Source organism: Corvus cornix, chromosome Z (assembly GCF_000738735.6).
Source record: "Corvus cornix cornix isolate S_Up_H32 chromosome Z, ASM73873v5, whole genome shotgun sequence".
NCBI lineage: Eukaryota > Metazoa > Chordata > Aves > Passeriformes > Corvidae > Corvus > Corvus cornix.
Genome location: NC_046357.1, coordinates 64,469,351 through 64,681,586, shown reverse-complemented (window position 1 = coordinate 64,681,586; position 212,236 = coordinate 64,469,351). Strand labels below are relative to the sequence as shown.

Here is a 212,236-nt window from a genome sequence, read left to right as displayed (position 1 = left end):
TTGCGGGGCATATTTTGACACTGTTTCTCCAAAGATAAGGGGAAAGGGAAGTGCTGCATTTCATCTAGTAAATGATTTCTGGAGTTGCATTCCTGTGCATTCATGCACAAATCAAGAACACGGTTCTGCCTCAAATATCCATAGGCCTAATGGTGAGATCCAAGACAATCAGCAACAGCAATACATACCCTCCAGCACTGAAATGCTGATAATGGAAAATCAGGTGCACTGCTGCATTCTTTCATTTCATTCTGGACTCTCAGGCAAGCATATGGTATTTCTTCCCTTCTGCCACTGATCTCAGCCTTGAACCAGGGCAGAAGAAATGGCCTGCCCTCTTTAGTGTTTGTGTAACATCTCTCCTTTGCAGATGGGGCTCTGCAGAAACCAGCCATGCAGTATGAATTGCCAGGGGGGTCCCATGCTGGGAAAAGAGAGACAGAATGTGCATCTGCCAAAACTGCTGCATCCCTAAAAGCAAGTCAGAATGGCAGATGCACAAGAGAGAAAAAGCTGGGCTTTTACAGGCTTGCAGTGGAGAGGATTACTCTGCCTCTGAGCTGCCATGCCGACTGTGTGGGGTCATTCCCACCAGTGCAATGCATTACCCCTGCTTTCCACTGTGCTGTGCAGAATATTCAGGACAGCAAAGGTCCAGTATTTTTTAAATAGGGTTTTATTTAATTCATCCAGCTTTGGCATTGGCAGCTGCTTGGCAATTATCAGCACTTCAAAGTGTCCTTCAGAGGCAGAGGTGCACCTGAGGCCTCAGAGGGGGGATACTCCAGCAGCACAGCCCTGCCATGTTCAGCCCCTCTCTGTGTGACACACCACAAAGGCAGGGAGGAATTGGGGGGCAGGGGTGGTAGGGTCACTGTGTTCTGGTCATGCTTAGGCAGGTGCTTGAATGCCACTTCCTACAGGCCAAGTCATCCTTTGGGGTAAAAAAAAATATGTGGTTTTTTCAGGTAAGTGGTATTTCTAGAATAGCCAAAATAAGGCATGGGAAAGCATTACCATTTCCTATGGAAAGAACATTTCAACTTTTTGTTTTGTTTGGCAAAATCAGAATTATTCCTTTTATAAAATTTTCATTGTATAGATTCGTTTATACATCAGGGCTGTTTCCACTACCACAACAAAACAAATGAAGTTTGCTGTGGCTTCAGGGGCTTCCCTGGAGCTGTGAGCCTTGTGGAACTGACAGCATCCAATTTTCTGAGGTTGGAGAAAGGTGGGAGAAGGGAAATCATGCCATTTATGAGTTAGTGTGCTGAGGAGCTGCTTGCTGTGGAGCCACAGACAAATATTGCAGTTTGAGGACGACCTAAGGCAACCCATCTAGGAGAACTGTGGCCTCTCATGCTCCTCTACAGTGGCAGCAAAGCAAAAACTTTCTGCCAGATACAGCAGCAGAGGGAACGTCTGATCCCCCTTCTTTCCACATGTTCACACAGGCCACGAGCCACAGCTGGGAACAGGGTTGATGCAACCTGCCTCTAAGTTTAGCCCCCAGATCACCTACACTCAGGTGCACTTGCAGCACAGAGGATGCTAATGGGGCTGACCCAGTGGCTCCTGAGTAAGCTGTGTGGGATGTCCAACACAAAACAGGTTTCAGGCATGGGAAATGTTAAAACCCAGAAGGACGGGGCTTGAGAGTCCATGGGAACTCACTCTGCCTGAGCTTCTGCTCAATGCACTGCAGAAGGGCAGGATGATTTCTCTTAAGTTCTTCTTGTTTTGAACATATGCTCTATGTGTGCATAGGGTTTATCTGTATTGTGAGCACCCTGAAATCTCTGTCAAAGCATACCACAATGTTTATCTGGACCAGATCATGGAAAAAATACGATGTGTTCTCTCTCTTCAAAGTATTACCTTTACTTACTACCAGACATGCCACTTATGATTTCCTACTCACAGACATGGGGCATCTGGCTTTTTGATGGAAATAGGTGGGTTTGGGCATTTTAGGGGTGGTAGGGGCTTTTTTTCCTAAATGTTCACTAGTCCAGACTTCCTACCTGGCAGAGCAGATCCGAAATCAAGAACACCCCAGGGAGCTAGAAAAGCCCTGCAAAAGCACCTATTCTCCTCAGTGTCTCTTGCTGGTGCATAGGCTGAGCAAGGCAAACACTCACTCCCACAGCCCCGGGTGATGGTGGGAGCTGCACAGGCAACTCTGACGGTAACAAGGCCAGTGCCAGTACCCAGCTGGGAAGGAGCAGCCTACTCCCCACGGATCACACCTGTGAAAGAGTAACAACACAATGACATCTTCATCCCCCGTTGTCCTTGAGGCTTTGGCTGGGCTAATTTAGAGAGAGACAAGTTTCTCTCTTTGGTGCTCTACAGGGTGGAATCTACGTCCCCTCTCCCAGCCTTCCCTATATATATGTGCTGGGCAGATGGAGCAGATTGGCAGGTGCTCACTGGCCCTCCTCACTTTGGGCTCCCTTATACACCCCTCTGCCCTATTTGGCAGATCCCCAGGCTCCCAGTTAGTGCACTCTGCAAGCTCTGCAGGGCCAGATAAGCTCCAAGGAGCTGAAGGGTGAACCAAGACCTGCTGGTTTTAATTGCACCATCAAAGCAAAAAGCCCCATCCACTGCATGACCACGCTGAAAGACTTCTCCTGTCTTCTTACGTAGGTAATGCAACAATTGACTTCTTTATTTAATTTCATTTGTTTTAACTGTCAAGAGCTGGCAGCTCTTGAAAAAAAGGATTAAGTGGGAGAAGTGGACAGAGTCCTATCTGCTTGCTCTGTTCACTGCTGTAGCCTGAGTGCTTTCATTCTGTTTGCACAGTTTCTGGTACAACATGGTCCTAACCCAACTATTCAGATTAATAAGCTGATGGTAAGGAGCTGCTTGCTAGTCTGAATCTTTTTGGTTGTTAATATAAAAAAAGGTAAGTGGTGCTCACTGTTATCTCAATTACTTCTTTCATCAGTACCCCATTTTTTCTAGAGCTGGTAATTCAGCCATAAAAGAATAGCCTCTGGATGGGAAGTTAGCAGTCAGGATTAGTAACTATTAGCATCTTAAAGACCTGCAGGGCCTCTTGTTTTGCAAATTGTGTTTGCAAATTTGGACAGCCAATATTTCTAAAAATATGCGGGTTTGAATTAAAATGTATAAAAAATGTTTGTGTTTTTTTTACTAAAAGCTCAGTGGTTTGAGAGGTGGTTTACATCAACGTCATAGCAGCTTTACTTAGAAAAATACTTGATGTGATTTAATCTTTAAAACGTTTTAATGGCTTCAGAGATTTCAGAAAAAATACTGGAAATTACTTAGATGGAAATGTCACTGAGCCTATTAGCTTTCTATAGAACAAGAAAACCCTAACATTTGTTGTCTACCACTACTTTAGTGGGGTCCATAGGGGAAAAAAAACCCAGAGATTTTAAAATTTCCTTAATATCCTCCTTGGTCTAATCTGGAATCAATATTCACTGAGAGAAACCTCGCTTGTTCATGAACTTCAGGTATCATGTCTGAAAAAAAAAGCTGTAAATATGCAGGGCTTTGGGGGAATTAATCAGGGGAAGGCAGAAGAAAAGCAGAGGAATGACACAGAAAGAAAGAAATGAGAAGGGAGGATCAGAAGTTGCCAGCATTTGATAGCACATTACAGGGAAAACCAAAAAAAGCAAGGAATGGTGCACCTCAGCTGTGTCCTTTTGCTCTGTGATGTAACTCACAATAATCACCTCGCAGGGTCCTATACATGAAGAGCTGGAAAAGAAAATCAGGTGTTACCATACTCCTGACTTCGCTGAGTCTCCTGCATCTTGCTCATTCCTGGCCTGTGGATTCTGACTTGTATTTGGGAGGGACTGTCCTGTGAAACCCTTCCTGGCATCATCACAAAGCTGCGGAATCATTTGCTCCTGGAGACCTTGGAGCCCTGGGGCAATGGAGATAGCGCTTGAGATAAGAGTAGGAGGAGTGAAAGAAACCACTCATCAATCCATTCCGAATATTCAAACCCGTAAGCGAAAAAATTCAAGGCACACAAAAGCAGGGACTACTGTATCCTTTCACAGCTGAAAAGGCTTTAGAGATCGCCTGTTCCGGTCAGTAAAAATCAAGGCACAAATCTAAAAACTTTGTTTCTAAGCTGAGGTTCACAGAACAGCGCAGAGGGAGCTGATGCCCATTTTGCTCTTTGAAAGCCCTGCCGAGGACCCCATCCAACCCAGTGCAGCCGGAAGGCGCATTCTGCCGAGCCTCCAACATGAAGAAAGCATTTCGCACGAAGCCTCCACTGGGGAATCCCAATCCCTTGGCACTGGGCTGTGCACCAGCCTTGGGCAGGTATCGGATCTGACCCCATTTATCGGACCTGCTGGGGCCGACGCTCCTTTTGTGGGCTTCGAACCAGTCCCTCCAACCCGCACACATCGCGGACTCCACTTGGGTAAGCCCCAGGCAGATTTTCCCAAGGATGCTGAATTTCCAGGCGCAGCCCCGACGGTAACCCTACTCTCCCTGGCACGGAGCTCCCGCATCCCGGCGAGCCGCCGACCCAGGCTCTTAAACGGGGGGGCAAGAAAACTCCTCTCTGCCGCCGCCAGCTCTCGCCCTGCAGCGCGCCGCCGGGGCTCCGCGGGGTACGCGCTGCGCTGCGCCGTGCGCTGCTCCCGCCCTCCCCCGTCCCGCGGGGCGCAGACGGGCTGGGCCGGGGGATGCCGAGGGCCGGCGGCCGCAGCGCCGGGCGGGCGGGGGCCGGAGGCGCCGCGCTGGTTTTGGGCAGCGCGCAGCCGCAGTGCGGCCGCCGGGGGTACAAAGCGGCGGCCGGCGCGCTCCGCGGATCGCGGCGCGGCGGGCGGGACGGAGGAGGGGGCTGGAGTTTTGCGGGGATCGCGAGAGCCCCACCACCACCTCCTCGCCGGGACGCGGAGCCCGGAGGTGAGCGGCGGGGGATGCGATGGGACGGGATGGGGCTGGAGATGGGCGCTCGGGCGAGGGGGAAGTGTAGCGGCAGCGAAGCTACTGCCGCCCCTCTCGTCCAGAGGAACAGCGCAGTTCCCCCCGGCCCCCGGGGAGCTCCTGGCTCTGTCGGGAGCGGGGAGCGGACGGTCAGCCACGGCGCTGCCCCGCTGGCAGGAAGACGGCGGTCCCGGCGGACCGGTACGTGAGCGTGTCGCGAAGAGTTTTTGATAGCCCTCCCCGTTTTGAGTGAAAATGCTTGATTATGCCAAGCGGGGCACAGACGCGCGTGTTCCATGCATCGCCGCATCCCGCCCGCTCTCGGAGCAAGGGAGGCGCGTCTCTGCCCGCGGGACCCCGCCGGCGGCTCCCCCGGCTCCGAGGGAAGCGCTGCCAGGTGGGGTGGGAAGCACCTGGGCAGGGGAGAGGAGGGGGTGGAATGGATCACATGGGAGAGCAGTGTTCACTGGTGCTTTGTTTAAATGGACCGTCACTAACTTGTAAGCTGGCACTTCAAAAGAGTAGAGAGGTTTTTTTGGGTAGGGGGAGGGGACAAGGGGAAGGTCTTGGGCTTTGATGCTCAGTACATGAAAGTGCATGAAACTTTGGCTGCTCTTCACGAATCTCAAAAAAAACTCAAAAAACCAAAAAAACCAAAACCCCCCAACTCGCAAACTATTAAAGACGCCTTGAAGTGTTTGAAAACAGTCTTAATTTTTCTGGAACAACGTTGTGGGACCCTATAGCTTGATACACATTTACGTGTAAAAAGTGATTCAGGTGTAATTACAAGCCTCAGTAATGATAGTGACATTCTTGTGACTGCTTTGTCCCCGAGTTACACGTAAGACCAAGCTGAGTTTAACTTCTCTTGTAGCTATGTTAAGGTCAAGCACAGTGTGCTTTTTGTTAAATGAAAGCCCTCAAACATTTAAGTAGCGCCAAAGCCTGTTTGGCAGTTCAGTAGCATAGTTGACAACCTTGTATGTTGGCAGGCCATAAAAGATAGCATGACAATTTGCTGATTAAACATATCGGCTGTATCTTACCCTTTTATTTCACCCCTTCTGTCAGAGTGACTGGGTCTTATTAAAGGTTGTGTCGGTGTCAGTTGTGAAGAAAGGAAAATACGAGAAGAGTGAGAGGAGGCTGATTGGGTTTATGTGAGTTTTAGAAAGGCCAAGCTAATTTAGTAAGTGTTCATGATGTGCAGAGAAAGCCCTGACATTTTTGTTCAGGTGGTGTTTCAAGTCCTTAGAAGTGCTGCTTGGGTCTTCAAGTCCAGAGTCAGTTTTCCAAAGGGAGTGGGTGCCAGGAGGACACAGTGGTGCTGGCTGACAGGAGTAGGGCTGCACCCAATCCATGCTGCAAGCAGCATCTTTGAAGTCTTGTCTGTCTTCTGTCTGGGAACATCTGCCAGCTATTAGTGACCAAGTGAAATGGGATTCTACCCCAAAACTGCCTCCTCAACTGGAGATGAGATATTGTCATATGACAGGAAAGCTTGTGTCCTTCCTCTGTGGGTTTTGAGAGAGGGTGCAGCTGTGGCGCATGGAGGTGCAGGGCGATTGGGTGTGGAAACTTGTTGCACGAGCATTCCACACAGTGCTGAGTGTGGGTCACACCAGTGCCAGGGGCAGAGGCACAACCCCAATTGCCAGAGCACAGCTTGGGCTTTGAAAGGTAGATGGACGCAGGCTCTTGTGTCCCTCAAAATCTGTGGCTTTGCTGACCATGTTTTTAATGGAATTTTGTTGTTACATTGAACTCTGTTTCATTTGTCTGACATCACGGCGTGGTTTGTCCCTTTTCATTGCTTGTGATCTAACTAGAAGGAAATTCATATTGTATTGTGTATTTTAGTGACAACTTCTGTAGCACTCCTTACAGGAGTCCCCAGTGTCTTAGTTCTTAAATTTGTGCTCACCTGCTTTCTTTCAAGATTGGGGTTTACTTTAAAATTGCACTGGAGAAACTGATTGAAAACTGAATGTGGACTTGGTTTTATGTGGCAGTTCCGTGTGTCTTTAAAATCCCACCTCCTTGGGAGAACCAGCAGTGGAAGTATTTCTTGTAGCACAAATGACTTCAGTGTGAGATGAGTTGGTCCAGTAGCTCCCCCTCAGCATCTGTTTGCTTTTTCTCACTCTGGCAGTTTTCTCAGGTTTGTAAGCTTCTGGTACAGCTTGTCGTATCAATTTCTGCAGTGCCCTGCATGTCTAAATAATAGATGCTGAAAGTGAAATGAAAACGTCCAAATGAAAAGTCAGTTTTGCAAATGATGCAGAGCTGCTGTGAAGAGCTGTCAGGAATGGGCATCTGATCGTGCTTTTAGTTGCTGAAACAGTAGTTGTTAACTGAGGGGAGTTGCAGATTTTCTCTGGTGGTGTCAGCACCTGTTGAAGTGGTAGGTCATAGAGAAGGAGGGTTTTTCCTAGTCATTTTGCTAATGGAATTGACTAATGGGCCAAAGGAGGTGTTTCAAGCATCATTGCTTGTACTGTTCATCCATCCAAATTCTCCTCTGCACTTTAGAAAGGGAAGAAACATAGTACTTGCAAAGTGGCTTGAAAGCTTGTGTCTATGTATGTGCACATGTAGGAATTTTATCTAAAATTTTGGTGGGTTGTGTCAAGATGACAAGTGTTAAGCTAATGACTAGGTTTTCATGTCGTAATGATCAGGAGAAGTTCATGTGGAATTGCAACAAGAAGTACCAATGAACTACTTCCAAAAAGTTATGATTCCGGCTAACCTCTTAAAGGTGCAGTAAATGTAGTTTACGGATGACTTGAAATGCCAGCTGTAATTTTTTACAGAATTTGAGAAGTCTTTTGTTTGAACTACCTAAAAATATATCTAAAAATCACATTCTATTTTTATAAGCCTTATGTATATTACCATATTTCACAAGCCTTTATGAAATTAAAAAAAGTATGAACGCTATTAAATAAGTTCATCTTGACTAGAGATGGAGATTTATGATGAGGTTTATAATGTGTTTGAGTCTAGTGGGAAATGATTCATTTCAAGTATCTTAATAGTATCTGCTTGCATGGTTGAATAATTGGCGGTGCTGTAAAAAGGCATTTAGGCGTCTCAAGGAAAACCACTTAGGCTTGTCAACTCTGACACTCCACAGTTGTCTCTTGCTCCCATTATAGAGGCTATATATTGAGGGGAAATAACATGCAAATTATGTGACTGTTCCCAGCTGTCAAAAGACTGGTACCTGAAGAGAAATAAATACATGTCAGGAATGAACAATTGGCATAATTGATTTTTTTTTTTTTTCAGTTTATATATTTTATGCAGACTACTCCTAGCAGTGTGAATTATACTCATAAGGTCTATCTAGCGTGTTCTCTAATTCTGAATGCTGCCCATGTATTTTATTTTGGGAAACTGTATCTGCAATCATGACAGTAGTGTTGAGACTTGTGGTTAAATCTGAAGAGTGATTCAGGCCATGTTTATCTTTTTACTTTGCCAAAGGTTCCCTGGCAAACTCCAGATAGCAGAAAGATGTATGTGGTGATAGTCACTTTTTCACCATTAAGGGTGTACTTGTCCATGATGAGGAAAAAAGGAAATAGCTTGTGAGATGCTGTAGTGAATATAGGAAATGCTTTCTGAACTTTGATAGTAATGAAAAAAAATTTGTCCTTCAGGAGGGGTGGCAAGAGCATCTGATCTCTCTTTCAGGCTGCCACAGACTCTGGGCTCTGAACCCTGTATTAAGCCCAATGACTAGTTTGGCTAAAGCGTAACTTAGAAGGCGGCATCCTGTTGGACTTAAAACACTCCCACAGGCTTACCTTGTCAGTTAATGCCAATTTTTTGTGTCTTTCTGAGCTCAAAAATGTGTTTCTGATTCCTAATTAGAGCTGTACTGAGGAAGGAGAGCTGACAATTAAACATGAGTCATGAATGCGTGTTTTCAGTGGCCCTTTAATTCTTTAGAGATGCGAGTAGACTGAAGACAGAGGAGTCGGACAAGATCAGTTGCAACTTAATTGTGGATAAGCATTGCCAAACTGAGTCTGGTCTTCTAAAAGCCAAACTACTGTTCCCGTACTTTTCTGATGTATGAGCTCCCTATTGCACACGGGAACCAAAACTAGACCCAGATGCATTGGAGGCTGTAACTGCCTTTCCCTAAAACAAGGCATCTCCAGAAAATATTCTGGAGAAGGTGATGTTGGGAGGGTGTTGGGCACTGGGGTTGTCCCAGCCTGCTTTGGGGCTCAGAGATGGTGCCTCTGTCCCATTCCTCACAGACAGAGATGTCTGTGCTGACCTGGAGCACTGGGATGTTGCTGTGTGACGCGCAGAGTTCAGGAAAGAAGTGTCAGTGAGAGAAGTCTCCTACATGCGTAATGTGTCTGTTTCTCCATCTGTGTATGCCGGGAGCTATAGGCATCTTTTTGTGGTGTTTGGAGGTGTTTGGTGACCAGGAGGGCATTGGGGGCACCTCACTGGATTTCTTGGACAAATGTTTGTGACACCACATTTCATGGGATGGATTGCTGATCTGCTCTGGCCTGGTGATATATTAGGCCTGGTTCATCATGTGCTAGAGCTCTGAAGTAGATGATGTCCTTCCTGCCTGTAGATGCCTTAAGGTGTTGGTTGTGGAAATCCAGAAGGATTTACTGCTGAGTTCTTTGCTGCCCAAAGGTGCCCTTTCCTCACCCCAAGGACCTTAGTTTTTCTTACTGGTCTACCGTCTTCTGGGCCCAAAGGGTCCAGTGCATTTACGTGAAGCAGTAGTGCCCTGGCAGGTCTGGGTTGCACTGCTACTGAGGTTTCCAAGAAGATTCAAACAAACAGTCAAAATGTTGGTTATTGGACAAGATTGCTAGCCCTAGTAAGGCTGCCTTGGGTTGAGAGGTTCTGTACCAGAGGTTTTTATCAAATGCATGGTACCCCTACCTCTAAGACTGGTGAGGGCTAATCAATCCCATATGTCTTGTGTGGGTCTGTAATTAGTGAACATTGACTCTTAAACCCTAAGTCCCTGGACTTTTTTTGCCTGAATACTTCAAGTAGTATTCTTAAGTTTAGCTGCAGGTAGGGCTGTTACCCACACAAATGATCAATCCTGCCTTGGTTTTACTGAGCTGATAGCCTTTATGGTTGCCGTGCACTGACAGTGAGTTCTGTAGCATGTGTGCACACATTTCAGCCTCCTAATTGTATAGCTTGATCAACACTTCTTGACATAGGGACAAACTGATTTAGCTTTTATGCACCTTTCATTTTTTTACATAATCCACCAGCCCCCTCCAAATAATGTCTTGTTTGGCCTGTTAAAAACTGAACTATTTTACTGAGGCCTCTTTCATGATTTATAACTATTTCCAATCCCTTCCCAATTCTGCAGTGTCATTATTAAGGGGGAGGATGCTGCCCAGATTGACTCAGATAATTTTGCACCACGAATTGCCAAGTGGTGCCAGAAATGTTTCTGTTTCATTCAGCACCCGTACCAATCTCCGCACCTCCTGGCTCTTTCCTGTTGACTGCAGCTGCCTGTGCCACAGGCAGTAAACCTGTGCCGGGCTGAAAGCTGTGAGCTCTTCTCCTGCACTTTTGCTGCCACTTTCTTTCTGTTGGTGCTAATATTTATGTGGCTGTGGGACAAAACAGATTGGAACACTGATCTGGCTAGAAACAGACGTGCTAAAATACCTCCCTCCCTCCCCCCAGCCCCGGCTATTTGATGTGTGCACAGTGTCCCACGGGCTGTGCCAACATAGCATGAGAGGGTGGGAAGCCTCAGCGGTAGTACAGGGATGTGTCAGAAATTAATAGGCATGGAATCATGGCACTGTGATTGCCTCCCAAGCCTGTGAGCAGTTGGAAATCCATATGATGTGTTTTAAACTTTGGTCTATTAGAACCTTTTTGGCAGATGATGATCAGAAGCACTGATCATCAAAACCCTGCTTTGTGGGTGGGACTGGAAGAGCTCCTTATCTTGCATTTTCTACTCATCATGCCACCAGCCTGCAACCTGTTAGTCTCAAAAATGAAGAGTTTAGTTTAAAACAATTATCTCCTCCAAGCTATTCTGATCTTTTCTCTTCTTTTTTTTTTTTTTTTTTTTACCGCAACTGTTTTCCCAGTTAACGGCTGTAAGTCTTCCCTGAAGTGAGACAATGTCAGAGGTTGAATATGTTTGTTTAGGTGCATAAACATGGCTGTGCATGGTGGGGCTTCCATCACAGTGTTTTCATTCACTTCATGAGCTGTTAAATGAGAAAAGGATGGTGCTCATTCCTGAGCTGTTTTGGAACAGCTGTGTCAAAAAAGCCCCCAAGGACCTCAGACAACAGTGAACTCTCTGCAAATGATGCTCTCCTGTCTCAGCATATGTTGATGCAGAGGATCTCTGAGAGTTATACCGAACTAAACTAGTTTGGACAGTGAAAGAAAGATACATACATGAGTGTTTTATGTGGCTCCTCAGTATTTCCCCAGAGGGAATTTGCCAAGGGGTGCAGTGACTGGGGAAAGTAACATTTGGATTCAGACTAGGGAGCCTTTCTCTCTATTTAAGTAGACACTTTTGAGTGTTTTAAAATTAGAATATAAAAAGTAACAAAGGACAGTCGAGATATTGATCGTGAGACAAAAGCATGGACGCTTGACTCATTCATAGTTACTAACTTAAACATTATTGCAGAATTTTTCACCCAATTTCCAGGCTTCCAACAGAAGAGAAATCAGAATGAAAGAGTTGATAGATATTCTCTGTTTTGCAGCTTGGCAAACTCAATTTAAGGTTGTGGGTATTTTCTCACCAGTGCTTTGTTATTAACCCCCCTGTTTGTAGACAGAACGGTTTCAGTTCTTCAGTGGCCTTTGCAGTGTTAGTAGACTGATACATTACAACATAATCTACTTCCCACTGCAGTTCAGTTTTTGGAGGGCTGCACTAGAGCAGAGCCTTGGTTTTTTTTTCCCCAGAGTGTATCTACCTCAATCAACACAGCAAAATACTTGCTAAGAGAAGATGTTTAGTTTAGCTGAATCTTTCTTCAGAGTAGAAACTGGTGTTTCTTTCAGGGATCAGCCCTACTGTGGGGAGTTTGTTTGTTTGTTTGTTTTGTTTTGTTTTCAAGCAGAGTGCTTCAGTGGATAATGACTCATATGTTGGAATCTGACTTTTCACTCCAATTAGCCACAGATACACCCAGATGTGTCTGCCATTCTGTAGTAGATAACTTCAGTATGCACTGTTTACATTTCAGATACCAAACCAGGGTGAAAATCAGGCTGTTCATTCATCGCAACCTGTCATATAGCTGAGCGTGAGTGCACATCCCTTCAGGCTCCATTAGCATGAGTTAACTTTGTAATTGGGTTTCTGGGGCAAACAGGGACAGGAAGCAGAAGTAATTTGGCAGGCCAGGCTTAGCTTTTTTGTTCTGTGTGGTGTAAGTGTACAAGAGAGCAGAAGTAAAATATGGATGCAGAATGGCTGGAGAGATCCTAACAAAGCAGAAGACATTTGTCAAAACTTCATCTGGATGTTGTGGAATATCATGCAGCTTTACCAAGGTGGGATTTTACAGCTATATTGAAGCAGAATTTCTATAGCCTCCTGTGATTTTCAGAGCCCTTCTCTTGCTGTTCTGTATTTTTCAGCTTTCTCTCTGTCTGGCAGTAGCATCTTGTCTTGTAGAGTCTAGCAACAGGAAGTGAGCTTGCTGAATGAAAAGCACTTGTCACTACTCCGTTTTGAAACCGCTTCACAATGAAGTTAATAGAAATGTAAGTTTTCAAGTTACTCTAAACTCTGTTCATAATACCTAGTTTTGCACAAACAAACCAAAAAGGAGAGAAGGGGACAAAATCCAAATCAAACCGTAAAATGTTAGGGTTCCTGAGCAGGAGAGACAGGTTTGGGGTTTTTTTCTTCCATTTTTTAAGGCATTGAAAGTCATCTGGCTCTTTTCAGGTGTTCAGTCTGGATTTACATGAACGTGATTAGAATTAAGCTACTTTATGGTATTTTTTTTTAAATCACACTTCACATTTTTCAATTAATAACTTCACTTTTAAAACAATAGTCTTTTCCCCAGACTAATCTTAAGACTTAGAAATTGCAATACAAGAAGAGATTTTTAGCTTAAGTTCCTTTCCTTCCCGATATGTGGGGCTGAACTTGTTCTTAAACTTTCAAGTTGCTGCTTTCTTTTTTTTTTCCTTAAGATAAGCTCTTGAAGGATTTTCTTTCCTCAGATGAATGCTAGTCTTACTCTGGCATCACTGGCCATTTTTCTCGACTTATGTTTTACCAGCAGCCTACTCACATGGCTTTCTGTGCATGGCAAGTCAGTAACATTTGAAGATGAGATATAATCACCTGCAAGACTAAGATGAAATCTCTCTGAAACAAAGAGGTGCTGGAAACGATGTAGGCATGATTAGCTGCAGTTTATGTATCTTGTCAGCATCGTTTAACTGGACTGACAAACTTGATGTATGCTTCTTACTTTGTTCTTGTGGTGTTGTGAGCTGCTTTACCCATGGGGTTTTTTTTCAAGTAGACAAGGGTTCTGATGTGTGTGTAGTGGAAGTTGCCTTGGTCCTGATCCCATCTGTGATTTAGCACTGAGTCTTTATATCTCCTTTGTGTTTTTCTTGCAGTTTCTCATCCCATCACTGCTGCTACTTGCGCCCACTGTCATGGTTTTAAGCAATGTTGCAGGATCACATCAACAAAAATACAAGTGGCTGCCGGGAGCCTTCTCACTGAGGAAATTTAAGGAAAACAAACCCTTCTTTGTGTCCGTGCACACATCATGACTGTCACGAGTTATGCAGTAGGCGTGCTAAGGAGATGCAGTCGGTGCTCACTCCGGCAGTGGGAGGTGCCCCTCCTGGGAAGCTGCTGCTCCAGCCAGATAGTGCTCAGTCACTTAGTGGCTGGACTGGGACATGGGGTTCAAGCAAATATGGTCGAAATAAAATGGAGTTCTTCAAGAAGCTTAAAAATAAGCAGTTGACAGAATATTGTTCACATTGTAAGGGATTGTTGGTTTTGGCTGAAGCAGACTTGACAGGGTTTAAGGGCTGTTACCTGTAGCAACTCCATCTTTCGTTAGCCTGGGAGAGAGAAGGTTTGTGCTTGTACAGCTGAATATTAAATCTGTGGCTCAGGATGTGTTAAGTGCATGTGTTTATTAGTCTTAGTGCAGGTATATTTTTCATGCCAGCAACTAGCCCAAAACCAGGAGGGGCCTGCAGTTTGTTTTAGCTGGTAGAATTAATGACAGGTTTATTGCAAAGCTACATTTGAAGTTTTGTTTCCACGAGCACAGGGTGACCGGGACAGGAAGGAACACTTGTTGGTTTGCAGCCTGCAGCTGAGCCTTTCGACCTGTCCACAGATTTCCCCTCCCTGCCCCCCCCAAAAGGAGCCCTACAACTCTGCAGCAACCCCAGCTACCTCTTGGTCTTCTTGTATTGCTCCCCTGGTAATCCCTCCCATCCCTCTCTCCTGGGCAGCAAGGCCCCCTGGCCCCCAGTCCGCATTGCTCACATTCCCGAGCTCTGCGTGCACGCTGTGGGATGAGGGAGGCGGCTAAGCTGGTCCTCTGCTCTGGCTAGGAAACCACTGTTGTGAAAGCAGCCTGCCTGCTCCTGTCCTCCCTTTATATCCATCAGAGCCCCCCTGCCCACATAGCTCACATTCCTGAGCCGCATTTCATTTGGGGTGGTGTTTTGCTTTGGAGGCTGTTACTGCTCCGTAAAAAAGTTTGCTTGTAGCTACATCTTCATGGAAGAGAAGCAATTTATGTCCCCTAGTGTAACACATTTGGTGGCTGTTCTGGATGGTTCACGGTCTCTTTGGTGACTGCAAGTGAGTGAGATGGCAGATGGATGCAGCAGTGAGGAGGATGTGCAGTCAGGAGCCAGAGGGTTGGCTGTGCTCAGGCTGAAGGAGAATGTTTGGGTCCTGGAGGAGACTCCATTGGAACTGGTGTCTGTGACTATTATGTAGGGAGGAAGTTTCATTGTCATTTCAGTTAAAAGATTTTTCCTCCCCGCCTCTTCCTCCAAGCAACTTGCTAATTTGCATCACAAAAGTGAGCCAGGGTTGTTTCCTTACTATGTTTCAGAAAATAACAATTCTCTTCAACTCTGAGTGAAAATGAGATGATTTATGGGTTGCTTTATGCATACTGGTGCATTCAAGTGCAACTGTTAATTGAACTGTCTGATACTCTTTTACCACAGTGTCCAGTTACTGCTGTTCTTGCATCAGTGCTGAGAGAGTCTCATTGCAAGGAGGACTGTCTGGCCTGTGATACTGGTGTTGTCCTGTAGAAGAACCAGCTGGATACGTAAGGCAGTTTCTTGCACATCCAGTCTTTAGAAACAGTGCGGTGTTTCCCATGTCTTACTAGTACTAAGCCAGAGATTCCTTGCATAAATAAAAAATAGCAGTAATGCATTTATACACAGCTAGGAGCACTAACAATTTTATTGGCTGTCAGCAAACAGCCATTTTATATCTATATTAGAGCTTAGTCAAACTGACTTTGTTGGAACTGGAGCATCTCATCCCTTCGATTTCAGTGCAGAAGTTGTCAAGCCACAAAGCTGCCCTGATGTTCCTGCATAAAGTTGCTGTAAATAGGTGTGTAACCAGTGTGTATGTACCATAGATCAGAAGCAGTAGTTACTCCATAAGTGATTTTTCTCTCTCCTTTGTTTTAGTCTCTGGACCTTTGTCAAAACCCCAGAGTATTACAGAGACTGCAGGAGGGGCCAGAGGAAGGGATGGAGTCTGTATTCTGTATTGCCTCAAGATTCAGGTCTGTGCTGTGTTACAAAATTGTCATGTTCAATGCTCTTGCTTTGAATGGAAAGCCTTTTGTGGCTGGCTAAACTTTGGAAAAGCATTAGGCTCAAGGAGGAACATTCTCCTTCCTTTGTCAAGTAAAATCTTCCCTTGGACTGATGAATATTTAGGTTGGACTGTGTTTGGTCTGTCAAAATCCAGCTATTTTTTTGCCAAAACTGAGGTGAGTTCCAGATAGAACTTCACATGTATTCTCTCTCAATGAATTACTCACATAAAAGCACTTGCTAAACCATGTCTAGACTGCAAAGACCTGGATTTGACTGAATCTAATTAAAGCAGTGGTGGCTTTCAGGTACGGATTTAACTGCAGTATGTTTTCCTGGCTTTTGCTAGAAAGAGGCTGACCATGGTTGAGGTGGTTTTGACTTGCATACAGAGGTAAATTCAAGTCAGATACCTGAAATGATACTTCTCCCCATCTACCACACAGAGAACATCATCTGCCCAGAGCAGGATGGCTGAGCAGCTCATGGTAATGCGGGTTTCAGCACAGTCTCCTCAGAAAAACTGAAATCAACTTCCTGCTGGTTTTGGAGAATTAGTAGAATAATTCTGAGAGTTAGCAGGAAGTTTCTGACTGCATTGCAGAGATATGAAGAGGCTGAAAATACCCCTGCTAAAAATACTGGCTTTGATACTGGAGGTTAAACATACTCAATGCACAGCTCCAGCTAGTCCGTGCTGGCCAGCCACCCTCATGACTAACCTTGTGAGTTCATTGCCCATCTGTGCCCATTGCCTCATCTTAAGTCAGGTTGATTACCAGCTGCTTATTGATTAAGATGGATTAGGGGAGTCCTGGACGTCTAATACAGCTGGTTTCTCCTGTCTCTGAATAAGTCACTGGAGTGGAAGTTGTGGTGTTGCCCATGGGTCCCTCCCTGGAGATGTTCAGGGTAGGTTTTACTGCAGTAGAAAGAAGCATAATGTAACTCCTGGCTTCTGGTAGTTTTACCTCGTGGCCTTGAACGTTTGCCCAGACATGTCTGTGAAGCATCTTGGCTGTTCTCATGCTTTTGCTATTCCTCTGTCTCAGCCCTCCAGACTCCTTTTATTTCCTGTAACTTTTCTATCTAGCGCACACTTTGTTCACTGCCCATCAAGTCATGCCTGCTCCTCCTCTTTCACCCTGACCCTGAATGCTTGCTCTGTTCAATCAAAGTCTCTAAGACAATACAGAGAAGGGGGGTCACGAAGAAGAAAATTGAAGAAATAAAAGGGAGAAGTGAAAGAGCTGTCTCTGATAGAATTCAGGCTCCTCTGTCCAATCTGACAAGTATAACTTTTACTTGAGAAACTGTCCTTTGCTTCACTTTTTCAGCCTGTCATCAAATTTCTGCTAGTTTTGAACCTTGTCTCATGGGGCTGTTGCAGGAGCAGAAGTAATGAGCCAGTAGTGCAGTTCCTTTTCTCCTCATTGGAATTGAGGGGAAAAAAAAGGACACAGCTGCCTCTCACTATAACAACAGCAGCAGTGGGCAACTGCCACAACTTTTTAGGCTGTTGCAGTCTTATAAAATGTTCTAGTTTGGAAATGGAAAAGAAGATATACTGGCCTATTCTTGGTACCAAGTTCAAGGCTCAGCATTGCACAGAAAGTTTGTGTAGCTAATAAAAGCTATACATACTACTACTTGGCAGTGTGTAGAGAGAAGTTTTTCTGGCAAGGAATGTTAGCATGACCTTGTCTTGTCCCTGAGTTTCTGAGAACTTTGTCATCTTCTCAGCAGAATAGAACCTGGGATAAACCATGTAGTGACCAGGGGTCACAGCAGAAATGCTTAAAATGCCACGGTTGCTTTAGTGAGTACTCTTGTTTGCAGCTGGGTAGTGGGGCTGTGGACTAGCCCCCTCACTGCCCTCTCCCCTGGCCATGGGCTGTGACCAGCTGTGCCTGTGGCACAAAGCACATACTTGCTCTTTTAAGCTCTTCCTGCTTTCTGCAGGAGTCAGGTGTTTTCTTAGCTGTGAACACTCTTCTAGCCTGATTTATGTATAATTATTTGAACAGGTCTCTTGATTTCCTTTCACTGTTACCATGTTAATTCACAGCTGGTTGTTACAGGACCGCATGTGTTCTGGGTCAGGAATAGCCCCAGTCTGCTCCTGTATGAATTATGATTTGCTACTGTGGAAAGAAGGCTGTTGTGCTGCATGATTGATTTGCAGTTCATCTTGGATGGCCTGATCAGGACAGAAGTTGGATGGTGCTGATGGATGAGGTGATTAGTGCTGACGTTGAAGATGGAGTTACAGGCAAAGAGGCTCCTAGTTAACTTTCTTATCATGAAAAAAGAGGTAGTGTTTGTCCTGCTAGACTGGCATGCTGAGCTTTTCTCTGATCTAGGAAGTCTCCACTAGGCCCCATCCATTTCCTTGATCCTTTCTGGAAAACTTCATTTTACATCATGGTGGGTTTTTTTTGTTTGGTTGGTTTTTTGTTGGGGTTGTTTTTTTTTTTTTTTTTTTGGTTGGTTGGTTGGTTGTTTTTTAGGTTTATTTTTTTTTTCCCCGAATGAAGAAAACCCTTCTTACTTTTGTCTTGCTGTCTATTGGAAGTGACAGAAATTGCATCAGAGCCTGGATGGGTTTTTTTTGTAAATGAGTTTATAGTCCCTAAGGCTCTGGCATTTATCAGCCCTCGTTTATGATGGAAGTTGCAGGTCATTGAGATATTTTAACTCCTGACCTAATAGCATGTGAGTGTTTCCTCTGCTGTTGCCCAGTTTGCTCAATTCCCTGTTTGGTCAGCAGCTGGGGGAGCTGCTGGGAGCTTGGCTGGCTTTGGCTCCAGGTCGCTCCCAGAGCTGGCTTGTTGCTGGCCTTGGCCTCATCTGCCGGCCAGTGTGACTGGCGGGCTGAGCAGGAGGCTGCAAAGTTAAAAGTGCTGTCAGTGCTCTCAGCCCACGGGCAGAGCTGGATGGCACAGTCTGTCAAGCTTATGGGGGAGAAAGGTGACGTGAGCTCACAGCTCACGCTGTGGAAGCAAAGTCGGCTGAGCCTGCGGTGGAGGCTGCCTGCTGCAGGGCACTGCGGTCCTCATCCCTGTTTCCTTGTGTTTGCTGAAGTGTAATTGTAAACAGCCGTTTCCCACTTTAGGTGTAGGTCTTTCCTTGGTGTTCCTTTTAACCCGGATTTTTCCTTCAGCTTGCCAGTTACTTATAGCTCCTAATTCCGGTTTAATGACTTTTTTGTGTCTGGGGATTGTACTTTATTTGCATCACAACAGAGCCCTGTGAAAGGCTTGGAGTAATGTCAGCTCTGGATCTGGTGTTAGGCAGTTCAAAGTGCCAGGCATGAGTTTGATCAAGTTGGTCCCTTTGTGCTTCGAAGTTTGAAGATACTGATCTCGTTGGAAGTAGGCAGGTGGCAGGTCAAGCAGCACCTCTGAGAGTTGCCTGCCGAGAAAACTTGTTTTAATGAGAAAGAATAGTATCAAGTCTGTCACAAGGAGAAGTTTCAGGAGTTCGGTTTTAGGACACGTCTAGTAAAAATAAGTTAATAAACACCAAGGCATCAAGAGCATCTCAAGGGTTAGTCAGTCTCTTCTTTTTTATTTTGTGTATTATGGACTGTTGATTTAATGAGATGGTGGGACCAATTTCTCAAAGCCTGGTGATAAAACACATCAGTTAAAATGAGGCTGAAGCTTGGAAGAAATTACTTCGTTTTGTGGACTGTTTCTTTCAGCATGTTGGATTAATAATGTTTGGGTTTTCTTGGTAGTTTTTTTAATTAAGTGTTCATCATACCAGAACTATGTAGCAAAATATGCTTCTAATCTGCGTCCCCCCAAGCTGCATTTCTTTTTAATTTTCAAATGCTCTATTTGCCAGTAGAAGCACGAGTAAATATTAATAACTGAGAGACTTATCTGATGAAAAATGTTGAAAGAAGTGTGCCAGCATCAGGACTTTTTTTTATGGTTGCAAGTAACTGAATGCTTCATTTTAGTAGGAAAAAATGAGATGACTATTAGACCTCAGCTCTGCCTTCACTTTTCTCAGCTGCTGTCTCAGCTCTTTGTTACGCTCATTTTTTGTTTTCCTCTCACTCAGCTCAGGCCCAGAGGTTTCAAATGGGTCATTGCATTTGGAAATTTGTCGGTTTCTAAGCATCCTTTGGAGAGCAAAGCAAAAAAAAAAAAAACAAAAAACCAAAAAGAAATCTCCTCTAACACATAACACCTCCAGCTGTAGTACATCCAACAAGTTTTGCAATACTTCAGTACTGCCAAAGTGTCCTGCAGTTGCTTGCTTTCCTTTTGGTAAATTTTCATGGATCCCTGTTCCATTAGCTTGCTTCAGATAGGTAGCAAGAGAAGGAATTGCCTTTCCAGAAGGAACTTCCTGCATGCTGTGAATGCAAATAGGCCGTTTGCTCCCCTCCCACCACCTAAATCTTTCCTCCCGGGCTTTGTGGGATTTAGTGCCAGCTAAGTGTGACAGCTGGTTGGTGTCCAAAGTCCTTTTTGTTGTTTCAACTTTAGTCAGGAAATGATTTGTCAGAGGATCAAAGCACTCTTGGGTGAATTAATTTTTTGCCAAACTGTGGGTTTGATGCATATGTAAATATTGTCTGATATTTGTGACTGAGTGGTCCTGGCACAGGAGTGGTTTTTGGCTATAACCCGAACAATACTGGGGTTGACACTGCTAATTTTACAGAACAGCCTGCATGGACTGTTAAAGATCACATTTTGAAATTAGATCAGGTGTGCCAGTAAGTTGTGTGCAGGTGGCAAAAGGTGTCTTAGCTCATCTCCTGATACAATTCTGAAAGCAGCAAACAAGCTTCCACTGTTGACGGAGACTTCTCTTTGCCTTTTCTCTACCTCTGTGTCTGAAAGACAGTTGCACTGTTGTCACTTGGCACTGCCTTGGCCTTTGGCGGCTTTGTGACACTGTGGAGATGTGACTTCACGTGTGCACTCCTCTCAGGGCTCCTGGGAACTGCAGGGTTTACGGGTGCTCATCGTGCCATGCAAAAATGCGGTAAAGTAAGACCCCCTTGGGCAGGACTCTGCAGCGTTCACAGCTTGTGCGTCTGTGTGTTTGCAAATATTTTATTGGAAATGCCATGCTGTGGGAGTAGAGTGAGAGAAGGGGTGAGATCCTGTGCCTGGGATTCCTTTGTTCCCTGGAACACAGGTAGGGTGCTGTTCTTGGGACAGGTGTGTGCATGTCTGTGCAGGGGCCAGTGCTGGTGGGAGCAGCATGAGCTGCAGGCATAGATGGAGGGGGTCTTCAGCTAGGGAATGTGTTCTGTGAGGAAATAAAGCTGAGTGAAGTTGTGTTGATGCCTGAGGAGAAGGTGGGAGGGGGGAGGTCAGGGTGCAAGGCAGTGAGGTAGTGGCTGGGTAACATCACATTTTAGAAGCTGTTACAAGAAAGCTTCTTTGGGGGGCGATTCCTTTTGTCCATGAGAACACATAGCTCTGCATGACTATTCGAGACAGCAGTCCCATTATGAAGGATGGACACCTTCTCTTCAAAATTTTTGAACAGGTTGGTTTTTTTTCCTATAAAAATTTTGTTTGGGTGAAATATACCCAAAACTAAAGTACACGGTTTTTCCCTGCTCTCTGATTTGAACTGTTTTTCAGTCTCCCTAAAGGAACTCCCCACCCTGTATGTGCACACACGCCCTCTCTGGGCAGGAAGGCCAGGCCCTGCTCTCCAGAAACAAACGGGTGACACATTGCATGGTAGCTCAGCTGCCGGTATCTATCAGGTATCTGGAGATACCTGACCTGACACCTCTTCTTGACTCCATTTGGAGGGAAAGGAAAGGAAGGTATGGAAGTCTGGGGTGGCAATCCGGTTCTGCTGCCTGCAGGGCCTTTGGGGATGTGAAAGGCTTGTGCTGCAGCACTGTGTAGCTTGAAGGAGGGGGGGTTGTACTCTGGAGAGGAGGGGAAGAAAGTTGGTAGTACATGGTGAACTCTGGGCTATTGAGTTAGTATTTGTCTGGTGCACCTGAGGGCAAAATGGAAAGAAATGCGTGGTGTCAGGGTGCCTGATGGATATGAAGAGAGTTGGACTGAGGCACACAGAAAAGACTTTAAGTGAGATGTTAATCAGTAACAAGCTGAGTCATCTTGGAACAGCTTGCAATGCCAAGTAGAGATGTACACAGCACGAAAGGAAGGAATGTGCACAAGTGTGTTTATTCCAAGCAGGGGAGGACTCGCCCTCATTCTCACACTCAAGAACGGAATTTTATTGCTTTTTCAAAGAAGTAACAGAATGTAGTAGGAAATGTGTCCCTATGCTTTTTGTTCTTTGTAATGTTCTTCACATAGAATAGCCTTGGTGTGAAATGCCTGGTAATCAACCAGAGCGCAGCTGCTTATCCAGCCTGGCTTCTGGACATCGGTGTTCTTGATACAGCTTGCTGCATCTGCAGGGTCTTCTAGCTGACCTTTTCCTGGCTTCTTGGCCAAAGAAGGCCTTCAAGCTAGTAAGTTTGTCAGAGAGGAGCTTGAAGAGAGGGACTCATTAACTAGAATGATGTCTCGTACAATGAAAGTCTCTGCTTTAAAAAGAAGAAAGCAAAACAAATAGTATTCCTATTGTTTGCCTAGCACAAAGTCTGGTTTGTTTTAAGGAAGTATCTGGTCCTTGACATTTTCATTTTCTTGCTGTTGGCTCTGAATTGCTCACCTGAGACTGAGCTGCAGGTGTCTTCAGGTTCAAACAAAGTAGAACATTCTTGCTTCTCAGATTTCAATGAAATTTGTATGCTGTGGTAAGGCCAGAAACTATATATATATTTTTTTTTTCCCCAGGGGAAAAGAGGTGGCTGAAATTGCTGTGTGGGAGGGTAGAAAGAAAAGGATGGGGACAAAGGGATGAAAAATTTGTGTGAGAAAACACAGGTGGCTAGGCTGCACATCTCCTGTGCATTGAGCTCTGTGTATCTAGAGGGTGATAACACCAAAAAAAAAAAAAAATTTCCATTGCCTGTGTTTGTCCAGTTGGCCTGTTGCCCACTTGTACTCATGCAGTTGTGAAGACGTGGTGCTCCTGCTTTACTCTGGGTAAAGAAGAGATGAAGAGAAGGCTGGATAAGCTCCTGCTTTACTCTGGGTAAAGAAGAGATGGGAGCTACTGATGTAACTGGAAAAAGGCGATGAGATAGAGCTACTTTGGATGTGGCAGTTTATTACTTGTCCTTCCTCATTTAAAAAAAAAACCCCAAAATATGAATTTAAGTAACTCCATGGTTTTTGTCCTAGCTAAAATGAGGGACATCTCAGTCATAAATAGAATGAAAAGGAGAAACATACATTAGATTGAGTCTTTGTTCATGCAGGTGGATTTTTTCTATAAATTTTTAATGTTTGTGGTGTTGCTTTGCCACTCCAAAACGCTACGGCTGAGTGCAGATATTTCAGAAGATGCTTCTGGATGTGTCTGCCTAATGACAGCCCGGAGTTTTGACTTTTGCTGTTGGGACTTCTGTTATGTATATTGTGATAGTACTAACAGAGCAGTTAGTAGGCAAACCATTGCTGTTCACAGAATGCTTGCGATCGATAGTGTGAAAAGTGTGCTGAACTCCTTTTGTGGAGTGTTTTTCCATTGTATCTTCTGTCAGACTCATCTCTTGTGTTAGTGCTATACCCAAGCAGCTTTTTTTAGCCTTTGATCCAAGATAACTGACACTTAAGACAACAGAGCCTTGCTTCCTTGGTTTTAAAGTGCTTTAGCTACCCATGTCTTACCCATGTCACTTGCAACTGCGTTTTGGTCCTGCTCTTGCAGAAAGGCATATCTGCCCTGCTCCAACTTGTTCAGAAATAGTTTATTTCCAGGGAAACTTGTTCAGCTAAGAGATATGAGATCTCATTATACTTTTAAAAGCATCTATGCCTTTGGCATGCTGACCTCCCACCAAACTCACTGGGCAGGCTAAGTTGGTGCTCTGAAAATTAATCAGGCAAGAGCGATTGTGCTTTACTTTCACTTTTTCTCGCTGCTGATAGAGAAAATCTTGAGATAATTTGCCTTTTTAATGGCATTTTTCAAAACAAATGAAGCCCGTTCTTAAAATGCTATCTAGTGCTTATTCCTAGATAAGCAGGTACTTTGCAGCTAGAAGCATTGCAGTGCCTGGGTGAGGAGGAATTAATTAGCAACCTTCTAGCTAGATGGTGTCCTCTTTCACTGTTCTCAGATTGCAAAGGGTAAGAATGAGAAAAAAACCTACCTGATTATCTCTTGTCGTGATTTGCTACTGGTCTGCCTGAGACAGCTTATGCCAAGCATTCTGAGTAGAGTTCAGTTAAAGTTTCCACCAGGAGCTGGGCTGCTGCCATTCCCAGCTTGCACACTTTGCCTGTCCGTGCTGTCCTTCGGCTGGGGCAGTCCTTGTTGGTCACCGCTGAGAAGTGTTGGGGACAGAGGGCACGACTGCTACATTATAAAGGGCAAGAGTTAGCATTGTCACTGCAGGCTGCAGCTTTGCTTGTGCTCATGAAGTTTCACCAGGGAGTTACTGTGGCTCAAGGGCTAAAAAACCCAGCACTTTCTCCAAACCCACCCTCTCTCAAGTTACAGCAAGAAGTCACCTTTCCCTTGGCTTCATTTTGTTCGCTAAACATTGCTCTAAGAAAGCAAGTCTTTAGTTACTGTTTTGATAAGCATGGATATTTCTTGAGAATAAAAAATGAAAGTAAACATGTCAACTTTTTTCCACTTACATGGTAAAAATGAAATTTCTCCAACAACCTTTAGAAAAACAACTTTTCACTTATGGTTGTGGTAGAAGCTGTTTTATGGCAGTGTATCTTTGAGTGTATCTATATGTCCCCCCTTTTCCTCCCTGAAACTTGTTGGTACTCTTGTTGCAAGAGGTTTTTTGTTTATACTACAGCTGTATTAGCGCTGTAGCAGGGTACAGGCTACTGCTCTTGACCCCTGGGGTTTCTTCGAAGGTCACAATGGAGGGGTTGGAATTCCTGCCTTAATTACATTGCAGCAGAATATCCATGCTGGTTTTCCCAAAAGATTAACAGAATGATACTGCACTGCTTTGAAATGTGATCTCAGAGGAGCATCTAGCTCTCAGGATATCTTCTTTCATGTTTTAACACATGCATGGATTTTGTGTATTTTTAAATGACTAATTACTACTCCTTAGAGTAAAATGTGTGTGGTAGTTTATCACACTGGTTGTCTGCTGTTGCTTTTGTCTTTCTTACCAGAAGCCTTCAGTGCTCTCCTTTGGAGAAGCAGCGAGGAGAGACTTTGTTTCCCTGGTTTTGTGAAGGGAATATTTTGAGATAGCGAAGCTGCACCTTTTATGCAGTTGCTGCAATGTACAGTAAGGTACAGCTCTACAGATTTTAAAAATGAACACACACAAAAAATTGTTCAGTGGTTAGGCTTGATAGACTGCAAAGATGCCAGCAGAATTGCAGTGAAACTGAAGGCACTGATGTTGCTGTTCTAGGACTTTGGGGGAAGCATGCTAGAGAGAACTGTGTGCCTTTCCCTCCTTATATATAGCTTGGCTCCCAGAGCAAGTAGATTCTTGACTCAAATCCAGCTATGCTGTGAAATGTGGTATCAAGCTATCTGCTGTATTGTGAGCAACTGGTTTATCAGTTGTGGGCCCTGGCATGGTCAACACAGCAGAGACGTTTTGCAGGTGCCCTCTTTCATACAGTGTCTGTGGTTTTCTCTTTGCTCTTGGTCTGAGGCGGTGCCAGAGCACATCAGAATGAGTTGTCTTCATCTTAACTTCTGTATGCTAAGAGCACTTCCAAAACGGACTGCACCTCCAGGGAAAATATGAACATATGTGATTTCACTGCTGCTTTACCTCAAAGCATTTTAGTCTCCAATTATTCTGGAAATAGTCTCTCTTTTAATAATGATACAAGGCTCTTTCTTTCCTTCTTTCTCTCAGAACTTAAGTACTGAGAAGGAAGACTGGAACAGTTGTTTATGCACCTGAATTACCCCTCCTCCCTTTTGCCCCAAATCCTTGTGTCCATACAGACAGGCTATAGATGACAACATTTTTTTGGATGGAAGCCCACAATAATACTTTTTTCTTTCTGTCACTGTTGATGAAAGTGTCATGAAGACACTTGCTGCAGGGCAGAGCAAGGAGGTTCGTGTTCCTAGTGCGTACTCCAGATGTTTATGTAATGTGCCTAAGCTTGCTGTGGAATACAAAATATTTGTGAAAGGCCCCCAGGTTTATCCATGGATAAGCTATTTGTCCAGGTTTTCTGAACAAAGCGGGAGAAAGAGCTTAACTGAGAAGCCCTAATTAGCTCTGTGCTCTAGCAGCTCTTTCCCATGAGAATGACTTGTGGAAGGTTGTTATCAAACCACTTCAAAATTGGAACCTTAAAACTATAATACTGACTTTTCCCTTTATTTTTATTTACTGGAATAGCAAATACTGAAACAGACTGGAGAAATTCCTGCTCTTAAACGGTGGCAATTAAATGATTGCAACCAGCATTTGATGCAAACTCAGATCTTTGTTCTGTTTCCTCTCTTTACTACAAGCCACTTTTGTTTGACTTAAAGCATTTTCATTGCATACCTCAGACCTTTTGAATAGATATTTTAGGTAAGGCTTAAGATGGTTGCTTTGTCATCTTTTAATTTGTTTTTAGGTTATGTGGAAGAGGGAGAAAATCTTCACAATAAAGCTGTTCACATTTTTCACGCATGTGTAAGAAGGTATGCAGGTTTTAAACTCTGCATAAACCATTGTCTACAAAAACATATTTAAAACTTGCCAGAAAAGTCACCAGCAAGTTCTGGTTATGTAGTCAAAATAACTTGGCATTGAGCAAGTTTTGTATCTTGAGATTTCAAATTCATGTGGAAAATATTGTCCTGAAGTTTTACTTTCTATGAGGTTACCGTGGCAACTTGTATCCCCTGACATCCACGGTTATCCTGCATAAAGGGAAAACACATTGTTGAAACTACGAATTCTGACTTAAAATACTGAGAGGTGTTTCACTAGGTGCATTGGTGTGATTTCCAAAGTTTTGGAAGTATATAATGACAAACAAGAGATGCAGGGAGCTGGGCTGCTTGAAAAACAAAACAGAAGAATGATTCTAGAATTATTCATGTATCTTTGCTGGAACAGTGTTCCAGATGCATGCATTGTCTCTAATGCCTGGGGAATTAGCTGAAATAAATACCTTCTATTCCACATGTATTTGTGCCAAGCACCAAGAATAAAATGGGCTGAATCAAGAACACTGGAAGTTCCATTGTAGCAAGGGGTGAGTCAAGTTACATGTTGCCCAGAACAGCACGATGTGGATGTTGGTATCAAAATAAGTTCAGGGGCAACTGGGATCAGAACAGCTGTAGATGCTGCTGCATCTCACTTGGTCAGGAGTGCAGCTGGGTCTTGATTTTGAGGGATACAAGAATTTAGCTAGAGGAGACTGTTACTTGACATGTGTGTGCAGTTCTTCTCTCTTGTGAATAGCATTTCCTCCATCTTCAGAAAAAATTGCTAATTAGGGCTTCTCAGTGTTGTTTTCTAGCCTTAAAAGTCCTGATAGTTTTGTGTATTTCACAGCTCCAGCTGTGAATATTGGCTTGTAGTATTTCATTTTTATTTTTTTCTGATTCTGATTCATCTTTCTGAAACTTGAAAGGTGAATGCTGCTTTATCCTTGAAGGGAAGACAAGGCTATATGCAGAGGGCACTCGGTATGCTTGGTGTGAAGGGCAAACTGCCATAAGCTTAGGCAGCCATGATATGAGCTGCCGATCCCTCTGGAGTCAGGAACAAGCATGGTCTCTTTTCTTAGAGCTTCATCTGCCTGTTTACCTTCCAGTGGGTTTTTATTCCAACCAGCCCTATGGATGGTCTGATTCTACCAAAGGTCCTTGGGTTTGCTGAGGAGCAGGCAGGCACCCCACAGGTGTGTGAGGCAACACCTTGCAGGAATGGGTGGATGAATGATGGGATGTGGCTGGTGCTACAGCAGGCATCCTCAGAGGTGCCACATCAATGAATGCAATGGGTGTGTGGGGTTGAAGGAAACAAAATTACAGTATTGTCAGTGTTGGGGCAGAAAGCTCAAAATTCATGGTTTAGCCTGCTGAAGTCTTGGCTTTGAGTTGGCAGCACTGACGTTTTGTCTTTGTAACATATGCACAGTTAAGTCCAGAGAAAATTTCTCTGGCCCTAAAAAATTTTGTTCTCTTGGGACCTCATAAAAAATCTTCATAATTGATGGCTGGGATATGATCTAAGCCTGGAGTGTCAGTGTGACTTTTCCATTCATATTGGTTTACGGATGAAAGAATGTGTGGCAAATACCCAGAGTAATTATGCATGTTTCTAATGTTTCAGCTTGAATAATACCGCCCACCTTCCCAGAGAGGTCAAGTTACTGTTTCAGGCATTGCAGTTAAATAATGTACCGTGTGCCAGAGAGAAACGGTGGACTAACAGCCTGTAAGTTTTTAATATTGGGTTTTTTTGCTCTTTCAGGAAACAGTGAAATCAGATCTGGTTTGTGTCACTGGGTAGGTTTTGGTGTTACAATCTAATGGACTCTTTAAAACATATCTAAATGGGAGAGTACTTGTGGCATGAAGTGGTGATTTGTTTTTGAATGGCAGTACTTAGTGTAGAAGGAGTATTAAAGTATGTGTGTGTGCGCCTGGTTGGTGTCTCTTTCTGGTAAACAAACTGTTTGCAAACTGCTGCAGCAACCCGAACAGTCCCACACAAGTCAAATTCTGCTCGGCAGAAGCAGTGGTGGGACTGTTAAGTTAAATTTGTGATTTTTCATCCATGGTGACCTTGAGTACCTGCAAGCATGCTGAGATGATAAAGTAGCGTTGCAAAGCTCGTGCTGGCTTTTTTCATCTGCATTTCCATTCTGTGCTCTCCCTCCCCTGCCTTTTGCTGGCTGCCCTCGCAAATGAGAGCCTGCAACTTTTCAGGCAGAATTGGTTGAGGTCACTTTGCTTAGTGACATTCATGTTTTATGCACTGTGTGGGCAGACAGAACTTTTGCATGTAGGTGACATTTTTTAGCGTTTCAAGAGAAACATACAGTGACAATCACACTGTGCACATGTGTTTTCCCCAATCTACTTTGGAAGAATGTTGTTAGATTACAGCCTTAATGTCTGTGAGCTGGAGCATGAAAATCTGGTGTTTAATGTTTTGGAGAGGGGGATGATGTTCTATATGTGGAGAGAGAGTGTTGTAGTATTGTAATGAGAGTCTCTCACTAGTTATTTTTTGGCAGAAAGAACTGGAATATTGGTGGGTGAGGGGCTGGACGTGACCCAGCCATGGGCACTCACAGCCCAGAAAGCCAAACGTGTCCTGGGCTGCATCCAAAGCAGCGTGGGCAGCAGGGCCAGGGAGGGAATTCTGCCCCTCTGCTCTGCTCTGCTGAGACCCCACCTGGAACACTGCATCCAGCTCTGGGGTCCCCAGCGTGGGAAGGACATGGACCTGTTGGATCCAGAGGAGGGACACCAAGATGGTTGTTGGGATGGAGCACCTGCCCTATGAGAAAAGGCTGAAAGAATTGGGATTGTTCAGCCTGGAAAAGAGAAGGCTTTAGGTTGATTTAATCGCTGCCTTTCAGTACCTAAAGGGAGCCCTCAAGAAAGATGGAGGGGGACTTTTTACAAGAGGTTGTAGCGACAGAACAAGGGAGAATGGATTAAGGCTGAAAGTAGATAGGTTTAGATTAGATTTTAGGAAAAACTTCTTTACTGTGAGGGTGGTGAGGTACTGGAACAGTTTGCCTAGAAAAGTTGTGGATGCCCCATCCCTGGAAACATTCAGGACCAGGCTGGATGGAGCTTGGTGCAAGCTGTTTTAGTGAAAGGTGTCCCTGCCCATGGCAGGAGGGTTGGAACTAGATATCTTTAATGTCCCTTCCAAACCAAACCATTTTATGATTCCAAAAGTATTGCCATTTGTGTATGCTGCCTTTAGTAGAGTTCCTGTTCCATGCTGTTGCTGAATATGCAAGCCATGATAAGTTTCAGAAGAGAAGAACATCCTAACCAGCACTGCCTGTGTCCTGCTTGTCCTCCCCTTGCTAATCTTCCTTCCTTATGCTAGGACAAACTGCTTTGTTTTTTAGGGACACTAACAAATGTCTTACCATGATTGGGCTTGAAGTTTAATTGGGGGAAGCTGTTCTGTTGAGAGCTGATGGTGGAACTCTGGGGTATAATCTGTCCTTTTCCTTTAGGCCACATACTTGGTTATGTAATTTTCCTGGTCTTTGAATCCTTGGAAATGCTGTTTTTTGTCTGCCATCTCTCATCTAAAAAGAGACTGTTTTGTCTAGAACGTGGTGCTCTTGAAGGCATGGGAACATACAGTAGTTATTCTGGATTAGTTTGGTTCACTGGAGGTAAATTCAAAATGACCTTGCTTTTAGCTCTTCTTCAAGTAGTTGATTAAGAACATCTGATGAGACAGCTGTCACAGCTGCTTTTTTTTCTTTTTGCACAAGGGAAACAGTATTACCATGACAATGGCCCTCAGCGACATGTGACTTTTGAGGACCCTTCTTGTTGCAGCCTGCTGCAGTGAGGAGCGTGCAACCCAATAGCACTGTGCAGCTTGGGGTTCATCAATTCATTGTGTTTTCAGAGCTTTAGGCTGAAAATATGATGGAGTTTTTTTTCTCATCTCGGTTCAGTATCGTAACTTCCTGTTACAGGAAGCTATTACAGGAGCATGTGGTGAGTGCTGAAGATTATTCCCAAACATTGCTGGATTTTGAATGCTGGTCCACCACAGGCCTTCCAAAATTCCCATTCTTCAGGAATATAAACTTTAGAATATCACTAGGAAGATGGTCCTAATATCCACTTAAAAATCCCCAAAGGCCAGCTAGGTAACATGCATATGGAAAGCCCAAGCTGCAAAGAAGTGACCTGGTCCAGGGTTTGACTTGGTGCCAGAGGAAGATGTGAGCCCTGTTGTTGATTGTCATTCTGACTTGAAGTCTCAGGATGTTGCCTGTCCCTGAGTAAGGGGAGCTTCAGCTTTCAGGGCTAGATATGGAGATGGGTATGTGAAGGACGAATTCCCTAATGCAGGATGCAGGTGCAGGTTCTTGGCATGCTTCTAGAGCAGACCAGCTGCCTATTGTTAGCCATAGCTGTGTTACACCCATGAAGAGGTTTTGTAGAATGATTAGAGGATCAGGGACATGGATTATTGATAAAGGGAACAAATTAATAACAGAACTGTACAAGCAAGAGCCTGCAAGCAAAGGCCTGCATGAGAAGAAACCTTCATGAGAGAGTGCCTGTGTGAGAAACAGGCCTGAGAAACAAAAAGGGAGTTTTAAGGAGGTCTGATAAGATATACTGACCATGAGAAGGAAGGAAGATTTTTGATCTCTCAAAACAAAACATAAAGCTTGCCAAATGTAGTCTTTTATCTAACCCAATTATGTAGAAGTAAGAATGCGCCTTTGTAAGTTTAAACTAATTAAAGAACTGATAAGCTTGTATTCAATACTATATAAGTGCCTCTGTATTGCTAATAAACGAAGCTTGCATTACCAATCACATTGATTGTGTGCATGGCTTCCCCCACCCGAAAGTCAGCAAAGAGGTGCAGTGGTGACTGACATCTGTCTGGGAATGTTTTCATACTCTGTGCGGATAGGGAAAGAGCACAAAGGAGTTTTTACAGAGATTTGCTTTTATCACTTGAAATCTAGCAACTAAACATTTTTGGGATTCGTAAAGGTTACTAGTGTTTCAGATCTGCTGCTCCTGGAGATAATGTCTATCAGTTCTGTATCTTTAACAGAATTTTAAAGGTTAAGATATTTAGTGAAGTATCTTCTGCCTTTTAAAAGCTTCCAGGCCCCTTTCCCTCCCTTCCTCTGCTTGTCCAGCTGAGATGGAACCAGAGGAGTAAGCATGTGGCTCTCCTCAGGAGCATCATGTGTCTCACAGAGAGGTGAGAGGCTGTCTCACCTGGGAACAAGGCAAGCAAGATAGTGTTTTATGATGCCTTTCAGTTTCATTCCCCACCTTTCCAGTTCCTTTTCATTGCAAGACAAAAGAAATACCTTCATGCCCTTTCCTAATCTCTGCTTGCCTTAAGGAAGCAAGCACAGATTTATCATGTGTTGTTGCTTATCAGCGGTATTTTATGATATGGTGATGTAAACAAGCAAAGGATGTAACTGGATAAGAGATGTAGTACAGGATTTAATTGATGTATTGAGGAAAGTTAAAAGAAGATGATAGGTAGTTCTGTGCCTAACATCAAGTCTCCCATCTAAACTGGCCTTGTAAAGCCCATCTTGCTCCATCCTGCTTTAGAGCCATAAGAAATAAATTATGTTTTAAGATCTGGGCTGAGATTTGATAGCTTAGTTTTGCAGTCAGAGAACAAAGAATTACATCTGGCTGCTCATGGGCATGTGTGGAAGAAAAATCCCTCACAAACAAAGCTGGGGTGTGTTAATGACTCTATCTCCTCAGTCACTGGGTGTGAATCCCCTGTATAGGTGAAGTTCACAAGTAGCAGTCCCCCTGCAGATGGGAGAAACGAAAGTCCTGGGTGAATTCTAGCACTGTCAGTGAGGCTTCATCTCTGTCAGCAGCCTCGGTTGTTGGAGTGGACGTTTGTGCTGTTTCTTTTCAGAACTTTGCCCATTTCTGGTTAAAACTCAGATCTCTGTTTGCCAGCTGAAGATCTGCATTGCAGTGGTGGTTTGTCCTACCAAGCACAGGTCTCCTCTCACAAAGCCCAGCCTGAACTCCCCAGTTTCTGTAGGGAAGGCACTGGAGGAGGGTATGGAACATGTATCTGACCTCTGAGTGTACAGTGAATGCTGAGTTAACTTCACCTGACTTGACAGCTGAAGATATTAAGGTTCAGCCCACATTTGTATGGCTTGGTGGGTTTTGTCACAATCTTGACCAGTTTTTGTTATTTGGAGACTGAAGTGTTTACCTATCTTGTCACTTTTACTGTGTACAACTCACAGTCAGCCTTTAGGTAAAAGAAAGTATTTTGAAGGAGACAGCCTTTTATTAGGCAGTCCTAAACTCAGATGTACACCCTATGTTTTGACAACATTTGTGAATGTTTTTGGAATGGATCGGGTAGGAAATGTGTCTTTTATGACACCTTTATATTTTTCATGAGCTTGAAGTATTTGTGTAAGTGTGCAAACCGTTGCTTTAACCACCTATTCATGAAATGCAGTTTAATTTATCATAAGTGAATTATTATGCTTTTTATAGTATTTTATTCATCTGTGCTGTATCTGGCAGACTTAAGTTTGAGTATTTGTCCTCTCTGCTGAGACCATGAAAGTCTCAAGGACTCTTGATACTGTTTAATCGATGTGATTTCTCCCTGTCTCAAAGCAGTGCACTCTGTTTGACAGTTGTCCTTTTGCCACAAGAAACAGCCCACGTGTTGAAAGCAGTCACCAACTTCTGAACACAGTGGTACAAACCCAAGGTGAAGCTGCCCTTCCTTGTGCTGTGACCTCTGTCTGTGCAAAAGTGACTGACACGTGAGAAGCCAGCCTTGCCTGCAGCTTCTAGCTGAGCTGGTGTATCCCATTTACCTGCAATGTGATCCATGTCACTTAAGTAAATCCTCCGGAATTAATGGGCTTTGCGAAAGGTCTCTGTTGAGAGAGGCCATAAGAACAGGATTGTCTCAGAAATTAGTAATTTTTAAATGTGTATATGTGAGGAGGAGAAAGGGGACTCAATAGGGGCTCTTCAGAATCTGAAATTGTTCTGCATGCAGTAAAACACTTCCATTTTCTTTTTGCTTGTTTGTGCCACAGGGAATGACCCTTCTGTGTCTTTTCATTCTGTGTTGTGGACAGGTATGAGGCTGTGTTCTCCTGCAGGTTGTATTGTCTATCAGGTGTGTTCCCCTTCCCTATTGCCCTCTGGTTGTTCAAAAACCAGTTCCTACTGGGACAGGTGCTTTAAGCGACTGCTGAGTACGTTATTCCTTACCGTATGTGTTTTAACAAGTCAAAAGAAGATCAAAGTCCATTTGCAGTACGTGAAGAGCACTTCTCGGTACCAAGAGGTCGCATCAGGTACAGTAGATAAAGTGTTCTGGCTTCAGCGCAGGGCTTGTTTTATTGCCAGAAAGTTGAAAGCAAAGTCACTTTGGCAACAGTGTAACTTCTGCCCTGCTAACAACCACACCATTACCTGCTCCTTGGAGCTTACTAAATGGAGAACATTTACACTAGTGCTGGAGGGTTTCTCCGTGGTCTGTTTTAAATGTGTCTGTTAAAATGTGGCATGAATGGCCGCAGCTGATTGTCAGACAATCACCATTATCGTTACACGTGGCTCCTCTGAGATGCTGACCTGAACCTTTTCTTCTGGGGCCCAGGAGACTGTCTGTAGGTATACCCTCTCACATTGCTCCTCCTAGCAGCCGAGGATGCTCAGTAATTGCTTGTCGATTATTTTACTGTTTGTCAAGAATTGGTGCAGTTCAGTCTTGTGTGCTGAAGATCGTCGATTTCAGTAAAACACACAGCTTCTGAGAGGAAACACCCCTCCATGAAGGGCTCATCTTTGGTGTAAGGCTCTTCTTCCATCTGATAGAGACTGCTTGGGGTGGGAGGCAGGTATCCAAATGGCACGATACATCAGCATTGGGAGATTCCCCAGGCAGAGCAGTCACGTTACTGTGGTGTCCTGCCCGGATTAATTAGTGTCTCTGAAGGGGTAATTAGCATGGTGCTTTGTGCCACCCTGACATAGCCTTAGTTATTTTCTCTAGTAATTATGAGAACTTATGTCAGTGAAATTTACCACGGCTGGATAGTGCTTTTGACAGCTTAAAGGCTTTCTGACCAAAAATGGTAGAACATATTCACCAGGAAATAGTGTCTTCACCACTGGAAATGTTACACTCAGATTTATTTTAAAATGATGTCTCCTTCACACCGAGAATGTAACTACCCTTCTGGTGCTATGCAGGACATCTCTAGCTGACTTAGCAGTGCTTGTTGGATATAACATCTGAGGAATATCTCAATAAACTATCCAGGCATGGCCTTGCAGTTGAGGGGCTGGTGTTTTTTCAGGCCAGCGTAAATTCCTCTTTAGATAAGTGAATCAGGCTGCTGTCTGCTGGAGGGAAGTGTGTGTGTTGGAGGAGCGTGTGGGAGGAGGTGTTGAACAGTTTTAGAATGGAAAAGGAGAGAAGATGGAATACATGTGTTACCCATCTGTAGGGAACTTGTCAGGCTAGTGAAGTATGCTGTGAAACATGTGGACCTTTTGTTAAGAATTGTTAACACCATGTCTTTGGGATTTTAAGGACTCTCTGTTACACAGCAAGTTTTGCTTAAATCTAAAATGTTACAAAGGTTAGAACTTCATGTAAAAATTACAACTTTATCAGTAAATGCACTCCTGTTGTATATTCAATATCTCTGCTTAACTGTTTGATGTTTGGTTTAATTTCTGCTTTTCTTTCCTTCTGCTTAACACTGTCATGCTAATCACTGAGTAAATTTTCTGGCTGGAAATGAAATTAGATTGCCATTTGTGAGGCAGTTTAGAAGAACAGTTACTTTTTTAATGTGAGATACATCCATCCATTTTGTACAGATTTAAATTTTGCTTAATACTACATAGATTTTTTTAAAATACCCGTTGTAACAGAATGTTTTCTAATGTTTGGTGTTTTTATTAATATCTGTTAGGTGTGGTTTGTTCTCCCCTTAAGGGAAAAAATGGGTGTATGGTGTACTGTTTTTTGTTTTGGTTGTGCTTGGATGTGTAGGAGTCAGATGATTGTGTACACATGCATGCTGTGATTTGTTTGGGGTAAAAAGTGAAACTGAAGCATTCTTTCTATCTGGTGTGGAAAACAGTACGGTATGTGATAAATCTTAGCTCCTAAAGGATTTCTGACTTTTGATCAGTTCTCTTTGACAAAAAGGATCAGTTTCCACAGCATTGTTACTAGTTCATCTTGGGGCTCAAGCTGCATCCTGGTTCTGGCCTTTGGTGTTGCACAGTTACTGTGTTTTCAGGCTGATCTGGAACAGGTGTGGGCATAAACTCTCTTCAGCTAAATTACAGAGTACCCAGTAGGGCGTTTATGTTAGCTGTGGGACAATGTGCAGAATGTGAAATCTGCTGGAGAAAAATTAACCCATGAGAAATACCTGAATGATCTTGACACCATGGTATAGGGACACATGGCAGCAGGGGTTTGAAAGACGCGTTTTTGTGTCCTTGAACAGTGGCCCAGGGTGTATAACTGCTGATTGAACATCTGGAAACTGCTGCACTGCTTTATTCAGAAGTGTAGTGCAGGAGGTTATAGAGAAAAGCAATGATTGTGGTACTTCCCATAATCTGTGAATATAGAGCTCCAAGGATATAATTTGTTTCCTATAATCTCCAGTTTCCTTATGCATTGCAGTCTTTATTATTATGTAAATGGAGATATTTGTAATCATCTTAGAATGTACCCCCATTATAAGGAAGGCGTTTTGAAGGTATCATGAATAGGTAACCTTGCTGTGTAAAATGTTCATATTTTACATAAATGTCTAAAAGTAAAAGTAAATTGAGAAAGTATTGGAAACAGGAGGGGTGAAGAAATTTATTGCTATTTCCTTGGAGTAACTTAAGAACACTGAATACTAATTTAAAGCTTATTTAAGATTGAGGCTTTTGGATTTCTGTTTTTTAACAAATGTAGGTGTCCAACTTAGTTTCCCCCTCCACTCCTTCCAAAGACATGGACCCTTGTAGTTTCCCTTCAAATGCTATTTTTTATTTTAGTTTATGAAGATAATTAACCCTTAGGAAGCTTTTTAAAGGATTTGTAAACAGTGTAGGGTTAGAACAATCTATCTATCTCTGTGTAGGCACATTGGCCTGTGACATGCTTTCAATGCTAGATTTTTTATTAATTTTTAATAAAAACCTCTATAATTTTTACTTGATATGATTGGCTTCCACTCCATTAAGCCCCCAATCGCTGTCATTTTACAAAACGGGACAGAGGTCACTTTGTATGTTCATACCAATGCTTTAGGGAAGTACTTAACAACCTGTATGATAAGAAGTGTCTTTTGCCTGAAAATAATCTTTAAAACTCTCTTGAGTAATCATGCTAGATACAGGTAAGTTTTTCTGCTGGCCCATCACTCCATAGCTGTCAAGTGTCAAAGTGGCATCATTGTGCAGCTGTTACACATTGGAACTGCCTCAGGGTGCAGCTGACTGGGACTGTACCTGTGAGTGGCTGTGAGGCAGGATATCTCAGTGCAAGGAACCCTGTTGGTGCGTGTGTGGATGTGCCTCTACTTTTGGGAAGTTTGCTCTTGTGGGGAATTAAACACGGGTTGGAGCTGAAAAACAAGTATCTAAACCTTAGTGGTGGAACATCTTTGAGTTGCTGTGGAGGAAGAGAGCTGCCTTATGTGCCGTGGTGGTGCAGGCCTGAACTCTGCTACAGTTGGAGTGTCTTTACTTAGTACAGGTTGAGTGCTTGTAAGATGAGAATTTTGAGAAAAGCCTGTCCGGGGAAATGAGCCAAGTCCATCTGTAAATGTTTCTCCTTTTCCTGTAGTTTATAAAGTACCTCCATGTGTCTTCCACATACATCAAGATCTTTGCTTATAAAGTGCTAATACTGAGCTCACATGGGCTTCTGATGCATTTCCCCGTTCAAACTAGTACCAGGTTGCAAACATTTACTGCTCTGTTTCTGTAACTGGTGTGGCTGGTGTATCCTGACATGCCTGGAGCTTTGTTTCTGTGCATTCACATGGACTGTTGTTTGAACAAAGATTTAAATTGGGAAGGCAGGGCAGGATGACACAGCTATTGTGAGATGCATGCTTTCTCCTCAGGGTGCTGTAGCCAAAGTGTGCTTGAGCATTTCACCTTGGAAACAAAAAATAACTTAGTCTTTCATTTTTGTGGTTGTTGGTAATTTCCTTATTGTTCAGCAGCATGGCCCTTCCAGGTATCAGCAGTTTTAAGCATAAGATACATTGCACGACGTATGCAATGACTAATTGGTTCTTTTAATTTCTGTTCTTGTAGGATGACTCTGAGGTTCCTGAATGTGCTGTCAAATGCTGAAACATTGAATTAGCTGAATCTGCTGCATTTTCTGATGTTTAAAAAGGCCTAAAGGAAAGTAGAGACTGGCACTTCTGTTACAGTCTTTTAAGGTAAGGTATGATTTCTTTTGGTGGGGTAGCGGGAAGAAGACAGACATGGTTCCACAGACTGTCCTAGCCCCACCTCTTGCTGTCTAATCAACCTATTGTCGTTTACTCCCATACTCACTCCTCTCCCACCAGTGGGATGGGCGAGAGAACCAGAAGAGTGAAAGTGAAAAACTCGTGCATTGAGACAAAGACAGTTTAATAGGGAAAGCAAAAACCAGGATGGAAGCAAAGCAAAACAAGGAATTAATTCACCACTTCCCATGAGCAGGCAGGTGTTCAGCCATTCCAGGAAGGCCAGGCCCCATCTCACATAACAGTGACTTGGGAAGACAAACTCCATCACTCCAAATGGTCCCTCTTCCTTCCTCCCTCGGCTTTATATGCTGAGTGTGATGCCATATGGTCTGGAATATCCCTTTGGTCAGCTGGGGTCATCTGTCCTGGCTGCGTTCCCTCCCAGTTCCTTGTGCACTCCCAGCCTCCTTGCTGGTGGCGTGGTATGAGGAGCAATAAAAGGCCTTGACATTATGCGTGCACTCATCAGCAATAACTAAAATTTCCCTGTGTTATCAATCCTGTTACTAGCACAAATTTAAAGCACAGCTTTTTACCAGCTACTGTGAGGAAAATGAACTCCACCCTAGCCAAAATCAGCACAAAACTATATGAACCTAAAGTCTTGTATTGGACCCAGCTATCAGTATTTGTTGGTTAGAAGCCGATTCACTGACTTCAGTAAGACAAAATCCATGCAATTTGAAGAAACATTCATAAAGAAACAATTATTTTCTTTTCCTAAATCATTAATTCTACACTTTTAAGTGCTTGTGTATCTTTCCATTAAAATATCTTAGTCCTTCTATCTATGTATCAATAATTATTTAGTAGTAGGTGGTCTTCAGTCCCTATATAGTACCCTGCCGAGACAAATTCTCCATCAGGAAGAATGAGGCTGTGAAGCTAAACATGAGTGTAGCTAGAAAAGTGACCATTCTACTTTGACTAGACATTGCTGCTGTGATCTTTCATTAATTACCCATGATTTGTACGCATCTTTTGGATTTATGGCTGCCTTTTCAGCTGCACTGTAGTGCTGCTGCATTTTCTTAGCAGCACAGCAGAGCAGCCAGACACCAGACTGTCAGGGAGTCAGTCAGTACCACGTTTATGCAGTGCCCAGTGAGCAGCATGGCCTCTTATTGCTGCAGATGACCAGTGACTGCATGTAAATACCCCAGCAGGACAGGGCTGTATAGATTTCTTTTTTTTTTTCTTTTTCCCTGTGCGAAGATCAGTGTTAAGAGCAAGACCAAAGGGATGGCCTGAATTAAATCTCTAAGAAAGGAAACCCAGATGGGTAAAGGCTCTTTGCTACTGACTCCTGGATTGCTTCACGTTTGACAGCTGCTGTTTGAAGTGGCAGGTGAATCCTGTTTTTATTTACATTTGATGAGTGTCACTGCCTGCCCACCTTATTACATGCACTGCAGTGTGCTGCAGAGTTGGATGAGGGGTAAGACACACCTGAAACTGAACTTCTCTTTTGAAGAGGAAGGATTTAGTCTCTTGACAATTGTTATTATCTAGGATGGCTAATTGCTTGTCTTGTGCTATTTTTACTTTGTTAATCAGAGTGCAAACAAGCAGTGGGGGATGGCTCGTTTGGCTTTTGAGTGTGGAGTAGATTTGGCGCTTACAGATGCGGACTTGAATTGCTGCCAGCTTCTGGGGCCGGTAAAGGGCTCCTGAATCTAGTGATTCCAAAGACATGTGGGCACCAGATGGTTTTCCCCAATTGTGAAAGTGTGGAAAAGCAGATCTCCTGCCATTCTTTGTTACTCCATGAACTTTAGACACATTAAGAGGTCTGTGTGTGTAGTTGGAAACACCCAGACTCCACTGACTCTCTGTCTCTGTTGTGTAAAAAGGATTTCAGAAAGGGGGCAGAGGGTGCTGCAGTAGACCTGGGACACGCTGCAATGATTGGGAAGCCTGTGTGCACTTCCTCTGCAGGCCTCATACCAGCGCATTTTGGATTGTCCCTGGGCTCTCGCTCATAGAGCAGTGTCTGTTCCTCCTTGCAGGATGCTGTTCTTCACTTGGGTGTACTTGGGCTCTTGCTCTTCTGGAGATTATTCTTTTCACCAGGAAAAGCATCTGTAGGTGGATTTTATCTTTGCTGGGGGCAAAGAAGTGTTTTGATACAGAAGGAGAAATGCTTAGAAAAGGCAAAATAAGGAAACATACTGTTGCTGTGACTAGGCTGGTCCCAGTTCCCGTGTGGCTGTGTGCTGCAGCTATGTTCTGGCTGTAGAAGTGGATGCCATCAGCCAAGCATCTGCTTTGAAGTGGAGGAAATGTGTGTATATATGCCCATAGGGGCTCTTAGGTTGTCTTTGAAGATCCCCAGGCCTGCCAGTGCACTGCAGCAGGTGCCAGTAACATAGGGCAGTCACAGCTTGGATGTCCAGCAGGGTGCAATGGGTGGCCCTGCAAGGTACAGGATGGGAGATGAGGGGAGGGTGCTGTAAGAAAACACATGCAGACAGAGGAAGAGTATGATTGCAGAAAGGCTGGAAAATCCAGAGCAGACTTGTGTCTGCTGTCAGGGAGCTGACAACGGGGATGATTGCTGACTGCCTTGGAAAGCACAGGAGCACCAGGTAAAGTCATTGAGAAGTAGACAGTGTCAGCTCTTGTCACAAGGCTGTGGATATGGAGAGGAGCAGGGTGAAGAGATTTCCTTTTCAGGTGCTCGGAGTTTAAGTACCCTCCACGTTACATACCTACATAGATACAAATGTATCTTTGCTTGTCCTTAGGTGGAGTGGCGGTGAGCAGTCCTGTACACACCAGTAGCCCTGGGCAGTTACAGAGGGCAGGGGAGGCATTAATGGCAACAGCCATCAGCACAGAGAGGTGCTAACAATGAAATCTCAGTACACTAGGTGTAAAGTTACTAATTCAGCAAGTTTTGGGAGAAGTGGGCTTAGTTTCTCTCTGCAAAACACAAGTGTTTGAAGAGTGTGTGCGCTGTGATGGTAACGCACCATTTCATAGTGCTCAAGGCATTTTGCATTTGTACAGGTACTGATACCTTGAAGTACTAATGTGAACACCCCCGTGCTTTTTGCCTGTGAATTACAAAGCCAGCATCTCACTGGTGTGATACACTCCATGGAGAGGGCCCAAGAGCATTTTGTCTCTTTCTGAACTTCACTGAGTGTGATCCCTTTGCAGATCATTAAAGCACTGCACTTCTAATTGGATCACAGACTTTGGCAATGTGAGATGAGCAACAGACTTATTAAAATTAATTTCCATTTATAAAACCATGACTGCTTCCCTGGGATTGCCTGGGTTTTCTCAAAGCTGTTCCTGTAGCCTTAATTTAGTCTTGATTTTAGTAAAAAAGAGAGTTTATCATCAGACTCAAACCAGCATTTTCACTTTTTATAGCAGAAACTCAGCCTGTTTAAGAGGGAAAACAATAAAAACAACAACCAACCTTATGAAGAAAACCTTTTACTTCTGACAGATTAAAATGCAGACTGGTTCAAATACAAATGCTCAACAATCGCCTTGTTTAGCTGGTCCTTAAGCTGCAGGTTTTTTACACTTCTGTTTATCTTGAAATCTGGCCTTTCACTTTCTGAATTTTCAGTGCTTGCTGGAGCAGTTAAATTGGAGTTTTACACACTGATTAGTTGGCTTCAGAGGTCCCTGACATACTTTCATGTGCAAGGGAGATCTGATTTTTGAGAAAGTACGTGTATTGTGAGTGAAGTTAAGCTTTGCTCAAATCCAAATACGACTGAACAGAATTGATTTTCTTCTCTCAACAGACTGCACAACTCTCAATTGACTGCACAATAAATACAGTCACATTTTTTTAATTTGACCAGGTATTTTCACTTGACTAATTTCAAACAGTTGTGGCTTAAGCTCTGGTTCTTTCATCCTTCCTCCCCTTATTTGTGGTTGTGCTTAAATGTGCCACAGGGCCATCAAGCTACCCAGCCGTGCTGTGTTACAGCTTCCACCTTCCCACATTGCACATAAGGACTTTTTCCATGTCATCTTGTCATGCCAGTTGCCAGAGACACCTGGAGGGTCCCAGCTGGAGTGGTGTTCTGTGTATGAAGAGGTTGTCACGAACTTCATGCTTGCCAACACTTCCTGGAGGGAAGCTAGCTGTGCAGCCTGACTGTAAAAGAAACAGCAGTAGAAGTCTGCAGTGTGACCCAAACCCACCTCCTGGTGGTGCTGCCATCCACCTTGTGGCTGGTTGCACCTGACTCCATGTCTGAAACCCAGCTGAGGAGGGCCCAGGTGGAGGGCGCAGCTGCATATCGCTCACTGCCGGAGCAGAGTCCGGGGAAAACTGTTGGATGTGTAGACCTTGCGTCTGCGTCCTGTGCTGCTGGTGGCCAGCATGTGATGTGCTCCAAGTTCCTTGGTGCTTTCTTGCATTTCAGGCATTCAGGTGCTGGGGGCCCACTGTGGTTGGAAGTGGTGGTACTGACCAAAAGCAACCAGCTTGTGCCATACCATATTTTGGTGAATTTGGTCTGTGGAAGGGACCCCACCCCTCACTTCTTTTACTGGCACAGTAAATGCTGCTGAGTTATTTCAGTACAGTAACTAGATCTTTATATTGATAAAAGGCTTGTGTACTTTTCTGATTTATATTACTTGTGAAGGATTAAAAAGTAATTCTATTAATCTTTGGAACAATTGAAACATTAAAAAAAAAAAAAAATCCTGCCAAAACATCTTTGGGTTTTAGTTCTTTTGCCTTCAGAACCTTACACCAGTTCAGCACCTCTCAGGATTTTTTGAGAATGACAATCAGTTTCTAGTATAGAAAATAAATTCTCTTGTTTCATGTTTTAGTCTTAACAAGTTTAGGGTTTTGAGCTGTTACCTATCTATTTTTTATTTCCTCTTTTGCTGTTTCTCTCTACATGTAAGGCACAAGGGTAACTCATCTTTCTTTCTGCTAAATGTACTTTTACTTTTTCAAGGGAGACGCTTTGTCCACTAGGAACTGTGTCTCAGCATGCTAATAAAACTCACTTTATGCCTTTAAAATGTTTATTCAAAGTGGCCTGGCTGGCTTACAGTAGCTGTGTGGGTGGACTGTCCTTGAATTTTGTCGACTTAATTTAGTACTGCACAATACCCAGTGATGGAAAACAGCTATAAATTGTCTGTGCGCAGCCATGCATTATTGATAAAGGGTAGAATAAGCTCTACAATTTCTTTATTTGACGTTGTTAGTGCAGCAACTGGCTGATTTGTTAAGACTTTTTTCCCTCCTATTGGCAGTAAAATATCTCTTCATTTTGAACTCCGAATTTTCTGAATTTTGATTTGTGTGGGGTCAAAAAGTTGCTTTGTCTCCAGTGTTACTAAATGTAATAGAAATATTTTCACAGAGTAGAAGCAAACTTAAATTCAGGGGGACTTAAGAAAACAGTAAGTTTGATTCCATGCAGCAGACAGAACTTTCCTAATTATCTCAAATACTTAGAACTAGAAAATAGAGCATGAAGTCTCACAGCACATTTAGAAGAAAAACGCTTTAATATACTTCATTTGGCACATGCTTAGAAAAAATGCTTTACAGTGAGTTCAGCATGCTTTGTAATTTCAGTGTTCCTTCAAAGTTTCTGAAAAAATCTCAAGCTTTAAATCTGTCATCCTGTTTTTTTTCTGTTGACACTTATGATGAGTAGAGACTCTACTGAATGTAATTTGCATATAAAACTGTGCTGTAAACTAAACAGTTCTTTCCCTGTAGTTGAACGAAGGTACAATGAACTGCTGAAAACTGGAAATTAATAAATATATAAGTAAAAAAAAAACCAACTTGCCAGCAAAACTATAAGGGGCTTAGTCTTCCCAACAAATGTCCAGTGCTGAAACTTCTTTTCAAGCTATATTTTTTGGAATGGTAGCTTCCCACAGGTTGTTACTGTAATACAGCCAAGGGAATGTACAATTTGTGCCAAGCAAATACTGTATTAGAATTATGGTATTTTATTTCCCTCTTTTATGTTTGGTACATACATATCCTTTTGTAGACCTCTACAGATTTTTACTTTTGTCTTTGTAAAAGTGTAGGGCTAGGGAATTCACAAGTTATACTGATGTTTACAGTGGTTTCTTCTATTCCATGGAGAATTGCTGTTTATTAGTTTAACTTTACATATATTTGCAATCTTTTAAGGTTAGAAATCATTAGGTAATGAAGTAATTAAACTGGTTGTGTTGTTGCAGTCAGAAGGCAGGAAAATCCACTGGTGAAAGTACTAACATGGCTGACAGAGGCTTGCTAGAGATTTACACTGAGAATAACTCACTCTTCAGAACTTTTTCATTTTCTGAGGAAATTGTGGAGTAAGTCAAATACAGTGGCTATGAGTGATTAAAATGCAAAACTTATGAATTCTTACTGACTTTGTAAATCTGTCTCATTTACTGTTAATATAAAATCATTTATCTTAAAGCAGTGTTGAGGCTGTGAATATTTAAATGAAAGCTTCAACTCTTGAAGAAGATTTTGATATTCTACATCATTAATTTTGTGGCTCACATAGAATGCTGTCATGGAAGAGAAAAAGGAGATTCTCTCTATAGGTCACCCAATAGATCTGTGGTAATTCACTTGGTAAGTCAAAGTGGCAAATTTTACCACAGTTTAAATACTTGCACAGTTCAGATGTTACACAGGCATCTAAAAATTCTGTGCTGGTTGAAGAGGATACCGTTGGTTTGATCCTACAGAAGATACAAACAACTGGACATTGACTTGCCTGTGGTTTTGGTTTTGGAGCAACTGTGCAGCTCTGCTTTTTTACAGAAGTGCAGGCTTCAGCCATGTTATTTACAATTCTGGTTTTAGACATTTTGGGAGTATGAGTGTGTGTGTAATTTTTGGTAGTGAAATGCAATTTTGAAAATCCTTTGTTCCTGTTGTTTGTTTAAAAGAGCATCTTTCACTGGCACTGTTAGAAGCTACTGAAATGAAAAACTGTAAGATAAGGAAGTCTCCCAAAGTACTGTGGGGTTGGATTCTCCTCTGCATCTGCCCACTCTCTTTGGGCAGTGCATGGATGGTGTTACTCAGACCTCTTCATTTACCCCCTTCCCCCCCCGGAAGTCAGTCAGTAGTCTGACAAACACAAAAGAGCTTTAATGCAATTTGACATTTATTTTTTTCATACTAAAAAAATATGCCTTGGTCCAGAAAGGTACCTTTCCAAAAGTCACTTGACCTAGATTAGAAATGTACTGTGCAAGTGACCTGAGTGCTGCTTGCTACCATCCAGAATTCTTGGGTGGGCCATTGTGGAGGAAAGTGAGATGGATGAGATGGTAAGAGATCAGCTTCACGTGACTGATCTCTGGAGGCCACGCTCAAAATACAGGGACAGCTACAGACATTACAGGAATGGCATGATTCAAAATGACCTGAAAGTAGTTGATTTAAAAACAAGTAAATAAAATATAAAAAGCATAGTTTGTCTAAGGGAAACCAGAGACTTTTCCTAGCAGTCAGTATAAATGGAAGAGTGGTAGGGGAGAAGTGAGGCAGGTGGCTTGTGAACAGAAGTTACCTGAAAACCTTCTGTTACTTTTAAGGTGGTATTTCCCATTCCTTTTCAAATGCATCAAAAGAGGATGTTAATTTTTTTTCTTTCCAGTATAGGAATTAATGGGGGAAAGGGGGGAAATCCTTCAATTATTTTTGGAAGGCACTGCCTAAAATATTCTCTTTTTAAAAGCATAGGGGAGGAGAGTAAAACGTGTCACTGCATCCATCCCCACCCAGGAGTAACACCAAGTGCTTTGTCTCTGACAAGTTGCAGTATGCCCTACTAAAAGGGAAAGAAAACTGCTTTCCCTTCTCTTGGTACAAAAAAAATTGTATTAAGCTTGTTTGGGTGGGACAAACTTCATAGGCCTCTTCCAGGTTTGATTACTAGTACAAAACCTGTGTTGGTTCTAACACAGGTGCCTTGTGTTTCGATTACATCAACCAGCCAGGACACAGTCGTTCTGTGAATCCCAGAGACATTGTTGTGGACAAAATCTCTTTCCTCCTTTTTGTTGTTACACTGTATTGTCCTCCACTAATTTGAAAGAGACAGGGAGTACAAGAATGAACCCCCTGATTCTGTCAAATTACTGTGTCAACAATGCAGTTACCTGCTCTGAGAGGCTCTGCACTAGCAGAAACTGATTCTTAACGAGTTCACCTAGAACTTTCAGCTGTAAAAGTAATGAATTCTCTGCAAAACGTGCTTAAGTAGTGCTGTGTCCTTGCCTAATGTCTGTAACCCCGATAACTAATCATGCTTTGTCCTTCTCGAAGACACTGTTAATGATCTTTCCACAGTGAACTTGGTGAGTCCCTTTTTGCAAAATGCAGAACACTTTTTAACCCTTCTTCTTCCCACAACCATTTTGGCTGGTAATGTTCATGCAGTTTCCATTAAACGTGGTGGTCAAGGCGTGTTACTCCTCTGCTATGTGTACAGAACACAGAGCTGCAGGTTGCTTTCCTGTTTTCCTCCTGTTCCTTTTCCTCCTCCCTTCTGTGCTGCTCTTCATGAGGTGCTAGGGGATGGCAGCAGAGATTTTCCCAGTATACATCAATGCAAACAGATCAAAGCTGGATGCAGTATAAACAAAACATTGTTAGATATGGCAGAAGAATTGCTAGGTAGGGAAAAACTGAGTAATGTTGTTTGGGAAAATGATTGCACCTCTGGCTAATTACAAAATAATTGAATGAGCAGTTACGTGTTGCCTCACTGCAGGCTTTAAGTACCTGAAACATGATCTGCTTTTTTAGTGCTGAAATTTGCTATGATACAGAAAATTGAGTAAATAAGATTCAGCTCCAGCATGATCCTAAGCTGTTCTTCAAGGTTCCTCACCCTTCCTCCTTCTGGTTTAACCTGGGATATTCTTGTGCAGCTGGAAAACTGAGCTATAAAAACGCAGTTTTGTTTCTATTGTTACATTTATTTTGTGCTAGACAAATTGCCTTCCTGAAAGCTTTCTGTAGGGTGCCTATAGCAAAGGCAGAGCTGGCTTGTGAGGTTTCAAAATACAGAATGGGTTGAAGAGCTCCATTTTAAAGGTATGCCATGAATGACTGGGCTTCATGTGTCTTATACGCAAGGAATTTTCCCCCCTACAGTTTTGAAGTACCTACCACTTTAAGGGGCCTGTGGTTTACTTTGGAGTGAAATCACAAGAGATTTCAGGTTTTATTCCAGCTTTTTCTGTTTTCTTTGCCTTGGCCTTGAATGTTTTGACATCTTTTGTTGCCTTGCTTCCACATAGGGACTGCAGCAGCCTCAGCAGAGATGTAACAGCAGCTATAAATTATTTTCCATGCTAAAGAAAGATGCAAGGTAAAGATGTACATTGTTGCTTCCCAAAGATCAGAGTGAAGTTTCAGATGAGAACAGTGTCATCAACATTCAAGACACATGTGGGCACAGGCACTTAGGAGTTATTTTAGCTGAATGTAGCTGGCAGTCCCTGGGGTGTAAAAGGAAAATTTGTCCTGGAGTTTTTTTAAAGACTAGTTGTTAACAAAAGCCTTAAGGTTAATTCCCTGAGAGGTAAACCTGTAATGTTGCATTGTTGATTTTTCTGAACCAATTTTTAAACTTTGGAATAACTTTAAAAGGGTTGGTAAAAATATATTTTCCATTCCATTGCTGGAATGAGTCCATGATTCCCAAAGGGTAAAAGAGTTCCTGTGCCAAATTCAACAGAGTAGCAAGAGATCTTATTTTAAGTCTGTCCTCAGTGAAGGATGGATTATGGCTCGTTCTGGCCAAATTAAAAACTCTAGGAAAGAGGAAGGTATTTTTTGCCAGGTTACCCCTCATTTGTGAGGAACGCTACCGCCCTGAACTTGTCTCTCTGTCATATCACTTCAGGTTAATGGCTCCCTTCATTTTGCTTCAAGTTCTAGCTCCCTCTGCTTTAAAAAGAAAAAAACCCCATATTTCAGAAAGATTCATGATGTTTTAAGGAGAGACGGAGAATCCAGGTGACTGCCTTTCAAATTCAGTAATTGATGGCATTTCTGTTCAGGGACGAGTTTGGCTTGGTTAATGTAACTTTACAGCAGAAGTATGCATCTCATTATTTTATGTGTTTGTATTTATTTAACTTTTGGCTGTGTATTTTAAGGTACCTGCAACATTCCTTTTAGTAGTGACTAAGAGAAGACTAAGCAGGTAATCATAGATTTAAATGCACAACAGTGTGCCTTCGTTGAGGTTGGTTAGCTGGGCATTCTCTTTTAACTGAAAATGCACAGAAGTAAGAATCAGTAATGTATTTAAAATGGAAATCTCCTTTTGTACAACACAAACAATTTTTCTTTATGTTAAAAAGAAGGGGGGCTACTAGGGCACTGTGTCCTTTGCTAGGTATTGGAAACAATATATGATCTATCAGTGGTCAAAGAGTAATTGTTTGAAGTGTATTGAAAATAGGAAAAGGTTTCCTAGACAACTAGGGAAAAAACAGCTGAGAAGCTCAAGGAATTTTGAAGGTGAAGGTGCCTTCTAAACATAGGAGAAGGTAGGGACATACCCTGGCAATGAACTGTGGTCTGAAGGAGTTGAGAGAGGAGAAGATGATTCACTCTTCAGCCATGATCATCTCTTCTGTATCAGGTTTGCTCCTCGGAAGAAAAGTCATTTACTTAGCTCATGCTAGCTCAGCATTAGCTATGGTGCTAACCTTCCTTTACAGTCTTTTTTGATGTAAAGTAACTTAATTATGTAAAGATTTCTGCATGTGCTTTAGAGGTAGGCAATTGTTTTTTTTTAATTTCAAGATTGCTAATGCATTGAGCAACAAAAGCTTTAATCCCAGAATTTTAAAGCAATTATTTTAGCTGTAAAGAACTTCAGAGGTTGACTTTCATGCTTCCTCTTCTGTAGGTGATTAAGAGTTGCCTAACACAGTACTACAAAATCTTCTTGGGTAGGGCACTTCTGAAAAGGCTCTTTGAGAGTGATGGACACATGATTCATTTAAGTCAGATAAGAACTGACCACAGCAGCTGCTACCCAGAGAACTCTACTCTGAGCCTTGGTCTCCAAATGCATGTGCCCTTCTTATGGAAAAAATTAATGCACAGGCAGGAGCACATAATGGGACAATATGAGAGTCCGGAAGAAGGGGATAGGAAGGATGTGTAGGAGATACCAGGACTTAAGAGAAGACCACAAGCCCAAACACTGTTCCACGTTTGAAGTCTTTTGATGCAGTGTAAAGCTTGTAATGGTGTATGGATCATAGTGGAAAACCAGTCTTCTGGGAAACTTGAGGATATTTACATTACTTGAAATAGAAGGTGGAACACATAAAATATCACAGAACTAGTCTGTAAGGAGACCAAGAAGAAAGAGATGGAGGATCTGAAAATTAACATTCTTCATAGCATTTTAATCCAAATGAACAGATTATGACCTATTTCATGTGTGCAGAAAATCACGCTATGAAAAGTCAGTATCCATAAAGGAGACAGAGGAGTCTGCAACTTTATTTGAATAAAGGGAGAGAGTCTACTGGGGCACATGGCTGTGGGGTTTCTCTCTTGAGGTTTCGGAGGGTGCAGCCTCCTTTTATCCTAAATTCCCGACTGCATGTTGCCCTCTTTCTTTCCCCTTTGGCTGAGGTACTCGGAAGGTACAGCCTGCCCAAACCACCTACCATGTATTCCCCCCTTGAACCTGTCATTTTCCTTTAAAGTTCAGAAGCTCAGGCTATGTGGGTTCTGGAATAGACTTTGTGTGGACCCATTTGTTCATTACCCTAAAGTTCAGGAGTCAAACTGTCGAGGTTCTGTAACAAACTTGGGGGTGAGAGGTTGGTAGAGACATTAAGACCCATTTCAAAGATATTACCACCCATTCCTCCTAAAGGCCCTGACCCGTCAAAGTGTTTGTAATAGGCACATTCTTGCCTATCACATGCTTATCTCCCATTCTAATATTCTTTTTTTTTTTTAATGTTGAAGAACCAAAGTCAGAAGTAGTTCCCAGAGGTATGGTATCACTTTGTGTCTCAGAAGTGACTTCTCCCCTTCCTCCTAATTTCTGATAAAGATTCATTTAGTGAAGTTTTTCCCTGCCTTTTACTCAGTGGAACAATTTTTAGACAAACCTGGAGAAATAGATTGATATTTTACTGAGGTAGATGGAGTACATCATAAGTTTTTTGGTTTTTTGTCTTGTAAAGTATATCAAAACAGAGGTGATGCTGTCCTTTGTATGAGTTTTTAGCAGTGACTAAGACTCTTCCTCAAACAGGGAACAGCTGTCTCTCATCAGGCCAGGGAAGAACAGAAAACAAGAAAAAAGGTGTTTAAAATTATGAAAGCTGTTCAGTTTGTCTCTAGTTTGTAAATCCCAAATGTAAGTTGTGAGAGTTTTTTTAGTAATGATGTGGTTAAAACTAGTTTATAGTTGGAAATGTGTTGATATTCAGTTAGTCTGTACAGGCTACAGCTGTTTTTGTCTGTAAACCTCAATAAATACTATGGTGGCACTAGAGGAATTAATAATTGGAAAAGCAAAACAAGCTTCAGTAAGAACACAAGAACTTTGCAGTAGATTTTATTTGTTGTTTTGCTGCAGATGGATCCTCCCTCATCATGAGAGAAAAGAAAAGGATTTTTTAATCTTGAGTAATTTTTTTTCTTCTGTTTTCCCTGTATATTCGATAATCCCTGTCTTCCTTGTGTTTTCTCCACTGAGAGCTTTGGAACAGTATTCTGATTCAATAATTGTATTTTATCATTAATATTGCTGCAGCACAGTATTTTGCCGGTGTTCCCATTGAGAAGCAATGGCATAAAGTGGATTAAGTAAGTCAAGGGAGCTGTCATTTAAAGAGCTGTATTAACGTTCTCTCCCTCTTAGTACACTGTACCACAACACAGGTGCAGGAAAGGAAGAGATGCAGATTTTAAGCAATATTCTGGCATTTAGCATTTAGTAGAATTTTTCCGAAATTGTTCATGTGTGGAGGTTACAGTGTTCCATGCTGAGGTTACTGTGCTCCCTCAGCCCTGTGTGCTGCAGAGACAGCACACATCTCGTAGGTCAGCCTTGGTTGTGAGCTTTTCGGTGAGTAGAGTGGTGAGTGGCCTCAGGTGGCAGAACCTCAGCAGATGGTCAGTGATCACAGTTCTTGCAAGGTTGTTTGTGTTCTTGAGCTTATCAAGGAGACCTAGCAGTTGTATATCCTACCCTACTGACAGCCTCATAGTTACTGAGGTTGTAAAACATACACCTTTCTTTAGCACTGGACTTAAAAAACAGAGTGGCCTTGCTTCCCCCTGCAAATATTTAGCATATGTTTTAGAGCCATATCTTTGGAGTGAGTAGGTTATCACTCTTACTGAGTGCAGGAAGTACATGTTTGTATTGTACTGTGGTTTTGGAAGGCACCGATTGGGCTGGACAGATGCCACAGAAGACAGGAATATTAGGAAAAGATTCTTCTTTAGGGAAAGTAGAAGGTATGTATGTGAATTCTGCGTACTGCAGACTGTCCTCCAGCAGGTTCTTCAGCTGGAGAGGTTTCCTAGTTTGAGTCAAGGTGGGACAGTTGTGCCCTGGAAGACAGGGAGTACAAGATAAATGCACAGTTTGGAAGGTGAGCAATGTTAATTCAGCATGCTGCTTAGAAAACTAACCTGACAAAAGAAAGATTTCTACTGTGTTAGAGAAATTAATCAATGGAGTAAGACTTGGAGTGAGAACCTGGGTAATGAGTAGGACAGAACAGCATGACAGTGGTAATTTACCTTAATTGTTTTTTGTTTTGATGTCCACTGTTGTTTTTTTTTTTTTTCCTTCACACAGAGGAATTCAGGGAAATATTGAATGCTGGGTTTCAGTGTGCAGTTGCAAAAGTCCATTTGATTCTTAAGCAATGAAGAGTGAAATGTAAAATTACTGAGTTTCATTTCAGGAGACAGTAGCTGTTAATGCTTCAGTCCATAAAAATAATCTCTTACCGAAATGACCTCCAGGCATGTCAAAGATCATTCTCTTGTTCATTTACTGTAGCCAATAAAAGCTGACTGGTAATCTTGGGTACCTGTGATCTTCTTTCCTCCTGTGTGGTCAGGAAAAGGTAGAATACCTGCAGAGGCTTTCCAGGCATCTCTGTCTGAGGTACTTATAGCCATGAATATATCCATATTCTGATTGCTTTCCCTCTTCTTTTGGGAAGCAAGAGATTGTGTTCTTGAATCTAACACACTGCATATAAAAACATGCATGTTTAGGAAGAAAATAAACTTTTTCACTGGAAAATATTGGTGCGTTTTTGTCACTTAATCTCTGTGAGTCTGTTTTTCAAAATGGTACATTGTTGTGGAATTCGGGAGCTTTTGAGGTGTCACAGTTCCCAAAGTCATTAATCCAGTAACAGCTCTGTAGGAGCAGAGTTCTATCCTACGTGTGCTCTATATTCAAGGCCTGGAGCCGCACTTGGGGCAGATGTGGCAGACAGTGTCCATTAGGTGGCTCTCGGTTATAAAAAATGCATTTTCAACTACCTGCAGGCTAATTTTAAAAGGCGTTAGCTGTGTTTGTGTCCTGTCAGGCAGTTAGAACAAATCAAGAACCCATAAATTCGGACTTTCTCAAAAGCTGATAGGTTTTGGTATCTTGAACAGACCTGGAAATACTGTCCAGTGTCTGCTTACTTCTGTTGTTATAAAATGTTCTCTGTTGCAGGCTCTACAAGTGAGATAAGATGGAGGTAGCATTATTGTCTGTTACAAGGCACTGTAAAATGATTATGCTGTTTCATTATGAAAAAGATCCTTTCCATTAGAAACTGAAAAGGTAACAAAAGCACTTTATGACTTCCTTCCAAGTGGAGCAAGGCTGCTGCTGCAAAATTTTACTGCTGCTTTCTTGTTTGTTCCTTAAATTAAAATTTGGTATAGAAATGAGGAAGCAGGTGATACTCATGCTTTTGAATGTGTGGACATGCTGGGACAACCACTGAATGGACTAATCTGTCCCTTTTCATTCTTTGGGCAATTAATCCTGGAAAATAAGAGTTGCAATACAAATATGTTGGGATTACCAGAGGGACAGTTACATGCTTCATCCCTGATTGGCTAGACTGATCTTTAGATGCAGAAAGGCACCCAGGGGGCCATCAGATTCAGGCAGAGTGGCAGGGCTAGAAGGACTTCTTTCCACAGCCAGTGAGGTCAGCTGAGGTGTGTGCAGGACTCCAGCATTGCGGACTGCTGCTGGCTGTCTGCAGGGGGATGCCTTGCTGTCTGCTCTGCTCTCTGCCTTGGCCGGGGAGCACAGGTTTCCTTGCAATTCACATGCCAGTGCCCAGGCTTCACTTTTTGAAGGAGAGGTTGCAGAGGAAATAGGGCCCTTTTTCCTTTTGGTCTACTTGTATCAAATAGCTTTCTGGAGGAAAGTAGGGCTGCTGGCTTGGATTTCTGTAAGGGAGGAGATAAGATTTAGAGAAACTGAGATACTGAGAATCACATATCAATGGCAAAGTACAGACAAGCTGCAAGGAATAATGTTATTTATTGTGGAGTTTGGTGCCTTACCAAGAGACAGTATGCAGATAAATTTAACTGGTGTTTTTATTTCAGCCAACATACACTGTTTATATCAGATCTGGTATGCACAATTTCCCATGTGTCTTCTGTGACACTACACACACAAAGACATTCTAAGCAGCACAGTCAAAATGGTTTAATTTCTGCAAGACTGCTTGGGTACTCTGTCCTTATTTGATACTCTACATAGGATATATGGAAGTATAGTAAGAGTTTGCTGTACAGCTTCAGTCACTGCAGGTTAGTAATCAACAACTGTTCCACGGGCGCAATGTTCTTTTGTTAGGAGAATTTTATGTTAATCCCAACAGTGCAGTACTTCATGCTTGAAAGCATTTTCATAGATCTCCAGTACAAGCCTGTCACCAGATGCATGTAACGTAGGAAGGAAACCAAAGACTTTAGGCACACATCAATGATGGGACAATTAGTCTAAATAGGAAAGATAGTTTGGCAGCTCTAATGCGCTTGGTTGATTGAAAGTCATGGTTTCTTCTATGTTGTCTACAGACTCTGTCCTTAATAAAGAGAATTATTTTGGCAGTGCTGTTGTAGGTTTTAGATGACAGCAACAACAGATACGAGAGAAATATCCATGTTGGTTTGCTGGGATTTTTTTTCTTGTATTAGGTTTTTGCGTATGTACTTGCATGTCCAGGTTTTGAGTAATGAGAAGGTTAAAAGTTGCATTTAAGCACTGTCTCCATGTGTGTATATTGGCTTCTTGGTGAATTCTGTCAGTCTTTCTATTGTCTCCTGGTATTTATGCATAAAAGCGCAACTTGCTTCCAAAATAATCATGAGCTTTGAAACTTGGCCTTAAGGTTTCAGAAGCATGGTTCTCTTCACAATGAAAGCATTAAAGGCACTGATATATAGTGAGACAGTTCCCAGGGGATTCTAAATCATCCATATCAACGCTGCCAAAAATGTTCTTGCTAGGGGGAAGAGGGGAGTGGGTGGACCTTGGCATTATTTATGGACCACTCATAGCCTTGAACTAGAAGGAAATCAGAGGTACACTGCAGTGTTCACCCTCAGTCCAGGAGCACCCGAGCAGTCTGGATCCCATCCTGGGAGTTAGACAAAGCCCTTGCTGGCACACTTGTGCAGTAGCAGAGCTGGCGCCATCATAGCACTACAATACCTCTCCTAATTCCTGGTGCTTTCCTCGCTCTGAACAAAGGCGTGCTTCCAGTGAGCACAGCAGCCATTCACTGGTGGGCTCTTGGAATGATGTATCATCCTAGAGTCCACTTCTGCACTTGCCTGCAAAACAAGTCTGGAAACACAACAAGAGTTTTTATCACTGTGCAGCACTTGCCATGACTCTCTGAGTGCAGCAGTGCCTGGTCTCTCCATAGGCCAGCTGCCCTCCTTTGGCTGCAGTGGGGCATTGCCTATGCTGCTACACTCAGCAGCATTGTCTCTACGTGGTGTTACCCACCTAGCACCCGGGGTGCTCCACATGCTCTCTTCTGTCTACTTAGGGTTTTCCACAACTCATTGCTGTGTCTGTTGTATAGAATGGAGTGTTCTTGGTCAGTCTTTCCAAAATGTACTGAATGAGTCTTTAGATCCCCTAGAAAGATACGGTACATGAACTGGTCTGTTAGCTGTCAGATGCCTTGCAGGACTGACAGTTTTGACCAATATGAAAAAATAGGATTGTTCTTAATCTAGTCTGCACTTGATTGTTTAAAAAAAAAAAAGTGTTACTATTGCACAGTGTTAATACTACAGAAATCATTCTGCATTGGCTTCAATATCATATGCAAGAGAATTAGTCTAAGTGTTTGGATGACTCATTAATCAGTCTCCTGCTAGATTCCTTGTCTCCTCGTGAGGAGTGAGCTGGGCAGAAAGGTGAGCACAGATGGAGTTCACAGGTCTGTACAGTAAGTGCAGTTACTGAAACGCAGAGATTGACGCAAGGCATCTGTGATGAGGACACAACTGATGCCTGGGTGAGAACCGTGCACTCTGTGCATACAAGTCTGCTGCCCTTTTGCCTGCAGATGGCAGGTGATGGAGTTTGGTATTCATGCATGCTCATGGGAAACCTGTTTGAACAGTTTTTAAAAAAAATACGTTAAAGGCTTTGCTTTATAAGTGTTAGCTTATTCTGGGAAGAAAACTGCTCCAGAGGCTTGGCTTTCCTTTAGGGCTTTGCCCTTCCTTTGCTGAAAATCCTGGTGCTGTGCAGTAGGTAGCTCAACAGAGAAGAAGGTGCTGCATGAAATAATTATCAAGATATAAAACTTAGAGTGAGGATAAGCCAAGAATGAACAAAGCAACCTTCAGAAGTTCCCAGGAGTCTATGTAGCAGTCGTGAGGAGGGTGAGCAGCCTCAGCAGTTTGGCAGCAGGCACCTCTGTTTTTCTCAAGAGCCAGGCTGCTTTAGGACTCAGCTATCAGGTAATATCAGTGTAAATCTGCATGAGTATGCCCTGAAGGATGTTCTCTCTCTCTCTGTTCAACAGGATGGCCTCCTTTGCAAACACTGTTTTTCATAACATAGTGTGTATATAAATAAATCATTATAATTAGAAAGGTGTGCAGATTTTCCTCTCCATCTCAGAAAAACAAATTTTCAACACAGCTTGCTGTGGGAGTGAAAAGATCCTTTATTTCCTAGTGTGTGATAATCCCTAGATTTGCCAGGTTTCTCTCAAATGTGTAGTTTAGGTTAGGCATTCCTTAGAAAAAGGCCTTTTGGTAGATGAACAACACCCCCACAAACAATGTCTGTCTGTGGACACTTGCACAACCTGATGGAGAGCTAGTAAAATATTTCCATGCCTTTGAAATTTAGTTAGCAATTATGGGTAAGTTTTGGCATGTGTCTGGAGATGGGATACAGAGCTTGTGCCTTCTTTGAAATGTTGTTCCAAATTGTTTTGAAATGCTAAGTGTTGATTTAAAAAAAAAAAAAAAAAAGGACACCAGGAAGCCAACTGTCTGGAAAGCTTTCAGAGAAGTGCAGGTATGCTACACCATCCTTAGGCTCTTTCTAGAGTTGCAGAGTTTAACATGCATTTGTCCATAAAAGGATGAGGTTGAATACTTCAAAATCACACAGTTACTTCAAACTGCCTCTGTTAAGGCTGCCACTAGTGGAAGAAACGATCTGAAGTGGTACTTGCTGTTTGTCACTTTATTCTGTTTTGTTTATACAGATGTGTCTACTGGATCAGGTCAAGGTCCACAGGGTTCAGTCTGTGACCAGGGAAAAGTGCCCAGGGAATATAACATAAGAATGGGGTAGGCATATAGTGCATTCCTAGAATATACCACTAATCTCTAGCAATTTATGGTCCACTTTCTTAAGCCACAAAAAATCTTTGCTTGTTTCAACAGCCTTTGGTGGACAAATACATTGTATTTTTCTTCCATCTGGGGTTTTTAAATTTAGGTGACTTTTAGCACAGTCAGTAACATCCTGTGGCAAGGAGTTTCATGAACTACTTGGGTTGTGTGAATGCAGCTCATTTTTATTTTTTCCTTTTATCCTGCCTGACATCCACTAGTTTTTGCAAACTTGGAAAACATTTGCTTCCTGTAAATCTGTTCATAGTTTTTAAACCACATATTTAATGTCTTTTTATTAATGGAAGTTTTTCTCTCACACCAGTAAAAATTCATAGAATATGCTGAGTTGGAAAGGACCCACAAGGATCATAGAGTCGAACTCCTGGTCCTGCACAGAACACCCCAGTAATGACACCATGTGAGTGGTGGCCTGAGAGTATTGTCCAAAGGCCTCTTGGACTCTCTCAGGCTGGTGCTGTGACCACTTCCCTGGGGAGCCTCTTCCAGTGCCCAACCACCCTCTGAGTGAGGAACCTTTTTCTAATACCCAACCTAAACCTCCCCTGACACAACTTCAGGCCATTCCCTTGGGTCCTGTCACTGTCACCACAGAGAAGAGATCAGTGCCTGCCCCTGCTCTTCCCTCACAAGGAAGTTTTAGACTGCAGTGAGGTCTGTCCTCAGGCTGCTCCAGGCTGAACAGACCAAGTGCCCTCAGCTGCTCCTCCTACGGCTTCCCCTCCAGACCCTTCACCATCCTCGTGGCCCTCCTTTGGACACTCTCCAATAGCTTTGTATCTCTCTTATCCTGTGGCACCCAAAACTGCCCCAGCACTGGAGGTGAGGCTGCCCCAGAGCAGAGCAGAGCGGGACAATCCCCTCCCTTGCCTGGCTGGTGATGCTGTGCCTGATGCCCCCAGGACACAGGTGGCCCTCCTGGCTGCCAGGGCACTGCTGACTCGGGTTCAAATTGCCATTGACCAGGACCCACTGGTCTGTTTCCACGGGGCTGCTCTCCCAGCCTTTTGTATCCCAGTCTGTCTGTACATCCAGGCTTGCCCTGTCCCAAGTGCTAGATGTGTGTCCTGGGGTGATGTTATGAAGCCGCTTTATTCCTTGACCATCCGCTCAGTGCCCAGGGACGCTGTGCCTTTACGATGGACCCGGGGCTGGGGCCACAGGCCCGAGTGGGGGCAGTTTAACGGGGGCCCAGCGGCTCGGGGCTCTGGGGCTTGGCAGGGCTCGGGAGGGAGTGCGCCGGGAGTGCTGTGCTGCTCTTTGGGTTTCTTTTGTGTTCCAGCTAGCGGGAAAAAGGTTCTGTTGGTTTTTTTCTTGTTCTTTTTCCCTTCTCTTGCCTCACTGCCTCCCTTCCCTCCTCGCTGGTCCGGGGACCCTGCGAAGTAGCCCTGGCTGGTCCAAGCCCAAGTGTTTGTTCCCTCTCTGGGCATTTGTTGTATTTTGAGGGGGTTTTATCCTGTTCTACCCTGTTTTGTTTGGTGTTAATAAACAGTGTGGTTTCTTTTTCCCACTTTCACTTCTTGTGACCCATTTGTCTTGTTGATGGAGGAAAAAAGGGAGGCCGTTTTCCCTTCAGAGGACACACTCCGGAATGTTTCCTCCTGAAGTTCTGTCTTAAAAACTGAGACAGTGTGTCACTTTATTATAAACTTCATGTGATTGATGATTGCCCAGTTCTGCAATTTGCCTTGGTCTCTCTGCAGGGTCTCTCTGCTTTCAACAGCTCTTCCCAGTTCAGCATTGGCAGCAAACTTGCTTAGTATCCCTTTGAGTCCTGCCTCCAAGTCATTAATGAAGATGTTGAAGAGCACTGGCCCTAAGGAGGAGCCCTGTGGAACCCCACCAGTGACAGATCACCAGCCTGATGCCACCCCATTCACTGTAACCCTTTGTGCTCAGCCCATCAGCCAGTTGCTCACCCATTGCATGATGTATCCAGAAGGATCTTGTGAGAGATAGTATCAAAAACTTAACTGAAATCCAAAGGTTTTACATCATTCATCTTCCCTTGATCAGCTATGTGCATTACCCTGTCATAAAAGAAAACTAAGTTTGACAGGCAGGGTTTTTCCCTCATGAACATGTTTTGGCTGTGACCAATGAATGTGTTGTCCTTCAAGTGTTTTTCAATACCTCACAGAGTAATCTCCAAAATTTTGCCAGGTGCTGAAGTGTGACTGTGACAGGCCTGTAGTTTCCAGGCTCATCCTTCTTGCCCTTCCTGGAAAGTGGGACACTGTTAGCAGCTGCCAGTTCAATTAGGACCTTTCCAGATTTCCAAGACCACTCAAAAATCAGTGAGAGAGGCCTTGTGGTTGATGTCAGCCAGCTTTTTAAATATTCTCAGATGAATCCCATAGGCCCCATAGATTTACAGGGATCCAGCTGGAGCAGCAGATTGGGCAGAAGTTCATGTCTCTGTGAAGTGATCATCCTCATGCTGTAACAGGCCAATGTTACTTCTGCCCTACCTTTTGCTATTAATGTATTTTAAAACACTTTTTATTATCCCCCACAGTACTGCCCAGCTTCAACTCTAGTTGAGCTTTGGCCACACAAATTTTCTCCCTAGAGTAGCAAGCAGCATCTTTGTATCTCAAATAATAATTAAAAAAATTACTGAAATGCAAATTAGAGAATACTTAAAATGTAGTGTGGGGAGTATATTGGTAATGTACATTATTTCTCCTTCTTGTCCAATCTTGTTTTGATGGCTCAGTACTGGGAAAAATACTTGGTTTTCCTTGCTGCTGTTGAAGGCTTCTTGTTAAACTGTAAAAATATGACTGTGGAACTTCTAGATATGTCTTTTGTCTTCCATTTTGAAGTATTTTGAGTATTTCTAGCACTGCATGAGGAGGAGGGGGGCAGGAATCAAGGAGATCCTGTTTTGCTTGTGCATAAATAATCCAAGATTAGGGATTTTACATATTTAACAAAGACTTGCTTGTTTTTTTTATAGCATTTGGTAGTCATTGTTTTAGTGTGAGAGAGGAGGAAACTCTCTGACAGTGAAATTCCTCTCCTTTCTTGCAGCTCAGGTTTGGTTTCTTAATTGCTGTATCATCAGCAGCATCACCACTCATCGGCTCTGCCTGCAGATGGTGAGACCTGAGTTGCCAATCTGGTGAGCTGGCCAAGGAGTTGCCAAGTCCTCCTCCCTCCCAAACCAAAAGATTGTTTCTTCACCAGCTTTATGACTGATCAAATTTCTGTAGGACTTTGCAGGGTAAAATGGCACTGAGGAGTCTGCTTGGTACTAGGTGACCTGAGAACTGTCCCTCCAGGTGGCCACTGATGGGCTGTGGCTAGGCTGGACCCAGGTAAAGTGGGGTGGAGATGCAGGTAAAGGTAAAGTCTCCTAAATTCATGGTACCAGGTGACCATTGTGACTTTGAGAGAGACTGGAACAGATAACCAGCATGGCCCCTGCAGCTGGCAAAGCTAGTGGTGACTGCTTTCAGGAGGCTACTGCTGTCATCTTACTTAACCATGGTGTCTTTGACTGGGTCATTACCCTCCTCCCCCTCTTACTTTTTGCTAAGTTGACAAAAGTGAGGGGTTTTTTTTATTTTATTTTTGGATAAAGGCTCAACTGTAGGTAGTGGATCTATGCAGTTTCAGACAAAGCTTTTCTGTTGATGAAGGACAGCAAAAGAATAGATAGGAGAGATTGGTTCCTTGTCCACACACAGCAAGTTGTAGTCTTTTGGTCACAAAGGTGACAGGATTTACCAGGCAGCTGTCTGTGCCATGGACTAGTTTACTTTTCTCTGCAGTGCAATCCACGCCCTTGGGAGCAGACTCTGTCCTATTATCAAGCAAAAAAGCTTTGTAATTCCACTTGAAAGAAAGGTGCCAGACTAGGGCATGTCCACTGACTGCTGATCTTACATCTCTGAGCTGTTTAGCAGTGCAGGTGAGCTAAGTGGCACAGAAAGCAACCACTTTCCATGGCTTATGCACTCCATGGGATCCTTTCCAATGATTTTTAAGGGACAACAGAAAAACCCTCTAATATCTGATGAAAGTACAGAGTATTCTTCAGACTGTGCCAGTTAGTTAGCAAAGAATTTCTTTGAAGAAGCTTTAGACTCCACACTTGTATGATTTTTGTAAACTGGTGGAACTTACTTCTTTATAACAAAATTGAAAGACCTTTCCATTGTTTTCTGGGATGCTGTTGAGAGAGTGAGTGTCACTGGGTCGCTGCTCTCAAGGTCTTCAGTCCCAAAGTGGAAAGTAAACTCATGCGGAAGACTTGCTCTAAGGAGAGCTGTTCTTTCATAGCAGGAAGACCACTCTGATCTCACAGGGTTACTGAGCAATGTAATTGTGTTACTGTTCTGCTTGAGAGCCATGGGTGGGGAGGCTTATTTAGACACCAGATCTTCTGGTATAATTTTTTTGTTACTAATTCAGCGCATAGTAAAAATCACAAGTGAGCAGGCTGCTATCTAAGGATTTTTTGCACTGTTACAGGTAGCTTTTTCCAGATGCCATACTAGAGGGGGGCATTCGTTTGTGCACAAACATTCCTGCTTTTCATATAGAAGAACTCAAAATGCTAAAAACTAGATGCATTCAGGGTCCTGCGAAGGCATCACTTTACTCCAAGTGAAGTGAAAGCCTTATGGATTATAAATGTCATGTAATTTGGGCATATAATCCAAGAGGCAGGTTTCATCATTTTCCTCATCAACTTTATTAGTTGGTGGACAAAGCAGGCAGGCTCCTGCAGTGGAGCAATCACTAAGTTTTCACCCCAGGGAGGAGCTCCATCTCTTCCCCTCCTGGACAGAGGAAGGCCTCTGCGCTTAATATTGAAGGAGGAGCTAAACGTTAGAGACATAAAAACTCCTTGGTTCGGAAATGACTCCTACTTAACAATACGCATCTTTTTTGGGTGCCAGACGATGATGCCTGAAAGAGTCAGATTGAATTCCTAGTTGGCAATGTGATTTCCTTACACCTCTTGCTGACCAGAGAGGTGGCTAAGAAGTAGCCAGTGTGGACCCCTCAGCGTCCCATGATAACCTGCTCTGGCAGGGTGTAGAGCACCTGGTGACCAGGGCCATGTCCTGTGTTCCTGCCTTGCCCCCAGCAGGTAGATGGGCAGAAACTGACCCAAGGTGCCACTGGCTGCCTTAACCTGATCATTCTTGTCCCTCTGTGCCCTTGGCAGCAGCGGCTCGCAAGCCATTGCAGGAAGTGGCAGAGCTGTGTAACCCTTGTCCTGTGCAGTTTGCTTTTGACAGCTATGACAGCCAGCAGAGATTTGGCTTCAGATGTAGTGTAATGATTAGTGTAACACGCAAATAATAATTTTGTTGTAACATCTGCCATCCTCTCGGGGTGAGGCTGTGTGTTTTACCCGTGGGCTGGCAGTTGCTGGATGCATTTCGTTAGGTTCCCAGACACGCCCTGGTTTCTGTATAATTGATGTGCTTATTAAAAAGGGAACAGAAAAACCTCTTCTGTTCCCAATACCTGATTTAATAATAAACTCTCATTTCTGTCCGTGAACAAGTCTTCTTTCGCAATGCTGATCTCACACCTTTGGCTATTATGGTCTGCAGTTACGAAAGTAGAAGATCATTTTTGTTGGCCATTGAAAATACAGGAGAAGAGTTTTGCAATTTTTATCTTTTTGCTTCTTTGTATGGGAGGAACACGCTGAAAATCTGCTCCCTTAAAACTAGCAGTTTCATCTCTTTAAAAAGAAACAAACAACAACCCAGCTTCTTGCACTAGATGGCAGTGTGGATAGTTCAGTGGGAAACTTGATTTATTTAGAAAAATTGTAAGATTGATGCTAGGAAGTATTCTATATAAAATCACTTTATAGTGAGGGCAAAATCACTTTTCGTTGCTTGTCCATCACACATTTGTGCTGGGGAAAAAAGTGTATTCCAGATCTGAAAAGCTTGTGTAGGAGGCGCCAGTTTTCAGAGTTGCAGATTACTGCGTTTTTCTCCTTTTCATTTCCTCCTCTTACATCTCAGAAGCGATGATGTCCTTCAGGCTGAGTGTTCATCTACACACTTCTAAAGATGTGTTGCTGCTGTCCTGCAGACACAAGCCTGAGGAGGATTCTGCTGGATGAAGAGGGACAATTGCTAAATATTGAGAAGTATGCTAGAATTATGGGCTGTGACTACACATTACTGGTCAAGGGTTAGCAGTGGATGAATAGGTGTATCAAGTTGCAGATATCTTGAAGAAATATTATCAAATTATCAAAATGAAGCTGTAATTAAGAAAAATATTCCTTCTATACAGGTGAAATATTAAGCACAGTAGATAAACTTAGTTAAATCAGGATGCTTGTCCCACACCTGAGTGCCAATGTGAGAGTAAAATCCTGGTGAACACTGTCAGTCTTTTATTGAAATTCAGTAGTGCTGCTTTACATTGAAAGAAATTGAAGGGCAGACCTGAACTGAGACATGGTATCTGAAGTTCTCCTCTGACTAGATGGTCATGAGCTTGTTGGATGCTGGGAAAAATAGTGATCCCTGTCCTGAGCCATTTATGCCAAGGCATGGGTCTCTGAGATGGTGGGCTTTGTGGTCCCACATTTTCTCTTTTGCAAGACCAGTTTACCAGAAGAGAGAAGGGATTTCACCTGGAAAGAAAGTCTAGATAATTAGTGACAAATCCACTTGCATTTATTTTGAGTTAGGAAAAATGTTGCTATCAGGTGTAAGAAACTGCTTCTACTCAACTCTTAGGTATTATTAGAAAAAGTGCCATGCAGGCACCTCTGCAGAAAATTTAGATTTGTTTTAGATGTGTAAAAGTGTATTTTCACCAAGTGGTTTTGTGGTATGTCCTTTAGCTCTTATACATAATGCAAATAAAAAATTAAGATTAGTGATTTGAGACCAATTATCAGAAAGGTTTTAAGGTAAAGCTAATTACGTTGCTAGGGGAGAGAATTACGAAACTTTTAATTGCAAATATATATCCAATACCCACATGCTCTTACACTAAAGTGACAGCATCTTTCCATGGCTTGTGCTATCTGTATGAGATAAAAAATAAAAGAATAACGATTAAAAAAACCCCAGTCGGTCAACAGTAGGAATAAATTGTGGCTTGCAGACTGTCAAACCTGATACCTATTAACTAACACATGTAATGTTACGTGTGTCTATATAACAAAACCTTTCAAATAAAAATGCACCTTGTTTTTGTAAAAATACTGAGAAGAGAGCAAGCAGGTTTGGGAAAAATAAAATCATTTAATTGATGTTCTTAATGTATTGAATATAAAATACATTTTATTGGTTTAAATATATTAAATATATTAAAAAACTTTAAAAGTATTTAATATAAAAGTGTTTCAATCCTTAAGGTCAGTTAACTAGAAATAAAATGGTCAGACTGCTGAGCTTAACAAGCTTAATTTTTGTATTTGCAGGGTCCATATTCTTTCCGTGTCTTGTTCAGATGTCTGCTAGTTACCATACTGCATTATTTCTTAATATGAATACAACTTAGAGTTTGTCCACAAATGTATGCTATTGGAATGAGTAATTATTCTCTAATGTCCATTGCTCTTTGCATATTGTTTATTAAGCTTCTTAATATCAAGTTTCTTAGGCAGAAATTGCTCTGTGGTATAGCCAATTAGACACTCAGATGCAGATTACGTTTTTTTCAAGCAAAGAAAACAAATTCAGTAACATTTACTTGCTCTCTCTGAATGACTGTAAGGGGCACTGCTGAGGGTTGGTCTGCATTTCAGTGCTTTGGATGAAAATTTGCAAAATGCTGGTGCTCTGTCGCAGCTGTGTCCTCCTAGACAGTGCTTTAAAGTATATCTGTGGGGTAGACATGGCAGGCAAAGAAGGAGCACAGATGTTATAAAGGAATTTCTTGTGCAATTGCTCTGCTTTGACTGAGTAGCAAAGCTAAAGGACTGCGTAAAACAATTACTGCTCGGACATGAAACTCTGATCTTGCTGCTCCAGGGAATCTTTGTGGTTGAAAAAGGGCTGTGTTCTAAGTACAAGATAACTGAAAACTTAGACAAAGATTAGGCTCTTGCTGAAGTAGCACGTCTCATCTAAGCAGAGCTTGTGACTGCAGCCTCAGCTAACCTTCCTGATGATCCTGCAGGCTACTGGGCAGAGAGTGGGTCTCGTCTGTGGTTCTGCTGGTACCTGCTCAATTTCTCACCCCTGCTTTAGCTTCCCTCTTAAATGTGTCTCTGCCACAATTCACAGCCATGCGCAAAGTTGCCATCCTTCATTCTACTAATAAAATTGGACTTTCAGCCATTTTAAAAATGTCGCTTTTTCCTTAACTGTTAGACTAATTGATGTGGTTTAAACAAGGGTGCAGTTCATTCAGCTGTCATCATGAGAAGATACTGAATTATTTAAACATCTAGGATTTTGCTTAAATACAGAACAAATCAAATCTCTAGCCTTATCTTGTTTTGAGATAGATAACGAGGTTAGTGCCACAACATATTATGTGGTCAGATTAGTCTACATATATCTAAGTGTCCAGGTGTCCTTCTGAAATGAATAAGCAGTGACAAGTCTCAGAGCAAAAGTTAGGAAAGCTATTCTGGGTAAAGAGAATGCAGCTGGTTTGGTGCATAAACTGCACAACATGTATGAGTTAAAAAAAAATAAATATGGAAATAAGATGCTTCAGTTTTCAGCTCATACAAACCATCTGTTTTCTCTGCCTGTCTTGTATTTGAAAAGGATAACAAAAGTAGTATGTATTACTTTTTCTTCTACTCCCCTTTTTTTAGCAAAAATAAATAAATAAAAATACACATCCTTTCAGCTCTGTTTCTCCTTCATCATCTCCTCTACCAGTACATTATTGTGTACGATACAGTGTATCCAGTATAGGGGAATATTTCTGGATGACCATTTCCCCAAGGGTGCTTATTAAGAATTATGGCTCTTTATTTCACACTGTGGTACTAAACAAACAAACAGAAAACTCAACCCCTCTTTCCAGCTGGGAGTTACAGCTGACCTTAAAAGTGAGCTAGCGCTGCCAATGAAAAGGCTGTGGTCTACCAAAGATAAATGGAAATGCATACATGCTATAATATAAAAGTTACAGAAAATTGGGTAATGACTGGTTTATATTATACTGTAACCACCGGGCTGAATGTGCTTGAAGTCAAGTATATTTCTGTGAGTAAGCAAAGAGGAATTTGTTGACAGGAACAATTGTTAAATGTCAGTACCTTCACTAGGGGCAAAGGGAAGCTTGATTTGTGCAGCTGTGTCTCGCTGATAGGATGTCTCCCACAGAAGTGAAGCCTCTGTAGGAAAAGACTGGGTTATTGCAAAGAAAACTGCCCAGTACTCGCAGCACAGTTTTTTAGAAAATTGTCTTGATTAAATACTGGTTGAATCAGCTTGAACTGAGAGGAACATAGAGTTTCCTGAAGAAGTAGACATAGTGCTGGGAAATGAGATTTGTAGTCCTTTTATCTATTGATTAATCACCATTTGTCACTAAATAAGATTGAAATGACTTCCAGGTTTCACACTGGCCTTAGCCATTTCTGCCTTCAATAGCTGAAGGTGTGCTGAAAAACTTGTATTTTCCAGGTAGAGCAAAAAATACATATACCTTCTTTTTTTATGTATTGAGTCTTGGACTACTTAATGGAAAATGGTCACACCTTGCAAAATACTAGAGGCATCTGCAGCTGAAAGGCTTTGGCCAGAGAGGTTGACTAAGCATAGGAAGCGAGTAACAAAGTTAGAGTTTACAACTTTGACTTCTCCATCTGGGAGAAATTTTGTCTGAAAATTCTGGTTTCACTTAATGAAGTTCAATCATTCAGTCAATTTTTGGGCAATTAAACCATTTCCAGAGTGGGTTACACGCCAAGAAACAGATTCATATGTATGAGGTTAGCCACACTGTTCACATGGGAGCTCACAGCAACTGCTCTGAACCTGGGCTCAACTCTCCTGTGAATTTACTGAAACAGCTGCTTATCAGTTGGCATGGGTCACTGCTTTCACATTTTTACTGCTAATGCCTGGGAAAGTTGGGTGTTTGTGCATCCTGTGCTTGCCTATTGTTAATATTCCCTCTGATATTCTGCAAAATAGGGGGGAATAATAATACCTTGTGCTTGGTGTTAGCTTTCAGTTTGTCAGCTCCCAGTATCGCCTAGAATAAAGCTAAAGGAAATGGCTGGGCTGCAGAACTGGGCTGGAGGGCAGGATGGGGCAGCCCAGGCTTTGGTTTGGGGAATATGCATATGCACGCTGTCTTCAGCGGCCCCAGTGCTGGAGGCTGGTCTGGGAAATAAATTACTCAATTACTAAACTGGCAGTATCTCTTTGTGGGTGTTTTTGCTGCTGTTTTCACTCCCTGAATGGGCCTTCAGTGAGATCTTAACCATCTTGCAGGAGCAAAGGCAAGGCACTGCAAGCTAGTAGTGGTGCAGACCACAAGCTGTGTGGGAGCAGCCATCATCGCCTGTGAAACTCGTTCCCCTTCATCTTGGGAGGCTTACAGATCTTGCTATTTGGGTCAAAATTCAGAGGCTTTTAGGAGTGTTAAAGTCTAGCATGTTACTAGCATAACTGCTTGAGTGGCTTCCTGCCTTTTGAAAACCAAACAGGGTCCTCACTATTCCATTAGACCTTGCCAGTTGTTAGCTGACTGGTCTCCATATTCGCATAGAAGATGCTCCTGGCAAAAACAGCGTATCTCTTGGCTTGCAACACATCTCCCTATCCTGCTTCACTTTGAATTGCATTGGTTGGGAATATTAAGCAGTCTGCTGCAGCACCTGCGGTATGGGGGCAGGAGCTACGGTCCTGCCAAGAGCAGAGGTATTTTCCTGTTTACACCTATATAGAGACTCAGAAATTTTCTGACAAAAGTTTGCTAAAACTAGCACTAGCATAAGGCTGCCACAAGTCATTGTGATGCCTTTTGATTTTGTAATACACATAAGAAACAGTCATTTAATCAACAGATCTGGCAAGATCAAGAACAGGACTGATTAGGGCATGAAGAATAGACAATAAATAAAATTAATAAATAATCTCATCTGGGATTAGAGGTTTGTGTGAGAGAGTTGGCAGGAAATAATTAAAACTAAAAAAAAAAAAAAAAATTAAAAATTCACTGGGAGATTTGTTTATCTTTTATTCCTGTTATTTATTCCTCCTACTTTTCACTAATGCAAATTTCCACCCATGCTGGAACTATGAGCTGGTGGAAAACACAGCTGGCCCTGAGGGAAGCGTGATGTTTATTCCCCCCCTACTCCCTTTAGTGGTTGCTCTGTAGAGGTATGCAATGCTATGCCCGCTGATGATTTTAGCGAACTAGGGAATAAGCTGTGTAGGTTCCACCTGATTGGGAGCAGAAGCCACATGCCTTGATACCAAAGCTGAAAATAAAAAAAGTAATTGCTTCATAGTGTTGCACAAATAGGTTTTAAGTGTTGTGATTTGAATGTTAAAAGTGATTTTTTACTGTAATTAATCACTGTTTGGATGCTGAAGAGGGCATCCAAGTTTTTTAATGGTAAATTTTTTTAATGCATGGTAAGTTTTTTAATGAGGTCATTTTCTGGAACTGTGAAACTTCATTTAAAAAGAAAAAAGCTAATTTTTGTTGAAAATATGATTGCCATTGGGGTGCGTTGGAATAACTTTTGTTCTTGTGGAAACTGTCTTTTCTTATGAAATAATCTGTGTTGGTATTCTGAAATCTCACTCTGAGGTGCTATTTTTCTTTGGGGCCAGGTTTTTCCAAGTTCCTTTATACACAGATAAAGCTATGGAGCTGCCACTCAGTGATACCATGCAGGATTGCAGTTGTGTTGTGGAGAGTGTGTCCCACTTTTGGAGAGAGGATGGCGTTCAGTAGCCCAGCTGGAATTTGTTGCGATGAGCTCTGTTCAGTAGCAGCAGTTCATATTGGCAAGACCAAGTGCGTCTCAGTGCTGCAGAGAAAAAAGAGCACAAGAATCTGTCATCCTCATCGTGAGTGATAATGCGGATGAGCACAGTGGCTTGTGATACATGCTACAGTACTTTACATGATGAATGGGTGGGACTAAAAATGTTTCTGAAGGACTGTCCAAGTATCTTCATGCTGCTTGTTGTCTCTGATTTTATTGTGTCCTCCCTCCAGAAATGGGCAAATGGAGTAATGTCTAATTTCTAAGTAACTACAAAAGCTCAGCGTGCAATAGTTATTTTCTGGAACTTTTATTTTCTAACTTCTGGCCTTTAAAGTTGTTCACTGGTAGAAATTAATTATGTCTTTAGACAGCAGTTATCTCTTTCTATCATGAGTCAACTCTAACTTGCAGTATTTATCAACACTTTTTAATAAGATGAAATTTCTATTTACAGATACTATTCATATGCATAGAGTAGCAGTTATTCCTAAAGGTTTTTTTAATGTGTGTTATCATCATTGTTGCTTTGAATGCTATTTTGTTATTGCAGCAGTGTAAATACACCTTAATCTCATGGCTTCTGGGAGGGGCTGGCTGGTGTCTTCACAGGTTTAGGGAGTGATTTCTGCTGTTCTGTCCCACCTTGCCTCAACAACCTGTGTGCTACTGAGAATGAACAAAATGTTCTCTCCACAGTTGCATTCCTTCTGCCACTGTTCACTGCTGCCAAGTCAATAAAACGAAAGTGGAATTTTTTAAAGCTGCCTTTTTTCTTTCTTGTTTTTTTTAACCTTTAATGCTTTTTGCTTTCCGAGCAAAGAGCTGCTGACGCCAGATGTTATACCTGTTCAGGTTTTGCCTTCCCATATACTTGCTAATTGGCACTCTGGGGAATGTTTGTTTCTGCAGCTTTTTTTGAGCGTAGCAGCCACATGCATGTAAAATCTTTCAGGAGGGGAGGAGATGGAGTGGTGTCCACACATACAGCTGTGTTTATTTCCGCATGAGCTAAAAACTGCCCAGCTTCAAAATACACAGCTGTAAAAGGGAGCACCACCAGAGCAACCATAGGTCACCTTAAATAGGAGTCAGGGTTTATGTGCCTGGCCTGCAACAAGGCCAGCTGCCTCAAGCTTTCAGCAGAGAGAGGTAAACACCATGAAGAGCAGTGCATTTGTGGGTGTCGCTGAGCTGATAGGGAGATGATGGTGGGAGGCACCTTGAAAACCTTGATTCATCTCTATAGTTCTTGTGTGAGAGGCCAACTCTTACTTGAGACAAAAATCCCATTAGTTATGGACCGAGAAATCTTGCTGTTAGACACTGATGCTAAGAAATTTGTTTCAACTGCTTTTTATGCTATTCCTTTCCCGGCAGCTGGGCGCAGACTAGATCACAGAGAGGGATGTTCACATATCTTGCAGCTCTGGTAGTCCCTGCTGTAATTTGATTATCAGCAGTTCTCCAAGTAAGCTTTGAAAGTCCTTTGCTGCTTCTGCAAGTCCTGCAACGAGCTCCATAAGAAAAATGAAGTACCACTGAAAGTCTGCAGTCTGCTTTTTATACTGCAGTGTCTGCCACTAAGTTAACGCTTCCTATTTCTATCACACTTTTTCAAGACTGTATTCTGATATCTGAGTTATAATACAATAAAATAACCCTGATTTTGTTATGTTACTCTGCAGTATGTTAAGCCCCCATGTATTTATCTACAAAAATTTAAAAAAAAAAAGCTACCCACCACAATTTTTGTCAGCAGTCATAGCTACCTAGTTATTATTCTAGAGCAACTGTTCATGTGTGATTTATGCACCAAAAGACAAATATCACAGTTCTCTTAAAATCAGCTGAGAGTTGGTTCTAGTTAAGCAGAGAGATACATGCAAAGGTTTGAGGTCTTATGCTGCAGCTACAAGACTTCAGTTAAGGATAAAATTTGCAGTCATCCCCTTCTTTATTCACTCTCAGCTGCAAGCACAGTTCACAGTGTAGAAGTTGGTGTGACTTGGCACATCAGTTTGCGAGATGCATGTTGCCCAGTAAGACTTGGCCAAATTTTAGACCTGCCCACGTTTAACTTTTGCTTTCCTAATTTTAGTGGGAGTGAAGACAATGTACACTGAAGAAGTTTCCATAGGAGTTTTGTTTTTTAAGTGCCGTTTAGCTTTCTTAAAATTGGCTCTTAAAGAAGATGCCTTACTTGACAGTTGCTGATGAAAATAGTGCTCGTCTATGTGCTCTCAGAGGCTCATGTGCCTGAGCTATCATATGATGAATTCAGCTATATTTATAAGGAAACTAATGCTGGTTTTTACCCTTTAAGAACTTTATTTTGATGTGTGACCTAGCTAGTATTTTCTTTCTTGGAAAGGTCCTATTTTCATAGCAATTGTTCTTCAGTGTGATGGCAGCAGGTAAGAAACATACCAATGTCCTCAGATAACTCAAAATAACTTTCATCTGGGTTTGTATTTCTTCTCCCAGTTACGAATAATTAATTCTGTGCTGTAAAATAATTAATATATAGCAAAAATAAAGCATTTGAATTGTAATACTCTGTTACATACCTAAATATAGTCTGCTTCTTAAATCATATTTTTAAAATAATAATTCACACAGTGTTCATTTCACATCTTAAGGTGTGTCTTCTGCAAGCTTAGCATTGTTTACCTGATGTTTCTTCTCTTTTCTCTTTATAATTTTCTGGCGAAGCAGATACACTTTGTTGGAAATATTGTTCTGTTTACAAGAAGTATTTGTACTGCCAATTCTGTTCTGGTAGAGGTAAACTCTAGCAGGTTTTGTGCCTGTACTCATGTAGTCTTTGAAAATCGGATCACATTCTTCTCAACAAGGTGTTTCCCCAGCTTCAATGATGGCAGGGAGCTTCCCACCTTGATGACATCCTTCCTTCCCAAAAGAGGAACTGCTTTTTTGAATAGGGAAATACAGAATATTTCTAAATACTGTGCAATCTAATATCTTAAATCTATTATTTACCCTATTGCTTAATGGCAAAGGAATATGCCCTTTGTATAAGTATGTATATACAATATATGTGATGGCATTCAGATGTAGGGAATGGAAAATTAACTGTTTACCTAATGAAAATTTTGCCTGTTTCAGCTTTTGTAACTTCACTGCAGGCTAACATCAGCATGCAGCCTTCATTTTGTTCATTTTCTTGGCAATATTTTGATACTGGATGTACATTATTAGAAACAAAGGGCAAAACATGGATTAATAATTAGCAATACATATGTCCACAGACGTTCAGTTGTAACTCTGTGCTTGCTTTTGCTATTGTATTGAGGAGAGGGGGGGAAAAAAAAGGCCATTCAGCACAGCAGAGAAGAACAAAGAGTTAACGCTAGTATTTCCTCATATGGTGATTAGATAGCTTTAGAAACTTAAGAAATTAAAAGGAGGAGGAGGACTTGCAAAGGTCTTTAATCCTGTCATGCGGTGCTGCTTTGTAGCGGTTTTGGTTGTCTGTTGTCTTCCCTTGCAGTAAAAATATAAAGAAATGTAACAATTCCTATTGCTTGCTTTTAGGCACTGGAGTTGTTGCTCCAAGGAATGGGAGCAGATAAAAATTAGGGCTGATTAGCCCCAAGAGAGGTGCATAGATCCTTGGTGGCAGAACAGCAAAAATAAGCAGCTCTTCCAGATAAGTAAGGTGGGGAAAAGGAAATTCAGCCTATCTTAAGAAAAAAGCTAGGGAGAGAACATCTGCTTTAAGACCCCTCTCCTATATAAGAGCTTTTCTCAAGATTTAAAATCAGTAAGAGATTAGCTGTATTTCCAAAAAGGGTTATTTTTAGACTTTGTAAGGAAATTACAGTGGCTGCAGAAGGGACCCTTAAGTTCTGCTCAGACTGAAAAATCCAGAACCCAAATCTTGAAAATATTCCTTTTTATCTGACTGGGACAGCCCTTGTTCAAATTCAGTTTCTATCTTTGGAGTATGCATGGAATGAGGGAAAAGGGGGGCAGGTATAAATAAATTGTGTATTTTCTGTTTTGCAGCTCTTCCAAGAAGATAGATGAATGTGCTTTTAAGCTCTGTATTGATTTGTTTGCTGTGGCTGTGTGTATATCAGAAATCCATGGGCACTGGGGCTGGGGAGAGCTCAAAGTATGGCTTAGTTTTCTGGGGAATCACCATTTGGGGGGAATAATCTGAACAAAGAAAGTGCCCCTCTGCTAGGCCCTTTGTGGTATGGTTTGAGGTAGGCATTGATAATTGTGCAGCAGCTTATTCTGCTCTCAGGATAATAATCCAAGTGAATATGAAAGCCATTCTTTTATTACTAAGAACATCTGAATTAGTTTTAGTTTTATTTACACCACATAATTTCCTGCTTAGGACTTGTCTTCTGTGAAGAAACACATGAATCACATTGAGGATGCATTGTTTCAGTGACAGTACTGCTGTGTTGCTCTTCAGAAGCTTAAGTTCTTGCGTTGCCTTTTTTACCAGGATTTGGTTTGTTGTGCAAGATGCACTGCCATCTATTTGTCTGTTTGCTCATATGGTGACTGATAAAAATACACCTCATTTTGCCATTTCTTTATTAACATTCTGCTGTTTAATAAGAGATCAACTATAAAGACTAAAGGCAACATATTTATGGATCTCCATTTAAAGGTATAGTTTTTGCTGATTGTGGTGGACTCAATCCACTGTCTCAGGGTTATAACAAGGGTGAGTTTCAGATCCATACACCATTTGGGGAATTACAGATTCAATTCTAACTTAACACGTGCTGTAAGATATAGATGGCCCCTTGTTTGTTGATTGTTGCAGCTCATGTCAGCGCTGAGATACAGTTTTGGCTGACAGACAATGTGAATGAAGGCTGAGTTTATTTGGATGTGACTGACAGAAACGAGAGTCAGCACTGCCAGCCTTGATGCTGCACACGGCAGTCGTACCACACACGTCCCAGCAGCTTGTCAGCACCTCTCCTGCCTGGCACCCTGTGGCACAGCAGTGGTGTGCCTCATGCTAGTAACCAGATGCAGGACTTTAGATTAGAATTTTCAGGGGAGAGACATAATTCAGTGAGTCCTGGCTTCCTAAGGTGAGAACTCCTTGTGCAGTAAGTTGATCAGCACACTTTTGTCTGCACTGGACTCTCTTGCCACTGTACATCTGTTTGAAAAAGATGGGGAGCGTGAGCATAAGAAGATGCTGTGAATAATTAATACAAGTGTTAGTTCACTCTCTCACTGAGAAGGAGGAATGAACTCTATGTAAACTCTATGCTGATTTAAATTACTCAGATTAAATTACAAAGTCCCAGAGCATTAGGAACAGATTGTTTTAATGTTGACTGGGCTGCAGAGAGGAACATCCCTGGTGAGGGACAAGCGCATTGCCCCAACTTGTGGTCCCCTCTTTTGGGTGGGTAAGTTCCCTGTAGGTGTCCACACGTAGCAAAATGGTTTTGGCCGCATGCAATGCAGAGGCTCTGTGACACTTGTCTGGCAAGCTGACATGTCTTTCTCTGTGAGCTGTTGAGCAGGAAAAGTATGGAGATACCCAGCTACACTGGCTCCATCATGCTTCACTGCAGCTGCTGCCAGATATCAGTACTGAGAGGCCATATAGCATGTGGTGGGGTGGAGGAGCAGCCTCTGGCAGGTTTTTGCTGCTGTGATATCTTGCCTCCCTCCTACCAGAGTGTGCTGGCTTGCAGTCCGTAGTGGTGTGGACATGTGGTGGCTTTGGAGGCAGGACAAGGGAAACCTCCTCACCCCTGGAATGAATGTGGAAAGCCTCACAAGAGATGGTTTGTGGCTTAGGGAAGTGGTAAAAAAAACTGCACATGTGCTGGCTGTTTCTGAGGGATGCTGTGCGATGGAGCAGCCTGGAGGATGTGTGGAGTGTGTTCCCTGGCCATGCTGAAGCTGTGGGATTGTGGTCTCAATAGAAGAGTTGTTGGCAAGTAGGGTCCCCCTGTATTTCTGAAGGGCCACTTCAAGCAGCTTGAAGAGAAATGGGCCCATGTTAGTATTGAGGTTGTAGACCCAGTCTAGCACTTGGGGATGAAATGTTGGCAGTGTGGGCTATAGACTGAGTCTAATGGAGAGTGAGACTTGAAGTCCTCTGCTGTAAACTGGGATAGATGAAAAGCAAGAGCCTGGCCCTTACAATATTGTCTCCTTTCACCTACAATTTTCTACTTTCATTGTGGAAAAAGCCTGTAATTTCTCTGTTCACGTAAGGTTGATAGCACGGTCCACAGTACCCATATTAGTAGTAAAAGAAAGGAAAAGAGACACCAGGATTTGGGTATTATTGTAGGGGAGGAAGCGGCATTTAGGGCTAGATGGGGACAAAGCTTATCTGCTGGAGCTTTCTCAGGTAAAGATACACCTTCAGCTGGGGTCACAGGTGAATAGTTACATGGGCAAATGCTGCTAGACAAAAGTATTTGTCTTTGAACTTGCCAGCTGTCCCATATCATTGCCCTTTCGTCATAGTAGATTTATGGCTGGTCTGATTAGGTATAGCATCTCAGACCTAAAATCAGAAGAAGAGACAGACTGAGACTTGACTGTCCTCCTTTAAGTATGTTTCATGCTTGCGCCATTACATATGAAATGTCACTGAAGGCTAAAGACTTGGGTACTTTACAGAAGAGTTAGATTTGTCTATTTATCAGAGTTTGTGCCTTAAAATCCTTGCAGTTTTGTCTTAGATGCAAAGTCTAAACAAGATCACAGTCCATTTCATAAACATCCTTGATTGGTTTGCTCATCTCAGCCTCCAACTTTGTCTACCTGTAAATTCTCTTTGAATAAGTGAATTAATTTTAAATTATGGGGATCTGCATATGTGTTTTTCCAACTGTTGTACAACTTGTAACGTTTAAAGATAGAGTGGAAGGGATGCTGTGTTTTGTCCTGCCCCACTGAGTGAACAAATGTGACAGGTAGTTTATATACATGCTGTAGAGAAGAAAGTGGAACTGTTTCTTGTCCCAGACAGAGCAATTCCAGGATTGTCAGCTCTGGGAGGCCACAGGTATACTGCAACTGGCATGCATGCATCATCCCCAACATGCATTCATTTCTCTCCCAACTTTTTGGAAGCCTTTTTGTTATTCATGCTGGTTTTCAGTCTTTGTCAGAGCAGATAAAAATGCCACTCAGCACACGTTTCATTTCCCTCTTGGAGAATGATCAGACTGAACTATTTGCAGCCATGGAAGTCTCATCCCTCCTGCTTTTCTGCAAGAAAAATGCAGATAGGCCAGTTGCGTCCTTTGGGCTCCCTGTCACAGCAAGCATTACAACCCATAGCAATATCATACTGGCTTGAATTAATGTACTTTTATGTAACTCATTATTCACTGGCATAAATAAAAGGGAGTGTCTTCTACATCATCCATTAGGAATTTCAGGTATAAAAAAAAAAGTTGTTTTTTTCTTCCTTGGATTGCCTTTCTTTTTTTAGTTGTTTTTTTTTCTCTAATATAAACAGAAATTGGTTTCTGAGTTGCAGAACCATGCAGTCTTCTGAAGGTGTTTTTTTTTCTTCCATAATGTAATATGATGACAATGATGTTGTCAGGAATAATTTCCAGAAGAGATGGGTGGTCTGAGAATGCTCATAGGGTATGGGGGGCCTTGCAGCACTGTGTCATGGGTGTCATCCAAGCATACATGTTTGTGTTTAGGCTCAGATCACGTGAGTGAAGATCATGCTCGTGCATATTAGACAAGGACCACCAAGTCCTCAGACTGTAGCCCAGTTTTGTATGGACAGGATGTCCTCCTTATTACGAGTGACAAAGGCATGCCAACTATGATTTACAGAATCCATATAATGATTTCTTTTTACTAATGAATGGTGATCCTGATAGTAAGAAAATAGCAAGAGCTGCCACTTCTGGCTGACAGTGAGTCTGCAGGATCTCTGAGAACAGGTATGGTCACCAAAAGTCCACTTGGCTGACCTGTCTTTTCGGATACTTGGGAGGGCTGTGTCCAGCCTCTGGCCCATACTAGGGAAAGCTGCTTGTGCTTGCAGGTAAGTTCTGTTTGTCTTAACTCCTTAACAAGAATTACTAGAACTGAGGTTTTCCTTCCCACACACTAGCTAGTTGTTACAGCCAAGCTTGGTTACACTAACAAAATTTAATGTACTTTAAACCATTTTGAAAGATTGTTCTTGCAGACAACTTTTTAGTAAGATGCTGTTCATGACCAGGATTTTCCACATGGTGACTTGTACATGAAAGGGTACAGAAAGGGCAACTAAAATTGAGCTGGGGATTGTGTTGCTTATGAGCTGGGAGAGAAGATTATAGTTTATAAAATCACAAAGGGTGTGGATAAGCTGAATCTGCACTGATTTTGACCAAGTCCTGCAATGCAAGAATTTGGTAGCAGTAAAATTTCTCAAACATCAGTTTAAAATAACATAAAAGTACGCAGTGGGTATTGACAGCCTGGGACTTCCTGTCCCACAAGGCAGCAGAAGCTTGTGGCAGCAGCAGGGTCAGAAAGAGTCAAATTCACAGGCAATTTATGTGAATATTAAAATGGCATACTAAGGACATACCTTTAAATATTCCAAATCCAATAATTGTTGATGCTGGGAGAATACAGAAGCATGGACTCATCATCAGGCACTTGTATTAGCCTTAAATAGTATCTGTTGTTGCTACTATTGAAAACAAGATAGTCTGGATGGATCATTTGTCTGCCTCTATAGAATGCTTATTATGTTTATTTCTGCTGGGTACTATTTTGAAATCCTTTCACTTTCTCTCTTTCTTTCCCCAGCAAGTCAATGAGTGGCTTGTGTAGAATGGCTGCTTTCTCTTCTGAATCCTCCAGACACTACTGGGATAACTCCATGTGGAAGGGAAACTAAAACCCAGCAGCTGATGGTAGACCATTTCTGCTATCAGTAGCAAATGTGACAAAGCAATACTTGTAGAAATTCAGAAAATTGCTGGGTTATTTTGAATAGCGAGAAGGATCCAGTGCCTTGGAAATATTTCCATGTATATCCATTTTCTGGGGCTTTTTCTGTACTGAAAGCTGCCCAGTAAAGCCCTGCTCCTGTGCAGCAGGTAGGTGGCTTGGGAGAGTGAAGCAGAAGCACTTGTGGAAGCTCCACTCAGGAGGTGAGAAGATCATTTTCAAGTATGCAGAAGAAAACCTCTCAGACCCCTACATTACTGAAGGTTGCACATTTATTCTCCACTTCCTGCAATAACAAGGTGGGCAGAGAAGCTTAATGCAACTCTGCTGGAGATAGAGGCTGGGGGGCTGGGGGAGAAGACAACTGAGGGAATCCCATGAAACTGATTTATGTTGATTTCCAACATAGCTTGAGAATTGGAGCCTGACATTGCACTAGCTGGGACTTTGGGGTTCAAAAGCAACAAAGCTTAGAGTTGGGCCTGATTATTTGTTGTTGTTTTTGACAGAAGGGAAGCATTTGCCCTGGCTGGGAGCACTCTGACTGTTCTTCAGCTTGCTGACTCAGGTCCCAGAGTTTCTGAGCCATCACTCTCTTCTTAACAGAGCTTAGCTCAGCTTTTGCCTGGAGCTCTGCTGTAAAGAAAGACCTTTTTTACAGACCAGTTCCAAAAGTGGATGGAGTAAGGAAAGCAGGCAGGTAAATTCATGCTGACCGTAGCCATATCTCCTTAATTAACTTGCTTGTTGAAAGGATTTACAAGGCTTCTTTTGCTCTCATCCTACTGCAGATTCTGCAGAAAAAAACCCATAGTGAGAGGTGACTTCTTTTGGTTGACTACTTAAATATTGTCCAAAATAAATTACCTGTCACACTGCATATAGTAAGAATCATCTCTGTATCTTGTGATGGAGAGACTGAATCACAGCTGACTGCAGCCTGAGAGATGCTGCAGGAAACACTGGTCCCAGGGGATTTTTCGTTCTGCATTTTAGGGTGGCCTAGCTACTGATTTATTTTGTTCAGTTAGTGAGACTTGAACAGCAACTTGCATAATTTTGCTTGTGATTTGGATGCAACATTAGAAAGACATTTGCTGTGGAAAGTATATGAATGGGTGAATTGTTACATGATTAAATAATTAAGTGAAATTTAAAATCATTCACAACCCTTATCTCGAAGTTGATTATTGTGTCTGACCTGAAAAAAAATCTTCATATGCCTGCATTCTTACTTGTTCTTTATCTTTAATTCTAAAATAGCATCTATAAAAAAAGATATTTCTCCCTTACAAATGTCGCCTTTCAATTTATTGGCCACTCATGTTGATAAATATAAGGGTAAGAAGAACACAACCAAAGTAGGAGTGAGATTGAAAAGAAAGTATCAGGGATACAGTCATTATCCCAGGTAGATACCAACCACAGAGCAACTCCCCACATACTTTCTCCTTTGCTGTTGTTGGCAACAGACCTTGCTTCATTTAAATTGCACCTGGCATACTTGGTACATACAGGTTGCAGACATTCCTGTTTCCTGTAGAGAAGCACAAGTTTGAAAAGTGCTCACCACTCCAGCTGAGCAGGAGGGATTCCCAGTGCTAATTTCTTCTTGCAGCTAGAGAAATTACCATCTGTGTTTTTAGATGGGTTTTGCATGTATCTTGGCTCTTGTTTGCAAATGTTATCAGAGTCTTGCAGAATGAAACTGGGCAAGTTCTACTGCTAGAACGACCCACATGTGAGAGGGAAGTCTCAGGCAGAAGTCTTGTTGGCACTGATGTATAGCAGGAATGGAGCAGTACCAGTTCTTCTTGAGTATTGCATCTCATGGGTCGACTTGCTCTGTCAAACCCCTCTACCCTAAGCCATTTAATCACCTCTTTGCACTTGCTGGATAGGATTGCAGAGCTGGTTTTTCTCCTGGAACCATCCCCTGACTGAATCCATCTGAACAACTGGGAGCCAGTAGCTTTGAATCCTTCACAGTTCTGATCCAGATCTTAAACAACAGAATTGTAGTCTGAGCAACATTCACCCTGTGAGTGGTTCAAAATACAGTGTTGATCTGGAGCTTGCTTGGAGTGGTTGATGTGACTGTTTGCTCTTACGAATCTGCATGCCATGAGAAAAAAGAAGTTACATACCTATCTGTTTAGCCTAAAGCCTCCTTGCCTGGGAAGCCAAAATCTGTCCTGTTGAATCCCACAAACCAGCGTGTGCCCATCGCCATTTCCCACATGTGACCTCAGCCCTGGACTGGAGGACTTTCAGGGTTGCTTTTCTGAGTTAAGAGCTGAGTTATATTTCTCCTCTAATTACTGTGTTGCCAACATGCTATTCTACAGCTGCTCTTAGACCAAACCTCAACTGTTTTCTATCTTAAGTGTCTCCTGCAAACATCAGACTGAAGTGTGAGCCTGGATTTTCTGCAAGGTCTGTGCCTCTTGAGGCTACTACATTTCTGTAGTTCTGCTGTATGGATGCCAGAACTGATCTATACGTACTCAGATACTTCTAGTGCTGAAACACTAGAATAGCTGTCAGTGACCTGGCTACATGCAGCACAAAAGAGGAGCACGGTTCTTTTCCCTTGTGACTAGGACAGGATTAGGACATAGGCTTTATGTTCTGCCTAAATAATCACCATTCTGGAAAAACCTGTAAATGCTGGGGTGTCATGAACGTTTGTAGAAACTGAGGATCATGTGTGTTTAAGTTTTCTGCCATTGAACCTCAGGGCAGAAGAGAGTTTGAATATCTAATGCAAAACACTTTAAACAACTGCTTCATTGAGCAATAATTCTTCATGTGGCTAGTCTCTGCTTGTTTTGCATTTGCCCTAGGATCTGTAAATCACAGTATTCACAGGCAAGCATGGGTTGAGCATGTAAAAACACATGAGCAAAGAGCTGAAGAGTTGGGAAAGGAATATATAAGCTCCTCTACTAATTTTCTTGTGTAAGATGTCTCTACCAGAGAGAATATGCTTTGCTGTAGAGGAGGCTGTTTTCCTCCTCTCAGTATTCTAGCTGGCCTCCGGTATTGTCCTGCGCCTCGCCCACATGAGAGACTTGTGTCCAAATGCAGCTTCTGGGGTGTGTGCAGCTGGGGAATCACATGTGGCACCATTCTAAAAATAATCCATGTATGTGTTGTTGCTGTTTCAGAAATACACTTCCCAATGTATGGCTCAAAGCACATTTTAACAAAATTCCCTTCCTTCATGAGTTTGCTGAGCGAGATCAGATTTTTTTCTGTACTTAAAGAGCTGTTTAATAGGTAGATTGTCAATTCCTGTTACATTTAATCTTAAAAAAAAAAAGAAAAGAAAGGAATCAATTATAAATCCTTCCACTTAGCTAACAAATTATTAGATCTTGTGTTTTTTCTCTCTTTGTTCTTTCTATCTGTTGGGCTCAATATGCTTCCTGAATAATTTAATTAATCCTCACTTAAGCTCAGGAGCAGCAAGTGAGATTGCTTGAGGTACTCAAGCCTGCATAGCTTTGAAACTAATAGAAGCATACCCAAAGGCAGTTTGTAACAGGTCAATTACATCTCTTCAAGCCACAACAAAATGTAGATCTTGGCCTTGTTTAGACTTTCAGCACTGTTTTTATTAACTTTATGTCAATTCTCACCTCAATTACATTTGTTTCTTGCTATTGGGAAGCTCTCCTCATGTGGGCCTGTGAATGGTGACCAGTGTTTTTAACAGATTTTACTTTTAAACCCATGATGAGGCATGCCACAGTCGGGCCTCATTTTTGTGGTTGACCCACTCATATTTGGGACTGCATTGCACCTAAAAGAGGTGTGTCCCCGCCCAGGATCCCCTCTTACCCATGGGTGCATGCTCTCAGGTCTCCCCTTGTACAGTGTATATAATGAAAGCAGGGAAGTACACCTGTTGTTAATACTCCTGAAAAAGCAAAGAGCTATGCTGAACAAATTAGAAGTGGGTAAATCAGTTACCTTTACCAGGATACACTGCTGGTAGACTCTGATGCCCTGCTAAGTGCAGCCTGCCCTGAGACAGTGGCTGTCCTGAGCAACTTCACATGGAGACTGATGATAATTTTCTAGTAAGCATTCATTGTGACTCAGTAAAAATTGCCTGTCTTCAGCTTAAAGCATAACTTTATATCCTTAGAGCAAGCAGAGATGGGAGTGATTCTTTAAAATATCTCTGTTTGAAAGGAAGTAGATAATATTTTCCTAAAAGTTCACAGATCTAAAACTTCTGTCCTGGCTGCAAACTCTGCCAGCAAAATGTTTTTCTGTTTTTTTCTTGTCATGCTTTATTGTTTCAGAAATTTGATAATTATCGTTATGCCTGGAATCTTGTGATAGACTTCTCTGCATCATGGCCTGTGTTGGATTCCTGCTTTATTTTGCTGTTTGTAGCCTTTCACTTACACAGTCTTTATGGCAGCTTCATGTCCTGCCCTCCACTGAACAAGAGATGGTAAACGCCAGCATATAGGGTAGAGCTAGGGCAGGAGGAATTGCAATGAAGATATTTCTGCATTCTTGGGAAACTGGTATCAGGATTGTACTAAAAATGAAGGCATTTGTGCATGTGTTCCTTGAAGGAGAAAGCGAAGCTGTATTAGCTTGTGTGATGGAGCTCCGTCAGCTTCTAAAGACAGCCAGCTTCTCTATCAGTCAGTGTATCTCTGACTCAAATTCACATGGTGCCTGCGCTCATTAATTTTTGATTTTCTTTTACTTTGCTAATCTGCTTAGCTTTTAAATACTTCCCTGCACATACTGTCAGAGCCAAATCAAATATAATTGGAAAAATGTGACTAGTAGTTTGTTGAGGAGTTGTCAGCCCAAGTCAGACAGGGGTCGGCAAAGCAGAGTGTTCTTCATACACCTAAGCTCCACCTATCTGAGTCAACAAAATGAAATGCTGTTTGGACTGCAGAAAACTCGCAGCAGACTCACGAAGAGGCATCTCTGCAGCCCCATATGAGTCAGATCTGTTGCTCCAAGCATGGAAGTTGTAGTCAGGCTGCCCACTGCACCGAAGGTGGGCAGGGAAGGAGGAGCCAGGAGCCCTGTTGCAGAGCTAATGAGTCTGGCTTTGCAGAGATGGCCAGCAGGCAGCTAGCCACAGAACTGCTGCTGATTAGGTCTCTACCTCTCATTTGGCTTCTTCTCAGCAGCCAAATGTGCCCTTTTTCTGTACCTGCAGCCTGAGCTTCAGGCAAGCGCTGCTTATTGGTTCAATCTGCCATGAGTGGGTTGGAAGAAAACCTAACACCCGGAGAACCCGTTGCTGCTGAACTTGCAGTGGAGAGGTCTAGTAGTCAGACAAGCACCATTCCTGACAGCATCCGTGCCACCTCTGGTCCCCCCCACCCTGCCAGCTTCCACACAGTAGGTGTCAGTGTCTAGGTTTGTCAGGCAGGGGGATGCCTGCTCTGGCTGCATCTGAGGGTTCTTCTTCCCTCACCTCCCCTGGGGGCATCTGAGCTCAGAAATTGCAACTGGTCCCCCACTCGCTGGTACTGCACTTCTGTAGGTGCTCTTCACCTAAAAAAATCCTCTAACCCTGCCTACATAAGATCTTGGGTAATCTAAAACTTTATACACATGTTAGCAAATGTGAGGAATCTGTGATGGTACAGGGGAGTTTAAAGACCAGCTGCAAAAAAGTTGAGGGCAGGCCAGAAAAAAACAAGGCCAATTGCAAATTCAGCTGGTTAGATCCTCACTGACGACAGATCTGGAGGTTCTCAAAGAACTACAGTTCAGCTTCAGGCACTTGGACACCTTTGGGGATTGTGATAGCTAGGAGGCTGATTTAAGAGGAGCATGTTACTGCTGTGCTGAAGTTTGCACTGAAGATGACACTTTAAACACTCAAAAATGCCTTAATGTACCTAACTTCTTAAAACTGCATATTTTTAACTGCTTTTTACTTGTTTGTTCCAGGTTGCATGTCTGGTTGGACTTGATGCATGGCATTTGCATGACATCAAACAGCCTAGCTGTGGATGTGTCACTGAGCAAACATGGCCTACCCAGCAAATACTAACGGCAGTGCTACAGGTAACTAAATGGGAACAATTTCCCCCTTTGGATTATTAATTAAAAAAATTCTTACATTGTGCGAGCAGGAAAAGGAAGTAATGGCAGTTTAAATACTGAAAACATGTTTCCTGGTAGATCAGAGCCCATCTGTTCCCCCCCATCCCCCACCCCGATAATCTTTTAAATATTTATAGTGTGGAAAGTTGTTTGGGAAGACTTAAGGGCTGGCACTCAGTCATTCAGCATGCAGTGTGCTTTGCTCTCAAGGACCTGCAGGGCTTACTCTAGACTCTGGGAGGCCTAGGGCTTTGCTGCAGAATCATGTGGCTGTTACCCTGTGTCTGTAACTAATTTGTGAGATTAACCAACTCTTGCACATCAAATACCCAGCTCTTCCTGGTCACCCTTACTGGTCAGTCTAATTTTTGTTGCTTGCTTCTCCGCAAAGCATAAAAACATTTCTCAAGCAATATCCTGAAGAGGTGTTCACTTCTTTGTTATTTGTAAGAAGCTCCCAAACTGTCTGTTTTGGTTGGGTGATACTCTGTGAAATGGATTGCTTGGCATGTTCAAAGGTTGCTGAGGAGGGCTGGCAGGTCAGGAGGGGGCAGAGATTGCAGAACGACTGATAACAGCACAGCAGCAGTGTTCCTCCTGTGGTTATGTCAATATTTTCCTCTTCTGATCACTGCACAAACAGTTTTAGCCCACTAAAGCTGAGGCTGCTACAGTAGGATTACATGGAAAATTTCAAGTGCATGGCAGGAGCTTGTTGGTTGCTCACTGTGCTCACTGTAGAATTACTCTAATTAGAGCATGGGATTAAAACATTTTGTGTGCAGGACAGTTGAAATATGGAGTGTCATTATGTGCAGTTTATGCAAAACAAGAAGTTTCTTCTAAAGGCTAGTGAAAGTTACATTAAGTCTTTGGAATTACTATGATCAGTTGGTGATTTAAGGTTAAATTCACCAATGTTAAATCTGCTGAAATAAGATATTCCTATTCCCTTCCCCCACCCCCTTTTTATATAATTAGAAGTATATTCTTTAAGACAGAAACCATATCCTTTTGTAACCTTCAGTAATCCTTTTGAGAAAGTGGACTGCAAAACCTCTGCTGTGTGACTTAACTGTAGCTGTTTGCTGCCTAAACCCCCCATGTAACTTGACTTTTCTTTGTAATATGCCTTTAACTTAAGTCATGCAGAAAAATTTCCTCTGCTTACAAGGAAAGAAAAATTGGGCATGGAGTGTTACTGATCGGCTTACTAATTTTTTTTCTCCCTGCAGTAGAATTGTCTATTGAAAAAGTTGGTGGGCTGACGTGTAAGTCTAAAACAATCTAAATGCTTGTACTGGGGGATATGTTAATGCAAGATGAAGTTTTCGTTTCATGATTGTTATGCAAAGAAGGCTTCTTGCAGGATAAAGCTGTTTGTTCCCTTATTTGTAGAAAGACGCTGTAATAAATTGCAAGTATTTAATTCAGAATTAAATTGGACAACATTTTGCAGAAACTGTCAGGACTTGTTGGCTTTGCAAACCCTTGAGGCTGGCGTTCTAACACGCAGCTATGTACGCCCGTGTCTCCAAATCCTCGGCAGTTCATAATAGACAGAATATTGGGCTGCAAATACCTATGATTTGTTGTGCTGCTGTGCTGCCTGGGAGAGCATGCCTTTGGATGAGCAGGAGCTGATCTGGGCGTTGGAGGTATTGAAGCAAGTTTCTTAATTGCACGGAGCTCTAAGAGTGGAAAGACAAACTTTCAGGGGTGGTGTTTTCTGCACCCTCTGAATCAATCAGCAGCAGGAAAAAGAACTAGAAAGACTTGTTAGAGACTACTAAGCTGCATTTATGTTACTTGAATATTTTGGCAAGTCTGACCACATGTTCAGCTTCATTCAAGTATGAAGTGACTAAGAAGCACTGGTTTGCTTTGGTTAACTTGAGAATGTGAGTACTTGCACTATCAAACGATTATGCCTATGTGCCATTTCGGTAATTTTTTTCAGTGTACAAGCCTATATGGACTACTGCTGCTGCAGATGTAATCTGTAGAGAATGCTTGAATTTGGAGCTTATTTCCAGGAAAGGATCTAGCTATTTTGCATTTGTATAGAGATTTTTTTAAGGGGTATTTATGGGAAATACATTTGCTATAAATATTTTAGTGAGTGTGTATGGGAGATAAACTACAAAGCAAGTGATGATATAATGAAAGCACCTATCATAAGTTTCTCTGTCTCTTGCCTATCTCGGTAAAGAGATGAACCTCAAATGTGGTGAATAAATGACAGAGTTTAGAGAGAGACAGGTTTATGCTTCAGTGCTGTTTGTTAATAGTTTTTTTTGCTGCTGACTTAAAAGTTTTATCACTCTTCACAGTTTCACTGCACAGAGGTCTTGTAGTGAACTGTATTTCTTTGGGCTGCAAGCTTATTTGTTCATTTTTATCCATTTTGGAAGTTACTTTTGTGACTTCGTAGTGATTTTGGACTAGACTTTGTCAAAGCTGTGCTGTCTGCTCAGAAAAGAGCTGAATCCTCTGTGACACTAGTGATAGATAAAGTGATAGATAAATTGGTGCTCGGAGAAAACTTTGCTTTATTTTATCAGGTGCTGGATAGTCGTAACTGTTTGCTCTTTAGAGTCTGTCCTGGTGGCATGTGAGCTCACTGCTCAGTCCAGTAAACTCACCGGAGTTAAGGAGTGCAGTGCAAGTCCAGGGCATGTTGTGCAGTCATCCAAGAACCTGCCTCAGGAGCTGGGAAATACCCTCTGTGTGTGGGGAGCTATTGGGAGTTTGCAGCTGGTTTGGTACATGATACAAATTAATTTCTCTTTGCATAGTACAAGAAAAAAAAATAAATGAGGTGATTGTTTCTCTAAATAGTATTAGTGTCTCCATTAACTGCTGGGTGAAACTTCCAGTAATTGTTACCTTCTGTGTGTGCTAGGACTGATGCATAATTCATCTATTTAATGAGGCTCTGCTAACATTTCTGTAGTGGTATCTGTAGAAGTGTCTTCCAGTCAGCTACAAAAAGCACAGTGCACAAGCAGAAAACTTACAGGGAAGTTTGGAAATAGTTCTGGATGGATTTTCATTCCTTTCACTAACAACTGGTTCGTGAAAACTCTTTTTCAAAACACATATTCTGAAAGTTCTGAATAAACTTCCAGTCTAATTCTGTTTATTCCGATGTGGAAAACAAAGAAGCAGCAAAACAAACATAGGAGACTGATTTAGAAACGATAAAGGATTAAAAACTGTATTTGTCCCTAACTGTAATAAAAACATCTATTTTATTTGACTTCCCTAAGCACCTCATTCTCTGTACCCAGAGACTGCAGAATTGTCAGTCATTTCATAACAGACTTAAAAAAAGCATTTCCAGTTTTCTTGAGAAGGATGGGCTGCAGGGGTCAGTATAGCAAGGCTGTTGCACAAACCCTTTCTTTTGCAGTAAAGCAAATGTATAGCGTTTTCTCTACATAGTGTTGGAGATTTCCCTGACCCTTTCTCTTTCCTCCCTTCTGTCTGTGCCTTCTCCTCAGTCTAGTGTATGGCTTTATCTTTTCACGCTTTCCCATTCCATTTTTAACATGCTTCTCTACACACAGAAGCGCTACATCTTGCACGCATTCATTTGTGCTGTTTCCCTGCATGTTTAACTCCTCTCCGTGCTTTAGATTCCTGCACAATTCTTAAAGCAGTGGCATTGTAGCACCTGAACATCATTTTTACCGTTCATGTCCTTACACCTGTAAAGCAAGGAACTTCTGCTGTAATAGCCAGTCTGCAGCTGTCAAAGTGTCTTTGCTCCCAGTTTACTCTTTTCACTCCCAGCTGACCTGGGCATCCAGCTCCATTCCCTAGAGCAAGCCAGGCCTCTGGGACCACAGGTGGTTTGATGAGAGATACAGACCATATTTGGACCGCTGTTTCCTCTGCAGCAGCCTGGCATCTCTCTGCATATTTTATATGTGCACAGTTACTCTGGAGCACCCTGTGGGCTTCTGGTCAGATTTTCTTTGTATCTGAGCAGTTTTCTTGACTCCTGTGTGAAGTTATAACTGTGCACCAGTTAGTCAGAGAATGAGGCCATTACAAAAAGCTGCTGCCTGAATTAATGTTGCTTGAGATACTAACGTCAGCATGACTCAAAGACCAAATGTTTAATAAATGTGTTTTCCATCTGCTGGTATATAAATGCTTAAGCAACTGTTGGAAAGTATTATGAAAACCCCAGCTAACTTATTAACCCTTTTAATTGAAGCTAATAAATAGAACACACATTTCCTTAGAGCAAACGTTTTTATCACACATCCTCCGCATCGATTTGTAACAACTCTTACCAAAGATTTGCAGACACACTTTTCTTTCAATTACTGTATTATTTGACTTACAATCTCTCCTTTGATTCAATTTTCCTCATTCATATTAGCAATATGCAAGGAATTTTGCATGATTTCTAACCTCATAATGTAAATATAGTCTTAAGCAGAAAATGCTGTGCACCGGAACATTACCACTGTTACTAACTTTAGCAGAATATCCACCATTCCTCATTACAGACCATCAATCTGGGAACTTACAGACATGAAGAAGTCAGCAGTTGAAAGTGTTTGATTGAAAGGTAGTAGTCTGTCTGCTTGGAGCCTTTACTCTGAGTACTGCAGGTACCTGCCCCAAGAGCCCAGCTGCCAGCCTCTCTTGCTGCTTCCTGCAGGATGGCTGTCCCTGAGGTATCGCTGCAGTGCCACTGACACACCAAGCTCTGCACTCAGCAGCCTCTGAGTTTGCTTAATTTAGCAGATGCAAGTGACCAGGATTCAGGTGAGTTTGTATTTTTAGCAAATCAGCCATGCAAGGGTAATTGTTCGAGTCAGGACTGTGTATTGAGGGACTATTTAGACCTATTCCTCACATACCATTCTCCCTGCTCCAAGCCTGTTTCCAGTAACTTTTGGAGTTAATGGAGATGGGTATATGCCCAAGGTGTGTTTTGACAGCTGGTGAGAGGATCTTGCCATCAGGAGAGCCTGCTGAACTGGCCTGCAATCTTGAGCTTTTGGGATGGGCAGATGGCTGTCACTGGGATCCAGGCTGCTGCCTCACCCACAAGTGATCCTGTGAGTCACTCTGGTGGTGCTCAGTATTTAAAAACAAGGTAGGGTGGGACCCTGAAATCTGTGGGGAGAAGGGTGAGTGATCCTCCAGTGATTTCACATAATCTCTATCACAAGTCATATCAAAATTTTCATCACTATGCTGTAGTACATTCACTGATGCCAGATCTGCCTTAAGGACAGATGGCTGGAGCTGAAGCACGTGCTCTCACAGTGAATGCCAGCTTTTTACTTGAATTAATAAGTGTTTCTGCAACTGCTAGTTAATGCCTGTAATCCAAGGGTGCATTTGCCTCAGTGGCAGAAAGCTTAAAAATGCACTGACTTACATTTGGCCAACCTAAAGGCCTTTATGAGACTGCAGAGGACCAGGGACCATGTATCCTCTTTTACTCAGGACTTGTTGTCCAAATAATGCACTACAGGTCTGATTTTGGATTCTGGTGGAAAGGTAAGGGCCAGGAAGAAGTTAGAAAGGATATGGTAAATACATTGTCATTGGGAGTTTGAGAACATAGGAGTCTGCTCTGGATAGCCCAGTCCTTAGAAATGGAAATTGCCTGTGATGGGCAAGAGATGGTCCAAGATACAAAGCCATTATATGCAGATGCTGATGCTCTGCAGGAGGCCAAAGCGGTGTTGAGAAAAGGAACAGATTTAATTGATCTGTCTTTTCTTCAGAGGTTACCACAGTTGTGTCATGTTCTGGATTATCTTCTGCAGCTGCCCAGAAGATTCTTACATCTCACCTAGGCAGAGGACTGTTCATTCTCTCTGATGAAAGCTTGCTCAGGGAGCAATGCAGGCTTTCCTTCTCTGAGCCATTGTGATGCACTTGTGTGGGCAGCACCTGGACGTTCTCCTGTGGCCTGCTGCTGCTCCCTGTGGAAATAATGTGCCCTTTACACCCTGGGAGGCAGCTCAGGGTGCTCCTCTTGTATTTTAAAGCCAGTAGTTTTCTAGGGACTCATCAGGCATGTCTTGCTGTTTGTAGTACCGTGCCGCCTTACTGAACTGGAGACTAAAAGTGATAAAACCCCTAAGTTCTCGTGGTGGAAGTCACTGCTTTGCACTGTCTGGTGTCAGCTGGGGTTAGGGTAAGGAGCAAGCACCAGTAGGCAGGCACATGTCACAGGAAAAACACCAAGAATAAACTTTTTCCAGACTTGAGAAATTATTCTCTCTTCATTGTCTGCCTTCCCCCTCTTTCAAGATACAACTCAGTAAATCTTTCCCCAAACTACTCTACAGTATTCCTCACTTCCCAGATTCTTCTGCAGAAAGCAATTTATGAATAATGCATATGAATGTCCTCCCTGTGGGAAGGGAAGGTATTTTGTTTCTTTTAAAAATACAGGGTCCTTCCGGAAAATGACTTGGATGAAAATAGTCTGATGACAGTTGGTCGTCTTCTGTAAACACTTGAGTGGCTGCATTTAGATATGTTCCTTACAAAAGCGTTACTACTGGAGCAGAAGTCCTTGGGAAGCTTCTTGTAGTGGCCACCTCTCTCCTCCCACTCTTTTGAGCCATTTGTAAGGCTTTGTATTAGAGATGACAGAAGGGCAGCCCTTCCTGTATCATGTTTTCACAGCACTTTTAGGGGGTGAGGGAGCACTCGACTTCCCACGTTGGCATTGCTGCTGTATTTCCATTTCCTTCCTCTGGTAACATGACTCCCCTGGGTAGCAGAGTACAGATTCCTGCCAGGATGTCTCAGTGTAACCAGCTCTGAGCTTTGGGACAGAAGCATGCTTGTGTCCAGCCTCCCCTTTTTTTTCTGCCATTGCCTCCTCTGATTTCATCCAGAAATTATACTTACTATGTTGGCAGAAAGCAGTGGTTGACCTCTGTGGTGAGATACAGGTTGGGGTGTCTGGGGGGAATTAGCAGATCAGCCAGGTCCAAAAAGGGCTCTCCTGCTCCCTATCTCTCTAACTCTAAAACTCTTTAGAGCATATCCTCAGTCTCTTGAGAATTTTCTTCATCTGACTCTTCACACAGACTTCGACAAAACTAAATGCTCAGACGCTTGGAGAGGTAGGTGAGTGTGCAATCCAGTTATACTCTTTCATGTTTTCTGTCCATCCTTCCCTACCTTTTGCAAAGCCTTCTTACCTGCAGAAGTAGGTAATGTGACCCTTACGCCTTCTCACGGTCCATCCCTTTATTTTGCCCAATGTCTCCTCCCTAGTTATCTTGCACTGTAATTAATGTTTATGCAATTGTCTCCTCTTTTTAAAATTAATATATTCCTGTATCTTTTTCCTTTATAACAATATGTTGATTTCCTTCAATATACAGGACCTGTCTGTGATATTTTTGTATTGACCTTCAGTATTTGTTTGAAAGTGTGTGGAGGGGGATACTTTTTAATATCTGGGTTTGAAGGTTTGGTCAAATTAGAGTGAGGATTAAATTACCTGATAATTGGGAACAGACAGTATTCCCTATGTATACCAGACATCCCTTGTCTAGAGTAGTCTCTTACTGCTGAGGGGCATATTGTTGATGTACTCCTAGCCCCTTCCCTACCGTTGCTTCACACAGCCAACCTCTCTGCCTGGAGCACTGTCATATGGTTTGCAGATCAAATAATAGAAAGGAAACACTTGTGCAACTCTGCTGCTGTTACTGGAATTTCAGGTCTAATACTAGCAAATAGGTCAATTTTTAACACTTCATGTACACTGCTTGGTAAAGCTAGAATGTGCAGCTTTCAAAAAAAAAAGTACAGTGCAAGAAGATACAGCAAAGCGCATGGCCATGGTTGAAAAAAGTGGACTAATATTTGCATATGATACAAGTATAAAGACAAGATCAGGGCAGTCAGGTTTCAAGGGCTTACAAATATCAGCAGGGATTTTTTACTTCAGTAAGTCCATGGCTAAGTCCTTTCTCCCTGTCCCCTCTTCTCCCCTCCCTCCAGCAGAAGTGTGATTCTTTAATTTTTAAATTTTTTCCATATCTTAAGTTATAAAGTTAAAAAAAGGTATTCCTGTCTAGAGTAATTCTCTTCTGCTCCTGTTCTGTTTTTTGTATTTGGAGACAGATGGCTGTTACATGGCTTTTAAGATTGCCAGGACTTGATGTGCTTACATGCCCATGCATCCTCTGCATCGCCCTTTAGACTTTCACTATTCTCCCTCGTCATCATTAGTTACAGTTCTAGTCCCTTCCTCTCTCTCAGACAGTGTGTCTGCCATCCAGGATGCTCATCCTTCCCTTTTTGTTCCCCGATACTGCTCTCAGTGCTTTTTTCCAGTGCTTGGTTTCACCCCAGCTCTCCCCAGGGATGCACAGGGACTTCGCCATGTCTACACCCTGAAGAGTGCAGACTGATACCCAACTCTCCTCTGCCTCTGCTTCCTTGCAACCCATTTTCAGTGCTGTGAAAAACACACTGTTGACAATTCTGAGAAAACTACTTACTGTCCCTTTGCAGAGAAAAGTTGTAAGGCTGCAACTCTACAAACAGATACATGGCTCAGCCAGACCATCTCAGCCCATAGAACAAGACAACACCACAGCAGCAGGAGAGACATCTCTTTATGAAACTGTGTGTAGCATCTCATCCAGTCCAGCTTTACTGTCCATTTTCAGTCCTGTTCCTGTGTGATGTACTGCATGCACTGCTTATCAGTTTATGAGTTACATGGCACATTAATAGGATGTGTAGTCTTTCCCATGGATCCCATTAGGCAGGTCCTGGTTAACTGATCTGATCTCCTTCTATGACAAGGTGACCTGCTTAGTGGATGAGGGAAAGGTTGTGGATGTTGCTACCTGGACTAAGTAAGGCTTTTGACACTGTTTCCCACAGCATTCTCCTGGAGAGATAGGCTGCTTGTGGCTCAGTGGCTTTACCCACTGTTCAGTGGGTAAAAACCCATCTGGATGGCCAGGCCCCAAGGCTGGTGGTGGATGGAGTTACATGCAGCTGGTGGGTGGTCACCAGTGGTGTTCCCGGGCTCAGTACTGGGGCCAGTTCTGTTTAATGTCTTTATAATTGATCTGGATGAGGAATTATCAGGGGCACTCTCACGCAGTTTAGAGACAACACCAACTCCAGCAGGAGTGTTGATCTGTTGGAGCGTAGGAAGGCTCTGCAGAGGGATCTGGACAGGCTGGATCATGGGCCAGGGCCTGTGGTGTGAGGTTCAACAAAGCCCAGTGCCAGGTCCTGCCCTTGGGTCACAACAACCCCAGGCAGTGCCACAGGCTGGGGCAGAGTGGCTGCAAAGCTGCCCACAGGAAAAGGACCTGGGGGTGCTGGTGCCAGCAGCTGAACATGAGCCAGGGTGTGCCCAGGTGGCCAAGAAGGCCAATGGCATCCTGGCCTGTACCAGCAACAGTGTGGCCAGCAGGACCAGGGCAGGGATTGTCCCCCTGTACTCAGCACTGGTGAGGCTACACCTCAAATCCTGTGTTCAGTTCTGGGCCCCTCAGTACAAGAAGGACACTGAGGTGCTGAACTGTTTCCAGAGAAGGGTAACAGAGTTGGTGAAGGCTCTGGAACACAGGTTGTTTAAGGAGCAGCTGATGGAGCTGGGGTTGTTTAGCCTGGAGAAGAGGAGGCTCAGGGCTGACCTTATCACTCCCTACAGCTCCCTGAAATGAAGGTGTAGCCAGGTGGTGGTCAGCCTCTTCTTCCAGGCAACAAGTGACAGGATGAGAGGAAAAGGCCTCAAGTTGTGCCAGGGAAGGTTGGATATTAGGAAAAATTTCTTCACCAAAAGGGTTGCCAAGCTTGGAACAGGCTTCTCAGGGAAGTGGTGGAAACACCATTCCTGGAGGTGTTTAAAAGACAGGTAGACACAATGCATGGGAAGGGACATGGTGGTGAACTTGAGTTAACAGTTGATGATCTTAAAGGTCTGTTGGCACCTAAAAGTTTCTGTGATTTTATGATTCTAAGACAAAAAATATTTCACGAGATTCGAAGGCTTGAATGGTCTACTTGCTCCCACAAGATTTCTTACCATAAGCTTTCCCAAGCAGGTACATTGGGAGAACAGTAGGGATTGTTACTTACCTGAGGACACACAAAATAACAAGTAGTTGAAGTTCATTCTGTGTGAACTTCGACTAGATAATGATAGTAATGGGGTGCATTTATCTGTTGCACCTGAAAATGTACATTTGACACTGTGACTCAAAACCCATCCTGGACCACCCCAGCTTGGGAAGTCTCTGGGTTGCAGGTTTCTCTACGCCAAGAGGAGAAATGTTGCTGTGTGTTTGCTTTCTTCTTATGCCCTTCCAGAGGCATCTGCTAGGAAGGAGATGGCTGGGCCAGATCAGTTTCATGTCTGACCTCAAAGGCTAGCAGATTTTAAATAATTCTATGGAAACCAGCTGCCAAATTCTGGAAGGCTGTAAAGAAAAAAAAAATACAAAATAGCACATGCCCACTCTTTCACAAATTAAAATCTAGACGAACCCCATATCCAAACTTCATCAAAATGCAGCAGCTGTTTTTGGGGATAGGAACATAAACCTGACAGTGGTGTGTATGGCCGAGCTCTGTGCTCCCCTGGACTGTATCACTGTAATCAGGCAGATTATTTCATTCTTTCCAAGCAGAGCCACTCCATTGCTGAGGAAATGGTCTGTTGGAGGCACGTGTTTTAAAGAGCTGTGTTTCATCCATCGCCTTTCACAGATCCATTGTGCCCTCTCTGCCTTCTGTTTTCAGAAGGGGTGTGAAATAACCTGCTTTTTAGATAAGAATTTATCAGCTGGATGGCTGCCCATACACCAAACCTTACACTGACTCTGCTTCAGACCAAGTCAGGTTTTTTGGTCACTGGGGAGCTGTTCTCTGACCTCAGTTTTGTTTCTACTGCAAACAGTAGCTGAATGAGTTTATTTGACACTTCAATGATCTCAAAGGCCAAGAAAATAAATACATATATGCTCAATTGCCTTTAGGTTTTACTGGTGCTAACCCAGACATGTGCCTCCATATTTGAATTGCTGGACAAGAGCTGATGTGCTGATACTCATTTTGGGTTATTACATGCACTCATGGCAGGTCTTCTTCAGCCTGGAGAGTGTTTTGAGGACAGTCCACTCAAGGTGCATGACTTGATGAAGTGCCTGTTCAAATGTCGAGCCCTCAAAACCACAGAGTAATGGTAAACAGATGGAGCATGTGGAGACAGCTGCTAAAATCTGTTCTTCTCTAAACAGGATATCATGCTGTCTTTTTTTAGAAAAATGAAACCATATAATGTTAAGAGATTTTTTTTTTTCCTCTGAGCAGAATCCTAACTCTTGAGAAGAATGTTCTGGCCATTCTCTTCTCTTCACTTCGCTATTCCAAGTGTCATGTTTGTTTTCACAACAGAAAACTTGATGGTTATTTTAATGATCTCCCCAGGTGTGAAGAACCTGCTGATGGAGATAGAGATGCCCATCACTAACACCCAGTGCTGCTCTGCACTGCTCATTCTCACCTGGCTGGTTGAATGATATGGCTTGAAGACCAGCAAGCACAAAGTCGTGGCTGCAGGCTCCAGGCAGTGTTGCAAGAGCTGAATTTTTGCTTTTTCCCTGAACTGAAAGCATGGGTTGAGTGTCAGCTGCCCTAGAGTTTTTCTGTCTTCTAGCAGAAACTTCAAACCATGGTTAGGAACTGCTCCCAAATAATATTTTATGGAGAGCTGTTTTTCTTCATGCATGGGGTAGTTAGAGCACAGAGCAAACCAAGTTCAATTAAAATTCCATACTTTTATGGTCCATAGATGAAGCAAGTTGGGTTCTTCAGACTTTTTTCCTGAGCTCATGTTTTATACTGGATACTTCAATGACTTGTAATTCAAGGAAGTAAATTTAAAATTACCTAGAGGGCAGGACCTACTTTAGAGTCCAAAAGCTGATGCCTGGAAGTATTGTATATTACTTTACTTCATATTAAATGCCACTGAAACCATCTTCAGGAAGCACTTTTATTGGAAGTCTGTGTAATTTTAGCTGAAGGCATTGTGGAGGACTTGGACCTTGCTCCTGCCATTGCAGCACAAGATCCTACTTTTGTTTGAAGCACAGCTCTTCCAGTCTGCAGTGATTTTGGAAACTGTTTTGAGAATTCATGTCATTCCCCCCTCCTGCCTTTTTTTTTAACTGTTCTTGGGAATCTGCATGGAAAACATGGAAATAAAGTTATTTTCCTTTAGTCCTGTGAAGTCTTAGGACCTTTGCCCTTGTTAAATGAGTCTCTCACTTTTAACAGCAACTGTTGTTGTAAGCAGAGGTGAAAAGAGATGGAGCTCAGGGCTTTGAGGCTCTTTTTGTGATGCTGAGAAGTGAGTCTTCTTGCATCTGGAATCCCAGTTACCCTTACTTCAGTTAATAGTTGGTGTTATGTGGAAACAAGAAAATTGAATATGGAAAAATCAGGTATGTCTGTGCATTGTTTTCAAAGTGCTTTTACTAGCATGAAGGATATCTTCTATATTTTGGCTGTGTTTCAGAAAAAAAAAGAAAACATATACTAGAACTTTTTATTTTTATCCTTCAAATTATAACCTGCATTTGAGAAGCATAAATAAAACAAGATTGAATGTAACACAGACAAAATTGCAAGCAGTGGTGGTTACAACAGGGGTAATCGTTCTGCCCAAATTATATCAATGAACCTTTCTGTGCTCTCAGTCCACATGTGGGAGTGAGAAATAAGTGAGGTGGGGGGTGAAGAGCTTGGGAGGAAAGGAGAACACAGGGTGGAAGAGAAGTGACCTGAACTTATTATGCCCTTTTGGGAATTAAATGTGTCTTCTTCTGAAAAGAACAAAACAAAAAACCTAGCATCTTTTTAGTGTGTCATTTGGTACAGTTCCTTTTGTCCTGCTGCCCATTTAATGTATTTTAACCCTTGGGGAACCAGAGGCATTGCACAGCATGTGAAGTGCTGTGAAGGAAACCGCTGGGCTGGGCTGGCTGCCGGGCTGGGCTGGCTGCCGGGCTGGGACTGTCTCAGGAAATTCCAAATGAGTATAAATAAATGCTCTGTAGCAACCACTGGGCTCCCTGCCTGCTGATGTGTCAGGACTATGCAGTCCCTTTAAGGCAAAGGAGAAGTGTGCTTCAGACTTAATTTGCTGAAAAACTGAACACAGTAACATCCAGGGGTTTGCTTCTCATGGATCGGTGAGTGAGATCCTCGAATGGGTGTGGGTGAGGGGCTGGCTCTGCTAAAACCAACCCTTGATGTTCTGATAGGATGTTAAGTTGGGATGGGTTGAGGCGTTTTTTCATGTTTTTGACGGTGCTGGGTGAGTCGGGTTGTCTCACAAGTGCTGCCATCTGAAGGGAGCTTGCACTTGCAGTTTCAGGCACCTCTGGTGGCCTCTTTGTTTTTGTCCTTACATACAGAGTAGTTTGTTCCCTTCAACAAGCCCAGGTTTTCTCATGGAAGATCGGTGTTGTGAAAGCTCCAGTGAAGGGAGCGGGGCTGTGAACCTATTTGCTGCAAAGCATCACTTCAAAAGCAGAAAGGTAGTTAAAAAGAAAAAAAAAAAAAAAAAAGCAGAAAGGTTTGCCCTCAAAGTTGCTAATTTTGAATATTTTTCATAGACTTTCAACTATAAACCACTGGTTTTAGCTATTTAGAATGTACATAAAGAATTAATTGTAATAATGACCTTTTCCATATTAATTCTGGTGATTGCTTTTTTAACTTATTTGAGAAAATCAGTTTGTTGTTCTGAACTGTTTTAAATGCAGAGGAAAAGCTTTCAATTTTTTTGGCAAATACAAATCATTTAGGCTTTTGAAGTTTGGAAAGCAATACACATCTCATAGAAGGAATCCATACTAAATTAATATAAAAAAGGGGAGGAGGGAACAATTTCCCCGTATTTGAAATATCATACTGGTCATGCAGCATAAACCATATTTCTTATGGAGGCAAGCATGTGACAAAATAATGTCCTTCCAGGACTCATAAAAACAAATATTTGTTGAAGCATTCTTGCAGAAGACAATTCTTACATTTTTCCACTCTCTGCACAGCTGTAAGACGAAACTGAAACTGTAAATCAGTTTTAATACTCCACAGCAGGTTTATATCCCTGGAGTCCATGTTCTTTCCTGATGGTTATTCCTGTTACAATAGCCCTATGTATCTGTTCTCCACTTCTCACCTCTTCAAAGACTTATAAGCACAGAAGGGTAATGGCATTATAAATCTAAATATTTTGGGTTTGTGATTCAGTAGCTCTTGGATAGACAGTGAATAGAGCCTTCTTTGCTTGTGCTTCAGCAGGTAACACTGATGCACCTTTGTGTAAAAAGATGTTTTCAGGCAAACAGCCAGCTTGCATCCATGACTCCTTTGGGGAGATGATTTGGATAAGGAAGGAAGGAAGATAAAAATTTGGGAGTTTGCTACTCTTGCTTTACCAGCCTTTTACCTGAGTTTCGTGAAGCCCATCCTACTATGTGGATTCAAGCCCTGGACTTTTTAACTGTTTTTTCCTTTGTCACTTTTATTGTGATAATGAAGTAGTGTAAGGCAACAGAGGATGATGTACTGCTGGAAGAGTGGGGCAGGTGTGCCACCTTTTCAAGTGTTGGCAAGAGAAGTAGGGGAGCTGTGGAGTTTCTCCTGTGCTACAGAGGACAGCAAGGTGCTTCATCAACACTGGGAGTCAACCTCGTGTTCATCAGCATCACTGGCTGACACAGTTAGCCCAGATCTATTGGGATGTATTTACAGAAAGAGGACTGTGGTGGTCTGAAGCTCAGATCTGTTGGGATGCATTTTCATAAAGGAGAGGGCCATGGTGTGAAACGGAACTTCTCTCCCACTGAATTGAGTAGATGACTGCATGTCTTTCTCCCAGGCTGTGAGGAACCTGAGATTGGTATCTACTGTTTGCCTTACATTATTAAAAAACTTAGATTATTTTGTCAGGCCTGAGCTGTTCTGATTTGGAGAGTATCTTTACAATGAATGCTCTTCATTTTTCACAAATATGCTTGGAGCCAAAAAGCATGCAGATGGTAGAATGTGAATGAAATAAATACTTCAGGGAATGATGAAGGACAGTTTTCAGGTAGACAAATACTGCAAGATGAAAAAAAAGTGCAGGGAATCAAGTGCTTGAAAAGAATACATTCATACTGGTTTGGACTTGCCATGTTAGCATATAGTTTTCCAGCATAACTAAACAGGACAGAGATGCCCCCCATTTCAAGCTCAGAAGTAAAGGATGACACCTCACTGCTCTTCCCAGTGATAACTGAGAGAGCAGGAGGCTAAGTTCACAATGAGGAAATATACATCTTTCAGGGGAGAGCATTTTCTCTGTTTGAGTCAACTGAGCCCCTGTTACCAATTCAGTGATTTGCTTTCAGTGTAAGACAAGCTGTTTCTGTCTCAGTTACATTGGTTGACATGGGCATTAATGGGGCATTGGTGGAGGATGATTTGGGAAGCACATTAGTGAAATGCAACTAAGGCTGTTTCTGACTTGCCTGATAGTAGACCTGCTCATCATGCTCAAAGCCCCAGGACACCCTCATCTGGATTTGTGACAGCAATTGGCCAAAGTGGCCACTGTTTTCAGTTGTTTCTATCCAGAAGTGGCAGTGCTGTTGGCAACAGGAGCAGTCACCATCATGGTTTCTGCTCTGCTCTTCCTTGCTGCTGGTGGGGCACTTAGCAGACTAAGCTAATGACTGTATCCCTTCCCACCCATGCCCTGCTTCCTGCCACTCGTAGTTTGACTGCCCTTGGGACCTGTGAGTCAGGAACTGGGATGGAGGCAAAACAGCCTGGCCTCTTAGTTTTTTTGGTTAATGGCCTTGAAGTGGTGCACACACAAGATGTCCCAGCACCAAAGTGCCAGATACCAAGCTATTGCAAGTGTTTTGAAAAGGACATTTATTATCAGCCTCAAATAAGGGAGTTGTCAATAATATAAATCAGATTTTGTGAATTTTTAATGGGGGGCATTTTGCAGTCACTCTCAAGATGGTTGTGCTTTTTACTTCCCCAGGAACATATTTCTCATAAAAAAGATTATTTTTTTATTCAGGGTTAATTAATTTGCACACCTTTCTTACAGTATGTATTTTCTAGTTTAAATGAACTTCTGTTTGAGCTGCAAGTTTTCAGTTCAGAGATTCTAGAAGTAAAACTTTTAGACATTAAAAAGACTAGAGAGGGTTAAGAGGTGTGTTTTTGGAAGGTGGTTTTTGCTTTCAGCTCACAGAAATAATTTTTAGCTGTGGTTGTGTGATGCTCAGCTATAACTTCTGTACGTAAGTCTTTCTGTACCATGTGAACGAAAACATTTAATGGTGTAAAAATAGGTAATGTGACCTTGAAAGACCCCGTTCTAACACCAAAAAGGCTATTCACTGCATATATGCTCCTTTGATTAGCTGGCTGGTGAGCATTCTCAGCATTTCCTATGTGATACCAAAATGCTCTGTCATAGCTGGCAAACATGTACCAAAAGGAAGAATAAGAGAAGCTAGAGTCTCTTCTTAACCTCTGCAAGGTTAAGAAATAGTTCTATGGTTGAGGAATTGACCCCTGAGGAGGAGGTGACAGTGAGTGACTAGTGCATCCATCTGATCACAAGTACCAAAGCGAGAGCTGGCCAGTCAGTCTTCCTTCAGTGCAAGGCAAGATCATGGGGGACATCCTCCTGAAAATGATGTACATAAGAAATAAGGAGGTGGTTGTTGGCAGCCAGCATGGCTTCACTAAGGGCACACCATGCCCGACAAATCTGGGGGCCTTCCGTGGTGGGGTTACAGTGGATGGTGGGATGAGGGAAGATTGACCAATGTCATCTACCTGGACTTATGCAAAGTATTTGACACTGTCCCACATGGCATCCTTGTCTCTAAACCAGAGAGACATGGATTTGATGGATGTAAAAAGAATAGGCTGGATGTTTGTGCTCAAAGAGTTTGGGTCAACAGCTCAATGTCCAAATGAAGATCGGTGACTCCCCTCTCAGGGATCAGTATTGGGACTGGTGCTGTTTAATGTCTTTATTGGTGACGTGATCAGTGGTAGCACCCTCAGCACATCTGCGAGTGATACCAAGCCGTATGGTGTGGTCAACACTCCGCAGGGCAGGGATGCCATCCAGAAGGACTGACAGGCTTGAGAGGTGGGCCTGTGTCCTCAAGTTCAGTAAGGCCAGGTGTAAAGTCCTGGGTCAGGGAAATCCCGAGCACAACTACAGGCTGGGCAGAGAATGGACCGAAAGCAGCCTGGGGGAGAAGGACTTGGGGTTGTTTGACAAGAAGCTCTACATAACCCAGAAATGTGTATTTGCAGCCCAGAAAGCCAACTGCACCTTGGGCTGTATCCACAGACACGTGACCAACAGGCCAAGGGAAGTGATTCTCCCCCTTTTCTCCACTCTTGTGAGACCCCACCTGGAATACTGTGTCTCAAGTCTGGATCCCCCAGCATAAGAATGATGTAGACCTGCTGGAGTGAGTTCAGAGGAGGGTCATTATAATGATCAGAAGGCTGGAGCATCTCTGCTATGAAGACAGGCTGAGAAACTGTGAGTTGTTCAGCCTGGAAAAGTGAAGCCTCCAGGGAGACCTTCCAGCAACATTCTTAGTATCTAAGGGGGGCCTGCAAGAAAGCTGGAGAGGCACTTTCTACAAGGGCATGCAGTGATGCTTTTAATGTTATTTGCTTTGTGGCTGTGATTGTTTTGAGTTTTTCTCCTATTTCTGTGATCATCGTATTTCGAGAAAGAGCATGGTATTAAAAGAGCAGATTGATTCTTCAAATTCCTTCTTTTACCAGTGTTGCATGGTAAATGTGCAATCTTAGCCCAGTGCCCTGGTGTTTGTGTTCACAACCCAAGCAAAACATAGCAGCCATCTGAACCATCTCTCTTCATCTGGTGCTGCTTATGTTCATTGATTTAAGGTGCTGTCCTTAATTCACATCTCTGCGGCTTACCAGTGCAAATACCTGAGCTGGAGCATCTACATCGTGAAATAAAACCCTGTTTATTATACAGTGGTGTAGCTTCAGCCCTTCTCTGTTATCATCAGGGAAGTTGCTATCCCCCGTTTTCTGATTACAGCCCCCACCCTAAGCACTGAGTATTTAGATGTCAGATTTAGAAGTCAGCTCTCCAGCTGGGATATTGACACATAAATTTTGAAAAGTAATCTAAAAACCATATATAAATGTTTTCCCAGTTTTCTACTCCTCATTTTTCTTTCAGATTAAATTTGCAGCAAACATTTTACACTGGAGATTTATTTCTTTGGTAAAATGTGCTGTCAGTGCTGCTCTGTAACAGGAGAATCCTCCACACCTGTAAGTGTGGATTTGATAGCAGGGTCTGTTATCCCTCTCTGGCTGGGGTGTTCTGGTTTGGACTGTAATACCCTATACCCTACAGCATCAGGTGCATCAGGAGTTAAATCCCGTTTGCTTGGGGCGTAACTGTAGCTGAGCATGAGCAAAACAGATTACCTTCCTTACAAGGCAGTATTTATTGGTTGTTTCTGCATGGCAGAAAAAGAGAGGAAGGTGTTACCAGCCACATCCACAGTACAGTGTAGCGTTCTGGGCAGTTGTCCCAATTGTGCCATGTTCTTGTACAAGGAGAGCTGGGTCATCCCAGCACGCAGCACTGGGTATGATCATGAGCAGCTTGGTGGCTTGGCTGCTGTGCTGCCATGCCTCTCCTCCTTGCAGAAGATGAGCAGCCAGCTGGGGCACTGTGTACTCCACACCTGTGCTTTAACTGCAAAGGCAAAAATAAAACACTTGATGCTCCTGCTGTGTCTGGAAAAGTACAGAAATTACTTGCTGTTTCTGTAAGTTTTCCCCTCTAGATTTTTGGAATAAAATAAAAATCTTTTAGGTCAACTGCTAGTTTGTTTTTTTTTCCCACTAGCACTTTTGAAAACAGGAGAGAGCTAGACTGAATTGTTTGGGAGCAAGTATTTTCATGGCACCTTCTGTATATTGCTAGCCAAGAGAAAACTGATAAAATGAGGGTGGAAGGTTAAGGTCTATTTTCCAAGAGGTTTTGTTGTGGTTGTTTTAACTTACATTCAAATCCCAACACTTGAAAAGGAGAATGACAGAAAAAATGGCCAAATATTCAGTTCTGCTTTTTTTAAAAAAAAGCGCGTGGCCTCATGAGTTTTGGCTCTTTTCGGAAGGTGAGGCTGATAGTCATTTATATATGCTAAAGAGAAGAAAAAGAACAAAAGTAGTGTTTTGGAGGTGGGAGGAGAAGGGGAAAGCGCACCAATTTTTTCTCTGTTCTAGTAAGGAATCAAAAAGTCATAATTTTTTTTTAATTCCTTTTCCTGCCCCAGAGAACCTTTCAAATTGAAGCTGATCATACAAAAATACTGATTTGACTCCATTTATGCCAACTGTTGCCTTTGTATTTTTTCCTTTGCAGCATTCTTTATGAATTATCTTACGCCACAACTCTGGAAGGAGACTGTTATTCATAACAATATTTCCGTGAAAAAGACTACTTTAGTAGCAGTCAGATCCATGATAAAAATGCGTTAGAGCAGATATCATAACCAGATGTGGAGAGCAGGCCTAACATGGGATGTCTGTATTTTTCAAGGCACCTCAGACTTTCAGTGTTGGAAATACATCTTCAATGGCTTCTCTTTGCCCTTGAATCCTCCAAGGCGCAGCTCTACAGTACAGTTTTTCTGGCTTGCAGAACCAAAACTCAGTGCGTGCACACATTTCCCTTGCTTTTGTCTTCCTGAGAAGTCTTGTAGCACAGAAACTAAATATTCTATTCTTTTCCAGTTCTCCTGGGCTGGAAGCTGCCATGGTTAGTGTGGACTCAGGTAGAGCAGACTCAGTATTTTAATATACTGATGTTCCTGTGTAGTGCATTGGATAGGATATAGTTTAATAGAGGTTGGCAAGACTGGAATGTTTGAGCAGAGCCAGTCCCAGCAGTACAGAAAGTGAGATTTGAGGAGTACATTTTTTAAATGCCACTTGTGTCCTTCCCATGGTTATCCTGCAGCAGGGAGAGGGAAATGAAGTCTTTGTATACTTCTGGAGAAATGCATTAATAATGACAGTACCACAACGAGGGCTTTATTCTTCACAGAATGTTCTACTTCACTGGTACTGGCTTTAAAACATGATGTGTTTGTGTCTCATTGCATTTGGACTTGATGATCTTAAAGGTCTTTTCCAACCTTCCTTTTCTATGAAAACAAGAGTGTCTGCAGCATTTGTACAGACAAAAGTGTATGTGTTTGTGCATCTGCACACATGATTAATATTTGCCTGATACTCTGCAGAGGCTAGGGAATAGTTCTAACTTTAGCAGTGTCCATGATCAACTGGCCAAGGATGAGACAAGGAGCCTAACAAGAGTGTTTGTACAGTGTGGTGTTTGCTGTAATACTTCTCTGTGTGTGGGCATAGGAATCTTTTGCTCACTTGAGGTCTTTGGGCATGGAGGGACACTGCTTCCTCTGAGGTTAAGCTGGGGTACCTGCTGGTGTAGCACTTGGTACTCACCCACCAAAGTTAGGAAGTATCCATGGTTCATCCACCACCTAAGGGCTGAAAAGGAGGGCTGCAGCCTTACCACGTGTTCATTAATTTCATCTTTATTATATATTTTTTTTTCCTTTTGGAACCAACAAAACCATTTTTATTGCTTCAGAACAGCCATCCATTTTGTTTTGTTTCATATTTAACAGGCACACCCATTTTGGCCCTTTCTCCGAGACAACAAAATGCACAAAGGCTTGGCACAGCTCCTGCATGCTGCCTCAGTGTTGTGTTGGTGGTAGTGGATTGAATGCCTCATCCTCATTTGTCTTAATATATCAAGAAGCGTCTCCAGGGATCAACGGACAATACTGGGATTGGGTTGGTGGAATGCCCATTGTGTTGTTTTAAGGAGAAGCAGTAGGCAGTCAGCTCCATGCACCGTCTTGTGCTGCGCCAGATGCAAACTGTGTCCTGGCACTGCTGCCAGCTTCAGCTGAGGACCAAAGAGATTCCACTGTGAAGACACTGAGCTGTCTGCACGTGTTGTGGAGAAGTTTAGTGAGTGATTCAGTGTCAGTGTGGTTGTTTCTTTACTACTATTTATTTTTTATAGGTTTCTGTTGAGCAATCTTAATTCCATGAAGAAGAAAGTACATTAGAGATCCCAGTTTGATTCCCATGACTGAACATGAGATTTGCATGTCTTTTTAGAGGTTTTATGAATATTTTTCCAAAGGTGCATTAATTCTTAAGTCCTAGGCCTTCCAACGAGGAAGAGTCTGTTCTTCCTCCCTCATCCAGCACTTAAGTATTGTGCCCAAGGACAGTTCAGAGAAAATGTTTGACTTCACTGGTGTAGTGATGGGAGAATCAGAGATGTTGCTGGGTAGGAAGACAAGGACCAAGACAAGCAGAGGAAAGGAACTGGGAAAAATGGGACAACAGGTAAAACTAATGGAGCTTGAATTTACATGGGCTGGGTAAAGTGACTAGGACAAAACCTGAGATGAGGGGTGAGAGTATAACCAGGTTTTGGCCGATAATTGGTGGTGCAAGCAAATGGATGTAAGTAGAGAAAATGGCTGAGAAATCCAAAGCATGGGAAGAAGGCAAGAAGAACCCAGAAGGGTACAGGGAATGAGGGACAAGAGAGTGGGGCCAAACCGAGGGTGCAGGCGGGACCAGCCTAGGGTGTGGAGCCGTGGGGTGTGGGGAGTTGTTTGTCTGCAGGGAATGGAGCCAGCATGAGAATCTTCAGGGAGGAAGAGTAATTCAGAGAATATGCTCTCATTCTCTCCTTGGCAGCAGGAGTCCTGGAGATTTTTCCCGTCTGACATTGAGGCAGTCCTACTGGACAGAACTGAGCTGTGTGTCCTTATGTGTCTGAAGTGTTTTTGTATGGATGTATTTTTGCTTCCACTGGTATTTAGATGGCTATTTTGGGTGTATCTGTAAGTAAATACCACACCATACTGACACTCTGGTCTTTCACCAGAAACATGTGGTCTGGGGGGGGGGGGCGTTGTTTGTGTCTGTCGAACCGTCTGTCTACACTGCAGAACCGAGGTACTGAGGTGTTCTGGTCGGTCCCACTGCTGTGGCTCTCACATGTGCGTGCCTGTGTCTGTGCCTCCATTCTATTCTTTTCCCGAACTGGGGATGGTGGGTTCTTCTGAGCAGTGCCCTCCTCCCATCTATTGCTCGGGATGTCCTGTGGCAGCCAAAAGCCTGACGGATCGCCATGAAGGCAGTTACATTGTCTGTAGGCAAAGCTTTTCTTAAGTATGCCAAGGAGACTGGAAAAACAAGAGCTTCCCCCCCCCCCCCCCCGCCGAAAACCTTTTTAGTGCAACATTAAGTCACTTCCTGTAGTTGCAGTAAGTCGAGAGCTTCTTTTTTTTCCCCTCTCTGCCCCCTACCTCCTCCTCCCCTGAGGCTTATACTCCTTTAAGAAGACGCGGCTCCCAAAGCTCTCCCTTCAGAAGCGAAGGGGAGCGCTGACTCCGCGCCCAGGCACGGTAGCAGCCCGCGGAGGGGAGCGCGGGGGCGGCGGCTCTTCCTTATGGGGCGAAGCAGGAGCGAGCTGGAGGGAGGCAGGGCTCCGGCGTGTGACACATGAAGCTGGGACAGCCGTACGTGGCTGGAAAATTTGCAGTGTGGGGGCAGAGACATGTGGCTAACTCAGGTAACCGGAAAGCCGGCTTTTATTCCTCCAGCGCATAACTTGCAATAGTTGTTTTTCCGTTTTTGGTTTGGTTTTTTCTTTTCTTTATTTGTATTTTTACTCCTGCCAAGTATGAGGCCAGGGAGGAGCAGGTTGTATGGCAGTGCTGCATATAAATACGCAGCCTGAGAAAACCCAGCAGATGTATTGAAGTTTTATTTAGATTACTTCGGGAACAGGCGAGTCCTGCATGTGGAGGGCAGGTGGGTGCACCTCTTGTATGACTCTTGTCCCTGAGCAGTGGGGTTCGAGACCCTGCTGGAAGGGACTTAAGCTGCCTGTCGTGGTGGTGGGGGCTTCACGGAGTTTGAAATGAAAGAGGCAGAGGTGCTGGTGGAAGTAATACGAGCTGAGTTGAGAGCACACTTCCAGAGCCATAAAACAGCGCTGCAGAGCTGTGTAAAGTCTAATGGCATCGGTTGCATAAGGACTGGGGTCAGAGTTCCCATCACCTGCTTGAATGCACCCTCTAGACAAGTTGGTCTCCAGATGATTCGTGCGGTACGTTGTAATCCTGTGGTCTTTACATGATAACGTAGCATGTGTGGAAGCTCGGTGAGGCATGGGAAGACTGGAAGGATTTGGGCAAGGACAGCTTTGAGCTACTGTCTGTGCCCCTTCATTAACAGACACTGTCTGTGTGTATGCGTGTGTTCGCGTTTATGTGGGTATGCACTTCTCAGCATTTGAAACCCCACTGATTAACTTTTTAAAAGTTAATCAGGATTTAGTGTTAAGGGTCAGTCAGCGGAAAGTCGGTCTGTTCGCTGAGCTGCAGCAGCAGTTTCTGCCTCCGGCATGCAGTGAGCACCCGTCTTTCTGCACTTGTGAGTGCGTAGTTTACTGAATGCTGATTTTGTTTCTTCTTTTCCAGAAAAAGAGGAAGCTACTATAAATGGAGAAGATGAAAAAGAACGGAGAGACACCTATTTTGTGGAAACACCTTATGGCTACCAGCTAGACTTAGATTTTCTGAAGTACGTGGATGATATACAAAAGGGGAATACCATTAAGAAACTAAATATACGAAAGGGGAGGAAAGCTGTACCAGCCTCAGTGGGTACCAAGAACTCTGGTGGCCGGTGCAGTGGCTGGACCTCCACAGAGTCTCTCTCTTCATCAAACAGTGATGAAAACAAGCAGTCTTCGGCAGCGAGGAGTCAAGTAACCTTGTCCGTCCCTGCAAAACCCTCAGTTTCCTTTGAAGTATCTCCTACCTACTTAACTGTCCCAGAGAATAAACAGCTTCCTCCTCCCTCCCCCCAGCCTCCTCGGCACAACCTCCTTGTAACAAAAACCCTCATGGAAACACGGAGGCGACTGGAGCAGGAGAGGATGATGCAGGTCACACCTGGAGATGTCCGCAGGCCTCGACTTTCCAGCTTTGGAGGTATGGGCTCCACAAGCTCCCTCCCCTCTTTTGTGGGATCCAGTGGGTACAGTCACATGTCTCAGCACCTGCAGAATGGGTATCAGGGGAACGGCGACTATGGCACCTGTTTCAGCTCCTCCTTGGGCAGTTCCATTCGTCACAGCCCCATGAGCTCGGGAATATCCACGCCGGTCACCAATGTGAGCCCGGTGCATCTGCAGCACATTAGGGAGCAAATGGCAGTTGCCCTCAAGCGTCTCAAGGAGCTTGAGGAACAAGTGAAGACTATTCCTGTGCTGCAGGTCAAAATTTCAGTGTTGCAGGAGGAGAAGAGGCACATGATGGCTGAGCTCAAAAACCACAGGAAAGCCACTCAAAACGACACATACGGTTTCAGAAAGCGATCCTACAGTGCAGGAAATGCAGAGCAGTGGGAACACATGTCTCAGGTGAGAAGAGGTGGAGAACTGTATATAGATTGTGAGGAAGAGATGGAGAGTGTGGAACAGAGCTCTCAGAGGATAGAGGAGTTCAGACAGCTGACTGCTGAGATGCAAGCCCTGGAGAAAAAAATCCAAGATAGCAACTATGAAAGTCCAGCAAACCTTCGGGTAAACAGAGAAAGTCTGGCAAAAGAAGCCCGATCTGTTGCTGTGGGTGCTGATGAGAACATGAACGATGTCATTATATACAACAGATCTGCAAGGCAACACAAAGAAGTAGCTGTGGGAACAGAGAAAGAAATGAGGGAGTGTGGAGTTGGGGTGACAGAGGCCATGTTCGGATTGTCTACAGAGGCTGAGAAAGAGATAGAGCTTCAGCAGCAGACCATTGAAGCCCTTAAGGAGAAGATTTACAGACTAGAGGTTCAGTTGAAGGAAACCACCCATGACAGGGAAATGACCAAATTAAAACAGGAGTTGCAGGCAGCTGGGTCTAGAAAAAAGGTGGATAAAGCCATGATGGCTCAGCCCCATGTTGTCAGTAGGATGGTGGAGGCTGTCATACAAACGAGAGACCAAATGGTGGGAGACCACGTGGAGGTTGCTGATTCGTCAGTGGGAAACCATCTGCAGATGAGTAGCATCGGCACCTCCTGCAGACCCGCCACGCGGAGCGCAGCTGCGGGCCCTGAGCTCCTGATGAGCCGATGGCTGGTGAGGGAGAGGGCAGAGGTGCAAGATCAGGGTACAGAGAGGTCCATGGAGCTGCATGATAAGTCAGTGGGCACAGAGACAAGCGTCTGTGAGACAGGTGTCAACACAGAGGAGCTGGCGGAGGTGCCAAGCCCTTGCCAGATGGCACGGGCGGTTGGAGCGGTGAGGTCTGTGGGCTGCGGGGACTGCTCGGTGAACGTGGTGGTTTGTGTGCCCAAGGAACACGTGTCCCGTGAAACAGTCACAGAGGCTGTACCCAGGGCAGAGGCGATGGTGATGGCCATGCCTTCCACAGCTAGCCAGCAAACCAGCACTGCTTTGGAGATGGTGAGCCAGTACACCAGCACAGAGGTGGCCTGCCTGGTGGACTGTGGGACTAACACCACTCTGAGCAGCTGTGATAAGCAGACCAGCACGGACAGTGTGGAGTTGCGGAGTGTGGCTGTAGGGGATGGCCGGGTGAAGGACATACACGTGTCTACTAAGATGCGTTCGGTTGGAGTCGGCACCGTGCTCTCTAGCCACCCTGGCTTTGAAAAGCCTTCTGCAATAAAAACCAAAGACTGTGGCATTGGACAGATAAGTGTTTATGAGAACTACTTGGTTGGTCTGAAAATGAGGAGCATCGCCTGTGGACCCCCTCCATTGCCGGTTGTCCCGACTGGCACCAGGAGCATAGGTGTTGGGGGAGAGTCTGTGTGCGACCCAGTCAGTGGTCAGTTGGAGAGCCCTCTGCCTCCGCCTGAGCTGAGGACAGGCTTGGATCACTACATTGAACGTGTGCAGAAGCTGCTGCAGGAACAGCAGATGCTGCTTGCTGAAAATTACAGTGAATTGGCAGAAGCCTTTGGGGAGCCCCACTCCCAGATTGGATCTCTGAATTCACAGCTCATCAGCACCCTCACCTCCATCAACTCTGTCATGAAATACGCCAGTACGGAGGAGCTGCGGAGCCTGGACCTTCAGAAGCAGTGCATGGAGAGAAGTTCCCCGTCAGGTAAGCCCAGAGTCCGGGCACACGTCTGGTACATGGGCCGGCTCTTCTGCAGGGCTGCAGGTCAGTTGCCTACTAGGCTCTCGCTTAGTCTGGAAGCTGCTGTGTTGTAGCCCTCCCCAAGGAAGCACAGAGCATTGTTGTTGAATGTACCCATTGGGTATTCTGTCCAGCCCATCACTGGTAGCTGAAAAACCACAGGTGGTTTTATCTCTCCCAGTCCAGCAGGCTCTGAAGGTCCTGATGATGATGGTGCCATGGCTCTGACCATGCAAGAAAGGCGTCTAAAATTATGAAGGGTTTAACCACTGTGCAACATGCTGACTTCATTTTATAACTTTAGGAGTATTTGAGGTTAATGCCCATGGGTTTGGAATTTTAAACTTGGCATGCATGTTTTTAAAAACAGCAGTGTCAGATTGGATGGAGCTGAAAGTCACATACAGTGTCTGTATCAAACTGACTTGTTTCCACAGACCTTTCCCTGGATTTCATAGTGTTTCTTCCATTGCCTTTGTTCCTTGTGCTGCTCAGACAGAGACCTGTGGGGTGCTTTCCCCATTCCAGCAGGGCTGATTGCTTTATAATAGGCAACTCCAGAGAGCTTCACAGAAACCACATCTTGGGCTTTCTCTGTTCCAGTAACTGTTTGTCGTAATCCCTAATTACAACCTCGTGTTTGAAAGGCATAATTACTGCTGGAGGTTTTGGTGACACTCAGGAAAGGCAAGAATCAGGATTTAAATACTCCTTGCCTTTTATTTATTAATTTTAAAGTATACACAATTAGTTTGAGGGATTTCTTTATTCCCTGGGGTAGAGTTGATTACTTTTTAATTTTTTTTTTAATGTGTCTGATAGTCTAGTTTAAAACTTAGCCATTTTTTTCTGGTACCTTACTGGTGAATCCAACCACATTACTATTAAATTTATAAATGGTGGCTTCCTGGAAACCAATATGTAATGCCTGGCAGTGGCTGTTAGATACTTCTTTCTTGCTCCTGCCATACAGTGACTGAAAGAAGAGGTTAAGGAGAAGGGAAAAACTGGTGCAAATGCATCTGTATTGTAGATGCTGAATTGGGACAAAAGCCCTGAGTAAGTACTATGTAATGTCAGCAGAATGTCATTGGCTAATCCAGATAACTATATAAAGCTCTTGCAGCTTGCTTACTGTCTTAAAATGTACCTATTTTTTTTTTAAATGCAGCTTGGTAAATCTGATTGTTTTCAGTGTTTATGTGCTAAATAGAATCATCCATTTAATGAGCTGAGGTAAAATGTTTAGGTTCCCATAGTGAAGGAATAAGCAACATTTATGTAGCAGTAAGGAAAATATATGATATTCTGTCTGCATACATGCAATATGGTACTATATAAGCAATGTTTTTATATTTCTGGTATGCACTTTATATTCTAGTCTTCTTACAAGTAGTGATACAATAATAGTAAGGGTATCTAGCAGACATCAAAAGTGTCTGTGAAAACAGTGAACCAGAGTTATCACTAGCTGTAAATCCTTAATTCCTTTCCCAGCTTTTACTGCACAGTATCAAATTTGTAGTCTAGAGGCTTGAAAGTATTTAGACACAGGTGGAGAAATAGATCATATTTACTAAAAATGTTCATACTTGGATTCAGATTTCACATTCCTGATAAAATTATTCTGGAATAATTTTATTTTAGCTTGTAATGCCATTATCTTCAGCTGTGGATGATGAGTGTAAAATTTCTTTATTTTTAGTCCCTGGTGAGAACTACATGCCTGGACTGCATACATAAATCAAGCTATGGGCTATAACAGTTTAGACCCACAGAGAACTGGAGTGGAAAAGAGGTCTTAAGCCTGAAATGTTACCCCATCTCTTCCTATTTATTTTGAAAATACTGCCTTTAATACATTTATCTGCTGGTCCTTCTGCCTGTTCCTGCAGTTTTACAGATCATGTGATACATATTTCTGTAGAAAGATTTTTTGCTGAATGAAGCACTAACTTGAATAATTCTGTAATCACTGAACTAATAAAGCCTTTTTTTTCCCCATGCATCAGTATCTCATGATAGCTTATGAGCTCTTAATAAGTCCTTCCTCACATTTAGTTCTCTTGGATGTAGCTTTTCAGGTGTTGTGTGTGTCAACTCAGCCAGTGCCCCTTTCTCCATGCCTGGAATCTCAGACTGATTTCTGTAAAACCTGTGTAAACACAAAAAGCCTTCAGAGCACTGAGTCTCTATTCCAGTTCAGTTCAAATAAGCATCGAGTTTAAGTTATTGAGAGAAGTGTGACCTCACAAGCCTCATTTTCTTAGAAAAACGGTGAAAATAGAGGCAGAAGCATCTGGTTTCCAATTAGCATCAGTAGCATCATCTTTAATGCTTTATTCAAAGAGCATTCTTAGGAAGCATCTCTTAGAGGCCAGTTTCTTTTAGGGCAAAAATACCTGAGCTGGCTTTGAGGCATGTGGTTTGGGTACCAGTTTGCCATGCTAATGGCTCAGTGTTCTACGCTGCTTCTGAGGTAGCACGTTAGTCAAGTTCTCAGCTTTGCAGATTTTTCTGCCTGTTGTTGCTGGGGAGATGGGGTGTGCTGCAGGGGCCTCTGCCATCTCACCCTCCCTCACACAGCTTATGGCGGGTGATGGAGATGCAGGCAGGAAAGCTGGAGCCCGCTGAGCAGGACAGAGGCTGGCAGTTTTCATCCCTAGACACCTTAGACCTGTCAGATGATCTATGAACCAAGTCTATTAGCACTTGGTATTTTGCTTGCTGTAAAATAATCACCTTCCATTCTGTAACTTGGCAACTCCTATTTACATATGTACTGTCTTTCAGAAGCCCTAGTGACCTGAGGGAATTCAGGCCTACTGGCCAGATGAGAGCATTTCCACTCTGCAAAGTCATGTTAGCTGCCGTTGGCAGCCTGTGTGTCCAGCTTAACCATATGGATGTGGGTCATAAGCCTAGATGCTAATTGATCCATATTCTTAGACCAGACAGCGTATAGGAAGCCTAAAGGGAGATGAGTGCATTAATCTCCTCTGTTTGTTGTACTGTATTTTTAAAGAAGTTTCAGGATGTTAGATTTGAATGCTCGTATGATGTGTTTTGTAAGATACCTGCCAGAAGCCTAAAGTCACTTGTGCGGGTCCTAATTACATGGACTTTTTACAAGTCTTGTAGGTGGATGTCTTTCAGTGGCAGGGAGTTTTTGAGAATGGTATTTAAAAACAACAGATCTGCCATGCCCTAAAAAACTACCTGAGCACATTTGACCTGAAAATGCATGGCTGTTTTGCCTCAGTGATCTTTAGGTATCAGTTTTACAGTTGCTTTTTAGAACAATCCAACTGAGCGTCCCAGTGGAAGTATTACACTAATGAATCATCATGAGGAAGGAGGCAGCTTCTTAAGTTAAAACTTTAGGGAGTGAAAGAAAGTAGGAAGCAAGTAGTGTCAGAAAGTCTTGAGGGTAAGGACATCTTGATGTGCCATCTGGTGGAAAGATCTTCCAAGATTCTAAACTTCTAAGTTTAACCAGAGCTGGGGAAGCAGGCTGAGGGACAATGGAAAGACCGAAAGAATGATGGTGATGTGAGAAGGCCCTGGTTCTCCCAAATCAGTGTGTAGGACTAATGAGGTAGTGTGGACATGGTCATCTTTTCCTGTGTTGTCAGTTATAATGCAGGAAATAGGAGAAAGCCGTTTTTCTTTACAGGTCTTGTGTTTGGCAGCCCTTTCTCTTGAATACTTTGTAGTTTGACAGGTTAGCAACTTCTTTCCTGGCAGCATGGACCACGCCATTGCAGTTGAAGACTTGGGGCTTGCCTGAGGCTCGGAAGCCTGTGCTGATGTGGCACAGGTATGGTGGTGATTGTGTGAAGCTGTGGGTTGCTACAAATTGTGGTGGTTGTACCTATGTCTTAGGCAAGTGGAGGAAGCCCTAAGCTCCAACTCTGCCATGGATGCATGCCTTTATCAGCAGATTAAGCTTCTGTACAGATGTTCCTTCTTGTGTAACAAACAGGATCCATCCATCAGTCTGCTGGGAAGAAGGTGACTGACATATGTGAAGCATTTTCCACATTCTCTGGAAGGTAGTGCATCTGCAGCCATGCAGTTGGTCCCACTTACGTGCCACATGAGTACTGTTTATTTACATGTGTCTGGCTGGTGTTTCAGGGAACACAGTGCCTCCTCTGCATGTTTCATGTGGCAGGTGGTTTCTGCTAGTTGTGACAATATGGAAAGCGCAAATGGGAATGCCATTTAAAAATGGTACTAACCTCTCTATTAGGAGCTAGGGTGTTTAGCAGGGTTTTCTCGGTTTTAAATATCCATCCAGTTATATCAGAAGAAGAGCAGAGACCTGGTCAGTGACTACCCTATAAAGACATTATTTGAATTAAATTCCCTAAACCTCTTCAGAGAAGTTTGATACACCTTCCCTGGTCCTATGTTAGCACAAGCTTTTTACTGTTGTCATTATTAGCATTACAATATTTGCTGGTTTGGTTCTCTGGTAGCACACTACATGCAGTGTTTGAATCTAAAAGCTGCTCTGTCTCCAGGCTTCTGCTTCAGTTAGCAAAGAGCATAATTTGCCACAGTGTAGATTATTTTTCTCTTCAAATTTATTGCTGCTTAGAGAGTGGCAAGCTGCAGCCTGCTAGGCTGTCTGTTAGATAGAGCCCCAGTTCTCTCCCTGTGCTGGGGCACAGGGATAAAATGTTCAGGCACTGAGCTCTGTTTGGAGTTCAGCTCCCATGGTAACAGGCACATCTATGAATACTTAATGGCTAGAGATGCCCATTTTTCCCAAGGAAGTACTGTCATATTTCAGCAACAATAAAGCTTCATCTGAGAAAATCAAATCCTCTGAACGAGAAAGAAAGAAGTTCTCTGAGCTGACCTTCCTGCTGTGCCCAGCATCGTGAGGTACTGTGATCCACCCCTCATCAGGAAAATGAAGGATGGCTCTCACCAAGCTTCACACACAGTTGTCTAGGAAAAGAGAGTGTTTCATAAATAAGATGATTAGCTGACTCAAAGATGTGTGATCTTTTCTGGTCAGTCATGTTTAAGGAAAGGAATTGGTTTTAATTTCCAGTTTCAACAAACTGGACTCACAATCCAATTTGGGGATAGAAAGCAGCTTCTCAGCACAGAGAAAACAGCTAAAGAGAGAGTGAAAATGAGATTGTTTTTGTAGTCCTCTTACTACAGCCCTCATCCTATTAGAAGGAGTGTTTTGCCTGGAGCTGAATGGTAGTTCAACGTCTACCTATGCCTGGGCCCCAAGAGAATCTGCCTTCTGTCAGTGTATTGTATAAAAAGCCCACATGTGGCAATTTTTTGTTTTGAACTTTTCAATTCACTGACTTTTAACCTGGAATGGCTCAAAAGTACCTTTTAAAATGCAACTACGCTCTAGTCTTCTGAAGGTACTGAATTTATCGGTTGGGTGGGTTACTATCAATCTTCGTAAATGTTTAAACATAACATGTTTGCTCATCACTGCCTTTTTATTTACCTTAGGAAAATGGGTTTTTTTCTTCCAACAGTTCTGAAAAATAGACCAAATTGAAAGCGGATTAAAATTATTTGTATTAAAAAAATAACTTTTTAGGCATGAAGATTTAAAACCACTGGAGGAGACTTTGAGTGCTTCAGTCAAAATAATTTTGTAATGAGCTTATTTCTGCTGTGAAGAAATCATGCAGTGTGAAAGAGAAGTATTTCCTTGCTAGGTATGCTCCAGACGATATTTGTGCACTGTCTTTAGTGGGGAATGTATAGATTGTATCACTGACCATTATAAACATACTGTGCAAATAAATGCTTGCACTGACTACCAACATGTTAAAAATAAAATCTTTATGCAGCTACCACATAGTAATAAGCTCGTGCGCTTTTTTAAGCTAGAAGCCTGTGATGTTCCAGCCAGAGCTAGGTTCTCATCCTGATGCTATTTAATCCCCCGGCCTTGTCTGCACTTCTCTTGGTTTCCAGTGGGATAAAAGTATTGTCAAGCTAAATTGTTTTTATAATAATACTTAGGTTTGCTTCCATCAAACTAAATGGAAATTTTTCAAAAGCGGGTGAAGGCCAGACTTCTGTTACCATGAGTTCACTGCAAATTCAGAATAATCTATTGAGTCCCCTGAACCAGCTAACAGCATGACTACTTGTGCTGTCATAAATGTGAGGGAAGGTCTGCAGTTAGGAAGGAAAATTGCATCTTAGTAACAGTAGACAGATTTTATAGGTTCCAGAAATAGCATGGGTAACTGCTGCTTCTCTGTAGCAGTTTTGCTGTCACCCTGATTTCAATTTGTGAGATTTTCAAAAGAAACACAAGTGATTTATGAGAGGAGGTTCCTTCTAAAAAATTAAAAATAGGCGCTCTCATTCCTTCAAACCACTGGAGCTAAACCACTGAGGGTGCTTCAGTCACTTGTTTCCCTCTTAAACTGATGAGAGCAGCTTTCTGCGTGTGTTCATGTACAGTTGAAGTCAGCAAGTTTTTTTGTTTTGTTCTGTCATACTTTTGCCTGTAAATTACTCCTGAACTTTTCCAAAATCCCGCACTACGTTGCAAAATACATTAGAAGTTCTTAATAGCTCCCTGCTGTAGTTTGCTATTCCTTATCAATACTTAGAAACTTACATCAAGTTTGCAGTATTTGCCTGGAACAGTAAACTAAGGAATATCATCAGGGGAAGTCTGCCTGAGGGCTTCTGTCTGGAGGCAGTGCCTGACTAAGTATTGACCTGTTGGCGAATTTGCTGTTGGTGTTGTGCTTCGTGACCTGGAGAAGGATTCTGCTCAACCATACTTGAGACCTCTCTGAAGTGAGAGGAAGAGTCTTATTTTAAGATCCGTGTAGACTGGTGGTGATCTTCAGCCAGGGTTTCATTTCCATGCTGGAGAGTTGTGCACTGCCTCCAGCCCCAACAGTGGCCCTGCAGTTCTGTTGGAGGAAGAAGGAACTCCTCTCATTCAGCTTTTTGGTTTGCACAGCAGTAGATTAATCTGTTAAATCATTGACCATAATGTTGGGTGGCACAGCTCCTTCCTCTGTCTGTTTTTCTGTGGTTAAACTCGGTGCTCTCCAAGTGTCTTTATGTTGGCTGTCTTGAAAAGGGGAAGGCCTGGGACCTGATATTAAATGCTAGTTTACAGCTTGCAGCATTAATGCTGAGTTAAGCCCAAAGCTCTCTTCCCCTCATCATTGGGTACTGTACATGCAGTAAGTGTAGACATCTAAGAGCTTTGCAGGGAGAATGAGTGCTCTGACTGATTTGCCTAATGCACACTTGTTGTCTCCTTGCCCTCGAGTCTTGATGTAATCCTCTTTTGTCAGGGGCCAGCTGAGCAGAACCCTTTTTTTCTTCATTAGAAGGCACGGACATCATGCTCTATATCCTGAATTCAGTGTGGTGCTTCTCAGCCAATGATGCATGAACCATAAGAGAGAACCTACTGAGATCTTGTTGCATTGGAGGCAGGTTGAAGAAGGGCTGTGAGTCAGGGGAGAGAAGTCTACTACTGTCATCCTTTCTCTCTCTCTTAGCCTGCAGCTCCCTCCCCTGCCTGTCCCAGGGCAGGAGGGAGACACCTGGAGAAATGGAGGCTTGGGCTTCAGGGGGATGACAAGGGTGCACCAGGTGCTGCTGCTGGTTCACATCAGGCTGGAGCCCCACGCAGCCCTGCCAGAGTCCTGCCCTCAGCTCTGGCATGCACAAGCCCACCTGCCCCTCCAGACACGCCTTAGTTGTCACAGCTGCTTTTGTAGGAGACCTGTGATGTCTGGCAGAGGATGCAGACAGTTCTGCTGAAAGCAAACCTGGGCATCTTTGGAATCTTTGCATATCCCTGATGCTTCAAAGTAGGTTTCCTCCACTCCTTCCCATGTCCTCAGAGGCCAGTCTGGAGCAGAAGGGGTGACCTGGTAAAACCAGCCCAGGCAGCCACCACCAGCTGCAGCTGGAAGTAGTTATACTCTTTAATTGTACCTGTTACCACTCCAAGCAAGCAGATAGACAGTTCGCTTGTTTTTCAGTTAAGGGAGTTTAAAAATCATTGGTTTTGGCTTGGTGCTCCATCACCTTGGCAGCCCTCTTCTCCTCAGCTGTTGGATGAGGGATGATGCTTGCTGTTGGGCAGAGACTCGACCAAAGTCAGTCAGTGCTGCAAAGTGGGGAGTGGGGGGGGAGCAAGGTCAGGACTTCCCTCTTGCTTTTCATGGGTGCCCAAGTGCTCAGACATGTCTCCAGAAGAGTTGCTGCTACCCAGGGGGCCCTGAGAGGCTGCTGCCTTCTTACACACACACACACACACACACGTTTCACTCTTTAAGAAAAAGCTTTTTTGCTGTGCTTGTAGTGACATGACTGTCGATACCCTGCTGCATGCCTTTCCCTGCAGACAGCTTCCCCTGTATGTTGGAGAAGCTATAAGTAGTGGTGGAACTGGGCAATAGGTCTCACGGCTGAAGAAGGTACCCTGAGAAATGCATGCGGGGTGAGGCTTGGTTAGTAACTCAGAGACTTGGGTGGGAATGGGAACAAAAAAGAGGAAGCTGCTGGGAAGTGACAGTGTTTGGAAAAATCAGCTTCATTATGTCCTGTTGTAGGAAAAATTCACTGAGGTGAAGTAACAAGGGGGAAAGGCAGTCTAACAAGAACAGCTTGCTAGACAGAGATGTAGCTATGTGTCTAAAAATTAGGGTTTGGAATTTACCTTACTACAGTGTGTTAGCACCCTGTGCAGTGCTGCTCGTATTTGAATGAGGAGGCTGTGCCTTAATTCTTGATAAATACAAAGGCAAAAAATAATACGGAGGCACACATCATGGGTGCAAGAAGAGAGTGAAAGAAAAAAAGTGATAGAGTTTAAAGCAATTTAAACTTTAGCTTTTTTTTCCCTTGAAGGCTAACAAGATCACTTAGGGAGGCATACGTGTGTAAAAAAACACTCAGTGTGTTGCACAAACAAAAGTATTTGTGCAGATTTGTAGAGCAGTTGTAATAGCACAGCTGGAGTAACTCCAGGGGAATCTGTAAAAGTCTGTGCGTAATTAGCACTGCCTTTTAAATACACAAAGGGAAAAAGTGAGTGAATGCCAGCAAATCAGTGAGGGAAAAAAGTATAACCCAAACATTTGGAATTTGATTTAAATACAGCTACTAGCTCAGTACAATTCTGTCCAAAAAAAAGAAAAAAAAAAGAAATGTAGTGTGTGGGAGTTCATTGCAGTTGTCTCAGTAACTGGGCAAAGCACAAAGCTTTCAGAATTAGCTAGAGTACTGGGAAAAAAGGAAGATTTCCTGAAAAATTTCTGCTTTCATGGAAAATGACATTTTTTAAAAAAACAAGTACCATAAAAAGGTTACTGTTATTGCAGCAGGAACCCTGCAGAGCCTGTGAATGTGCTGTGCTCTTCAGGCTTGTCATCGAGGAGCAGCTCAGTGAGCCCACCCTGAGCCAGGGTGGCAGGAGCTGGGGTCACTACTCATACTGAAAGAGAAGGAAAAGGAAGGACTATTCCTTTCATGCATTTTTAAAGCCAGTATCTTTATAGATTGTCCTTGTATTGTATGTCTTTATCAAAAGAAAAACTCATGGCCATTTTTTTGCATTTTCTGAAAGCAGTTACAGTCTTTTTCCTATTAGCTTCTCAGAAAAGAGTATTTTAAAGCACAAGCAGTACCCTTTTTTTTCCAGCTTGGATTTTTTTCTGTTGATCACAGTATTGATGGAAATATTTTCATTTGACTCCTCTGTGACGCCTACTGTCTTCTTTGGCAGGTGCTACTTTGGAGTACATCCCTCATGGCCAACTTGCAAACACACATTTAACTTCAAATTTGCGAACGCTGAAATTGGAGCAGGACACTGTGCCCACTCAGGAGGAGAAGACGACTCCCCTGGTGGAAGCTGCTCGGGGAAGGAAGTCTTTTTCTTCTCAGGATAAAGCTCTCACTCCAATTAACCTGACGGATGATCAGCTTGCCTCAGGTCTCTATGGTAATAACTGGCTCACATTCACCTTTCGTCATGCTGGTGGAGTCTGAATATGAAATACAGTTAAAGAAGGTTCTCAGTATTCTCAGAAAAGCAAAAGCAAGAAAAGAGGCAGCTAAGGAGAAAGTCACAGTGTGAGACCCTGTGTCTGCACGTAGTGGTTAGGTTTTAAATGGCAGATTGTAGCGCATCAGTGAAATGCCATTTAGTGTTTTCATAAGAAAAATCTACTGAAAGATAAAGGGTTAATATTTTTTTTTTTAAATACTTAAATTTTTATGCATGTTTTACCTGTCTTATGCATCAAGATTGGTTTAAAAGTTGTTTCATTGAATACTAAATCTGAAAGACCTTCCTTGACTGAGTCTACCCACCCTGTTGAATAGTTTTTTAAATATGCTGTCTATATTGTTAAACATGCTGTCTGTATTAATGTGTTCATTTTGGCAAGGAGCTGCTGCTCTCTGACACTAAGAATTAAGATTTTGTTAACAGAATAACCAATTTCAGTGTTAAAAGTTTTCACAAATAGCAAAGAAAAGCAAAAAGCCCGTGTCTTTTCTTGAAGTTTTCTAAAGCATCATGAAGATTAGCAGCATGTTGAAAGATGGGAAAGTTAGGCTTAACTAGTTCCCAGAGCTGATTTTGAAGCTGTTCTTCAGTATTTCCAATGTGCATGTCACACCATGACTGTATATACATAAATACTAGAAAACCCAGCTTCAGATGGTAAACTTAACAGAGAGCTGTTGAAAAATAGAGAGCTGTTTTGAAAAATCATCTAATGCTGCTGCATTCAAAGCACGGCTACGGATTTATACTGATAGAAGTGCTTTGTCTCCCTTTCTAACAGTATGTGCTAATAATGAGAACACACTCAAATCTATCATGAAGAAAAGGGATGGGAAGAAGGATTTGAGCAACACCAAGAAGAACCTGCAGTTTGTCGGCATTAATGGCGGGTAAGAGACCTGTCTCCAAAACATCTGTCACTGTAGCACTTCCACAGTGGGAAGAAGAGAAAGAACCCAGGAGAGCGTGCATGGGTTTGGCCTGTCCTTCAGGCTGGGGTGCAACTGCTGAGTGTAAGGATCAGAAGGAAGAATGGAACAGCTGAGCTCCTCTTAATCCTCTTGTGCTTGCAAGTCATATATGGCATCAGTCTCAAATACTTGAGATTTGCTGCCAGATTTAACACAGGAAAATGAAACACATGGGGACATTTCTCAGGCAATGCTTTAGTAAGGAAAACTTGTATATATCTTTGGCAGCTGACAAGCACAGCATTATACTATTAAACAATACAGCAAGAGATGCCATTGCCCTAGAATTAATTTTTCTGCCTTTGTGTTAAATAAATACAGAGACCTTCCTACACAAATACAGAGAACAGTATGGAAAATTGTCTTTTTTTAAAAAATATTACTTGCCTTTCGAGAATGTTGCAGAGACCTTTAAAATGGTTTCATTAAATTGTTTTTATATACCTTTCCTAGCCCTTTCCTTAGATTAGTTTTTCTTCAGTACAATTGCTTTGTGCAGTATGTAGCCTAAATATCTCACTTACCTAATCTCCTACATATTAGATAAAAATACCATTACATATAGTGAGGGAATTTCACTGTAGGTGTGTTAGCTTCCCTACTTATATCTGCCTAGTAAAGCAACAACACAACTTACTCTGAATAAAGTAATTTCATTTTGGGCATAAGGCAAGGTCTGACAAAATGTTAAGACTTATGTTTAAAAGAGGTTGGTCTTTTTTCATTACACACTGTGTACATAATAATGACAGTGTCAGTTGCCAATAACACTGAGTGCAGTGAGTAGAAGAGGTCTCTTAGTAGAAAACAGAAGGACAAAGCTTTTGCAAGACATTTTTCCACTTGTGCCAGTGCAAGCAAGGTACTGACCACCGTGGAATGGCACTGAGCAAGCACCTCTGCCCCTCTGCATTCTCCCTGTAGGTATGAGACCACATCCAGCGACGACTCCAGCTCCGAGGAGAGTTCCTCCTCAGATTCGGAGGAGGAGTGCGAGGGCCACGAGTACCCCTGCGACCAGCACACAGAGGAAAAGCAGCCCACCCCCCATGCTGCAGAGGTCTGCGCCGTGGGGGCAGAGAAGGACAGTCCTCTCCCAGAGTGTGAGGCCGAGGAGGTGGAAATCAGAGAGAGGTAGGCTGCTCACCCTCTCCGGAGTCTGCCTCCAAGGAGGTCACCTCTGCCTCATGGCATGGAAGTATAAACAAAGACAGTGAAGGGATATCTTATAGAAAATGGGTTTGCCAGCATGCTAACCTGGAAAATTATGTAGGTGGAATAATAACAGTAAAAGAGCTAAAACAAAATTAATGTCATGTTTCACTGGAGATGTAGCTTAGCATCAAGTTATCTGTAATTGTCAGCTGTTAAATAAAAGAGATGCAGAAATTAATAATTAAGAGCTTGGAGGCCCTGGAGCTGTGTGTTTTGAAGAGCCCTGAGCTTACTGAGTACTGTAGCATAGCCTGTTATTTTACAGGTGGCATAAAAATACATGGGCAGTCTCTCAAAAGAGCTCTCTAATTTATATTTACACTAGCAAGGGGTGATTGGGCGGAAGAGCAGCAGACAGCTTAGATAGCCATGTGTATTTAAAGAGCATCTTCTTTTCAAGCTGACTGCTCTGGCAATGCCCTCCAAGGGGAAGAGGCAGGGCACATGGCCATGCATGGCCATGGTCTGTGCAGTGATGGAGAATTTCATTACTCTAGAAGCACTAGCAGTTGGCTTGTAACCCATGAGGGCTAAAATGCCCACCTTACACACATGAATGTGTTAGCTTCTCTGATTTTTGGGAGAATTTTCTGGAAAAATTGCCATTATCCTCTGTGCAGGTTGTAGGCAAGGATGGTTGGCTACAGCCTGGTATACATGTGGCACAGGCATTGACCTTATTTTTGAACTTTGTAATGACAAGGGAGTAGAAGTATAAAAGTTAAAGAGGGCTGGAGAAAAGAGAGTAGATTGCCAGAGTGGGTGGGATGAGACAGGCTAGTTCCAGTGAATGGGAGCTGGCAGGGAGGCGCCTCTTGAGCTCTTTCCCACTGCTTAATTCTGTTTCCATCACAACTATTGGCATTGCTCCTTGTTAATCAAGTAATCAAAGCACATAGCATATAATGTGTGCTCTGCAGTCATATAGCAGTAGGTGAGAATTTCCACTAGAAGGGTTGCCAAGTCTTAGGACACAAAAGTGATGTGTTTCCCACTCTTCATTCCTGTTGCTCTTCCCCCATTTGTCTCCATTCAGTGTGGAGGGAGTGTCGGTGAGAAGAGCTGCCAGCATGGTTTCTGCATGGTGGGAGCAGATGGCTTGCCTGGAAACTTTAATTCCCAGAGAACTTTCAGAAAAACTAATGTTTCTGTACTGAAATGCTAAGATGAAAATTGAAACATGCCATGTATTTTGCTGTCTCCCTCAGATACGAGCTAAGTGAAAAGATGCTTTCTGCCTGTAACCTGCTGAGAAACAACATTGATGACCCTAAGGCATTAACCAACAAAGACGTGGTAAGCAATACAGGTCATGCAACAGGAAAACTTCAGGGAAGGGTGACTTCTGGTTTTACCAGAAACCATAGTGGGTAGGCAGAAGAGGATTTCATTTTTCCTACAAGACTCACAAATCTCTTTCTATCAGGACACTTTCATCCAGAGAATATACCTGGTGTGCTTCAGTGTTGTCTCACGGCACATGCATAAAAATAGTAACATGAAAGTGCGGTTTCAACACAACCTGTGTGTTCCTGTGTTATTCCTGTGGGTGTTTTGGTTTAGCACTGCTTTGGGCAGCTCTCAGGCCTCACATTAGGAGACTGCAGTGGGTGAGGAGCCTGTTGCTTCCTATGACAAAACCTCAGAGTCTGTTCTGAAACACTAGGTGATCTTCCTTCTAAGCACAGGGATGCTGCTTGTCTTGTTTACTGCATTGGTGGTTTTTATCAGTGCTGCAGAGAGTAAGGAGGATTCGTTGTTAATACTTAAATACTCAAGTCTCAAGAAACAAAATGGTATTTGCCTTATTGGAAATGCTTCATAGAGAGATTTCCTGTGCTACTCTGTGAGGGCAGTCTGAAAGCAAAGGAACACTTAGCTTAATGATACGAAATTGAGTTTTGCATTTGTTACACTTGTGCATATAAAAGGCAACAGTTCACTGTCATTGTCCTCTACTATAGAGCATCTGCAACTTCTTAAAGACAATAATGTTGTCTGTATGACACAGTAGTATTGTCTGTGTCCAGTTCTGACATCTGTGGTCCAGGGAATGTTTTGAAAGGTTGTTTCATACAGTTGTGACAGATAGTTTTTAATCCTGTGTTTGTCCTTCAGGAGTAGGTTAGGCATTCAAACAACAAATGATTTAGGCCCTCTTGGAGTTGAAAGTGTCAAAAGTGGCATAACCACATGATGATCTCTGCCTTGGAAGTGTAATTTGAATTTACGTTTTTCTTTCTTGTGCCTAAAGTGTTTTTCAGCATAAATAGTGCTTTGTAGGTGGAAGCTGCACACTAATCAGCTCTTGTCCTCTGTCTGTCTGCTTATACAGAAGTCTCGTCCAAACAGTTTAAATGTCAGTATAGCTAAGGATCTGTATAAGTTGTCGCAACCTCTTCCAACATATTCAGCTCTTGTAGCTGTGGTTTACACCAGAAAAAGCTGTGGAATGCACCTTTTTGAATGTGATAGATTAATGGAATTTAAGAAGTGTGTTGTTTATTTAATAATGTGTGTGATAAGTGACTAAAAATAGTTTCTTAGTGGTATTTTGCACTCAGTACTGCCTAAATTAATAATAAAAAATACTCTATTGTGTCAGTTTATGGGCACTTTTGTGTTTCAATTCCCCATGTTCACAAAATACATACATCACATTATAGTAGCACTGATGTAAAATATTCTGTAAATGTGTTTATGTAGTACAGATATATATGTAGTACTGGTGTGTGTAGAATATTTTCTCTTTACCAGACACAGGCCACCTATAGAGCTACCGGTGTGTTTTCCCTAGAGGCTAGATAAACTTTCTGAATATTGTCTCTGCAAAATTCCCCTTGAATTTACTGGCCACCTTGTAGGTGAGGAGATATGATGGTCCTTCCAGTCAGTCTCAAAGTCAGAACTGGTGGTGACTGTGGGAGCCTTCTTGGCTGACAGTGAGATCTGCTCTACCTACCCTGTCACAACAGACAGGTCACCTAGTCCTCCAGTCTCAGTCCATGCCAATGGGAAAGTTTGTCCTGAATGTGTAGCCCGCGTCTTCTCATTGAAACTGAAATCTCATTACTGCAGCCAGCCAGCCCTCAGGTGAAGAACGGGTTCTTTCTTTTTTTTCTTTTTTCTGCAACAGATGTTACAGGGTTTCTTTCCCCAGCAGTTCTTCCAGCAGAGCATCTCCAGTCCTTCCTGTCTGTCCAGTAGGTCAGATTTCCTTGACTTCGGTTCATCCTTGCTGCTTATCTTCGAAACTGTTTCAACCAAATATTTTGCGTTGTTCAGTGATCAGACCAGAAAAAGGAGTCCACCTGTTGTCTTCACAGTACTAGGCAGAAGGAAGGGACTGCATCACATGCCATGCAAGCTATAAATCTGTTTATTCACCCCAAAACAGTATTTACCTTTTACATTACAGTGTGATGTTGTTGTCTTGGGTTCAGTTTGTAATCATCTGTAATGCTCTGCTCTTCTTCTTCAGAACTGCTGTCCAGCCAGTTCTCATATACTTTGTGCATTTGATAATTTGTGCCTCGGAACTGGGCCTAATTGACTTAGCATGCTGTTTAAGTCCAGTGAGAAAGTCTTGAGTTTATCAGTGATTCATAAGCTTAGTTAAGTATGTGATGGAAATCGTTATGCAACTCTTTTTTTCTGTTCACCAGTATTTGATAACCATTAATTCTGGGAGTATTCTCATCCTAAAATTCTGTGCCCTCAGAGGTGAACCATTCCTGAAAGTCAGGTGAAGTGAGAGGAAGTAAACAACTGGTGTTTTAAAGTGGGCTGTAGTCAGAGGGGAAGCTTCAGTCTGTACATCTTGTTTGTGTGTTGAATACTTTCTTCCCACATTGGACTAAAAAAGGCTTGACCTGCATTGCTGACTTGTGGGATGGAAAATCCTTTAAATAGATTGTCCATATGTAAATTTTTCTGTCTTGGTTTCGGCAGAGGTTTTGTTTAAATACCATCCAGCATGAATGGTTTCGTGTCTCAAGTCAGAAGTCAGCTGTCCCTGAAATGGTTGGAGACTACATAACTGCTTTTGAAGAGATTTCTCCTGCTGTCCTCAGACATATCATCAACATGGCAGATGGAAACGGCAACACAGCTCTGCATTACAGTGTCTCACATTCTAACTTCGAAATTGTGAAGCTTCTTCTGGATGCAAGTAGGTTTGCTTTTTTTTTTTTTTTTTAATTATTCTTGGGTTTGCAATTCTCATGGGTGAATCCTTGATGGGCTAGAGGTCAAGTTTGGTCTTCTTCCAGCAGGCGTTCTAACTGTTAACTGTTATATGGTGGCTCACTTAGGTGGTCTAGAATCTTTGTTTCTAGTACTAGCTTTGGAGGTGATGCTTCTTGAAGAAGTTAAAAAAACACTTAAGTGAATTATATACAGAGTTGAGATAGGTAGATTCCTGACTCTTGGACTGTAGTCCCAAGTTCAGCAGCACCAGCCTCCAGCAGTTTTCTTGGGAGGCAGCACAGCTGCTGCTCAGCACTCTGTAGGGTGCTGATGGAGGAAGATGCATTGAAGTACACCTCAGTACCTATCTTGAACATGCAAACTAGTCTAGCTTTATCTAGAGCAGTGCAGAAGCTTTTTCTGGCCACCACATGTGCTGCTTTCCTGAGAAACTGGAGCAATATGGCATTCTGTCTCAGAAGAGCCTTTTCCTAGTCCATAAGCAATGTGATGCTGCTTCATGTAGTTGCTTTTGTTGCTTCCTTTTCTTGATCCCCTTGAAACACACATGCAGAGAGAGTAGTGGCAAAGGGGAGAGTCTGGAGCATCTGCTCCCCACATGCAGTGTGCCAGATGGCATCCAGGAGAAGGTATCACACACTGAAACTGGTCCCAGGCTGGATGTTTAATCTGTTTAATCCTGGTTTTGCTCCCTGAGTGAAGTTTGTTTTTCTAAACTAGTTGAAAAACCTGTCACAGTTGGTTGTGAAAGCTTAACTAGGCCAGTGACATGTCTGGAGTGTAAGCCAAGCAATATTAATAAATCCAGAAGGGTAGCATCAGATAAACAAGGATATTAATGATACAAATCTCAGCTTTGATAACCTAGCACATGTGTCACACATGGAGAGACTTCCTCAGCAGGAAAGTGAGCGCTTTGAAATCTCTGGTCCTTTTGAAGGCTGTCTGTGTTTGGGAAGAGTGAGTCACAGCAGGGGAATGCAGGGAATGTCAGAAGCATGGTGAAATGGGGCAGGCTGACTCTGCAGCACAGTGTGGTGGGAGGGAGCTGCCCCTCTGCTTCCCTAGGTGTCTCAGAGTAGCAGGAACATGCTCATCTCTTCCTGTAAGTCAGGACTCTAGTATATAACCTATAACTGTAGGTTATAGCTGCTAGTGTATGCCTGTGAGAACACCAGGGGTGTTACCTGTAAAATCTAACAATTGTGACTAGTGCCCAGGTACTTCTCTCTGCAGGAGAACACTGCTCATGCCAGTACTTGGAAATGTTTGCAAATAGGCAGATTCCTTCAGATTTCAACAAACTTCCTCTGGACTGTGTCTGAATGGTCACTATGGTCAGCTTTGCAGTGTGGTTGTATCACAGGTAGATTCTTAGTCCAAGAACTCTGTGTCTGTGTTTGGTGGGAAGAGTGGACAAGATGAGAGAATCCTCCATAGCATGAAGCAAATTCACCAAGAGAACAAACAGGAGAACAGTTTCGCTCATTAGCCACATAGAGAAGGAGCTGACTGTGACCTCAGAAAACTCTGCTGAAGTAGTCTAGTCAGAGTAGGAACACACCACTTCTACAAGTTATTCATTACTCATGACATAATGCATGTAGCAGAGTATTGTGTTCTCTGGCTTCAGTGGCTTCACAGAAGTGATGTCTGAAAGTAGTACTGGTCTACTGGGTATAAGGTATCATCACTGATGTCTACCAAACATGAAAAAATTTGCAGTATCTTCCATCTGCACTTGCATTGCTTCTGAAGTGTTGTTTTCACTGAAAAAAAAAAATCTTTTGTCGTTAAGTCTGAAAAATTTCCTAAACCACTTTTGCTTGTTAAGATACCTGTGGTGCAGTTTAACCCCTAGTCTACAGATAGTGTTTACGTAAATCTGAGTCCCTGCTTTCCAATATGATGAGCACACTGAAAACTCTGCTGCCCAGTAAACAAATAAGCACTGCTGAATTTCTGCAGAATTTTAGGAACAGAGACAGACTGGAGGCAAGGTTTGAACAAAAAGGAGAACTCTTGTCAGTTGCTGGCACTGGTCAGAGGACTTGCCTGTGTTTGCTGCCAGAGCAGTTTTGTTCATGGTCAAATACACTGTGGAACTGGCAGCAGTCTTTAACTTAAAGGGGAGTTTTTTTGGCAGCTCCGAAACACGTTGAAATACACTTGGAGATTTTTAAAATAACACCAGTTGCAGGAAGATGTTTGTGCTGAAGAGAAATAGCTTTTCCACTGACCATGTTGCTGGACCATTTTTATTCTGCAGTGTGAATGCCCTTAGGAGAAGAGCTTAAGGACTGTCCTGACAGTGTTTCTGAATATCATGTCAAATTTCAGATCACTTGCTTTTAAAAAAGGAAAAAAATATATACTAATAAAGCTCTAAATGATAACATATAAAATGTCTTTGTGCTGTCTCTTGTGTTGTACACATAGTGCAAAAGAATTCTTTTCTTTCTCAGGTTCAAGAGCTCCTCTGTTTATTTTTTTCTTCTCCACCTTCCCTTGAATTGCATCCATTATGAAACCAGTTGCTACTTTTTCTTTTTATAGGCCGCTCTACTGACAGTTTATTCAGTTGATTAGCACAATTACTGCTTTTTGGGTTCTTGCTTTCTGAAGAAATTATGTCATCCCTCTGCAGATGTCTGTAATGTAAATCATCAGAACAAGGCTGGTTATACCCCCATCATGCTTGCTGCACTTGCAGCTGTGGAAGCAGAGAAGGACATGAGGACAGTGGAGGAACTGTTCAGCTGTGGGGACGTGAATGCTAAAGCCAGCCAGGTCAGTCAAACGGTTCAGGAGGCACAGTTCTTACTGCTGTACTCCTCTTGCCTTTTTACTGTTCCTTCCATGCTCCCATCCCTGTTCTGTCGGCTCAAATGTTGTTCTCATTTGCTTTCTTCATCTGTGGGGTTTTTATGTATGTTTTTGATTGCGGTATACAAAATGGAGGTGTGGAAGAATGGTTGAGCCTCAGGTCGGGACCTCTTCTAAAAGTGAAGGTTGATTATTGTGTGAAAGAACTGAATTACTGAATTTTGGGTGGCATTTACAAATTCTGCAGCATTTTGCTCCTTTGAAAAAACTACAGTTGTCTGAAAATAGATTGGATATCTTCCATTAATTCAATAAATATCTATGTGAATGTGGGATATATGACCCATAAAAGATGTTTAAATAATGGCAGTCAAAGCCTTGAGAGTACTGTTCAAAATAACATTTTTTTTTTTTTCCCCAGAAGAAACACAGTGTCCTAAAAAATAAAGTGTTCATGCTTTGTCACTGATTGTCTCTGTAGTGACTTGGGTTTTCCTCTTCTCTCCATGCAGGCTGGTCAGACTGCACTGATGCTAGCTGTGAGTCATGGCCGGATAGACATGGTTAAAGCTTTATTGGCCTGTGGTGCAGATGTCAATATCCAGGATGATGAGGGCTCTACAGCTCTGATGTGCGCTAGTGAGCACGGACATGTGGAGATTGTTAAGCTTCTGCTGGCTCAGCCTGGGTGTAACAGCACTCTGGAGGACAATGTGAGTTGCCTTTCAGTGCTTCTGAAATCTGCTTGGGTGAATGTCTGACTCAGAGTGCCAAAGTACCAGCTGCATGAATCTTCTGCTTAATGGTAGCAAGTGCTGAGATTATTTGGCTAGTATTTTTACTTTTCTAACAGACCTACCTGGTAGCTATTTCTATGGTTAGCTGTAGGTGTCTAGTGGCCAGAAGAGAAAAAAAAAATGGTTAGCTCATAGTAAAACATCTTTCCCTCTGACATTCCTTTCCCCTTTCAAAGGAGTTTTCCAGTTTTCGGTTAGGACCCTATCTGGTGAGTTAAGGCCTCGCTGTGTTACTTCTCTGTGCCCATGGCAAACATCAGTGCTACAGTTCTCTTGACAGGATGTTCACACTGTGTTTTTGTCACACATGACTTTTGAGACCATAGGTTCAGTCTTAGCCATGAAGCTACACTGTCCTGACAATAAACAGATACAGACTGTGACTTCAGTGCCAAGTGAGACACCTGCATATTTCTTGTTTGCAGGGATCATTGCAGCCTACACCATCAGCAGACAATTTGATATATAGATTTCTCAAGCTTGAAAACATTGACTTAGCTTGTTTCTTGCCAGTACTATGTTCTTGTTAACAACATTTCTTGAATACTTCTCTGTTCTTCCTATTGCTTTTCCTAGTGAACACTGAAATGGAGCCTGGGTTTGGGATTTGGGAGGGCAATGGGTGGTTATTTGTTGAAGCTGTTGCAGAGAGGCAAAGACATAATTTCTCTTCATTCAGTCACCTGCTGCAGGAGGCAGCTCAGTTGCTTGTAGTGCTAGCAGTGTGTAACATCTGGCCTGAGGGGAAAATATAAGAGGACCTCAGTCTAACAAACATTTTTGGGGGCAGTCTAGATTATTGCTGCTTGGATGCTGTTAGCACTATTAGATATGAAATCACTAATTAACAGTCTTTATGGGGACATGATACTTAACTATTCCTGTGGCCAGTGTGATAGTTTCCCAAGCACAGGTTGACTGCTGCTTATTCATGGATTTGTCTGTGCTGTGAGATTGAGATTTTTAGCATTCCCCATGCCATTCTGAGTGTCACAGTGACCCTCTTCCAGTCTGCATGATCAGTAGTTAGCTGAGCATCATCCCACTAGCATGTGCCACAGTGATTTCAGCACCTCTCTTTAAGAACTTGTGTTGACTGGAAAGTGAGTGCTGTGCATTCGTCCTGCATTATATCGCATTCTAGTAGACAGCTCTTCTAGCTCCCTGTCTGCTCAGGACAATGAGATTTATGGATAATTGCTCCCTTTAGTCTCATAAGACTTTCCATGTGGACGCTGTCCATTGTGTACCATGCTGGAAAAAGGGTTTACCATTTAAGAACTGGGGCCAGCTGTTCCCATACCAGTGCTACAGCAGTGGCTGGAATGTGTGCTCCATCCCCGTGAGACATTTCAAATACTGGCATTATTTGTAGAAACTTCTGTGCGCAACAGCCAAAAGCCCGGCAGTGAACCAAGCAGCAGGTTCACATCACAGGTTTCCTGACATCTGCTTCTTCCTGGACCAAACATGGTCCAAATGAAAACCAGCAGATCAGTAAAACACTCTTCCAGCTCAAGCACTTTTTGCTTCTAGAACCCTCAAGAGCTGGGGTTTTTGAAAGCAATAGTATCTTCTGAGAAACTGAGGTGGCAGTATTTGACTAGGAAAGTCCATTTGTTTGTATTTAGACTTCCATCAAGGAGCATTTGAAATTATGAATGCAATTCCTCTTAGTGTTGATGGGAGCTATACCACAAAAATTATCATTTTAACACAGCAATTACCATTATATTTGACTAGCATTCTTCCCTCCCTTATCATCTCTTCTGCTTTTTTACTGACACTGTAGTTTCTCTGAGACAGCCCAATCTTCTGGTCTTACACAGCACTACATGGTAACGTTATTGTGATAATGGTGTGCTCATTCTTCCACAGCAATAATCGAGACTCCTTGTTGAGAGAAATTATGAGGCTCTGACAATTGGACTGCCTCATAAAACAGCAGTGCAAGCCTTAAAACAAAAGAAATTAAACAAGACTGTAAATTAATGTCTGTATGAGCAGTAGGGCCTCCACTTAATAACTTCACTTCTCTGTGGGCTGATAGGGCTTTTAAGAGGTCTGTTAAAGCGTACAAGCACTAATTCTCTTGTTTCTTCCTTTCTTCTCTCAGGATGGCAGCACAGCACTTTCAATAGCCCTGGAAGCTGGACATAAGGATATAGCGGTTCTCCTTTATGCCCATGTCAACTTTTCCAAAACCCAGTCACCGGTTAGTACACAGCCTTCTGTAGTTTATGTTCTGCCTTGCTGCTGCTGATCAATATAGTGAAATGTAAACAAGAAGTGTACTCCCTGACAGCTGTACAGCAGTACAGCACATGAAATTTTGAGTTTATTCATAAGATAATTTCTGTGCTGCTAAGTGGAATGTGCGTTTTAAAATACATGGTGACTGCAGAAGGTTGAAGCCTGGCTGGGGGATAGTTCCTGCTTCTCCTCCCAATTACCAAGGGGTACAGATAGCTCACTAGCAAGCTTCACTGATTCTGGCTAGTGCGCAGAGGTGCTGTTGTATCATTTTAATGATAATTATTGACCTGGAAACTGAAACATAGCTGTCCTAGGCGTTTTGGCAGCTATCCACCTCTTCTCTAGCCCTGACTCACTCTCCTGATAAACTGCTGCTGAACATTTCACTGTCTAAACAACGTATGCTCTCAGTTAAAAGGCTGTACGATAGCTGGCACTTTGCTTCCTAAAATAAAAAAAAAGAAATTATCTGTACAATTAAAGGTAAGGAATTGAACAGAGTAACTTTGAGTGTTGTGTTTTCTATCAGCTGGCTGGAATAATTTCATTTTGATTAACTCTTCTTTCTTCTTTTTTAGGGCACTCCTAGGCTTAGCAGAAGGACATCTCCTGGTCCCACCCACAGAGCCACGTTTGAGTAGTAGCGTATAAATGTCTGTAAAAAATCTCTACGCCATCTTTAAGCTGCTAAATGTTACTGTTTTACTGAGACAGATACTGAATGTAATTGTCTTGTGCCTGAACTCACCAGCGAAGTGAAAGCAGAGATCTAGTGCTAAAGATAGAAAACTGTAAACTTGAAGCAAGCATAAAGTAGTGCTCAGTGGAGAACCTTAGCCAGAACTGTTCTTTTGCTCACATACTCATCTTTCTGTACACTGGCATAAATCCTGTTTTTCTTTGTTGTAGATTATCCTTTCGTATGTTATGTGCAAACTAAGACTTCTAAAGCTGTCAATGCAGGGGTATCCCAGTGGCTTATTTCTAGTCATTCTAAAATGTATTTACTGTGCCTAGACTTCATCACAGTAAACTTCTCATAAATTTCATTCCAACATGATTTTCATGTTTTTAATTACTTTGAAATTCAGAAGTTGCAGTTGCTTATGTAGTCAGCTCCATGGATCTTGAGCTGGTGGGTGAGTGGGTAGGTAATGGGGATAGAGCCTCTTGTCAGGTCTGAAGTTCACTAAGTAAGTTGTTGCTAATTGGGGATAATGTATAACTTTTTATATAAAAGATACTAGTATCTATAAAATTAACTCACACAGTATTTTCAACATTTTATATTCCTTAATAATTAAAACCTACATGAAGAATTACATGTCCTGTTACCATATTTTTATTAACTGTGTCAGTCTATAAGCTCCATATATGTTTATTGGAGAATAAAATTAGAGGTACCAGCTGTATATTCCCCTTGAGTGGAATTGAGTGTAGTTCTTGGTGAGTATTTATGGAATGCTATTACCTTGTCACATTCACTTTAGTCAAGTGTATTGAAATGTTTGAAGTGCCTTAGACTCTTGCCGTATTTTCAGAATAAAATTTCATTATGCTGTTTTACTCCTCTCCTGTTTTACTTGTGATTTGTCATCATCCAGAAATGCTGCACATTACAACTGCAGCAGGAAAACAAGCTAAATTGGTAAATCATGGCAGGGAGGACTGGACAGTGCCCACATGAGGCTTTTCCTGATGACTGGAGGAACTTTGCCCAAGATGATCCGCCTTTGCTGGTCTTGCACATGTTGCCAAGGCTGCACCCTTTGCTGTTTGGTTAAGAGGTGACCTCTCAGCCTTGTGAAGCATCTTGGGGAGGTGTTGAAGGACTATGTTCAAGCAGTTTACTTGAACTGAAAAGTATCTATCAACTGAAATAAAAGCGTTTGAGCTTTATCTTGCAAACAATCCTGGCAGCTTGGTGAATGGGATGCTTTTTAGATGGCATCGAAGCTTTTAGGTGGCATTGAAGCAAGTCCTAAGCTAGTGCCTATGTATCCTTGTCAGTTCTGACCTACCTGATGAGACAGAAACACACCTCAGTGCCTTCCTTCAAGGGATCTGAACAGTTCTGTTACACTCTGCCCTTTGTCCTTCTCTCCCTAAGTCCTTATCAAACAGCTTTTCCTACAAAGTCCCTTTGAAATAGGGACTCACTGAAGCCATTCTCACTTGGCCTACATTGACTGGGTGACTTGGCCTGCCAAGAAGTTTCTGTGAGCTCTGTCAGACCTGGTTTGGTCCAGCACTGCAGGTACGGTGTGATGACCAGTGCTAGGCTAGTACCCCAGTGCTTGCGAGTGTCTCCTGGACAAAGGGCAGGTGAAGTATCTCTGTTGGGGGGGACATAGCACAGTGGTCCCAAACAAGCCCCCCCACCCCTTGAGGTCAGTCAGTTTTTACTCTTGCACTTCTCTGGCCAGCTTCTCTTCTCACTTTTCACTTGGCATCTAATAAATTGTGGATGCTCTCTCACCTCGATGCTACATGCTATAGGTATAGAGGTATGTCACCCAACAAGCCAAATCACTGTGAAAATAAGGTCTTCCCTCTGACACAAGACTGACAGCAAAGAGAGCAGCAGCTGAAAAAACAAACAAACAAAAAACCAGAAAAACGTCACTCACTTTGCCATCTGTCAGTGAGTGCAGGCTGTCCTGTGTAATAGGGAGCTGAATTGTGAGGCACCCACCGAATGACCTGAGATTGCATCGTACATAGTACACAACTGCAGTGCCAGCTTCCCAATGAATTCCTCATTCCCTTAGGATCTGGGTGGTTTTATCATTAAACAGAATTAGTGCAAGTTGGATCTCCCTGGCTTGGGCATGGCAAGAGTTGCTTTTGAGTCTTTTTCAGATCTGTTGATCTGCCATCTCCTACCCCAGTTGAACAACTGTCTGGAAAGCAAAGGCAAGAATCTGTTCTTGTCTTCATGAGTTTAAAATACACGTGGTGCTAGAGATAAACAAATCAAGCTGATGAAGTGGAGAAAATGGATGACTGCTTTAATCTTTCTCCAGAACTTAATCTAATTTTACAGAAAATCCAGTTCAGTTACTTATACATGCTTGCCTGTATCTCATGGATTAAATTCTTGTCTAGCGGAGAGACATACTGCCAGGACAGAATTCGGAACACGAGAAGGTTTCTAATTTCAGTTTTACCAAGAATGTAATTTTTATTTAGCACTGGGTTGACCAAAGCCAGACTACTTGTGCTTTTTTAAGGGTGTTAGTGATCACACATTTAACTCTTGACTTTTATCTTATGACAGTAGTTTTAGGTAGTCTTTAGAGGAGTGGGGAGTTGGACTTCATGTGTCCGTTCCGACTTGGACTTCATGTGTCCGTTCCAACTTGAGATATGCTGTGATTCTGTGAGGCTATGATGGCAGTTTTAAAGCATGTAGATTATGCTCCAAAGTCTGACTGATAAAGAGTATGCTGAGCCGTCTGATAAATGTTCTCTTCAGTAGTGCCTCTGTATTGCCATAGGAAATAGGTTAATTAGTAACATGTCTAGTGGATCTTTACCCCCAAAATAGTTTTTAAACGATGGTCTCTGTTGCTGTGGTCTTACCTTGCTACTGAGCTTCATTTGCACGTGCTATTTGTACAAACTATAGCCTAACTCCCTCTTTGTACATAATGGAGCTAAAAAAAGAATGTAAAATGCCCATGAATATAGCTTTCCAGAGCAGAGGGCCATGACTGTTATTTTCCATGCTGGAACAGGTTTCTGTTTCTCCCTGCAAAAACCAGTGGGAGTGATGGGATTGCTGGATGTGCAGCTATCATAAAAGGGTTTAAAGCAACTAGTCTGGTAGTCTGGGTACTGATGACACAGCAAGAGTCACCAGAGGTACTTTAATACCTGCAAAAAAAGCATAAGAGGAGTAATGTGGAATAAACATTTCTTCTTCTTTCTTTTGTTTTCGTCCCCCACCCCTGAATAGATCTGGTGTATCAGAAATTAAAACATTTTCTAAGTGACAGAAACCTGTGGAGGAATCTGACCACCCTGACACTATACAAGTGTCAGATTATGCAACTTGGAGTGCCTGCATTTATTTAGTTGCCATTTTCCTGGTAAGCAAAAGAAACTAACTGCCTATAGCTTCAGAAAATGTTAGATGAAGCTTTGAGCTCTGCATTTCTGTGTAATGTTCAGTTTTGCCCCAAAACCTCACTTTCCTGGGCTAAAACGCCTTGTTAAAGAAAAGTGACCCCAGTTTTAGCTGTATGGTAAAGTAGGCTGTTGTGGTATGCCATATCAGGAAGATTGCTGAAAGGAACCAAAATTTTGTATGTGTTAGTGAATATAAGTGAAAAGTACAAAATTAACTTGACTATCTTACTAAAGTCAGTGAATATCACTTCTGGCTTAAAATCCTATTTGGGTAGACTTAATGATTAAGCACTTAAAAAAAAAATAAGAAGAAAAAGAAAAAAAAGAATAATTACTTCCCTTAGAATTTTGTTCTCTTAAATGGTACTCCCAGCTCCACGAGGTGACACCTGAAGTACTTCATACTGTGGAAGTCAGGCCCTTCCCCAGGAAATAGTTAGGAGGTTCCCAAAAGTGTTTGTATCCTCTGATGCCCCCTGATGCCAAGTTTAATTCCACCTAGTAATGCTGGATGGCATTTATCACCAGTGCTGGGATTAAGGGGTTTACCATGCATACCAGCTCTGACCTGAGCTCCCCCTACACACTCCTGCTGGCATTTGTTTTTCAGGTCAGATGATGATTGACTCTCAGTATATCCAAGCATGATGTTGTCATCACCTTTGAACTCTGACTGTCAGTGAATATATAAGAGATCTGGCACTTTTTCAAGACTGTAAAATATGTCACTGTCTTTTTCCAGATACATTGTCATACTTGTAAGTGAGTCTGCCACTTAAAAGGTGAGAGTTACTGGTGTAGAGTTTTATATTATGGAAATCAACCAACAAAATATTCATCTAAGAGCAACAACTGAAGGAAGCATTTTTTACAAGACATACTTGCAGAGGTTTTATCTTCTTGATACAGCTGGAAGAATTCAAGTTATTCTAGAAATAGCTTTTTAGTCCATTTCTCCTGGTGTCTCATACTTTTGGCTGAGAAGTCTGGCTGTTACAAGTCCAGTTCAACCATGGTGTGAATTAATGCAAGCCTTGGCGTCAGTCCCTGACACACAGGACTAGCTGTTTCCTGGAAGGAAAGCAGCCCAAATATTACAGGCATCTTCCTGCCTTTGAAAGGCACCAGCAAAGCTGGCCTAAACAACATTTAAGCATTCATGCTCTTACTGCAGCTGCAGACAGCTCTCCTCAGTGGACTCGGCCTGCATGCAGGTCTGTAAACTTCATCCCTTCCTGCTCTTCTGCTGGCACCCAGGTGTGTCAATTACAAACATTTCCTCACTAAAAAGAGATGCTTCAGTTGTTCAGTTCATGTGCTGATGCTTGGGCCTGTGTCTGAAGGCCTGGTGTGGGACAAGGGACAGAAGTAAGGGGCCAAAGAGCAATGTTGGAAGACATGCAAGGAGGATTTTGCATTAAATGCTTTTAGAAATGACCACAGTGAGATTAGAGGAAAGGGGTACCCAGGTTTAGGTTTGTTTCGTATTTCAGTTTGGAATTGTGGAAGTATTAGCCTTTACTATTCACAACTTAATGCAATGCCTGGGGAAGTAAATTTTTAAAATTCCTGCCTGTTTTACTTCACTTTGGCTGTTGTGTCTTTGTGCACACATGCACTGAAGGGAAGTGCTGGTTAAAGCTGAGCCACCTGGTTGCTGTTTTTTCCATCAGTTGCTGCAATTTTTATTTAGTTCGTGTAACATCATCCAATGTGTCAGTACCTTGGGCACCACTGGACAGTAAAGTGGTTTTAGCTGTTTAAGGAGCTGCAGAATTGCATGCTACCTGCACAAATATTTAGGAACCTATCTGTAAGAAACTACTCAGTAAACACAAGATTTTGTTGGTGGGTTGTTTTTTTTTTTTTTCAAAGAGGATTGTAACCACTTCTTAAAGTTGTTTGTAAAACAGCACATTTGTTTTCCTAACAGGTTGTTAGGCAACAAAAACAAAGCACATAAGTAAGTCATGCTCAAAGTAGTATTGTCTTACAGCTGTATACATCTGTGGTGGGTTGATCCTGGCTGGATGCCAGATGCCCACCAAACAACCCAGTCACTCCCTTCTCAGATGGTATGGGGAGAGAGAAAAGTCTGGTGGGTTGAGATAAGGACAGGGAGAGATCACTCAGCAGTTACTGTCACAGGCAAAACAGGCTCAGAGTGATTAGTTCAATTTACTGTCAATCAAATCAGACTAGGATAACAAGAAAATAAACCCCAAATCTTAAAACACCTTCCCTCTCCCCTCCCTTCTTCCCAGGCCCAACTTCACTACTGAATTCTCTGCCTCCTCTCCACCAGCAGCACAGGAGGACTGGAATGAGGGTTGTAGTTAGTCCATTACAAGTTGCTTCTGCTGCTCCTCCCTCCTCTTACCTTGCTCCAGTGTGGGATCCATCGCGTGGGAGACAGTCCTCCACAAATTCTCTACCTTGAATCCTTCCAATAGGCTGCGGTTCTTCAGTCCATTGTGGGTCCCCCACAAGGCCATGAGTTCTGCCAACAAACCTGCTCCAGCAGGCAGGAGTAGTCTCCTGGCAGGACCTGTGCATGCTGTCTCTACGATACACAGGAGACTGCTCAACAGTGGGCTTCCAGCAGGGTCACAGCCTCCCTTGTGTATCCACCTGCTCTGCCATGGCATCCTGCACAGGCTGCAGGTGGATCTCGGCTCCACCATGGACCTCCCTGGGCTGCAGGGGCACAGCTGTCTCACCATGGGCTGCACCATGGGCTGCAGGGGAACCTCAGCTCCAGCACTTTGGGCACCTCCTCCCCCTCCTTCTCCACTTTGGTGTCTGTGGAGCTGTTTCTCTCCAATGTTCTCACTCCTCCTCTCTTCTAGCTGCTGTTGCTGAGCAGCTTTCCCCCCTTCTTACACGTATTACGTGTGGATACAAAAATGCTGCTAGCAAGAAAATTTCCTGCTTCTTTCTAAGCCGTGAGATACTTTTCTCTCTCATGAAGATATTAGCAGAAGTTCTATAAGCTATGAACACCTGCGACCTTGTAGAACTATGTTTATGGTATAATAGAAAAATATTTTGACAATGGATGTTTTAGGATTTTAGCCAATCACCCCAGGGGGTGGCTGATCTTTTGTCCAATTAGACTATGAAGAAAAAAGTCTATAAAAGAGTTTGTAAAATAATTAAATAAATCAATCTTGCTGCACAATTCCTGCCTGCTGGATCTCTCTCCTCCTCCCTACCACTGCGGGATGCAGTGATAATTATGCCCAAAGAGCTATCACCATCACTGATGGGCTCGGCCTTGGCCAGCAGGGGGTCTGTCTTGGAGCCAGCTGGCACTGGATGTGGAGAAGCATCTGGCATCTTCTCACAGAAGCCACCCCTGTGGCACTCCAGCTACCAAAACCTGGCTATATAAACCCAGTACAACAAACCTTTGTCAATATATCAGATGGTTCCTTACTACAGGTGATTAATGAATTCTCAAAACTTCTGTTGTAAGCGTTCCATTTCCTTAACTATTTTCAGTTTTTCCTGTTGAAAGAAAAAGCATGTTTCCACACACCAAAACTCCCACCCTATGCATCATTCTTGAAGAGATCTCAAGAATGAGAGGGTTATTAGGGAAAACAGGAGTCTTTAGGTAGTTGGTACCTGCTGTGAGCACTTCACCTGGGGCCTTAAAGCGAGTGGGGGCATGGCAGGCAAGCTTGATTGACCTTTTTTTCTCTCTATCATTTTATCCACCGGTGCCTTGTTGCTTCACCCTGTGCCACTTGGTGAGTGGTAGCCATTCTTCTTGAGAACCATGTCTATGTATGTTTGGTTAGCCAACACCATAAAAAATAAACTGCCTTTTTAAATAGTTCTTGCAATACAAAACTGCCCTTCAAGGACTTCTATGCAGAGACCTATAAATAAGGGCCTCATTATACTTGAGCAGATTATATTAAATACATTCAGCCATGAATGACAAACCTCAATCTCCATGTACTCCAAACACCATTACACTCATTTGCAGGATTATTATTTAGATAATATAAGGGGTAACATTTATTTCAAAGCTGTATGTGTGCTTTGGAATCTTTAAGTGCTGATTTGAATGTAAGTAGCTAAGAGGTATTTCTAATAGACGTACTGGTAATTTTTTTTCAGCTTTTCACTTAATGGTTTTAGCACTGCTGCAGAAGCAGCCCTTGCTGCATTCTCTAGAGCTTTGGCTAGCTGCAGAGCTGGAAGGGTAGCTCATGCTCCCCCAGTAATGCTGTCCTTCCTCATTGAGCCATGTTAACTTTACTGAGGTGAAGATACGAGATTTCATTTGCACGTCATGGCGGAACTGGCAGATTAGGAAAGATCCTTCTCTACTTCCTGGCTATGGTATCACACCTTTCTCTGAGGCATGAAAAGCCACCTGCTCTGTCTGGCAGTCATCGTGCAGCACCCCTGCGTTGCTCTTGGGCATTTTGCTGGAAAGGCAACTTTTCTCTAGTCCCAAGGGTGAGTGAGACTTGGAGTCAGACAGTTACAATCCCTTGGCAGTGAGGAGGTGGGAGCAGGCAGGGGCTGGCCCTGGAAATGGCTTGCCCCACTCCACCGCCATGCACTCATTCTTGCAAATTTATCATGAGAATTTTCCAGTCCAACCAGATACATCTGTTCAGGGGCCCTTTATTGTGGTGGCTTAATCTGCATCACTAGCCTAGCAGGAGGAGCAAGAAGCACGTTATGCCTTCTGCATTTGATGATTTGGGAGAAGTGTGAGCAGAACAGCTGTACAAAGAGATTGGGAGAGATTAGAAACACAGTATGACAAAATGAGATTTGTTTTAGCAAAACCAGACTGAAGCAACTGAGGAAAAGTATTATGTATTTGTGGGCACAATAGAAAGTTGGAAATCTGTAACACTGAAAGAGAACTTGCCAGAGAGTTGCTTAAACAAGAATCAGCAGTGTGATGAGAACAAAAAATGATCTGTACATTTTTTGTCCATTTCAGGTGGAGCAGAGGCACCTGACACTGGAAGATGGAATGCAACTTGACACCATTTACAGTCACAGTGTCCCCAGCAGACAGGTCCAAAGTCTGCCACCCTCAACAGAGCAAACAACAGCTGCTAAAAAGTTGAAAGTTGAAAATAAGGAAGAAGTTTAAATGCGTAGTTTTGTTTTGATAAGAGACAAATCCTGTAAATAAGGAATTTAGAACATCTCACATTATGTGAGTGCTGAAATAATAAGCTCTGCAGATGGTTTGCAAAGAGACAGGCAAAGAGATACAGAAAACTCTCCAGGTTAGTTCTGCAAAACCAGGTTTTAGTTCTCAGGAAATTTGGGTGAGTTTTAAAATGAATTAAATTAATATTGAGTTTGTTTCCATCTTTGTCTCACATGGTAACTGCCTATTCCGGCCTTCACGCAACTCATATTTGGTCAGAATATGGTCAAGAATTGAAAGCAAAGAAGACACATATTCATGTGAAAATAGGTATGTATGTGAGTTTATGAAAACATGCTACAGATATGACTGTAAATGCCTCCTTTAAGCTGGATGAACAAAATCATCCAGTGCCTTCCCACTGTGCCCTGTAGATCTGATGGAGAGCCCAGCTGCAACCTAGCAGATGCTGGCTGTTCCCCCTCCCTCAGCCTTCCCCATGACTTCTCTGTGGAGTGGGGAGACCTCTGCAGACAGGATAAATCCAGCACTGCTGCAGGCGTGCAGAAGACGACGGCCCGATTCTCTGACAGGGCAGTTAGTTACAGGGGTTTGTTGGGGTTTGAGTTTTTGTTTATGTGTTTCTTTTTGAGTTTGGGTTGGGGTTTTTTGATTGGTTGAGTTGGGGTTTTGTTTGTTTGTTTCAGTATTCTGGTATTAGTTCATTAATTCTTCCTCTTTTAATAACCCCCTTTCAAGTGTTGACATATCAGGGCTGCATGTATGAGCTGACACATGCAAATCTTGGTCACAATTATTTTCTCTAATTTAACATTGAATTAGTAGCCCACTGCTTTCTACACAAATTTTGTGCAAAGAAACCAAGCAGTATTCTCACCTAAGATCTGGTGTCAGGAGATGGAAAAATGCTGTGCCCTGTAGCCCCCAATTGCCTTTGGAAGAAGGGATGAACACTGTAAAACAATTGCTAACAGAAAGGTAAGCTCCATAGGCAGAGAAAGGAACCTTGCCATGTAACCCTGTGCTAAACCTCAGGATTTCTACAGCTCTTCTACCAAGTCACCATGGAAGAAGTTCAGGAGCCTGACTTTACCTTCTGAGAAAACTCTGGGGGTTGCATTCTTTCACTTGTAAGGAACTAGTCTACCCAAGAGGTACTGGATGGCTACCCAGGCTCTGAGGTCTACCTCTGCTCTAGGAATTAAAGTTCTCTTCAAATTACAGGATGATTTTCTTGAGGATGCCAACAAAATTACCTGCCATGAAATCTGGTGCAGGAGACATATTTCACACGAACAGGTCACCCCAGCCCCCACTCCTCACCAGAGGGCAGATCAAAAGGGGCACTTGCCCTAACTTACAGCAGCAAAGATGATGGCTGTAACTCTTTTCCAACTGCAGGAAGGTTTCTGTATTATTCTCCTCAAGACTGCAAGAAAAAAGGTTCTTCAAAGGCAGGAACAAACCTGAAAAAAATCACCTATCATGGACCTGAACAGGGGTTCCGATGGTCTGCTGCTGGCATGCATTGTTACTGAGAAACATGAAAACAAGCTGAGTTGGATGTGCTTGTCCAACACATAAATACTTGACCTGAGGAACTAGCTATTCCAAAGAATTAATCCTGAAATGTAATACAGACTGCCTGAAAGTACCTGAAGTAGGTGATTGCCCTCCACAGAGAGCAAAGCTGATCCTCTTCTGTGGCTGAGCACAGCCAAGTGTGTTGATCCTAAAGCTGAACAAAAAGCACGAACAACAGCGCAAGGATGCCTAGGTTGTCATCCTGAACTGCCATGTCTTTTCTTGAGATACTGGTGGGGCAAAGGTAGAGAGGAGACTGCATGTGGAAACTTAGTCTTGACTTTAAATGAAGCCTTGGGCACAGCATGAGTCCAGAATTGCAGGGGAAATGTGCAGCTCTTCTATCGCTACCCTCTCTACTTCTCTCTAGCATTGCTGATGGTGAGTAAACTAGTGAGTCTCTCATCATAGTGACATTGTGTTTCCTACTATTCAGTAGCATCCAAATAGATCTAAGTGTGCAGAAGTCACTCCTTCTGTCCCCTTCTAGGAAAAGGGTTGTATTAACTGGCATTTTGAGGCCATTCCTGAATTCCAGTATTCCACTGTCTCCTTTTACCACTACCACCATCACTGGTCCACTTCTGAAGTATGATCAACAGTGCAATCTCATATGACTTGGTTTGGGACATCAGTTATTTTGACCATCTTAGGTAGTTAACTAGTGCCCCCTAGAAGTTAATATTGATAATAACAATTATTTTATATATATTCTTGAATAGGAATAAAAGATATTATTTGTTAATAACATTGCCACCCTTGATAACAGCTCCTACTTTAACAATACCATGATTGTAACCAAGGGACTATTCTTTCTGAAAAAAAAAAGGAAAAAAACTCAGGTACATGAGTGTATCTATGTGTAATTTTCACATTGTTCCTCAAGTTTGTTTTGAAAAAAGACAGGAGGGATCTCACTACAGTGTTGGGGTCTCCTCCCCCGCCGTGTAGCCCTGGGAGAGGGGCCCTGAGGGCACAGACACGGGGCTTCCCTGTCCCTGGTCAGCCTCATTCCCCACTGGTTGGTTTGTGTTCCCTGCGCGGGCAGAAGGACCCTTGGTCCCATGACTGGAACAGTTCCTGGGCAGAGCCCCGGCCATGCGGCTGGAGAAATAAACATCTCTGAAACAGCAACCAAGAATCTGTCTGTCCATATATATTTCCTTTCCACGGGACTCCTGGTTTGGTATATGCGTGTTGCAGTATCCCCACTGCAACACTACAGCACATAAGAATAAACAGCTACTCAAAGTTGGTTAAAGCATGTATTCTTCACCCAGAGGACCAAATCATCGGCAAGCTGATGGGCCATAAAGCAAAGTGAGTATCCAGGCAGGTATTTAAGGTATGTATCATTCAGACAGTAGAACACAGTGAGTCCTGCAAAGAGGAATTATGGGCTATTATGTTTATAATAGAGACTCGGGCAATACTAGAGGTGTACCCTACTTACCTTAGGTGCCTAATGAACAATCTTCTTAGATGTCATTATTGTGAATTCACAGAAGCTGCCTTCCAGTGGAAAGGCAATCTCCATGCCTTGGTTTCTTGAAATCAGGTAAGAGAAAAGAATGACTTAAACAACCATGCAGAGAAGATAACTCTTTGTTCTCAACCTCATCATGTGCTATCTGTTACAATTTCAAATTCTGAGGATATTTTAAAATATTTTACTCAGACAATGTGAATATTTTCATGCACTTAGCTGGGATGGCTAACAACTTTATTCTGGCATCTGCAAATGCCCTGTTTGCATATAAATGACAAAAATTTAAGATGGCTAATTAGTTTTTATACAGTGTTTCCATCACCTTTCAAGGTATCTCAGTGTCTCGACAAAGCCAGCCTAATTAAAATTAATAGCTTAACACTTGAACTCATTTGTAACAGTGTGTCATCTTCCTTACCAGCTTCTCACCAATAGTATCAGAGGAACTCAATGACTGTTAATTACCAAATGTGCATATATGATGTACAGAGATCATCAACCCCAACACTGCTGACAGAAACACAAGTGATAGAAGAAAACTGTTGCCTAAGGAAGCCAACTAAGTGCTCTGATTATCTTGATAGCACTAAGTAAAGCTTTACTTGATAGGCATAGATTTCCTGGGACCCAGATCTCCCAGGTCCCTTCTTTGGACTGGATTCCTAGCATGGAGGTGGGATGACAACACAAACCCTTGAAGATGGAAAGACCCAATTCACTGTCCATAGCATTTAGGGACCACCTCTGAACTGCCCAGTTGCTCTAGGAGCTCTGGGGCATGGAGGCTGGAATGGGAGAGGCTGCAGGGGAAGAGAGGCCAGCTGACAGCAAAGAAGAACGCCTCTTTCCCATGCTAGGAAATGCAAAAGGTCAGCAGCTCACATCAAGTCATTTCACAGCATGACTGATTAAGTAACAGTCATTTGACTTTGATTAAAATATTTGGAAGAGCTCAGCTGTTTCTGGAGACAATTCTGATACCCCTGCCCCACCCAGTGGATCTGAAAGGCTTCCCACAGGAAATGGGAAGAAATGGGGGAAGAGCAGCACAACACTTTGCTCTCAAGCATGTGTGCTACACTCACTGATTTTAATGGGAAGTCTCACAGAATACTCCCCTGAGAGCAGTAAATTATGTGAAAAATATATTTATTTAGGCTTAAGGAAAAAAGATGAAAATAAATCAGAAGGAGATATTGTAACAATAACCTTGCTTCTATTCAGCATCAGAATTATGTGCAACAAATAATAATACACAAATAAAAAAACTGGATGGATAGTAAATTGACATAGCAAAACCTACCCCTTCTGTTACCTCAGCTGTAAACGTCCTTCAGAACCACAGAGTTTCAGCAGCTGTAAGTTTCTGAAGATCAAGAATGCAAAATAATAAAAACTTGCACCATTTAGAGAAGGCATAGGTAATAAAGCAAGTGCTTTATAATTTGAAATGATCTATTTCTTCCTTTAAATCCCAATTGGTTTGCTCAGTGAAGTGGAAATTTAACTGTATCTATTAAAACATTAAAGACCATAAATAAAAAACTAGCAATTAATTGTGTTGCCTATTTTTAAGATGCTGGAGCTTAGTTTTTCATACTCTGGCAGTCTATCAAACTCAGCTCCATTACAGATGTCTTAGAGCTGAATTGATGATGATATTCAAGACTAAGGGCATTCTCTTCAGTAGTCCCACCCTGATGAAGGAGCTCAAATGTATAGCTTATGCGACTCTATCATTCTTACTGTGTGAATTAGGAATGTTAGAAATGTCAGCTTAATGAGTCATGCAAGAATCTTCAATGTTCTAAGTCACTGGATCCAATTAATTTTCAAGTGTGCCTAAAATGAACAATGAATACTGAGAAGAAGCAGTTCAGTGGTTTTCTCCACACTTGCTTTTTAACTTCTATTTTATACGTTGGGCCTAATAATGCTTTCAAATAGCTATCCAAGTCAATTATTAACCATGACTGAAATTTTCAAGTGGCTGACAGGGTGTTTTCTTCAGCCTTTATGTCTGCAATGAAATTATTCCAATTTGCATGAACAAACGAGGAAACGAAGAATGTAGGTTTTAGTGTAAAAAAATGCTATTTTTTTGTTAGTAGTAAAATTAGTCAGGGTGGAAATATGATAAACATATGCATTTTTTAAGTATCTCCATTCTATTTGCTTCATTGAACTTGAAAACTGCTTTGGTTTTGTATTATATTTGGCATAATGTAACAAAGTGAATTTTGTTTCCAGTTAATCCTGTTTTTATTGAGCAGTGTGGGACAATCTCATTCGCTGGACTTGTTGTGGTGGTCAAGGCCACCACAGAAGTGACCAAGGAGCCACCAGACCGAAGAACAGTGGAAGTCTGCTGGTGGGCAGGTACCAATGTACAGAAGTGCCACAGTAGTCACAGCGAGTTCCCATAGTCCTTCGTCGTGATATGTAGATTACTCCCAGTTAGTTGGCCCATTGGCCTACCACCCCCTTTCTTCCCTATAAGTCTTAGTTCCAGAATGTTCTCCCCTCCTCAACACCCCATTGGTTGTTGTATCCCAACTCCTCCCTCCATGTTTCCCTGTCGGTTTGTGTACCCTGGTCCCCCCTATGCTGCTCCCCTCCGCTCTTTCTCCATTGGTCCCTGGCCCTCTCTCTGCCCCTTCTCCTCCCCATACTTAATTCCTGGACGCTGTGATATCCAGGCTCTTTGCCCCTGGATCCCTTAATGTATGGAATAAACTCTGTCCGTGGAACTCCACACAAAGAGCCCCTCCAGCCTCTTTGTTCTCGGCGTGGTTCACCAAAGTGCTTGTGTGTGTATGTGCTTACCCACCCCGGGTGTTGCGTGAGTGTGCGAGAGCTGTCTACACTCTGCCCAGGCAGACTCTCATAGGATGCTCTGGGAACAGTCGTGATGTTGCGGTGGTCAAGGCCAGCGCAGAAGTGGCCACGGAGGCACTTTTGTACATTAGTACCTGCCTACCAGCAGACCTCTGCTGTTCTTGGGCCTGGTGGCTCCTTGGTCACTTCTGTGGTGGCCTTGACCACCACAACATCTTCCCCCTCTTTACTAGAAGAGAAATCTCTTCCCATAGCCCTTAATAAAACTTTCTTAAGGCAACTAAAAAGAAACAAAGCCAGAAAAATAATTAAAATCATTCCCAGAATCGTTTTAACAAAAGACGCTACCCAGCTTGATATGGACTCACAGCCATGAAGGGGAAGAGCCATTTGTTGTAACAGGTAGGCTTTTCTTTATTTTTACATAAATAATTTTTACCATAACCCTGACATTTGGACCATTAAACTCTAGCTTCTCATTAATGTGTATCTTGCAAACAAACGTGTCTGCTTAGGCACCCATCACTTTTCTCAGTTGTGGCTCATCTGAAGTTACTGATGTGAAGGCTCTCTTGCCCCATACTTATTGGAAGAATACCAATAAGCAGAGTGTGAATAAACACGCTGCTTCAGTGGCCATTAAGGCCTGCTATGGCAGGCCTGTTCTCCAACTTGGGATACGCATGATGCTGTTCCCTGCCCCCTACCAACATTCCTTCTTGCACCCTTTGGAGAAGGGTCCCCTGACACCTTATCTTCCCAGTGAGTATGGATTTGTACCAAGAGAAAAGAACATGAACTGAGGGTGCTGAAGAGTGTACACAATCCCATCTTGCTACAAACAGTGGTCTTTGTAAGCAGAGCAGCTTTTGGGGCTGATGCAGGAAGACAGCCCTGAGCTTACTTGGCAAGCTGTGGACCACCCCAAGGAGTCTCCTCACTCTCACTGAGGAAAGGCGGCAGCACTATACATTGCTTTAGCTGTTCACTCAGTGAGAGTGGAGCCCGGGGCACCAGAGGGGGGGGAAAAAAAAAAAAAATGGAGTTTGAGGAGAAGAGAACCAAGTAGCACACTGAAACCTTATCCCTAAATGCCCATGCCACAGAAACGTTTTTGGAGCAAGGAAGGCTGAGGCACTTAAAAATCTTAAGTCTGAATTAAAGATTCAGCTTGACTGAAATGACTTTAAGCAAAAGCCATCAGTGGTTTATCAGACTTCACTGATCTGGAGTAATGCTCCTGGTGCCAGTACTCTATCTATCATCACAGAGAAGTGTCTGAGAGAACAGCTGTAAGGGTGACTATAAAATCTAGTAAATACTGAGAATTGCAAGGCAAGGTTTGGGTTCAGATATCTGCCCAGTAAGAAACCCTTTCCTTTTGTTGTGGTGCAGGCAGTTTGAGATCTGCAGGTAGTATAACCTGAAAACAGAAAATGCTAGAAACATAAATATAGAGGTGGGGGGAAAAACAACCCCAAAACCTATATGCTTCCAGAAAGCATGGAGAAAATCCTCTGCTTGAAATACAAAACTTTGCCTGGGGGATGAAGTTTTAAGAGCCAAGTGACAAAACTTCAGCTTCCCTGTAAGTTAAAGGAGGATTAAAATAAGGAATGAATGAAAGAGAACTGCACATGTGTACAAATGAAAAGTAAAAAAATAAATAAAAAATGCATGGCTTATTTATGCCACCTACTGGATTTTTCCTGAAGTATCTTTTCAAGTGTTTTAGTTGTGACGATGTCTGTCGCTCCAGCGAATACACTTGCATGGGAGACTACTGGCACAAGTAAACCAGCTGAAAACTAGCCGATGACTCACGTGAGTAAACGCATGTGCAGACTGACATAGCTGGAGGAGCAGAAACGAGGGTACCTCTACACCTGTTTATTCTGTTAAGCAGATGGCTGTAGGGCAGCCAAAACACCCAAAGCTGCAGGCAAACACTAAAGTTCAACACTGAGGAGCTTCCCAGTTCCTATCAGTGTCTCAGGGAATGTGCTGGCATGGTTTCCCTTCTTTGCTTGACTCCCTCTGTCTTTGATATTTTGTTCAAAACGTCCAGAGTGTTTATGGACACATAGATGTTTTCAAACAATGCAAACTGGCAGTGTGCATGCTTTATCTTCTATCCCTCACCACTCCTGCAGCTGAGGCTCTTTTGGGAATCCACAACCAGCCCTGGGGATACAGTCTATAAAATGATCTGTCAGAGTCAAAAATATCTCACAAACCCTCTGATTTGACCCACTGACAGAAAAAAGAAAAAATTTAAACAGAATCAGGTCTAGCAGTTCTCTAAAATGAAATGCACTCAACCTCACTGACTTCTGTGAAACTGAAGGTCGTCACTTCCCAGGCAACAGCATTAGAATTAAATCCTTTTTAATTTGTAATCTCCCCACTGAATTGCTGACTCATATGAAATGTGGTGGTGGGATCACGTCTTGCCCACATTTGTCCCTCAAAATTATAATCTTGTTAGCAAATAAAATATTTTTGCAAGGTTCAAGAGATCAGCTAAAGACATGAATCAGCAAAGGACAGATCATCACTAACAGATGCTGTATTGGACTTTAAAGAAAAAGTTAAAGCTAAAGGACAACTATCAGATATCTATTAAGACCAAAAAAAAAAAAAAAAAGAAAAGCAAAAATGTCTTTTGATTCTTCTTATTGTTGTTTCATCAGAAATATTAATTACAGTTATTTCCAAAGGTGACAGCAAACTGCAGTAATCTTAAGTCACTGACATAATCACTGGACGGACTCAAACCAGAGATACCCAGACGTACATTAAATGAATGACTAAATTTCCTGAAGACTTGCAGTGAGGTTATTGTGATTCGTCTTAGGACTAACAGCAGTTATTGTGGTTAGTCTTAGGACTAACAGCAGTTTATGACCATCTCCTATTACTTCATGACTCCACAGATGACAAATCCAGCAATGTGTTGTCAACCTCACCAAATACCCATTAAAAAAATGGAGAAAAACATTGCACTCTAAACCCATACTCAAAGTGTGACTTGAGCTAGCAAAACTAAAGCAATTCATTATTAAATGATCAATCGTGTACTTGTATTCATGAGGCATCTATCTATTTTGGTGGTATTCATCCAGAACACAAAACACCAAACAGGTACTAACAACATTAATATTTTCTTCTGTACAGTAGGTTCTGTGACATTATGGATAATACAGATCTGTGCAGTTGGCCTGAAAAGCAGGAGTAGAAAATACTAGTTACGTGACAGAGTGATGAATTAATGTTCTTCTTGGAACTGTTGCATTTTTTGCATCCTGTAATTCATCTTTGAGGTAGGCTGTCCCACTTAAGTTTCTAGTGAAAAGTCATATATAAACACCTGGTGACTGCTATTATTTATCCTTTGTCTGTCTTTGTCTGCTTTATGTACTCTCCTTCTCTTGCCTTTTCTCCTTTTCCACCCCTGCTGTCATTTTTGATTTTCTTCTCCTACCTCTGTTGGGTTTATTTTATTTTGCCTTTCTTGGTCTTTTGATTTAGCCTCCTTTCATCTACTTTTTAATTTGCATTTTCAATTGACTTTAAGATAATTTGTAGGGGAGAACCTGAAAACATTCCTCTGTGTGTGTTCCACCATGCACTGAACTTCACAAACTGGATATTCAAGGCTTGCTCCTAGACAAAATTTTGGAAACTGATCAATGCCCATATGACTTGAGAAGATCTCAACTGGTTTCATTCAGGGAGGAGTTTTATGTTTTGATATGTGAAGCTAAGTATGCCTACATTGTTCACCTCCCTTAAACATTAGTGATATGTGCCACTACATGTAAAGGCAAATCCCAATTTTGTTCCTCTAAACATTGTGTTCATATTCTCCTATCTTGTGGGGAAAATGTGCAGTTACTGACATCAGAAATGTCAATCCCAGCAAAGTGATGCAAGGGAAAAGTTTCAGTTTCTGTGAGTTGAATGATGGTCATACCAAGCCCACACAGCTTGTGCTTGGCCTTCACTTGTGGACTGTCTGACTGCTTGCGACTGGGGCTTAACAGGAGGGTTTGAATGAGGTCTCTCTGGAGGATGGAAAGTGCCATAAATGTCTCCATTGTTGTACCATGAAGGAAAAAGTTCTTTAAATGTCATTTATTAAAAGCTAATGCAAAGCATCAAGCAGCAAGGATCTGGGGCTTTCTTCAGGCTGAGAGATAGGCACTCACTGTTTCCAGCATGGAGGCTCAGTCTGAGCTGAATTAGCTTGGAGTTAGCTGATCACAAAGAGAGAGATGCCTTTCTTGGCTTCTTCTAGCAGAAATAAATTTCTACCTACTGTAACTTACTGCCATCTGATATGCTGAGTCATGAAGCTGGGGTTATAGAAATCTTTATGCAATCTTTATAAATCAGCCTCACATAATCTCAGATGCTTTCTGGTTCATCTCTGTTGAGTCACTCATTTGACAGTTGTCATTCATCTTAGATTGAGATGTAATTTAATAGTTTCATTTCAGCATGAAGATAGCGTCATTTAAAGTTGAACCCAGAAAGATTTAAAGGTGTAACAGAGGAAATATTAATACTGTAAATAATATCTGTAGAGCTGCATGCATGTATAAATCACAGTGACAAGTTGGAAGGGCGGCCTATGTAAAGAAGAGAAAAGCATCTTCGCTTGTCTTCCCCTGCAGAGTTCAGCCGCTCTGCCACCCACACCAGCTCCAGAGGTGATGGCTACCGTGTTAGCACCATACTCTCACTCACCCCGATACCTGCTGGAATCACGTGCCCACACAGATATTGATCAAGGTGTCTTTATACACATTGCGGGATACAACTGCGAGGTAACCCGTAAAGGGAGGATGCAGTCCAGCAAGACGCCAGCAGCCTCACGACAAAGAGCAGCTGAGCTGTGGCAACTTGGGTATTTTATTCGGGTGTCACACCTCTCCCTGGGCTAGGCCATGTTGGTCGCCTGCCCAAACCTGACCTGCCCAACCCGAGGGACCACTGGGCTTAAGCACAGCCTCTCTGTATCGATTCCGCCTTGCTGTCTCAGACCTCGTCCGGCATCACCACCATGGACACGGCCTGCGCTGGCCGCTGCGGGGCAAGGAGGGTGCGCAGAGGCCGCAGGGCGGCCGCGGAGCGCCCCCGACGGGGGCCTGGGCATTCTGTCGTGCGGGGACCTGCCGGGCAGCGGGCTGAGCCGAGCCCCGCAGCACCTCTGCCACCCCCGGCCCTGCGCCCACCGCCCGCGCGTGCATCCGACTGGGACCGGCCTGGACGGCGCCCGCCTTTGCCGCCACAGGCCGGCCCTGGTGGGGGAGGGAGGAGCGCAGAGGGAAGGGTGGCCCGCTCCCTCGGGATAGCAACAAGTAATTTCGGCGGCCGCACCGACCCCCCAGGAGCAGAGGTGGGGGAGGCGCGGCAGGAGGGGCGCCTCCCGCCTGGTGGCTGCCCGCCAAAACGGCGCGCGGTGGTGGGACGGGACGGGACGGGACAGGAGAGGGGAGGACAGCACCGTGCGGACGCGCTCTGCCGGCTGTCCCCCGCCTGCCGCGATGCCCGGTGACACCCCGGCCTTCAGTAAGCCCCCGGACGTCGCGGGGCCCGGGGGACAAGGCGAGCAGCTTCGGGAAGGCGGCGGCCCCCATGGCAGCCGGCCTGGCCGACAGGGGCAGCGCTGGCAGCGGGGAGGAAGCGGCCGCGACTGCCCAAGTGTGCCCGCTGCCCGCAACCACGGCTACTCCTCGCCGCTGAAGGGACACAAGCGCTTCTGCATGTGGCGGGACTGCCAGTGCAACAAGTGCAGCCTGATCGCCGGAGCGGCAGCGCGTCATGGCAGCGCAGGTGAGCTGTGCCCGTAGCGGATGGGCTGTCCTCCGGCGCGCTGCCGGCAGCGGGGGTGTGTGTGTGCTCCGTGCCCAGGGTTTGTCGTGCCCGTCGGGGCCAAGCGGCCGCGCCGAGATGCGGTGCGCAGCGCTGCGAGACCTCAGCCGCGGGTTAGCCTCGCCGTGGACTGGAGTCAAGAGTTACACCGCCGCGTTCCTGTGTTAGTGAGACTTCTCGCTGTATTTGTTTTAAGTTATTTAATTTTTTTTTCCATAAAAAAAGGGAGATGCCCCAAAGGCGCGGAGGATTGCAGTCGGGGCGAGCGGCAGCGGTGAGCGGTCAGCTGCGCACCCCCCCCGAGCCGGGTACATCCCAGCCCTGTGGACAGTTCCAGAACCTGCATGGAGCGGGACCTAAACTGCCGTCAGTGGTCGTTTTCCAGCTTGCTTTTAACTAGAAAATGAATAATCTAGCCAGCTAATTGCTTGAATATTTTGCGCCGGTGTTTTCAGATTCGGTGTAATTGCATTACCTGATGATGGTGGCTTCAGTTGAGCGCATTTCTAACTTTTTAATGTTTGGGGGGTTTTTTAACAGCGTTGTTCCAAATTTTGTATCTAGCAGCTCTTCAGTTAGCTGTGTAGGTGTGTCATTTTAAATCTAAACGAGGGCTCAGTGTTCTGAGGGCTAAGAAAACGAACGGTATCCACGGTAGGAGTAACTTTTTCTTTGGGTAGTCTCGCTGAAGTCACACCTCCGGAGGTGTTAATGCAGGGCTATATTAGCCCTTGCGAGCTTCGTCTTGCAGACTTCATTAAGAGGAGTCCTGGGCGTGTAATGGCCGCTGGAGTAGTTGAGCTCAGCGAGGGGCATTGTACACCCTCCTTGGTGCAAACGATCCCCTGCGGGCAAATTATTGACAAGGCGTTGGGGCCGCTGTTGCGAGGGAAGGCAGTGCTTACACCCCGCACCCGTCTGTTTGCAAGTGGTGTGTGCTCAGAGCTTCGTGACCGCGCATAAAATGTGTGTCGGGCTGACAGGTTTTAGAAACCTAAGCGGCCCTGGATTAAATCCTTCCCCGCTTTTTGATTCTGTTATTCAGTGCAGTTATATAAAAAGTCCTCAGAACTCAGTGGTAGTAAGTTTTCGTTCATTTAAACAATTCCTCCTTGTTGGTGGTATGGCAGTCCAGAAATTGTTGTTATGCCCAAGTTACATGCGCTTTCTCTGCCTGCTGTGAACCATGGGATAATAAACGTGGATCCCTTCGCTGTCTGCCTCGGGGAAGGGAGCGGGAAGTGCAGTGTTCCCCGTGCAAGCATCCCCTTCAACAGAGACTCTTTTTGCTTCTCAGCTGCTTCTGTCAGGCATTGGGTGCCTCCTGCTAGCAGGCTCTGGTGATGGCCCTCCTGGGGGTATTCTCTTCCCTGCCTAGTATTTGAAAGTAGCTTTGAAAGCCTCCCTAGCTAAACCTTATCTGTGTAGGAGTTACACATTGAAAGTCTGTCTTTCCCCCTTTTGATATATTTCTGCAATGAGTCCTTTGATGCTGGTGGAATTTTACAGGTCAAGGTTATTGGCTTGTGAAGTCAAAGTTTCAGTGGTGTTCGTAAGTCTGCACCTTCTGTTTGGGATGCCTCTTATTGCAAAGGCTAGTACTAATTTCTGTTAACAGAATTATACATCTGTATTAGGAAAAAGTGTGGCTGTTGAACATGAAAATGTAGGGAAGTCTTGTCCAAGATACCCAGGAGAATTTCCATCAAGAAAAGCTCATGATCCCAGTCTGTAATCTGGAACAGATTTCCAAGGTTCAGGTAAAGATGCAAATCAGTCACCTGACAAGTAGCACAGGGTAGGTAGCTGTAGCAGTGTCATATTTATCTCCTAGACACATGGCATGGGTGGACAGATGGGTTATATTGATCTACTAGTTCAGGTGAGGCAGAAGGGGCTGTCTGTAAGCAGTGAATATGGTTTGTTTGCACCCACATCCAGACTGTGTAGTGCCTATGGGCTTGGCCACGACCAGCTAGGCTTTGGAACATTGTCAGTGTTGGGAAAGAAATGGGAAGCTCCAGCTTCTCCAGACCTGCCCCAGCTGTCTGCAGTATGTGTGATGCTGTCTGAGGTGCTTGCAGGATGACACCTTACATTTGCCGTGCTTCTTCCATAATGGTTCTCTGTGTACAGGGTACTGTATGCTGAAATTTCCTTGAAGAGGAAATTTCTAGCAAAGAGCCAGCAGGGAACCTAGCAGGCCTGGATAGAGCAGAAGATTGCAGATGCAAGCCCTCATGAAGAGCTGCTTTATATTGATAAGAGGCACAGCAGAACCCTGCAAGCAGACTAACTTCTCAGCCTCAGCAGCTGTGTATCAGCAGAGAAGAGGGTAGTGACTACACTTTCTGCAGTGTGTTTGTCCCAGGAGCAGCTGTGTTGGGGAAGTGTAGTCAGCTGTAATATGTCTTTGTTTGGCCTTGGTGGAGGAAGACATGTATGTCACCAGCATTTCATAAGCTTGTTCATATGTGCTTGGACACCAAAAGGGGTTGGTTTTTAATATCTTTGTATGCTTCTGTACCCACTGGCTGGATTGTGGGAAGGGCCTAGAGAGTAAGCCATATGGGGAGTGGCTGAGGGAGCTGGAGTTGTTTAGCTTGAAGAAAAGGGGGCTCAGGAGGGACCTTCTGCAATTGCCTGAAAGGAGGTTGTAGCAAGGCAAGGGTCTGCCGCTTTTCCAGGCAACCAGTAGTGACAGGACAAGAGGAAATGGTGTCAAGCTGGGCCAGGGGAGGTTCAGGTTGACATCAGGAAGAATAGAAAGGATTGTCAAGTGCTGAAATGGGCCGCCCAGGGAAGTACTGGAGTAACCATCCCTGGAAGTGCCAGTGGACCTGGCAGTTAGTGCTGTAGTTTAGCTGACGTGGTGGTGTTTGGTTGAAGACTGGACTCAGTGGTCTTGGAGGTCTTTTCCAACCTTAGTAATTCTATGATCAACACTACTCAGAGTAGAAAGAGTGAAAAACCAGCTTTGAATCTGTCATTGTTGCCAGTATAAATTGTGCTCAAAACCACAGAGCATGCACTATGTCTTGTCTTTTGTTCGCAGGTTGCACTAAGAAGACAGCAAGCTCAGGAAGAGGAACTTGGAATCAGCCGCCCAGTGCCCCTGCCCAGTGTCCCGGAGACATTTGTTAAGAAGAACAGTGGTGGCAGCTCTTGCCTGTTGCTGGAAAGCAGCAGCCCAATGCACTCAGCAAGTACAGCCGTGACATCAGCTAGTACACCATCAGGTGAAGTGCTGGGAGAGTGGTGCTCGTGGCTGGGGGCAATGGCCAACACTGCCTGTGCCTGCTGTTGGCACCTGTTCACCTCTTTGCAGTGACAGGGTTGTGGAGAATCCTCTCCCCAATACCAGCATATACTTTTGGTACAATTAGCAAAAGGGAAGGATCCAGTATCAGTCTTTAATATTTTAATTGATTGTTTTTACTTGAAAATCAAAATTTCTTTTACACAGACTGGTGCTGTAATAAAATTCAATAGGGTGTGTGACTGCAGTTAGAGAATTATGGGAAGCTTTTGTCCTTTGTCCCAAAACATAACTCCTGCCACAGTCATGGTAAGTGTGTTTTGGCTGGCTGTGTAGCAAGAGTTTTCAGGGCAGCAGAGATCTGCCAACCTTACATGACTTGATGTGGTGGCACATTGGTTCTGTGTGGCACGGTGTGATGAACTACCAAAGACTGATAACAGTCCTTCTCTTCTACTACAACTTACTCTACTGCATTTGACACTTGTAAAACAAAACCCCAAAACAACAACAACGACAAACAATATTTGTAGATTCAGTGAAAGCATGGCCAAGCACAGATGGGATTTGAAGGTGCTGTGCAGGTGAAGACTCTAGGCAAAATGGTTTTTTCCATGCAAATTGCTTTTTCCCTTTTCTAACTGTGCCTGACAGGCACAGTGATTGAACATATATAAGAAAGAAGAAAGGAGCTGGTGTAACTGATTTCTTGTGTATAGACAGAAAAAAAGCAAACAAATATAGATAAAAGGAAATTTCGTACATTTTTAATCATCTGTAAACATCAGTAATACAGGTCAATATACTTGGCAGATAGAAAGATGATTCTAAAGTGGGCAATGCCTTGCATAGTAATAAAAGGACAGTGCATGAGTATGTCTGTCAAGTGACATTACTCTGTTTTGCAGGCCATTAAAAGTATGTCAGATGGATTTGTTGGATCTAGTGCAGACAGGCAGTTTCAGACCATTGTAGAGGAATTTTGCTGGGAAGGTTTTAAAAGAACTGCTTAATAAAGCAATAAATAGCTTTTTATTAGCTTTTTTGTTTTCATTATGTTAGTGTCACCTTTGAATTGATGCAGTTACTCCTTTCATATTTGCATTATTGCATGCTTTCTCTGTAGACATGGAAAAAGCTGGCTAAAGATTAAAGTAGTATATTCAGTAATGTGTAGAGATTGTGTGTAACTCAGGAGGACAAGAAGATCCTTGCTTATACAGGAAGGCCAAAGAATGAAATAATTTTACTGTTGACAAAACTGGCATAACCTTTGATCTTAATGTTTTTTAAATGACAGAATTTATTAACCCCATTTTAATAATTGCTAATTAATTGAATTAAATTATGGTCTTTTAATTAAAAACATTGACCAAACAAGCTTAAGGTAATTCACATGCTTGAATAAGGACTTGAAAACATAAAATGCCTAATTTTAAAATAATTTGAATTGTTTGACTATTTTTGGTCAGAGCAGTCATCTTTCTTACAATGGATTTTGAGCAATTTAAATACATTGTTTCTTAAGCATTTTACTAAATAACTAACTGTTATTATTTGTGTCCAAATAAATAACTGATTGTGAATGACAACATTTGAAATACAGCTTCATCTCCAGAAAGAAGATGTGATTCTAGTCAAGAATCAAGACAGGGTCAACCTTGTTCACCAGAAATGGAAACATCTGCAAATGAATAGGAAATCAGGTTCATAGTTTTGCTTTTAGGCACCTAAGTAGCAACAGACATTTGTGCTTAGCTCAGAGGTGACTACACTGTATAAGTAAAGTTACGTCCCTAATAATTTTGCTAGGTTCATCTGTTGAAAGTAATGTAAGTACTTCTGGGTTTTGATTTGATACCAGTGATTGCATGCTGACTGAAGCTGGAGAAGGTGCTCTGCGTTTATCCAGACCTGTAGGATAGCTTTATCAGGTGTCTGACTACAGGCTTTGGTGAGGAATACAGCCTAAATAACCTTAGGCTTTTCTTTTTAGCATATTAAGACCTTTTTTTTCAGATGAGAAATTGCCAAGTGACATTAAGTTCTGGCTTCATGTGTTGGGTTGTTTGAGGATCAGGTACTTGATGGACTCTTGTATTGCTGTTTTTTGATTTTGTTGGTACCCTAAACTGCAAGCAAAATGGAGACCCCATCAGAGCAAGTGTCATTGTCTCAGGTTGGTAGGCTGAGGTGCTGATTTTTCAAGAATTTTCAGTAATTATTAGAGTGAGCAGAGAAAGTGAAACGCTTCATGTCAGGGGGGAGTCAGCAGTTCCCTGCAAGCCCCAGGGGAAGCGGTGGCTCCTGGGATTGCAGCGTGTCCTGTGTGACTCACATTAGGTTGGGCAAGAGGTGATTTTGACAGTGGTAATTCTGTTCCTCCTCTAAGGTTTTTGGCTTATGAGAGCAGTTCTTCTTCTGGACTCTCATCACACGGAGCATTGTTTGCCAGCAGAGGAGTAATGTGTGAAGGAGTCACACAAATCAGACATAGTGCCAGAGAGAGAGTCATTGCTTGCTGTAACCATTTTATTAGCAGATCAGAAATAGTAGGATACCTGGAGACCAGGGGCAGTTTTTCAGATCCCATTGTGACATGCTATTTTTAAAAAGGGGAAAAATGAATTATCACAGTTACAGCATAGGTGTTTGGACATTAACCATGTCAAGCATGTTTACTTTGGATGGAGTGTGCATTCCCACTCAAAAGCAAACTGGGAATTTGCAGGGTAGTTGGAAGGGAGCAGACCATGGTCTCAGGGCATTAGTAGAGTGTCTTACAGACAGAATTTGTTGTTTCTGTGCATTTCCCCTTAAAAAGTTGTAGGTTGCTGAAAGGAAAGGCCATTTAATTGTACGGAGCAGCAGAAGTCATTATCCCAGGGCATTTGATGTAATTGCCCTTCCTTCAGCAGGATAGTTATATCTTGTTAGGTTAACAGATATGCAAAATTTAGGAAAGACTATGGTGGAACCTGTAGAATGTGCTTTTCAGACATGCTCATTTTATAACACCTGTGTTCTTCACTGGTCTGTGTCAGTTCGGAGCCTCTGCCATTTTAATATTTAGAAGTCACCAGGGGGCAGAGAGGGGAGGCAAATGTGGTCATTAAACATCTTAGTTTATCAAAAAAAAAGAAAGAAATCTGCTCACACTGAAGGAAGGAGAATGCATTTCACCTTTTCTTCGTTATATTGGTCATCGTCACAGACTAAGGGTCATGTTTGGCATTTGGCCAGTGGAGTGGCTGCAACATATGTCACCAGATGACTGGAAGGTGCGGGAAAGCACCCCTTCTTTCTGCTGCTCTGCACTGCTGTTGGCCCAATTTAGAAGCGTCCAATATAGATGAGATTACTGTGTGATGCAAAATGCCAGCTCCTGCGCCTATGCTCTGTTGTGGATGTTTCCCTGTTGTCTTTGCAATGACAGCAGTGTTCAGGTGCCTTCCTAGTATCACTGGTTGACAAAATATAATTTCAACAATTGTGAGTAGTAAGCTTGTATTTGTTATTTCCCTTTGTTACATTTATTACATTTGACAGAAACAAAATAGTATTCTTTTTTTCTCTAAGTAGGTGCTGCCTTCACTTTGAAACTCTTTGACAAGTAGAAGGGATTTTATTTGCTCTTTTATCTGCTCTTTATCTTTTATCTTTATAGTGAGGTCAGCAGTAATACAATGCCTAATGTATGATGGTACTGAGATCCCTTTGAATTTGCAGTGCTCTAGTTGTCTGCAAAAACTCTACCATGCCTTCTTTACTCTTCCTTTACTTTGTTGGTCACTGTGTTGTGATTTCAAAAATTGATGCCATGATCTTGTGGCTGTTGTGCTGCATAGGTGATGAGTTGAAAAAAAATAGTTGTTATAATTGAAATATACTGTAGCCTGGTTAAAAAAAGTGAGAAATTTTCTTTTTGAAAGAAAGGTCTTTAAAAGTATTTATAGCATAGTGTCATGTGCTGTCAGAATTTCAGTTTCATCCAAAAAGCCTCATTTTAGTCAACTGATCATGAGAAAGCTGCCATGGCCATTTCACTATGAGAGTGCTTAGGGGTTGAAACAGGTTATCCAGAGAGATTCTGGAGTTTCCATGCTTGGGGGGGCTCAAACCTTGACTGGATGGTGTATAAGCAACATGATCCAATTGGGAAGCTGGCTCTGGTTTGAGTAAAGTTTGGGCCAGCTGGTCTGCAGAGATCATTTCCAAACTAGACTGTTGTGTGAATCTCTGAAATTCCTCCTTGCTTGTGTTGACATTAAGCCAATATACTGAAATTTGAAGTTCAGCCAGCCTCAATACTGATAAGCATTTGCAAGCCTGTGAAAGAATTTCCAACCCTTTTGACCTACTCAGTGGTAGATTTTTTTTTATGGAGAACATAGTGGGGAATATCAGGAGGTGGAGGGGATTGATAGTTCAGGTGGCAGCAGCCTCAGCAAGGCTGAGCAGTAAGAAGGTGGCAGTAGCTGCTTTGCCTGCCTGGGCCAGGACTAACATGATGGCTGCATGCCGTCAGAGATCTTGGTGGGCCTGCAGTGGTTACCGTCCTCCTGCTCTTTGCTTTTCTCTTGGTCTCCTCACTACTTTCTAAGGATGATGTTCTCCTGCTGCACCCATGGCTGCTTCTTTAGCAGTTTTAGTTTCTTGCTGCCTCCTGGTTCTGCCACCTCCTTCCATTGCTTCCTGGTGCTTTTCCCTGGCTTCTCCCACAGTCAGCAAATCTCTGCTCAAAAGTAAGGAGTTTAGTTAAACATGACCTCTCTTTACTGGATTGTAACAGCTAACAGAGAAGTTTTGTGTCCTTCACCTGTGAATAACTAATCCATCATCATCTGGTTTTCTCCAGTTCATTGCAGTTAAGATAAGACGAAAAGAATCACATTTGCATGTATCTCTTTTAAGAGTTTGTGGACTGTCTTACCTCTCTTGGATTGACATGATTCCCACAGCGCAAGTTAGATTTTGTCTTGGGAAACAGTTGCTGGAAGTGTCTTCTGCCTGTATAATAGTTTTCTTAGTTACTAAATCTCTTTCAAGCTGGATTAAGTAAATATTACGGGAGCTTTCAACAATCTTTCCTTGATTTAGGATAAAACTTACCCTTAATAGGATTTTTAAATTCCTGACTGATAAAAGTATGCAATGAGCAAAGCACTCCACAGTGTGGTGGCTGTGGCTTTGTAATTTTCAATTCCTATTAAAATAACATGTTTTCCTCAGAGCTGTGTAAAAAGGAGTTGTTTCTGAAGCAAGAAGGGGTGGGCATTTCAGCTTCTCTCTGCTGCTTTGGGTTCACTGTACTTGGGGAAACGGTAGAGGAGTTCTGAGCATCTCATTATAAAAGGACATAGATAAATCTGAAAGGATAGAGGGAAGGGTGACAAAAATGATGTATTGCTTGTAGAAAAGGAGACTAAGGGTGGATATAAACAGTCTATAAATATTTGAGGGGTAATAATATGGAGGAGGGGGAGGGATTATTTACAGTGCTTGAGACAGCATAACAAGGAGCAACGGCTTGAAACTAAAAAAGGCAAAATTAAATTAGACACTAGACACTTTTTTTCCTAACTAGAAGTGCAATTAGCAGTGGAGTGACCTACATAAGGACAAGGGGGTAAGTGAAGCATAATCGGGAGAGGTGTTTAAGAGTGTGTTAGATTATGATCTCAAGTGATTAATACGGGGTAAACTCTGATCAATGTGCAGGTTAAAGTAGATGACGGAAATCTCCTGCAGCTTTGTCATCTCCTATATGATTCATTGCCTCCAGCCGTTGTTCAACTGTGTTAAATAAATCATAACGTTACAGGGTTCTGCATCCCTGATTAGATGTTTCCAGTTAATTCTCCAGTTCTCCTGCAAAGCTTGCACTTTCCCTGCTCCTCTTTTCAAGCAGTATTCATTATTGCAGCTTTGCACGTGCAGATGAGTGTGTGTAGGTGCCTGTGTTTTAACTGAGCTAATGTTTGAGGTGCTGTATATATTCATTCAATGAGGCACAGACTCTTGTCAAAGGAGTGGTATTTCCATCATACTGGTGAAACAGGGTAGAACTAGTGTCAGTTCTCAAAGTCTATGAATTAAGAACTTTTGTTATTCCTGTCAGGCTTTCAGTCCTGTGTGATGCTTCACTGGAAGTGTAAAAACAAATAGAACTGTAAACAGATTTGGAAAACCCTCGAGGAGATTGCTTTTCCTTTTCTATGCAAGTGGTACTCCAAACCTTGTCCAGGACTGTCTTCACCAGAGGCAGGGGCTGGGGAGAGCTTTCTGCAGGGGAGCAGTGGTGACAGGGATGATCATGACCTACCCAGACTCCCTTACTTTGAGAGAAAAAGGCTGCTCAGCCCTGAGATGGAGGTGAAACACAGGAAGCTCAGCAGTTAACTTCTATCCTTCTTCCACATAGCAGAAGAGAAACTTCTCCCCAAAAGGATTTGGAGTAGACTTTTTTTTAGGTTTATTTTTTATTTATTTTCAAAAATACCTCACCATAGGGCTTTATGTGTTTTCAGCATCTTGCTGTCCAACTTTTCTCACACCACACGAGGCTTCCAGATACAGTTCTGTGGTTACAGCACGATAGCTGCTAAGTGGTGTTTAGACAGACATTGCCATGTACACTGTCCTAGCACCAGATTCTTTTCCCACCTAAAGTAACAGGGCTGGTCAGCGCATCCTATTGTTCTTTGTGCCTTGGAATCTCTTTTTCTGTCACACTGGCATTTGCATATGTACATTCAGATTTAGAGAGTTATCTGTGCCAGCTTGTGCTTTCCATTTATTATTATGAACGCTGTGATAAGGAGTGGAGCAGGAGCAGAAAATGTACTAGGAGTTTCTAAGAATTTACTATCCATGGGCACATTAGTACACTATCTTCAGCTAACCTCTTGTTCCTTTCTGTGTCCTTGAAACAGTTATTATAACTTCTCTGAATGTGTGGGGCTCTTTGTTTCGAAGAAAAGATATAAGTCAGGAGTGAAGGAGTACTGCACGCTTCCCTAACTGAACACTGATTTGATTTCTTGCTTCTCCTTTTGTTTCACATGCTTTCTTGTACCTTGAAGACTGCTCTCATTTGCTTAATTTATCAGCTAACTTCCTATTTCAGCCTGCTCACCCATTTTCCATTTACAGTAGGTTTGTCACTTAATAACATGGGAACTAAGATGCAGTTTTGAAGGTTTCTTTTGTAGGAATGCTTTTTCATATGCTTCTGTTTCCTCTGTTTTATGAACTTTACTAAATTTTCTTCTGAGTTTGAGTACCTGCTAGTCTTAATTAGGGTTGTAAACAGCTCCTTTACTTAAGTAACTAACACTGTTCATGCACATCTGTCCTGTGTTTTCTTGAAGAGCTTGCCCAGAGTCAGTTAAATACTGAGCTTGACTTCCTTTTCAGTGAAACTGGATGTCTGATTTTTTTTGTTTGTTTGTTTGTTTTAATTCCTGTCTCCAGTCTTTATTCCTACTGTTTCATTGCTTGCAGAATAAGCCACTCTTTGGTGATTTGGATGTCTGTAGTAATGGGCACAAGTGAATCTCAGCAGCTGCTAAGCAGCTGTAGTTCAAGTCATTGTGCATTTCTGTCAGTTATGCGTGAACAACATTCATTGGTGATCCTTTTGCATTTGCACTGAAGCAGATTTTCTGGGTGCAAATGTTGTTGCATCCATGCAACACTGGCAGTCATGTACATCTGTGTGATTCTTGCTCACTTGCTCAGGCCTGCTGGGTGTCTGCAGTGTTTTTTCACTGTTCCTGATATTAGTTTTTGCATCACATATCAGGTAGAGTTAAAAAGCTCTCCTGTTATTTCTGTTTAGTCTGTTGTAGAAACTTTTGGGTTTCTGTCATCATAATAGCTTATAACCAAGCACAGGCTCCAGCTAATTCCAACCATCGTCCTACTCCCTTTATTATTTTTAGTGTGAGCCATAGTGATTTTATCCTATTCATATTTCCTCCAAGGTCTCCTATCTCAGACACTTGTAAAGCTTTCCCTCCCTTCTCATGTTTTCTTTGATCTCTTGTTAATGACTTAAATCCCTTTAGATTTAATCCACACCGAGTTTCTATCTCCTCTGAATTTGCTTCTTTGCCCCTGCAGGTGTCTGGGCTGTTTTTCATCACTGTCCAGAAATCTGGTTTTCTTTCCTAATTTCCTGTAATTTTTAATTTCTTCCTCTGTTTTTTAAAATTGCATTGATTTTTATTTTTGTCTCCATTACTCACTTCAGTAGCATGTTGGATGTCTGAACACAAAGAGTTAAATATTTGTAAATTTCCTTCTCAAATCGAGTATCTCAAGGTGAATAATATGTATACATAGATATGCACACACAGTAGTCATACTCCCAGCTTTTATACTGAGGATTGAAAGTGGTCCTCGTTTCTCTTGCTTTTAATTTTCTGAAGCACTGATTTTATTGGTCCTGATCCCATTAGCTGTCACACATGCTAATAACTTCAGATATGTAAATAATCCTGGTGTCTCAGTTCAGTGTGGACAAACATATGCTGGAGCATTAAAATAGTGCCCAGCACCTTCACAGTTGAAGCCATATTCAAAAGATTTTGAACATATTTTCTTTTCCGAAGCCATTCATATTTTTTCCGCTAAAGATTTGAATAAGATCACTATAGCTGTGCTGTAGTGACCAAAAGTGCAAGAAAAGAAAAAACAAGCACTGCCCCCCACCTCACATAAAAGGGTCGACTGCACTGCTGTAGTCAGTGACAGAGACATTGAAAAGCGAATTTGCTGCTGTAGATACCGTATTGAAGGCCTGGAGCTTAAATTAATTGTGGAAATAAAATACTGTTTTCTGTAGGTTTTTATTTCTACTGCCATATTAGGAGGATTATTAAGTTGCATGCTAAATGTTTGCAGCAGATCATTTTTATTAAGCGTACACTAAATGTGAACAAAATGTGCCTTCTCCAGTTCTACTGAAATCAGAGGTATTTCAGCTTCTTTTAGCTGGATCTGGACTGGGTCTCTGTGTAGGACTGAGAAACTTACTATGCCAAGCTGCAATCTTCTAGATGAAATTGCTCTCTCCTTGTTTTTTTTCTTCTTTGCACAAATCACATTTTTAAAAAAAATACAGGTTTGTGTGAAGATTAAAATTAACCAAAAATCTTGAAATTGAGAGGGTTTTTGAATTGTGTTAGAAGCACACACCCCACGTTAACAATAATTTCACACATTATGGAATAATTTTACATACAGAAGATAGGAAGAAATGCTCAATAATTTTTTTCCAGTCCTTGCTTTGAAAAAAGACAGATAGTATTATTGCTGTATATGGGATGGTGACATTCCAGTTCCAAAAGGAACTGAAATCAGCAGGACTGGACAACTCATATGCAGTATTAGGAAGAAAAAAGAAAAAAACCCAACAACTTGGCTGAGGATATGGGAAGTCTCCCTCCAACATACTCAAGAACTGTCTGGATACAATCCTGTAAAATGTTTTGTAGGATGACCCTGCTTGAGTGGGGTGGGTGGACCGGATGACCCACTGCTGTCCCTTCCAACCTGACCTACTCTGTGATTTCCAGTTAAGTCTTTTAACATTGGGGAAATTCCTAAATCTTGAAAGAAAGCTGATGTCATGCCTGTGTTTCAAGAAAAGTGAGTGTGGTAGGGTAGGTGGCTGCAAATCCATCAGCCTGATACCAGTTTTTTTTAAATAGTGGAACAATCCACAGCAAAATGAAATATGAAAGAAGGGGAGAAATGCAGCTGTTAAATGATGTTCACACAACATGAATTAACAGAAGTTTATGGGTAAAGATTCTGTCAAGTTGGTAGTCTTTTGTCGTTACAGAATTCTTTGGTGAAGTGACATACTGATGGAGTCACAAATCCTGCAAGGCATTTGATTTTTGTATCCCCTGGCATCTTGATTAGGAACCTGGACTGACAGAAAATCAGTATTGCATGTGTTACGTGGTTTTAAGGAGAATGACCCTATTTGTTTGTAGGTCTGAGTGGGGAATCTTAACACAATAGTGTTTCTAGAGGCATCTCACAGGAACCTGCTCTTTTCTGTTATCATCCCATTGGTATCTTGGAAGGAGATCTGCCATCATCACAGGTTGTATTGGTAGGCGATGGAAAGGTGCACGTACTGGCAAACACTGCAGAAGACAACAGTGCAGTGCAAGAAGGCTTGGTTAGATGACTGGTCACATGCAAGCAAAAGCCATTTTAACCCATACCAGAAGTGAAAAATTGAGAAGTCTATCCCCAAGAAACATGGTCACTGCACAGCTGGTGATACTGGGGGGTACTGTGCTGAATGTTAATGGTTCCTGGTGAAAGAGGATGAGCAAAAACTGGCACAGTCCTTCTAGGCAGGTATGTGATGGTGGAAAGCTGGTGAGATGGTCATGGAGCTATTGCTAGTGGGACTCCTTCCCTGGGAGCATGGTACATACCAGAAAGTGGGCTCAAAATGAATATTGGAAGGAAGGGCGTCACTGAACCAGAACCATGGAAAGCTGGGAGAGGGGACAAGGGAAGTACATCTGTTTCCCTGTTGGTACTGTTCCCTAGATTTCTCTTTGTAACTAGTGGTGGGGATGTAGCGATGGTCTGAACCCACACACCTGGACTTGAACTTGGAAGAGCTCAGGCAGGAGACAAAGGAATGATTAACAGACCAGAGAACATGTACTGGAGTGAAAGTCAGCAGTTTATGTTACATTTTAGTGATCCCCTTAGATAATCTTTATTTAATCTCCAGTATGATTGTTCTGATTGTTTATGCCTTTGCCAGACTATGCCAGCTCCAGTTGAAGTTTTCTGTGTTGTTTCATGGGGTAGGTTTGGTGTTGTGAACAGCAGCAGCGTTGGGAATGCAAAATCCTATGAATTCAGCATAAGGCTCAAGCAAGACTATAGGAAATAACCTTAATTATGAGGTCTCCCAACTTTCCCTGACATGTGTTATCCCTGTTGCATAACAGTTACGCCTCTTTCTGGCAAGTTTTGTTCTTGTTAAAATCTGTTGTCCTGCTTAGAACTGGTTTAGCCCTTCAGAAGTCGAACTGAGGAGATGCCATATTGCTCAAAGACCACTCTGGAGTTATTCCTAGAGGGGAGGAACGAATAATACCCATTCCTTCCAAGTGAAATTGATTCTTCCAATCAAGTAACTCTTGAGAAGCATGAGAGCACAGATGTTGATGTCTTGGCAGATACAGCAATTTCCTGCCAGATCACATGCCCTGTGCCCGCAGACATTGCTGCCATCATGCCAGCTCCTCACCGGTAATGCTGGCTGAACTCAACAGCACAGCAGCTGCACTAGCAAGTAATTCTTCAGGACACCCATGCACCCATGCAGCAGTTGTCAGACACACTGCAGGAAAGCTGCAGTGACTGGTTGTTTTGTCTTGCTGTGGTGGGAGGAGGTGGTAGGAGGGATGGTAGGAGTTGGCAGGTGATAAGGCATGGCTGTGATAAAGAGGTGAAATAGATTGGTCCTTGCACACTTCAGTTCCAAGGAAGAGGCCAGAGGCCTGCAAGAGGCTCAGAATTACTAGACCACACACTTTGGGGCTTGTTTGTTTGTTTGCTTGTTTAAGTGTGTATTCCTGCTTTGAGAAGAATTGATGTATATTTCTGGTTAGGTTTGGAGAGGTACTGTGGTATCAGTAAGGTGTTTTGGCGATGCTATATACTCCTAACCTGGAGACACGGCTGCTGTTAGCCCACACACCTGATATGGCTGGTACTTGATATTTTCCATCTCTCTCTCTCTAATAGATGTTTAGAGCACAACTGCATACCCAGGGCTGTCCAGGAAGGTAATCTGAACAAGAAGGAAAAAGAACCACCGGATTTCATGTTGGAAGAGGGCCATAAAACTGGCAGTTGATGGAGAGAGGAGAAGGCACAGTTTCTGAAAAGCTTTCTGGTCAAAACAATTGGGAGGGCTTTAGATGTGGCTTTGCATAGGTGAATGAGAGTAAAAGAGCCCTGTCAGAAACCAGGTTCCAGGAGGGGTATAAGCATAGTCTCCCCTCCTGCTCCGTGGACACTGCTTGTCACCAAATTTGTCTCAAGACCCTGTACTGCATTAACCAGAGCTGTGAATGGGGGGTGGGGTGGCTTGTGTTCTGCATAATGAAAGAGCAGTAGAATGGCCTTCGATGTGAAAGAGCAGGGATCAGCAGGTTACAAAGCTATGAAAACAAGATGAAATAGACTCTGGAGGAAGAGGAGAAGGAGAAACGGTGGAATTGGAGAGGAGGCAGCTGGGATCTTCTTCAGAGCTTGATGTTCAAGTTTAGCCGCTTGTTGCTGTCATGCTCCTTAAATTTTCATTGAGAGACTCCAGCCTTTTCCCATTCCCTTCCTTCTCTTACTGAAGGGGTTTCCTTTACTTTCCTTATTTTATCTAAAACAGGGAGTGGGAATAGGGAAGGTGTTCATGTGTAATATTTTGTACGGTATCACTATGCAAGGTACAAATAATAAATCACACACTTCATGCTTACACAATTTACTGCCAGCTTTTGTATATGCTGTGACAAGTGCTCAAAAGGTCAAAAAAGCTTCCTTAACAAATTTGATAAGATAATGCAGTGAGCTGTAACATCATGAAGTCCTGGGGGCCATAGACCAGAATAGAGGAAATAATTATGCATGGTAATGGGTAATTACAGATAATGGCCTTTTTTGGGGGTGGCAGAAAATTACACAACCCCACAGCCTTGCCTGAAATGAACATTGTCTAGCACATTAACTTTATATCAAGCTAAAAGTTCAATGCTGGAACCAGAGATAATCCACAACTTCTAATGGGAAGAGAACAGAAATACTCCTCTCAAAGGCAGAGCAAGCATGCAGTTTTTTTTCCTTGGGAGGCAGAGTTTCTCAGCAGAAAGTAATGGTGCCAGCTTTCTTTGACATCTGAAATAGCTCTGTCATGATTGTCTGGTGGGAGAAACACATTGTACCAGAGTTTCTGATTATGATGCTAGGGAGTGATTTCACTCCGGTTTTGTTCAAGGCTACTGTCCAACCTCAAAGCCAGATATGAGCTAAACTAATGCATTGTAAGACTTAATATTGCTAAACCAGCTAATAGGAGTGTATCAATGCTTTATGTACTGAGGAAGGAGAAATTGTCAGATACAGATACAAGATTCCTTTGAGGTGTGAAGGCAGATGTTTCCTGACTGAATAACTTCTTGTGTGTGTGTTTTAATGGCACAGCTGTCCCTGCTGTAGAAGCTGGCTTGCAGGAAGGTATTAAAACTGGTGAAAACAGTCACTCTAAATTGAAAACTACAGGAAATGGAAACTTACCAGCAGCTGAATGGCTCACTGGCCGGTGTTTGCCTGCTCCTTGAGTCAGTGTGTTACTCGAGTAGTCACCGTTCTGTATTTTCACCAGCAAAGCTGTCTATGTGCAGAGTCTCTGTAGGCATAGAGAAAATAAAAACTGCTAACCATTGCTTTATATAAGAACACATGCCGATAAATGAGGGCAGATAAATTCTCTTAATTGTCACAATGCATATACAAGTCCCTTTTCTGAAATACACTATCAGATGGAGACTAATCAGGTCTAATGCCACATGAGTAAATTGAACCATGTTGCTGCTTGCTCTCAGACTTTGAAATGTGGCTCTGCTATCCTGATTTATAAAGCAGTTCCTGGTGTACATCTGTCACAAGCTGACTAACAATCTCCCCCAGGTTTCTGTGTGGTCCAGAAGCCATTCCCGGTAGGCACTTTGGTGCTACCACCCTGTTTCACATGCTGAGAAAGTCTAGTAGTATGGACTCTATGTCATTGATCTCACATCAGAGACTTACCCAGACATACTTAAATTAACATTGTCAGCATATAAGAGATGTAAAACTGGCCATTAACAGTACCAGTAGGAATAGAAAATACTCTGCACTTTTATGCAGCCTTCAAATTTCAGTGTTTGTATTTCTCAGTATATATCCTTAAAAATACATTTTCCTCTGTGAGAAAGAGATGATGATAGAAATTCCTGTAAATTACCTGGCATTTCTCCTTTCTCCTCCTGGATGATCTATATACTGGCCTCTGCGTTGATTTTGCCATGCATATCCGCAATTTGTGTAAATCGCCATAGCTTTATTGAAGTAAATGGTCTGAGACTGGTTTACATTAGCTAAGGACTGGACCAGTGTTTTTCACCGTGCTCTGCTAAGCGAAGGCAGGAGCCCATCATAGGTTACTGAATGTAAAAGACCTATATGTGTAAGTGACCCCTAGTACTCACCTTCTTTAAAAGAAAATACCAGCCACCCTGAAATGAATTACTGGTTAACTACTATTAATATGCCATAGAGCTGGAGAGTCGTCTACAACACTGCAAGATCAATAACAGTATTTATTGTGCATCATATTGATCTTCTATGAAAGAGTGGGCCATATTTCACACTGTGTACATAGTGCAAAAAAAGTAGCATCAGTTCTCTACAGGAATTAGTAAAGACATAGAAAAGAACTTAGAGATCCAAGGGCACAGCTGCATGAAGGGGTACTGTGGTCTCACTGCAGAAGTGTTGCTCATGGATGGAGAGCCTGCGATGGCCCTACATAGTAGATTTGATGTTCCAAAAACTGAGTGAGAATTTCAACCGTTTCTTTTTTTGTTACTGTTATTCTAATTTCCATACCTCCTTGTACAGGCTCAGTCCCATTTTTGATCATGTCCTATTTGCAACTTCCAAAATATTAAAACTTGTGTGTAATAGCAAGGGGAGGGCCCAGGAGCCCTTCCTACTTTTTCCATCTAGAGAGTAAAGACAGCCAAGGCATTACCCAGCTCTTGCAGCAGGTCTCCTGTTTTAAAGTGCAGGTGGAGGGGCAGAGTGGGAGCCTGACAGTGCAGCAGGGGTTACCTTCTTGAGAGCTTAATTCCTCTTAAATTGCACCCTGATGTGCAGGTGGTGTACTGCTGCAAGCTCTGTGGCAGGGGAGGACCCTCTTCTTGCCAGCAGAGCCATTCAGCTGTGTTGAATTACGCTTGGAAGAAAGAAGGAAATCAGCTGAAAGCTGCTTTCTTGACCTGGATATTCTGTACTTGCTGGCAGAAAACAGTTGCAGGCTGACAGGCTCCCTGGAGGAGAGCACCTAGCTGGTTGAGCTGCTGGAGGCATGGGTGTAGGAAGGTTCAGCTGGTAGGTAGGAGTCTAGCCTTACAGGTATGGGCCAAGGACCAGCCAGAGGAACCCCAGCTAGATGGTTGAAGACATTGATTCCTATAGATCTATCCTTCCACGTTCAGAAGCATGATGTCTCATGAGATTAAGGGAAAACTGACTCTTCCAGCTGTATTTCCAGTGCTTTCACAGGATTCCTAGTTCTTCAAGGAGTTGGATGTGTCTTTCCCTCCATTTGAACTTTCCTTTTGCTCCTATTTTTGTCAATCTGCTGGGGCACATCTCTGTGGTGTGGCCCTGCAGCTCAGAAGGGTTGTGTGACAGAGATGTTACAAGGTCCATGGATTTCATATCTCTGGGTTTCTAAGAGGAAGATGCCCCAGGTTGCTGATACTGGGGGATTTATGCACATGGGTGCATGGGTGGCTGAATGAGCCAGCTCTACAGACCAGCTTTGGAGACAGCTGATAGTAGTGTAAAGACTACTGGAACGTGGAGGGACAGCTGAAAGAGAGCAGAGGACACTCCTGGTGGGTTTGTAACAGCCCTGAGTTCTGTACCACTGGTGGGTGTTGTGCAGCTACATAAAGGAAAATGTGTGACAAGTCAAACCTTTTGCACCTTTGGTGCCAAATGATGGTAGCACAAACCACAGATAGGAGATAAAAAGAGGAAAAAATGATCAAAAAGCATTTTATTTTTTCTCCTTCTTACTGCAGCAGAATACTGCCACTGCTGCTCTTCAGGAGGGAGCTGTAGCACTAACAGCCACTAGAATGTCGCAGAAGCATCAGGAATATCAGGACTGTGTGTGTGATCTGGTGGATAGCTATGGGTAGGGTTTCTGTTCTAGCCTAGCTCATCTTGTCCCATGTTAGGAAGTGTGGTGCATAAGGCCTTTTCAAAAGTTGCAACAAAACCTGCTACTTTCTCCCCCTCTTCCTTTTAGCTGCTAGCTAGGACGTAGGGTGGCTCATCTTTCCTGTGTATTACAGAATCAGAACCACAGAATTGTTTAGGTGGGAAAAGACTTGTTAAGATCATTGAGTCCAACCTTTGACCTATTGCTACCTGTCAACTCGACCATAGCACTTACTGCCACATCCAGCCCTTTCTTGAAACCCTGCAGGAGTGGTCGGTCATTCTACCACCTCCCGGGGCAGCCCATTTCCGATGCTTAACAACCCTTTCCATAAAGTTCTTCCTGATGTCCAGCCTGAACCTCCACTGGCACAGCTTGAGGCTGTTTCTTGTCATCCTGCCACTTCTTACCTGGGAGAAGAGTCCAAACCCCACCTGGCCACAGTCTGCTTTCAGGCAGCTGTGGAGAGTGATGAGGTTCCCCTGAGCCTCCTTCTCTCCAGGCTAAACCTGGAGAGGCTAACCTCAGCTCCCCCAGTCACTCCTCACAAGACTTGTATTCCAAACCCCTTGCAGGTCCATTGCCCTTCTTAGGACACGCTGCAGCACCTCAATGCCTTTCTTGTACTGAGGGGCCCAGAACTGGATACTGGTGTGGCCTCACCAGTGCTGAGTACAGGGGGACAATCCCTGCCCTGGTCCTGCTGGCCACACTGTTGCTGGTACAGGCCAGGATGCCATTGGCCTTCTTGGCCACCTGGGCACACCCTGGCTCATGTTCAGCTGCTGGCACCAGCACCCCAGGTCCTTTTCCTGTGGGCAGCTTTGCAGCCACTCTGCCCCAGCCTGTGGCACTGCCTGGGGTTGTTGTGAACCAAGGGCAGGACCCAGCACTGGGCCTTGTAGAACCTCACACCACTGGCCTTGGCCCATGATCCAGCCTGTCCAGATCCCTCTGCAGAGCCTTCCTGCCCTCCAGCAGATCAGCACTCCTGCCTTACTTACTGTTGTTGTGAACTGACTGAGGGTAATCTTGATCCCCTCATCAGATCACGCAGGTGTAAAAAGACCTCATCTTCCTGATGCTAGTATTTTTAATGGGGAGTAGTAGCCCTTCTAATGATGCACTGTAAATTGAAAGACACTGCAGAGATTTTAGAAGAAATCGTGCATTTGTGCAGCATAGTACAGCCCTGTCAGGAGTTCAGAGGACAACTGCCTTGCATGTCTCTGTCATATGAAATCTGTATCCCAGCAAGGAATGTGTTGGAGGATTTTGCTTTTGGCTTCTATTTTGCAACATTTAAAGCAGAACAATTGGTATGCAGCTTTATTTGAGAGGTAAATTTAGGGAGGGAAGTCAGACTTGTGCTATGCCAGTGGTCTAAGTTCTGATTTTATCAAAGATACAGACAAAAGGATCTAAGATTCTTGCCCAGAAGCAGAATAATAGCAATTTAAAAAATTATAAAAATGAAAAGTGCAGAAACTCTGAAAAGTCTTTTGTGGCATTGCAGGCACTTCCGTTTTGTGTGCAAATTTGAGAAATACTCCAGATAAACAAGGCCAGCTGACTTGGTTCTGCAGAAAAATCAGATGCAGGAGGCATAAAACAGTCTTTGCTAATAAATGTGTATGGTTCATTGATGTCAACAGAATGTCAGCAAGAACCGAATGGGGGCTCTGTGTAATTTAGTGACGTGAAAGAAGATCATCCATGATTGCAGAAAGCTTTCATTACAGCTGAAGAAGTGAAACAGAATTGCATTGTAAATGGCAATAATTGGTAAAACTGATTATTGGATCTAGTATGCAGCTAATACACAGTACAGTAGAAGTTGTTACCATGTCTCTGAGAGGCTGGTAAATGCCACTATATTGCTTCTCCCGGTAAGTAGCCAAGATACACGTACACCAAGAGAAAGATCCAAAACAAACTAGGCCTGCCTGAAATGTCGCTTAGGGCTGTTATTTCCTATGTGCCTGTTGCCCATGCTACTTCATGTCCATACCAGTAGCTCTTTGGAGCTCATCAGTATGCTTTAAGCTACATTGTTTTCTCCTCCACAAAACAGTTGAACAAACATCATGGGAAGAGCAGGAGCTCCTTACAGAGGACTGGTACAGAGCAGGGTCACAGACATGCACACTGGAACCAGAGCTGCAGATATGGCAGGATTTAGATATTTTATTTTTTCCCTTGTAATTGTATATAAGATTGTGGCAGTTTTTTGTTGTGTCTGGCTTGGCGATGCAACTGATACCGCATATCAGAGAGAGCTTGGTGTGCAACAAGCACCTTCCATTTTTCATGCTTGCAAATATTGCAAGGCACTGGTTTGCAGTGGAGTGGGGAAATCATGGCTCCTCATTGTCTGAGAAGCATCCCCATCTTAGGGAATGACAGGGAGGCAGACCTGGCCTGTCGCGAGTGCAGCCAGCTAACCCGTGGTCTGGAGGCACTCCAGAGTGGACGCAGCAAGTCAGGAGCAATACCTTTCTTCTCCTTCTCCTTTGCTACTGGTGGGGGATCTTGCTCTGCTTCATGATTTTGTAGGTACAGGAGCTAAATTTGGGTATGAAGGCTCGGCAAGGATTGAGGACCTTACTGCTCACAGGTAGCATGTGGGTTTCTGGGACACCTTGGCTGATCCTGTGCTACTTTCCCTACTGCAGCTTCTCTTGCCTTGTGCTGTTTGCCCTTCCTAGAGGCATGTTCAGAAAGTGTCCTCTCACCTTCAGGGCACCGTCTGCAAGGAGTCATTCTGTCGCTAGATCCTTTCTGCTTCTAGAGAGTTACAAGAGACTTAGCACACTGTTACAGGGTAAAAAGTAATAGACTGCAAAGTTAGGTGATGTAAATCATTATCCCCAGCAATTGATACTGATTGAGGATTCAGAGCGTTGTCTTAACTTGCAGTTGGTTTTGTCTGCTGTTTTGCAGTCTGTGGTGCGTATGGGTGGCAGTCTTGGACTCCGAGTAGCTGTTGGTCCACTTGAGTTTCCACCAAACACGCAGCCATGTTTCACTTTCAGCTCCTACCTCTTCTTACTTAGCACTCTCTGTCCAGCCTTTGGGAGGAGTAGTAGCTCATTAGAAGGTGAAAGATAATGATCTTTTTTTTCTTTTCCAGAGGGACGGATGCTCATTCAGGACGTCCCTTCCATCCCCAGCAGAGGGCACTTGGAGAGCACATCTGAGTTGGCTGTGGACTCCACCTACTACAGCAGTTTTTACCAGCCGTCCCTGTATCCTTGTTACAACAACCTGTACAACTACTCCCAGTACCAGATGGCAGTGGCCAGTGAGCCTTCCTCAAGTGAGACAGGGGGTACGATTGTAGGGTCGGCCATGAAGAACAGCCTTCGAAGTGTCCCAGCGACATACATGCCAAGCCAGTCAGGAAAACAGTGGCAGGTATGATCTTACAGAGGTGTTACATGGAAGAGTGAGATGGACAACAAGCTGTTTCCTGGACTTGTCTCTGACCTCCTGTTTGCTGGTTTCATGGCAGTGCAAAACCAGAATCATATTCCAGGGTGGCATTAGGACCCATTTTAAGAAAATTAGACAGAATGGGTGATAGCAATGCAGCACAACAAAAGCAGTTACATAGTTGGACAGTGATAATGGTATGGATAAATTGCCACAAGCACAAAGAGCACTCACTTGATTTTATCTTCTGTATTATGTCACAGCAGATTATAGATTGTTTTCCAGAAAAAGAGTCCAACTTAGTTGCCCAACATAATATCCTGAGAGCCTCAGGTGTAATTTCTGGGAGTCTTTCCTCTTCAGAAACATATTCTTTTCCATGTTTCACATCTGAGGTGCTGAGGTGACCCAGGAGACCATGCTGCTGTGCAGTGGTTTGGTTGCAGTCAGTTGAATGTGACATGGCATATTGCTGATTGTGTGTTCTGGCAATGACAGCTTCAGAGCTTGTGCTTTTGACTTCTGTAGTTCACGTTACAGGCAGTACCTGAGAGGTTCAAACCAGAGCTCTGTGTACTTCGTTAGGATATAAAGCAAATCAAGCCCTCTCACTCTAAGACTTGATAATTGTAGCATCCAACTCAGTACTGGTCAGAAACTGGAAAAAGGAGAAATCTGCCAAAGTGGGGGATTCTTGGCAAAGTGGAAACATTTCAGTGACTCTGTTTGGTTTTGCACTGCAGAGATGGTCTTTCCGTCTCAGATTGAACTAGTAAGGCTGTACCCTCTGAGTCTGTGTATGCCTGTGTTCCTTGTGTAAGGACAGGAGGGGGCAGACCTTTTCTGTAGAGCATCAAGACAGGGCAGGCTGCTTCTGCAAAGGCTGTATTGTGAAACCACTCAACAATGAAATGTCCACCAAAACATCCTTGTGTAAGGGAACAGATAGGTCGTCCTGTTTGCTGACAGAGAGTTTCACACCTAGCCAGGTGTCTCTGGCACAGGGACCAGCTCTGAAAGGACATTTTAATTTTTGATACTGAGGAGCTGAAACTAACGCCAGGGCGTTACATCTTTAATCTACAATAATCTTCAATCTTTAATAATCTACATCTTTAATGTAGATTAATGTCAGATTTCATTAGTCTTTGTTCTTTGCAGAGGCTCACATGCTTGAGCATGTAGCATTTATCACTATTCCATGTCCCTTTTTTTGCCGTGAGTACAGGTGTATGGGATAAGAAACTGTCTCTCTTTCTTCTGCGGTGCAAGCCCACGCCATGAGAGCTCTCTTCTCTTGGTGTGTTGATACATGAAGGTACACCTTTTCAGTAGATAGCATCCTCTCTAGCTGATGAATTTGATCACCAGACCAAGGGGAAAATGAGTCAAGGCAAGGTACAGGATTTTGTGCATGGTAATGGGGTGAGATGCCAAGTGCTTTTTTAACTCTTTCATTTTGGTTGATTGGCTTAATCTGGTATAGCACAGTATTTCAGATAGAAGGTTACTTCTCAAGCATCTGCATGCAGCACTTACCTTTCTGATGCATGGAGACACCATCACAACACAAGTGAAGGGTGGCAACATTTGCCTTGGGAAAATAATGTTTTTGCAGGCTGCTAGTCCCACACTTCACCTAGCATTTAGTGTTTGATTTAAAATACGTTAAACCTTGGAATGAAGATGTGGTGTCCTCGTGGTTCTGTTGTCTTGTACAGTCATTTATATAAAAAGTCTTGGCTTAGAGACTCTGTGTCTCACTTGGGAGATTGGCTTTTGCTTGTGGAACCTTTGACACCCTGTAAAGCAATAAGGTTTCCATTAATTTTTATCTTCAGGCCCTTCAGAAACTAACTTCTGCTTAAGTGCAGAATTAATTAATTAATTAATTAAGTCACTCAAATTAGTGAGATACTGAAGAGGTAAGTAAGGAAAAAAGAGATGGCTGTTGTCAGAAAGGACTGTTTTCCTTCTACCAGCAGCTTCAAAGCTGTGGATGTCCCTTGTGGGATATATCACATGATTCTACTCACCTTCGTGTGAATTTAGTTATCTAGCACATCTAAGATTTTAATTTCTCCAGAGCAGACCTTTTGGGATCCCTCAGTGCTGTTTTGGTTAGATGTCTGAGCAGAGAGAATAAAGGTGCTGCTTTTTGCCTGCAGAAGTGATGTTTCCCCAGCTTCTAAGTGTCCTAAACTCAGGACCCACTTCTCCTGGGCAGTAGGGCAGAGTGTAGTTCAAGGGCAGTGTTAGGTAACTTACAGGCTGTTTCTCAGACTGATCTGCAAGTAGGATTGTTATTGCTGGAAGAGTTCTGAGTCATAGAGTTTGCGTGCTCTTACAACAGCGTAACACTGCACAAATAATCATTAAAAGTTTTAGTGAGAGGCTAGAAAACATTTGGTGGCAGTGGGTGCAGTGATGCTGAGGTTGTAAAACTCCATGTGGCACTGAAGATGGTTTGTTGCACAAACCATCCTCAGTTGCTGCACATGGTTAAACGTTGATTCTGTGCATGCGGGTTACCAGCCAGGAAAGATCACAGAAATAGTGTTAAATGGGGATGAATAACTGATGAGCTTTCTGTCAAGCACAGTAAGGAATTAAAGGAGGGTTTCATTCAAGGCATGATCCTCAAAGAGGAATCAGACCTTGCTTACACCTTCAGGAGGTTTTGCCGGCAAACCTGTGCATGCTTTTCTTTCTCAGAGGAAATACATAGCTGTTACCTACACAGGGACTTCTGCTGGGCTGGTTGTACTGACTGAATTTATTTTTTACATGAATGGGCTTTTTTAAACCAGAGTCCGGTAGGAGTGAATATTCTTATCTAAGTTCTATTGCTATAACTGTTTCAATCAAAGTTTTTGATCTTTGTTTCTTTGCCAGAATCATAGCTGGGCAGTACCTGCTGTAACCAAACTAGGGCAGCTTGCTCAGGTGTGAGCTCACAGGAGGGTTTCTTTGAGTGTAGAAGTCATCGGTGTGCTCACTGGAAGGTATTCTAGTTTAAGCTGGGTAGACAAGGCACCTGGCTTTTCCAGGCTCACTTCGTGCAGTCTCATGGATCCTAGAACAACTTTAACCACATAGGGAGAATTGCATATTTAATGTAAGCTAACTTCTGGATGCAGACAAGGCCTTGAGCAGCCCAGTTGTCCGCTGTTTCAGAATTTAAGGAGCACAAGAGAATAGCCAGGGAGGAAACATGTGAGTGTGTGTGGGATGAGATGAGGATTAATGCATCATTGAGCATCAGCAAATAAACTGAATCACTGAATCTTTAATGTAGATTAATGTCAGATTTCATTAGTCTTTGTTCTTTGCAGAGGCTCACATGCTTGAGTAGATTCATAAAGGTGCAAATATTTTGTATATTTCTCTGTAGGTTTTCTTCATCTATAGACAGTCACACCAGAAGCTGTATCCATCACTCTTTGATAAGCGTAATGAAGATTATTGTTTTGGTTGAGACTCCTTTGGTCATTTATATTCTGCTGCTCCTGTCAGCTCTAAGGCAGATAATCAGATATGTCTGGTGTTGCACCTGAGGAAGAGACAAGCCTAGGTTGGCAGGAAGTGTAGCAGTTTTGGTGGTTACTGTACATCTCCTTTCACTCCAGTCCTGTGTGAGCATCTGGAGTCTCCCTTGAAGCTCTTGTATTTGCTCATTACAATGGGAGTTTGTGTGCATTCAATCCAATTAACAGTAACATCAGTTTGCCAGCAAAAGTATTGCAAGTCAGAGCAGGTTGATGTACTTGGAAGTTGGTGCTTCTGAAACTGGTCTCACTGCAATAGAAATATATGGGGTGATTGCAGCATTTTCTATCACAGCAAAAGTAAAACCTTGAGGGACACATCTGAATCCAATCAGAGTTGATTTTCTAAGATGACAGAGTGCTGGCATGTGATCCACAGCACGAGTCTCATCCGGACTCGATGTGAGTCAACATCATCCCCAAAAAATGTTAAAACTTCTGGTTCATACAGCTAAACCATTAAAAACTGGCAAGATACAGAAGGTGCCCCCACACCTGGGGACAAGTGGCTGCTTTTTCTTTGTTACTTTGGTAAGTCCAGGCATCCTGGTCCTGGGAAAGGTTAAGGCTAGTGTGGAGGTTTTGGACACATTTCAGAATTTTGTACAATTTCATTTTTCTTATTTTTTTTTCCCCACCTTTAGTGCAACTTGGCAAACCGGTATTCTCACTTCTAGAACTTCTGCTTTTTTTTTACACCAGTTTAGAGCAAAAATAAATACTTGAGAGAGACTGGGAAATTTTAACTCATTTTCTAATGTGGGATTTACATTTACCATTTGGAAACGAAATATTTAGTATTGCTGATGTAGGAAACTCGTTTTTAAGGATTTCTTAGAAGTACTAAACATGAAAAAATTCTCTTTTACTCAATCCAGAAGAATATGACTGTGATAGGACAGCTAGGAGTTTGAAGAATAGCCACTTGCTAGTAAAAAAAGATGGCTCTTTTCAACTTCTGCCACCTGCTTCTGGTTTCTGGCCCAGTTTTTCCTCCAAAAAGCCTGTCTCTCTTACAGAAATTGCAGCCTTACTCTTCACAAGTCAGTGTAAAATGTGTGCATGTGTGTTTAAATATATACACATTGTGCAAGTCACCCAAGACAGTCCCAATTTTATGTGTAAGAGTGAATTATCTACCGTATTCATAACATACCCTTCACACTACAGATTTATGCTAAAAGTATCCTCATGTTTCTGATAGCTCATGTGTGACATGAATGCAATCCATATTTCTTGGAGGAGCTAATCTAAGTGGTTTATTTTCCAATACTGCTGATAGGGCTATATCTCTAGGTGTCACTGCAGTTGAGATTCTGATGGTAACATATTGTTTATGGGTCACTGCCTTTGTCTAAAAGAATGGGTTGGAACAGAATAGCAAAGGTTAATTAAGTTTGTCTATCAAGGAGGGACAGATATAGATGTGTCTTGTATTTTCTGTGCTAAAATCAAAGTAAGTCAAGGCAGGGTATCATACACTCATTTTTTCCTTGTGCTGGAAAACATGCTTAGCTGGTTTTAGGAATGAAACACCTTGGGCAGCATGAGTGCAACAGTAGTTGTGAGGGGTCAGCACATGCGCAGTATTGCAAGGTGGGAGAGAGCAGCAAACCTGGTTTATAATGCAGAAACTGAGGCAGGGAAGTGTTAAATAACTTGCCACAGTCACACAGCTCACAGGTGACAGAGGGGAGATTACTGATGCCTGAATTTCCCATTTCAGTGCCCAGTGGATGCCTTCTTGCCCATGCCAAAAACCAACCTGTGAATTCTGTTGTTCGCAAGCAATGACACAAATGCAATTTTATGCCCGCTAAGATTGACTTCAAGATCAAGACAGAAGGAGAAGGCTATGTTAAACTTTTAAGAGTTTCTCTGGTGTTTCCATAATTACTGAGTTTGGTTGAAGGAAGCTGTTGCTGACTCATGGGTGAAATAAAAGGGTGGAAATCCTGGGTAACATGATTTGGCCAAGGTCATGTGGCACACCAATGGTAGAGCTGAAGGGTTGCACTTTGATCTCCTGTGTTGCTTTGAAACTTTTGCAGCCCTTGTCACCCAGGAGTAGCATCCATGACCTCTTCCTGTTTGTTTTTCTTGGAAATAAACCCCATAGTCAGGATCAACTGCAAAGTGTGAAGCTGCTGCTAAAATAACAGTGGCTCACAAGGAGATCGTGTTTGGCAGCTCCTGCAAGTAAAAGAATTACACAGGTGATGTTTTGCCTAAATAAGTATCTGGGAAGGGCAGGATCATTTTCTAGTCTCTGAGGCTAGAGAAGTGAGTCACCACTTGCTGCCTGCTTTGTCACTTCCCTGTTCCTGGTTTGGCTACCTTCTCCCCTCAGCTCTTTCTCCATGAAAAGATATGTAGAGGTTATGCAGATGCTGCCAGAAGCTTGGAAGGAGGAACTGAGCTTTGCATGCTCTTCCACCAGCTGTTGATAAAGGTTTTTTACAGGAACGGTCTGATGCAAGAGTGTTTTCCTCACGTTTTTCCTGGATTTTGCTTTGTATTTTGTCACTGTTGGACACAGCTGGAGGGCTGCACTGACTGTTTTGCTCAGTGATGAACAAGTCCTGTTTCCAGTTTATCTGTACGAGGGCAAACTGTAGCTGCCTCTCAATTCCTCACAGTGGCTTTGCAAGGCACAGGGAAGGAATTTCCAATGCACTCATGGTCTTCAAATCAGGCTGTATTTATTTGTTCATGAAGTGTAAGCATCCCACTGTTACTTGCAGTACACCTTTTAAAACATTACTATGTGCTGTGTTGTACAATTTAGGGGAACCTGTAAATGTTCCGTAGACCAACTGTGCTGCTCTGATGATGTGTGTCTCCCATTAAAGTCTGTGAGCTACTTGGTGAATCCTGCAGCTGGAGCAGGGCACAAGCAGTGTGTGGCTGGAAGGGAAGCAACTTAGGAGCTCAGCTTGCCCTCTGCAAAGACTAATGCATGCCCTTCCCTTGCGCAACTCTTGCTCACCTAAAATATGCCTTGTTTTTTTGGTGTGTACTCTGCAGTGATACAAACCAGAGTGGTTTGTGGAACTGCCCCAGCTCATGCCTGTCTCAGCTTTGTTGTAGGGCTGGAAGGGGCAAGGGAGGCAGAAAGGGACACCAAAACGCCAGGCATTCTCCTCCTGTGATACCTGCATGACCCCAGCATTGCCCCTGGACAGGACCTAGGACAGGATCCCAAACCTGGTACATGAGTCTGGCATTTGGAAAGCTGAACTGCCCCGGATTGAAAATAATCTGAATATTCCAGGGCCTCCCCACGGCTGTCCTGATCTCCCTTTCTAGCACTCAAAAACCTGTAAGGATTCCACAGAGCTGCAGGAGTTAATACAGACCAAATGTCCCTTCTCATGAGATAGTGGTCTCCTAAGCCCGCTTTTTAATGGCAGCGCTAAGGTCAAGAATTTTTACAACTGGTTGTTTTTTTATTGTTACTGTAAAACAGGATTGCTAAGCACTATAAAAAGGCAACCTTATGGTTCAGATTTACTGTGGTGTGGATTCTAAACAGTTTAATAAAACAAAACCAAAAGCTTTTAGATTTTCTTCAGTGGTTAATACACAGCATATTCTTTTCACAGCCAAGCCTCTGGCTGTCAGTCGAACTGTGGTTCATAGACTTGGTGTGGGTAATAAGATTATAAAACATGTCTCTTGCTAGCCAGCTACCACACACTAATAATAATAATAGTAGTAATTCATTGCATCTAGAGATTTTAGGTGAGTTGTTTTTTTAAGAAATGGAGAAAACCCCTAAAAAAATCCTTGAAAGGAGGCGGATCACTGCATCCACTCTACAGGGAGGGGAAACGTGTGCATGAGCGGTTCAGTGCCAGGGAGGGATCCCTCCATTTTGTTACAGCTGAAATAATGCTGTCTCCTTCGGGCAAGCTTTTCTCAGTTGTACATGTGTGCACATGGCCTTGCACAAGGGAGAGGTGGAGCTGTGTGGTCCGTGGGTGCTGCCCTACCCCACCAGGGGAAGGAAGACAGTGTGTGCAACACAGCAGACAGAAGAGGGGTTTGCCAGCTTTTTTGTTCCCAGTACTTCCAAAGCTGTTGAGCTTTGCAGATACGCCGGTTCAGAATGCCCTTTGGATTGTGCTTTTGGGCAGTTTGTATTGCACTGAGGCAAGGTTTTGTTGAGGGAGTCTTGTTTTCAAAGAGGAGAGTGCCCTTTGTCATAAGAGGAGAGCCAATGTCAGTGGTTGTTTTGAGTTCAGGCTTCCTCAGGATGACTCATTGAAATTTTGAAGACTAATTTACTATTTATTCTGGATGCAACTTTTTCTGCATGTGAAGGTAGAAAACCAAAAGTTTTAAGTATTGCTTTAATTTATAATACAAAAACTCTTTAACTTTTACAGGCTAAAAGGAAGTCACCCAGTACATGTGCAAGAATATGTGAGTGTGCTGCTGTCAGAAGTCAGGCAGAGGTGCACTTTGCTTCCCTGTGAACAGCCACCATGCTCTCTCTCTCTCTGCACTTAATCTCACTGCAAATCTGCCTCAGAGAGCACCAACAGGGCCACATTATTTGCAGCTAGGCATGTGAAAATGAATATGGAGTTCTTACAGGGACCCCTGGAAAACAAGGGGTGACCGCATTCTGGGAGGTGCTGGTGGCTCCTACTGGCAGGACCAGACCCTGTAGGTGTCTGCTGGCATGGGGCAGCCATCTGGGATGGCAGGTTCACACCCAGCCTCCGCTGCTCCCTGGCTCTGAGCTTTGCAGCCTAGGAAGGGCTGAGGGATAGGGCTCCAGGCACTGCTGGCTCAGACCCGAGGGAGCTACACTGGAGCTGGCAGACCTGAGGTGAGACGTCTCTGAAAAGGCTGTCAAGCATGTCAGCTTACACAGACATTGTGTAATGACATAGCTGGGTGTGCATTATTGTTGCTACTGCTATCAATAACTGGTGCAAAACTCTGATATTTTGTCTCTGCCCAGAAGCTTTTCATCTTTCAATCAGTCACTTCCCAGCATACTTAGGGAAACCAGCTAGTGTTACCTTTCCTGTTGAAAATGTTAATCTTGTGAAGTGTTTTGGCTGCATTTTTGGAGCACTGAGGCCACATTGCATTGTAGGGCTTTGTAACAAATAATAGTAGCTGATAGTTCTTTCATAAAACAGAAATTTATGAAAGCATTACCACTTCTCTGAGGAGATCGGTTTAGATGATTTCAGGGCATCGGAGTAGGATAAACTTTGATTTCTGAGTGCTGCCACTTTGCTGCAGTCTGTGGAAGGTAGAAGGCATATCTGACGGACATGTTGCTGACACAGCAGACTTCTGGCTGGTGTCCAGTTGTGGCTCCAAAACCGGCTCTTGTGTAGTCTAAACACAACTTGGTTTTTTTGGGTAACTCAGGAAAATATTTTTCCCATTTTACGGTGTTGCAAGAAAAACAGTGTGTTTGTTTTTGTGTGTCGCTGCTCAGTGCCATGGAGCATATCCTGTGGGAGTCGGTCGATAGGACTGTCCTCCCTAGCCACCCAGCAGGTCCCTGGCAGAGCAGTTACCACCAGTCTGAGATGGGTTAGTCTCTGGGGAGGTGTAGGAGCTGGATGGACACTTCACCTCTGACACTGGCCAGGAGCTTACGCTTCTCTCTGCCATAAGCTGGAGACTCTGCAGGAAGCTGCTTGCATGAAGGGTACTTGCTTGTGTGCCAGATGCATCTCCATGTGCAGTAAGATACAACAGCCATAGGTGTGCTACTGCTGCTGCTGCTGCTGCTGGGTTACATCTCATACCACACCACCTGTAGCTGGTCAGTGCGGGCAGACTGTGAACCCACCAAATCAAAAACCCAAGGCCAGCATGTCAGAATTTTACTTTCCATGCACCCACTGTGACTTCCATCAAAGCCGTGGAGGGGTGGAGGGAGGGGATAGTGGGGTTCCCCCGTGGCACTGGGGCTTGGCTTTCACAGGCTGCTGTTGCATTTCTCTCTTCTGACAGGTGAAGGGTATGGAGAGACACCACGCAGTCAGCTCCCAGTACCGCATGTGCTCCTACTACCCACCTGCTTCCTACCTGGGACAGGGGGTTGGCGCTCCCATGTGCGTCCCCCAAATCCTGACCTCTGAGGACACCCCCTCCTTGGAGCTGAAAGCAAAAGGTAAGTGCACCCACTGGGGTACGTGGCACCACCTTGCCTTGGACCTGCACCCAGGAGGTGTGGGTTGCTGCTGGGAAGGAAGCTAAGCATCATAGAGTAGCTGTTTTAAAGATAGTGGCTGATTACTGGAAGGCTTGTAGTGTGGTGGTAGTGGTGGAAGGCTGATGGTGTACAGTCATGCAGTCTTTTACTTCAGAAGCCTCATGGTTCAGGAGTCCAGTCAGTTGTACCTTCTGCACTTACGTATGTCTTTTAAGTTGTACAGTCACTTGAGGTACTGTGTTTGGTGCTTACCACCTGACTCTCTCACAGGAGTAAATGATCTTTACTCTAACCTCAGAATTACCTTTCTTCTCAGAAGTGCTGTGATTTTTTCCACAGGCCTCCCACTGAGCCTTTGCCATCCTTTCTTAACCACATGTAGGAGCTACTCCTGCATCCCAACCATATAATGAAGCCCTTCGCAGACTTGCTTCCATTTTTTTTTTCAAACTCATCATACCATGTTGCTTAATTTAAAACTACTGCAGATAAATCTTCCTTTCCATATTGTGTTTCAGGCTCTCCTAAGTATTACTGTAATCTGCAGTAATTTCCAGCACTGGTGAATTTACCTTGTTGTTTTGACAGTGTTTTTCGTGCTTCCTTGTTCCCTTACTCCCATAGCAGACAGTGCTAACACAGGTGTTAACATGGCTTTGCTGGAGTAGTCCAACTCCACTGAGCTGCCTCTCCATCACTGAATCCGGTCAGTAACTGATGCTAGAGAAATAAGAAGAGAAACAGAGAACAAAATCTTCACACTCTTTGGCATTCAAAGATATCCTGAGCCAGGACAATAAGCTTTTCATGTGTTTTGTTTCTCTGTACCAATCAGTGAACTTGGCAGTTTAATTTTGTAAGGTCTGTGGGAAGTATTTTTTTTCATTTACTTTACACCTGCCAAGTTTTAGTGGGTTGTTTTTGTTTGGTTTTTTATTTCAGAGTCACAGCACCGGTAACAGCATCCATCCTCATTTCCTTCTCTCTCCTTCTACATTGAAATCTGTCTTGTCCTCTTTCTGTCTGGTGGAAGGATGTATGTCGTGTAGGTTCCATAATGGTCTTTCTGTGGCTAAAGTCCTGGTGTTTGTTTAGTTTGTGTCGTGTGGTTGTGTCATGACAGGACCTTAGGATCCAAATGATGTTTTAGAAGGTGAAGTGTGTATAAAGTCGTATCTGTGGCTTGTGTAAGTCAGCACTGAGCCCTTGCATTCACTAACTCCAGAATCACTTATGTTGAGGAGGTGGTGGTTCTTTCATAGTGACTGTTTCTGAAAGTCTTCCAACTAACTGTGACATATCAGATGGATGAAGAAACAGCACATGGTGCGATAAAACCTTAGACTTTTCCTCCTTCTCTAGTAGTTTTAAATGGCTTAGAGAAATCAGTGATCCTTGGTTCATTTTCCTTCTCTTTTCTTCAGCTTTATTTTATTCCCTCTTTTCTAACCACCACTGAACAGTGACGTCTTCCTTTCTGCCCATTGGTTGGAGAAGCAGTTGGTTTTATGCTCAACTGCAGTTGACACTTTTTCTTGCATCCATCACTACTAACTCACTGAGAAGTCTTACCAGCCAAGTGTTTTTAAAAATAGACAAAAGACCTTATACCCTTTGTTCCCAAATGCACTTCAGTAATTTTTCATCACTCTAGAAAAAAATTATACGTAATGTTCCACTGATTTTTAAACTGCATAAATACTGTATTTTCAATAATCCCTGACTGCTTCTCCAGACACTATTCCATACACAGATATTGTTCCCTAAGTTACACCATCAATCAGAAACCGACAAGCAGTGAGATGTAATTTACTGAGATCAAACAGCATTTTCCAGACTCTGAAGAAGTGTTTTTCCATAGCAGGGAGCTAGTGGGTGAAAGAGGCACTAATGTTTTTGGGAAGAAATTTGAACCTGTGAGCAGGATCATAGCCAACAGGCTTCTTAGAAGCATCTTCCTTTTTCTTATGCATGTTCTTGGAGGAGATGACTGTTTTTACTTTTTCTGTCTACAGACAAAATAACATCCCCAGTAAATACATGATTTACTCTCCCATGACATTTTTCTTCTGGTGCTTTTCACAGACCTCAGAGGGTTGGAGGTTTGTTGCCTCTTTATTGTCACCTGTGTGAGTGCTGAGTGGATGCTGTGTATTAAAGAGGGTGGGTCGTTTCCCCAAAGTATTGATGCACATGTTGCAGTTGCTGTCTCCTATAAAAGACACATTCTTAAGTATTTCTCTGTTGATTTTTGGGCTGTCCAGTGCCTGATTCCTTTGTTATGAAGCCCAAGTGACATGTTTCTGCAGGGTTAGTGGTTGCTACTTGATGAAGACAACTCCAGTGCATGTTTTAAAGAAACAAATCATATTTTATTCATTCCTTCTGTATCTTTGAAGTGGTAATCATGCTCAGAGGCTTCCTGTTCCTCTAAAAATATGTGTTGATGGATTTTAGATCCAGAAGGCAACATGAGGATCATCTAATCTAATTTGCTATGTAAGTAGACTGTAAAACTTCACCTAAACTCCTGCAGCAAGGCTGTGACTATATTTTTAAGATCTCTTTGAAGACTTATGTATGGTTAACCCAGAAATTTTGCAGGAGGGTAACAGTGTGCTTAGAAGAGCTGCAGGTTAAAATAAAAAAATTATTTAGCCACATTTTCAAAACATCCTAAATGTGCATCTTAAGCAAAAAATGGCTGTTAAATTCCCAGGCACAAACCTGCAGTGGTCTTGCAACACACACATACAGTCTATTACCCACACTTCAGCTGCAACTTCAGCATTGTAGAGGCTTTGCCAGTTCATGTGTTGTCTTGGTATTTGAGTCAGACCGTTCAACTAATTTTGTTCTGGTATGCTAACTGCCTACTTAGACTAGCTACAGTAAAAGGGGTGAGAGATGAACTAGCAGATCACTGATCTACACTGTCAATGGTGTGAAGATCTCAGGAAGCTTCTAGCACTTGTGCAGGACCATCATGGCATGTTACGGTGTCTTGCATATAGTAATGTGCTGACATCTTCTGAGTGGCAAAATACCATCAGTCAACCTCCTTGCAGTCTGAAGTGTTTCCGAGTAAAATGTTTTGCTTCCAGCTAAGCACAGCTGTTTCCCTTTCAGGAGAAACTGGGGAAAATGGGGAGACAAAGTTGATAAACCGGTGACAAATGGCAAAAGGATGCTTTTAGAGGGCTTCCTTAGGTCACCAATTTTAAGTTTTAGATGGTAGTTTCTAGGTAGGAGGGGGATTTTATACTCAGCAGTGCAGAATATTTCCTTCTCCTTTTTTCTGCAAAAGCAATGTGAGGAAAATACATATGAGAAGTTGTTGTCAAATCTTGTGCATGTGCATCCAAAGCATAGTTTTGGAAGACGAGAAGAGGGGAAGTGAGAGTGGGACACGACAAGGTATTTCATCTCCAAAAGCCAAGTACTTCATTCCTATTGATTTCTGTGGGACATTTGCATGCTTTTCAGTCAGCCTCTCCAGCATTTCTATTTGTGAAAGAACCTGCGCAAGCCCTTGGTTTGAGAGAGCAAGAAAGCACATGCAACACACGTCTCACTCTGTGTCCTGTTTCCACTGCATGAAAGTTCAGCATTTGCTTATCTGTATTAAAGTGTTTTCCAGGTTTGGGGAAGTGGCAGAAAAATTTAACGTTCAAATACAAAGATACAAAGGATAAACATCCCTGTATCTGCAGACACTTCAGATTTTAGAGTAGTTAACCTGGTCTTAAAGTTGGTGTAGCATAAAACCTCGTCTGTCATCATTGCGTGAAATGTTGAGATAATTACACCACATGTTTGGCCATGGTGAAAAAGATATATTGCATTTGAAATTTTTTTCTAGCTGCTGGACAGGTTTGAATTTCTGTTTTCCTGTCCTAGGTGTCATGCGTGTTGGAAACACAAGGAATGAAGCACTGAGCAGTGCTGTGTTTGCAGCTTAAACATTAAGTAGGAGTCTGAAAGTTCTCCCAAACACATGTAAGAAAAGATGATATTTTGATGCAGAAAACATCAGCAATTTTGTGTAAATAAGCAAACACCATTTTATGAAGAAGAACATTTCTGGTAACAGGTTTTCTGTATCAGCGTAACAGCTTCCAGCACTAAAACACTTGTTCACAGTCTTCTCTAGAATTCAAATAGCAGGTATCCCCAGTTGTGGAAATGAAAGCGACACAGACGTTTCCAGGATCTGCATTTAAAGACTCATCCTTGCTTCTCTGCTTGGATGCTGTATCAACAACAGTACTGAGTCATAGGAGAAGCCCAGCCAAACTGCTGGGCTTCTGCAAACAAAGCAGGCTGGTTTGATGTGGCTGAGGAATTATCAAGGAACAGCAAAAAGCCTTGCCCCTGTCTGCTCTTAATTTGCAGCCGGCTGGGAAGATGCACTGACAAAGCTGTACTAATAAAGTGCTTAGGAACTGGGGAACAATTGTGTCAAATAGCCCAAATTCTCTTCTGTCAGCTGGCTAGCCACAATCTGTGTAAGCTTAAGAATAGCTGTTTCAGTCCCAGGCGGTACAGGTGTTACCAGGTGTGAGATGTAACTCTTCTACTCCTGCTCTACCCTTTTTCTTCTACTCTGTCTTTCTACTCCTTTTCTACCTCTTTGTAGAGCATCACCAGAAATGTTTTGAGTTTGGAAGGATTTCAGCAGCAAAGTGTATGGGGAGGATGAAAGTTTGCACCCAGAAGTTCAGCCGTATTTAGCTTGTGTGTTATGTGTATGTGTCTGTCTCCATCTTTTGCTTGAAAAGTGACCTCTACTCAAGAATGTTTGTCCTTAATGATGAAAGAGCAAGCAGTGTTTGCTGAAAACTCAAGACTCTAGTTTCCACTATCATTTTACATCAAACTCTTAGAAATAGGTTTTGAAATAACACCGAAGAAGAGGAAAGGGGTGATGATATAAATCTGTAGATCTTGAAGAGTTAGTTCAAGTGGGTCACTTGAACTTGGGGCAGCTGTTTATTTTTTTTGTGCTTTCTCATTTCTCCTCCTTACAGTCCTCAATGGCTATGCTGCATGCAGCTTCCCTTTCGCACTGATTACAAGGATGGTGAGCAGACTTCGTATTGCATTTCTTCATGCCTTAATTACGTTGCTGGTTTTGCATGTGCACTGCAATGTTCTATCGATCTCTTTAGGCAAATGACTTTTTAACATGTCATTTTCAATAAAAATTTGAATTTCGGTTGTAGCTGAACAGACAGTTGTTGAGCATGGCCATTTTTTTATCTTTTAAACTGATCGGGTTGCTAACCCTGATTCATGACGGTATTAATCATACTTGATAATTTCAATAGTTGTAATAGCAGCTGTCAAAATACATTTGGGAATGTGAGGCATATTCAGTATAAGCTCTGGTAACTTGTTTTTCTGTGTACTGAAGCCTTTTTATAAATTAATTACTGGTCTGTGTTCTAAATGGGGTTGTATTAGTGAAGATTTGAACGATATTAAAACAACTTTATATGGTCTGATGGGAGTTCCTATAAATAAAGTAATATGAGCATTTTTTTTGTATTCTGCTTTAGTTCAGTCCCCATTAAAGGGCTCATCTTAGTAGTTTCTTCTCCAAATGCAGCATTTATGTTATGCTCATTCAAAAGCACACAGAGCAGCTTTGCACTGGGTGATTGCAGAATTACAGGCTTGTTTCATGACTTTTGCTGATTCACAGGTTTTGCTGATTCATGTCAGGGCGACTGACAAACGCTTGCTCTTTGATCTGGGAGAAGCTGCTGATCCTTCCTCAAGAGCAGTAGAAAAAACTATTTTTTGAAGGCTTTCCACCTGTTTTTGTATAAAAACAGATATTTCTGGACTGCGGCTTTAGAATCCCCTAGCAGGAATTTTAAGCTCTCATGGAAACTGTGTGTGAATGTTTTCATTTTTCAGCATCCTAGCAAGAGAGAGTGGGACAGCCTGAACTCTCAGCAGTTGCCAGTGGCACCCCATCCCCCCACACCTGCAAAACCACATGCACCCAGAAGGGGGTCAGACTGGGTAGTTGTCAGAGGAAGTTTTTCTTCATGGGATGTATTTGTCTGTTGTTTAGTATTTCGTGTGGATCGAAGGGTGCAGGGTTTTTGAAATTGAAGCCTGCATTTTGTTAGGAGTCGGAGGCCTTGAGGTGGTAAAGCAAGGGTTTGAGGAAAGTCCTGTTCTGAGGAAGCTCACATCAGTGGTACAGTTGGCCAAGGCAGGTGCCAGATCCAAAGCACTACATTTGCATTCTTCAGTTGCCTTCTATGAAAAGAAGTTTGTGGTGTCCCATCAATCCCAGTCGGGAAAGCCTCACTGACGGTGCAGCAGAGAGCCGGCAGTGGGAGAGTGGTGCCACCTTGGTAGCGCTGGGTCCTGCACAGGGCATCAGCATCTCTCTGTGCACCTGCCAGGCTGCTACCCTGGAGTACATAATGATTCTGTTAGCTTTCCCTGGACACCTCCTCTCTTCTGCTTTACATTGTTTTAGCAGAGGGAGGTTTCTCAGTGCCTCCTGCAGTTACAAGCATTTTAGAGCCACATGTTGAGAGACCAGTGGGTTATACCCACTGCACCCCTGGACTTAAATTTCTGCATATATGAGCTGCTCTTTATGTCATAACTTGTCTGGTTAAGAGAAGAGAGAGCTCCATATTCAGCTGTAATCTTTTCAGTGCATGAGAGCCTGGCTAGACCACCTTGCAGTTCATGCCAGTTTTGCAGCTCAGGTAAGAGTCTCCATCTGAGCTGCAGTTCTTCTGCAGCTTCTGCTTATAAATTAACCCTGTGCAGATTGTGAGAAACTCTAGCAAAAGAAGCATTTGTTACTGAGCTCTAAAGAAAAAGGGAGAAGAAAAATAATTATTAAGGCTCTATAGTGTAGGCTGGCCTTGCTTCTTGCAGGGAGCTGAATTGTGACTCTTTGCAAGGGGTTGTTGCAGTCCATGGTGCTGCTCCCAGAATGATCTCGGGAAACAAAGAAGAGTAGCATCTGTTCCCACTGCCGTGCTTGCATGCTATGAGGAGTTTTCTGTCTTTTCCTTTCCCCTGCCACAAAAGCAAACTTCTGACAGAAGAGAAGTAGCTTTCCTACAAGCAGTGGGCAAAGTTGCTGGGGGATGTTGGAGTGCTGTGTGTAACGCACAGGATAACAATGAATCGTCGCATGGGAGCAGGACCAGACAGCTCATAACTCACTGTGCCTGTTTTATAAATATACATATTTATATTGCATGTGTAAATAATACCGAAGTTTGTTCCCTGCACATGATGAATGTAACCCTGCGGACCAGGGTAGGGGGGAGATACCAAGGGTACTTAATGGGCTTTCTTAATTTGGCAATTGTCTGTGTGCCTGCCCGTCAAACATTTTTAATTCTATGCTTCAGTGTAGCCGACGAGTTTATTTCCAGTGCTCCTCACAGGCATAGCTCAGGCCAAGTACAGATTGAATAACCTTCAGGAAAGCTGTGCTGTCCTTCTGTCGGCCGCTGTCTTTGAAAATTGCCTGCAGAGTTAGTGAGCAGGAACAGTTAAGATTTACAAACAATGATGAAGCTTGTCATGCATCTTTCACCATTCATCATCTGGGTGCCGTGGCTGGGCGGTGAAGTGTTCTTCATAAAAACCAGCTCAGTGTGAAATACACCTCGCAGCAATGTTTACTGCTCTGAAACTCGTCAGCAGCCCTTTATAGTAAATCCAGATTGCGATGTGACATTACAGTATATCATTGCAGAGCGCGCTGGGGTTTACACTAGAAATGAGTGCAGTTCACACCAGATGAGATGTCGAAATTGAGTTATGTAGGAATTTGGCTGTTATATGGGGATAGCTTTTGTTTTCTGAGGACTGAAAGTTAGCTTTATATATATAATATATATAATCTACACATACCTGCACTTGTGTGTGGGTGCCTATATCGATATACATGGATATATAGATACACTATGTGCACATTCTGTGTACAAAGACTGCATACCCTCACAGATTTCTCTGGTGGGACCCTGTCTTAATGTTTGTGCTGTTTCTTAATAAATATTTCAGTATTTTGTTAAAGTGCTGCATTTTAGCGTTATCTCTTCAGTGAAGTAGATACTTACTTTCAGAAAATTCTTTTTTCAAAGAGATGATGCAGGTGGCTGGTAACCACTGAAACAGTGCTAAACAGGTTTGGGTTTTGTGGGGGGTTTTATGTGTGAATGTCTCCTAGAGCTTGGAAGATGAAGCTTTGAGTAGAAGATTTGGGGAAAACTTAGGCAGGAGCTTTGAAATACAAAAACTATGGAAGTTACTGCACACATGGCCATGTGCTGAGATTGGACATGTTCTCCGTGCTTGTGTTAGCCCTTTCAATTGCAGTGTGGACACAAGGTCATTGAGAATAAGATAAAATAGTAGATGCCTTTTTCCAATTACGTAAGTGGGAAGTTGGTGCAAAACGCAACCAAGACACTTCACGTATCAGTAAATTGAGACTGAGTCTTTGGAGATAAAATATGCTGTCTTGGACATCTGGTGGTCTGAGAAATACCTCTGGAGTTAAGCAGTAATAGCTGCATAAAGTGGAAAGCAGTGTTGGCCTACAGACAAGGACAATAACTTGCTTCAGTAAAAGTTAGGTACTTTGGTGGTAGTTAACTGAGTAAAAAGAAAGAAACTATTTGTGACAGACCAGCGAAGTTTTTAAGTGCTTCCTATGATTTCATGTGTTTTTATTTCAGTTCTGTTCTGCAAAGCCTGTGAATTAAGCTGTATTTCGTTGTCTTCAGTGCTGTGACTGCTTTGAGTTTGAAACAAAGCTGTCATTTTCTGGAATCTTCACTGAAGTCTTCTGGTTTTACTATTGCCTGACTTTTCAACCAGAGGGGGAGATATATTTGAAATACTGTTATATTTAATCTTAGATTTCTGAGACCATGCTCAGGTATTAAATATAGTTCAGAAGTGCAAAAACGAGTGGGACTGCAGTTGTTACTACCAGATAGGAGAGATAACTATACTTTATTTGTCCTCCTCAACTATTTTCAGTTCCTACACTTGTTTTTGCTTTAAGTGCTAATACTGCAGTGAAATTGTACTTTTCTAGCTCAGAACAGTTTTCACAAATGTGTTTATTAGTACTGATTTTATTTGGTTGATTTGTTACATTTATCTGAAAAACCCAACACTTTTGAGTCTGCTACAGCCAATATGAAGGTAAAGCTTCAGTCTGACTAATCATGCAAGTGTAGAGGCTTCCAGGCTTACCAATAGCGTTCTAGTCTTATTTGTATTCATAATTAGCTTAATGATACAGTATTGTTTATGGAATTTTTTTTACTCCTTTTATTTTGAGGGGAAGGTTTGGACACCATTACTTTTGTGGCTTGAATTAGTGGGGTAGATAGTAAAACTGTCACTTATAACATAGTGGTTTCAGGCAGCAGAATGTTGCATATAAAATCAAAGGGGTGTATTTCTTCACAACCTTGACTGCTTTATGTATCTGCTTGATTTCTAGTAACTTTACTAAGCTGCAGTCTTCAGATATTAGTAAGTGGTGCCCTGTCATAGGGATGCTGTAATAGCCTCAGGAAGCTGGAGGTCTTCATGAATATGTACTCAGAACACTTCTGTAGAACTTGTCATTTAATTTCTCATTCTGTGAAGTGACTTCTTGCTCTTGCAATGTCTGCTCTACACAGACCAAAGAGATCTCCATGAGTCAGGGTAGGAACTGGGAAAAATACTCTAGATGCTAAATTAACGCTATTTAGTGCAGTGTTAGCATCCAGCTGTTGCTGTCCAGACATTTCCGAATTTGAATTAAATGGGCCAGGACCAAGAGAAAAAAAAATGGTATTTTGTAGACCAGGTCAAGTCAATTATACGTTATTTTCTCACACAAAGGTCTCGTGGTGACATTTTGTTACAGTGACCCTGCAAAGAGCCAGAGCAGATGTTATCTATAGAGCACTGTAAAAATAGTCCAGAAGAAATGGCTCAGAATAGGGGAAAAAAACCTACACCACAAATTAGCTAACAGTATGTTGGCTGATTATAATGACTACCTTATAGCATCCAAGAATTGTCAATCATACCTTAATGTTTATAGAAGTGAAAAGTCAATGTGTAGTTGTTTAATTTGACATGACTCAGGTTGAGAAAGTGTAATCGCTGGAGGGGACAGTTAAGTAGCTGTGCTCCATGTCAGCCTGTCTCGCTCCGACTACTGCAGTAAACGCTTTCCTGATGAGCGATAGATTTGTTTAAATACCAGGATAATTGCTAGCTACAGCATCCAACACTCTTTTAATGCCTTGTACTACATCTGTATTGGCTCTTGCGCCTGAGGCTGTTTGAGGTTTCTGCAGGGAAGAAGGCATGTAACTTCAATTACATTGTTCTCCTTTGGGTTTTGAAGGGTAATTGTTGCAGAGATAAATAGGCTGTAATAAATTACATTTCGTTTCTTCCAAACCTGTTGAAGTAGATCAGACATGCCAGTGTTACACCTGTTTTCTGCTTGTGACATTTTGGTATTCTGCAGTACTGAGAGCACACAAAGAACAAGGCAAAGGGTTCCTTCACTGGAAAAACGGAAAAATACCAGACTTCTCAAGCTATACTGGTGCAAAGCCAGTGAACTTTTTTTGTGTGCTGTAAAAGAATTTGCTTCCCCTCGCTGCTTCCACACGTGTAAATTATGATCATACATAAATATTAATGCTGATTGTGAATAATGGAACAGGAGAGAGACTCAGCTCTATTCTCTGTAATTAGGAGGGTGTCCACATTTTAACTTCTTAGTGCTGTTGGTGTTCTAAGGAGAAGACTGAAGAGACCTGGTGGTTTCTGCCAGGGTGGTTGCCCACTGATTGCCTTTTGCTGAGCACATTCCCGTTGTGTCACAGCACACACAGAGTGGTGCAGCCACAATGCAAATGCCATCAGCTCCCTACCCTTCCCTGCAGTGTACCCCACTTCTGCTACTAAAGGTTCTGCACTTGGTACCCACAGGCTGATGCAAGAAAAGCTGAAAGTCTCTGTGTACGGATTACAGCTCCCTTTAAAAATGTGTGAAGGAATTGGGGAGAGTTTATTTTTAAAATATGCTTTTCTTAAAAGTCTGACAAGATCTTGAGATTGGTTTTGAAGTATATTGAAAATTGAACACTTAATTTGTTGGGATTCATTTTACTATGTGATCAGGAAGGAGTGGGAGCCAGGTTAAACAGAGTATTCCCTGTAGTTCATTTTTAAATAAACCAAACAGTTATAATTTAGTTTCTGTAACACTAGCATTTATATATTTGCATTTATTCCCTGCTTTCTCATAATTTTACAATGTTTCAAAGCTGCATGCCTGATGTTCATCTCACAGTATCTGTTAAATCAGTTAAGTTTTACAAGTTGAAGATTTGTCTGAGGTCTGAATCACACCCCATATGCTGTGTGTAGGTTGTTTATTTATTCCAAGCATAGCATTAATCATGTATCAGACTGCTGAAAGTAAAAGAATATCCTAGTCCAGTTGGCTGGTAGTTTTGTTTCCTTTCTGGACATAAAAGGAAAAGAAAAATCAATGAGAGCTCTCTCCCATTCATTTATAAATCATTTTGCCTTTCAAGTTCTGTCTCAGAGCAATTGCAGACACTGCAAGGAGGGTTCTGTTTTCCCACCCTGGAGCGAGTAGATGTCTATACTAGATGTTTTAGCGATTGTTTTTGTATTGGCTTTTGAGTTTATAAAACACATTTTGATAAATTTCAGTCTTGAGTCAGATTGGAGCTAGCTGTGTATCTCTAAATATAGTATAAATTTTCATAATTACTCTAAATCAAGACTTCACTCATGTTAGTTTTTGCTGTTTCCTCCCTTGGATAAGTAGGAACTTCTAGCTCGTAAAGCTGTCTCTGCCAACACATCTTGCCCTAATGCTTCCCTGAGTCACAAGTGTTTTCAGGATCTTTAATTTTCTGGACTGAGTCTCTTAATTTTTCCAGGCATAAACACTGCACATAGGTTTGTGCCAACAGAGTCTACATCGGAGTGAAGTAACACTGGCTTGTTAGGAGGTGTCTGATGTATTCCTGTTAGGTGGATGCACTAGTTCCCTGTGACTACCCGAAATGAATATGCAACTGCCTGACTGGTTAAAAAGGCCTCAGGATCGGGGAATGTGGGTTGGCCCCTAGTTTGAAAGTAATTACCCCTTCTCAGCTGTGGGCTGACCTCTGTAGCTGTGACTCTTAACTTTCCAGCTTGGATCATTTCATCTGCTTTTCCTTCTGCCTTCAACTGCTCTGCCTTTCAGCTATGTGTGTGGAGTAGGACCGCCTTCCCTATCTTTCAAGAGAGGGGAAAGCCCCCTCTCCTGACCCTGAACAGCAGCAAGTATGGAGTTCCTGTGTAGTGCAAGCTCCTTGCAGCCCATGCTCTTGACTCCCTTCACTGCCCCGTGTCCATGGTGGCTTGCAGCAGGGCTGTATGATGCAGCAGAGGATGAGCTCCAGTTTTCACTTACCTCATCCTGCCTGTCTTGCCCTTAGAGTGTCGAACCACTTCCTTACTGACCAGAGTGGCATTCAGCACTGTTGAAACTAACTGAGATGGAGTCTTGGAGTGATTTTCTTGAAGGCAGGCAGTCTTTGATGCAGCCACCAGTGTCTGGATTGGCCCCAGAAACCTGTCTTAAAATTTTCTCTACAACAGATGCCGGTAATAAAATTCTGATTTTCTGTTCATCTATTTAAGTATTTTAGAACTTTTCTGCCACTTCAGCATGATTTAAAGTTCACCATCTGGACTTCAGAGAGTGCCAGGCAAGAGCAGGGAAAGTGCATGTTGAAGCTTGTTGGCTACACTTGCTCCCATTCCTATAATATTAGTAAGGAAAGATGGCACAAGAGGACCTAGTACTCTAGTAGGAGTCCAAAACAACCAAGGGTTTTGGGCCCTTCTGGCCCTACAGCTTGTAGACAGTAACCAGTGTGATCCAGTGTGAACCAAGACTGCTGCTGTCAGGATCCAGAAGAAAATGCTGGATACTGGTGGGTTGACCTTCCCACCAGGTGGGCATCACCAGGTGGGCTGTAGGACATCAGTGGGCTTGTGGAGATGCAGCTGGCAGCACCAGCAGCATCATTAGACACAGCCCATGCCCTCCAGCTGATGGCACATACTCAGCATTACTTGTATTGTGTTCATGGAAATGAATATAAATACAGCACAGCGGATCTGTCTTAAGCCTAATGTTGTGTGAAACTTCATTTAACTTACTTGACTACCTCAAAAGTGTTTTGTGTTCTGTTTTTGTCCCTATTTACTCAAGTATTGTGACTTACTGCAGCAGGGTTCCTAAACTTTGAGGGGAATAAATCTCACTTTAAAATAAGTAGCAACATTTTTACTCTGCACATACCCATCTTGTGCTGTGTATTTCATCAATACTCGTTGAACCCTTTTACAGCAGATCTGCTGAACTTGCATCAAATTAAAGTTAATATTAAAAACGGTAATGCCATGGTAATACTAAGTCACTTTAAAGCCTTTGGGCTTCTTAAACTGCAGATTCATTTGAATTGTAAGACATAGATGATAAGGCTTTTTATTTCTTTCCTCTTACTCAATTTTGGGCACAGTCATTGGTGAGTACAGTGTTGCTCATGCTCAAATCAGTGACAAACCTCCTGTTCCTTCTGCAGGTATGGTACAAGTTGCAGATTCTTGTCTTCTCCCTTGCCAGAAGAGACAGTTGAATTACAAGAGAATTAAAAAAGTAAATAAATCTATTTGCAAGTGGAAATATATTGTATTTACCATAACACATCACTTGCATTAGACGCAGTATTTTTGACTGATTGCTTAGTAACCTCTTGACTTCCAAAAGCTTGCAAGTTATGTAAAAAAAAAAAAAATTTAAGCTGTATAATACAGGGATGTTGCACTAAGACAGTATTTTCTAAAATTAAATCATTAAAGCTGAAAGACCTGAGTCCATCATTATTAACTATTTGGTTATGCTTTGAATATTATGACCCTGAGCATGGATTTCATCCTCATTTTATAAATTGAAAGTGACACTGGCAACAATGAAATACAAAGAGAAGTGACCATATTAACATTTACATTGCTAGTCTTGGTGTTGTGCAAACTGGTTTTTTTTGTTCCTGATACACTAGTGAAGATTAACAGCCCTTCTGACCCAAGAATGGAGAGACATTCAGCCAAAACAGTGTTGTATTTGGATTTCTGTGCTGAATACCAAAAGGTTTTATGTGATTATTAGAGCTCTTGGAATCCTGTTTCTTTCCTTTAGTATAGCTACACAAGGAAGAAACTTTGTGCCTTTTGTTTTGTGTTTCCACATACTCTGCTACTTGTTAACATAATCCTGAGTCTCAAGTGCACTCTTTCCTTTCAAATTAAACATGTTTTTCAAAAAACTTTTCATTGCCTCAGCTGTTGCAAACGGCAGTGCATTTTTAGGTAGGACAATTGATGCTTCTAAGGTAATTATTCCCAAGGAACTTCTTGTATAGACAGGTTTTAAATATATCTTAAGAAAACAAGGGCTGCTGTATTGTAGTGATGTGGATGAGGAATCGGGTCTCTCTAGTTGTCTCCTGTGTTGCTCTAGGAGATAGGTGTAGCCTGTGAGGTCTTGCCTTGCAACAGGAATCAGTCCCCACCTCCATCTGCACCCTCAGTATCAGCAGTCATCCCACAGAAAAGCCTTTTGCCTGTTCATTCCCTTGTGCTGCTACACAACAGCCCTGATAAGCATGTGCAACCATTTTGCCATTAAGAGCAGCTGTGGATGTCCATTTCAGTCACCTCTGTGTGGCATTATCTGTTGGTTAGGTGGTGTTAGGGATGTATGGAAAAGCCGGTGTCTTCAGCATAGGAGAAGATGCAGACCCCAGGAGGAGGTGGACAGTAAGCAGTCTCCATAAAATTAGCATGAAGTCACCTAACTGTGTCTGAGGGAACTCTAGGGTGCTCAGAGACAATGCCACGTTCTCTTCTTGAGAGCTGGCTGGAAATTGTTCTGATAGAAACTTCTGCTTTGGAAAAATCTAACCCACTGATTGTTTTTGCTGAAATCACGTATTTCTGCAAACTTAGAACAGGACAGAGGGATTCAGGTGGCCTTCTTCCCTCAACAGTCTCACATGGATGATGGGTCCATTTTGAGCCTGGAGAAGAGAGTCCAGGGAGACCTAAGTGGGGCCTTTCAGTAGTTAGAGGGGGCTGATAAGAAAGGGCATGACAGGCTTTTTAGTAGGACCTGTAGTGATAGGACAAGGAATAATGGTTTTAAACTAGAGGAGGGTAAATTCAGACTAGATACTGGGAGAATTTTTTTACAATGATGGTGGTAAAACACTGGCACAGATTGTCCAGAGAGGTCATGTGTGGAAACATTCACAGAAACATTCAGTGTCAGGTTGAATGGGACTCTGGGCTACCTGATCTAGTTTGAGGTGTCTCTTCTCAGTGCAAGGGAGTTGAACTGGATGGCCTGAAGATCCCTTCCAACCAAAGTACTCTATGATTCCTGTGAAAGATTTGGAGTTGCAGGCAGTCCGTTGCTATTCTTGCATTGCCATCAAGGGTTGCTGCCCATTCACATGGTTGTGCGGCCTCCTGTGACTCTTGATTTGTGGAATGGTTTGTTCTCTTTTTGGGGGGGGGGGGGGGGTGGGGGGGAACCAAACAAACTTCTGTAGACACAGTTCATTTCATGGATCTGGCTTCAAAGGTGGCCACACAGGAGAGGCATGTGGGGTGCTAAGACCTGCCTCTATATTGTGCCCGGTAGCGGGACAGTCTAGGGAGTTGTAAGACTCTGGCCCCACAGCGATTTTGTGCAAAACCAGTCCTGGCAGGATAAAATGCTCAAAAGGAAATTTGGGCCTGTGCACCAGCAGCTGGCAAGATAGTTTCATATTTCTTGTGAGAAATGATTGATATTTATATTTTAATCTTGTTGTTAGAACAGGTTTTGATTACTGTAGGAGTAAGAAAAACAATCTAAAGTGGATTTGAAGTTCATTTTTTTTCTTAATGCTGCTTGTCTTTTCTCAGTCTTCTGAGTATAACACACCAGGGACATATTTTTTTAATGGAGACTCAGTCTCCAATGTTGTGTGTGGAATAGAGAAGTAGTATCTGACTTCCAGGAATAAAGAGATTTAAGGTCCCAGCTTTGTCACAGTCTTGTTACATGATGAAGCAAATGGCTTCATTCCTCTGAGATTCCTTGCTGCTCCTCAGTTAGTGACAGATGTCCAAATACCCCCTATCCCTCACAGCCACTTTTTAAATCTTCCTTTGCTGGAAATCAGTGTCTCCCCCTATGTTTCTGTGGCTGTTCTTTAATCTTGAGTCTTTAAATGGTTTGTTGGTGGCTTGGTTTCTGTTTTTCAAAAATTCCTATTGGACTCTGAGGTAGAGTACAGCCATGCAAACCATTGGGTCCTCTGGTGGACTGTGAATGTCAGAAGTAAGGATCTCCAAAAGTAGGTCTGCTGGTCAAGAGTTACAGCCCAAAGGAGAAGCATATGCATCTCTGCAGTATTGGCAATACAACAGCTGTTCTTCATTACAATTCCCCGTGTTGCTGAGCAGCTGTGTGCCCAGGACAACACAAGGATTAAATGAAGGACTGGAGAAGGCTAGGGAGGGAAAAGGGAGATGCCTTTTGCATTTAATCATGATGCCTTTCTTTGTAGTCTTACTACCAGATAAAAATAGGTCAAATCAAACTTCATCCCAGCTCTTTTGTGGCTGAGGTTGTCATGCTTTATATGTAATCATACAGAATGTTTTCACTTAAAAATGAGTCAAAAACGATCTACAGAAATGCCTGTTTTACCTTGTTACCCAGCAGTGGGAAATGCCTGCTTTATGTTGAGATGCTGGAGAATGTTTTTCTTCATGTGTTCTAGCACAAAATCTTTGTGAAATGATTAAAATAATGTTTTATTTTTGAGAGAACTAGCCTTTAGGGTTCCTGGCAGTGGAATATAAACCTGGGAGGTTTCTGTGGAGGTGTACCTGGCTGGGACCTGACTCAGCAGAGTGAGCACTTGAGGCAAGGAACCATTCACTTCTGCCAAACAAAAAGAGAGCTTCTATCAGCTGAATTTTGCACGTCACCTTTCAGTCATTCAAAGCAAGGGTACGCACCTCAGCACATCTGAAGTTTTTCTGAGATGTTCATTGTCTGCCTTTCCTAGCCTGCAGGAGTGGCTTAATGACAGTAAGTTAGCCACAGAATGTAAAGCTGGTGGTAGGAGAGAGCATTGGTCCATCACTACTGCTCTGCTCCAGTTCGTGCAGCAGGCATGGAGGGCAGTTGCTTTGTAGAAGATTGGTGTAGTTTCAAGCCATGTTTCGGAGTCTGAGAAAAAGCCAATGCTTCCCAAATACCATTTTTGCATCCTGTCTGTCTAGCTGGTAGTGGGTGAGAGGTAGAAAGCCTTGTTTGATTGTTTCACATATTACTGTAAGAGAATTTAAAACCAGAGGTGAGGGAGTCAGCAGGAGGATATTTTCTCCAGCTTCTGGTTTCTAATTACATCAGTTACAGCCCTTCGTTCTTAGTTGCTAAAACTACAAGCATGAACTGGAAAAGAATGAGATAATCCATGGTAAAGCATACTGAATAAAGATCTCTATTCAGCTCTTTACTTTTTATCCTGAGTTCCTAATGCCAAAAATTAATGCTATTTGAAAATACACAATAAGTCTGCCCTACTGTGGGCATCCAAGATAATCCTAATTGCCTTAAATGTTAGTGACGAGGGTAGGTGTTCAAGAAGGGGAAAAGGGCTGTACTATGAAATAGTATACCTTTGTTAAGAGACACAGATGGAGCATGTATTTCAAGATCCTTAGGCTTGTTTTTATTTTTGCATCAAAAAGCAGCTCTGTTTGTTGCTCTTCCTGTCAGCCGGAAGATATCCACAGGCATACGTTGCTAGAACTGGACAGGTTTCCATTGCGTTTATAGTATGCAAAGCAGAAAAGGAGCATCAGTCCCATGCTCTTGCAAATTGGTCCACATTGTGGTCAGCAGAGAAGAGTCCATAACACACTTATCACAAGAAAAGTCACAAAGACATTTCAGCTGGTCAGAGTAATATGTGGAGGTCAGTTTCAAGGCAGACCCATAGCTGAGTTTTTTTTTTCCCCTTGTAAACTACTTGGTATCAGCCTCCTCTTCTTACACTCTGCTGTGCATCATTCTTACACTGCTGCGAAGAAGTCTGCACTCACACTGTGTTGTGGTGACCAGCTGCAGCAAGCAAAAACCCTTGGCTTCAGGTGGGCTTCCAGGATTTGTCCCTCTGGAAGCTATCCCCTGGTCCAGACCTTCAACTGAGGCCTGAGGGAGGAGAAGGACAGTCAATACAGAAAATGCATAGCACATTTATGCACTTGCAGATGTTGGCAGGAATTTTCAGTGAGAACCGTTTCATCCCAGCAGTTGTCCTGAGCAAGAGAGATGTAGTGAAGATGATAGCAGTTTGGAGGTTTTTTACTTCAGTTCATACAGAGTAGAAGCAAAAGAAATAAAAGATACTGAGGATTCACCAAGTGCAAATGTCCTTCAGAAACATGTGTTATGTCAGCTTTACAAACTTGGAATCTTTGTGTTCAAAGAGAATCTTGGAAACAGCTGATTCAAGAGGGTCTCTTACTTTTCTTGCAGCTTCTCTGTGGCCTTCTAGCAGGAGCCTATAGTCTCTTGACTGCTGATGTCTTAGATCTGCAGAGAGCAGAATACTGGAGTATGAGACTGAACCCATTGCATGGCTGGTGTATGAGCAGCCTGCCGCTAACGCTCGTTTTTTCACCCTGGTGTAAGTCAGTAGTCCTCCATCTTTATTTTAAATAAAGCATTCCCATAGGAGTGAATCACATCACGTCAGAGATATAGCAGAGGTAGATTTTCTTTTTGGCCATTTGTTAGTTAACTCTGCTTAAGGAGTTGAACCCTTGTTCGAGAACATGGGGTTAAGCACTCCCAAAGGCGAGAGGCGGCTGAAGGGAAATTACTTAGAAGAATTTACTTGGCCTTCCTGCATGTGTTTACATGGAGGTTACATCTTGCCCATCTTATCATCTACAGCACATTCAGCACAGACCTTGACACTCTTGCTGCCATTCTAATGCTTTCTCCACAACAGGGAAATTGTGCTTTTCTCCCATTCTCTTTTTCTGTATGTCTTCTCAGTTTCTGAGACAGCAACTGAGGATTCTGATAGTTCTCTGATTCCTAGTGGCTGCTTTTGCAGCAGTAATTGTTTCGGTGGGGGGGTGTTTGGTTGATTTGGGGTTTTTGACCTAATGCTTTGTCAAGCAGTTACTGTAGTGTTACTGTAGTTGCGATTGCCTGGCAGGCTGTTTGCTGATGCTGGGAGGTAGAGTCAACCCTTTTTGACAACAATCTGAGCAGCAGGGTACCTTTGACTTGGGTGGAAACTGGGAATTGTTCCCAAACTGAGTTTGACCTGTGGTTATTTTCAAGTCACCAAGTCAGGCAGCATGGCCAGCCACACCTCATGTCTTACAGTGGTTTGAGTTGGTATGCTGAAGAGAATGCCAGTGCCATTTTCTCCTATTTTGCCCTTTTTGTGGGTATCATGACTTGCTTCTTGGCTTGACCGCCAGTGGTTTCATAGGCCAGTTTGGTTTTCAAGAGTTTTGGCTTTTTATGTGGGATCTCTGTAGCCTGGAGTGGAAGCTGCTGCTTGCAACAGCAGTAATATTTGCAAGAGGAAACTGCTTTGGAGGAGAAAGTACTGTGAAGAGCAGTTGCTGTCCACCCTCATGCCAAAAACTTCGGCATGCTTTAGTGATGCTCCCATGCCATCAAGTGCCAGTGGCACCTAGTTCTTCATTCTCCATGTGTGGCTGTGCTGACACACAAGTGCGCACACGAGGAAAATGTGAATGGCCCTTATCAATGTGTGGGACTGACATGCTTACTCACTTCTCTTTCCCTGAGAAAGGTGAAAGAGTTTTGAAAAATGAATTGGACCACTCAACTTAAATCTTTACAAATTGCTCCTTATTTAGAGTGTAATAGTATTCTAAATGTAAACTCAGGAAAATACTTACCTTTCAAGCATGAATATCCTGATTTCTCACATCACTGAAAGTGTATTATTCTTTTCAGTTCATTGAATTTTGGGGATCACTCAAGTTAAAAGTCAATGCAGTTTCCAGTGTCAGAAGACACAAGGTTTTGTGTTTATGGTTGGGATCCCTTCTCACTTATTTTCCTTTGTGATACTAGCTGAATTTTTTTTCAGATTCATATGGCTCAAAAGTATTCAGGTGCTTTCCCAAGGGTAAAAGGTAATTAGATCAAGGAGCAGTCTTGAACTGTCACAGACCCAATTCTGGTACTGTTATTTACACAGATAAAGGCTGTGCAACAACTGTAGGAGGATCAGCCGCAAGCCGCAAACAGATGAAATTCGTATACTTAAATCACAAAGAGCATGGGTTTTGTTTCTTTGAACTTGGAATTTCTACATTTTATTGCTGTGTGATTAAAACACTGGAACAGAATTGCTTATTTCCTTTTTGCTGCCTTTTTATAGCTACAAGTCCCAGTCTGAGTATCATGTACTTTTTATCAGCATTGCACCTACTCACTGCACCTTGCTTGACTTCAGTGACTGTCGACTGCAGTGGAGGTCTGTTTGATAAAGCAGTTCGGGTTTGGATGCAGAAGTAGCTCTCTTACATGTTCCAGGTAAATCTTGGTAGTGTCACAAAACCTTTGTGGCTCCCATTACATACCCCTGTGTATATTCAGAGACCAGGATATGTAGCCCAAATTGCCTAACAATCAAAACTGTGATTAATTTGGAAGTCAGTGGAAAAGCTGGTGGAGCTTCACTGATCCAGAAGACTTAGGAGCCACCGTTTGAGATGCTAAGAAAGAGATTTGGTTGTCTGTCTACCAAAAAAAGTTGTCCTCTGTGTCATTCAGCAGGTTTATACTAAACTAACACAGAGTTGCTCAAAAAATAGGCCACAAAAACAAAGTGGCAGTTTTGCTGTGGTAGGGTTTTAACATCTGTACCGTAGCATGTTGAGTGGGTTTTCTGTAGGATTCGTTGTGTTTGGGAAAAAAAAAAAACACTTCCTGCAAGTTCGTCACAGAGATTTATAGATCTCAGTATTTAAAAATGGGCCTTTCCATCACTTCAGGCACATGCATGCTTAGAATTATTAACAAATCCTTTAAAATAAACTTCTTGCCCATTTGGCTGCTTGGGAGTAAACAAAAAATTAGCCCCTTTTCACCTCAGTCACTTCCCTGATACTTTTTTCTTGGAGTCCAGGAACACAGAATCCTTACAGCATGTCCTAATCCTTCACACACCTTGGGCTTTGCTAAATCAGGGCAGAATGAAGTTCTGAGAGTTAGATAGCTGAGCCCTTGAGCCAGCCAGCCCTGCCGAGGCTGCATTACTATATAATGCAAGGTACCTTATGGAGAAAGGGATGGTTCCTGATGCTAGACCTGGCCAGATGCTACCAAAGCTGCAGTTGTTGGCAGGCACAACCTAAAACTGTGAATTACCATTGAGGAGCTAGTCTGTAGGACACATCGGGAGAGGTGATAACTGCATTTTCTGTAGGTGATTTCCCCTTAGACATTGCCATGTGAACCTGCAGAGCATCTTTGCTCTGTCGTTACATAGTCAAAGCATGAGCCACATACTCACCTGGAATAGTGCATGGTGTGTGTTTCAGATCATGGGAGTGTGGTGCAGACTGGGCCTTCACAGTGAGTATGTTTGTGCTGCTTCCCTTGCAGAGGAGCAGAAATGTTCCTCTGTTGTTGTGCTTACTTCTTGTAACGTGCATGTTTACACATGGTTCAAGTCCTAGGAGCTCTTAGGCCGTGGTAAAATGACTTTAAATAGAGAAAGTGAAGTGGAAGGAAAACTAGTATCCTCATCCAGACACGGAGGACTCAGATGTAACTTTTTCTTGGACTCCGCCATCAGCCCTGCTTAAACACTAAAAAGGAAAGGTAGGAAAACACACCATTAGGAATCAATCTCCTGGTATGTTGTCGTGGCAGAAGAGAGTTCGGCTCTTGCAAACCTACAAGGATCATTTCTGATTCTGCAACACTTCTTGGTTTCAGGATTGGTGAGCTAGAAAAAAGTAAAAATCTAAACAGTTGTTCCCAACCACAGGTTATGTAGGTGCAGTTCCAGCCTGTTCTAAGTGCACATCAGTGCACTGGTTATTTGAGGCCTGGAGGTGTTGGAGACCTGTTTGGCTGTTCTGTGCATATGACCACACAGCGAAGGAATGCGTGATGCTGCAGACCAGATTCCTCTTTCTGTGTCATTAAGCCAATTAGCAGTATTTGCAGGATGTTTAAAAACTGTTGGAAATTGCCTTGACTACCTTGTCACTCCCTCATGTCTAAGCACTATGTTCTTTTCTTTGTATTTTAGCTGGGAAAAAATGTAATACAGGGTTAATATCCTGTTCCCTGGAGTTAAAAAATTTATGTCAGATCTAAAAGACAGTAATAGAGTCTGCTTTGGCAGAGTGATGTTAGAGCCTTAGTCGTCCCTTATATGCATCAAATGAGACACTTGCATTAAATCAAGGAGCCAGGTTCTGCAATATCAAAAATGGTCAAAACTCCCTGAAAGGAATGGAAATTGCTATTTTGTCTGTGCATGGGTTTAGTAGGTGAAAATGGTGTGTGTGATGTCAACTTCATAATGTCTTTTCCATCTCTTGGTAACCAATGTTGTGTTTAAAAACAGAACAAATTTGGAAGCTGAGCTGCAAATGAAAGTTACTGCAAAGACACGGGATACTACAGAAATGGAGTGTTGGTGTTTTTTTAAGAGCGTATTTCTAATTTTCTCATAAGTAGTGGGCTAAACCCAGATGGTGCAGTTTACTTTCCTTGAATCCTGTTGGATTTGACTGGCTGTCAAAGTCAAACCTGACCTCATCTTTTTCATTGAACTTCAGGGCTACTAGAAGTCCCCAGTCTGCAAGCACCCAGGGCTCAAGTGTGGAGGAGCAGCTCACTTAGGCACAGCTGTGTGATTGCAGGACAGAGTTTAAGCCTCAACTTCATATTCCTTGTTTTTGTGCTGTTGTACTGGATTCATCATGGCTTCTAAAAAACAAGCAATGGCCATAAACAATATTCTCTTTTAAAAGACCACAGGCTGGTAATACTTTCCACTGAACAGTAAAATCCAGAACACAGTATTGATGATAAAGGTGTCAGTGGCTCATGGAGCTCCTGCTGTGATTTAGTTTCCCTCCAACTGCCTCAACCACCGATGCATTTTGCTAATTACATCATAGATTTTCCTATTGATGAACAGAATTTGAATTAACACGGGAAGCACTAATGTTACCCTTTCACTATTATTGTTGTACAAGAAGCCCGTGGCAGATGCTGGCAGTTTAGCTACACAAACATTAGTATTAACGATTGGCCATTTGGAATTGGTGACAAACTGCCGGCCGCTGGAATCCTGAGCCTGAAACCAATCAGGAAGTTAATGAGGAGAGAAATTACCACTGCAGCTTCCCCTTAATTATATTCACGGTAGGCAGGAAGGGAGTGTTGGGGGTGGATCTCAACTCATCTAAGGTTAGGAAGGTCAGAGACCCTTTTACTTGGTTTTTGTATCTACTGCAAATTGCAATGTTGCAACCGTTCCTAGCTCTGTATTAGTTTTAAATTCTGTAATATTTGGCCTCAGCCTCGGGCTGCCCGAGGCAGGGCCTTAGGCCTGTTGGCAGGTAACTTTCTTGTGGGTGGAGGGATACAGCCCCTAGACCTGAAGTTGTTTCCCTCCCATCGTTACTCGGTACTCCCGCTGCGTTCGCCTCGGCGGGAGGGGGGAGACCAGCACCTCAACATGCACGGGGGAACAACTCCTCGCCCCTCTTCCTGGAGAGGTCTCCTCTGGTCGGGGCCAGGGGGGTGTCTCAGTCACTGGTTTTTTTTCTCTCTTCCCCTCACTCGCAGTGTTTTCGCCGCCCAGCAGCCAGGACTCCGGCCTGGGGTGCCTGTCGAGCAGCAGCGAGAGCACCAAGGGGGACCTGGAGTGCGAGCCCCCCGCGCAGCCCGGCAACTTCGCGATGAGCCCCGTCCAGGAGGGCGGCGAGTAGCCGCGGTGTGGCGGCCCTCGTCCGGGGCAAGGCGGTACAGCAGCAGCGTTCTCGGTTTGCTTGTTCTGCTTGGGGGTTGCGGGGGACGGGCGGGGGGGGGGGTTCGGTTTCTTCTTCCCAGGTGCGGAGCGGGACGCCAGCTTCCCCGGGGGCGGCCGTGGGGCCTCCCCACCGCCGAGAAGCCAGCGCGGTGCCTCCGCCGCCCGTCTGAGGGGCGGGGGGCCGCTGTCGGGGCAAAGGCGGAGAGAGCCTCGCCAAAATGCGGGCAGGGGCTCGGGGTAGCGGGAGCTGAGAGAACCGGGAGTCCGGTGCTGGCCCCTCCCCGTGCAGAGGCCAATAACTCAACTCTGGGAAACAACATCCCGTTGTGTATTCCTAACAGTTCCTTACAGGCTAACGCTGCTGCTTGGTCTGGGAGTTTTCTTCTCATGTCGCCAAATTAACGTATTTTGCATATTACAGTTGAGTGCCTTGCCTTAGATTCCGGTCTAAACTGCAAGTAAGTAAGTCCCTTAAGAGTTGCCGTGAATTTTGGCGTTTGTTATTTTGTTAAAAATGGGCTATGGTGTTCTTTCCCTGTGTTACCAAAACCAATCTGAAGTGAAACTAGTCTAGAAAAATTCATTGTTCTCTGTAGTTGCAGCTGTACCTGAAATAAAAATGTTATTGATGACTGAATTTTCTTGTGTGTATATTTGGTGAGCTGTATTAAAACAGAAAAAAAAAAGAAATTACTTGTATTTTCTTCGCTCTGTGCTTTGAAAACATCTATTTGATTTCACCCCCATCTGTTGTAATCAATAACCTGACCATCTTGTTTTTTATTAAATGCACTTACTCTTAATTTCATCCACCAGTGGTTTTAGAGAGAATAATGTGGAGTTACCTATATAGGTTTGACATTATAAATCACTTCTTGAGGCTGAATCGTATAGTGGTATCGATTGATCCTGATATATCACAGAAATTTACTGTCACTTCTGTTTTCAATTAAAGATACAATCAGTCAGATAATGACTTAATTGGATTTTACAGAAGATTGAGTTTTATTGCCCAGTGCTTTACGAGTTTAGTTAAGGAAGATCATTTTATCACACTTGTCAGCCTGCTCCCGCGGCTCCGTGCCCTTCTGCCGCTGCCGCCACCGTGTCGGCGGCGCGGCTCCCCGGAGGGCACGGCAGGCGGGACCGGGACGGAGGCGGGTGCTCGCTTCCACCCTTGCTCTGTCAGTCCTCGGGCCTTGCTGAAATACCGCTTCTTAATTTCTAGAGAACGTTCCACGGCTCCCTTCCCCTCTCCCCATACCCTCCCCGGGCGCAAGGCATCCCGAGGGGTGTAGCGCCGCGGTGGGGACCTGCCTGTCCCGGGCGCTATTCCCGGCCCGTTCTTAGTGCGGAGAGGGTGCTCGGTGCTCCGCGCACCCTCTGGGAGCGAGGGGTCGCGTCTCTGCCGGGCGATCGAGCCGGCCGCGCAGGAGGGATGCCCTGCCCTGGCGGCGCGGGGGGCTGCATGGCCGCCGGAGAGGCTTATGCCGCTGGCGGCCTGGGCCTGTTTCTGGTTGCCGCGCTGAGCGGGGAGCAGCCCTGGGGACAAACGAGGTGGGGAAGCGGGGAGTGGGGAAAAAAAAAAAAGCCATGCTCTTTATACAAGCCCGTGTGGGACCTGGTTAGTGACAAGGGCGTTGAGAATAAATTACGGGGAGAATGAATAGCGTCCTTCAGAAGACTGGGGAAATCCTGCCTGG

The 212,236-nt window shown here is 42.9% G+C and overlaps 2 protein-coding genes and 1 long non-coding RNA gene across 6 annotated transcripts; all 3 read left to right on the top strand.

Moving 5' to 3' along the window:
* Positions 1-4,821: 4,821 nt before the first annotated feature.
* On the top strand, positions 4,822-134,297 carry KANK1 (KN motif and ankyrin repeat domains 1). Of its 4 annotated transcripts, XM_039566917.1 has the most exons (14): positions 4,822-4,923; positions 15,199-15,305; positions 37,918-38,048; positions 83,867-83,983; positions 107,710-110,361; positions 120,170-120,388; positions 121,239-121,347; positions 122,353-122,562; positions 123,852-123,939; positions 126,595-126,814; positions 129,500-129,642; positions 130,191-130,391; positions 132,592-132,690; positions 133,310-134,297. In XM_039566917.1, the coding sequence occupies exons 4-14, from the start codon at positions 83,947-83,949 to the stop codon at positions 133,370-133,372; spliced, it is 4,041 nt and encodes a 1,346-aa protein (XP_039422851.1). In that variant the 5' UTR covers positions 4,822-4,923; positions 15,199-15,305; positions 37,918-38,048; positions 83,867-83,946; the 3' UTR covers positions 133,373-134,297. The 4 variants fall into 4 exon arrangements, with proteins under 4 accessions (XP_039422851.1, XP_039422852.1, XP_039422853.1 ...); XM_039566918.1 differs by lacking the exon at positions 15,199-15,305 and having other exon boundaries at positions 4,824-4,923; XM_039566919.1 differs by lacking the exons at positions 4,822-4,923; positions 15,199-15,305 and adding an exon at positions 5,027-5,145.
* Positions 134,298-140,071: 5,774 nt separating this feature from the next.
* Positions 140,072-144,329, top strand: LOC104685154. The gene is made up of 2 exons (XR_751061.4): positions 140,072-142,135; positions 142,279-144,329. It is a non-coding gene; the product is annotated as an uncharacterized LOC104685154 (long non-coding RNA).
* Positions 144,330-153,319: 8,990 nt separating this feature from the next.
* Positions 153,320-211,170, top strand: DMRT1 (doublesex and mab-3 related transcription factor 1). The gene is given in 9 exon segments (XM_039567605.1): positions 153,320-153,528; positions 153,530-153,598; positions 153,600-153,653; positions 153,655-153,744; positions 153,746-153,772; positions 156,867-157,050; positions 176,252-176,535; positions 186,093-186,252; positions 210,350-211,170. Coding segments are annotated over 9 exon segments (1,056 nt in total). The 5' UTR covers positions 153,320-153,483; the 3' UTR covers positions 210,493-211,170.
* Positions 211,171-212,236: the final 1,066 nt, after the last annotated feature.

What these genes read in the sequence shown, in the direction of transcription:
- KANK1 (XM_010392826.4), top strand. Translation starts at nt 106,727, where the DNA reads ATGAAGCTGGGACAGCCGTACGTGGCTGGAAAATTTGCAGTGTGGGGG. An exon ending in TTTGTCGGCATTAATGGCGG is followed by an intron (nt 121,348 to 122,352) that starts GTAAGAGACCTG and finishes TTCTCCCTGTAG; the next exon opens with GTATGAGACCACATCCAGCG. An exon ending in GAAGCTTCTTCTGGATGCAA is followed by an intron (nt 126,815 to 129,499) that starts GTAGGTTTGCTT and finishes ATCCCTCTGCAG; the next exon opens with ATGTCTGTAATGTAAATCAT.